Source organism: Gavia stellata, chromosome Z, assembly GCF_030936135.1.
Source record: "Gavia stellata isolate bGavSte3 chromosome Z, bGavSte3.hap2, whole genome shotgun sequence".
Taxonomy (NCBI): domain Eukaryota; kingdom Metazoa; phylum Chordata; class Aves; order Gaviiformes; family Gaviidae; genus Gavia; species Gavia stellata.
In genome coordinates, this window is record NC_082637.1 from 44,973,217 (window position 1) to 45,197,819 (window position 224,603).

The window sequence follows — 224,603 nt, forward strand, 5'->3', positions numbered from 1 at the left end:
TCAATTCACATGAAATACACAATTTCATTTAGGATTAAATTTAGCAACCAAGATGTCATTCAAAAAGGATTATAATATATTTTAATTTGATTTTTGCTTTGAAACTCAAAAGCAACAATAAGGTTGATATTACAGATTTTTTTTTTGCTGGTAATCTAGATCTGTATGGATCTTACTGGAGGAAAAGAAGCAGTAATGCAAATAGCAGGAAATCTCCTCTATCTGTTTTCACTTGTCTACGGATATAGACCTTAATCTTACAAGAAACCTTTCACATGCTTAACTTCAATCATATAGGTATCCTAGATTACATAAAAAGGTATCCTCTTCTCTCTCTCACAACTTAACAACACCATTTGTCTACCAGAGTGACCAGGCAGTCAAACAAGAAAATGGTGATAACTTGATCCTGCATGTGGCTGAGTATATTAATAAAGACCTGGGTAAGGCTTATTCTTTTCAGCATCTTTCAGGGGTCATCTCTGTAATCATGAATGTCCCCTAATATGAAGGAACTTCAGCAATGTCTCTTTCAGGCTGAAGTACTCATTTGAAAGTGGACAATGATTATTTTTAAGTATCTTCCTTGAGTATTTGAGCCCTCAGATTAATATTGCTACTTTTTTATTTCAGGAAACAAAGCAATAAAATTCACTACAAGCTAAACAAGTTAACTCTCCAAGTTAATATAATCAATAAAGAAAATTCATTCAGAGGCTGCTTTTAGGACAAATTCTCCCAAGGCAAAACTGACAGCAGATACTGTCAAGGCAAGCCAGATTCCTTAAAATCTGAAGCTTTCACTAGGCTTAAAGCCACTAAGGTGAACTCATATAGGTGATCAAGAACTTAGGTGAAACTGCATATTCTTGGTCTTCTGTTCCACCTTTACCTTAGTTCCTTGCCCAAGTAACTCACCTAAGCAAGCTGACTCATATTAAGCAAATAACAAATAAGTCAGAACTCACAAGTCCTATGATACCATTCCTCAGGTTCAAGATAGGTTAGACTGACCTTACTACTGACACAGCTCTTCCACCTCCACCCCCTTTGGCTACTCTACTCTGCTTATGGAGCAGAGGACACGCGGGCTCAGGTATCAGAGCAATCAAGACAAAGAAATTATTCCAGCCAGTCTCTGCTCTAACAACGGGTTCTTGAATACCTGCTGGCCTCAGGAACAACATCCATATCAGCAAAGCAACTAGATTGAATCCAAGCAGTCTGTACAGCCCATTTGATTCCAGCAGAGCAGGCAGCATGAGGCACTACAGACTGTCAGGACAGTCAAACCAAAATGGCACCCATCAGTTAAACATGGAAAAAATCCTCTAATATTTATAGGGAGTGAAAGACATCTATAACAAAATAAGCAGCAAATGAAATGCTTAATAAATTAAATGTTATCATACGATTTTGTAAAATACAGCAGAGTTGACGATTGATACCTACAGCCATAAGTAAGCTATGTAAGTAAATACAGCAGGAAATAAGAGATGGAAGACAAGGAGACAGTGCAGAGAAATAGGTCGTCTTATTCAAAAACATACTTGAAGTTCCTTCCATGAAAATACTTTTTCGTTGTTTCACAGCTCAAGTTTCCTTCCCGCATAGTTCTTTTAAGATCCAAAGACTTGACATTCCCTGTACATATCAAGGGCTTTTTTCTAACTATTTTTATTTCTATATTCTTCAGCTGCTCTCTATCCTCCATTTCTAATTTAGATCACAAGAGTAATAATAACTTTGTGCATTTCTACCTTTTAAACATTACCTTTGGGGCTGATAATTTTTTTTTCAGTTGCTAGAGGTAAGAAAAACAAAAACTAAGCAATTGACTCAAAATCTTAACTGGCACAGCAAGAAATGCAAACCAGCCTCTTGTAGGTTTGATAAAAAGCAAAATAAAACAAATAACTAGCATTCAGAAATAATTTACAAATAATACAGTCTCAGCAACAACACCCAAGAACATGGAAACAAACTTCATCTTGCAAACACTGTCTGAACGGGAAAGAAAATTATACTATGCCTTTTTATACTGACTGTTCTTAGAAAACTGGTTTTCAGGTTATCAGCACACAATAATTTTCAAAGCAAGCCTCTCCCACATGCTTTTGCTTGCCTGCCTTCTCCAAGGGTAAGTCTCAAATATTTTTTGATTTTTTTTTCCTCCAAAAATGAAGTCTAAAACCAAAGCTTTCTGGCTCAGATCAAACTCTCTTAGTTTCTACCAGTACATCCTGTTCTTCCCCACTAAGAGAAAAAGAACAAAATCAAAAGTCTGATCTACATAGGTTATGTGGGAAAAGAAGATTTTGTAACAATACAGTGCTTTCAGACTTGGAGACTACTTGGAGCTCAATACTGTGCATTGTGTGTTAGTACACATGTATAGGTTGTATGGACCACTACCCTTGACTGTTCCCTGGGAATGTTTCCACAGTATTCTGCTCTCATAGAATCACAGAATCACTAAGGTTGGAAAAGACCTGTAAGATCATCAAGTCCAACCTGAAAAAAAAAAAAAAAAAAAAAAAAAAACAACGCAAACAAACAAAAAAACCCCAAACAAACAAAAGAGAGAAAAAAAAAAAACCACCCACAAAACACAAAACACACCACAACCCACAACAAAACAACCCACCCACACCACACAGCACCATGCCCATCAAGCCACATCCCACAATGCCACATCCACACGCTCCTTGAATACCTCCAGGGAGGGTGACTCCACTAACTCCCTGGGCAGCCTGTTCCAGTGTTTCACCACTCTCTCAGTAAAGAACTTTTTCCTAATATCTAGCCTGAACCTCCCCTGGCACAACTTGAGGCCATTTCCTCTTGTCCTGTCACTCGTCACTTGGGAGAAGAGACCAACACCCACCTCTCTGCAACCTCCTTTCAGGTAATTGTAGAGAGCAATAAGGTCTCCCCTCAGCCTCCTCTTCTCCACACTGAACAACCCCAGCTCCCTCAGCCGCTCCTCACAAGACTTGTCTTCCAGACCCCTCACCAGCTTCGTCGCCCTTCTCTGGACACGCTCCAACACCTCAATGTCCTTCTTGTAGTGAGGGGCCCAAAACGGAACACAATATTTGAGGTGCGGCCTCACCAGCGCCGAGTACAGGGGCACGATCACCTCCCTGCTCCTGCTGGCCACACTGTTTCTGATACAGGCCAGGATGCCGTTGGCCTTCTTGGCCACCTGGACACACTGCTGGCTCATATTCAGCCGGCTGTCAATCCACACCCCCAGGTCCTTTTCTGTGGGCCACTCGTCCCCAAGCCTGTAGTGTTGTCTGGGGTTGTTGTGGCCAAAGTGTAGAACCCGGCACTTGGCCTTGTTGAACCTCATACAATTGGCCTCAGCCCATCGATCCAGCCTGTCCAGATTCCTCTGCAGAGCCTTCCTACCCTCAAGCAGATCAACACTCCCACCCAACTTGGTGTCATCTGCAAACTTGCTGAGGGAGCACTCTATCCCCTCATCCAGATCATCGATAAAGTTATTAAACAAGACCAGTCCCAAAACTGAGCCCTGGGGGACTCCCCTTGTGACCGGCCGCCAACTGGATTTCACCCCATTCACCACAACTCTCTGGGCTCGGCCATCCAGCCAGTTTTTTACCCAGCGAAGAGTGCACCTGTCTAAGCCACGAGTCGCCAGCTTCTCCAGGAGAATACTGTGGGAGACAGTGTTGAAGGCTTTGCTGAAGTCCAGGTAGACAACGTCAACAGCCTTCCCCTCATCCACTAGTCGGGTCACCTGGTCATAGAAGGAGATCAGGTTGGTCAAGCAGGACCTGCCTTTCATGAACCCGTGCTGGCTGGGCCTGATCCCTTGGTTATCCTGCACGTGTCCCGTGAGCGCCCTCAAGATGAGCCTCTCCATAATCTTCCCCAGCACCGAGGTCAGGCTGACAGGCCTGTAGTTCCCCGGATCCTCCTTCCGGCCCTTCTTGTAGATGGGTGTCACGTTGGCAAGCCTCCAGTCGTCCGGGACCTCCCCCGTTAACCAGGACTGTTGATAAATGATGGAGAGCGGCTTGGCAAGCTCCTCCGCCAGCTCCCTCAGCACCCTTGGGTGGATGCCATCAGGCCCCATAGACTTGTGGGTGTCCAGGTGGCATAGCACGTCATTAACTGCTTCCTCCTGGATCATGGGGAGCCTATTTTGCTCTCCATCCCTGTCTTCCAACTCAGGCAGATGGATACCCTGAGGATACCTGGTGTGGCTGTTAAAGACTGAGGCAAAGAAGACATTAAGTACCTCAGCCTTTTCCTCATCCTTCGTGACAATGTTCCCCGCCGCATCCAGTAAAGGATGGAGATTCTCCTTGGCTCTCTTTTTGTTGTTAATGTATTTATAGAAGCATTTTTTGTTGTCCCTCACGACCGTGGCCAGGTTGAGCCCTTTGGGCAGCTTTCTCACAGTGAACTGTTTCTTTTGTATCAACTCAAGGCTTTTTCAGGGAGTAACAGGACACCGAGACAATTTTATCAATTATAACTTTCCCAGAAAGTTCAAGAGCGTGGCCACATAAATTGAGGCAGCTGATAATTTTCAGTTTTGACCATTTGGTGAAATACAGAAGAGGCACTTGTTCTATCCATGTGAAGATCAACAGGGCTGGCAGGCACTTTTCAAACCAAACTTGTCAGTGGAAAACACTGCTCCACCAGAGTAGTGCTAGATCTTGTTCTCTTTTAAGTAATCGATTATTCAGGAAAAAAAATCCCTTATAAATGAAATATGTCAGCTGTGTTTTACACTCCTCATCAACTACACAACTGTATTGTCTTCATTTTTGTTCCCTCTTTTTATGTCTCTACTCTCTGGCACCATCTTAACCTACAGCCAAATTTTCCAACTCAGTATCAAATGCTTGAGGTCTCCCTTCTACACGCTGCTCAGGATCAGCTGCCTACACAGAAGTGCAAGACTGTGCCCTTAGGACCCTTTAGAGCAATCAAGGACGCGAATGCACAGCAGAGGCCGTCAATCCTGGATGCACAGATTTCCATTCTGTCATGCTGTACAAAATCACCAACATCTCCATTAACTTTGGGACACCTCAGCTACAGCAGTGCTGCGGTAAATTAAAAATCACCTGTGATTACTTTATGTTTGACACACAGTAAGTTCAAAAGCACAGGACGGGCAGGGGAGAAAGTGACTAAACATCTCCCATTTGAATAGACTGGAAAGGTGTAAGCTGTGGTTAGCCGCATTTATCCATGACACCATCAGCCAAATATGACCATACAATAAATGCTTGCCATTTCCAAGTGGGGTTGAGAGGCATGACCAAAGGCGAGCTTGGCATGCAGAGGGATGCACAGTGCCAGTGAGAGGGTCATCACAACCACACAAGCCCAGCCCGGGACTTTAACGGAGTTTGCTTTCACTACCCCTCACAAGTACAATGCTATGGGTATACCATGTCTATAACACATATATAGGGAGATATACATGTTTATGTACACAATGGCAGATCTCTGAGTGGGACTTCTGCACACCAGTCACTCCACCAACACCGGGGCCACCAAGCCCCATTCCTTCAGGGTGGCAAGAAGAGGTGACATTGGAGACCTTTGGTGTTGTGTTTTCCGGAACTGTTGTAAAACCTTATTTCCCAATCAACAAAAATTCAAAGACTTATGCCTAAAACTATAAATGCCTAATTCAAACCTGTTTGCGAATATTTCTTTAGTATCATTTAAAAAACAAGCAAAGAAACAAAACCCAAAAAACATACAAACAAAAAACCTACCAAAAAACCAAAGAAATATCCAATACCAGAATCCAATTCTTAAAGAAGTGTTTCTGTGCAAGGCAACTTCTGATGAATTATTCTGTAATGCCACAAGAGGACACTCTTAAACCACTATTTTCAATGCAGACTGGCGCTTTACAACTCATTTTGTATTCCGTGGTAAATACATACTTCTGCTCCCCAACAACACAGAAGATAAGGACAGTTCTTCACATTCACCAAATCTTATCTTGCTCAAGCTCAGAATTCAGGTAGAAACAACTAATAAAAATTTTAGCTCAACTGACAGCTGTAGCCCTTTATATAAATTGCATAAGCTTTGGTTCTTACAGCTTTTTCTAATACTGCGCTTATACATTTTCTCTGAAAGCATGTAATATATTTTACACTTTGGTTACAACACTGTTAGAAACTTGCTATTTCCATATCTGTAAAGTTGTGTTACCAGTACTCATGTACCTTGTCTTTAATTGCTCAAATCAACTAGGCATGTATACTTTTTTAAAAAATTACTTAGGAATTAAGTTTCTAGAAATGTAAAACTAGGTTCATAAAATTAGCAGTAGTATTAAAAGTATTGAAATAACTACAATGTCATTGCCTTATCATTATTTTAGAGACATTGAGTGCAAGTTTTCCAGACAGAGGCAAGCAAGTAATCCAAATATATGAATTATACATTAAAAATACTGGAGTTGATGTAACCCAATGATCAGTTTGGAACAAAAGGAACACAAAACCATAAAATATCTTGCTTCTTTACAGTAAACTCTGTGTTGTTTGTTTACAACAAACAGATATAGACTCTTCCTCCATTTTGCTTATTATATGATTTGCCGTAAGTTCTGTGGCCTGAATGAGAAAAAAAAAAATTAAATGATCAATTAGTTTCTTTATACATACAACTTAACAATAAACTAATTAGGAACAATAGAGTTCAAGATAGCTGGTGATGGTGGTGACATTTGGGGCAAGTATGTTTCATACATAACTTCGTTTCAAAGTTGCCATGGAGTTGAATGATACTGTTAACCAAGCTGAGTAGGACTTTAATGCCTTTATTATATTTGTTAGTTGTTTTGAGGGGAGGAGAGGTACTTCAAAATATTATCCAAAGCCTCAAATTACACTTCCAGCTTTGGCTTTCATCATAGCAGCAATTAAGTCAATGCAGGAGACCACGATTAGCATTGTCTTGACCGATGCGGCCAGCTCTGGGATATTCTGCTAAGTCTTACTTAGGCTGTTCACATCTGTTTGCTGATTTTTGTTCAGTCTCATGTGGTACTACCAAAACAGCTTTTCCCACATTACTAGCTCCTGTCTGATCCACTACAGTGTATGGATAAAGAAAACATGAAGAAACTCATAATAAAACAACAGGAGGTACTTACACTTCTGAAGCATACCCAGTTTATACCTGATAATAACATGAACCACTGTGTTTTTTCTCTTTTCTTCTTTTTCTCTTATAATCTATATGGGAGCTGAATACTTAAATAAATGTAACTGCAAATAGGATTACACTCCTTGCTTTGCATATCTTTGGAGAGAGTCAAACCCCCATAATTAGCACAGCTTTCTGGTGTACTTTTACAGTTGTAAAATGTTATAGCTAGATGTGAGGTCTGCTTTACTAAAGCCTAGTAATGATTACATAATTTCAAATTGCTGATTCCTTTTTCTAAGTCGTTATTTTGTGATGAATAGCTCCAGTCTTTGGGGGAGAATATCTTGTAATTTCAGAGTTATGCTGATTGCTTTTTGCTAAATGCTCTTTGCAGTGTCCTGCCAAGGGAGTCCTGGTAATTCCAGCAGTCAATATGCGAAGCACAACCATAAATTGTGTTATTCACAGGCAGGAGAGTAGAGACACCCACAGAGCCAAAATCTTTGAAATAGATGCTATTGTAATTTATAAAGGTCCTGAGAGTGCTGGATCATAGGATAATTTGCTATAATTGTAGATTTTTAGCAAATCTGTAAGGAGAGCGGGTGCTGCAATGCAAGTTGCAAAAAATATCTGTTCAGCATACAATATACAGGAATCAATTGTACATGTTTTACAGCTCAGGAGAATTATGAGTCAAAGTAGTACTGAATTAAAAAGAACGGGAAAGACACCTAGAACTGTCCCTTACTTTAATGTTATTAGAATGCACTCAGAAACAGCCCTTTCAGTGTAAAAACTGCACTTTTTGTTAATAACCAGAAGAATGAAAAGGAAATACCCTTTTTAATGCATTGACAAAGATTTAGCCTGCCCTGTTACCAACAAACACTGCTATGGCTGCACTTTGCTGTAAGCCAGGATGGCGAAACTGCAGTTCACAAGGAGCTTAAAGGTAGCCACTGCAGTCCCCGGTGCATGCAGCCGATGCGTGGGGCTGTGGGGTGAGGCTGCAGCCAAGGACTGGTGTGCCTGGCATGTCCCAGCTGCCGGCCTGTCCCCGGCAAAGCCCTGCAGCCTCCCTGATGCATCAGTGGGAAGGGTCTGTGTGTGCATTTTAGGAAGCACATCCATTGCTGTGGAGGCAGGTCAGGCTCCATCTGATCTCAAAGCATTTCTGTTGCTCAGTGTCCAGGGGGCTGCACAGGGGTAAGAGAAGCAGCAGGGAGCTGGGGACGGGGAGTATGCTGGGGACAGAGAGGGTGGACGGAGCCGTGGGCTATGCTGAAGTTCAATGCAATGGTTTGGAGGTCCGGGGTGTGTATTAAATTTGCACGAGAGGTGGAAAAGGAAGAGAGGCTTGGGAAATGAGGACTTTGACAGAAGGAGTTTTGTGCTTTGTGTAGTATAGTTGGCTAAATCAGAACAGCAAAGGAGGCTTTGATCAGAAGGACAATGTATACGAAGGAGTAAGTCACGAGTGCATGGCTGGCAATAGAAACTCTCTTTCCAGCCTCTAAGCTCCCTTCCCACACAAACATGCCAGCTATGCTATTGTAATTACAAAGGCACTGCTCACACGTTAAAAGAAATCAGTCCTTTCTCTGTGTACCCATACCACGTCGCGTTCTTTAGAGACATGTTGCTTTACCTCATTTCTAAGGTTGCAAAATAACTTTTGGGGAAAGCAATGTGGGGGGAGGGAGGGGAGAAGAAGGGAAGAGGACTTCCCATCCGTCTGAGAAGGAGAAAATTGTGAGGATGGAATAAAGGCGTCAAAGATAATAGAGTTAGTAATATCTTTGGTGGGCTGTCCAAAGAAAATACAACTCCGCTATTTTAGCTTAAAAGTAGGGGTTTTTCCAAAAAAGCAGTAGGTTGAAATAACAAGAACTGATAGGCAGCTATGAAGCAAAGCTGACTAAATCTATTTTTCACCAGCAGTTGACATTTATTGTGTTTTTATGACAGTTTACTGCAGCGCAGGCATCTCCTTACATCACCTTTGTTGTTACAGTTCCCTGTGGACGTACCAGGATCTCAGACTGAAATGGCACATGCCATCACCTAGACAAAACCAGTGAAGGAATGGTGGTTGTCATGAAGAGATCATGAGATGCTGTGCTCTACTGAGTTTGCCATTCCAGTGGTCATATACCTGCTGAGTGAGGATTACAGCTGTTGACTTAGATCCCAAGAACAAGATTTAAGCAAACTTTGCGCTCAAATGTTTTTTGGATTTGCCTTTGCAGAAGTCCTTTTTTCCCATACCTAAAGTGTATCTCATTATGTCCACCCAGCTCTCTCTGCGGGAAGAGGAATCTGAAGATTTGATCTGAGAAAAGCAGTGGACACATTAGGTGACATTTTAGTTTTTATTGCCAGCTTCATTGCACTAGAAGTTAATTTAAAAATACCCGCAGCCCTCTCAAAACTTCTCTTTAGGAAACTATTCCTGTGTGTAATACCGAAAATCAGAAAATATTTTAAAGTGGTTTTAAAAATAGACATTTCAGAAGACATTACATTTAGTAGGTCTTTTTGTTATAGATTCTAAATAGGATATATAGGATTGCAATTGTGAGGCTTTCCATGTTCTTCTGTCTACAGTTCTTTTCAGTAACACATGCCTTATTCAACCCATATAGTCAATTAATCTTCAATCAAAGAAATGTACCTATTTCAACTCAATTTCTAGTACATTTAAACCAATGATGTTCTCTTCATCTTTTGTGACTAGCAACTAATAGGTGGTATTTGTTCATTAGGACACTGATGAAGATTCTAGGGGCCACTTCACTTCTCTGAAGTATCTGCCATTTCTTGAGCTCAGTAAACATACTTGCATTGAAATTAAAAGCAAGCTAACATGGGAAAAGTCAGAATGAAATAAACAGAGAAGGTAATTTTTCATGCTCCTGTTTAATTTCTATTTTTGTAACCATTTTTTGCACTCCTCCACTACATGATTGTGAAGTAGAAATTAATTGTTCTTCGTTGTAAGGCAGAAGCGCTGAGCTGTGGTTTGTTATAGCAGGAAAACTTTCCTGACAAAGTTATGCCACAGCTTTAAATTCCCACTACATCATGAAGCATCACTTCACAGGGACAGATTGTGCCCATGCTTCTAGGAGGGAGCTACAAGACATGTAGAGGGCAAGCTGTGAAACCTTTGTAACAGTGTAAGATGTAATTCCTGCAGAGAGCTCATCTGGCTGAGACGAACAGCAATAACCTCCCTTAAAAGAAAGCAACTGCAAGCAAGACAGCTTCAAAACGTCACAGCAGCTCCTACAAATTTCTGAGGATAAGGCTGACGAATGATTCATGTTTGTAGAGGGGCAGAATGAAAGACCTACCACTATGGGATCAAAGTCTTGTAGCAGGGCATTTAACAGCCATAATGATAGAGATCTTCACAAGGTGTCTCAAAGACCTTTTTCCACATAAAACACAGCTGAAAGAAAACCTACAGTAAATCCATACAAACAGAAAAGACAAATACTTCCTTTGGGATTTAAACAAAAACAACAAAACGAAACAAAAAGTTGAGAAACGTACCTTGCCTTGTCAAGTTCTAACAGTTACCTACAGCAACCATTTGCGCCAATTAATGCACCCTGATTTCTTCAAATGCACATTTGGCATGACATTTCAGAGAGTTGTAATTTTAGAGAAATTTTGTGTGTTATTATTCAGAAAGAATTTATGACAAATGCTGAATTTCTACCCAAAGTACACATACTATTTTCATAAATTGTGGTAAGTACTTAGAATGCAAACAATACTGAGGAGGCTATGCTGTATTCTGATGTTAAAGAAGGAATGCAACCTCTTTTGAAGGAAGCATTATAACCTACACCATTTTAACTGAATAAATAGGTCTGCCAGTACTATGTAGTCCTGGCCCTTTACATTTCAAATTGCCAGAGAGTCCGTTTAGATTTTGGCACTTTCTATACAGTACCGACATGTCTACATCTAAATCTTTTATGTAGCCTTGGTTTCTCTGACCTAGCTCCCCAAAATGGTGTTCAATTGCCTCTTTGAAGACTGTTTGTTTCTTACCAGACGCTTTTGCACTGAGCTCCGAACCAACTTAATGTAAGCAAGCTCCATCCAAAAGCTGTACAGGTTTGCTTGCGTAACACTCTAGCCAGATCTGCCTACCAAAAGGTTGCAGCCATATGTCTACAACCAGGGCCTGACTTCAAAACCAGACTTCCCTATTAATATTCTGTGTGCAGTAATTTTATTTTGGGGCAAATTCAAGACTCTGACTAACTCTTACATGGTAACTGGGCAAACCATTAGGCCCTTGGTTAGTGCATCTGAAGCCATGTTAGTAATATCTTATTTTAAAGCACTTTCTTAGTGCCTCTCCAGCTGATGAATAAAAAAAAGTATGCAAAAAAAAAATTGTAAGAGCCCTAAGAAATCTGCACTATTTCATGTACCGACTAATTCTCAACAAAAACTATTATTTATGAAACATCTTTCACCATAAGAAGTGTCATAAGTGCAGAAAGCTTTTCTCCAGTGTATTTTTATTAGGGATTCCTGCCATCATATCAACATACAAAACAATCAGGATGTTGACATATAGAAATGTGAAATTCACTGTACAAAGATAAGGCTCAAGTTACAGGTATATATTCCCCTTAGTCTCCATGAAATAAAACCATTTTTAATTCTTCCCAGAGTTGTGTTTATAAATGTTAGACAAACCACAAAAGAGATTTCAAGTACATAACATTTTACAATATAATCCAAGCACAGACAGAAATACACAATACTGTACCTATAGATGCTCCATAACCCAAGTCTGTCACCCTCACCGGTAAAATACTAGACTGCTACTCTCTCTGAATATGCCCAACCATATCATTCTGTGTGTATTACGTGGTGGTGGCCTTTAAGTTATAGGACTCTCATGGCTTTCAGTTACATTATTTTGATACACCAAAGAATATCAGGAAAGAAGGAAAGAATTCTAAAAGGCCTGGCCCGAATGTATGCACATGGTTAGTAAAGGCAGGCACATGTGCACACACACACTTGCATTTAACCCTACGTAAAACCTCACTGCACTGCACATTTTCTGAGATGACATTCTCGTGCAACTTAGCTATTTTCTGATAGAGTTTAATCAAGAATAACAATACTCCTACTTCTGGAGTGCTGTAATTTACAGGGACAAGACTATATTTTTGAGCATAAGAGTTAATTTTTTTTTTAATTTAAATAATTATCAGACTTATTATAGGAGCCTGTATGGAACCATGTCTCCATAGTCCAGCAGGATGCCAGCTCTCACAGCCTTCAACACTTGAGACACCTTTTACGACACCTTTTTTTAGAAACAATGCAACTGAATAATTTCCCATTAAGGTCAAATGTCTACTTTAGTTCACTCTCCATTTCTATTGGGCTAAACGATTATTACCTCATGGGAAAGGATCATTTAGCTGCAAGTAGCACAAGAAGAAATACACATCAAGTAACTAATCAATAATGATTCTTCTGGGGAACAGACTGGCAAGGACAAACAAAGAGAAGAGAAAAAAGGCTGTTGTTTAATTTAGCCTTTTTTGGTTGGGAAATGAATAGCAATCCAAAGCCCTGTAACTGTTTTGTCCTTTAAAAACTGGAGAAGATTGGAAGGGAAGGAGAAATCCTCTACGGAAATTGCCATTTTCAAACTAGACATTTGCAAAGGCTTACATGAGAAAACCAAGGAAAACCGATTCTCTGATATCGAAACTAAAGGAATTTATTTAGTAGGAATTAAAGATGTGGTTACGATGTGTTAAATGCACATCTAATAAAACAGCCTCAAATATGTCTCAAATTCATAAATCTCTAAGGAGGAGAAAGACTCTGAGGCCAAAGTCAGAGTTCCCTAGTTTAAATACGAAATAGGTCTGCACTAACATCAGGGGAGGAAAAAGAATACAAACTTTCTTCTCTTAAATACAACCTCTGTGGTACATTTGAGGCCCTTCAAATGTTCTCAGCATTGACAAGATTTTACTTAAGTACATTCTCTAAGCTATACTGGAATACCTTTAGATATACAAATCCATGTTACACAAAACAGCATTAGATCATGTAATTGGGGTCGTAATAACAGGGAAAGAGAGTAAGTATGCTGCTATATGTGAAAGCAAGCATATTAATATGCACAGAAAATATGTTGTCTTAGAGACTAGTAATAATGGGCATCAAGGATGAAGATGCATCTCTTAAAGTGTTTAAGCCTTTAACTCTGAGTCAGTAGAATACTTTTATGTGAACTGTACAGCCTAATGCTTTGCTTTAAAAAGGAGTATATTTTTCTTCTCTATCATTTTTAAAAGTAGGTCACTCACCTACTGATTTAGCTAGGGTTTTGGCTTTTTTTTTCTTTTTTTTTTTTTTTTTTGCTACTTACTATTATCTTCTTCCATGTTATGTACAATAATCTACATTTAGACTGAAAACTCACTCTCCTCCAAAACGTACTTGGACTATCTTGTAGCGACTTTCTACAGCACTGATAAAGTGTAAGACAATCTGACAGGTAAGAGGAAGGATCATTAATTTCCGTTCTGCTCACTTCCCCAAGCTTTACAACTGTGCCTTTCAGAAATTCTTCTGCGTACTTGGTGTCCTTTCACCTCCCCCAGGCAGCCCCTACAGAACGTGAGTGAACTTTCTATTTATTTCCCAAACCACAGTCCCTCTGTATAAAGCTATATTAAACTCATTCACTCTCCAGCCAGTAGTTTAAAAACAAGTCATTGCAAAACACTAAAAACGCCCTACATGCCCTTGTGCATTATTCTTACGAATTTGTACATTTAAGTAACATCAGAAGTTATCTTTTGCTAAAAATTTACCAAAATATTTTAAACACATAAAAATGTAAAAAAACAAACAAACAGAAAAACAAACCAAAAACAAAAACCCAGCATAAACATTGCTTGTATAGGCATTGGTTATAAGAGATTGCTGAACTAAGGAGTATATTCAAAAAAGTTTTTGTTTCAGTTTCATTGGATTTAGTGTCATGGATTGAAAGGTTAGACAATGAAACTTATTGTGATTCTGTCTTATATGATGTAATAGATGAGCAAGAAGTCTGAAATGCAATTAAAATAAAACTTCTTTTTGGTTACTGAAAGGTGACTGTATAAGCCTGTAACTAAAGGGGCAATTTAAGTATGTAAAGGGAACTTAAGAGCCTGAAGAACCTGTAATGAACTGGATATGAAGACAGCTACTGACTGATGGCCCCAGGGGCATTATGGAAAGCTGGCACTAACTGAAATTTTGAATATAGCCCTTAGTTGTATCATATTTATTTAAAATTTAAAAGCTGCCCAGCATGTCACGAATGAAGTTTATTTTGCAAGCTACCCACTGCCTAAGGGGGCAGTAATATTCAACATGAAACTGCTGAAACTCCGGTGTCTGACGGATTTCATGGAGAAAAGATGTTTGAAGGTCCGACTCCAGGAGAACAAGCAGAAGAGGGAACACAAACAACAACAGTCCAAGGCCTACAAGGAGAAGTCTGGAGAAACTCTTCACAAAGGCATTCACCTCTATGTTGCCCATTAGGAAGTCATAGCTCCACCTAAGGGCTCTCCGAGCTTCTTTCAGTTCTTCCTCCTCTGCAATCAAAAATGCATTTTCATCTGCTTCCAGTTCCTCAAATGAATCTGTATCATCTTTCTCATTCTCTACTCTTGGACAAGTATCAAAGAGCATGTCAATCTCATCATCAACAGGGGTGGGCAGCAAGCTGGCACTAGGATTGTATACCATTTCTGAGATGGTTAAAGGTTCCTCTTTCATCTTCTCTTCCTGTTCAATGGCAAGATCGACATTCCCCCCAGTGTCCTTAACTGGGGAGTTTGAAGACACGGGTACTGAAATCTCTTCTTCCTTTGGCAGTTGGATACCTGAAAAAAGGAGATGAAAATAGTGATCCTAAATTTATGCCTTCCTGTTGTCAAAACAGCCTTCCAATAGTACCTAATAGAGGTTGGAAAGAAGGTTCTGCAATCATTTTGCATATTGAAAGCAGGCCATACACAATTAGCAAAAACTGGAAAAGCTTTTTGAAATGCTCCAGAGGAAGGCAACATCTTTTACAACACTGCAGTACACCAGATCTGCTTATCTTTGTCTGATGCAGCTATGTCATGAATGAGTGGTTTAGGTTGCCTAAAGAATCACCATCTAAAATATTGGCAAAAGTGATTTTAATAGAAATTAACTTCTTAACAGAATTGCAACTTAACAGAATTCGATGGCAAGGTTCACTCTATAACTTACTAAAACATACGAAGGAAATTCAAATTAAGATCAACTTGAAGTTATTTATACAAAGAGAGAGCAGAGAAACCAAAGGGGTAAAGAGTAGGGAAGACCCTCTTGTTGAGTCGCAAGCTTCAGAGTAGACCTCCTTGCTTTCTAAACTTCTCAAAGAAGAGTTTATGTGCAGCTAGGTCCAGTCCTAGTCTCAGACTTGGTCAACGGGTTTTATCTAAAGGATTCTATGTATTTAGCAGCAATTTAAGGGTCATTCACAGTTTGAGGCAAATCATAAGATTTTAGCAACACTTAATCATGGACTAATTTAAGATTTACAAAGCAAGCTAATCACAACAATAGCTTAATTACAGATTGATTCACACACACATGTACACAGACATAAAGATATAGATATATACAGAGGTACCTGTTAAAAATTCCCCTTGAGTTCTGTGAAAATACTCACTTCAAATGTCTCAGCATTTCTCAACGGGCCAGGGTTGACCCTCAGGGAGGAGAGGGTTTTAGCCCAGGTCCCATCGCCGGCTCGGCACTGTCCTCCAAAATTCACAAACTGGAGAGTTTGTGAAACTCTGAGAGGTGTCCCTCTCAGAGGGACATGCTGGTCGCAGTCCACTGCGGTCCAGGAGAGCTCAGAGGGTCTCACCTGGGACCACTCTTTATAGGTTAGCGAGATGATTGGCTTAAGTCATTAGTAAAATGACGGAATTTTGGTAACCATGGTGTCGTTCCACTTGGGTTATGATCCTGATAATGAGTGCTCCAGGGCTGTCAAGGAATGACAGATGATCCCATTCTTCTGGCTCTCATTACCCACCTCGGTCAGGTAACAAGAGTGCCTGGTACAGTCAGTGCTGTTCCCTGCCTTAACCATGCAAGAGTTTCTGGTATGGTCAAGGGACGCTTAACCACCCAACTTGTTACACAAAGGTCAGGGCCTAGCTGGAATTTCTGAGATCATAGAGCAGTCCAGGGGAGAGGGGGAAGGAATGCACCACTACAAGCTACCACTAATAATGGTGTAATGCAAACCAGAAAACAGAACAGCTCATTTTCTACTGACAATCAGAGTTCTGATATAAATGAATACCTAGTACATATATGAATTGGTGCTATCTGGTGTATAACAATGATAATAACAATAATAACAACAACCCATCTTTATTTCTTTGAGATGAATGAGGAGAAAGTGATAAGATAATGGCTGAGGTTGGGAATTTTTAATAGAGCATGACATTAAAAAGAGACAATAGATTATCATGATAAATTCATATTAACAGCAGAGAGGATAAAAGGAGAGGAAGGTTGACACACAGTATGAGGATTAGCTATCATTTAAATGGAATGAAAATGCCTCACCTCTTTAAAAACTCCCTCTCCTCATGTCTCATTTTATTTCCAGTCATCTTTCTACTCTTCGTACTCACAGGTTTTTTTCTCCCTCTCCTTTAAATTTCTCTCTCCTCCTTATAGAGGAGTCTTTCTTAGCCTTACTGCTATGCTTATTTCTTATGACCCCACTCGCTGCCCAAGCTCTCTCCTCTCAAAACTTACTGCGCTTTTTCCAGCCTAACACTAACAGCAGTAAGTCTGCAAAAAAGTCTAGCTGTTTTGCAGCTACATCAACATTGCAGGGACTGCTGTTAGTTGTCATTGCAGGAGTGGAAGGGAGAAGAGTCGGGCACAGAGCTTGGGCAAAGTGATAGGAAAAGAGTTTTAAATTTGTCCCATGTCCAACACTCATTACCATCATCACCATTTGCCATCTATGTGCAAAAGAAACAGACCATACACAGTGTCATGTGCAACAGTACTATATAATAACACTTAGTACTTCTCGTTTTCTGATGTTAAGCATCTCCCCAGTCGTTACTAATGACCAAATGCAAAATATAGATAAGGATTTAGCAGGTAAAACCAATACAAGATTACGTGACTTGTCCAACAAGTAACTCAGGAAATTCATGTCAAAGTACTATTTATAATTCAAATTAGCCCAATTCTTTGATATCAGCAAAAGATCTCTGTAAAAGATAGTGAACTGACATCATCAAAGATTCATTCCAGTTTTAGTGCAGTAAAGATTAAGGTTCAGAGATTTTAAAACAATGTGGTATAAAAGAAAATGTATTATTTTATAAAATTTTTTGTTTATAATGCTTTATAAAACAAGTAATCAGAAAAGCAGTACATGTCCAGTGCTAATTACACTGGTTTTCAGTGTGAAGTAAAAGGGTCTCAGCAAGCTCTGTTGACGTTTTCTATTAACTGATGGCAAACATAAAAAAAAATAAACTAAACAAAAGGTCCATTATGGTCATTTTGAGATGAGGGAAATAAAGCATGACCTGAACCATGCTATAAGGAAGAGATGCATCACTGCTTCGTAAACATATGATACAGGACAAAAATTGAGAAGCAAAAATCCCAATCATAAAGACATCTACAATATAAGACAATACACAGCTTAGATATATTTTGGCTCACAATTCTAAGCTACAATTTTAAATAGTAACTCAATGATAATTGCCCAAAATTCTGCAAAGGATCTCACTTTGAGATCAGAAGCCTTTTCACATTTTTTCTTGAAAATGTCACTGATTTTTTTTTTACATTATTAGTCCTAAGAACTGTAGATACCATTCACTGTACTGAAATCACTAACTTTGTTTCTGAAACCTACTTTCCCTCCATTTGACTAGACAGCAAAAGAATGTTCTTATACCATTGGCTACTGATCATTAAACTAGCAGTAAGCATAACTACATTTCAGCGAAGTTGGTGATACTTACCTTACCCCAGACTTCCTCACTGTTAGAAATTTTGTATTTCTTGAATGACAATCTCTATTTCCAATTTCTTCACCCACCCCACCCTCCCCCTTTTATATCTACCATGACTACCATGCTCAGGACAGGACATATCCACAAAAATCTCAGTTTCATAACTGATACCAGGTCTGTGCACTACCAGGTCACTCAGCAGTAGACCTGCCCTAAGCCAGATACAAGCACATGATCACATTTCTGACAGAGCCCAAAATAGTATTTGTAGAAAAATCTGCCAATACAAAGTTAACATGTCGAATCTTTGTAAACGAAATTAAACAAGCAGATTAATACTTTGTGAGATGGAGCTGCTGCACTAGGAATCTTAAAGCTTCTTAAGACACTTCCTCATGGAAATATCTGCCATAGTACCCTGCTGTACACCAGAGTGCCTGACAATTGCCACAAAATCCTCCATGTGACCTCTGCAGCTCTGTTAGCGTGTTCTCCAGACAATCAAAAGGGTAAGTAAGGTACTTGCTAAGTAACCCCAGTTTATAGACTTCCCAAAAATTGGGTGAGCGATGGCTTGTTAGTATCTGATAACTTTAAAATTGTACTGAACTTAATACCAGTTGGGATGAAATGCCAATAAATGCAACATAAAGTATATGACATATTACAAATACTTTTAAAAGATGTAAGAAATGACAGAAAACCTGCACTTTAAACTTACCTACATTAAATCACTCCTTCAACAAGCCACCTTGCTCCTTAGCTGACAAGACAACTTTCTGGATCCCCTTCTTAATGCATGCTTTTATGTGGCATATTATATTATGTACAGAAAATCTCTTTGTTACAGAACACCATCCTCAGGAAGGATCCCCCCTTGCAGTAGAGCACTTTAGCTATAAAAATTCCTTTCCCCTTTTAAGTCTTCAAAATGGCCCAGACAGATCTCTCTCCCAGTAATTTGTTAACTTTCCCTGCTCTCTAGGAGATAAGCCGGCCACGCCTCCAAGGTGAGGTTTCACATTCTGGCTAAATCAACCAAAAAGCCCATTTCTGCTTCACAGAATCACAGAATCACTAAGGTTGGAAAAGACCTGTAAGATCATCAAGTCTAACCATCAACTAACACCACCATGACCACTAAACCATGTCCCACAATGCCTTGTCCACATGTTCCTTGAACACCTCCAGTGATGGTGACTCCACCACTCTCATTTCATCCTCTCATTTCATCCCTGAGCGAGCCAGCTTGTAAAGCTAACCTAGGAAAATAACTGTTTTTCTTCCTGGGTTAGTTCTCTGATGGTTTTTCTTCCTGAACTGGCTTCTCAGATGTTCTCACAAGCGCAGCACATTACCAGGGATGGAGAGAGAGCAGGAGTGCTCCTTTCACCAGCACCTAGCCAGCAGATCTGCATAGCTGAAATGAAACCTTGTCCTCAATAAAGAAAATGCAGATGTCTCCTCATTAGCTTAATTTGACTGCCTAGCTAATAATTCCTTGCCTCGACTACTCTGTCCTCTCCTAACACAGCCATTTTAGAAATTCATCACATTTCAGCATGAAACATGTTTTGTGCTGGAACTTATTGTTTACACCAGCCTTTGCATTAACAAATATACTTGACACGGTCATCAAGAGGAGGAGAATACGAACCAACTGAAACTAGACACAACAGTATATGAACACCAAGAGGTGAGAACAGATTTGGGGGGATCTTTCTCTTAGGCATACAGTAACAGCAGGTAATGCTGGATCATCAAACCATACTCCGAGAGTGCACTCATGATATCTTAAAATATAAAAGCCAAAATTTTTAAACTCTGGAGCCCAACATTAAGCATCTACACATATCTTCAGATACACAAGTACTACAATTTGATTTTCAAATGTGCTTTTCACTTTCCCTTAATAGATAGAAAAGGTAAGTTGAGCCACTCACTTAGGCACCTCAATAAGGATTAAAGGACCTAATTTTAACCTCCCAAATTTGAGAATCCTGGCCATAGGCCTCTCTGTATGTGCTTAGATGCAAAGTCAGTAATGTATCTTCATCATGTTTCTCATCATAGAGAGGATAGCTGTAGCTACTGCAAAGAAAGGTCACCCCAATTTATCATTCTTGAGTCTTCTCTCCTTCCCCAGAGTAAATTCCAGCACGCATAACATACACAGTGAACGTAAACAAGACCGATTGTATTAGCTTTCATTAAAAATGTATTTTTCTCAAATAACTGGCAAACTTCTGACTTTGTCATTAACCTGTAGACAGAAGGCAGCAGAGAAACCTTTTCAGATCAGTGTTTTCTGAAGGGGTTGTATTAAAATTGGAATGGGTCGCAGTTCCGAAGCGTACATCAACTTTTCAATCCACAATTTAGTTTGAGTGGGTAACTTAAAAGCAACACAATCAGAGGAAGGCACACATGAAACTAAAACAATTACTACTGCCAATCCATCCTACCCATAGTCTTTTCCTAATATGGTAGTAAAAAAATTACATCCTATTCCATAGCATGAAAGAAAAAAAATTTAAAAAGGCATTTTCAACTGTTTCATGTGTTGTTAAAACATATTACATTAAAGTAACTGCATTTTACATCAGTTAAATACAAGTGTAAATAAATACTATTTTAATATAAAAAATTGAAAATTTTGAACAGACATTAACTACTGCTGTTACAAGCTCATTTGATATTTAAATATATAAAGCTGTTCTTTTCATTCCTGCATATTCCCTGTAACACCGCATTTCTCAAGTCAAGGATTGAGGAAACAATTAGCTATTAACCATGGTCAATGTAAGCCCACAGCAAAGTTTCAGTCATGTTGCAGTATACAGATAAGTATGTCGGGCCACTCAGATTTTGATGGTGTCAAAAGACACAAGTGTAGTGTCATTATGCACATATAATTTACAAAGCTTATGAAGGCATAAGAATATCACATTAAAGCACTGAAATTCAAAATTCTACAGTACAATAAATATTCCAGCGACATAAATTTAAGAAAGGAGCAAGTTTTTCAGACTATATACTTTTTAGATAGTCTTCAAGAGAGTTAGTTATCTGAAGTAATCAAAACAGGTTAAAAGAAAAAAAAAATCCTCGAAGTTTTCCAATGGAAAAAGAGAATATAAAAGCTAAAGCAAGCCCAAAGCCAATACCTTTTAATTACACCATTGCTGCAAATCCTTTGCTCCTATTCATACATAACAATTATTTTGCTACTACCCTTATAAGGCTATAATTTTGTACAAATTTTTGGGCTATATTTTCAAAAGTCTACTGTTTCTTTAGTTAAAATTTATATTGTGTTTAGATTTAAAGGACTATGACTTTAGTATTAAATTACATTTCAGAAGTCTTCTTCCTTCCAGTCTTCGTTTTCTATTTTTACCGACAATTTACATTCCATAGATCAGAATCTTTTAACATATATTACTGGTATATCAAGTAAATATGCTCAATTTTATTTCTTATATATCTATAGCAAAAATTTGCTACACTTTTGTGGCAACTGGACAAATTCTACAGAGCCAGAGAGATCTCGTTACGCTAGCCAAAACTCAGTACTTCCCTTCCACCAAATACTAGGATTGCTCCAAACTTCTAACTCACTATAGCAGATAGGAACATGAACAGCTGAATAAAGCACGAGTTTACAGTGGTCATCTGCTGAGAACATGAACGTGCAAGAGGTCTGACATAAATGTTGTCAGCTGCTAGTGTTTCTAAAGTGGCCAAAACCAGCAGCTGAGGATTAGCAGGATGAAGGGCAGCCCCAGCTCCACCATTCTTAAGAAGCTGCAGTTGCTGGAAATACAGCACCCCAGAAATATGTATCCTCTGCTTACTAAAAATTCAGTTCACACATTGTCTGGTGGACGGATATACTGCACACAGCTTTACTTACCAGACATGCAAACACAATTACACATCTGTAAAGGCCTTGTGTACTGGAGAAAGGAACAAGTGTGAAGATTTCCTTCTTTTAAACAGAGAACTGAAAAATTAGATACGGTCTGGAAAGAGTAGTGCTGGGAATACTTCATATAGATGTGTAAACAGGTTAGACTAGCCAGGCTGCATTTAGGACAGTTCCTTCCTATCCCTTTTACTACTTCCTCTGGAAATATTATGTATTATTATTATTTTCAATGTGGGCAAAATGTATTTATGCTATGAATAGAATGACCTTTTAGAAGGAAAGAGAAGGTGGCTTTCTCACATGAGCAAAGTGCATGTATGTCACAAAGAAAATGTAGGAAAGGGAAACAGAATCTAGAATTGCACTAAACTCAAATATTCCCCTGCACAGGAGCTATATCACAGCAAGATCTGCATCAGGGCCAGATGTCCAGCCCTCAGAAGCAGGAGGCCATAGATCCCTACCTTACCCACATCCCGTGCCCGTAGAAGACACCTGTTCTAGCTTTGCCAGGAGAGTAAATTAATGCCAGTTTATAGCAAGTCCTTTTTAGGCAGTGACCTGGCTTTCCTGCTGGCTGTTCCCATTTGTTTTAGTCTTAGAGGAACTTCTAGAAGGCAGCAAAGCCCCTGTCATCAGTTGCAAGCACTGTGACTCTGCAGTGTTACAACTGGCCTCCCAGCTGCATTGTGTGTCACAGTGTTCAACTAATGTCACAGCTAGTGCAGCCACTGGAGACCGCCGCTCTGCTTTTCACACCCCACAAAGGGCACCCAAAGCACAGAGACAGAAGCAAAACAGAAGATGCAGCACAGCGGGCATTCTGGGGTGCCTGTCTCTAACCTCCCTCTGGCCTGGCAAGAGCCCACCCCAGCATTGCTGACCCCCTTCCAGAACAAGGATTATGCAGCAAAAAGTCTGAGGGGAATAGCAGGGAGAGAAAACTGTGTATCATGGGAGCAAGAATAAGAAGGCAAAATAGATCTGTCAGCAGCTCAGAGAAAGGGGAGGAGCTGGTGAAAGGACTGCAGCAACTCAGTGTCTAGCACCAAGCCACAGAGAGCAAGGCTGAAAAGAGCTGGGCACTGACGTGAAAGCTTAGCACCCGAGAAAAGGACAAGTGGGACATTTCAGCATCCCCACTCAGCAACAGGGTTATCCCAAGGAGTTATGCCCCCTGCCATGAGTTTTGCACAAGCTAACTCCAGTCCTTAGGTTTCATATGCTGATATATACAGGTTTTTTTATGCCGATATACAGGTTTTATGCAAGTGTACACCAAAAGTAGTAACATCCTATAAACAGTACTGCAAAATCAAGGTTTCTAAGAACTAATGTAGCCCCAATGCACAAATCTGTTACTAGGCTGGTGTCATATTAAACCAACAAGATGGCTTGTATCTATTTGGAGCCAGCATTTAAGCTCTGAGGTGTAAGAATACAAAGAACATGTACATACTAATGCCTTTTCAATTTTGCTACTAATTTTTGAGTCAAGGGAGTTAGGTTCATTCTCATAGACACTATAGTTCCCCCTGAGCTGTGAATTCGTGAAGCAAAGGCAGTCAGGAGCTGTTGCTACTCAGAGAGAAACCACTGCAAGAAGCAGGTTCTCTCATATCTGCTGCACTTACTGCTTTCTGATTTTCAGATGCCAAAAGTGTGAGAAAATTTTGGTCTTTGACAGAACATTCTCAGTTAATTCTTCTCTGAATACTCATTTCTGAAATGAAGATTCAATACAAATGCATGGTTTTATACAGGTGCATAGAAACTGAAATCTGTCAATCTATATATGCAAAAATATCAAAAGTAAACAGTACCACAGAAAGCACGGAGAAACAAATTCTGAAATGTCATACTACATCAAGGAAACAGAGACATATAGATTGATAGAGGGGCCAATCCATCTTTGGCAAAGGGGTTTGGTATAAAAACAAGAAAAAAAACCCCTTTGTTTTGGTTGCTATCCAAAGCAATACTGAATACTTTTTGTTCCTTGCGTTGTACTCATGTTATGCATAGTGAAAAAGAGATCCAAATCAGACCCCTTTCCCCACCCACCCTCCCCCCAGGACTGTTAGTCAGTATACTAAATTATTCAGTATATAGAAAAATAAAAACAACAAAGTTATGATTTGGCAACCCAACCCACTCAGTTGCAGTAAAATGCTAAACTGTATCCACTACTGTTCAAAATCTATCTACCAACCTGTCTGCTAATTTAAGAACTATTTAGTTTTGTAAGAAATAAGCACAGTTTCAAGGTATTTCTCCCCCTCATTCCAAGAAAACTACAAGGGCAAAATTCCAGTCACTCATTTGTTAGCAATTAACAAATAAATTCACAATTTACATAAGCTATTAAAACAAATGACATTTAAGTTTCATCTCATTCATTCCCCATTTGCAACTCTGCTCCTGGCAGTAATTCATCCTTATTCTCTGCTGTACTCGATGTAACATTGTCATTCACAGTACAGTTCCTTTCCAAGAGACCACTATTAGCATAATAAACTAGGGAGGGGCAAAAAAAAGGTTTGAGTAAAATAAATGTAAATTTACCAGCCCTTCTGGCTGTGATCTTGGAGCCATGCCGCAGTAATCGAATGCACACTTCCTTGTTGCAGTGGTTAACCATCCGCAAATGAATGCTTCTCTTGGTTTGGATTTTTACAAGACATTTCACCATTTTGACTATTAATTCCTCTTCTCAAAGTCTTGTAAAGGCCCTACCCATACCAGCTTTGACCTTTTATTGAGTTCCCACTGAGTTTTAAGAGACTAACACAAGTCACTCTCAATGAATCAAATGACAAGCTTCTAACATGGCCAACAAAAATATCCCAGTAGGGAACAGAATGAGAGGTTATTTTTAAACGTTTCCAAATGCCTTGTAACGTACAATACAAACTTCCACAGCATCCATCTCAGCAGTTGCTAGCATAACAGCTGAACCACACACACAAGCATAAAAATATCCAAGGCATCAAAACACAGCAAAGTGAAACAAAAGACCAGCATTTAGGGTCTTATTTTCACAGAACAAAATGACACTGTGGCCATTATTTTTCTAAAGAGCTTCAATTGGGCCACTGATGTCAGTTCCCCACCACTGCCTATAAAGTATTTGTGGAAAATGTGTAGATACAAAAAGAAAAATCCCATGCTGTGCTTACAAACCTTAGTCACAAGGCAAACCAATAACATGAAAATGCTTTCATTTCAAGCCTGGAATCAAAGCTGACCTGCCTGTGTATAAACAAGAGGAGAAAATTCCCAAGTTTGGGAAAAATGTCCCTCTTTGCAACTGTGCTCCAGTTCCCACTTGTGGACAACTATTGGACACATTCATATCCACTAGAAAGAAGTGTTACTTCAGAAGGCTCGGCACTTCGCCATCCCCATCCAGCAGAAGTATGCAGGCTCCTAAAAAAGGCATGACGCATATAGGCTGGCTGCTGCTAACTTGCTCCAGCTGGAAGCTGGAATGCAACCATATGCAACCATCACACTCTCCTAGTTGGAAAGGAGCTCTTACTGGGTCCACTGAAACCACAAAGAGGAGATAAACTGGAAGGAGTGTACTGGAGGGGAGGTACACTCTCACTTCCCAGAATACTTACCTTCAATGTTTATGACATGTTGTGCCATCCGAGTCTCTGTTATCTCACGTACTTGTTCCCTCTGCACCATAAAATAAATGATGTGCATGTGAATATGTGGGAAAGAAGGGGGCAGGGGAGAGAGATCTGCAAATATGTATTTTACATCAAGTGATTTCTCTCATGAAAGAGATCTGCTTCAATGGAGCTTTTGGAAAGCATCTTTACAGTGGCTCCTTTCCCCTGCGTGGCCCATACAGTATGAATATCCAGCAGCGCTCCCTTTTACTGCTTCTTCTTGCAGGGCAAACACTCCTCTCTTCCTTTCCTTCTCTGCAAGCACTTCCTTGTGGGTCTGAGGAAAGATCAAGTGTCCCTTTGCCTTCTATCTCCGTTTTGTCACCACTTCAAAAGTAAGATTCTGTCTGCTTTTCTCATCTTTATTCTCATAAGTGTTGTAGCAAAGAGGATCATTAAAATCTCACTAAAATGGGTTGAATCTCCACTGTGTACGCAGCTACAAAAACTGGAAAGCAGTAGTTCTTATAATAACCACCAACATGTTCAATACGCAAAGGAAAGCCTAACTGACGACACAGGTGTCACCTGGACAAGGCTGTGAATGATTTCTAGCAGGAGCACATTTGTGTCAATGAATAAACATATGTCATTTATGTTTGATATGACTATGCTCATGCAGAAGAGGAATGACTGTGAGATTTCAAGTCACTGCCCACAAACCATGTATACAAAACCAAGGGAGACTCATGTTGAAAACTTGCAGCTGAGTCAGCAACTCTCTGTCTCTACTACTAACTCTCAGCAAATAAGGAACAGGCTCTGCCTCCTGAGAGAAAGAACACTTTGCATGACCTGACATTGGCAGTACATCTTGCACAATGGTTGGATGATGTTTGTCAGCAAAGATTTTCCAGACAAGAAGCCTGGTTCTCTTCTGTAGAGCTGCCCAGGACTCTCTGTGTGTAGAAGAGAGCCAGCAAGGTGACTGGTCCACTCTTAGTAACTAACTGGTTTTGCAGCTTTTGTCACTCTCCTCCTTCCTAAATTGCTACTAGATATTACACAGCTGAAAGGCTAATGACTGGTGGGAACTGTGGCAGAGAGACCCTTAGCATTCACACCCTGTTACAAAGGAGGCAGAAAACAGCAGATGGTTATATAACTTCTCTTAAAATCAGAAAGTATGGTTTACAAAAGCAAAAACAATCCCCTCCTAAAACCAGAAGACTTAAACTAATAAAACACTCTTCAAAACTAGTATCCTTCCCCAGCCAGTGAAAATAGTGAACAGGAAACTTCTATTCAAGCATAACACTTTTAATGTATTTGTGAAAAGGAAGTATACCACCTGTCTTCAGATTTTAGAGGTACCTTATAATGGTGATGGGAGCAATGTTGTTGTGTTTGTAACAGAAGCAGTGATCTTATTTTGTAGACACATGGCATCGTAAACACCTGGAAATCTGAGAATTTGTAAATAAGTTACAAAGGAAAGCTGGCAGAGCTAATTGTTGTTAGCATTAGGTATTGTTACCTTGAAGTGAAAGGTTTGCTTGTAAAAAAGTTGTTTTCAGACCTTTTAGGGCTCAATTACACGATGAGAGGGCTGTAAATCCAACTTAGTTTGTTGAACACAGGCATGACGATGCACACAGCAATGTTAAGATCTCCTGAGGCCAGAACACTCTTTGGGAGACTTCCAGAAACTTGCCAGACAAAGTGCACAGTAGTGGGAGAAATTTAAGATGACCAAACTTTATTCCGTAAATGAGAGAGTGTTGTCAATATTAAAAAACTACCACAAAACTGGTAGAAAATCCCATTACATACAACCTGACCTAAGGATGCTCACTTTGGCCTCTACTAAGTTTAATGAGATATTAATAAATTAATTAACTTTGCAGACCACAGGAATCTAAAAATAGAACTGTTATTTTATTTAGCAAAGCCACTAAGACATCTGATGAACTCCTACATATTACAATTTTTGTTATCATACACACCCCTCCCAGGTACCATCAGCTAACATGAGTATTGCTTCTGCTAATTTCACAGGGAAAAGCTGTTCGATGCTACGTGAAACAAGATGTTTCATGATTCTCTCTATCTGATGTATTAAGATAAATTGTGTCTCATAAACAGCAGGTATGATTTTAAAAATATGAATGTTGACAAGCTGTGTATTAGTTCGACCCAGAGAAACAGTTAGCACTAAACCAGTAATTTTTTTCCAATAAAAATTAAATGTAGCAACACTGACCTGTACCCAGGCAAAAGAGTGGACTAGATTACCTGTTATAGCATTCTTGCTGTACAAACATAACATGTGAACAGATATTTAACATTATTTCATATTTTACTAGCATATTTTTAATATTTATTCATACTATTATTCATAAGTGGCCAGCTTTTCATGTGTTGTTGCCTAAGCCGTACCCACAAAAAGCCCATATGCCTGTGCTCTACAACAAAAGCTTACACAAATGAGAACTCACACAGACAGATAGACAACTAGACTGGTAGTAGCTAGTGTGTGCTCATTCCCGTACATGCTTGTAAGATGCAACAAAGACTCCACATTATAAAGCAAAGATAACATTTATTCCAATTAATTGCCATTAATGCAATATTTCTTATACTTGAGTGACACACAAAAATAAATTTGCTAAAGGGTAAGAGCTCTCTGTACACAAATCATGCACAGGCACACAATTTCAGAAGAAAAAAAGATTCTTAAAAGATCACTGAGGACATCTAAAAAGTATGTAACTCTCTGGGGAAGAAAAAATTAAGGAACATGGATTTTAAACAGGAGGAATTTAGAATGAGTCTGTGCCATCAACTCTCTTTTTTCTAAAATACAGTACAAGGTACATCAATCAATAGAATAATTGAAGCATGCTACTTCCTTTGGTTGCTCCAAAGGTAAAAGTGAATGTCACCAGGAAGATAATTCATGTATGAAACCTGAGCACACAAGTATGAAGAGACTGAAAAGAAGTTTTCATCACTTTGTCAAAACCACATTAATATCTTGCAACTCATAGGTGTGGTTTTAGTTTGTTTTTTGTTTTTTTTTTTTTTTTTTAAATTGGACTGCCTAAATACGTGAAGCCCTGACAGCATCTGGTGCTGGGAAATCCAAAGACAATGATCTACCACCTGCAAAATAATTGCCAAATGATCAAGACAGGCAATGATCTATCTCACCAAATCAGATGGTGAAAGAGGGCAGCCACACAATTTCTACAGCAATACCAAAAGAAATATAACATGTTCAAATGCACATAGAGCAAGGACCATGGAAAGGACCTAATAGGACCATTCAGAAGGACCTAATTTGGCCATCTATGACAAAGATTAAGTTTGCAATCACACTTCTGGATACACTTAAAACTTTTGTAGCTAGGTGCCTTTTGAAGAATGTCTTTGAGGTTCAAAAGCTAGAAATGATCTCTCCAAGCACATCTGACACTCATACATGTAAAATCTAATTCCATGTGATAACCTTCAACGCATGACAGTAATTTTATGGTTGCATCTTTACACTACCATGCTTCTTTCCTCCTCCTGAGACAGAAAGGACATTAGTGCAAAACAAGAGTCAGTAACAAGGAATGTGAAAGCCTGCAGAATCTTAAGCAGTAGTAACAAAGCACTGAGAGATGACCTGCAAAACCTAAGGCATCAGGACTTGAGATTAGTTTTTTAATTTGATAAAATAGGTATTGGCTGGTGGTCAATCTCTTAGGTAAGTCACTTACATAACTATAGCTTAAAACAGGAATAAAAGCACATTTAAGTAAGAATACCAATTCAAATCTGGGTGCTTAAATTAGTAATTGGACACCTGTATATGTCCTCTAAGTACAGACTGAAGAATTGCCTCTTGAAGAATGAGACAACAATAGACAAACTCAGGATATTTTTGCCCGCCATTCTAACAAAAAATAAAATACCATTACTTGTTTTCAAATCCTCTTGCATAAGTGTCAACTGCTAAAGTAACTATTACAGTGATATCATGGGCATCCAGTATCTTTCTTCACACAAACACTGGTCATTTATGACAGTGTTTAGTCAGCATTCCCTTTCTTACACATCTGCAAAACCACTGGACAATTTGGGCTTTTTTGGAGGACAGCTTCACTTCAGCATGATAGCCAGAGTAGATTTGTAAGATGGAATTTCATATGGGAGAATGGCTGGGCTTTAGTTGTTTCTCAGTATTTGGTTGCATCGTCTTTATTTTCCATCTGAAAGAATTATCCTAAGGACAACAAGGCAGGCTGAAGCTGCTCCAAATCCCCTGCAGACTCTGCTATCGCCATCTCCAATGGCTTTGTCCCCTAGCAAATATCAAATAATTTGCACAAAATCTTCCCTCTCACCTGGCAGTTTCTGCTAGTTCAGTTTTGTACCAGCCAGGCTCAGCCAACTCAGAGCTCGTCTCTCCAGAAGTTTCAGGAAGCAGAGGTATTTACTGAAGACACTGAGGCCACCATATTTTTGGCCATGTGTTTTGCTCGTAATATATAAAGCCAATTTAAAATTAAGAACAAGTAAGTTTTTCCTCAGTTAAAAGACAAAGCTGTGCACTCTCCTGAGTCTGCCCAAGGTATGCACAGCTGACAGCGCCATTATAGCCAGCTCTGCTAATGAGTTGCGTGGGCCTACCGACACAGCACAGTGCAGCACTGTGTAAAGGTCTTGGCCATCAGCAGCTGGAACATCCATATGCATATGGCACCCCAGGGTGTCCACCCCCTCCTCAGGCCCAGGGAGAAGATGGGAAGAACCCACAGAGGTGGATTAAGTGCATGTGGGGAAGAGAGCCAGTGTCAGTGTCAGAAAGCTGTGAGATCTGTTCAAGCTGCAATTTGATAATACAGCCAAGTTCGCTGCAAGAAAATACTGCAAAAGAGCTAAGTACTGTTAACTTAGCAGCTGGTGGTATTTAACCATGCATAACATATTCTACAGAAAACCCACCAGCAAATATTTCTATTAAATTGTTATACAACAACCTATCTGACTAAAAGGAAACATGACTTTCAAACTTATGTAATACACACATTTGAAACCAGCACTCTCTGGCGAGTGTATAGAAATGGTATGTCAGCAGTTTCCAAAAACGGATTTCATTGCTTAGAGTTGTAAGCATGGCACAGCAGTCTTACAAGCAGCAAGCTGTTGTTACTCTGCAGTGGTGGCAACTGCCTAGCAGGAACACAATGCTTGGTACTTGGCTACCAGGAAGTGAATTCTCAGATACAGATATTTCACAGCAGAGGTAAACAAGTAATTGTTAAAATTAACTACATGTCATGCAGCTACTACCACGCATTATAATAAGCTAAGTACACAGACAATCTAATTCACCCTGTTCTTACTACATTCAGTGTTGAAACTCCAAAGAATGAACAAAACATGTTCATATGACTCCTATAAAATGAAATTAGGATGTACTCCCATGAAAATGAACATACTTGCTCAGCTGTTTTCTGCTTCCCATTAATTGACCACAACAAAGCAACATCAGAGATCACATTTTCCAGCTTCTTGAAACAATAAGCTCACATCTCAAGTGAGAACTACTGTTAGGTTTTCTTTGGTTGCTGTCCTTTTTTATTAGGAAGAATACAGTTATCCTCATTTAAACTGGCTAAGATGTTCATACCATTCTTTGTAATGACAGCATCTAAAAAAGATGGGTGTTGAATGTGATTTTTAAAATATCAAGGAATAAACAAATACATGGAAAACCTTGTTCTACAAAATGCATTCAAACTGCTCTTCCCATAATTTCCCTTTTTGTCAATGGGATTAAATTAGCAGAGAGTTTTTCCTAATAATAGAACAGAAAGGAAGAAATATAAAAGTAAAGGCAAGCAAGGAAAACAACATACCTAGCAGTAAACTGCCAGTTTTTACTCCTGAGTAACTGCAGTTATTATTTAGTAAAATGCTGCTATGTTGATTTATTTGTTTCCTGTTAAGTTCCTTTTACCTGACAGTCTACAAAAAGATTTTTGAAACAGAAAGCTTAACAGCAGTTACTTTCCTCACAAGGTATCTTGCATGAGGCTTGCGCACAGCTCCTTGAGCTAGTGATCATTTCTCAGTATGATGTGCAGATGCTTAATGGTGTACTCCTAATGGAAATTAGATTTTTTCCATATCCCTGAGTCAGTAACACACCTTTTTTGCACATATTTTATAATAAATATTGGTAGTATTTGGCAGGAATCGGGTAAGTGACTCACCTTCATCTAAAGCAACCTCTTCCTCCTCACAGGGAGAAGGAAGGAGGGGCTGCAGAGGTTCCATGTTGATTATGAGTTGTTTGTTCAATGAGGGAGAGCTGCGACTCTGGGTAATGCTGGTTCTAAAAGAATGGGGAAAACAGGGTCAGTTTATTCACAAGTAAACAACTGCAGTCCAATACATTTCATATCAGAATTCTTTTGCATAAATTAAAATAGGACTTGAGCTATCGTAACAAGCTCTGCACACTGAACACGGCTTTAAGCTGTGCGATGTTGCACCCTCAGCAGATATAAACCCTTCAACATCTGAAGTGTAAGAGAAGGTTTTGTGCTGGTTTACTTCCCTTTACACAGCCTGACTCCTTCTCATTTCATGCAGGATTTCAGTGGGTTGCTCCTCTCCACACCACACAGCAGACATGAGTATGTGGCTTCAAGGAAGGGGAAGGTAGAGAGGATATAAATAATTTTCCTGATGTTGTTCCATTGCATCTGGGACTGCATAAACAATTAGTTTTGGTTTGAACACTGCAGACTAAAGACTAAAGCAGGAACAGCTGTATCCCTTCAGTTAACAGATACACAGTGCTCTCATTCTCAGGCACCCCAGGCACTGCCTCTGCATCATGCTTCCAGGTGCTCAGGCTGGTTTTCTTTCTTGTATTACTTGGCTCTAACAGGCTTTCCTGGTAGCAGGTGTTGAACTTTCTCAGAAAAGTTTGAGGAATGCTGTTGATTTGTTTCAGTCATGAGGCTCATAAGCCTAAAATCATATTACTGAGAGAATAAAATGGCTCTTTAGACTAAAGTTATCTAGCACTTACATGAAACAGGCCTGAAGCAAGAATCCTGCAATAAATCTGAACCATCACATTATAAAACACTTACTTTTGACAAAAGCGAAGATGAAAGGGAAGAGCATTCTACTTGACTTCAAATGGTACGTAGGTACAGTGCTGAAGTGTCACAAAATGCATTTCAAGTTTGCACAAAGACTCAACTTAAAATCCTACATAGATAAACAAACTGAACAAAGCACCTATTGCAAGTGAAAAGAAGGGACTGTATGTTGCTGATGGTTTAGGTAAACTCAGGACACAGATGTCCTACTCTAAGTCACGTTACATGTCATTAAATATTCTGTGGGGATAAACAAGCTTTCTTGCTCAGCAGCCATGATTCCTTGCTCATTAACATATGCCCAAACCTGCTTATGTCCTCATTTGCATTCTGTGAGCAGTCTCTAATAATTGTTCAGTTTAAACTTTCACTATACAAAGAAGTTTTTCACTGAGATTACTGTAATTACAATCACTACAACCCAACGGTACCTCCACAGACTTGTTATGCATCCTCTAGATGTTTGCGCCTGCTGTAAAGAGCTATCAAGTAACTCCCAAAATAGGAGTTGTGCCTGGGAGCATAAGGCTCCCACTCCATAGTTATTTACAAAGATCCCTCCTTCAGGCATGCCCTGGAAACAAAATATTAAATCATTCACTGTGTATTTGTCAGAAGAACTTGCCACCACATTAATGCTGCATGACTACGCACTCCAACATATTTTCAGTCTGTAGTGCTTTCAGTGTAATATCCAAACACAAAGATACTGAATAGTAACCTCCTCACAACTACATGTTTCCTTCTCAATGCAGCCATGGTACCACTGAATTGACTTTGAGGGAGGGGGCGCAGGGACAGAAAACTTTATACATATATAAATATATATATTTACCTTAAATCATATGATTTCCTCTAAATGTTTTGCATCTGAAAAACTACCATTTCTGTCCCCAAATCCTCTTTCACAAAGTAACTTGTTTCTAAAGCTTGCTTTTTTTTGGAGCTGAAAATTTTCTATGCTTTTTCCTACTTGTGCTATTAGAAGGACAAGCTATCTACTGGTGTTTCCCATTTCAAAACCTGCATTATAAAAACACTTGAAACCATTAGACTTTTTCTTAGTCTTTCTAAGAAAATGAACTTGGAACTACCATAATATTGTAAATACAAGCATTTTAAGAAGGCTAATCATAAAAAATATACATTACTATTTCTGGGTGTTAAATCCATATGACATTGCTCTATAAATTTATTTGCCCTCTAATCTGTTTCTTTATGTACACTAAGAGTTTTAAATTACATGTTTAAAATACTTTAAATACTGAAAGCAAAGAAAAGTAAAATACAAGCTAGAAAATAATTTTCTGTGACCATATTTTCTTATCCCATGGAAGAAAGAAACCCTATGGAAAGTAGCCAATAAGCTATTTCCTTATGTGAGTAACTATTCTCATTTAAAATGCATGTTTGTGCCCAAGTAATCTACCCTGCCTTAATGATGGATCTATATTCTGCCTTCTGTGTTCTCAGTTAACACATTCTAGATGATCACTTACCCCATTTTTAAATGTAATCTGCAAAAGCATGTTCAAAAGCATCCCTGCATGGCCTTACTATTAATTACATAGTAGGGTTGGACAACATATTTATAAATATTTGCTGCAAATAGATTTCTATCCTTTAGTAAAGACAACCCACTTTTCTCTCAAATATAGATGGAATAGCCATATTCAACTAAAAATAAACCAAACACACACCCTGCCCCTGAAAAAAATCACAATAAAAATAGGGATATGGCTGTAGAATTTCCAGAAATTTAAGTAAACTTTTAAAAAAGTTTTAAAATAGTTTTTTCCTGCTGGCCTCTTTCTTCTTTTCCAAAGGACTTTAATTAGGTTCTTACCAATTTTCACTGTCACTATAAAGAGTGACCAGAAAGTATTAGTTTTCTTGCAAAGTCCAGCTGTTTATTTCTAACAAGCCAAATCTTTTTTCTCCAAAAAAATGATTCTCTGATCTTTTTTTCTCTTTATTGAATGAAATTCTTGCTTTTTAATCTATCTGTGTTATGGAAAAACTAACAAGTATACCTTTAAACATACCCATATACATACACAAAACAGAATCTTCAAAACCGGGCAAGAAGTAGGAATGAAATGACAATGTACTTTTCTGTCAGGATCATATAATAACAGTCTATGTCGTAACACAGAAAATAATATAAGCTACTTATCTGACTGACTGAGTAAACCCAGCTTCGAAGCAGCACAGATTAAGTTCCCTTGTGTAAGACAGAATACACTATTGTCAGAATTTTGTAACACTGGCAACATGTATTTCCCAAGGCTTGCATGCCTCGTTGTGTAAGCTCAGAATGACAGCCATTACATTTCACAGTAAAGGAAACAGAATTTCTCTGTAGAGAACGACAATCCTCTTTAGTCCTTAAACTTCAATACTGAATGTCAAGACATACCTGTGAACTTCAGGAGGTTCCCTCTGGATTTTAGAGCTTGCCTCCACAACCTCTTTAGCTACTTTTCCACTGCATTAAAACATGAAATAAATATTCAAGAAAATACTAAGGTGAGCTCATTACATGCCAAGCACTATACATACATGAAAATTAAGTTACATCCAAAAGAAGAAAAGGAAAAGGCAAAAAAAAATAAATCCCGTGTAATGCATATATAATGTCCCAGATTAAAAATTCTGCTGACCACTTGTGTGCAAAGCTACTGAAGAAAAAACAATCTTTTGTAGTAGAACGCTATGTGTGGGACTGGACTGCCCCACTAATGCACCCCTGGTCCCGAGTTGCCCAGTTACAGGGAGCATACAATCTCCACACTAGCACACATCCTTGTTTTTACAGAAACTGCACAAAAAGTGGAGCCCTGTTCTGGCGAAACTGCTCTTTGACAGAAGTCTGCATGAAGCCTCCAGTTTATTTTATAAGTGACGCTAAAAAGACATCAGAAAATCTTTTGAATCCTGACCTGGATTAGGTATGTATAGGTCCTTAAGAAGGAAAAGCCCTCAGTTTGCCATGAGTAATTACTGATGTTTTTTCTTACTTTCTGAAATGGTTTACCATGAAAAACAAACAGCAAACACCCACCTATATCGAAATCTACTGCCTTTAAAAAATATCTTGCTGCTGGACATAGTCTTGATCTGACTGGATTTTGCATACCTTGAAGAAAAAGAACAGAGGCTGTCACATTTTCAGCACAGTAGGAACCTGATAAGCAAAAATGAACAAGCTTTGTTATTTTTATACCACAAAGTAATATTCAGTAATTGGGCGTTCCAACTTTTTTTAAGGCCTTTATACAACTTAGAATATAAAGTGTACATAAAACAATTCAGACAGCACAGAACAACTGAACATAAAACAAGTGATTACCTGGATAGGAAAGCAAGAAAATTAAATGCCGACACTTGCTGCATCTCTAGGGACTTTCATTCAGTAACAACGGGATGAAGGGAAGACCATGGTACACCAGAAGCCCCTAGGACAAGTTTGCCCTAACACCACCTTGTTTGTGGGAAGATATGGCTATTTCCACTTTCCCACTAGTAAAGCAAAGAAATAATAAAGAAGTGGTAGCACTTGTCTCCAAAATTAGTTGGATTTCCAATGTCGCCATACAGTCAACTTCTTAGTAGTCCACATCATATCTTACTGCTTCTCTCTAATCATGGAGTACACAGCAACCTTTTATCACAGACTTTTATTACAAAGGTCATGGAAGAGTACTTCAGACATGCCATCTCCTTGATGTTCTCTGCCTTCAAAATGGCAAATTGATTTCATATCGAGTCTCTCATTCCCAGTCCCTAATACACAATCTTCTCTGATTTATATCTACTTGAAAATAATCACAACAGTCAACCCTGAGCCTGGATCGAGACAGGACTAAAGCTCCGTTTTTCCAGACATGTCAAGAGATCACGACCTTCTCTTAAATTCCAGGTCTCAAGCTCTTCTAAGCAGAGGAGAGGACCAAATCTAATTAAGGCAAAGTGTCGTTGTCATTAAATACTTACACAACCTGGCTACATCTCTTTTAATCTAATTAGAATACCTTGTTGGTATCATACAGAACATAAACAGACAGGATTTACCTAATGCTGTTAAATAACTAACAGTCCACACTGTACAGCTCAGTTTCTCTGAAATGTGTGAAAACTGCCGCTGTTTCAAAACTACTATCCTAAGCCTTTATTCACAGTTTGCTTTGGCTTTAGTTTCATGTTTGGAGGATTGCTGTTATTTTTCTGCACTCCACATATTAACCATTACTATTTTCCAAGCTATCAGCCAGGTTCCTCTCCACTGAAATTCACTACGGATCTTCATTTTACTAAAGTAGTCCTCTTCTAAAACCCACCAAAATTGAAACAGGCCAGCACAATTTTAAGCAATCATGCTAAAGAAATAACCCCACAGTAGTGCCCTGAAGACATTTGGAAAGTAGGAAAAAACATGAGAGAAGCAGGCCCGCAGACACAAGGTCAGAGAAGAAAGAGGTGGAGGAGGTGCTCCAGGTGCTGGGGCAGAGACTGCCCTGCAGCCCGTGGAGAAGGCCATGGTAAAAGAGGTTGTCCCCTTGCAGCCCATGGAAGACCACGCCAGAGCACATATCCACACGGCAGCCGGTGGAGGACCCTGCACTACAGCAGGTGCACATGCCCTGAGGGAAGCTGCAGCCCCTGGAGAGCCCACACAGGAGCTGGCTCCTGGCAGGAGTTGTGGCCCATCGAGAGAAGCCCATGCTGCAGCAGTTTTATCCTGAAGGACTGCAGCCCATAGGAAGGACCCCTGCGGGAGCAGTTCGTGAAGGACACTGAAGCCGGGGAAAAGTGTGAGGAGGAAGGAGCAGCAGAGAGAAACTGCTATGAACTGACTGCAACCCCCATTCCCCATCTCCCTGCATTGCTCTGGGCAAGGAGGACATAGAGGAGCCAGGAATGAAGGAGTGAAGTTGAGCCTGGAAAGAAACAGGGGAGGGGTGGTTTTAGTCTTGTCTTTATTGCCATTTAAAGATAGAGTAAGAAGGTGAGAAACAAATTAAATTAAATTAACTTTCCCCAAGTCAAGTCTGTTTTGCCCATGACAGTAATTGGTAAGCAATCTTCCTGTCTTTATCCTATCTAGATGCATCTGGCATCTAGTCAAGGCCAAACCCACCACAACCTTGTATTTGTGACCAAAACCCGAACAGTTAATATTACAACCATTTACAATAAGAACAGAGAGATGACATCCCTATGAGTCTCCCTCAGACGTAGTTACTTTGAGCACTAATTTCTCTCCTTTGGGTGGAAATTGTTTCCTATTCCCTATATTTATTTCTAGTAATATAAAATAAAACCACTCAAACACCATGCACTATTTTCCTACTTACACGAATTTCCAAAGGAAATAACTTCCTGATAATCTTTTTATTAATTCAGTCTCAAACACAGCAGATGTTAAGACAGAGAAATAACAGCTCTGTTGTGCCTGCTCATATTTCCTGTTCCGTCATTGAATATATCGACTAGATTATATTGATATATTATTGTATCTGTGTTGAAACAAAAGAAGGAATCTTCTCCAAAATAAAGCAGGTCATTAACATCCATGTTAGAAGACATGTTCTTCCTACCTAGTTATTATTTACCCTTATAGCAGCCCCCTGATGTCGCTATGCTCTAACAGAGAAACAGTATTTTTTATCAAATACGCAAGATGCTGTAAGGAGACATTAAGTAGCAGGAATAAAAGCTACATGCTAAAAGGGTAGCATCAATAAACAGATTTAACAAAGTCAATGGAGGGCAGAAAGAACGCATAGGAGCTTTTTAATGAGGAATTATTTTCAGGTTCCCTTTTAGGGAATAGGGATAAAGATACCCCTCTTTTCTTGTCAATTTACAGGCTTTTATTTTTTTAAATGAGATGGCTGGCATCTTTCAAAATCTATCTAAGAACATTTACTTCTTTTTTTGTTTTCCAATCATTGCAGAGAATTTCTTTTTTTTTCAATCAACTCCTACTACATCTTGGATTTCAAGTGGGAGAACATTACTGACCAGCAGAAAAGCCCAGAGAATCAAGCATAACAGACGGTTTCCTCCATTCTCAAGGTATTCAAAAGCAGGGCTAAGACTAACAGCTATGTTCCCAGACACAAGTGCAGTACTGTGTCCATCCAACATCACACTCCAGAGCAGCAAAAACAGTGTGCTGGTAAAAGTGTAATTATTCACTGCCAAAACCCTCCTGCCTCATTCAGACTTTAAACAATTTATAATACTGGCTTGAAATTAAATAAAATTCCTCATTAACTTGCATATTTTCTGTTTGCATTTTGAATTCTGTTAATGAAATGGAACGTTTCACACTGAACAATCTTCTACTCACGTGCAAAATTTTTTTACTTTTAGTATAGATAATGACCCCAGGTTTACATACTTGTAAAAAGCCTGGTTCTCCACCCCACATTTCCAAAGATGCTTGCAGGCTGCTGGTGTAGAGGTATGGAATGACAGCACAGCCTTTTTCTAAGTGCAAGGAAAAGAAGGCAAATAAAAGTAATGAAAATGCTGAATTCTCAAAAATTGAAGTAGCTGTATCTGACGGCATCACCATGAGCCAGATACACTGAAGACAAAGCTTTCCTGTGTAGCCTCAATCTGTGATTCACCCACAGAAGTACAACCCATATGTAGCGGATAATTAAACTGCCCAGGCATTTGTTTCAGAAGTAAAAGGAGACATTTGGAGGGGGCAGAGAAGAGCATACGTGCAAGTGGCTTGTAGATTAAATCTGAACCAACTGTTTTCAGGCCAAAATCAAAGGAGGAAAGTCTCTGTGTTCAATATTCCACATCGCACAGTTGTTGCACTACTTACCATCCACTTCTCCCTGTTCCTTATGTCCTACTGTCAAATCCTCCTTGCAACCACGCAAACAGCCCCTGATACCTCTGGCATAATTTCCTTCCTCTGTTTTCTATTCCTCACCTAGATTGCATCCAAAGCCATAATCTTGGGCTATATCACTCTGCCCCAGGGGAAGAACTGATTATAGCATGCTATAGGCAAAAATCTCCATGATTTCAATGGCAAGAGCCCAATGATAGGACCCCTAACTACCTAGAACAGACTGCAGCCTATTCAGCTGACCAAGAGTTGAGGGGATAATTATAATTAGCCAAAAATACCTCACATTGATCCAGATTCAGCCCACCTGAATTTTCAATCATATACAGATGTAGCTTATGCTTTAGAGTATGTGGGTACAGCTTTAACGCTTCAAAATCCATTAAAACTTGACTACACAGGTGACCAAAACCATGAGCAATCAACACAGCACTGCATGAATGTTAAGTGAGAAATGTGTCAACCCTTTACAAATTAGACATTCTTTTGACAACCGCAATATTCACAATCACTCATATTCTATATTTTAGTTATAATATGAAGTACAATTATTATTGTTTCTAAGTTTGTTTAGTTAAAAAATGATGTTATGTTTTACTTGACTCTAAATCAAATACAGAAGTTCTGTAAAAATATTAAACCTGACCTCTTTCTGAGCTCCAAACACATAAAAAGTCTTCCCTTCAAATTTCAGTTTATAGACATCACACCTAGAAAGAGAAAAATCATTTAAGTATAAGAAAAACAGATAGATCTGCATATAAAAAAAGCAACTTGCTTCCCAAAGTCAAGCAGGCTGCCAAATGACAAAGAGCCTCAACAGAAGTCTTACAACCTTTAGCATAAAAGCATTTAACATTCTAATTTTCTTTAGAGTAGAGAACATAAGCCCAGAGTATTTCTTTTACAACCCTATGCACCTTCAAAGAATTATGGTTGCTGGAAAATGAAGAGGAAATTGAAAGTAGGCAGAAGGTTATGTTTACATTCTATTTATTACACAGTTTGCAGTTCCTCATATCTTAAAATCTTGGAACATCTAATGTGATGAAATTGAGGGAAAGGCAATACTCTTAGCCTGTATATGTTGCATAAGGCAGCATACAATTTTCTAGACACAGGTACTTTTTACCAGCAACATCTTTATCCTTAAGTATTTGTGGTTTCATATCATACATCTTAGTAACTGGCTATTTACAGACAGAACATGATAGGAAGAAAATATTTGACAGCACTTATTACTGGGGCCTTGTGAGTTGCAGACCTATGTCAAAATTTAATTTAACCAAGGTTGAAAGCACAATCTACATACAGAATAGCGGTGCACCATATAAAGGCAACACGATGCCTCCGCTTAAATGGTAATGGAAATTTTGTCATTACCACAGCTAAAATGGAGACAGTAGTTTTTCATAAACTTCTCAAAAGATTTTCGATGTCAGATGGTTGAAATGGGAACAATTCTGGAGGCAAGAACAATGCTATCCCAAAAACTTTATAACAAGAGTTTTGCTTTAACATTAAACAACAACAAAAAATAATTCCAGTTGAGAAAGCTTTTCCATTGAAAAGGAAATCTCAAATACGAATTTGGATTTTTACTGGGTAGCGCAAATTTCAGCTAATATAAGTTAAAGCTACTAGCACTCACTTCAAGGTCTCAGAAGTGAAAGGAGCAGTATATGGCATTTAGATAAATCTCACCAGATAGACCTTCCAATGGCCAGCATAACACTGACACAGATTAATGGCTTTTCCTCTATCACTGTGTCATCTTCTGTCTGGTTTACATGCCAATGGACTAAATGAATACACCGAGATCTCCAAAGGGACATGTTATCCTTGAGTAACACGAAAAACTAAGTAAGTGCTGTGAAACTCATTTCCCACATGGTGGATACATACTCGGCAAGTGCTATTCTTTCCTCCCTGCACCATAGACTGACGTTACAATTACAGTCCTTACGCCACAAGCACAAACCACTGAAGCACTGTGACTAGGGCTACCTGAAATTAACCCTAAGGAAACTACAGCACAAATCCAGGATCACAAATGGATGCTATTTGACAGACACGTCCCCAGAGCTCCACATGGAACTGGATTGTACAGACAAGATTACACTGACTTTACACCTCTGAGGATTTCAGCTTAGTCAGCTCTCGGGGAGGTTTCTATGGATGTGCAGCAAAAAGTCCAGTTCTACATAAAAAACCACCTCACCATTTCTTCACCTCCTGCCCATCTTCTTCCCACAAGACAGGCTCAGAGCGCTGAGGTGGACCAGCCACATCTAAGTAACTGCTGTTGGCATCTGTTTAGCAGCAGGGCTAAAATGAGATTTATTGATGTCTGAGCATGACTGTTCTCACTCTGCACCACATTGCTGAGGGCATGGCCAGCTGCTGTTACATCACCTGCAGGAGCTCAGTTTTACCTCTCCCTCAAATGTGGCTGAGGCTGCCCAATTAAGTCAAATGTTTTACAGGAGCAGAAAAGAAAAGCAAGGCCAGACAAAACAAGGACAATTGCGTAAGTGTCCACTTCTTAAAAAAAGCGGCTGAAAAACGAAAATTCAAAGGCATTCTCACCTCCTCCTCTGCTTATCAAGTAAGTTCTTTTATAGTTTTCAAATCGAAGTTAATTAAATGAGGAAATAGCAACATTTCCAAGAGTCACAAATACAGATGCAGGTGGACTCTTGTAAACTCTTCCAGACATCTCTGCCAATAAGCCTCACTGGTGATTTACAGCATAGGTGAAAAATCAACTTACTCAATTTTAGCATTTGTGCATTATGTTGGCTAATGCACCGTGTGGAATAATTTTCACTGAAGGAAGAACGAGACCAAATTATTATTATTCTACTTCTCATCTAAGATCCTTTAAAACAGAAACATGATGGGGCAAGAGAAGGAATATTCACATGGTTCACCTTAAAGACAACAAATGCAGGTGAAGATAGTAGGAAGAAGGGAAGACAGGAGAAAAGACTCTTGCATATTAATCTACTCTTACTTCACATGCTTACCATTTTAACAAATGAATTCTTTTATTCCCCTGGAAAACTACAAATCCTGCAGCTGTGAATCCTAAAAATGTAGTCGTCCCTGTTGAGTCCTTGAAAGAGAAAAAAGAAATATAATTTTCCCCTCATCCAGTGAGGTACTTCTTACTGATAGCATGAATTGTTACTGCACTATAGATTACCTCTATTTCGTTCTCCTTTTCAAAATAAATTTTACCTTCAAATTGTACACTTCTAAAGAACAAAGACTGCTTTTGGCAATAGAAGCCTCATTTATATCTAGGCATTTAACTGAGTAACAGCATCTTATGCTTTGTTTCCATCTACCTGTAGCTGATGACAACAGGGAATCCTTAGGTATACTTACTAATTTTGTTGAAAACATATTTCTGTGTATGTCTCATTCTTAATGTGCTGACTAATTACAAACCAGGGATTCATATCTCTTCAACACTGATATTTTTTAAGATTTCACAGTACATTGTTCCTCTGTGAGATGTTGTGCTGGAAGTACTGCTGACAGACAGCATTTACTACTATAAGCAAGCACTCTTGAGTACAAATGAGAACATATGGTGATACTTGCCTTTCAAATAGGAAAGACCATTTTTAAAACTTTTAATTCCACAATAAAAGCTCTGGTTCATAGTTTTTGAGCAATGATTCAGGTGAGTTTTGTATTAACTGGATTTCCTGTCCATCCCTAGTTCCAGTCCCTCACCTTGCTAAAGCTAGTCAAATTTATTGTGCCTTATGTTCCACCAATAAAATAAGGAGGAACAGAAACAGTGATGCTTCTGGAGTAGTGCCACAGTACTGGAAGGAGCACGTCATAAGGAGCCAGGGAAGCATCTTGCTTTGCTGTTCACTTCAGAAAACTGAAAAATTTTCCTTAAGCATGGGCCATGAATCCCTGCATGCCCTCACACTACAAGCCCTGCCACACAGGTAAAGAGGAAATCCTGAGACAGTTTTTACTCTGTTCTAAGTGCCAGCATAAGTCTCTGGGACGCCCTCTGAAAATCTGCAGTATGGTTTCAATCTAAAGTTTGCTAAGTTGCTGACTTCACTGAGCTCTGAACCAGACCCTGTATTCCACACAGGACCACCATTCCTAGCAAAGCGTATATGAAATCTGATGCAGCTCTGTGTTAGAGCTGACTGTTGAAGGGTGCTCACCACCAGAACAGCTAACTGGACAGCACTGTTGTTCCACAAAAGGAGGTGGTATACAAGCCAAAGTAAAAGCAGCAGTTAAAACATGAAGCAAGTAACACTAAAAACAAACACTGCAGATTATGTAGATAAAACCAAGTAATTAAAAATTCAGGTGTAAGGGATAATCAGAACTGGTAACTAAAATCACCTTCTTATAGAGAACCATAAAACAGCAAAGTGGAGGAATATGCAACTGTATATCTGGTTCCACCCTCTGTACATTTGGTTTGTTGTTTTTCCTAAGATCTGCATATTTTGATGGTGTTTGTTTGAAAAACTAATCTGACAAGGACCAACAATTCATTGCATCTTCTGGACAAGAATACCGCTGAATCCTGAAAATCTTGGCAAACAAAATATTTCACACCTGGAGTATTTAGAGAAACCTTTCCATCAAATGCAAAGAAACTATGAAGTATAATCAAAGCTTTTGTCATGACATGCTACTACATTCTCCCATGATGTTCTGCTTCCTCTGGAGAGACCTTTCCTTTGACTGATGCAGAAATGTCAACCAGTCAATGTTCTTCCAAAGCTTAAAAGTAATATATAGTTGCAGGGCAAGTTCTTTTATAAATTACTCCCTCTTTGTGCCTGGATAGAAAACAGAGCTAGATCAATTCAGTTAAATGGTTTTTCACTAAATGTTAGTAAAAAGAACATTTTATTAAATGTTAGTAAAAAGAACCGTTACCTTGCAAGGATGAGGATCAACACCGTAAGTTTCCAAAGAATATGCTTTCAGGAGCAAGTTAAATTCAGCAACAGCTGGGCTCTGACCTCTGAAATTACAAAAGAAACAGTAGTTTGACAGCAAAAAGTAAATAGGAGAAAAAGACTTTTTGACTGGAGAGTTTAAATACCTAAAAAGGGAGGAAAGAAAAGTTCTTACTGAAATACAAACTATTTCAACCATGTTCTGTTTATAATACAAAGATAGAAAACTTTTCACATGTTTTTTGTTCTGAATTTTACAGTTCCTGATGTTTTCAGGTAAATTCTGATTTTTTTTCTCAATCCTGAGAAAACAATATGTTATGCAGTTAACCAGTTACGCAATATCCTGCAAGTATTCATTTTCTTTTTATATACATGGACGTCAGCCTGAATGTGAACTAAACCTCAGCATCTTTTTTCCACAAACTCTTGCTCCCCAACTCATTTAAAAGGATTGTGCAGATTAACAAACATTCCTTCCAGCGCAGGGTATAAACACGGCAATCATATTACACGGTCTACTCAGATGCATGCCTAATTATAGCAGTGCCTGTACCATCCTGACAGTTTAGAATCTGTCAGCATTTCCATTATATGCTCCTATATTTAGGGTGTCTATAATCAACTATGAATATACACTAAAGCCTGAAACATGGCATGAAAGAATTGAGTTCTAGAGGAAGTTTTATTTTTTTATTTTTGCTCTTCTAACTCCTGCTGTTGCAATAAGCTCTAACACAGATTTACAAAGCTTGTTTGTCAGTGAACTGTTCCAAATATTGTTTTATCAGGTATTTGCATGACTAGAGTACGTGATTCTGATCTATAATATGGTTTTGTGACAATGAGCAATGGTTAGGACCTTTAGAAAGGCAGGCCTCATAAACGCTTCTCATGCAAATTATCCAAAAAATGAGCCATAGACAAATCTTCAAGGAACACAGCAATAGCCATATTTTATGTTACCCCTGCCTTTTGGGGTCTAGTCTCACACTGTGACCAAGGGCACTTGGGAATCAGCATTTAAAACCCTGTGCACTGGTGTAGAATAATTTCCCTGAAAGTCTGTTATTCCCCAGTAGCTAGAAACCAACAAGCATTAACATATGAGATTCAGTATCCAGCCCAAAGTTCAGTTTAACAATTAAGACAATGTCTAGCATGCTTGTGGATGTCAAGTCCTATTTTGAACCTACCAAGCTGATGCCTTGTGGCAATGTGTCAATAACCTTTTCTATCACAAAGTTTTGATGCATGCTCATTTGTACTTCACTGCTTATCATCTCCCAGTCAGCCCCATGATAATTCTTTGGCTTCTTCCATGTGTCTTTTGGTCCTCCTTGATACCTCACTACTTGCAATTAATTGCAGATAACATTTCTGTTGATGTTCAGCTTTTAAAGAATAAAAACCAAACAAGATTAGAGAAGAAGTGCCTTCCTTTCTCCTTCCTTTTTTGGTCTCTTTCTTACCACTTTCCAGTGGAGAAAAACATGTATCAGGTGGAACAGCAAAAATTACAAATGTGCCCTTACACAGCTAAATATTTAAGGAGAGGCATGAAAGCAGCAAACAAAACAAAAATGCTTATTTTGCCCAATCAACTTTCTGATGGCTCTACTAAACTGTTTTTCTCCCTTTTCAGTACTAATAAATCACAACTTTAACTGTAATCACAACTGTTACACCATAAATGAGCCTTAAAAACACAAGTTTGTTTCATGTACCAACCAACTGCACAGGACAGAAGTAATTAACTAACTTGACTGAAATTACTTAGAACACTTGTGTTGCATAGTGAAAAGCTAAACAAATAGGCGGTTTGATTGCTTATTGGAAATAGGGCCTTACAGAAAAATAATATGATAAAATGCATCTTTTTCCCACCTCCCTTTTCTGGTACAAAGGAAAGTAGTCAGTCTTCTGGATTGAATGGTCCAAGAGTGACAAATAATTTGGAACAATGTGATTTGGGGGTTTGGGCATTTCCAAAAGGAAAAAATTATTAAATTGCAACTATTACTAGAGACACATTAAAAAAGAATTAGCACATTCTCCTCACCTATAGCCTCTGAAACTATGCTGTCTTTGTGCACATCAAGTGGAAAAAGCTGTGGTACTTGGAAAAAAAAGCAGAAGACATGGACAAGTTTGATCTTATCGGATTACAGGCTAATCAAATGGCTACTGTGCAAAGCCTTAAAAGAACATCACAAAGCAGAAGAGTCAAGGGCAATATCAAATGAAAAAATTCTCATTCATCCCTTATCAAGGGATTAATATTCAAGCCTTGGTAATATGCTTTTCATCTGTAACTTAGCAATGACATTTCCCTTACTAAATAAAAATGTAACTATAGCAAATCCTATGAGCAAAGAAAAGTCAACATTTTTTTATCAATCACTAATTTAACATTAGATATGCCTTTGACTGACTTTGTTAAAAAGCCTTTAAGCTTTCTACATGCAACAGCACAAAAATGTATAGAGTTTCCCCACTTATTCAAGTGTTTCAACTAATGCCTCTTACAGTGGAAAAACAGGGAATATTTAGACAACACATCTTTGCTGTTTTGTAACTCAGTTCTCTCAGGAAAGTCAGGTCTCTCTCTCAGTGCATTCACTCCTTTTGACCTCATACGACTTCCCAAATTTTTCAGTATGTATTCAGCATTAAATGGAAAATGTATTCCCTTTCCATATGTTGCAGCCACTATAGCACCCCGGATATGGATCACTTGTGAAATTAGAGCTCCGCAGTTATTAGCTATGAATTAATGATTCAGCCTACGAATCAATCAATCTAAAAGTTCTTAATAAAAATTTAATTAAACAAAGACTTTAATAGAAGACTGAGAAGTCTGCAACACATTTTGGTTTTTACTTTAGGCTCATAAGAAGTACACACTAGAGTATGTCCAAGCTCTGTTTATTCCCCGCAGGGCCCCCAATTCTGAAGCACTTCAAAGGCCAGGAAGCTCAACAGGGATTACTTCCAGGGTGTGCCACAGCAATGATCTACTTGTTTTGCTGGCTGCCCACACCAACTCACTCTGGAATCTTCTCCCCTTAATACCTTTCCTTTGAGGTATGTATCTGTTACAAACTGAAGTAGTGAAACTTAGTGGAAGTCAAGGATGAGATAGCACAGGATTGAGCATTAATTCCTTTTAACAAACAGAGAAGACTATATAGCAATAACAGCAAAGAAAAAGCATTTTCAATGCTATTCTTGTTTTCTTGCTTCTTGAATGACCTTAGTCAAGTCACTTCATCTATCTTCTTTGATTCCCTTACTGACTTATAAAGTGCTGTGAGATACTACTATTAACATACTACTACTAATAATAAAAGGCATAATTATTGTTCTTCCTTTTGCCTCATCTCTATGTGAAACAAGGTTACTTGCTGCAGAATACAACAGCAATACTGTACTTGAGCATGCCCCATGTGTGATTAATTTCTGGGTATTTATGTTCTGTAGGGGGTTTCAGTGTAATTAATTCAAAGAATAAATAAGTATGTACATAATGATCTGGCCTCTAGAAACATCACATATTCACCTAAATGCAAACCAAGGAAAAGTACCAGCCATAAAGCTTTAAATAACATAGGCTCAGTCCCCATCAAACACCCTTTGCCCCGACCTGCAACTGTGGACATATTTGACTGCAGTCTCAGGAGAGACCACAGTGATTATTTCAAGAGGGATCTCCATCTATGAAATATTCTCCTTGTTATATCCCAGACCTTGTACAGGACATCCCTTAGCAGAGCAGGGTTACCTGGGTTTCCTTTTAACCTAAAAAGAAGCTGGTATTCTGCATAAAGCATCAACACGTTTAGCTACACCATATACTGATCACAGAACTACTTACCACATGGCTGAGGTTTTGCTGTTATTTCTTTACATCTTTTTACAGGTGGTTGAAACTCCAATTGCTATACAATTACAGTGTTAAAAGTCTTGAGTAATTTTTACTTTTTGTTTAAGCTCAGGAGATTTTGGCAGGCAGTGGATATGTTTTTAAATATAGTGTGTCTGCTGTATTTTTAGTCACGATGAAGGTGCTGAGGAGGACTATGTGGTATTGAAACACAAATCTCCTACAGTTATCAGTGTTTCAGTTGTACTGGAAACAATAGCACAACAGTGGCAATAATTTCAAAGAAAAGCACTAAATGAAGACACTGGTAAATGAAATTGTGTTGTAGGCTGTGGCCCAGTTTGTCAGAAAAGCGAGGCCAGGCTTTGCACATTTCCCAGGCAGCAGCGTTGCTCCCCTGAGAACTGCGCAGGCCACCAGCAGCCGGGAAGGTAAAAGCCTTTAAATGGGTCTGCATATGAAGAGACCTTATCACCTGGCAAGTAGCTGAATTGCTGAAATGTTGCTGGAACATACAAAACTCAGAAAACTACAGAACACTTAAACACCAATTTTAACTTGTACTGCAGAATTGTTTTTTCTCCTAGATAGACAGAATTCTAGGATGAGAAAAATCTGAATAATCACTTTTAAACAATGATCAAACTCTTTTACTGAGTCTATTAAATGCTTATGGGTTTAATTTTACACTGCACACACTGTAATGGCATGTGCCACTTACATAAGTCCTTCTACCAGAACATTTCAAATTACTTGTGTGCTTCAGAGATCAGGCTGAGATGGTATCTCTGAAATCTGTTTTCAGGTATTTGTATTTCAACTTTACTTCATAAACTGATGCAGTGACACAGACAGCTTTAAGCCTATTCAACAGAGAGAATACATTTACAGAGCAGACGCAGTTTTAGTTTATCTATTATTAATTTAAAATCTATTACCATGGTACAGAGACATCTACTGAGCTATCTGTTGTTAATATCACACTAGATTCATCTTTCTGGTCCAGACACAATTGGCCTGTAAAGCCTTCTCCCAAATAAAGAAGAGGTGGGGAGGGAGGAGACGGGCAGAGGGAATAGGTCCTTTCAGTTGATGAAGAAATCCCTATATTGCAGAAATTCACACAGACATCTGAATTCAGCAGTATGCCAAATATGCAGAACCTGAATCCAAACCTCACCATGACACAGGCAACAACTAGCTAGTGAAGGTGGATGATGATTATGATCTTTCTTCCGGGGGGTGGGAGGGGGAAGCATATGCACATACACACACACACAAAACAAATCTTTCCTAAAGCTAAAAAATTATCAATGTTACAATAAAAAAGCTACCTTTTTCAATTCAAGTAGATTATCCTTTCTACTGAACACTTCCGGGAATTCCCGTTAAAAGAAAAATCACATGTATTGATACATCTTTTCAGTTTTTCATTGTATCAGATAAACCTTTTGGAAAAGAGAAGGGAAAAGACACCTGTTCAGTCCGCGAAGTTCCTTTCTCTTGATTACTGCTACAACTGCATCTTCCATTAAAATCATGCTCAGGTAAAGCTGCTCCTCACCACAAAGCTTCTGAAAATACTCTTTGCCATACAAACACCAATCCAATAAAACAGCCTCTCACTCTTACCATTTTCTAGTAAGTGCACCCAGAATTACAAGTACTGTTCCTTAATTTTAATTGGTTTTAAGCACATCTCTGTAAGAAAAAAATGGTTCAGAAGAACAAAGCTTTGAGGAAAGCAAAACACACTTCTTCAGGGAAAGGACTAGGTGACCAGGAGAACCTGTTATTTCAAACTTCTAATAAATATAAATTCCAGCCCTCTCTCTAATTCAGTCAAATTAAAACTGATAAGAACTATGGGGTGAAAGAATACACCAGAAAAATATAGCACAATAGAAACAAACAAATTATTCACCTATTACAGCAAACACATTGGCATTTTAATACCAGATTGCTAAACTAGAGAGAATTAGATAATTTCGAAGTTGCAGTGACATGTGCCAGCATAAGAGCCTGACGGATAAATCTAAATGCCTACACAGGGAAACTGTAAATGAACCAGCATGGGCTATCAAAGCTGAAATGGAAACGACATTCAGTGCAGCCCAAGGCTGTAATGTAGGTGGGACCCTGAGCAGCTGTCACCACTATCTGCCTGTGAACTCCCACTACACACCATTGTCCCCCTCAGCTCTCCAAAGTCCTTGGTATACTTTGTATAGCTGAGAACTACAAAGACTTTGGCTCCTGGCTGAACAGGGAACTTTTGCTGGCACTCAGGAAAAATAGGAGAGTTTATCAACTTTGGAAGAAGGGGCAGGCAGCTGAAGAAGAGTACAAGGGTCTCGTTAGGTCATGCAGAGAGGGAATTAGAAAGTCTAAAGCCCACCTAGAGCTCAATCTGGCCACGGTCATAACGGATAACAAAAAATGTTTTTACAAGTACATTAACAACAAAAAGAGAGCCAAGGAGAATCTCCATCCTTTACGGGATGCAGGAGGGAACATTGTCACCAAGGATGAGGAAAAGGCTGAGGTACTTAATACCTTCTTTGCCTCAGTCTTCAATAGCCACACCAGGTATCCTCAGGGTATTCAACTCCTTGAGCTGGAAGACAAGGATGGAGAGCAAAATAAACTCCCCATGATCCAGGAGGAAGCAGTTAACGACCTGCTATGCCACCTGGACACCCACAAGTCTATGGGGCCTGATGGCATCCACCCAAGGGTGCTGAGGGAGCTGGCAGAGGAGCTTGCCAAGCTGCTCTCCATCATTTATCAACAGTCCTGGTTAACAGGGGAGGTCCCGGATGACTGGAGGCTTGCCAACGTGACGCCCATCTACAAGAAGGGCCGGAAGGAGGATCCGGGGAACTACATGCCTGTCAGCCTGACCTCGGTGCTGGGGAAGATTATGGAGAGGTTCATCTTGAGGGCGCTCACAGGGCACGAGCAGGACAACCAGGGGATCAGGCCCAGCCAGCACGGGTTCATGAAAGGCAGGTCCTGCTTGACCAACCTGATCTCCTTCTATGACCAGGTGACCCACCTAGTGGGTGAGGGAAAGGCTGTCGACGTTGTCTATCTGGACTTTAGTAAAGTCTTCCGACAATGTCCCCCACAGTATTCTCCTGGAGAAGCTGGTGGCTCGTGGCTTATACAGGTGTACTCTTCGCTGGGTCAAAAACTGGCTGGAAGGACGAGCCCAGAGAGTTGTGGTGAATGGAGTGAAATCCAGTTAGTGGCCGGTCACAAGCGGAGTCCCCCAGGGCTCAGTTTTGGGACTGGTCTTGTTTAATATCTTTATTGATGGATGAGGGGATTGAGTGCACCCTCAGCAAGTTTGCAGATGACACCAAGTTGGGTGGGATTGTTGATCTGCTGGAGGGTAGGAAGGCTCTGCAGAGGGATCTGGACAGGCTGGATGGATGGGCCCAGGCCAATTGGATGAGGTTCAACAAGGCCAAGTGCCGGGTCCTGCATTTGGGTCACAACAACCCCAGGCAACGCTACAGGCTGGGTGACGAGTGGCTGGAAAGCTGCCCTAAAGAAAAGGACCGGGGGGTGTTGATTGACAGCCAGCTGAATATGAGCCAGCAGTGTGCCCAGGTGGCCAAGAAGGCCAACGGCATCCTGACCTGTATCAGAAATAGTGTGGTCAGCAGGAGTAGGGAGGTGATTGTGCCCCTGTACTCGGCACTGGTGAGGCCGCACCTCGAATCCTGTGTTCCGTTTTGGGCCCCTCACTACAAGAAGGACATTGAGGTGCTGGAGCGTGTCCAGAGAAGGGCAACGAAGCTCATGAGGGGTCTGGAACACAAGTCTTGTGAGGAGCAGTTATTGAGAGAGCTGGGGTTGTTCAGTGTGGAGAAGAGGAGGCTGAGGGGAGACCTCATCGCTCTCTACAATTACCTGAAAGGGGGTTGCAGAGAGGCGGGTGTTGGTCTCTTCTCCCAAGTGATTATTGATAGGACATGAAGAAATGGCCTCAAGTTGTTTCAGGGGATGTTTAGGCTGGATATTAGGAAAAATTTCTTTACTGCGAGAGTGGTGAAGCATTGGAACAGGCTGCCCAAGGAGGTGGTGGAGTCACCATCACTGGAGGTGTTCAAGGAACATGTAGACGTGGCATTGTGGGACATGGTTTAATGGGCATGGTGGTGTTGGGTTGATGGTTGGACTTGATGATCTTACAGGTGTTTTCCAACCTTAATGATTCTGTGATTCTTAGGCCTGGAAGTCAGCTATCCTTGCTGTAGCCCAAGTCCTGCTTTTTTCCAAACTCCCCCCTCCCCTCCATGTAAACCTCAACAGATACTTGGTCCTCAGCAAAGTAGCTTCTGTCTCCTGTAACGTGACTTGAAAGTTTTGGAGCACATCATACGTCCTTCCCATCAGACTCCCTTTGTGTATACGAGGCCGTTGCTAGATACCGACATGATTAGGGTAGTACAAGAAGCTAAATATAAAGCATAGATGAATGTGCTGCCAGCATTAAATGCTTAAAAGCAGATAATATGTAGTTTTAATTGCAAAAAGCTCTTAAATGAAATACAAGAGCCACCTTATTATGGACTTTCTGAACAGGAATTTAGTTTTAGCACTTTTTAATGTATTCAACAGCATGCAAGAAGTTGCTTTAATGTTGGATCAAATTATATTAACACCCACAAAGAGAAGCATTTTCTAGCAACGCTTGCCAAGTCTTCTAGGACAGCCTCCCAGAATATACTCTGATAGTAACATTTGTAGCTACACTTGCCAGTGGCTCCACTCACAGCTCCATGTCTGCGTGAGAGCTGGAGACCCAGATCAGCAGAGGCTGAGAAATCCTGTACTCCTGCAGGCACCAGGGTCTAAGGACACATGGTAACTGATGGTACAGTGGAGGAAAGTTAAAAGTGCTTAAATCCCCACTGACTACTTACAGTGCAGATGATGCAGCAAAGGATAAAAATGTTATATGCCTTTCAAACCAAATTTAAAGAACGCTTCTCATTTAGCTTTGATCAAAGACAAGCATTAATTTGCTACTCTGGTTTTCAAGAAAATATTCCCCTTTAGCTCAGAAGTTTAAATTTCTTTTGAGATAGTTAATAGCAGAACAAGGCAGTGATTTCATGCCCTCAAAGGAAACTTTTTCTTCTCCCAGAAGATGTTCTCCCACATACGACTTTTGCAAAAGCTGGAGTATTTGATATACATAATGGAGATGACAGCCAATTCAGTAGCACTCAACCTTCTTGAGCCTGTATCCACACTGGCCATCCCAAGCAATAATAAATAACTTGCATTTAGCTACATGGGGTCAGTCTGGGAAACAGGCATTTGAACAGGTCACGTAACTCTATAATTTACTGGGCAAAGTTAATGTTTGCATAGGGCTTTCAGATAAATTAATGGCTGTTTACATAACACTTTCTTATAAATTACATGGCATCTTTCTTATCAGAAATAAGTAAAAATGGATTACTGGTTTTCAGGTGGGATACAAGAAAAAAAAACACTTTATTTTCAATCACCGACTCCTTTCAAAAAAGAAAAAAAGGAAAAAAAAACATGGTTCCTACAAATATAAATTCCCTTGATAGGGATTTCTGTGGATCTTCTCTTTGGAAATCTCTGTATTTTCAGGTGTCTGGCCTCAGGGAGCTCTGGCTGACAGGTATCTTTCAAAAGCCAGGGAATTTTACCAGAGTAACAAATGTTCTGTTAATGGACATAAGATTTTATATAAATTCATAGGAAGGAATTTTTGTCTTGGAAAAGGGAGAAAGGAATGTGACTGCACTGAAAACATCTGATGTTTTAATTGGTTGTCTGAAGCAAATCCCACAGTTGTAACAACACAGAAGTCGATTTGGAACAAGTACTGACACAGGTGCGTACGTACGTACAAAGTTCATTCCTTTGTAAGAGGACTCAACAAAATCCGATAGCAATAACTAGAAGCAAAACCGGACCACCTATTAACGTGGGCTGCCCAAACAAACAAACAGTACTAATTCTGCCATGGAAAAAGTACAGCTGTTTTGGGAACATCTGAAAGGAGCAAACTCCTGATGTGTTAAAAAAACACGTAACAGAACAAAACCTCAAATCCCAAAGAGATTATTAAGGTCACCTGAGTGATCTTTCACATAAAAACCCAGTAATCAAAGTAACCCCTGCTGTTATGCTTAAAGAATTAACCTTTCACTCAGCTTTCCTCTCCTCTACCTAGAAGATTTCATGACTCTGCTTAATCTCATTTGATGTGTTAGGTTTGTTTTGGTTTTCCCCAAATCTTCCCAGAATTCTTCACTATGTTTTTGTTAAGCCGGGGGCTTTTGGTCACTGGAAATAAAAATGAACTGTGGCTTCATACATTGAGCACAGTGCAGTGTATTAAATATCTGTAATACTGCCAAAATAGGTGAGAACTGAACATGTGGTTCCATGTACTTTTGCGTGGAAGTCAAGTAAAAGAAAATAAGTTATTTTTAAATGCGACCATTTAAATGATGTGATTTACAATGCAACCTTACAAACACTTGCATACATCTAGCTAAAAGGGATAAGAGACATGCAAATGCACAACCTGGGGAGGGACCTTAGCATTCACTTCACTTGAAGTAGAAGGTATACCAGAATACACTCACAGAGTATCTAGGTTTTTACAGCGCAAATATTTTCCAATCTGTTAAGAGTGGCAGGGAAACAGAAATGCAAGTAGCTATTACTCAAGTACTTCAGTTACTGTTGTAACCATACCCAAAACCATAACATTTTTTAACAATTTTTTAACATAAACACTTTTTTAACAATTTTTTAACATAAACAATTTTTAGCACGTACTTTTAAGAACAAGTTTCCAAGTCTTATCAGTTCTTAGTGCATCCTCACATATCTTAAGTCATAAGAGCGTCATCTCTTCATCTCCCAGCAGTATACCGTGTTTCAAAAGAGGACTTTCTTGGAATGACAGGAAAATGAGAATATGTATTGTGATGGAATCAAGGCAGGTGTTTGCCCCACCACTGGTTAGGTTCAATTATTCTTCTACTTCTCCCTTTCTCAAAGAGGGAGGAATAGTTAACTAAAATTCACAAGACAATTAATCACAGCTCAGTAAAGCTGACATGCAGCTGTCTGTCACATTTATATTTTTCCAATTAGGTGCAGTGGAAAGTCACATAAAAGGTCATGTTTTGCTAAAATCCAGCCACAAAGGATAAGAAATAGGGTCAGCATGTCATACATCTGTTTTAATTAATGAGAACAAGGCTTCTAAATGACACAAAATGAGCCACCAAGTCACTGGCAGCTGTCACAGTATGCTATCGTTGCTTCCCAGACATTCCCCTCACTGTCTTCATGCACCTTTCAAAAGGCAAATTCTCCCATCATGCTGTAGGACAGAAGAAAAGATATGCCCATGCCTTGAGGATGCCAAGACAGGATTCAGTGAAGAATGGGCCCTTTCCAAGTCACAGGGCTTTGGTTACATGGGAACCTGCTGCAGGAAAGAGATCCCATAATCTTTGTCTATTTGCATATGTGAAGAAAACAAAAAACCAGACTCAATTCCAGTGCTGAAACTCAGAACGAACTCTTCTGAAGGTAGCAGAATGGCAACTGGATTAAAATGGCTTAGTCTCTTCTGATCTCCTCACAGGTTTGCTCTCAGCTAACACGTCACTCAAGTACCTTGTTAAAACAAGGCCAGGGGAACCTTTTGCAACATTTTAAAAAATGCTCATTGAACAGCAAAATATTAATTCTTGTCAGAAAATTCAACTTGCTGAATGTATGGAAAGAGATGTGCTGATCAATACCAGAGAGAAGACTGTAAGCTGAGTGTTTTTTCTAATCATCTTTTTCCAGCTATATATGGAAACCTGATCATCTAGCACTGGACCTCCTATATATAGTTCATTATATGACAGATGTGTTTTATTAATTTGTACTCCTGGAATAGAGATCCATGGAATTAAATATCCAGAAAAAGGTAAAACTTCTATGAGACTAGTGAATGTCTGATGTAAAAAAAAGTAATAAGATGATCAATTTTGGGAAGACAGAGCTACCATGGAAAACTGCCAGACAGTAGCTATGCAGACTGAAACTGTCTTTGTAACCAGACAAATAGGTAAGGCACACCAGATGCTGATATAAGCAAAAGAAAACAGAAAAGAAAGAAAACAGTTCCTGAGGGCTGCGAAGAGCTGTAAGCCACTGAGCCTAACATTCATAACATACAAATTGGTAAAATCTAGAATAGAAAGAGAATTAAGGAACATATACATATAAGTGGTATATGAGGAGAGTTCTGCTATAAATTACAGTTATGCCTCAAACACCTCCTGGAATTCTTTGCATGAATCAGCAGATCCACAGGCAAAAGATGTTGGGTTGATGCCATCTGATTTCCAAAAGGCAATAATGAATAGTGTCCCTCACCAAGACTACTGAAGAAATTCAGGGGACATCCTCACATGCTGAGTAAGCCATTGATGGGAGGAATCCACGACTAGGAGAATCCCACAGAGACCTGTGCAAAGGCTTGTAACATTTACTGTCACAGGATCAGGAACATTACACTCACAGGAAAATTTAAAAATGAGCGAAAAAATGTGCCTGATTATTCATAATAGAGGAACTAGCAGATTAAATTCACAATGGATGGGCAGAATTATGCACAAGGGAAAAAAACAACACAGAAAAATACATCTTTCACAGGGTTATGAAATACAAAAAACACCAGCTTTCGCTAACCACCCTTCCTCCCCTTCTCCTAACTTTAAATAAAGGACTAGCCTGTTCTTGAAAGACTGAATTGATCAAAATCTTTTCAATTGCACCTTGGCTTAATTGGTGGAAGATCTTGGCTTTTAAAGGCTGAATTTATCCTGTGGAAATCTGTAACCACTGTATGGAACAATACTGAAAGTAAGAGAAATTCTGTTTTCTTTTTTTAAAAGGTTGTTTCTATGGGTCTGTGTAAAGTGAAGCCTGGGTTGCTCCAAAAATATTAGATGTAGCTGTGCCATTTAATACATTGTTTCACCGAAAGAAATATAAACAAAGTGTATAGGTTTCAGGAAGGAAAACAGCAAAGACACATTAATACTGGCAAGCTTACTGTGGTGAATGTTGCACTTTGGTTGAACAACATAACTTGATAGGCTTCTAAAACAAAAAGTGTTTTAAGCTTTAATTCCTCTGAAAAGTAATTTTTCATTTTCTCCCCCCCCCCCCCCGAATTTGGTGTCCCACAATCTAATTTTTGTATAAATAGCATTCATATATTTAAGCAAAGCATTTACATATATTGCAATATTAAAACAAAACATCAGGGTATTAAGTGCAAAGAGACTTGTAATCTTTGAATAAAAATTGTCTTTGTACTTTATGTAATTAATCGTTTGCTTTCATTTGATTTTCTTCACATCCTATTCCTCTCCAAGTTTTCCCAGGACTACCCTTAACTAAGCAAAATGACTAGGGTATCATGCAAGCGACCGTCACTAGACTACTGTGCATGCCATTCGCTGACAATCCTGAAGAGGGTATCGTTGCACAACGCACTGCTACTTCTCTCCTGAAAGAGCACACTTCAGGGACACATTCAACTTTGAAACCAAATACTAATTAATCTATCTTTCTCCATTCCCCTTTGTCACACTATGAAAAGTTCAGGACAGAAAAAGAGCATGCAGAGCTCTGAATCTCACCTCCTTAGTCTTCCAAAGAAGTTATTTAAATACATTTCTGTGCAATTTACCACTATGTTAACAACCTACAGATGAAATAACTTAATTACAGTTTCAGTCAGGTCAGTATCTACCAAGAATTCTATAATTGCAGTACATACAGAACATTCACAGCAAAAGACAGAAGAGTGACCCCTAAATGAAAGATGTTGTTCCACTAATCAACCAGAGCAGCAGACACGATGTGAGCCACTCCCACTAACCAGACCTACATTTCAAGCAAATGCAGCCTAAATTACCAGCATACATGCAGGAATCAGCTATGATTAATGAAGCTTAATAGGAAAAAAACCCCACTAAGCTGAAAGCCCATTTTCAAATACAGCATATCAGACAGTATGTTGGTAGAACAACTATTATAATCCAAGGAACAAACCCCCCTAAGTTAACATAAGCTATCTGGAAACAGATAAAAATATTTCTTAGCTGTCTCTTTACCAAACAGCATTCTAAATTACCTGAATTCATTTTTATGCATTTCAGCTATTTTCTTCTCGAGCTTTTGTGACTGCTTGGGAAAAATCTTGAAGTCACTGATGTAATTCTCTGGGTGTTCATCAGGATCGTAATCACCAAGTTCAGCTAAACAGATCCGAAATACAAAACAAAAGAGAAAAATTCAATTGCAACATTCATTAATAAGACAAAAAGTCAGTAAATACAGTGTGATTCAAGACACTTCCATGTCTGGTAAGAATCCAGCATCTCTCAAGAAATGCTACTTTGAAGAATTGATAGTTAACTGAAAAAACAAAATCCTTATAACTGCCACTTCAATCAATGAGTTTCAAATGACGTTCATGGTTTGTTAACTGCAGCAGTAATTAGCAATCCTAAACTATTTTCTGTGGCAGAAACGTGCTCTGTTAAACAGAGGCATAGGTAATGCTCCCCCTTTGAGCACCTGTCATTCTGGTACCAGGCAGAACTGAAACAATGCACTCCAGAGTCTCCTTTTTCATACAGCGATTTATCCTCGCTGATATGGACTGTTTTAATTCTGTTCTAGCAGAGAAACACAGGCTGTGAGACTATTTAAGGCAGCCCACAGTATTTGATTCCTCTTCTAAAAGCTGCGTCACTTAGGTACCCAAACATGGCATTTGCTGTTTTAATTTCCTAAATAAGCCTGTTTTAACAAGGTCTAGACTCAATCTTGGTTTGGATACAAGTCTTATAACGCATTAAGAGTTCAATTCATATTAAGGCAGAATGAAGGGGACTTGCACACATATAAAGTCCCGAATCAGACATCTAGCTAACTATTTCTCTGTGCGCAATCCAAGACATATACCTGAATTTGGCCCTAAAGAAATGATGGGGAGAAAGAGGGAGATAATGAAAATAAAGGGGGGGGGGAGCGGGGGAAGGCCTTTCTCCTTGAATTACATCTACTATTTTTGCCAGAAATTGCAGCATCACACAGGTCTTCTTTACCATAAGAAAGGACACTGAATGACACTTTTTTGTGCTTAGTTCAAATGGAATAGGCTACATTTACACTCAGGATTCAGAACAGAATTTTGCTTTGTTTGTAACTGGAGTCTAACACTGATGCCATACTCTTTCACTTAAATGTTAAGACAACCAGTTGTTTTTAAATTTTTTAGGTTCCAGTTTGGTTTTAGTTGGCTAAATGGCTGAATTACTTAAAACACTTTACAGTGCATGTCAATGCAAGGAAACAGTACAACTAAAAAAAAATATACATTATTGCTAGCTATATTCCCACAAAGTTTTGAGTTTCTCTTTCTACTGAACACACCTATGAGTTAAGTATTTAAAAAAGCCTGCTGCTTGTACTTACCTTGGACAATACAGGCACCCAGGTAGGCAGCATCAGAAAAAGAACACAGCAAACGGCCATGGAAAATGTCCCTTTTTATTTGTAGATATAAGAGGTATCTGAAATATGATTTAAAAAAAATTAGGAAACAATGTGGCATCTTTTTATAACAGATTTAACTTATCAGTGTAAAACCAGTTGTGCAACTATTCTGGATCTCTCTCTTGCTACCTTAAATGGCAGGAAAAAGAGGCAAAGTGCAACCACAGGAAAAACTAGATGTAAGGCAAAAGATTTTTCTCAATAACAATGAAATAATGACAGCAGAAGTAACAAAAATCCACTAAGAGATAGCATGGAGAGTACTTTATATAAAATGTACAGCTGTTACGATGCTCATTAGTAACGTGAAATAAATTACAGTAATGTAAATTTGTTTGAGCATACCCCCTCTCATTAAATACAGGTTTACACGATGAAACCTCTCTCTCTATTGCTGTAGACAAAATAGCACACTGACCACAGTGGAGAGGTTTTCTTTTCTTTTTTTAATCTGTGAAGAATCCTAGATGAAGTTTTGAGGCAGAAGTGACTCCCTGAGGCCCAGGGGGGCGGTGGGCACAGGGGATCTGCCTGGACAGAACCTCCCCCATTGCTCTCAGAGCTGTTCCTCCTCCAGAAGAACTGGGGAGAAGAAAACAAAAGGTTCATTCTACCTGCCCTCCACCTCCTACCACAAAGCAGCATTATTTCTAATAACAAGAGGAGAGGCGCATCCATGAGTCCACCACTTTCTCTTTTGCTTTCTCCCATAGAGAGCAGCATCCCAGGGATGGTCCAACTCACAGCCCAGTGACTCACTCGCAGGTCCTTTCCCAGCCACCTAGCTGGTAACAGCTGCACCATTCAGAAGCTTCACCCCTCTGGGAAAACAAACCATTTAAGCATTGCTTTAGCCAGATAAAGTCAACTATCTAGAGGGTGCTATCAGACTCAGTGGCTGCTGCAGACCTTCAGGACATTCCTTGATGCTGCCCATCCCCTCCAACCCTGAGCTACAATATAGCCGATGAAAATGTGCTTTATGAATAACACTGATGTCAGACATATTTTGCCCAAGTTACTTAGTTCTGTGTGTACCATGAGCTCCTGCACCAAGTAGATTATCTGAAACTTACAGTGAGTTCTAGCTTCAAGCAAGACTGGAAGTATTATCTGAAGGGCAAAGGAAATTTTTCTCCTTTCCTTGGACTGTTACTAAATGCTACATAAATACAAGACAGTTATCGCTGAGAAAAGCAATTTGTTCTCATTGTGAACACATCCCTTCACTGCATTACAGAATTTTCTACAGGAACCTTGCACTTCAAGGCCTTTTTTTCACTTTGCAAGCCCTTTTTTTTCCTGTAGTCAGTGTCCAGTAACAGCTCACTAATTCACTCCCATCATTTGGTACTGCTACAGTACAGATAGTTCCCAGATGAGAAAAGCATCAGGGTGAACTGAAGGCCTCAGTGAGATGCAATAAAAATTCTTATTCTACAACAACAGCCTACTGGAAAAGGCTTGCTATATTGATGCAGATATCACACATGACCTGGGCAAATGAGCAGTCCCCGTCCTAAAACTTCTGGTAAGTCTTGCCAGGGTTAAAAATTGGGTTATGGCTCTCCAGGGTGACTATTAGCTTGAGGCCAAACTGAGTTCACTTTTTAAGAAGTGCCAAAAAATGCCATCTATCAAAGGGCATCCCAAGATTTCACAGCATGGCTTGTTGGCTGAGCTGTAACGTCAACAGATCTGCAGTGACACTGCACATTGGTGGTTTCTGAGTTTGAAAATTGCTATCATGAGACACGAAAGCAAATAGGCTTCTGGAAAAGCATATTAACCCACTGCTCCTGACCTACATTTGCAGACATGAGGCTGAGATGAGAACTAAGAATCTGAAGTCTCAGGACTGTGCTAGGTCCGACTCCCCAGCTGTACAGGTGGAAGCAAACTCTATGAACAGCTACTTTTCTATGAGTATCTTGGTATTTTCAAGAAGAAAAAATAGTTTTGCAGTCAATTCTTTCCCATGTAAGAGGATTAGGCACCAATGCCACCCACCTTGACCATCTATTACAAGCCATTATCTTCACAGCCCAGGGAGAACTGAAAACTCTCAAAGCACCTATTCAAGAGTCAGGCAGTCTCTCTCCTTCTCTCTATCAAATGCTATGCAATAAATCACAAGTTAGATTCCTGAAGTGAGATGGCAGGGAGTCCCCCTCCTACGCAACATACGGTTATTTTATGAGAATAAACCTGAAAACACACATACATTAATTCAGTAGAATTCAAAACCAGTTTTTTTAACACAGGGGGACAGCCATAAATGCAACAGTTTGTGATGGATCACTAAGATACTACACTGGCACTTAGGATCAAAGACAAAAGCAGCATCGACAGAAACCCCTCAGAACAAGGGCAAAACCTCATTTCTATGCATTCCACTAAAATTCTATCCAGATGAACATACTTGTGTGCAAGTGTGCATACTTGTGGCATTTCTGAGCTAATAGTTTGTCACTGACCAGGAGCCAAGATCCTCAAGGTCATTATTGAATTTCTGCATCCATACAGTCTCAGTTATCTGAGCTTATCTTAAACAAGAAATAGATGGTTTCATTTTCCCAAGAAAGAAATCAAACAGGAATAAATATAGGTATTATACTAGTTTCTTGCTTAAGCCTGTTTGCAATAGGATACTACCAAAATTTGTCAAAAAAACACTCCCCAAAGTTAGCTTCATTACAATAAAAAATAATATATACCCTTTTAATCTAAATTGTCAATACATGCATTTTTGCCAATTACATGAAGCTAATACAAACGTATTATTATCCATTCCCTCCAGCTAAATCATTGGCTCTGGAAGTTGCTCAGAATTAAAAAAAAAAAAAGAAAGAAAGAAAAAAAAAAAGAAAAATTCCAGAAAATGTCCATTATAATTTTTCTGTAACTTCCATATAACACATTTTTCATTGCTTTGCCTCCCTAATATACCAGGCAATATTTACTTTCTGTAACAGTTGGGAAAACACAAATATATATTCAATTTTTGCTGGGACGTATGTTAACAGAGAACAAATAAGAGTAAGGAGAGGATATAGAACCAAAACAGCACACAAAATACAATTTTAGGGAGAAGAGCATTTGTGCCTCAGAGCTGATTTCTTCCCAGTGATCATCCTGAGATGACAGAGCTGAACACAAGCCATCATGTAGGCTAGCTTCTGTCACAAACGTGGGCCATAGATGTTATTAATCTGTTTTTGCTTTAAAATATACAATCCCTAGCATTTGCTAGTCTGAGGAGGAAGCTCTGTTTTTCCTCCCATATATGAAAGGGGGTTTGTTGTTGCAATGTTTCATTGGCTGTTAGGGGGGCAAGGAGGTGACTCTTAAATTGTTCGTGTACCTCTCTATTACTCTAATAATTTTTTACATAAAAATACTGAAGTTTATTTTTTCCGTCACTAAGGGTCTGTGCTACTGATTTGCTACATGCATTTGACCATTGAAATCCTTAACCAAATGGTTCGAAATTGCACTTTCAAAGGATTATTCCACTTCGGGGGGCGGGGGGGGTGGGGGAGTGGGGAAGCAACATCCCCAGGACAGAAGGCAGCAGACAAGAGGGGGAAAGAGGCACAGATCACAGTTCACAGTGGAGACTGGAGAAGTTGTTGGATGAGACACAAGGGAAGCACTTGCACAAGTGCAGAGGAATACCCATGCAGAGCAGAATCAGAGAGTCTGAATGTGTTTTTCAGAGACCACCCACACAGCAAGCTGCATGGGATACTGTTCATCTTCAAAGCAAGAAGGGCAGTCTGGAACAAGACTAAGACATTAAGGAGTTCTTCACATGAAGGAGATATATGCACTTTGGACTGAAAGCCAGTGTTGCAAGCTTTGCCAAAGGTTGGCTCAACCTCAGCCACTTCCTATAATCCTGATGAAGTAAATTATGTCCTAGGTCAGCAAAGACCTGTGAATGTACACCTTACTCCTGAATTCAGTAAAGTTTATGCATGTACTTAAATTTGCCTACACTTACAGAAATAACTTGCAAAATCAGATCTGATTTTGCTGCTTCTTGTGTCCTTCCACCACAGCTGTTTTTTCTAAGCCCTGGCACAACTTTATATCCTGATTTACAGCCCTAAGTACTCAGGCTAACCAGCAAGCTAGTAAATGTATGCTTCAGCACTTACACTCACAAATGTCTATCATTGGAATAACCTCATTTCCATCTATTATCTGTTTGCAATACAGATGACTCAACTCCAAGTTAGCCAACCCCTTCCCACAACTGCAGATGAAGGCTCAGCAATATCTATTCTTGTTTTCAAGCAGGTTTCATGACCCCCAGAGACCATGTTGCTAACTGCTTAACAGTCAATTTATTTATCTATTTTAATATGTTCAATGAGGGAGGAAAGCTTTGTGGTTTGTTCATGTAGTGTTTTTTTCTTGTGTTCAAGTCATTTCACTCATTTTATTCCAGTAACAAGCATTTCTCCCAGTGTTGTCACAGCCTTTCCAGCTGACAGACACAGTCACCTCGAGAGATCCAGCAGTGTTTCAAAAATTGTTATCTCAGCGTGGTGTGTAACTTTGACTGCACTGCTCTTTCCCATGCTACTGTGCATACTCAAGTGCAGAGTAGCAGAGGACAAATGCACGTTTACAATATTCCTAGATTGGGTGCCCGCCTCCCCCAGCAGAATTTTTGACTTCTTTATGTATATTATTCGGGACACTAACTTTGCATTCTGTTTTCTACAGTAGATATCATCAAGTACACTGCAGGAGCACTAGTTTCCTGCCAGTCTATGAATCTAACCTAAATATTAACTACTACAGACATGGAATACCACAATAAGAGAACATCTTTTCTATGCTTTAGAGATGCCACTTAGATAACAAGGATAACAGAGAAAATAATTATATTCTCTAAAAATATATTGCTTGTCTACTTACTAATATTTAAGAAGTATTTTGATATCTTATAAACTAAAGAAAAGGCATCACTCTATTAGCTACCAATAAAACACAGAGTTGACAGATCTTGGAGTCATCACAGACAGGTCTCTGAAATCATCAATTCAGGGTGCAGCAGCAGCTGAAAAAGCCAATAAAATGTTGGACATCATCAGGAAAGATATTGTGAACAAGACAGAGGGGCATTTTGCCACTATTTAAACACTTGGTGTAATCACATCTTGAATGTTTTACCTAGCTCTAGCCTCTGCATCCTAAGTAGGACATAGTTGGGCTTGATACAGAGAAGACCAACTAAAATGAGTGAGAGGATAGAGCCTCCCTTACAAGGAGAGATGGTGACTGAGAGGCAATAAGACTAAGTCTTACGAAATCTTGAGGGTAGCAGGAAAGGCAAATGCAAAACTGCTATTCACTGAATCCTGCAATACTAGAGCTAGGGGGAAGTCAGTGAAATCAGGAAATTGCTTAAGGCAGATGAAGGAAAAGTACCTTACACACCAGGTAGTGAACTAACTGCCTCAGGAGGCTGTGAAGAAAAACAGTATTACAAAGTCCAAAAAGGAATGATTAGACAAATTCATAAGCAACAGATCCAGAAAATAATACTAAAATGAATAGGCAGGAATGTAACTGTTATAATTCCTAATAAAATAATTCAAGAAACCTTTTAGTGAATTCAGGTGAGGAGGAGATCATCTATTTGTTTTCTTGTTTTTCTGGAACAATATGAAAGTTTTGTTCACACTAGCGTGGCTTAAACCCAACACAGCATTTGTAAAACAGACACACATGGCAATAAGCACGCCACAGAGATGTTAGTACAGCAGTTGCCCTTTCAATCCACCCAATCAGTCATAAGCCAAATTCTAGAAGAGGAATTAGGAACGAGGGGCATAGCCATCGTGACTTCAAAACATAATCTTCATTCAAACACAGGAAAAAAGAAAAATCTATTTCTCTTAAAATATCTAACACCAAAAGTAGTAGGAACTATCTTGTTAACTTACTTGGGAAACTGCCTGACTGCCTTTTGTGTTAACAGACACCTGTAGGAAGAACCACCCTCCTTGTTCTATGCTTTCTGGAAAGAAGTATTAATGCTAAGGATTCAAACGCAACAAAAGTAGCAGCACCCGATAACTCTATCTTGAACCTATGTTCCTCCTAGATCACCAAAATCATCAGAGAAGCTCTGGATCCATAGTATTAAAAAAACCCCAACCACCCTCAGAAAGAAATAGCCCATTTTCTGCCCTGGGGTCGGGGTGGGACGGTCACTTGAAAAACAGCTTTCCAGTAATCTCAAATCTTTCATTTCTGTGGTCAGGATGATGACTACCACTTGATCTAGCAATATGTAGGCTTGTCCTCCTGGTTTCAGAGCTGGCCAGTGCCTGCATTACACTGTATAGTCTTTCCTTGGAAAAAGGGGAGAGTGTGAAAAACCATCACACCAGCCAGCTGCTTGACACCCCTGGCTACAGGGGAAAAAAAAAGCTTTATTGCTACACAAGAATTAATTTCACCAATGAAGAAACAGGACAAAGGAGTGGTAAGGGACAAGCTTTGTTTCAGATACTGGGTACATAAAAGCCCCACCACAGCACAGGAATAGATTATCCTCTGCTAGCTTCCACAACTGAACTACATCTTCTCAGCCCTCCTGCCTTCCCCTCAGAAGACCACAAGAGGACTTTTGAATGTGTAAGGTCTCCTCTGACAGGCACAAGCTCCACCAAAAAATCCAGGACTCTCCTAGATAATTTTTTCCCCGCCACACATACTATCTGCAAATCTGCCAGCACCATAGTGACTTATACATTTTTAAGACCTATGCTATTCAACCTGATTGTGAGTCCAATACTATTAAAACCATAAATTCAATTGCCAACTGCCAATATGGCCTCGAGAAAGCCAAAACAGGCAAGTGAACTTGCAGAGGCATCAAAACATAGCTATTATTGCATATCTCAAGAAAAGCAGGACGGCTACCCAGAGAGGCAGAGGTGTTCTTAAACGGTGTCTGGAACAGGGCTCAGCAGCACAGGCCTACTTCGTATTGGATCACCCTTGGAAGGATGAACGCATTGCAAGACTTTTCAACTTGCAAATAAATGGTTTCATATTCAAGCATTAACAACCAGCTGGATCACTATGAGCTGTATCGTTCTTCCTCGCCCAAGCTAGCTCACTCAGGGCTCTTGAATTTGCGATGTTTAAACACCCCAAGTCTTTGTCATTTTATGACTTCCAGTTAAACATTTTTTTATCTGCTTTTCTTGTATCAAAGTACTCATTACACTGTCTTATCACAGCCTAGTGATTGAAGAACTGCTTCTTGGATTAGGAAATACGGATTAGGGAAAAAGGGCATGATGAAAGCTAGTTGAAATAATCCGGTTTTGGTTAATTCTGCCAGCTACTCCCCCATGCCCTCTTCTAGGTCTGTTTTTTCTACAATAATCATGGATTACTGCTGATACAGTATTATCTGTAGCATTTTAGATCATTCCTTTGGGACCTCAAATGACTTTATATTCTCTCATTTTAACTATACATACACAGTATAATACAGGGATTTGGAGATAAGAAGGCATGAGGCCTTGGGCTGCTTTATTACATAAGAAAGAGCAAACATTGATTTATTTATTACCTAAACAAGAACACTGAAAAGAAATCTGTGCCCAAGTGTGACTGGTCTTTGGATCCATCTGTACACACTCCTTTGACTGTTCCCATTCTGTTCACGTGCACCATCTCAGGCTCTCCCAGCTGTGGACCCTCCCAGGGCTCTGACCTGTGGTCAAAGAATAGTGAAGAGAGGCACAGAGCAAAAATAGCTGTGCTTTCCAGAGACTGTAGTGGGATGCTGTGTATACTGTGGATTGAACTTCCTTCATGGCAATTTTATGTCTTTGTATGCCAGCAGAATAACCTTGACCATCACATTGAACTCTGGAATATCCTTTTTTCTGCATGTGGTTCCATGCACATAGCTAAAGAAAACTCCCTCTCACCATCAAGCCTATCATCCTCTCTGGAAAAACAACTGGAATGCACCAAAAGATGAAAAAAAAGAAAATTAGGAGAAAAGGAAATTAACAGTAATACTGAAAATTTATTTATTCAAGGCCTCTACCCCGGTCCTGTGTAGTGTCAGCCAGAAAACAGGCTGCAGAGCAGATGCTGATTTAACAAGAAAAGAAACCGAAATTATGTTTTACAGGTATGTGTGGCAGGGAACAAGGGAGATGTGAGGACCTGCTTGTCATGTTGCTATTGCCTAGTTAAGAACTAGTACTTATTACTCTCATTACGGATGCTCAGTGAAGCCAGTTAAATGCTGTTTTCTGAAACTGATGTACTTTGTTCTGACTTCATGTCACATGTAAGTGCTAGACAATCAGATCCAGAAAGCCACAGATGTGCCATTCAGAAGAGCCTGACATCCTCCAGATACTACACATGAAGCAGAAGTCAAACCCTCAGAGATGGCCACAGCATAGAGGAACATCACTCTTCTACTAAGGTTGAGCACATCTCTCTGTTTAAAAGATTACACAAACTGTTCAAAAATCCATATGCAGTGTTTGTGTTGCAATCTGCTGAGCCTCCTGAAATAAATTCACCTGAATTCACCTGAGTGCACCTGAAATAAATTCAGAGGCCCAACCATTTGAGCAAAATAAACTAAATCCTTGCCATTTTCTCATCACAATTTTTTAAAAGGCATTGGAAAAACTGTCTGATTAGTCTAACTCTTAGTGGGTCTTTAGTCTTTCTCATGTTTCAAACACGTATGGCTTCACTGCCCCACTGAGGAAGCAGTATTTCTAAAAATAAGGACAGATCTTCTAAATCTATGTTGACATAAGTTAAGGAGATGAGTTAAGAAGATTAAGCATTGAACTGCATTAAGATTTGGACTTTGTTGACAAATCGGGTTTCACCTAGTCTGTTATTACAGAAACAAGAGAGTTCAAGGCGACAACCCCATGGCCACTGAAGTTAACTTGTGTATTGCAATCCTAACGCCATCCAACTCTAGAGAAAACAGTGATCAAGGACCACACAGAACATCTTTCTGCAGCAAGAGGCGGAAATTTTGTCCTGAGTCCACAGAATTCCTTATTTAGCAATAGTATCTCAAAGTGCCTTAACATCCAAAGGCAGGCAATAATTCTATTTCAAAAGCATAGCTATGGAAGCGATTGTTAATTAAAATGAGGAAAGATGAAAGTAAGCAGTGGGAATGGTACGACGTGACTGACAATATTCACAGGTATCCTTAGAGGTGGAACAAAATGCAGTGACAAGCCAGCGTGTGGCTTGATCCTTTGCCCAAGGCACTCCTGGCCTCTGAACACACGGTATGCACACATTTTCAGGTTCTTACAGGGTTTTTTCCTGTCATATCATAGACTGAGGGATGACTTCAGCTACGTCATTCTCCTTCTTAATATCCTGAAAGTAGTTCCACCTGTAAAACCGCGGACTAACTCAAAGATTACAGACCAGACCAACCTATCAAAGGTAAGACAGAAATGAAGCAGCAGCAATCTGAGGTGACAAATACTCATTTTCTTCCTGCAAGTGATGTCTAAATCCTGAATAGTATTTCTGTCCATGTCATACTATTTTCACAGAAATCAAACAATTTACCCCATACACACACAGCTTCATGTACAGAATAGACAACAATTTTTTAACATCAGATATTACCATAGAAGAGCAGGAAAACCAGCTCTTTTTAACATCTGTACATCCCTCTGATGTCTCTAAGGTACTTCATTAAAGATTTATTCCTATAAAGCTTTTACGAAGACAGCATCCACAATAATCCACATGGGGGATTTAGACAGGGTTAATTAATATTCTGAACCAAAGAGTAGTATGACAATGTGACAGCATGAGTCTTACTGTATCTTAATTTCATTATCTAAATGGGGATTACAGACACCCATCAGATTTCTACTCAATTGAAGAAGAAAGCAAGCAGCTCTGTGACATGCTTACGCATGGAAAGTAGCAGAAATGCAAAGCCCTATTACTCTGACTCAGCTGACTGTATATACAGCTACAAAGTACAGGGGGCTTTTAAGTCAAAGGGTGACAATATTATTAATCTATTTTCAAATCATGTTAACGACAAACTGCAACAAATGTGATTGTCTAGTGAACAGAGCAGAGCTAAAAAAAAAAAAATATCTACCAAAAAGCCAATGGGCTATTGAAGTTTCATGACTGCCCTCTGTCAAATACTAATGGACCTTTTGCCTCTTGAATTCCACCTATCATTGCAATTCAAGAAAAAAATTAACTCAAGCCAATTTAGAGCATCACCTTGAATCTGACCCTCTGCTGTAGACGATGAAGCAAATTCTCAGAGGCGAGTTACATGACTGCACTTCACTTGCTTTTTTCAGGAGCATTTTCTGTACTTTGTTATTGCGTAAGAGACTTGGGCAGAGACAAAGCAAAGCCTCCCAAATAGTAACACTGCGAAACTATAAAGCTGATCAGATACAAAGAGGTGTCATGTGCACAAGGTAGACATATGAAAGAGAAATTATTTCTGCTTTTTAAGGTCTTAATAGCATTAGTTTTAACGAAAGACGGTAAACCATTTTGCATACAGCAGCTTGACTTTAAAAATTAAAGTGTTTCAGCAAAGCCTAAAACATACTGACAGCACAATACACTTCAGTGAGCTAATTCTAGGTGCTTTGCATTTTGATAAAACTTCTCCTGGGAGGGTATACAAGTAGTTAAAAAAAAATAAAAATTCAATTAATTAAGGCTCTTGAATGAGGAAGGCCTATACAAAGTTTATACTCTGGCTCATAAAAAGTAAAACATTCATCCAAGGACAAACACTAACAAATAATGAAAATCCCTTGACTTCCTGGTTTACAACCTCTTCACTCAGCTAAACAGTTTCAGTATGTCACCCAAGATAAATAGTTATAATATGAACTGCATATTCCAGCTGCTCTATACAAACTACAAACTTACTATTAAGCAGAATGCAAGCTATTCCTAAAGCTTTCAGTATAAGACCAGGGATAATGGGATCATTCCCATTCATGAAGTGACTCATGAGCACCAGTATTTACAGGTCTTGGGGAAAGCATCAATGAAGAACTCAAGACAAGTGCTTAGGCGCTCCGTGCTTCTGCAACATGCAACTACTAGTCAGCAGTGTGACCTGCTGACTAACAACGTGGTAAGGCATACATACAGTCCTGCACAGCTGGTGTAGAGATGAAATTTCCTACATTTTTTCCCCCAAGTACATTTCCTTAAAAATACCCAGAGCAACAGAATATTCACAACAGCTAGTAGGAAGGACAAAACTCCCATTAAGTATGACTGATCGGTTGCACAGGTGTGTTTTCACAGCAAAGGTTGGAAAATTCCAATGTAAGCAACAAGACTTCTTAATCTCCAGAGTAGCTGTACTTTAAAAATATAAATATATTGCACCTCTACATTAGTTTGCTAAAGGTCTATCAGTACTTTAAAAATACTATCTTGTTTGTGGTCCTAAAGACACACACAAGAGAAAATTCAGTGAGGCTATTCACGTTCCTGTTGAAAGAGTTAGGGACATTACTGCATTAAACTTCACAACTTATTTCACACAAAAAAAAGAAACACTAAGACACGAAAGGAACTTACTCAAGACCACAATCCTTGCCATGGGAAGAGTCAGGATAATCCTTGCCCAGTCATTTGACCATTGCCTCTTTCTGAAAGATCTTCAACAGCATCACTACTTCTCTCTACATTATAGAAAAGTCCCCTTAAACTGCTTTTAAAAATCCATAGGTATCACAATAATTAAAAAAGCTATCAGTAGTTCGAACGCCTGTCTACTCTAGTATTTTAGCATAAATACGGAGAACCCTACCCTACCCAACAAACTGTCTTATTTTGAACTTATTAATGATGTACATTAAATGCACAGATAAACAAACAAAAAAATACCTGGTGAGCTCTTCTTTAATCTTCAAGGGTTCATGTGGGTAGAATTTCACTCTAAAGCACATGGTATATGGTGGATGAGCTGAAACATTATAAAGAAAAAGCATGAGAACAGTAGCAAACAAACATTGCCTCAGACAGTCTGAAGGAGTGGCCTCCAAAAGTCTTCAAAGTAGCCTGTGTGATGGTTAGCTCTGAAGCATCAGGCAGGGATTCAAACTAAACCAATAAATATTATGTATACATATGAAAAGAATAAAGCATATGACACAGAAGGCCAAAGCATGTGCAAAATACAGCTAACCTATACAAATCAATTTATAAATGGTTTTGCACCTCACAAGAATTTGCTTGATCCAAGAAGTACAAAACACATTTGGGCTGGTTTTGGGGTTTTTTTTCTTGGCAATTGATAAACAGGAAGCAACTGCATCTTGGTCACAATGAGATACAAAGGTGTTACGTGTATTTGTTATTCCTGATAATGACAATGCCTAGACTACAAAATGGAAGAAATCATTAATTAAATTTGGTTAATGAAGCTAGAGACAACAGAACTGTTTCTGTTTCCAGTATTTAATAAGACTACATTAACTACTCCTGAGCTATGGTATCAATACCAGGCCTTAGGTACAATACTTTCATTTCTCAAAAAAAAAAAAAAAAAAAAGAAAGAAAAAGAGAAAATCACAGTAACAGGAATTATTTCAATTCTGCAATCAGTGTCTCACAGTTTTACATTAATGAACACAGCTTTATATCCCACTGCTGTATCTTTGACAGCATTCAAGATATTATCTAATCCTAGGCCAGTGATCTTGCAGTGATTACAGGAGGGACAGAAAGCAATCAAAGACTATTATTCTAATCAAAGAGGCATCTTGTGATAACCATGTTAGGATAAAAGACCTGTGAAAACCAAGTAGAAGGCTTAAAAATATTACATCAGGCACAATACGCAGGTAGGCAGAGCCCTCAGAGCTATCTGTAGCCAGGTAATGTTCATGTTTTAAATTCCAGTTCAAAGTGAGAAGGAAAACACAGCATCTTCAAAAGGTAAATGGTGTGGGGATAAAAACCACCTATATTACACAGGCCATGGTAACTGGCAAGCCTGCTGGTAACACTGAGAGAGAGCCCTGTGATGGAGCAAGCACCAAGGCAGAACTGTTGTTCAAGCAGCAAGGGCCTTGGCACAGTACGCCATGCAAGTGTCCTCTTTACCAAAATATTTACCAGCACAAGCATTTTTAGGTGGACAGAAATAGAGGAAAAGCTGAGGCTTCAAACAAAATGGGAATGTGATCACTGTGCTCATCTGGGAGTGTCCTACAGACCTGAGTGCAAAATTATAAACCTTTTATTAAAATATTTAACTACAGAATTAAAGTTCTGCATACATTTACACTAGTACTCAAAATTTATAGAACCTGACTTTTAACAAGTTGGGGTTTGGGGGTTTTGTTTTTTTAAAAGAAAGCATCCATGCAACTTTAATTCATAGTAAAGTGCAGATCTATAATATTCTAATTAGTTTCAAAAGTCCCTTAGTCTTAACATATACTCAAGGCACACAGTCAATCCAGCTTTCCTAAATCTTGAAGAGATGGTGCTTTTACAGGAGGAGAAGAAGGGAAGGCACGAGAAAAGGGCAAAGAAAAATACAGAGAAAATGGAGGAAGAGAACAGGTGAAATGGAGAATTACATTTTAGTTATTGTAATCTATAACAGTAATCACCAAGCTACCAGAACATTTTACTGTACCATCTTCTCAAGCTTACTAGCTCACTGGCTTGTAAAAACTGCATGTGGAAATTAGTTCAACAATCATGATATTCTTGAAGCTACTTTGACTGCAGTATTTACCTATATGCTGCAGTTCTCCAGAAACACATGTCTGGATATCATATAGTTCCATATGATATACAAAACCAACAGAAAATAAATGCATTACATTTTTTGTTACAGTTGGTATCTTTTGAAGGGTTCAACTGCTTTTGAAGATGAAGGAACATTTTCCCCTTCCAAGCCCTCATGTTGCACTTTTTTTAAGTACGTTCAGCCTCAACAAAAACTGATTTCACATTTTTTTACTTGTTTAAATAACTACTCATTTAAGACACAAAGAGGAATGTCAGAAGAGATGGGGATGGAGAGATGAAAAATACAGAAAAAAAGAAAGCAAGGAAACAATAACAAATAGAAACAAATAAGAGGAAATGGAGAAAGAAAAACAGGCCTTAAGTGTTCTCTAGTGATGGTTTGAACATTCACGCTAATCAAATCTGGACAAGCCCTCTGAAGGCAAGAGAAACACTCAAACTGCTTTCTATGGGCTTCAGCATCTTAGATGTCACCGCAGCATTGTCTTACAGTGACTGGAAATAGGCTGCAAAACAGAGGACACTGTTATGTTCTCCCTGCCCTGTAATGGCAAACTAGAAGGTAAACTGAATTCAATGTCCCAGAAAGAAAAAGAGCCATCCAGAAATGCACTAAGGAGTCATGTTGCCTGGACAAAGCAAAAGATAACGTAAGCCATCTTAAATGGTTCTGTCTCTTCTCAATAGCTTTCTTAAAACTACGCAAGGGAGAAAAACTTGAACTTTCAGAATATGGTTCCACTAACAAAATGTGATAGGAGAGCCAACCTGTATTAAATGAGAAAGAGCTCTTCCTCATCAAAAAAGGACTTTTAAATGTCCTGGAAGATTTAGAAGTAGTTTGTGCTTGAAACAGGGATGCAGAAATAAGAACAGCTAGGGCATAGCTCTGCAGGGCCCTAGCTAGGACAAGCCTACTGGAAGACCCTAAAAATATACTGAATTTTACCCAAATTTTTGGATGTCAATGAAAAGATTGAACCTTTGGCTGTGGTAAAAAGAAGAAGAAAAATATATATAAAAGTTACAGTAGAAGAGCCACACTCTGGCAGGATGTGGTAACCACAGAAAAGCAACAGCTGCCCCATATGCAGAGAGTATCATAGGGAGGAAAGGACAGCACACACTGCACTAAAAAATAGCACACATTCAGTTAATAGCAAAGGTTATAATAGGAAATGTTTTCCTTGTAGCAGAGGAACAGTATGTGACAGAAGTATACACCAATGCACAGAATACACAAGAGATTTGTCAAGGCGGTTTGAAGCCTACTATGCAAACATTTTCCTAGACTCAAGCTTCTGTAACAATATTCCTCCTCAACAGTGCACCAAGCAATATAAAACAAGGCTGCTACAGCCTGCTAAACAGAGCTCCTTTCTCAACAACACCTGCAAGAATGGCACAATCCCGATCTGCAATTTGAAATGTTAAAAAGAATATGATCCCCTCCATCCAATCAATCTCTGGAGATGAGACAAGAAGGTACCCTCCAATTACAGAAGGAAACAGAATCCTCTTTTCTGTTCCTCTTTCCCAGTTAGAAAATGAGCCACAAAGAACGAACACTTGAAAGGAGAAAGAGGGAACCCCCACAGCTATCCATTTTCCTCTCCATCTTAATTTTAAAATGGATCATAAGCCTAATGTTCCTCCAAAAATGCATTTGAGGATATGTAAACATTTAGTAAGGCCTTTGTCTTACAGATTTTACAGCATTGGAGAAACACACATAAGAACCTCATACGCTTTCGTTCACTATATTCTTGTACTGGAAAGCAAGACAGGTAGTGAATTGTACCAGCTTAAGAGATGAGATTGTCAAATCAGAAAATGCCTCAATTCCCTGAAAGCAAAATTACGCTCTACCACTTACTCACACATTAAAGTGAAAACATTAACAACAAACCTTCCCAAAACAGAACTCAATTTGCAGAAGAACATTTCTTCAACACAAAACTAGCCTGAATATAATCAGTTTTATAATAGCTATAAGCCTTTTCTTTCAGAGTGGTCCTTTATCTGTCAGATAAGGAGCAGCTGGTATAGTGAAATGCCCAAGGCTTTGTCAGAATTTCCTACCATCACAGGCTTTGCTTTCTCACTAAAAAGATTCACAATTACAATAATTTCAAAGGACTTTAGCGTGGAGAATAGTACTGACTGCAAACTCCATTGCAATAGGACTATTAATTTGCCAGTTTATGTGCTAACAGCACATAAGAGATGAAGGCAAAAGAACAAATAAAGCCATTTAAATTATATCAAATGCTGAAACCAGTCATGACCTAGACCTTCACGAAGGAACTATACACAGAGCATAGAACGTTTCCAGGCAACTGATTGTATGTTTTTAAGGTTTATTTCAGTTGCATTTAACTAAGACAAACTATCTAATGTATATGAAACCAGTGAGGATCTCCTAGTTAAAAAACAAACCTCTAACACACTGACCAGAACAAATAAGGATATGGGAGCTGCACCCCTTGGCACAGATACCAATGTGTAAGGGACTGAGTCTCATATGCATTCATTTTTAAGCAAAGCCCACTGAATCGTTCATCTTCTATGTAGATTAAGAGTTTACAGGGAGTGGTAAGGCTAAGAAAAACTACACATTCAGATTACCATTTTCTTCATAGAAAGACAATCTGAAACAACAAGAAAAAATACTTATGTGAAAGAAAAATCGTTTTTAAAAGCTGGTGAAAAACTTGATTGAAGTTTCAGAAGTGTGAACCAAAGAGGGAGAAGGATGGAAAATTCTCAGCTGCCACTTCTGGAAAGGTTTCCTGTTTGCTTTTAACCACCTGTTTTTCATCCAGCACAAATACTAGCTTCCGTAATGAGCTGTACTGGCAGTGTTGTTTTTCTGATTAAACATGGAGTACAGGGGGATACTGAGAGCCAAAAGCAGATGTTTAAATTATCTTCATAGCCCTGAGAATGCAGCATTGCAGAAAACTTCCTGCACCTCTCCTTGATGTTACTTATTCTCTGAACTACACAACCCTACCAAAAGTTAGTCCTCATTTCAAAAAAACACAGAAACATTACACTCAAACAGGCTTCATGTTGACTGTTGCTGCAGAAGGATCTCTGGGGAACGCTAAGGCATATGCTGTTGTTTCCATATACCTCCTCCCTTACCAAATGAATCAGCTGTTTATCCATAGTACTTTCTGAGCATGTTTAAGACAGATGGAACACTACTCAGTGTTTTCATTTTATGCATAAGAGATACCTGATCTATCATAAACCTCAAATCATGGGGTCTTCCTCATTGCACTCAATTAGTTATGGGACCACCCAAGGTGGATTTTTGTCAACCAGTTATTATAATGCTTTAAAGCGTGTTATTGAACCTTCGTGAGTATCATACGTAAAGAATATACAGCATTTGGATTAGTGCCTGAAGAATCACACAAAATTTCCTGTTTTCACTGTGCATGGATTTATGAACCTCCTATTTGATTAAACTCTTTTTCAGATTTGTACTGAGACACAAAAACTGATGACAAGTTTGTTGAGATTTAAGAATCTTTAGAAAGTTTTGCATAACCCATCTCTGCATCTGGGTTCTTGTTTCCCCTAGTTCATTCCATCTCCTTTCACATTTTATGACAGCATTAGGGATTAAGGAAATTAACTTAACAAATTCCAGAGGACCGACACAGGAGAACATCCTTTTTTCATTACTCTCTCAGATCATCTGAGATGCAAGGCAGCAAGAAAAACATGTAAATTTTGAACTCCTGCACATCAGAGCAACAGAATTGATCCTGTTCCACTATCATCAAGAACAAAACCCATATAGTTGAATATTTCCCACAAAGCAGGTTACAGGATAGCTGCATACTTGTTATACAGAATAACCGTTAAAATTAATGAAAAAAGAGAGAGGGAAACTGAATGGGAAAACTCTGTTCTTTACTTAAACATTAGCGCCAATGTGACCAGTAGGATTTACACCAAGACATTCCGAGACAGAAGATAAGTAAACAAATTTAAAATGGCCAAATGGAGAGGAACTTTACTGTCAGCATCTGAGACAGAATAACAGTGTACACAAAAACATGCTAAAGAACAGAAACACTGGTTTTAAAAGGTCTTTTTCTAGAACCACAAAGATGCAGCTACCTTAGGCAACCTTCCAGAGAGTTTTTCAACACACTATTGGAAGTGTGGTGCTCACAGCTACTGATCACTGGTCACCAACTGGCTTCAACCAGTACAAACAAGACTGGCAGTGGTTCAGGACATTTCTCAGAAAATAAAATTTCCCCTCTCAGGCAAAATTAGTGGTAAAAATGGCTGAGGCACAGACCTAGACTTTACACATCATGTTATGACACAAACATTTCAGTAAAGATGGAAAATGCAAAGGTAGCTGCTGAGACAAAAAAGATGCCATGCCTTCATTCTTCTTGTGTTGCACCAGGACACATTTAAATATGGTTTCATATGTGATAAGGCAAAATATAAAATATTTTGGAAGATTCTTTCTGTCATGTCCCAGTATTACTAAATATGAACTTAAAGCAATCTTTGCCAAAGCTAAAGAAATTAAAATGGTAGCGCATCACACAAGAACATATGCAGATTTTAGAGCTTCAAAAATACAACACTCTATCTTGTTGTATGCAAGTGCTCCATAGTCCTATAGATAAATTTGAGCATTCAACTGAATTTACAACATTTTGAATCATCAGTATTAATACAACCTACTCTTGCACCAGAAGAAATGAAAGTCCATTCTTACAAAACAGAACATTTCACTGTTTTCTGAATTCCTTAATGGCAAAGAAAGAAAAGGAAACCTTTATCTAATACAGTCACCATGAATAGCTTTCTGCCACCACTTCTCCCAGAAGTCACATACATAATGTATATTCTATTAACCACTCACTTCATTGCTTCAAGCTTTACACCTTCAACCTGCTAGTAATTTCAGACCTCACTTGTGTCACCTGAGACTGATGTTTTTCAAATGAATATCAGTAATTTCTTCTTCTGAGTATAAACTTTTTCATAGTAAACTGAATATTTTTAGATAAAATCCAAATTAAGCTTGTGTGCCTTTAGAAATTGTTTAGTGTTTTACATTAATATAGGATATTTTTAGAAAAATAAATCAAGAGGTTCCTGATGTGAAATGCTTACAAAAATGTCCTTGAAACCTGTGGGAGCAAAAGATATATTTATGCATAATATACATGGATTCTACACATGCATGTGAAATATGTATGTATATATGCCTCCTTGTTTTGTTTCCTTAAAGGGTTATAGTAGCAACTGAAGTCCTTCATCTGTGCATTGGGTTTGCATGGCAAGGTTTTGGTAGCAGGGGGGGCTACAGGGTTGGCTTCTGTGAGAAGCTGCTAGAAGCTTCCCCTATGTCCGATAAAGCCAGTGCCAGCTGGCTCCAAGACAGACCAGCCGCTGGCCAAGGCCGAGCCCATCAGCAACAGTGGTAGTGCCTCTGGGATAACATATTTAAGAAGGGAGAAAAACAATTGTGCAATGGCAGCCGGAGAAGAGGGGAGTGAGAACCTGTGAGGGAAACAACTCTGCAGACACCAAGGTCAGGGAAGAAGGAGGGGGAGGAGGTGCTTCAGGCACCGGAGCAGAGATTTCCCTGCAGCCCCTGGTGAAGACCATGGTGAGGCAGGCTGTGCCCCTGCAGCCCATGGAGGTCCACGGTGGAGCAGATATCCACCTGCAGCCCATGGAGGACCCCATGCCAGAGCAGGTGGATGCCTGAAGGAGGCTGTGAACCCATGGGAAGCCCACACTGGAGCAGGCTCCTGGCAGGACCTGTGGACCCGTGGAGTGAGGAGCCCGCTGTGGAGCAGGTTTGCTGGCAGGACTTGTGACCCCGTGGGGGACCCACACTGGAGCAGTCTGTTCCTGAAGGACTGCACCCCATGGAAAGGACCCATGCTGGAGCAGTTCGTGAAGAACTGTAACCCGGGGGAAGGACCTACGTTGGAGAAGTTTGTGGAGAACTGTCTCCCATGGGAGGGACCCCACGCTGGAGCAGGGGAAGAGTGTGAGGAGTAAGGAGCAGCAGAAACAACGTTTGATGAACTGACCACAACCCCAACCCCTGTCCCCCTGTGCTGCTCGGGGGGAGGAGGTGGAGGAAAATCAGGAGTGAAGTTGAGCCTGGGAAGAAGGGATGGGTGGGGGGAAGGTAGTTTTTTAAGATTGGTTTTATTTCTCATTATCCTACTCTGATTTTGATTGGTAATAAATTGAACTAATTTCCCCAGGTCGAGTCTGTTTTGCCCGTGACTGTAATGGTGAGGGATCTCCCTGTCCTTATCTCGATCCATGAGCCTTTTGTTGTATTTTCTCTCCCCTGTCCAGCTGAGGAAGGGGAGTGATAGAGCAGCTTTGGTGGGCACCTGACGTCTAGCCAGGGTCAACCCACCACAATCTGTGACAAAAGATGAAGTTAAGTTACACTAGTTTTAAACTGAAGTTGCTCATGAAAGGCCAATCACATAGTTAATTCTACTTCTGTGTCCTAAATATAAGGCTGATAACAAAACACCTTTGTCAGCTTCTCATTCTCTTTTGCTGTTGTTGAGTCCTCTTCACTGTGATAAATAACCTCATACTAGCCGCATTTTATTTTGCTTTTATTCTATGCACTCATTTTTCAGTCTTCAGGGTTTTGATTAGGATTCTACCCCAAAAGCCATACAAGTCCTCTGATGAGACCATCACATCACTACGTCTATGGAATTTATGGAGTACCATCGATCACATCTAGGCAACATCTACATGCAGATAGAATTGTTTTGAATAAATCAAAACACTCTCAGGGCATCTGTTGGCAGAGCTCCTGAATATGTTGCTATGCAAAGTGCAACAAGAAGCATGAGTCCTTCCGCTTTGTTTGGTGAAAGCTGTGACACAAATGCAGATTAGAGGATACTTTGAGGAAACTCTGTTCTACTTTTGGTAACACATTGGAAGGAAGAAAGAGATAAAGATAATTTGTAATTATTACAGTCCCTCTTTTCTTCCTTCACTAGCACTGCAGAGGAGCACAACCCAGTTTTAGCTTGACATTCTTAAATTTATTTTTTACTGGATAACACTTCAGCTGCCTAAACACTAGATATAAACAGTTCACACTGAATATGCTAGGTATATGTGTGCATGCTCATATACACATGTACACACATGTTGCAATATATACTATTGCTACATTAATAGAAGAATTTCTTGAAGTATTCCATGTAGTCCAGCCAACACCCAGGATTAACTGTTTTTACATATTAGACAATCTCTTAAGCCTCATCACATTTTAAAACAAATACACTATCTCCCACACAAAAGACACCTTGTACTTACGCTTAAAACAGAAGACAACTGCATACCAAGGGTATGTGAGTAAAATTCTCCTTCATTTCATAAACTAAGTAGATAGATAGACAGCAGCTTTTATTAAACAAAACACAACTTCCAATGACCTAAATCAAGTCTCCAGAACTGCCAACTAAACACTCTCTTCCGCTGCTGAATATAAACTTCTGAGCACCAAAGTAGTTCTGTTTCCTGAAGAAGTCTTCACAGTTGGCCCATTCAATGGAAAGGATGAGCCAGACTGTAACATTTCAAGACAATAATTAAAATAATACATTCCTATTTTGAGGAGTCTTTTTTAAATAACAAGTCAATTTTCCACTTGCCTGTGGCAGGAGCTCACCACTTAACCCACAGCACTTGAGTTTGCTGGACTGTCACAATGATCTCAAATCAATGCTCTGCACTGTCAGGAAGCAGAGGACAGCGGAAAGAAAGCAAACCAGAAAGACCCAGAAGCAGATTGCCACACTCCATGTTTTATTGCCATCTTGCAGTGGCTGATTGTGTATGACTGAAAATGACAGCCAGAACACACAGATCTTCCCACCAGATCTGCCGCCCCGCACACATCAGCTGGCCTCTGGCTCTAGCCTTGAGCAGTAAGGGAAAGCTCTTGATGTGCAGGGCACGGTGAGACTGTGAAATGAGGGCAGCATGGAGCTTTTCAGAGTCCAGATAGGACATGAAAGGCCTATTTGCACCAGGAAACAAATGAAGCATATTCTAAATTACTGCATGGAAGCACAGGAAAACCTTTGGGCATTTCAAAAGCAGTTTAAAAACATGAGCTCTCAACACTTACATTTCATTTGCTTGAAGATGGACTTGTTGGGCTCAAGCCAGTGCTGGAAAGGCAAAGCAGAGAACAAAGGTTAATATGGATCACAGCAGACAACACCATCCTAGTAGAAGTATGTGGTACCAAAAATAAGAAGTAGAATTTTTGTTTCATTGAGACATACATAAACTGGAAAAAGCCCCTCCATACTGTTATAATACTGGAACTGCACTGTGTAAGCATACTTGATGTTACCACTGCTTATAAGATGAAGTTAAGACAAAAGTAAGACAAATAATTCAAAGACAAATTTAAAGGAGACAGGCTCTAGTGACTAGTTTGCAGCAGACATTTCAGTCTTACAATTTCAGCTATTTTTTTCCAGAAGAATGATCATATTGGACAGTAGGACAGACTATTCAGGAACTTTAAGATCGTCTTGTTCATTAATGCTGTCTTTTACAGTTCTTATAACTAAAGCACGTGTAAATACTGTATTCTCAATCAGCACCCTCAGAACACAAGCTATTGTTCTTTTCTAGGGAGAACTAAAAATCTGAAGGGAAAGAGAGTGTACTTTTCTGTGAAATGTTTACGCTACGGACAGTCAATGCACAACAGAGAGGTATGGATGCCTACCAGTTGGTATATAACTTTCCAGGAAAAGACTGCAGTGGCAGGAAAACTTTCATTTTTTTATTCTCCTGGAAAATAAACTCAGATACTTCTGTGATGAAAAGCTAGGTTCACATTTTAGTTAAGAGCCTTAGCACATCCCCCGCTAACACTAGCTGAACTGTTCATGAGGATGTTTTGATTGACAAAACAACATGCTGATATTCAAGTGCCACTTCTGACCACAGCCAACAGCATTTGTACTAGGATTTTTCCTGTAAGCAAAAAATCTCCACACTAAAATGAGATTTGTGCTGCAGAAGCAGCTGGTCAAAAAGCGTAGTATTCAGCTTTAATAAGCATAATCAACACTGGAAGGCCTTGCACTAAGGGGTTTCATTTTTAACCCTTTTCATTCTGCCTCTAAAATCACACGGTCTACTGCAAGAAGAAAACCTAGCATTTTGTAAACCATATGTAGCACTTAAAATATCCTACATCAGCTACTATTTTTCCTCATAACTTATAGTAATTCTGCTACAGAGAAAGGCCAGGGGAAGATATTTTGTAGGGATTGTTAATAGGTGACAGAAAATTATTATTTTAAAAATCATGACATCTCAAGAATTCAGTCAAAATCAGGTTTAACTGTAAATTAGTTTTCTGGAACAGAACTTCTGACAAAACAAATACCTTGGAAAGAACATTTTCAAATATCTGCAGCTTATATGCCATGGTTGCTCAGAAACTCCTGCATACAGTTCACAGCAATATTGGAGACAACCACTACTATTGAAGCTCACTTATCACTGAAAAACTGATATGGAACTCTGGTGCTCAAAAAAAAAAACCAAAACAAAAAAACAACAAAGCCAAACTTCAACCAACAACAACAGCAAACAACCCCACACCATTTGTTCACCTCTTCCCTCTACCCAATATCTCTCTTTTTTTGGGGAAAAGAAGAAAGAAACAGGATTAAGAAAGCAATGACTGTTTCACCAACTTACCAGAAATATCTAGCTCATTTCATTCTTTTTTAGATCACACAGACACATTATTTATACATTTTGCTCTGACTAATGGGGTGTGAGGGTTGTTCATAAACAGGTAAGGCAATTTAAGAAATTTTACACAGTCTGCAGTACTTCATAGATACATAATCCAGAATGAATTCACAGATAGAAAACCAGTCAAGACACACAGTTCTGCAAGTTTACTTTCCTTAACCTCTTCACATGCCCACCCCACCTCCACCAGGACCTAGGCAGTCCTAGCTGAAGATTCAGACAGCAAAGAGGACCTTGCACAGTAAGCCATGCTGTACTGTTCCCAGGGAACTGAGAGTTAAGAGTTGCTTCACTATTTTCATCTAGCAGGAGCACAACACAATTTGTTTGATGTTTCTTTTTGGAAGGCCAGGCTGAAATATTAGCAGAGACCAGATCAGCATTTACAGCTGTTTGGAAAAGTCAGTTACCTATCCTAATAAAAAGTCAGAGGTAAAAAAAGCCAATTTGCAAATATGAAACCCTCATAATTCACCATATGAATAATGAAAAAGGGGAAACATGGATGAAATTCCTCATGCAGTGCACCAAACCACCAGGAACACAGATTTAGGTAACATGTCCAAAAGCAAACATGTTTCACTAAGACCTGACTTTCATGGGTTAAAAATGGATTGAAAAGACACTGAGCAATTAAGCAGTCTAGACTTTCACTTGGAGGTCAAAGAACTGACAGGCAGTTTTTAGAAGCTCAGATTTCTGTGGTGACCTTCTCTTGGTGGAAGATTGCAAACATGTAGGCAATTCAGCTGAATCTTCCAGAAAAATGAGCAGTTACTTTATAATTTGTAGAGATTTTCAAAGACGCAGCAATTAGGTGCTCTGAGTGTCAGGGCAAGATAAACACCTAGTCATTGCTGGTACTTCTGAAAATAGCCACCCCTATATTTGTTTGTGTATTTCAATCTGAGTTTTAGGAAAGATTTTCCCCTGAGTACTTATCTTCCAGCCTTAGAGCATTGACTATTAATAATTAATAACTGTACCTCATCTTTACTATGGAGTATTCATGCTATATTTATTACAAGATTAATTAGCTGTTATACCTATGACCAGATTAAGGGTCCTACAAATTCATCAAAGGGTTTCTGCAGGAATTTTCAATTGAAAAGCATCTGGCTTTGCCAAATGATTTTTCCATGTATCAATTTTTTTTAACAATTTTGCTGAAAAAGAAAAAAAATTTCCCAGATGAAAGGAAAATATAACATTTTGAGTTATCTTGTCAGGCCAAATTTTAAAAGTATTTTAAATCTTCAACTGCAAAAAAAATTCATTACCACTGTATGCAGCACAGTCTTGCGGGAACACACCATAGGTGTTTTCAATGCTTTCTTGTAAGGCTAAAGCCTCATGAGACAAATAAAACAGACAAACAAAACAAGTCAGACATAAACTTGGAATCAGAGACAAGACTCTTTAATTTCTCTCCTTGCAACAAAATGTGCAAAGTACGGGGAGAAAAAAAAACCCAACAATCTTACACAGTTTCATTTTTGCCTCACTTATTTCACACTGTTGTCCACAAAGGTTGCTTTATTTGGATGATGGTCTGCACCCTCAAACCAGCCTGGCTTTATATGTGATAGTACTTAATGATCATCAGAAATCATTCCTGCAGAGGCTGAGCATGTTGGTGGCATGTAACAAGGCTGTTACCCAATGGAGAAGAAAAGACTTTGATCCTAACCCAGCTAACACCTACTACCAAGGATCCTGTGAGGAAACTCATGTTCAGCACTGCCAATTTCTAATCTCTTCTGCCGAAAGAGGTTTGGGTAGCAACTGAGTATCTAGATGGTCAGGCAGACCTCCTCACAGAAGCAGAAAGCAGAGAGAAAGATACTTAGAGATCTTGAAGGTCAGTCATGGGACAGCTATCAAGTCTTGGTGCTTCAAATGCCAGTGGTGAGTAAGCGAATTATTATGAGTATCACTTTTGGTCCTGGGATCTTAAAATATGCTGCGAATTGCCTTCTGACTAAGGTTTCATTGCAACTGCATGCTGTGTTTCAGACTAGTGCAATTTTTACTTTGTAAATACAGCCCTCACCTGTGATCATACTTTAAGTGGCACTGAGTAGTCATTAGCGAGGCCAGGTGTGCTGTTCCTTACCCACAAATACTGAGCTGCTGATGTGCTACCAGCCTGCATAGCAAAAGCTCAGGATGAGCAAGGACGCCACAAAAGCAACATTCTAGAAAGTCAATTTAATTCCACAAACGCTGATGTGTTTGTAGCAAAGACACTTCAGCCAACAACCTGTTTCAAATTAAGTCATTCAGTGAGAAGCTCAGACAGGACTGAGCTTGGTCTCAGTACAGCACAGGGTTAAGGGTTTTAGAATAAGAAGTGGGGAGGAAAGAGGACACAATGTCCCATATCTATTCTTACAGCCCTTGTAAGGGGTCAGGTGTCATTAAAATCCCCACACTGTTCTTCCTCTACATTGCAACAGCCACTCTACAGTGCAAAGATGTGTGCGCCAGTCTCCTCTTCCTATGGACTCCTGCATAAGACTGGCATAAACCAAAGCCCACCTCCTAAAAAACTGCCAAGCCAAAAGCAGGTGCTTTGGACCTGACCAACCAGAAGTCCAATGAATTCAGTGAAAAGTCTCTCCCCTCCTCAAGTGGCTTTTGATTTAGTCCCTGTGTTTGCAAGAGAAGCAGTAATTAAGGGGCAATCGAAAGTGGCCAAATGCTATGAATATTTAAATCGCCCTTGGCAAGCAAGACTCAGTCAAGTGCTTAGATGTATATACAGTAAAACAGAATGAGAAGAACAGATGTCACAAGAATATTCTAGCCAGGCAAGGATTGGATTTGAAGACTCTGTTTAATGGACAGAAGAGAGCACGAGAATGGAGACATGCACTGAAACACTGCTAGAAAAGTAATAAAATTAATTTTATTTAAACCTCAACCCTATATTAATCTTGAAAATTAATACCTAACCTTTTCCTTGAATGAAAAGCAAAATCAAAATCAATTTGCTTTGCCTCAAGGCAGTGACTTGCACCAGGTCACTGCCTGCCAAAATTCAGACTCAAAAAAATAGTAACAGTATCCAAAGCTAATGGAAGCTCAGACAGGGGAATTAATTGGATGCCCACTCTATACCATTACAACAGATGTCAAATGACCCAGGGCACCCTGCATGTCTTCTTCTTCATGCCCTGAGGCTGACACCATTTTTTCATGCCTTCAAGAACCTCTATACCAAGAATGTCTATATTGTTCTATTGCACCAAAGAATCTGTTCCTCTGTACTGTTCCCAAAATCAGGGCATCGGCTCTGGGTAGTGGTGTGCTATGTAGGAAGAAACAATGTACATCACTATCACAAAAATTAATCTGGTCCAGAAATAGTACCGTATGCCGGAACAGAATCACAATTTGTATGACTCTGAGCTGGGATTTATTAAACAAATTTCCAAATTCTCACTCTGTTACTCCTATAACACTAAAATATTCAGGGAAACTCCAATGCTGTAAGTTGGAGTAGCTCAACAGATCCATAATCTCTACATCATTTGAACATCTGGCCATAACATCTGCATATATTGATGCCTGCATGAGCCACTGTGTGCTCACAGGCAACAGGTTCACCACTGGTGGAAAACACATCTTTATTTTCATTAAAACAGTGTGCTTAATGACTTGGTATACAAGGTTACTAATCTTAACACAAGGTATTTCAGTTAGTGGCATTACTGCTGAATTAAGTGTGTATGTATATTCACACTACTATTCATTTGTGCCAAGATTTTGTTTAGAACATAAATGCACGTCTACTGGTAAAAGCATTTAACTGAACACTTTGTCCCTGAAAATGGCCTGAAGAAAACACCTAGAAAAAGAACAAGAGTAATAGCTCCCATTGTGTTCACTGGGCTTTTTCCACCAGCCTCCATTACAATTTGTTTGTAAGTAAGTCCCTACAGACTTTCACCAATTTGTCTAAACACTTCTTTTTTAACACTTTTTTTTTATTATTCTTGGCAGCTACAACAATGAATTTTATGACCAGGTACTGCATTTTTAAAACTATTTCTCAATACCAATTGCTTTATAATTTCCTTAAGTGCATTTTAGCTCTAAGAATTACAGGGCAATCTTTCTCTGATCACCATCTCCAAGCCATTTTACATCATATTGTTCTCTCTCATTCTCTCTTGCTCATTCTCTTGCTCGCTCTCTCACTCATTCTCTCTCTCACCTCTTTTCATAGCTGAATTATTCTAGCCTAATCCCTCTCTCTTCGTATGAAATCTATTCCTACTTGATATCACTCTCATGGCCTTCTTTGTTCCTTTTCTAGTTCTATTATATTTTTTGAAACAGCATGACCTGAATTGCACACACCAAGCAGGGACATAGCAAGACTTTGTGCAAAGGCACATAATTTTTGAGGTAACTCTGTCCGGAAGGAGAGATTCATATGCATGGAGAAGCATTAAAATTTTAGTTAACCTATGGCTCAGTCACTCTGGTTCAACCTATAATACTTCTGCTCTACCCCTTCAAAGAGATCAGGGAGCTCCCAGATAGCTCTCTTTACATAGCTGTATGGAGCCTTACAAGGCATTACACAAAGACATAGCTTTGTTAAACTGAGGTTTCAAATTATCTGTTGTCTCTTTCTGACAACCTTCACCACCCTCACATGGGACTAAGTGCACGTTTTTAAGAACATGTATTAAATAGCTGTTGCTGCTAAGGCAGCGATCAGCTGCACCCAAGACTTGCTGACCCTTTCAAAAGGTCTCTCTGATGAGGCACATTGGACATTTTGTGTACATGTCCCATTAAAAACAGAACTGCTACCTCATGATAAAGAAATTCATTACTCACAGACAACAGGCTCCAATTTCCTTCACTAGTAAAGACTGGAACAGTGCTGAACAACTTAGGTTATAGGATTAAACAAATACTCTGTCCAGGTCCATTGGAAGTGACGTACTCTAAAATACAAATGGGACTCCCCAGCAGCCTTACTAGTCAAATAAACATGTAATCTGACAAAAAACTACCTGTGTGTAGAAGTGTCTACCAGTTTTCAGTGCATCTAAGCTTGAAAGCAAAATGAGAATTGCATTTGCAACAGTTCTCTAGGGGGAGACTGGCAGGAGCACTGGCAAACCCGTAGTGCACAATATTGTCTTTCTGAGGATGTACAAAGCCAGGCTCTGTGCTCTGAGGAAGTCAGAAAATCCCAGTGTAGTCACAGCCACCATTCAAGATCAGCTGCATAGTGGTAATGTATTCATACAGCAGTTTCACTGATTTGAAAGCTTTGTTTTCATACTGACAGGCACACGTACACAGAGTTAAAACCACTGCACTGCTGCGCTGCTCCCAGACAACCCTGCAACACATCCAAATGACAAAGCATCTTAATGCTTCAGGGTGATTACGATCTCAAACATTTCTACAGTGACTGGTGAGACTTCACAGTTGCTTCGGGGTCCTACGAAGCCTTTTGATAACATCTAAGACTTCCAACCTACCCCATGGGTAGCTCCAAGGTCTTTCTGCCTGAATACCACCTCATACTTTCACATTCAAAAACCTAATCACAAGCACATTCTCAAATCCACCCATTGGGGGGGGGGGGGGGGGGGAGGAAACTTACGTATTTCCAACTTTAAACCACTGCTCAGATGCCCTCCTGAAGGGACTTGAAGAATAAATTTTACCACACTACATCTTCCTTCAGCCCAATCCTCCATTGCCCTCAATGCCAGTGGCCTCTCCCAGCAAGGGATCCTCTCTAGTGAGAGATACAAGCTCCAAATTATGGTTTCTGGGTTCATACAGTGTCTTTCTCTCAGCTTTCTCTAGATTCCCTGTGGAGTGGGTTTGCCCTATAGCGTTCCCTCAGTGAGATAATAGGGTTTTACCCACCGATGTGACAGCTTATCTCCACGAAACCTTACAGGAACTTAACATTTGAGACCTGTATCTCCAGCCAAATTTGACCAAAGCTGGCTTCAAAAGTTACTATCATTGAGAGTCAGGGACAAAGGCAATGTGATCCCATATACCTAGTTTTCTCAGAAATCCAGGCAAAAAATTCAACAGTTAATATATGAACTCTAGGAAATCACTGGTTCCCAGCATAGTATCATTAGACATAAAATGGCATACTGCAATTTACTGCATACTTTTAGTACAATCCTGACTTTTCTGAAGCTATCCTAAGGCACAGTTTCCCCAAAAGTACATCCAAATGTGACGCTAGAAGATAAAACAGCAGCTATGGTGTAGAACCTAGAGTCTTTAACTACTAGTTCAATTTGAGGTCATTGGCATTGTTACTGTCCTGTATATCCAAAGATTAAAAAAAAAGCTACCGTGTTGCCTTCTGCTAAGAGCGTCTTTTTTGGTCTGGAATAGAAAATGGAAAACTATAGAAAATTTTGCAAAGTTTAAGTATGCCTAAAATATCCACACATGTTTACTTATGCAGAAGGAAAGGATTATTATAAAAGGGGGGCTAGGGCGAGGAAGGAGTGTACATTATAACTTACTTGAAAATTAACCTATAAAAACAACAGCTGTTTCCCACCACAGTTTTCCCACATTTCAAAATTTTGTTCCGACCTAAAATAATTAGCTCAATTATCTACATTTTTCACATAGTCAGAAGTTTTGAATGTTCTAAACACAAATATTGAAACATTTAATTTGAAACATCTGAAATATTGAAACATTTCCTTTTTTAAATTCTCAAACTCAGTCAAGTTTTTCAATACCCTTAAGTCAAAATGCTACATTTTGGTGGCATACTCTGAAAGAAGACATTTAGGATGAATTAAAGCTTGTATTTTTGCCTGCTTGAGCTCCCTCAATAGATTACAAAACAAAAGGACTGCAAATTAGGTTTGGGAGCAACTCTGCAACCTTCACACAAAAAATTACACACTAATAAAGGGAGGCAAGCATCACTGATAGACTAAATGCCAGCAGGAGTAATTCTGCATAATGTATTTTTTAATACATATATGTATGTGTGTGTACACTGTATAATAATATACTACTACGTCATATAGCTTAACTATTCAAAAAGTCAATCAAGAATAATTCACTAAAAGCCAGACTTAAAAGCACAATTTGGGCAGTTTCATTTGGAACCACAGATGTAGCCCTTTCAGTGCAAACACAGAGACTACACAGTGGAATATAAACTACAACAGAGGCATTCAACACTTCCAAAAAATGGGCAAAGCAACATGAATTGCACACTACCTGCATCAGAATCAATAATAACTCTCCTAAAAAAAAAAGTTACGCTTTCTTGTTTCAGCTTTGATTACATATTCTTTGAAAGAAACTTCAGAAGTTGGGGCCTAGTCTCTATCTCTGTCAATGCTTAATATAAACCCCTTCCATAAAATTATAGAGAGATCTCTTAAAATTCTTTACAAATCTAGTTAAAAATTTTGCCCCATTGCCTCCATTATGGCTGTTCCAGATGCTACAGCTCTCATTGGCCTAATTAAGAAACCACCTCTCTTGCTTAAACGTTCTGTTTCTTTCTACTTTACGCTCTGATGCATGAATAACGATATCCTCTTATCCTTTGTTTTGCTGCACTAAGTGCGTTATGCCCTTCTTAATATTGTCTCGAAAACAAGCTGCCATTCTCTTTATCTTTCTAATACTCCTTCTTCCGATTCAGTTAAACTGATCTGTCTTAAATGCAGACATCTAGATCAGAATAGCTAAGGTCTCATTAGGGTGTAATCTCATCAATACTTCCCTGAAAATACAATCCTATGAAGGGGCAAACAAAGTGTTGTCTTTTATCATAGCCACATCATGGCAGTGGCTTATTGCCAAAACCAGACCAGACAACATTCATTTTATTCATTGTCCTGCATCTCTTTATTTGCTGAAGTACATTGTCACACTAATTGTTGAACTAGTTTAGAATGAATTACCACTTCCCTTCAAAGCAATTGTTCTCAGTCAAATCACCCGATTTAACTTTAGGAAGAAGCTCTTGGTGAATTCCACCTGCAGATATTTACTGAGCTACTGTTTTTGTTCTGTAATACATCTAACCAACCCATAAGAATGTACTGCAGGAAATGTCTCTCCCTTTTTCCTTGGTGGGACCTGCAAGAATTCCACGGAGCTTCAGAAATCTCTTCTACACAGCTCTAAGTACTCTTTCCTGTAAGGAGGCTACGATGATGTGACATTCCTCCTGTGACACCACTACATCTTCTACTTGCTACAGTTTATCTCTATAACCACATATCTCAACAACTACTCCTATAATCTCAGTGGGTTTTGTTAATGTGAATTTCAGGCAGCTAAACTCACAACTGCTAAAATACAAAACTGTGGGGAGAGCCATCACCTAGCTCATCATTTCAAAATCATAGAATCATAGGATCATAGAATTGTTTAGGTTGGAAAAGACCTTTAAGATCATTAAACCCCACCGTAAACCTAACCCTGCTAAGTCCACCACTAAACCATGTTCCTAAGTGCCTCATCCACACGTCTTTTAAAAACCTCCAGGGATGGTGACTCCACCACCTCCCTGGGCAGCCTGTTCCAATGCTCCACCACTCTCTCCATAAAGAATTTTTTCCTAATATCCAGCCTAAACCTCCCCTGGCACAACTTGAGGCCATTTCCTCTTGTCCTATCAATAGTCACTTGGGAGAAGAGACCAACACCCACCTCGCTACAACCCCCTTTCAGGTAGTTCTAGAAAGCGATAAGGTCTCCCCTCAGCCTCCTCTTCTCCAGGCTGAACAACCCCAGCTCTCTCAATAACTTCTCATAAGGTTTGTGCTCCAGACCCCTCACCAGCTTCGTCGCCCTTCTCTGGACACCCTCCAGCACCTCAATGTCCTTCTTGTAGTGAGGGACCCAAAACTGAACACAGTATTCGAGGTGCGGCCTCACCAGCGCCGAGTACAGGGGCACGATCACTTCCCTACTCCTGCTGGCCACACTGTTTCTGATACAGGCCAGGATGCCGTTGGCCTTCTTGGCCACCTGGGCACACTGCTGGCTCATATTCAGCCGGCTGCCAACCAGCACCCTCAGGTCCTTTTCCACCAGGCAGCTTTCCAGCCACTCGTCCCCAAGCCTGTAGCGTTGCCTGGGGGAGTTGTGACCCAAGTGCAGGACCCGGCACTTGGCCTTGTTGAACCTCATACAATTGGCCTGGGCCCATCCATCCAGCCTGTCCAGATCCCTCTGCAGAGCCTTCCGACCCTCGAGCAGACCGACACTCCCACCCAAACTGGTGTTGTCTGCAAACTTACTGAGGGTACACTCAATCCCCTCATCTAGATTGTTGATAAAGATATTAAACAAGACCAGTCCCAAAACTGAGCCCTGGGCAACACCACTTGTGGCCGACCACCAACTGGATTTAACTCCATTCACCACAACTCTTTGGGCCCGGCCTTCCAGACAGTTTTTTACCCAGCAAAGAATACATCCGTCCAAGCCATGAGCAGTCAGTTTCTCCAGGAGAATGCTGTGGGAAAAGGTGTCAAAGGCATTGCTGGAGTCCAGATAGACAACATCCACAGCCTTTCCCTCATCCACTACACGGGTCACCTTGTTGTAGAAGGAGATCAGGTTAGTGAGGCTGGACCTTCCTTTCATAAACCCATGATGACTGGGCCTGACCACCTGCTTGTCCTGTACGTGCTGTGTGATGGCACACAAGATGATCTGCTTCATAATCTTCCCCAGCACAGAGGTCAGGTTGACAGGCCTGTAGTTTCCCACATCCTCCTTCTGGCCCTTCTTGTAGATGGGTGTCACATTTGCTAACCTCCAGTCCACTGGGACCTCCCCGGTTAGTCAGGACTGCTGGTAGGTGATGGAAAGTGGCTTGGTGAGCACTTCCACCAGCTCCCTCGGTATCCTTGGGTGGATCCCATCTGGTCCCATAGACTTGTGTGTGTCTAAGTGGTGTAGCAGGTGGCTAACCATTTTCCCTTCAGTTGTGGGGGCTTCTTTCTGCTCCCCATCCCTATCTTCCAGCTCAGGGGCTGGGTACCCAGAGAACAACTGGCCTTACTATTGAAGACTGAGGCAAAGAAGGCATTAAGTACCTCAGCCTTTTCCTCATCCTTTGTCACTACGTTTCCCCCTGCATCCAGTAAAAGATGAAGATCCTCCTTAGCCCTCCTTTTATTGCAAATGTATTTCTAGAAACATTTTTTGTTGTCTTCTACAGCTGTTGCCAGCTTAAGTTCTAGCCGGCCTTTGGCTCTTCTAATTTTCTCCCTGCAAAACCTCACAACATCCTTGTAGTCCTCCTGAGTTGCCTGCCCCTTCTTCCAAAGGTCATAAACTCTCTTCTTTTTCCTGAGTTACATCCAAAGGTCTCTGTTCAGCCAGGCCAGTCTTCTCCCCCACCAGCTCGTCTTCTGGCACATGGGGACAGCCCTCTCCTCCACCTTTAAGACTTCCTTCTTGAAGAGTGACCGACCTTCCTGGACTCCTTTGCCCTTCACGACTGCCCAAGGGACTCTGTTAACCAGGCTCCTAAACAGGCCAAAGTCAGCCCTTCAGAAGTCCAAGGTAGCAGTTCTGCTGACCCCCCTCCTTACTTCTCTGACAATCAAAAATTCTATCATTTCATTATTTCCTCCAGTTTTCTACTGAGCCATTTACTGATGAACATCATCTAGCTACAATGCCTGAGCCCCAGCATAATTATTCATAAAGTCCCATGTTTGTTATACTACTAGGAGACTGTTGGTTAGCATGTTTCTTTAAGATCAGAAAATGATCAGAACAGTCTTCTGCTGATGGGACAAGAATTGTAATTATAGTTTCACAGTCTTCCTGCATCTGACTGGGAGGTATTCATGCATTTGTATCGGATACAGAGGTAAGACTCAGCTAAGTGAACCTCAACAAAATCAGAGATTCAAAAGAGACAGAGGACATAAAAACAGTATTCCTTTATTATAACATTTGTCTGCAGTTTAGTCCTTAGGATAGGGTTTGTTGCTGAGGAAATATCCACTCTGGGGGAAAGCATTTTATGATTTTATGTATAAATATTTAGAAGGGCAAGCATAAAAAAAAAAAGAAAAAAAAAAAGAGAAAAAACCCAACAGAACAGGACAAAGGGACAATAGAAGATACTGCATGTAAAAATACCTTATTTTGATGAATTGTAATAAACCTGAGCGAAAAATGTATGTTGCTTTCAACTCATCATCCAGAGCATTTAAGTCTGTATAAAGGAAAGTCTCTTATAATTCATGTCCTAATTCTTGAGAAAGTTTAAAATCAAGAACTAATACCCTATTAGAGAAGTTATACATATGCTTAAAAACATGACAGTAATTATAAATCAGCATTCAAAAATACATGTATGGAAAATGTAAGCTTGAGAAGTTTGCTTAACAAAATCCAGCTGAAGAGTGGACCAGATGTAAGCCATCCTACTACACAGGATGGGCACAGTATTCTTAGTTGTGGGATATAAAGGGAAAAGAAGACCTAGGATTTTTTAGGTAAGAACACAAATGTTTTCTCAGCTTGCCTTTTACTACTAACCAAGAGAAAACTTAGGCTTCAGGATAAACTATAATCTTCCATAAATTTAGCACAGAATTATCTATAGTACAAGTTGTAAAAGAACAACTACATAGCCAACAAGAATGTTACTGCAGCAAATTTGTCAATATAGTTAACAGCTCTTTGAAACATGGGAATCACATAAAGTATAACAGGCATCCCAATGGGAGTGGATTTTTAGAGTTTTTTCTGAAGCATCACTTTTCTAAAGTATTCTGCCAAAAACAAAAAAAGTTTTTACTAACAAAACCTCTTGATTGCTGTAAGTAAAATAACATTTCTGTAGCAATTTTTGAGTGACTCTCAGAGAAAGGCCCAACAAAAGTAAGTATTCATTAAGTCCTACCTAATTACAGTTTAACCCAGCACTCCACCTACTTCTTCTATCAATTCCAACCAGGTGAACACTTCTATAATTTTAATGATTGTGAAGAATTAAGCACACTAGTCAGAATAACTGCTAGTTATTCTGCTAATTATTTTAATTTTAAAAGGAGGATGCAATGGAAATGTCCTACTATATTCTATAACATTGAGCAGAGGATGATTCCCTAATTCCAGTGATGTTTGACAACACTAATTAGGGTGTAGCAAGAGATACCCAGCAAAATGTTTTTATCCTCCTGAATCATACAGTTTCAAACTGGTGATCGGTCCAGAGATTAAATGCCAATATATGCCCCCATGATATTTAAAGTCATATCTAAATCTTAATCCCAAGACCAGCAGGACCACACAGTGAAGAAGCAGTTTTGAATTCCACTGTCTGAGGACTTCTGCTTCCTGTGTCAATCATCCTCTCCTACTCTCAAACAGTTACAATCATCTGAAACCAAACAGGGAGTAGCAGTGGCAAATCACCTGCAGAATACCATCTGCAGGACCACCTTCCACCTAAGAGAGATGACTAATCACTGTCCACACAAATGCCTAGAGCACAGGCCTGTAAATTTTAATGCACAAATGTAACTATGCTCACAGGCAGAACTAACCTGAAGAACCCCCCAGAACCTGACAAATCGTACCTGTTTTGTATACTACAGATATCTAAGTCCGTGAGCCCTGTGAGAAATGGAATTGAATGACTGCTTTCAGCTGTTAATTAAACTCAATAAGATTCCTGCCTACATAACCCAGGAAGCATACTCTACAGAAAAATAGATATCCCTAACTCCAGTGCACTGCCAGATCCTAGATCTACCCTGTGAGTCATGCCTATAGATCTTTTCTATCTTCAGTGCCCAGGAGAACTACACAAATCAGAATATATCAATTTATGTGAAACTGAACACATGAACTGAGGGGAAACTGAACACATGAACTTTAGGAACCTCTATGGATTATGGCCTGAGTATAAACCCTCAGAGATACATAACTTTGCATTAGAACTTGCCTGCTTGTTGCAAAAGAAAATCAATTTAGCATTACTTAAAAGCAAACGTAGTCCAAGTTCATATACATACCCGCTGCTTCTCAGGGTCAACGTATCGAATGCCAAAATAGTCTTTTTCCAGCAAGCTGTAATAGTTGCAGATGTGATCTATGAGAAACTGACCTTTAGTTTCCCTCTGTAAAAACAGAAAGAATTGATATATTATTCTGAATATTCTGAACTTGCTGTCTATAAATATTTTTAAAAATCTAATCAAAGTGTCAATTTTTTGTTATGCAGAAGAGGACAAGGATTTGAGCATTCTTCTCATCTAAAAGATGCAGGAGATTGGTGATCAATATACCCCCTGCACATTCACAAATAGATTCATTAAGAAAATATCATCATCACTCCTGCCTCAGGAAAACTCATGCTACTCTAGTAGCTGCACATTTATAACATTTAATATATTACTAGTGACCGTATTTCTACCTGATGTTATAATGGCATAACAGATACCCATTTACATATGGCGTTTCAAAATTGTGTGCGGTTTTTTGTATCCCCCAAGTTTGCAAGCAATTTCGGCAGTGACTACTTTACTGGATCTTTATGCAATGACCACAGCAAGACAGACCCAATCCTTAATTCCCAGACAGCACTACAGTATAAGGAAGAAATGCCCAAATGACTTAAAGAGATATTTTCATCTTTGCATTGCCACAGGGTAACTGCAGCCTTAAGGAAACTTACTGTACACATGATGTTTAGTTAACAATCTCATTCTTTACTTCTGCTTTCTTCAACCTCAGCACTGTTTTTCATGTCTTCTTAATCTACTGTCTGATATGGAGAACCTACATGAATTTTCACATTTCTTCTGAACTAGCTAATGTGATTTTTTTTTCTGAATCATGATGTGTGTGAGTGTTAATACCGGGCAAAAGCTGTTCTCCTAAAACAATCTACTCTAAGCAGACAAAGGTGCTTCACTACATCACAGTGTCAGGTCTCTGCATTTCTTTCCCTCTATCTGTCTACCCCAGTCCTGCACTGAGATGCCTCTTCTGTGGACCAGGTAGCAATTTTGCAGGACTCTACCCTTTGCTGACATGAAACAACTTGAACTTAGCTCTTCAATGCCTACAAAATAGATTCTACACAGGATATGCAATCACATTATATTAAAAAATTACTTAATTGTTCTTCCAAATGACACCCTGAAAACTTTAATGCTATGCCTTATTCAACCTGTCTTTAAGAAGCTAACAGGCGATTTAAACCACAAACAGCATGGCTAGGCAAAAATGAACACACGGCTCCTGCATTTCACAAGGTATTTTACAAAATTGGGCATTATTATCATCTGCATTTCACGTAGGAGCAGCTGAGGCAAAAACAGCACTATGACCTCTCTGAGGTCATACTCTAAAGGGCAGAGGAAGCAATGGCCTCACAACCGCCACTGTCCAGTAAGACCTACTGCTTCCCACAGAAAAATGAGACATGCTTCAAGACTAGAGTGTTAGAAAAGAATGCAATCTGTGAACTACTCTCTATTTTCTCACCTTTACAATTAATAAGGAACTCTGATGTGGATACAGTTGCTTGTCCTTTCGCTCCCATCACTGAACAAATACACTAACTAAATACAAAGCACCCTCAGTTAAGGCACTGACAGAGAGCTGCACGGCCCTTCCAGTGTGCTGGGGCTCCTGCGGCCACTCCCTTCCCTGCCACATGGACCTTCTCTCCTCCCGAATTCACTTCCAGCCACAAGGGAATTGCTAATTTCTCTACAGATTTCTTTTTCCTAGACACGGAGGGCTCTACTTCTCTTCCTACTATGTAAGCCATCTACTTCTGCTAGTCCTTTCTTCCTCCACTTTCTATCTATCTCCTACGTATTTACTGCTCACTATGTGTCCTTTACTCTTCCATATGCTGCTACTTCCCTGGAGGATATCACTGCCTTGTCTGCGCCTTGGTATTTCTGTACTTTGTTTTCCTATTTTTAAACAAACAGTGTCAAGGGATGTTAATGCAATTTGTCTGTTTTCTGTACATGCTCGCTCAGCCTCATGCTTTGCAACGGGCACTGCTACCTTTTTCCCTGTAACATAGCTGCAACAGGTTTCCTTCTGTAATTGTTTCTTTCCAGCCTCAGAACATTTGAAAACTGAATTCTTTGCCGTTAAGAGTAGTTAACACAGACACTGACATTTTTCTATACTGTACCCAGTTACAAGTATGGGCATGCTAGTTACAGCATAGAGAAAACTTTCCTCAAAAGTCAGAGCTGGTATCAAAGATTGAAAAGTACAAAAAGAAAATGGCCACTCTCCCTGGGACTAACAAAAAAAGGTCTACACTTATACAGTCATATCTCAATGAAGTATTTTCTAGCTGAAAATCTTAGCAGTGTCTGCAAACTTTTGTGACTATGTGATAAGCAAGACTGTCAAAATATTAAGACAAAATTGCACAGTGACATTTCAATACAAAGTCAGGAGGAAAAAATTTGAACACAGATGTGAAATTCAAGTTACACACAGTTTTGAGATGAATCTACAATGAACTAAATAGAACTGGGGAATAATAGCTATTAGGTGACTCAGGTACAGTCAAACATGAAAATAGATTTTGCTGACAACAGTGTACAAAAGAAATCCAATTTTTAAAACACTGGAAATGAGGAAACCAGACTAGTCAGATTTTCATCTGACAACATTAGAGGGTGTTACTAGAAGAACAGTCAGTAAATCTACTAATTTCTATAGGTTCACATTCTAATCCATTCATTTAACATGTCCTTTGCTTCACCCACCTAAATAATCACAAAAGTTTTTTGAGTTCTTGAGGAATCTGATAGAAGGCTAAGGCGCATAGGGTGTTTTTTCAATCCAGTAACAACACTCCCTTTCTAAAATGAATTGGTGCCCTAGTTTTCTTGCTTGAAAGATAGATGATGGAAACGAAGCAAACAAAAAAGAGCAAATGAACAAAAGCCTCCAAGATAAATTCATGCTCTAGGAATCCTTAAGCCCTCCATGGATAAATAAAAGGGACTAGTAAATAACCTCACCCTTGGTTAGTATACACTTCAGTTAATAGTGCTACTCAGTCAGGCTTCAAGTTCCACATGTTCATTACCAGATATTAAAAAAGATTCAAGATGGATATAAGTGGCTAAATAGGCACATGCATAATGTAATGAGTGTTCTCATAAGAAATACTGTTCTAAATGTTCCACTGTTATCCTTGTTAAACACCTGAAATTTGAAAAAATTCAAATCATAATTGATACATAGGAAAATACTTGATGTGGCACAGACCACCTCAAGTCTGAATTCATAATAGATAGTGTGGCAAGAAGGATGGGCAATGGTTGTTCATTTTGTTTTCTGCAAGCAGCATCCATAAACATTTTCCACATTTCTCTAACAATGCTCCGAATTCTCCTGAGCTTTAGAATCTGACGATCTTTCTTGTCTCCTGTGTTCTTTGATACACTTATTACATATTATAGTATGAAAGAATATATTGAAACCAAAGCTTATTCTCATTTGTGAAAGAATATGGAAAAACTAAATTAGGAACTGCCAGTCATCCACAACAGAGCACAAGAATGGATTTGGGTCAAAGAATAATGAATGTAAAACATTGCCTGAAATTTCAGACAGTTGCCATATAGATTTCCAATTAAATGATCCTTCAAAAACAAAAACCTAAAAACAACAAACAACCAAACAAAAACAAACCACAAACCCTGCTATACCAGTAAAGTACTTTGCGGCAATTCAGAAAAATATTTTTATGCTACATTTTAGCATCTTTGTCAGAACATGAAAAAAATTACTTTATAAAAAAAGCCATTATTTGAAACACTACTGAAAAATACCAGCAACAGACCACAGGAATCTGAGAGCTTCACAGCTGAAATCTTTGATAATTATACCATAGTTCACCCAGAAAGTCATCAACTATCCTCAAGTAGAGAAGACCAACCCAGGCAGAAACAAGAATCACAAAAGTGTGTAAGCAAGAGAACCAAAATGTCCTGGATTGTAATCAATACATTGTTTTCAATGAAAGAATACCAAGTTAAACAGGCCACTTTTTCAAACAGTCCACTAATTCAAACACAACATCTGGATATCTCAACTGAGATATATTTTCTTTCAGATTTCTGTAACCCATACTCTATGAAAACTGTTTTTTAAAATGGCTTTAAACAAAGTCCTATACTGTAGCCATTCCACACACTCACACAAAATGAGGCTTTTGGAGATTCCTATAAGTAATTTGAGGAATGACTCTCTGATTTGCTCAGATAAATAGGCACAGACAAGATGGGTATGTTTTTCCTAAGTCTGTGTTTGAATATCTGACCTTAATACCACTAAAATCCCACAAAAAACCCCAACACACATGCAAGCAATATAATGCCATGTAAATGACAGAATCCCTGAACACAGAAGGTTAACTTGCAAGTAACTGTAAAGTCTGCTTTTTAAGCTAGATCAAAAGTTTTCTTTTCTATTGAAACAAGTATGTAACAAATTAAACTAGCAGCTGTTGCAAAATAATTAAGCAAAACAAGGGACATTCTCCACTCCAACAAAACATGAAAACATGATCATACAGAGTCCTCCACTGATGGATGCACAGGACAACCTGTGCTTCTTCCTCTAGGAATCAAGTAAGGAACTGCAGAGATGCTTCATTTGCACTACCAGACACTATTACTACGGCTTCCATTTCTGCAACTCTGGAAATTTACGACTAAGTAACCCAATTCCTTGGTAACTCCTCTGTTATGCAGAAACTAATCCAAACAAAGATCTCAGTGGCTCTTGTGCAGTTTCAGTCTAACACAATATCCCAATCTTGTGCTTGCTTTGGGGATTTCTTTTTTTATTCCTAGTTTCTTTGTGCAAGTTAAAAAGCAAGGGAGAGTATATCTTGTTCTGCCCATTTAACCCTTCTTCAATGACGCAAAATGAGACCACAAAACATTTGCGATTGTTTCACAATTCTGAAAGTGAGAGGAAAACCATTTGTAGCAGTTTAAGATCTTGCATTCGGTGAAATGTCTTCCCTATTTGCATCTGCTTCACTGTGCAGTTCTGTGTCTGTTTATCTGAATGTTGTCGCAAGACAGAGCAAGAGTCACAAGCAGATTAAACACAACGCTTCTGCTCTGTTATCTAACCACTGAAGTCCTGCCAGCTGTGCTTATCTCCATCAGGAAGCCACCGACATTACTAAGAAGCAGTGCAGAGTCATAAACACAGTGTTTATTTGTACCAGGGATTTCAATCCTCATCCCACAAGTGTCTTTACTTGTGCAAACAGTTCCCAACAGTGACCCTCTGTGTAAAGATGCTCACATACTTAAGTGCTTGCAAGACTAATGTAAATCCACTCAAAAAAAAAAAAAAAAAAAGTAAATTAAAAGCACAATTATACCAGTATTTCTGTTTAAATAAATGGAAAGTCCAGGCTCTCAGGCAAGGCAAGAATAATGTCTGAATACGTATGCTTGTTTTCTTTAGTGTGTAACTTATTTTGAAGTTCTATGGATGTAAAAAAATTGAATACATGAATTCAAGAATCATAACACCACCATAGAATGAAACCTAACAAGGTCAGAAAAATGGACAAAACCAAGAAGTTCCTCTAAGGCAAAAACATAATTCAGAAAGCAGCTTTACTCACTGAAAACTGAAATAGTATAATTGACAATACCTGACAGAAATTATAAAAAGCAACAGAGATTTACAGATCTAAACTGTGTCTTCAACTGCCACCTCTCACACTTCTGAATTCTCTTCGGACATCCTCCTCCAGTGATGAGATCATACTTCTAGGCTTTTCATGAGAGAAATACCTTGAATCCCAACAGGCACACATCTTCCATTTCATCGACAATTATTCTATAGTTCAGTATCAGGGCCTGCTCTCGTACACAGAAGCGTGGCTGTAAAAGAACATCTGGGAGCAATTCTCTGATCATGTCAGCTTGGGGACCGCTGTCATCACATTTACGTTTGTTTCCAGTGGCACAGCAAAAAAGTTCACCAAGCATCATTGCTGGACTGGGGCATGTGCTATGGAAGTGGGACTGATTTAGTATCAACCTTTCGGAGCTTAACAGGGAGGAGAGCTAAGGGCATGGAGAAGAAAGGCAACTTGGCGTGCCCAAATTCCACAGTATCTTCTAGATGAATTTTGGAGTCCCGCACAAATAGCAACATCAAGAACACAGTCCTCATTCTGCAGCAACCAAAGGCAGCGAGGTAGAACAGGCTCAGCTCCCAGCTGGCAACATTGGGCCAGCCCTAACCCTGACAAGCACCAGTGCCCTGGGCAAATTTCTTAAGGCTCTTTGGATTTATGGATTCACTGAGATTACAAATGACAGTAACTACTCACAAGACTGATACACAGACAGCCTCTTTGCCTTTTATGCTCCCTCTTTGAAAACAGTGATGGGAATATTCTTCTGTAGGTGTTTCACAAGAAGTACACATTGTATAATGCCTTCAAACTGTAAAGAACGTTTAAAAACATGCCTGTTTCATTCCTCAACTAAAATGCTATAACCCTTCAAAAGGATTTCCTTCCTGCTTATAATCAGGACCCTCTGGTATTTTAAACTACTAGAAAATACCCTGGAAGTCTATTGTACAGCATTTAACTGGAAAATTTTCTCAATTGTAAGAAGGGCCAGCTGTAATTTACCTTTTTGTCGTTGTTAAAATTTCAAAATAAAAAAAGACAACAAACTTTTGCTGATAAAAACCCAACTCGGAACTGCCAGATTTTATTTTAAAAGCAAAGTATTTATCACAGAATTTTCTTCCCTTACAATGAGGAATCAATTGTAATTCTACAAATCTGAAACAAATGGAAAAACCACAAAAAATATTACATTGCAATAAAGCAGTTGGCACTTACTTAATTACAAGTGACCTCTTCCATAAATTATGTTGTATGAATTAACTCCTGCAAATCATATACTTCATTGTGTATAGTCAATTACCTACGCATAATTTGCATCAAAATTTTCTAATTCTAGAATGTAGGGGAGAATGGATTTTTTAATCTGTCTCTCTTAATACATTTTGTTATGTATAAATTCACTCATTTCACTACACGATGTTATTAAATGAGCTTTTGTACAAAGGTTTTACCTGCACATGTCCAGATCTTTCTAAGCAACTCCATCACTCATCCAATCTGGCAGAAATAAATCAAAGAATGTGTTCTCAATAGCAGAGTTTTCTTTATCTTTGGTTAACTGAAGGGTAAAAGTGGCACTCTACTACATTGTTGGAAATCCAGCCCCAACACCATCCGCTTACAAATGCCATCCAGGTGGAGCTGACTGACAAGACACAGGCTCAAAAAATGGGAAGAATGGAGGGATGTATGGGAAAATCCTCCTCTAGGGAGGAGAGTGACAAACCCACATGGTAATGCACAAAGCAGAAACACACCTTATGATACCAAAATGTACTGGGGAAAGAACTATACTTGCTCTTATTTATCTACTCGCTTCCTGAATAAAACTTATGGAAGATGCATCTCTTCCTAATAAGCCCCCTAATAAGACAAGCAACAAGAATACATTTCCCTTGGTTGCAATAATTTCAGCACAGAGCTTCCCAGACACATATACTGTAGAAATGCACAGTGATGCAACAACACCAACTCACTCAAAACTAACATAAGTAAAACTTCAGATTTGCATTATCATCTTATTTTGAAGTGGGAAAGACTATCCACTAGTCATAACCTTTGCCCACAAGAACACTTCATGCCTGAGACACGAACTAACCGTACTGCTCTGGCTTTAGAACTCATTCGCTAACCTGGAATGGGTCTTGAAGAACATCATTTTTACAAAGATACCAGTTTTTAAACTCGAATTTCTGAGACTTTAATTAACAGTTGAGTCCCAAGTGTTATACATTAATTAATAGAATACAATTTTTAAAAAAACAACACCACAAACCAACCTCCTCCTACTGTTTCATTTGGGCAACAAATATACAAACACATCTTAAAGACAAAGGAGAAAGCAAAGCAAACAGGAGAAAAATGTCTATGCTGCAAAGAAAAGAAATAAGTGGAAATCAATTTCAAGGCTGTATGTGTGAATGCAGCTGTGGAAGCTCTATTAATCTTAAATGAAACTGTACAGCTAAATGTAGACAGCATTGAAAATTTACCCAGAAATACCTGCTGTAGAGAGGTCAGAAATATATTTGTCAAAGATGATTCCTCTTGTGTGCTACCTCGGTTGGGAAATTAAGAGAAATATTTGAACTTACTTATTTTTCTTTAGTTTTGCACTCTTCATTTGCAGCAGATGGACAGCTTTGTCCATACAACAGCATATTTTTGCCTTTTCTTGAATTAGAGGTTATTGTAGGATGATATTGGTCAAATAATAAAAGATGAACAGGAAAAAGAAACAATTACACTATAGAAAAAATACACAATGCCAGTTCCATGCAATGGAAACTATGGTAAATACAAAATCATACGGAAAAGGAAAATTGTATTCTACTACACACTAAAACCTGTACTGCAGGAGTGAACACAGATAACAGCTGTCATACAATCAGCTCTTGACCTCAGTGCTATTCTGCAAGTAAATTACTCTGACCCAGAAGTAAATTATAAATGAAAAAAAAAAAATATTTATAGTTCACATACTGCAGTTCTCAGAAGTCTCCACCTGCCAGCCAGGCAGGCACTGAAGAAACCACAAATGCAATATTCATTTACAGGGCTCATCATCATTTTCTGTCCTTCTGCATATGGGCAATACGTGATCATTTAGGTTTTATGTCCCTGAAGTGACGGCCTCACAGAATGCTTGCAGCATTAACTGCTCACTTCTGGTAACAGCTTCCATTAGTGCAGCATTCGTGAGGCACTATTGATTTCTTAAAAGGAACTGAGTGCTTCTGTCAACAAATCTATCATTTTATTCAATATTCAGCATTGTTCAGAAAAGCTAACTCTGCTTTCTCTCTTGCATCCTTGACATCAAAGCTAACTTGCAAGACGCAGCTAGGACACACCATCATACCACATCTAGCCAAGCAGATGAGAGATTTCAAGAATGACTTCTCAGCCCTCACCTACAAAGCAACCTAAGAGCCAAATCAGGATTTTGACAAAACTACCTAATGTCCTCCAGTACAGGTGATGGTCAAGAATCCTCCCTTGGCCCCGTGCATTACTGAACCTTCTCGGTGGGTTCAGCAGACCCAGAAAATGAGGCCTCCTGCATATTCTTCTCCAAGTACAGTTCTGAAACTATACCTTTTCTAACAGATACACAGCAGTGTGCCCTTTTTATACAAAGAGAAGTATATTAAAAAAGAAAAGCAACCAAAAATACTTCTAGCCAAACAAAACACTTGCCCAAGAACAGGCAGAATACAGAATCAGCACGGTGTGATACAGCTTAGTCAAACTGCTCACAGAAAAACAACCAACTGGTGAAGGGCAAGAATGCCTCCTTCACAGCTACATTTCAGGGCTCAGCTGAATGTATTGAACCCTCACCATAGAAAGGGTCATGCAGGAACAGCCCCACCGTTGTTTCCACACCAAGTGGGAAGGTACAACCACAGCAGAGAAGGACGAGTTGGAAGAAGAGATGAACAGGGCCGGGGAGCTGCTGTTGCCATAGGGCAGTTGGTGTCCCTGTAATCACTGGTAATGGCACCTCAGATGGTCTCCTTCACCCCCACAGCCTGGGGTTACACCCCCATGTTCCTCTCCTCTCACAGGGAAATACAGCATGAATGCTTGCAAGTATGACATGGGGTGTGTATGCACTGGGTGGGAGGGAAGGAGAGAGAAAAGGAAGATCATGGAACATAATCTCTAGAGGGAGAGATTTTCTAAGTGCTGAATTAATGCCCATTTGAAAGGCTATTAGGGTGATGTGTGAGGCTAAGAGCACACAATATATGACTAGATATTATGGGAATTTGATCCATCATTATGTGGATTACTCCAGAATCACAAGCCCAGCTGTGTAGTCAGTGGTCTGGCAATATTGACTCTGAAGCACGCTGAATCTCTCCAAGTGCTGCAAATCACAGATAATGTCTTCTGACAGACAAGACCCTCAACCACAGTGATGAAGTCAACAGCTCCCAGTGAACCAGCTGAAAGTGTACCTAACTCATACAGTAACCTGATGTGATGAAGGCCTAGATAAAAACTTTTGGCTAACTGAGGAGTCCTCACCATGCTATGCACTTGAACTGTCCAATAGTCATACCATATGATCATATCATTAATGTCTCAGAGGACACCTGTCATAATACATTCTGAGAACATCCAAAAAGGTTTTTATGGATTGGAAGAGGGTAGGAATGCACAAAAAGCGCTCCCACCTTTTACTAATTTAGAATCCATCAACACACTTTTTCTTTCAAATACTTATCTTGCTCACCTGCCCAAGGTAAGTAACTCCTTTCTGATAAAACCATTTGGTCTTTATTAATGTTGCACAATGCCCTCTCACTTTTCTTATGTGTTTTGACTGCAGAAATTTTGTAACTTGAAGGATCATGTTGGGTCATTTCCCAGTTGCCAAAGTGTTTTACTCCCTTACTCTCTTTGGGCAAACTGAAAGAAAAATTTTACCGTGAAAAACTATTTCCAAACTGCTCAACTAGTGCTTTATAGACACACATGCATAAATACATTTTCCTGCCAGAAGTAATTACACAGAAAAGAACCTTTCATCAATACTTTTTCGCCCATTGTAATAATCCCAGCTATTAAATGCATGTTGTGAAGGAAAACAGACAACATCAAAATTGTAAGATTAGACATCCAATCTTCAGAAAAGCAAATTTATGGTAGATTGAAAACACTTCAGAAAGGAGTCCTCCACAAGCATTCTTTGGACATAGTGCCTACAGCAATGGACCACAATGGGATTTAATAAAAGCCAACTACTGGCATCAGTGGAGGAACCAATTCTCTGTGTCATACAAGCATCTGTCTCTATGCCAAAAAAAATTTCCCAGTTCGCAAATTTTTTGTAGTAGGGGAAGCTGGGTTGTGGGGTTTTTTTCTTTCTTTCTCTCTTTCTGGAGGTCATTCAGTCCTTGAAAACCACACAAACTGCCTCATTAGCACTACCTAAAATAAGACCTCCATTTGATAGCACAGCCAGAACCTCACAAAATTTCAACTATGGTAAGTATTTTTTTTATTCTTTTAAGAACAATCAGATATAATCCAGGTTGAAAACAAAAATTCTTTCTGAATTTCTTTTAAATATCACCACAAAAGACACAAGGCATTTTAAATAACGGCTAGCGAAAATCCAAACAGAGGGTTCTACAGGCTTGTTTCATTAACCACAGCTGCAAAAAAGAAGATAATAAAGCAATACATTTTACAGGTCCCGTAACAAATTAATTGTTTCTTCCTTACAAGATTCCACTTTTCTCCCCTACTCTGTCAGATTCATTTTCATTTTTCTGTCCATGCCCAGACTTCCTGGTCCCACACACTGAGCAGAGGTCAAAGGCAAATTGACCTAGCTTTTTACTGTTTCAGTAATTGGTCTATTTTCTACATCCTCAAGTCACGGTACGTATCGAGACACTATTAAAATGCATCCTTTTTGACTAAGTTGGAAACTCATCACACTTGATGATTCTCAGCAGTAGTTACTCTCACATCTCTTGTAAGATCCCCACCCCCAAAATAAATCCTAGGACACTGCAAACATTTCTTACACCTAGTAACTGGAAAGCAAAGCCCTGAATTACATACCAAATGACAACTCACTTTTCCCAGTGCAAACCCTGACCTCACAGAAACACTGTATATGTCTATTCAGGACACAATTTGCTGTCTTTGATATTTGTTACATTTTAGCTGTCTGCTGAAACTAAAGAAAAAAAGGGAAAAAAAAAAGACTGCAGAAGATAATGTTTAAACATTGGGAGTTGTCTGATATGTTCCACAGTAGCTGGCATTTAAGAAAAGCATTGTAAAGTCACTCAGTTTATTGCATATGATGTGGAGGATGTTTATGCACACTGATCAGTTTCCCTCAGCTATCCACATTGCCTATCGCAATTGAACACATGTGGAGGTAAACTCATTGAAAAGAAAAAAGACCAGAGAAAGATACTGAACAGGATCACCTGTATTCATTTTACTACGTATAGTGGTGGATAAGAAAGCCATGTGGTGAAAACTACATTCTGGTCGCAATTAAGCAGTGTGTGGTTCTCCCAAGCAAGCCTTTTCCGAGAATTCAAATTCTAACATGGGGAAAAAAAAGAAAAAAAAAAAAATTAAAGTGCCTTGTTTACAAGTATTTAAGCACCAAAGCAAATTTTTGGAAATAACATCCCGTTCTCACACAGGTGGTTAAGGGGGTGGAGGGATATCTGTCAAAAATTATAACATAGGGTAACATCCATAAATATTTTGTACAGCTGGTTCCTAGACCACCAGTTGCATCAGAAAGATCTCCCTTTACATTCCCATCACATTTAGAGTAAAAGCAGAGCCACAGCAAACGTCAGGATGAAAAGTGCATAACTTGACAAAGGAATTAACAGCTTTGAATATTATCTCAAGATAAAAAGTGAAGTAAGGTTTCTTTTTCTCCCCTTTAAGTGTTGAAAGATCTGTGCTGAATGTCTTGTAATTTGGGAGCATACTAAGGCTACATTTTCCTTTCTCTTCACCCAGATCATCTACGGCTGCTACAGGCTTATGTGAAAAAAAAGCATCTCTTAAAGAGTGTCTTAAGAAAGAGCTAGAGCCAGCACAAGGCTGACATACAGATTATAACACGCAAAGCTCTGACAGCTTCATACCTGCTGTGCCAAAACTGACTTCAAAACCTCAGGATGCAATTATTTTATAATGATGCTCTTTTTCAAAACTGGAGAAGTTACATAAATGAGCAGATGACACCAAAGAAGAAAAGGTACCTTTGTCTTACAGCAAAAGGCAACTTTTTGGATTTCTCTTCCTGCCTGACACAGCAAAACAAAAAGGACTTTTGGGAAATAAAGTGAGAAACAAGCCAGCATGGGAATGGGCAAGAAAGCAAGCAGACATTTCAGTGCCCTTGCACCCTTCCTGTGGGATGCAGCAACCATCCTTAGCTGTGTGCCCTAAGTACAAGCATAAGCAGTAAGCAGAAGGAAGGCAGAGAAGCAGGGGAAGACTTCACCATCAAGTGCACTTCTGTCAGTAACCCAAACCCACCCATCTTCATGTGTTCTCCAAAGAGCCTTAGGGAAAGAACTGGACTCCCAAAACAGCTGAGAAAGTACCAGAATTAAGCATAACCATACCAAGGATAAGTGAGACCCAGTAAACCAGGAGGTATTCTTCTAGAGAAGGTGGAAGATCCCCTGTTTTCCAAGGCGTTTAAACCTTACTGCAGGAGTGACACCCTACTTTCGCACTGCACTGTCCCACCACCTGGTCTTCTCTAACCCTTCCCAGTCCTGCCCATCTTCCTCTTTGCCACACAATAGCAGGCAGCCAGCCTTGGTCCACACAGGTGGGAAAAGCACCCAACAGCCAATATGCTCTGCAGCTTTGCCTTTGCCACCTTCTCTCAACAGAAACCAGAAACCCAAAAGTAAATGAACGACAGCTTGCAAGCTCTGGGCATTTGACCGTAAGGTACACTGAGTCATAGGCAAGGCATGAAAGCAGGCATAAGTGGGTAGCAGTGCACAACTGTCAGAAAGAAATGAACTACTGAAGGACACAGCTTCACAGTACGGTTGAAAGGCATTTCAATAATTAAATGCTGGTATTTACTTCTACATATGACTAACTATTTAAACAGTGACCCCACTGAGTCCCTTTAGTACACAGTCACACACAGTTGTCTTGGAGAGCAGCAGATATTAGTCCTGAAACATTAATTTAAGATCCTATAACAGCACTGGCCGATAGATCAAAAATGCCGACCATCATCATGTATTCAAGAGCTCATCATGTATTTTAGAGCTCAACCTGGCCACGGTCGTGAGGGACAACAAAAAAAGCTTCTATAAATACATTAACAACAAAAAGAGAGCCAAGGAGGATCTCCATCCTCTACTGGATGCGGGGGGGAACATTGTCACGAAGGATGAGGAAAAGGCTGAGGTACTTAATGCCTTCTTTGCCTCAGTCTTTAACAGCCACACCAGGTATCCTCAGGGTATCCGTCTCCCTGAGCTGGATGACAGGGATGGAGAGCAAAATAGGCTCCCCATGATCCAGGAGGAAGCAGTTAACGACCTGCTATGCCACCTGGACACTCATAAGTCTATGGGGCCTGATGGCATCCACCCAAGGGCGCTGAGGGAGCTGGCGGAGGAGCTTGCCAAGCCGCTCTCCATCATTTATCAACAGTCCTGGTTAACGGGGGAGGTCCCAGACGACTGGAGGATTGCCAATGTGACGCCCATCTACAAGAAGGGTCGGAAGGAGGATCCGGGGAACTACAGGCCTGTAAGCCTGACCTCGGTGCCGGGGAAGGTTATGGAGAGGCTCATCTTGAGGGTGCTCACGGGACACGTGCAGGATAACCAAGGGATCAGGCCCAGCCAGCACGGGTTCATGAAAGGCAGGTCCTGTTGACCAACCTGATCTCCTTCTATGACCAGGTGACCCGACTAGTGGATGAGGGAAAGGCTGTGGATGTTGTCTATCTGGACTTCAGTAAAGCCTTTGACACTGTCTCCCACAGTATTCTCCTGGAGAAGCTGGCGGCCCGTGGTTTAGACAGGTACACTCTTCGCTGGGTTAAAAACTGTCTGGACGGTCAAGCCCAGAGAGTTGTAGTGAATGGGGTGAAATCCAGTTGGCGGCCGGTCACAAGCGGAGTCCCCCAGGGCTCAGTTTTGGGACCGGTCTTGTTTAATGTATTTATTGATGATCTGGATGAGAGGATCAAGTGCACCCTCAGCAAGTTTGCAAACGACACCAAGTTGGGTGGGAGTGTTGATCTGCTTGAGGGTAGGAAGGCTCTGCAGAGGAATCTGGACAGGCTGGATCGATGGGCTGAGGCCAACCAGATGAAGTTCAATAAGGCCAAGTGCCAGGTTCTACACTTTGGCCACAACAACCCCCGGCAACACTACAGGCTTGGGGACGAGTGGCTGGAAAGCTGCCCCGCAGAAAAGGACCTGGGGGTGTTGATCGACACCCGGCTGAATATGAGCCAGCAGTGTGCCCAGGTGGCCAAGAAGGCCAACGGCATCCTGGCTTGTATCAGAAATGGTGTGGCCAGCAGGAGTAGGGAGGTGATCCTGCCCCTGTACTCGGCTCTGGTAAGGCCGCACCTCGAATACTGTGTTCAGTTTTGGGCCCCTCACTACAAGAAAGACATTGAGGTGCTGGAGGGTGTCCAGAGAAGGGCGACGAAGCTGGTGAGGGGTCTGGAGCACAAGTCTTATGAGGATCAGCTGAGGGAGCTGAGGTTGTTTAGCCTGGAGAAGAGGAGGCTGAGGGGAGACCTTATCGCTCTCTACAACTACCTGAAAGGGGGTTGCGGAGAGGTGGGTGTTGGTCTCTTCTCCCAAGTGACGAGTGACAGGACTAGAGGAAATGGCCTCAAGTTGTGCCAGGGGAGGTTCAGGCTGGATATTAGGAAAAATTTCTTTACTGAGAGAGTAGTGAAACATTGGAATAGGCTGCCCAGGGAGGTGGTAGAGTCACCCTCCCTGGAGGTATTCAAGGAGCGTGTGGATGTGGCATTGTGGGATGTAGCTTGATGGGCATGGTGCTGTGTGGTGTTGGGTGGGTTGTGGCTTGTTGTTGTTGTGTGGTGGGTTTTTGGGGGTTTTTTTGTGTTTTTTTTGTTTTGTTTTGTTTTGTTTTGTTTGTTTTTTTCCAGGTTGGACTTGATGATCTTACAGGTCTTTTCCAACCTTAGTGATTCTGTGATTCTGTGATTCAGCTCATAAAAGGCACTTCCTTTCCTAGCTTATAACGCATCTTTGCTATCTCTCACACATACACACACCATACTTTTTTATGTATACATGTCTATACACACACCTACACACTTTATATCCAAATATGTAAGAAAAATGTCTAGAAAATGGACTAAGGGATTCTAAAAATAGGGAAGGTCATTAGATCATTTGGCTGCCTGCATAATTTGGAATATAAGATTTTATCCAATTTACGTCTCATACTAGCCAGCTTTATCTTCTGTCAAGCTCAATAATTGCATTTTTTCTACAGCATGTCTTCACCTGAGGCAGTTAATCTTGATGTAAAGCTTTAAAAAAAAAAAGATTGAAAATCGGCAGATTCTGTTGCCGGTTTATTCTACTGCATTACAAGCTTTACAAAACAAAGTTGGAAAAAAACATTCTTCAGTTAAATTGTCAGCATAGCACCACAGAGTACCATAATTCCCTACGAACATTTTTACTAAAATAAAAATACTGAAAAAAAGAGCTATCTATCTAGAACAATCCCCTTTGATCAAATGGATTTAATGAAGGACTATGATCTATTTGACAGCATTCAAAAACTATTCTTTTTAAAAAATATATGCTGTCATATTTAATAACATCCACTTTCTCACAAACCAGAACACATTCCAAAGTTTTAAGCACAGCTTTTCCTAAAAATTTTTAAAATATAGTCTCATCCTTCTTTTATTGAGTCTCTAAACTAAAACATCTATGAACAGCCAATTTGAAGCATCCTATCGGGTGAAACTTTTCACAGACCAGCCAAATTCCAGTCTTACAATATGCATACACAAGAATCTATTTGAAATATCTACCTCATTTTTCAGCATCATCCTTTAAAATGATGTAAAACCTCACCATCCCAACAGCTTCTGATATTTTGAATTGCTATGAAGTTTAGTTATCCTTTCTCCAAAAGTATGAAAGGAACAACAAAGCATTCAAACATTAGGAAAACCCCATATAATAATCAGTTCAGCTGCCTAATTTATGCTGAAAGCAGTTAAGTTGCTCTATATGTCATTTTAGGTGAGAGTTACAGGCTTGCAGGTTCTTGTAATTGTGGGGCAAAGCCGTCATGTGATGTGAGAACAGCTCTCCTGAGTCCAGTGAGTTTTCAGTCCTTTGCTCAAGTGCAGATCACATCCCCATGCATTTCAGGCACTCTCCCCATACCCAAAAGCACCTCTGCACTGACCCATGCAGACTGCACACATGCCATGGACCTCAATCAACGATATGCAGTTGTACTAAAGCTCCCAAAGCGAAGTGATTTTCCTGCACTGGTGCCTACTGCCCTGCCCTCCAATAGCTGATGCAGAGCTAGCGCCAAGGAAAGAGTAAGGGGTATTGATATTCCTTTTGTACTGGTACTGGAAACATCCATTTCTAGTAAGTTCATGACAGAGCAGTGAAACAGAAGGCAGGCAGGCAGGCAGCTTGCCCTGGGATGAAATTGCACAATCCCGCCCCCAAAATGACAGGGGACCAGATGTCAGCCCCAGCTGTGTGACAGTCGCGGTTCCTGTCTCACTGTGGCACGACAACTTTCTAATGTTACCCTACATCAGGGGGAAAAATAAGTGTGGCTCTTCCATCCTGGCAGAAACAAGGGAAATCCTCAGAGCCATGCACTGAATGCTTGAGCTGAATTTTATATTTGTCAAGTTCCCTAAAAAAAATCTCAGCTAAGAAGTAAACAGACACAAAAAGCAGACCCTGCCTACAGTGGGTGGCAATTCCACCCACTTTAGACACTGTGGCCATTTCAGACTCTCCTCTGTTCTAGTTAGAACATTTCCCAGTTTACTTTACCCTCCCTCATCCACTACTCTTAACTATGGACTCTGCCAGAGAGCTTTGAAATTACCAGAAAGCTAAAACAAAATGATTCTTCTACTTGTGAAAATATTATTAGATAACTACGTCGTGCACATGAAAAAAAGACTCTGACAGATTTACTTAAAATTTCACACACTTTATTCAGTTTCTTTCTCTGATCACCAAAAGAAAAATCACGATATTTCAAAACAAGTGGTACAGCAGGAGCAGGTCTCAACCTCTCAGCTGCACAGCCAGGTAGCAGCCATCCTACCTTTCTCTATGACAACATCTATCTCCTGTTGGACATCACCCGGTGTTAGGGGTGATACTAGTGGACTGACAATGACAGCTCCCATTATTGTGTTAAAATTGTGATATTTGATCTACTCCTGAAAGCTACAGTTGCCATAAAACTGGACAAGAATCTCTGGTTGAACTTAAAAAAAGTAACAAGGAAAACATGCTCCTCAAGCTAAGGAAGACCCACCCACCCCCCTCAAAACATCAGACGGTGAAAAAAGAGGCAAACTGCATTGTGTGAACACAATTTGCTTTCCTTATAAGCCAGTCTTGCAATTTTAGGGGTGATTTTCATATGCTTGCTATTGGCAGTATTGGAAAAGAATAGCAAATATGCTGTACGACACACAGCAAATGAACTAGCGTAACCAAAACAGTATCAATAAACAACCAGCCTTCAACAGCATCCTGCCAGGACTGCATAAATTAGACTCAACTCAGCTTTTCTCCTGAACACAGAGATACTAATCCATGTCAAAGACAAAGATTCAGCTTTCCTAACGCAATACTCTTCCGTCTAGGCTATGAAAAAGCAAACATCTAAAGGTCATTTGCATCACAGATTTCAAATTTTAAATGAAAAAATTAATACCTTTATTACAGCATTCTATCTGATCTAGGAATGAGTATGCCACATTTTATTGAGATGGCATAATGGGTTCAAACAACAAAATATAAACTCCCAAAAAACTGTTTTCTTGTGAATATCAACATTGCTTTCAACTGCAGCAGCAAGACAATACAGAAAAATCTCTCTTGTCTGAATGCTACACCAAGTGTGTAAATAGTCTTTATACTGATAATCTATGACAAACACCTGATAACCTTTTCCATTTCATAAATTTTAGTGCTTGGTAATAAAATTTTAGTGACAAATTGCCTAGTTTTAATGAATTATGTTTTGTCAGTTTTCTGCCTTACCACTTGCTTTCCTATTTCTTTCTTCATGTGCAAAAAAATTCCACTCCATATTCCACTTCCTTGTGTTTTGATGCCTATTTTGGTATAGTGAGGAACAATGGACTTCCAAACCCTTTTCTGTTATGTTCTTCTAGCACTGAACACCCTAAAATACAGCAACAAAAACATCTGGGGGCTTAGTTGTATTATGCAACTTGATAATCTAATCATCCATCCATTCCATCCACTTAACAACAGTATTTCAGTCAAGAACAGAGCCCTGCTCCAGACTAGCCTGAACAATGAATCAGCCCCTCTGCAGAGAACCAGAGGGTAAATGCTTATTAACTTTTCATCTTAATAAGGGATGTTATGATTGTCTCCTGGCGATGCAGAAAAACATAGGTGTTATACGAAATTTGGTATAGGTATTATAGGAAATTTATTTACTTACAAGTATATGTCATGATGCCTAGTACATTCATGGGAAACATCTAAGTAATAAAGTTATGTATTTGTTTTCTTTTCAAAAGCAAATTTATTTACTCATAAAGAGAATAAAATGGCCAAGAACAGCAGCACTGAATGCCAGAGCACGTCTCCCCTCAGAAACATAACTATGGAAGTACACTAGCTCTTTCTTACATGTGTTCTAAGCTAAGAAAAACCCTAACCCCAACCCCACCCAAAGCACTGCAGAGCAAATAGAAAGGTGAACTGCAGACTTTCTTGCCTATACTGGCTTCTCAGCGAAGATCACAGAAAATTCAAGGTCTTATTCCGACCATTAGTGACAGTCCAACATCTCCTAAAGATCACATGAAGGAAGTATGGACAACATTTGTATCCCCCAGCCAGTCATTTGGGTTACGGCCCAGGACAGGCAGATGACTCCACTGCCAGAACATTTCTATACAGGTCAGAGGAAAGCAGAACCATCCCAGATAATGGAGGAGGGAAAGATTACAAGGGCATTATGGAATGCACACAGCAATGGACTCAGCTTTCTCGTGACAGTTTACTGCGGCTGGCTCTACACCAGCTTTACCTGTGAGATGGCGGAAAGCATGGATAACCTTCAAACATTCAATATTAACTCACTTCAGGGTGTTCCATGCCTAAAGCACATAACAGTGAGAGTGGCGGCAGAATCAGCATAAAACAACATACTGCTACCACCTCAGCAACACCAGCTTCTAGGCTAGCAACACGGACTTTCAAGCTACCATGACGAATTTTTCATTGCTTTCAAAAACACATGTGTGAGAAGATTTTTAAGAAGTTTATTAAACCATTCGAACTGAGTAAATAGTATAGTTCAATATACTTTCAAATTGCATTTTTAAAACATTAGCTCAAAGGCTGATTTTAGGGGATCCCTCCTCCAAAAGACTGTATTTTTAAGTTATTTATTATGCATCCTGGACCCCACTCTGCAAATCTTACTGGTTTTATTTTTAAAAATTCAGAGCTTAACTCTGCGAGGGTCAAATGCCCCACTAACTTCACATTTGTGGAGGCTGAATAAGTTAACAGCTAGGAGGGAGAAAAAAGAAAAAGAAGCATGCACCACACAGCATTTTGCAGTCTTAGGCTAGCATCTGAGCCTACAATGCAAGCTGCTATTCACACATCACAAAAGGACCTCTTCATGCTAATTTATGGAGCTCAAACTTGTACACAACTCCTAAAGTGGAATAAAGAGTTCAGTGCTCAAGTTCTCTTGCCTTGTTCTCAATAAATTTCAAGGTATATGTAACACAAGCAAGCCAGGGTCACCACTTCCTGTGTTTCTCTTTGCATTAACATGCTTACCTATTTTCTTTACTCTCGACTTAATTTTTTTCTGTTTTCAATGTGTTAACAGTGAGAGATGCAGCACTGCACATCACACAGACTTCTGAAGGTCTGAAGTACATGCATGTATCACGGTAATATCACACACATACATCATGTGTTCTCAGGAAAAAGTATAAGGAGGGCCAGCCACAGGTTTGCAGAGGGGAAGATGTGGGCCCAGATTACCCTGTCCACTTTCATGTCCTCTGTGCAGGGCAGGGAAAACCAGAAAAAATGTCAGCAGTCACAAGAGTCAGCAATAGCCTAGAGGCATCCACTTGAAAGTGACAGGGCAAATGCATGTAGCTTTTTACCAGCAGCTAACCAGCCGCTAAGAGGAGTGTTACAATGCACAGGTGTGAAGGTGCAGAACTCATAGCATCCCAAGACACACATGGGAACTCCCAAGGAAGAAACAGCTACTGACTCGAGATTGCTGGATCCCTTCAACCTGCTTGCCGCAGGAGCCTTTGAAAAGTTTACTGTATTCCCAAAGGGAAGCCAGAAAAAGTAGGTTTGTTCCCAGTATAAATTGGTGCAGTCATGGGAAATTACATCAGAGCATTTGTTCAGCAAAGGTACGAACTTGAACCAGCAGAGTAAGAGGAATGACATCTTCAAGGCAAATGGATTGAGTAAATTATGCAATGAAACAGAAAGTTGTAGCCTCAGTTCTTCACTCTCCTTTCATGTAAACCAAAGACATCTGTGTATTAATTTCATTAATCTTGATTAAGTTTAATTTTAAAGTTTTCTAGAGATGAAAAAGCTAATTAATTAGTTCTGCTTTTATGTTCATTAGTTCAAAAGTAAGCTGACCAATAAATTGCATAAATCTTAAATATTTTAGAAGTAGCAGGGTTTGAAATTTTCTCTGAAATTCCCTAGGAAACTGAGTAACACAACTGATCTCTATTTTGCACAATTCTTATGCTCTTTGATCTTTCTTTCCAGGAAATGCCAGTCATTCTCTTTTATGTTTTAGCACACCTAATGCTACTAAAGACACTTCAAATGAGAAAGTGCACATTCTAAAAACCTCAGCCTACAAGAACTTGATATTGATTTTCTTTATTTTAAACAAAATAAAAAAGGGAAAAAAGCTCTTTGCAGTTAGCACTTTAATAAGTTTAATTAATATATCACTGAGTATTTATTGAACAATTGTTGCTTAAAGTCAAAAAATAAAGTCATTTAAATGAAGTAACGGGAACAGAAAATCCAGCATTTAGAATCATCTAAAGGAAAATCCAGCATTTAGAGTCATCTTTTCCTCTGGTACACAAAGATGAAGCAAATGGGTTTTGCATGTATGATTTATGCAGTAAACGAGGAAATTAAATGCCTTCCCAGTTCAAAGCACCATTCTGGCCACTACTGCAGACATGCCTCCCATGCACTGCCTCTAATGGGAATTGCCCATGGCTTCACACAGTTCAGCGATCCACTTACCACCGATTCTTCCTCAATTCTCCTCGGCATGTCATTGCACAAAGAGACAAGGTGGAACAACATATGCTCCACGGCTCATGGCAATTACTGACCTCACTCTGATCTCAAGTGCAGATCCCCATTTCTTTCACTAGGGACTTGCTGCTTGTAAATACCTTTAAAAAACATGCAACAACAACAAAAAAAAAACCCCAACAAAAATTGGATCTTCATATGAAAAAGATGCCAGGAAAATTAAAAATAAAACAAATCATAAGTCAAACAAAAAACCACACAAGTGTACCGCAGGTACTAGAATTTTACTTGGCTCATGATCTACTTTAAAAGATCTCTTTTTGTAGCAGAAGTGAACATTATGGACAGGCAAGAGAACTGAGCCTGCTACTAATACCAAGCACATTCTTCCCACGTTCACTGAACTGCAACAGTAAGATTTTCTTCTCTGCTGTTTTCAGGTAAAACCTGTAACGGACAGCACTTCAGCCAGCATGGCCTCTTTCCACATTTTCATGCTCCGTTGTTACTGAACGCTGGCAGTGAACAATGATGACTTGACAGCACTTACAGAAACACAAGGAAATCTAATTACAATATATATTTACAAGAGCAGATGGGAAATTCTTGTTCCTTTTATATGGACTGACAGTTCTGACCATTTTTATAGATCACATCAGTACTGAGGGGAAGCTATCAATGAAAATTTTGTAAATAAGGTCTAAAGAATATTATGCTAAACTATACATGCAAAATTAATGATAGGTATCTTTCAAATTTTAAAAACCTCATATTGAATACATACTGAAAGTGAACATAAAAAAGCAAAATGCATTATTGGGGGTACTGGAAAGGAAGTTCATCATGACCCTTCCCTTAAATCATTCAGTCGTCATAGTGATCAACCTTTTCAGCGCAGAGCTTTTACTTACTTTCTCAAAGAAAGGGCAATTTGCTTTCCCGGAGAAAGCAGCAATTTTCTTTAGAGCAACAAAAACCACTTCCTTCCTGATTAAACATTTATGTCTTCTTTTCCAACCCCATCCAGAGAAGGGTTAAATTAAACCTAGCATTCAATCCAGTACATACCACTAGGTCCTGAATTTCCAAAGTTGCCTTGAGGAGTAAATGTTGAAGCCAACAGGAGATGCTACTGGCTTCAGAAGGTCTCTACAAAACACAAATACTCATTCCTGAAGAATCTGCTTGGGAATCCCGCAAGCAATAAGCCCTTCAGTGATCGTCAGTTTCAAATAGAAAATCTGACCTTTTCTACATAATGCTCTAGAAGCATATGGGAGGTTTAGAATGATTTCTCAAAGTGTTCAATGCAATTGCATTTTAAGTCAGCTGGAAATTATTTCAGTAAGAAATGGATTAGAGCCAAAAACCTGATTATTAGCACTGAAAAGTTCTGACAAGAAGTGTGATCACACTTCATGCCCCATGCTGTTCTCTATGTTTTGGGTTTATATTTACCTAAACAAATGCCCTCTTAGCTTTTAAGCCTTTTCTGTCTCACATGGCGATGCCTAAATCCTGATGCTTCCTCTTGGTCAGCACATGCCTAAAGCTGAATAAAACATGGGCTCCGACACCTAGGAAAGCAGCAAGATGGAGAAATCTCAGGGAAAGCAAGAGAAAGATTAAATGTACTCCCTCCTACCCCATATTTCTCCTTTAATGGGCATAGGAGTCATAAAGCTTGACCTAAAGGAGGCTTAAAACAGTAAGCCACTATGCTTCACGCTCTCCTCCTGGGGACCAGCAGAGCCTAACCCAGGCGCAGGACAAGGCTCAGCTCCCTACATCAAGCTGGGAGCCACTCCACAGCCTCTGTCCCTGCACCCTGCTGGTGGGTTAGCAACATAAAAGCCCCACATTGAGATCTGGACAGGGGCAGCTGACTAGAATGAGCATCAAAAACGTGCTTCTGCAGTGCAAAATGAATGGATAAAATAAATAAGTAGATTGCCTTCTGCCCACAACTTCAAGCAGTCACCTATTCTGCACTCCATGGCCATTCAGCACGGCAGGCACAGCATGGATGATGGCCACCTGGGGTCTCCTGTTACAAAAATGCAGGCTTCTGCCTTAAGAGCTAACAAAGCTACCTTTATCTGAAAGCAAGACACATCCATTACAGGCCATAAACCATTACTTGCACAGATGCACATACACATGCTCATACACTGGTTAGTTTTGATTTATTTATAGTGTCACAACTATACACACTACCAAGTTTCTTACCACTCTATTACTTTTGATTCTCGTTAAGAAACAAGGGCTACAACGAGTCTATACATCAGCGGATATCCTCAATTTATTTTCCATCTTTTTGTAAAGTAAAATACTGTCTTCTGAAAATACCTACAAAGATTAGGCTCACAAACAGCCAACGTTTTAAAATATTCAGACTGAATGAAACATCTAAACAGCCTGGAAGACTTGAAACGTAACTTCAATCTTCATCACTTCATCTAAAGTTTCTTTTACTGTCTAGAAAAAGACTGCAGACTTCTAGAAACTCAGACTGGTGCATGTAAGCATGGGCATGTAAGAAAACATTTCACACAAGAGAGGAGAACTACATATTACCAAGTCGATTTGTTTGCCTAACCTAGCCATGAAAGAACTGTCTCTTGGGTACACATGTAAATCTTCTCCAGCCAGTTTGTCTCTACATTGGGCTTTTTAGCCCTTGATAAGCACTGTATCAGTGGCAATACTGTGGTACAGAATATGATGAAAATACCATCATGGCTTACTGTGCTCTGGGACAGTTCTCAAAAAATTGCAGTCACCATGGGAATGGAGTGAAAGCCTAAAGCAACAGAAAATGAAAGGGGAAAAAGCCCTCAGTGTCTGCTCCTTCGAGGAAGTAACATGAACAAGAGAGCAAAAGACCCCTAAATTAAACACCCTTCTGGTTCATCAGAGAAACTCAAAGGTTGTCTGGGCAGGAGTATTCCTCCCTCCCCACGTTCCCTCCTCCTCTCTATTTGTATATTCACCATACTAAGCTTTTCTGTCCAGAGAGATTGTTTAATATTTTCTGCAACAAAAAAAGAAAAATAAAGGGGTTTGTAATCTTCATACTTACAAGTCATGCACTAGATTCCCATCGATCTGTCCTACAGCTCACATATTTACAAGTAAGGAGGTGAAGTCATTGCTGCTGGTGGAGTATGTCTCTAGTGAAACCATAACTAGAAATAAAACATCGCAGAAGATAGGTTTACCTTTTTTAAAAAACTAGTACTTGGCAATATAAAATGAATGAGCAAGTACTAAAAAATTGAATATAGGAAGAGTGAAGGGTTGAAACAGTCCTTACATACACCATTGAAAATTCACCTCTTAAACATAGAAGTGGTTTCCTCAGAGATGAAGAATTCAGCATGTGCCTTTAGTTTCAGCAGACTGAGAATCGTGAACTTCCTAGATAAAAGCAATCTGTACAACAGCATCCCTCTGCAGGATCTGTATGCATCAGAGATGCAGAAACCAGACTAACCAAGGCCTCCACTTCATTACCAAATTGGCCATATATCACAATATTGAAAAAAAGTATGGAGAAAGTTCTGCAATCCTTCATTTTAGAGCATAATACAAGCCCCCATCATTGTCACATACCACTTCCAATAAATATTAATAGAGCCATCTCTCCTGTGGCATCTTTGTGATGGAAATTAGCACCATGTTCCTATTTCAGCCAGGAAACCAAGATACTTTGGGAGGCTGGTTTAAGAAACTGAAAATGAGACAGTTTGAGAAACTGAGTTTGAGAGGCTCAGATGGAAAATTTCACTTGCTCCTGGTGAAGGCAAGTTCAGTACTTTGCCTGCAACTCACCCCTGTGCATTTACACCCTGAGAATTTAGGACTCTCCAGTTTTGAAAACCATAGCCACAGTACTTTGGTTTTTGGTTTTTTTCCCCTCTGAGTTGCTTTCCCAAACTTAACATAAGAGAATTAGCAGAGATCTTCTCATAAATCCTTCCTTCTCCTCTTCTGTCTCCACTACAAACCAATTCCCAGTGAACTACACAAGGAGTTTCCAACTACACATTTCCAACAGGATGTCAACACAGACAGGTGTCTACTGCTTGGCAGCGTAGGTTTATATTTGCTGCTCTCTTCCTCAGTCTCATCCTTCTCCATACCAATTTTGGACCTTACCAACTCAGTGCCCCAAGGCTGTTCTGATGATTTTAAAAAAGCCCCAACAGAATAAACTTTTGCAGAAATGCCAGTTTGTGTCCCCATCTGACAATCCTGTTTGTTTCCCCACCTGCTGGGCTAGCAGGTATGTGATGTAGCATCAGCCTATGACTTTTATTCATCTGCATGTCATCTTTCTTCAGAAACATGCATGAACAAGGAATCTACTCCCTGTTAAAAATACCATAGAGGTTGCGTTTAACCGGAATACAACAGAAGTCCGCTGTTCTTTAACACGACGATAGAGCTCATACGAGCTCTGCCGAACTGTTTTGGGGAGAAGAGATAAAAGCCTCCCACCACTCATTCAACTTCCCACTTGCACACCAATTTTCATGTGTAAGCATGAGAAGTTAACCTCTGCAACCCTGTACCACAGTGATGCCATTCAAGTCATGGAGATAAACAACTTTGTTCCAGATAAACGCAAATTTCACAACTGCTTCAAGTTTTGCAGGTTCTTTTAAAATAAAAGGTAACTTATTATAACTAAATACTCTAAATACTGTAATACAGGACCTTAGCACAAAGAAAACCTGTATAAAAGTTGATATAAAAAGTCAAACGCTGCATTCCTAAAATGTACCTTAATTAAACCTGTAGTAAACAAATATTTATGCCTAATGAATATAAGCTCAGTGATATAATTATGACATCATTATATCAGAACTCAGAGAATGCTTTACAGATTTTAAAATGTTTAGCTTCTTTCACCCCACACAAATAGTCTTTTTTCAAAGAACACTAGTATGGAATTTAAAGACTACTTTAAAAAGTAGTATTATTGTACATTTTGCAAAAGTCCACACTGTTAAAATTACTCCAGTGGGAGTCAATGTGAAGCATGGGGTAGAATTGGGGTGTGCACATGAGGAAGCACACAGCGGGCATGCAAGGAATCCATCTTCCTTTCCCCTGGCAGCAGCTAGAAGCTTCTTTTTGAGAGATAAAAATTTCTCAAAATGTCAAAAACCCAGATGTGCTACCCTGCATGCTGTGATTTTATTTTAGAGATTGAAAGTTCACCAGAATAATCTCATTGAAAACTTCATGTAACCATTCCAGAGGCTTCATAGACTCCCAAAAATGGAAGACTCCCTGATACTTAAATTATTTTATAAGCGGACACTACTGCAAGACACCACTTACAAATTTGTGTCACTGTGGATAGGATCTGCATACTCATGTTACCAATTTAAGAAAAAGGTGCAGATACACAGATAGTGCTGCTGTAGCCGTTTATCCGTTTTCTCTTCACTTGCAAGTAGACCTCTGTAAACCTTACCAAAAGCTGCACCAGAACTGTTAATGTCTGTTCAAGACTTCAAAGCATATGGGTCTCTCTCACCATATGGGAATACAGGGACCTGAACTTCCCACTAGCAAAGAAAGCTTCTGTAGTCCTACATTTACCCTGCCTGTGTGAATCTGATCAAATCTCTGAACATCTGAGTCTTCACTCTCCTGTAAAATGGGTCTAAACTACCTGCCTTTCTCTCAGAAAAATTCATATCCATTAGGGTCTGTAAAGCTCCTTAAAATGTTTACATATATTTGCAAATCTATTGTTCTAGCCATCAGAATTTCTACAAGGGAGATAAGAAGCTTAGCCCTTTCAAATCTGTAAGATGGTTACCACAGAAGAGCAGCCACATCAATTTTTGTGAAAGGTTGGTAGAAACAAGTGTAAAACAGAAGCAAAGACAAGGTGACACAGCCCCAACTTTGGCTTTTGCTATTTGCGTGTTTTCCTTTTGGTCAACTGCTGGAGAAAATGCACATCATTTATGCTTTCATGCAAAACTGGAGGGGCAAAGATATTTGCCTATAGATACCTAAATTCTAAGCAGTGCATTGGTATGCTTTAAAATCAGGCAACTGCTTAAAGGGTTATTAGAAGTGTTCTCAGGTACTTTCTTTAGCTGTAGACCTATTGCTGTCAACCTCTTCATATTTGCTTTTCTGCCTCCAACATTGATTTCTGAATAAAGTTGAAAGTACATCTATTTGTAACACACAAGTAAGAAAAGAGAGAAATGCACATGGGAGTAAATTATACAGGATTAACACTGGTCTCTTTCAGCAGTACTGTGATGGATTGCATCAGTAACTATCTATTAAAAAGATATACTACCTCTTGTTCCTCCTAGACCAGGGTCTATACACTCTAGAGAAGCTAAGTGGTTATATGCAGGCTTCTACAGGATGTAAAGTGCAAGTTCAAAAATGCATAGTAAATAGCTAGTATGAAAACATAAGCTTGCTACAGTGAAGGTTTCAACAACGGAATTATTTCCTTATTGGTTTCCTCTTCCCTTCCTTGAAAACACAACATAACATTTTTACCAGGTAAATTATGTATAATGCCATAAGGGACAAAAAAGCTGTAAAGTACAGCTTTACATTTTGATGATTCCTTGCAATCAGATGACTTCTTACTGTATTTATTTTTTTAAAAAAAGGAAGAAAAAGGCTGCAAGGTTCATGGAAACACAAGTGAGAAATCAGGAGTAGAGGCAGAAAAAACCTGAGCTCTTCCAGGCCTCTACTGTAGCTGCACCAACTTCCCTCTTTGCTTATCAAACTTTCCGAATTTCTGTGGCCTTGACAAGAAAAGAAATGCATTTAAATCAGAACACAGGCTAAAAAGAACAAGTTTAGGAATAAAAGCTTGTCCAAAATGTTACCCAAAGAAGAATCTGAAGTAAATTGTTCACAGTTTTTAGGAACCCCTATGCAAAAGGTTTACCACAGATGTTGCTTTAAATCTGCAAGGAAGGCAGCCCTCCCCATACCAGCCATCAGAGCATGACAGCGTGGTGTGCACTAATTCTAGCATGTTTTACATTTCAGGTGTTACGTAGGTAACCACACCTACAAAAAAGCAGAAGAAAACACAGGGAGTAATGGTGAAATGGTGGACAGTTAATCCAAACATATAATTGGTTAATAAATTATAGGTGTATAATTAGTAGCATATATAGTAGCAGGCAGTTTCAGATTCACTATCAATCAAAAAGGAAGCATGGGAAACAGAATGAACCCTTTCACAGAAGAGCTGCTTCTGTGTAAATCAAAAGGTGATTAAATATGCACCCCCTGCAGCAACACAAGTATCTGTGCTGTCTACCTTTACCACCAAGGTAAAAGCTACATAAACTACAGAAATGTCTCAATGTATTAGCTCAATTACTTCTTGCTTCAATTTCTTGTATATTTTATGGATGCAGTTCAAGATGGTATACTGTTTACTGTCCTCAAATCACCCCTTAAAATGAAAGTGAGTGCAGCTGCAAATCTGCTCCTTTCCTGTGTAATCCAACAGTCCAGGTCAAAACTGCACAACAAGCTGGACAGCCTTTAATTGGAAAGTCCTGTGGATATGGTAATTCATCATCTCAGTACAATGATACTTATGAAAGGAGTGAATAAGATTGACACTGAGGCTACTGGTCAACTGAGGGGAAAAAAGATACCGAAAAATCAGTAAAAATAACATTTTAATGAAAATTTTATTTATTTCCCTAAAGACTAACTATACTAGACTATTCATAAAAAAAAAGTTTCATCCTTTGCAGAATGCAATTACAATCTTGCTGCCAGAAAATCCTCCACATTAAGTACATCCCTGTTAACTAGTCTGAAGCTGACTACCACTAAAAGAATAAGACCCCAGAATTGCCCTCCATTTAATTTCCAGTTTCTACTGTGTCCTTTCAGCAGCTTTTTGGCTTAAAAGCTACTCCTGACTCTACAGCAATAAGTTTAAAGCTCATTTTCAAACTACTATATTTAGCAAACAAGAATTCTTAAACAACCTACTAAATCCTGAGTTTCACTTTAAAGCACAACTGTTTTTTATAAGATAGTATTTTACGTTTAGTTGCCTACTTTGTCTGTATTGATCTGTACATCTCATTCTAACTCAGAAGTTTAACATATCTGAACCAATTCCTGTGCACCAGCAGCAAGTCACTGCAAACAGCTGTTGAACTTCTGAGCTAACCTGTGAAATATCTTTGAAGACATATACTGCATCAAAACCACTAGTCTACATCAACCAATAACAAGATTAAAAATACATCAAAACAGAAACTCAAAATATAATTAGGCTGAAGAGGCGTATCTTCTCCCCCCACCCTCCCGCTTATATTCTCAGGAGCTGTCACAAATAACTATATGCAAAACAGCTCTTTGTAAGTATGGATGCAGGAAATATTTATGCCTTGCAAATATGTGATGAAGCCCACATGTATACAAACCCTAAGGCATAAACAAATCCTCTGAGAAGCATGGTCACATCAGAGTTCCCCTGACTTGCACATTTAACAACTGACAGAGCCAAGAGGATGAATGATTGTAGCACACTCCTCCCACAAATGTTAAAAATAGTTTTCAAAACACTGGATGAGGTCTAGCCATGAAATGAGTATCTATTTAAAGACAGAAGAACTTTGCTTCTGTCAATGGTGATTTCCAGAAAAATATGAGCATGAAGTAGAACAGCCTCTTAAATTTTGAGACACTAATATTGGTTAACACAATATACATCCAAAACATGTGCTAATTTTGATTGCAGGACGAATGTTATCTACCATATTAAAAGAACTTTGTATGCAACATCTCCAGCAACTATTATTAAATATTACCACTAATATGATTATAGAAAAACAGAATATGCAGTCCACTAAATATTCCTTCTGCACTGCACTTTCTAGGACAAGCAGTATATGATGATATCGCTACATCCATTTTCACAATCAACCTCAATTATTTCCTTTTCATTCATGAAGTCACACTAACCCATAAATGTCCTTACCTTCTCTGAAGAGATCCTGTTCAGCAATCCAGGACTCTCATTTACTGTAACACCCCAATTATTTGCAAAGCCATTCACCACAGGAATGCAATTACCTCCTCCAAGGATGCTTCTGAGGGATACAATACATGCTACAGACAGAAATTGAACTAAGACAAGCCTAGCCACTTTACTAAACCATCATTATTAGGTGACTCCACAGTGTAGTTGAGATTTGTAGAAAAAATTCGCAACACACCTTACCAAAGTGCCTCGTTAAGGTATTTTTCAGAACAGGACCTCAGCTCCGTACTTGCTGAACCTGCAACCAGATCAAAGCCAAGAGTTTGGATGGCTCTGTGCATCTCCTTCATCTGACCTTTCAGGATTAAAAGCAATGTAGAGACCACAGCTTCACAAGGCAAGTCTGAGAGATATCCATAAAAGGTGCATGTAGGTATGCATTCAAGTTTCCACAAGTCATTGTAAAAGATGTTTATCTATGGTTATTAAGTGCAGAGGCTGGTACTTAGAAGCGCAACTGTTGTATTGGGTTTGCATGGCAAACTTTCGGTATGGGGCGGGGCTATAGGGATGGCTTCTGTGAGAAGCTGCTAGAAGCTTCCCCTATGTCTGATAGAGCCAATGCCAGCCGGCTCCAAGACGGACCTGCCGCTGGCCAAGGCCAAGCCCATCAGCGACAGTGGTAGCACCTCTGGGATAACATATTTAAGAAGGGGGAAAAACAACTGCACAACGGCAGCTGCAGAAGAGAGGAGTGAGAACCTGTGAGAGAAACAACTCTGCAGACACCAAGGTCAGGGAAGAAGGAGGAGGAGGAGGTGCTCCAGGCATCAGAACAGATTCCCCTGCAGCCCCTGGAGAAGACCATGGTGAGGCAGGCTGTGCCCCTGCAGCCCATGGACGTCCACGGTGGAGCAGATATCCACCTGCAGCCCATGGAGGACCCCATGCCAGAGCAGGTGGATGTGCACGAAGGAGACTGTGACGGCATGGGAAGCCTGCACTGGAGCAGGTTTGCTGGCAGGATTTGTGACCCTGTGGGGAACCCAGGCTGGAGCAGTCTGTTCCTGAAGGACTGCATCCCGTGGAAAGGACCCATGCTGGAGCAGTTCGTGAAGAACTGCAGCCCGTGGGAAGGACCCACATTGGAGAAGTTCATGGAGAACTGTCTCCCATGGGAGGGACCCCACACTGGAGCAGGGGAAGAGTGTGAGGAGGAAGGAGCGGCAGAAACAACGTGTGATGAACTGACCACAACCCCCATTCCCTGTCCCCCTGCACCGCTCGGGGGGAAGAGGTAGAAAAATAGGGAGTGAAGTTGAGCCCGGGAAGAAGGGAGGGGTGGGGGGAAGGCATTTTAAGATTCTGGTTTTACTTCTCATTACCCTACTCTGATTTTGACTGGTAATAAATTAAATTAATTTCCTCGTGTCAAGTCTGTTTTGCCCATGATGGTAATCGCTGAGTGATCTCCCTGTCCTTATCTTGACCCAGAAGCCTTTTGTCATATTTTTTTCCCCACCCCTGTCCAACTGAGGAGGGGAGTGATAGAGCAGCTTGGTGGGCACCTGGTGTCCAGCCAGGGTCAACCCACCACAACAGTCCACTTGCGTTCATGCAGGACAAGGGCAACAAATGCCTACACATTTTCATATTATAGTGTGAGCTTCTGAATTTTACAAATCTGATCCTAAACAGCTAATGCTGATTATTTGAAATTTATTATCCTGGATAGACTTGGATTAGAAGTCCACCTTTAGAGTCGCTTTAAATATCTATAATAAGGTATAGGAACATGCTGATATCATAAAACAGTATAATTTGGTCTGGACTGTCATTACTCCTCCCTTCCCTTTTTACCTCACCCTAGCATTGTCCACTACAAAAAATACTTTTTGCAAGTGTTTTTTTAGTGAGAGCCTACTTCTTGCCAGAGAATGCTTTTCTTAGTGGGCCAAGAATAGACAAAAGTCTTGTTCCCAGTTAGAGCCCATTGTAGATGATCTTGAGGGGGCCCCTCAAGCTGTGATGGCCAACTGCAGCTACAAGAACATTGCATGTTCATGCAGAATTTTCTACTAGTGCATGATCTGCGTGTCAGCTTGTCATCTGTCTGTGCAGGGATCGTAACTGCTCCTAGGAGTGGAGTATGCGCCTGCTAGCACAAGCAGCTCCTCGTGAGGGATGCCTTTGCTGCACCACTGATGCTGCCAGTGCACACATTGAATGCTTTTGAACAGGATTCCTTGAACAGCTTCAAGTGAGATGGTCTGACACACACTTGCCTGAGGACAGCTTCTCCTCATAGGGCTGAACCACCAGAATCTTGAAGAAATCAGGCAGACCAGGAGCTCAATCCAGCTGCTATGGCATAAATTTTACTTCAGTAGAGAATAAGCTTTCTCCAAATGCTCAGTTGTTAGTATTGCTTATTCAAGTAGCTATGACCTTTCTTTGATGTCAACAGAGAAGCCTCTGTTTGGAAATTGTTTCCAGCTTTAAAATTCTATCTCCTCCCTCCACAAAGACACACACACACCCCCCCCACACACACACACAGACACAGACACAGACATACACACACAGTCTCTCTCTCTTTCTCTCTCTCTCTTTCTCTTGTTCGTCTTGAGCGCTCTTTGGTGTGTTACTAAATATAGCAGAAGAATCAAAGAAAATGGTAAACAGTTTGAAATATGAGACTAACAGCATTATATAAATTTCAGTGTAATGTATTAGAGTTACAAAGAAGAAAAATTCCCTAGCGGCAACAGTATTTTAGAGTCCAATAAACTTTTAGAGTAAATTATCACTTTATAAAAGACTTTTGTGACAATCACCCCACTCAGCACCCAAATTCATCTTTACTTGTGTTTCTTCTACAGAAAAGCAGCAAATTGACCATTCTCAAGATAACCCTCAAGATTAGGAAGCCCTGATACAGGGCATTTGGAAAGCTTAGCTGTCTTCCTGCAATTCTCTCTCTCAGGAATCAAGCATGATCTCCTGGAAAAGCAAGTCTCTCTTTGTTTTTTATTTTGGCATAAAGACCTAGTATGTCATGATAGTTGATTTTACCTTGCAACCCCCACCCTCCTCAATACATCTTTCTGACAATCTCTAAAAAATGCTCAGCTGGTTGGAGCCCTGGTAAGCGCCAGTGCAGTGACCATTTCTAGGGAAAGCATTAGAGGTGAAGATCTAACTGAAGTTACTGAGAGTGTGGCCTGTAAACTGACTAAACAAAATCCAAATTAAGAATGTAAGGCTTCCTCCCCAGGACTGTTTTAAAAGGTGCTGGACTGTTTGGCGTCAGCATTTTTATCTTCAGCACAGACTTGAGGATTCTAAGTACAGAAACCAACCTGGAACCCCTGTAATTCCTAAATATTTTAGTACTTTCCTAGAATTCTAAGTTGACAATTAGTCTTAGCAATATCTGCTAGCCAACTGACTTTACAACAGAAGATTTCTTATTTTCAGTTCTATTTTCTTTTCCTCCTACCCTCACACTATTTCATGAGGCTTGCAGAATTGATGGAACTAAAGCAAATGTGCATTCCAGCTGGAAGCTTATAATCACAGCTTTCAAATGACATGCAGTGTTAATCTCCACTCACTCTAGATGCAGATGATAGTATCAGCTAGAAGTATGTTCACATTATAATGGCGAAAACATGAGGTAGTAGTCATACTGACCAGTTTTGAAATAAGAGAATTTTCCAGTGTGTTTATAATTGATTTTCTGACGTTTTGATTATTGAGCCCTTCTCACAGATCTTCTCAGCTGCTTTTAGGAACACTGGAAATCACATGTACAAGGCCATTTCTCAGAAAATATGCAATAGCCACTTCAGCCCATGAGACTCTATCAGCAACATTTCCTGTTTCTCCAGTCAAGAGGAGGTATAAAGGGAAATTACTGGAGCTAAGAAGGAAGATAATGAAATTTGGTTTTTGCTAACATCTCCTGTTAGCAGCTGTAGCTTCTCCTTCTCTTAGATGCAGAGAAGGGAAAGCACATGTTACTTTAGCAGTAGCAGCAAAGGACTCAACATTTGGCGTTAAAGTAGCACAATGCAGTGCCAGGTAAAGATACCCCAGAAACTCTCAACAGGACTCTTCTGGCAGAAATCAATGGACTGCTTGGATCAAATCCAAGTTTCTACCACTGGCTTAAAATTAGCTATACCACTCATCTGTCTATGAAGATTCAAGTACCAACAAATACTGAACTAAACAGGGTGCCACTTTTGCAGTATACAAACTTTAAGTGTGAGGTGGAGTTTGCAACCGGAAAAGCTAAACACACTTCACCTTGTCATTTTAGTTTTTATCAAATTTCTATATCTTTATAACACAGGCTTAACTCACTATCAATATTCAAATTATTTTATTCTCCTTATCACTTTTTACAATAAATCACTCAGCTGATTCAATTTTCTTTGGGGGTACAGTACGTCATTTAAAATGCCCTGAATAGTGAGTTCATGAGTCATTGTGTTATGACTCCATAATTAACCTGTACCATCTTCTCCACAGATTTAACTGGTCACCACACCAAGGCCTTTCAGTCAATCCTAGCAGTATGTATCTTGCCCAGCAAACAGTACTAACCACACCTATTGAGCTAAGCAAAAGGAGAACATTATCTCGTGAGAAATAATGATTCAATGAGATTAGTGTTGTCCTTTGACAAGAATTACACAGCAGATGCTGTCTTTTGCTAACATGCAATTTGGCCACAGTTCAGCTGGTCATGTCTCTGTTTTCCCATATGCTGTATTTTATTTTATGTTTTTGTTAAAGAGAGAGGCTGACAAATGCAGAGACTTGACCTGCACAACAGCAGATCTGACCCCTCCAATGGCTGTTGCCATCACCCCTTGCTCCCCACTGTGACAAAGAGAGGCCCAATTCACATAAGAGAGAGGAGTCAAGTTGACTCTGGGAAAAGGGGCTTCTGAAAATTGCCCTGAAAGTTGCAGCTGAATCCCAGCCAGGCATTTTCACAGCTCTCCCCACCTGCAGGAGCAACTTTTACTCCTGTGCTACTGTAGTAGATCGGATCACACAGAGAGGAACGGGTACACAGGAAGCTAAGTGAATTACCTCTTCAAAAAAAAGCTGAGGACTCAGGTATCAAAAAGCCATTGACCTTCCCCCCAGGCTCATACCATGCATTTCAACTCATGAGAGCACACAAGAAAACAGTGTAACAAATTGCAGCAATTGTATCCCACCCTTCCCTGAAACCACTTCCAGAAAACAAGCAATAGCACAGCATTTTGTAAGAATTCATCCTAAAAGGTGGTGGAAGTTGCATGCACCAAGCACCTCAGGGTGGGCTGGTAGTCTCAGTTTCAAGCCCCTCCTTGTTCAAACGGATGACTTGTCTATAAGGCCACAGCCCATTCAAAAATTAACAACAATTACAAGACTTTCTAGCCCTGCCCACGAAGCAGCAAGATAATAGCATTTTCCCAACTGTGTATCCTCCCAGGCAGGTATATAGTCTCTTACAACTTGCATAGACCCCAAAGCCTTTGAAGCACGTCAACAAAATACTTCAGAGCTAACTGGCCACACTGTATAATACATTTTGACACCTACACTAACAGCTAATTGGAAGTGAACAGGTGAAGCAAGAAAAATCCATCCCAAGGAGAATGCAGCTCTTGCAAATTAGCAAATGAGCATCAGTGTGTCCCTTTCGAATCCCACACTCGATGGCTTGAGGTGACACAGAAAGAAACATTGCCAACAGACAACTAATTAAAAGGAGCAGTAGGAGATGATGCCAGAAAGACAGATCATTTTTTTCTTATCGAGAACAGGAAACAAGAAACTTTCTTACAAGTCATCTAACCAGCACTGAAATGTTAAATGCAGAAAATGCCAGTAATGCTGTCCTCTCGTAACTGTTCAGACAACAAAATTCATAGTGTACAAAGCACCTAGTATCCAACATGGGAAGGGAAAACCCCAACAGTCCAGCTATTAAAAAAAATATTTTTAAAAAATCCGCACTCACTAAGAGAATTTCCATAATATCTATCTGCACTTTTATGAACATGCCATGTAAATTTAGGAAATTGGTTAACATAAAGTTCTGTTACAAAAAAAGCTGGTTAATTTCTTTCTTAATTGCATAGACAAAGTAAGTTGTACGGACAAAGTTTTCATAAAAAATGTCAATTCATCCGATTTGAAGCTTTGAGGAAAGTGTTAATGACACCAGCTCTCTCTGTCAAAAGCAGAGAGAAAATCCTGACGTCTCATCACACCAAGACATTCACTGAGAACACACAAGACCTAGGGGAAGTCCACATTTACCTGAATTATACTGTTTCCCAAGAAAGACAGACCCCAGTTCTCACTGTATTTGTTCATCTAGGATACATCTCATTACGAAGATGAGATTTATCTCACCTCTGCTGAAGTTGTACCTAGCTTTTCAAATAAATTCATACATACATGAACATACATGTGTGTGCATGCATGTGTGCAAGCAACAGAAAGGGAAGGTAACAAAAGCAATAGTATTAATATATCTATATATGTCAATATATCCAAATTTATGACAAACAATTAGGAAATGGGAAGAGACCGCAGCTGAGTTTGGGAGAGTGGGAAATTCAGCCTAACCCCAAACCCAGTCTTGGGTCAGAGCACCAGGGAAACTTATTGGTACTATTCAGCCCAAGGCTGAAATATGCTGTCCTCCACACTTCTGGGGGGGGGGGGGTGGGGGGGTGGGGGGGAAGCAGTTAATTCTCTCAGGTTTACCACACAATTGCATATTTGTAAAATTATTTTTAGCTAGCAGGCTTAATTATGACCCTTTGAAAAGATCCTGAATAAGCTGACAGAAGTTAAAGAGGAAAACAATAAAACTGCAACTGACCATTTGCTATGCTTCTTTAAAACTTTAAAAGTAGTTAATTTTTTTTAAAATCCAGTGTCTGACCACAGCATTCTATTCTCCATTCTCATTTACTTCTTACTTTTCTTGCTTTATCTCACTCATCTTCCCCTTTTCTTCTTTCCATCTTCTCCAAATAAGATTTATCACTAAGAATCATTACAAATTATTAAAAGGGGGCACTACAAAGGAAGCAGAAAAAATACAGAAGGAAAAAAAAGAGAAGTGAAGGTGACCAGCAGTAAGAGTAGGCTGTAGTTTATTTTCTAACTGTAGCGCTGTAATATGTTGTAAAATGACAGCAGTATCTGCCAAGCAGTACAAACACAAATCTAAACCTGCTACATGCACAAGATCCTACATATATTTTGAGGTTTTTTCAAATTAATTCTTCAGTGTTTTGACGGCAGCAGCTGATGTTGAACAATTCTATTTGCTTACTAGTTGCTGCTGCTTACGGGTTTCTAACATGTTAAACCAGGCATACGATGATTTTAAATGGCAGATTCTGGTCCACAGCCAGCTCTGTACTTTGTCAAGGCTCCACCAATGGCCCAGATATGCAACGCCTCTTACATTCTGGCAGAAAATCCTTCCCCTGCTCTCCCAGGGCTTTGGGAAGTAGCTGCAACGTGCTGCTCCAGTTCCCAATTGCTTAGAAAACATGCAGTGCCCTTTGGTGTTGCAGAGCTAGAGTCAACACACAGCAACTACTCCCTGATGCCCAACTTCATGGACAGTGAATTAATCAAGGTCTACTTTCAGCAGACTCAAATTAATTATGTAGTCCTTGTTAACTATGATATTCACAGAGTAAACACCTCAATGATCAAGTGAATGTAATTCATAAAATGACTACAGATCATCAAAAGGACACAAAATTTTCACCAAAAGCCTGTGAATGGAGCTTGTTTGTGAAGTTGATCCTTGCAAGCAATTCAGGTGCTGCATCCAGCCCTCATGAAAGAAACCTTCCTTTGTAATCTCTCTACAAATTGCCTACTGGGAGACTTTGCATCAAAATAAATAATCTGTCTTCAGTTTTTTAGGGAAGTACAGCTAAGCTTTACAAATGAGTTTGTATGCAGGGAGGAGGAGAGATGGGTTAGAGGAAGAGCAAGAATGGGACAGGTTAAAAAAAGCTCAGCTAGTGATAGATTGTACGATCAGTAGCTCCAACTTGAAAAGTCAAGACTAATGTGCTGAATGAGACAGCAGCAACTGAAAGAAGATGTATTTGTAATTGCAAAAAGCAAAGTCAGGATCAGCCCAGACCCTGCAACTGAGCCAGACGTGTCATCAGTTTCCACAACTGGATCAGGTATTCTGTCACCCCGTGCAATGCCTTTGAAAAGCAGGTGCTGTGGAGAGGGGTGCGCTGAAGGGCAATGCAGAATACAAGAAACACAAGTTTAAGTGAAAATCCTCACCACCTGCACTGTTTAGCAGATGTGGTAAGGGAGGACTAAAGTCACACAGGTTACAGAACTGTCTGTGGGAGGTTCTCAGTAGACTAGGTAATAAAATATTTACATTTCATACAGAACCAGGATTATGTAAGCATAGACCACATTATCTCACGGAAGAATGAAACAAGCTTTTGAGCTTGGTTTTACAGAAACAGTTAAATGTATCATTCACCCACAGCTGGGCCAACAGAAGAAAACCACTGTAGCTTCCCTCTGGTCTCTCAGTATACTACCACCATGAATACTGAAGATGCCTTCAGTTTCTGATGGCAAACAGTAAAAATCTATTAAAGAAAGAGACCACAACATATTTTCTCAGTCCTTTTTGTTCTACTGTGGAATACTATTTTCCTCTTTATTTGCTGATTTTCAGAAACATAGAAGCTAGACTATTAGGCTCAATCATGTTTAAGGCTACAAAGGTACACAAAGTCTCCCTGGCATTCTGAAACTAAATCACAAACAAAGGGAAAAAAACCAAACCAAACCAAACCAACAAATCAATCCTGAACAAACACAAAAAAAGCATCCCGGGAAGCATTCTGGAAGATTTGATTCCTTATCCACTGATTGATCGTAATGGAAAACACAGATCTTGCAATATTACATATGAATGGGAATATTTTGCCTTTTGTGAAGATATATTCAGCATGTGATTAAAAAAAAGACCACCAATTGAGAGTATCCAAAAAATGGAAAAGCCTAGAAGCAAGTGCCTCTGGATTACTAAATTATACAAGCTGGGACTAAATTAGAGAATTGAGATTAATATAACAAGAGTCCATCAGATCTGACCCAAGAATTATCCCTAAAGCGAAGAGGTAAAGGCACAATTCAGACTTGCTGAATTTCACCTGTACTATGTTACTCAATTTTTAAGCATTCAGTGTGGCTTAAACCAAAGGACCTGTCCCATTCCTAAAGACCCATTTACACTCTAAATATATCCCCCAGACACAGAACTGATACTGGTGTGGAAAAACTTCCAAGAGAGATACACTTTTAATTGAAACTAGAAGAATAATACGAATCTCACACTGAAAAATATGCTCTATGGATAATTTTTTTGGCAGAACTGGCTCACTACTGTACAATAAAAATGTAAACAGCTTTTACTGTTCAAGCTACAACTATACCTTGAGACAAGCTATTGTGACTGGAAAGGAAATACATCAAGTTTGTACTTTGTAACTGGACTACTGCCAGCCTGAACTGTCAGAAATGGCATAAATAGGGCTAAAACCTTTATGCACAGCATTTTGTTGTCCCAAAGAAGGAATAGCCATACAATGAAGCTGATAAGGAAACACATAAACAGGAAGGAGTCAGAGGCAGCTTAAAGGTTTCTACACAAAAAAAACCATCTTGTCCTTGTCCCCTGCATGTGCAGCAGTAACAAAGCAAGCCCTTGGTGTCCCAGCTGCTCACCCCATGGACCTATATGCAGCAAGATGTGAGAGCCCCAACCACATACAAACTTCTCCCCATGGACATGCCCATTGCCTACTAGAAGTGTGCAGCCAATTATCCCTATCCCGTGTAACCCCAGCACCATTCCTAATCAACCCCATCCTTCTCCAAGCTACAGACAAAGCATCCTCTCCTGCCTCAAGGCAAGGAAGCAGCCATAGCGGAGGCCACCGACCGGTGGCCTGTACTCCTGGTGGCACAGTCACAGGCCACCACCGCCACCTCCCCAGTAGAAGATGCTACTCCTCATCCTCTTTACACTTGCATCGGCAGAGGGCTGTGCAAGCAGAAAAGTCCCCGCTAGTTGCCTACTTGCTGCCTGTCCAAAGAGCAGCATCTCCCAGATAGCAGCTTTGAGACACCCTGCTGCGCTGGGGCACAAAGGAACCTGCATAAGAGGACATGCGAAGCACCTGCCACAACGCCAAGGCTCCTATTCTGAACACTGCACCGCTAAGAACTTCAGCCAGGGCAGAAGCTGGGTCTTGCGTCTCATCCCAGTAGGCAAGACATCCATATAAAGGGGGGGTTGTAAAGAGAGGAAAACACTATCTGAAACACTGCTCAGCAATACTACATAGATAGAACGGATTCAGGACCAGAGATGTCAAATGTTTGAAACTTTAATTACACACCAAAAGATAATGGGCAGGAAAGGTTTCCTTTTTAAACTACCAGCTGGTTCTAGAGTCAAATAATTGAGCTGAAAATTTCTGATGATGATGATAGCAGCTTCTAGACTTCAGGGATTTTCAGGACAATCTGAATACACTACCCCTAAATTAAGAAAACTAAAAGCATGGTCTTAAAAAAAAAAAAAAAAAAAAAAAAAAAAAAGCTTAAGCATTACAAAACAATGCAGTAAAATACAGGCCCTTTACACATATGGCCAAGGCAGACCTCAGTGCAGAACTGCCATACACCTAGGATGTGGGTAATGCTGTGTAACGCTGCTTGGTGATGCATTTCTTCCCCGAACTGAGGTGAGTTCCATTAAAAATAAAAATGTCCACAAGCGATGCAGACACTGCTTCTGCTTTTCTCCCCTTAGGCACATATGCCTTCTTTAAAATAAATAAAAATAGGTATGTACTAAAAAAAGATGAATGCACAAATAAATACATGCTTTTACAGCTAAGTAATTAAATGCATTCATTCCCATCTACCTAAAAACCTTTGCTGACTCAAGGACATCCTCTGTGACCAGTAATTCAATCTTTAGTATTATTATGTAGCATTCAGCGAATCACTCAACAGAAATCAGAAAAACCTTCATAATAATCCCTTCTATAAATTGTGTTTCATGACAGATTGCATGCCCCCAAATTTCCCTCTCTTCAATTGAAATATGTGTTTACAGTCTCCCTTTTAAATAATACACTTTACTTAGCTGTTTTATACAGGATAAATCAGGCTTATGTGACTGAAAATTGCAGAAGCTAGGTATCTGCTCTTGAAATAATTACAAAAATTCATATCCTTAATGGGCTTGATTCTTTCCAGCTACTTCATAAGCAGAGTAAGACTTGTATCTCCAGAAACACTGATGTCCTATTCTCAGAACATTATTTATTGTTAAAAAGAATTTCCAACCCAATGCTGTCTCTTTCCTTCAAAATGCTTTCAAACATCACTTTGTTGTGATAAAAAGAAGACAATACAAAGTCAGGACTGTCACACTTTTGTGACCCTTCTGCAAAGAAAAATTACCTACACTGAAAAATCTATTTCAGTAAATGTGAATACTTGAGACCTTTATATTTGTCTCCTCCTAAGCACAATAATTCTAAAAAACAACACACAGCCTTGTAAGTTCCCTTTAAATTGATAATTCACTCTGGTTTACAGACCAGTGGTGGGACTGTGCAGGAACAGAAAGCAATACAGTGGCACAGTCAGCATACAAGCCCAGCAGTTCACAGCCCTGTCTTACTCTGCGCTGTACGACCAGTGCCAAGCTGAGGTTCACATTTAGAGGCAGAATTTAGCCCTCAACATAAACTGCAAAGGTGAAAACGTTTACAAAAACCACTCATCAGGCACATTTTACAGTAGCAGGGAAGGATATTCAGCTCTAAACTAGTCGGGATTTTTGCTTGCTTAGTCTTGCCAGTAAAACCTGAAGCCAAACTGGCACTGCAGCCATTATGCGCATTGAAAACCACTGCAGAAGTATGCTGGATTTACAGTAGCAACCAGTAAACCACTGACAGGCAAAATAAACAATTAGATTTTAATATTTGTGCTTTTTTATTTAAATTAATTGTCTTTAGTTGATAATCCTTGAAAATGTTAACCAACATAACCATACCATTGTACTAAGTATACATTCATTATTACTTAAGCCACTAAGTATACATTCATTATTACTTAAGCCATCAAGTTCAATACTCCATTTCCATTTGTATTCTGTTCTAATGGGATGGGCACTAGAACTCAACTGAAAAGTAAACAAAATAAATGTCTACTAGTTAAAACTAAACTATGGATTAGAATGGAATCCAGCAAGTTACTTAAATGTTTTAGATGTAAAAACAACTTACCAAAAAAAGGAAAGCAACATGTACAGTTGGAGATACGGACTGTTTATGGCACTAATTTCATGTATGTTTCTGAACCTTTTTGTTATCATTTCATTCACAATTTTAAAGAGGAAAAAAGCCTTCTTTCTTCAGTTCTCCTCATCAGTTTCTGAAGTTTGTACAAGTCATTGAGGTGAACAGTCTGTATGACTATTCAAGGAAAAGCTATTGTTGTAAATAATGGATAAAGAATACTATTACAAAGTAGTCAACTTTTATAAGGTAATATATAATATTTGGTAACATTAAACATGTCAAAATTTTAGATTATGTATTATTATTATGTATTAGATTATCTAATCCTTAACGTATTGTGCAGAGAAAATGAAGCAAAACATGGATTAGTGGCTTCTTATGACAATGGGATGGTTTGTAACTTTTCCTTTTTCCTTGACTGCAACTCAAAAATCACAGACAGACCTAGCAACATCACTACAGGAAACCCCAGTTCATTATCTGTTTCCATCAGGCATAACATCACCTTTATTATAGTGAATAAAGCAAACAACCTCAGCGTTCTGAGTGCCTGCAAAAGACTGTCTTCGTGAGAACTACATAGCCTCATACAAAGTATTTATTTGGTCTGACACCACCTCAGAGCTGTTACATAAAATTAACTTTCAAAGCTGATTGTGAAGCTCATGTGATTTTGGTACTGCATCCTCAGTCTCTTGGAAAAACTGTACTGAAGGTAATAGGTGTAACGTTTAAACCAGCAGCTGCAGTTCTTGCCCAAAATCCAAGACAGTCAGTACGTCTACGCCAGCAGAGCTGGACATAATATTCCAAACCTCTTCTCTGTTAGCTTCAAAAGACCAAGCTGGGAAACCACTTGCAGTATATTTAAAAAACAAGATGAAGTCATGCCTGCAAGAAAACAGCCCTGGTCAGTGTAAGCATAACAAAATTATAAGAAAGCACATGTATTTGAGAGTAACTGGTTTTATGTACTGTGCATGTGCAGTTCCATATTCCAAGCATGAAGGTGACTCATGTATAACCCATGTACCTTACATAGAATATCCTCAACTGTATTGATTCCACTGACTGCATTGGGACCCCTCAGTTGGTTCCACTCACCTTAATACACTTTGGAGGATTTCTTGAAAAAGAGCTAACCATTTCTGCAAACTAAAATTTCTGTATATAAACTTCCATCTTTGTTTCCCACCCTGAGCTTTTGAAGTGCTTTACACCTGGAAACTTATTAATTTCCTGCAGGATGTTTTGCATTAAAGATTTGTTTCTAATTGATGTCACTAACTATTTAAACAAATAAGAGTTGTACACACCTTAATCTAAATTTAAAAAATAGTTTTGCCTACAACTGATGTAAATTATAACCCTATTCCCACAGTAAAAAAGATTAGCTGTAAAGCAGTACAAGTAACTTGTAACTTCCCTCCAAATCCACTCTGCCAGGAGTTGAACAAGCATGGATCCATCCAACTAGTTACATGCTAACGTTACTGGCACCAATGCATTTTAAAGTACCTGAACTTCAGTTTCTTCATATCCAAAGGCATTGGTTCAATGCATATTTTGCAGTTAACAAACATGTAATCTGTCATATAGGCTAGTTATAACTGATGAAAAAAACATGTTAAGTATTCTAAAATTTAGATGTAATGAAAGGTATGTGTATTTGCATATTCTACTCCTACGTCTCTGGCATCAGCAGTAAGGAGAGCACTATGCACACTTGCATTCACTTCTGATTATCCAGTAAAGTTGGAGATCTGTTGCAAATAAGAAAACCACTTTCATAATTCAGGTGTGCCATATTAAGCCTTACGCATAATACTTCTGAGTAGTTCATGAATAATGGAGTAAGCATGCAACCGGTTTGCCTTCACATTTTTGGTCAGGAATTAAGAACAGCCAGTCTGTTGGCATTCTTCACCACACAATCCTTAATCACATTAAACAATCCTTTAAAAGCCAACTGTGAAATGTTCATTAAAAAGTATTTAAGTTCTCTAACTTATTAATTTTCTAATAGACATTCCCTATATTGCAGTCTTTGCAATTTTGCAGAAGTTGAAGAGCTCAATAGAGTTGCGACTCACCTTTCAAGTCTGTAGATAACATTATGGACAATCACGAAACAGGGTAAGTCTAAATCTAGATGATATCATCCGGAAGACTGTGACCCTGCCAGCACACACAAATAGGATGTCACTCAGGATTCTCCATGCCAAATTCAAAACAAAGAAGTATTAAAATATCATTTATTAATTGAAAATGGGGTTCTACTGCTAATTGTCCAGAGATTTACTGCCTTCTTGGAAGCACACTTAGTATATAGTACAACCAGCTTCACATCCCATGCATCCTTGGCCTGTCAAAGAAGGCTTTTAAAAAGCTCTTACTTGCTCAATTAATTTTGAAGTATGACAAAGCCGATGTTCTCCTAATATACACGTACTTTGTTTCCTAAAATCATATTATTACAAATAATCATTACTCCTCCTAACCCCTAAGTAGACAAGGGTCAAGACATTCTTTCGTTGCCATCATTTTGTGACTAGATTATCCCAGTACCATATCTGCTGGCCTGCCAAATGCCATTTTGCTCCACTGGTATCTTTCCAAATAATGATGCAAAGATCTTTTCCCTGGTCTACTGCTTCAGCATATGCCTTCGTGAACCCCTGCAGCAATTTCGTCATTTCTTCCAGCTACTCTTCATCCATCTGTTCCCAGTTGTAATTCACCCCTGCCTATCAGGACCCTCTCACTTTATGTCTCCTTGTCTCCTTCCTGCTGAGTGAGAGAGGATAGCAATCACCTACTCTTCTCCACTCCCACAGTCCACTTCTTAAAATTCCAAAACAAGCAACTCTACGTTTCCTTCCAGATCAGCCTTTCTGTCAGGAGGGAGGGACGACAAAATACACTCCATTATAATCTTCTATACTCCTCTTTTCTTGGCATAGATGACAATTATGGAGACCACTGCATCACACTGCCCAGTGTTTCTCTGTCTGCCCATACCCACCTTGGCAACAGTCTTATTTTAAGAATGTGGGCACGAATATAACTCAGCTACATATAAAGATTTAATAGATTATTGCCTGCCTTGGTGAACACTGTCCAACTGCAATATATTAAAATGTATTAACAAAAAGTCTTCAGACTATTATGTTTTCACTCCTGGTTGCCATGAACCAAGACCACATGCAGATTCAAGTATGACTTCTCAGCTAAATGGCAGTGAGATGTTTTAGTTATATAACACACTATTCCACTGGGTGTCCGTGTCCTCAGACATGACTAGGAAGTGTATCTTACTTTGTGTTTGCATAGCAAAATGGGGTCTTTAACCATGCCTTAGACTCTGAGGCACTATTGTGGTAACACAGCAAACACTGCTATCACCGCCCATAGAAATACACTCCATATGCTTCATTCTCTGTGTCAAGCTGCCGTTCGCATGTTGGCTCTAAGCTCCTTGCATTCATTAGTTATACTGAGACAACTGAAGCATCTGAGTTTTGATTGTTTGGTGTGGGTTTTTTTAAATTACAGAAATTAAATAGCAGACATTCTTAATGAAAGTCACCCAAACACGTAAGACACATATTTATCATTTTAAAATGGCAAATCCTGCAAAACTAAAATGGTGATATGGTAGAGAAAAACTAGTTACTAGCATGGAGAAAAATTATTATCAGTTCCTTTTGCAAGAAAGCAGAGAAGGGTACACTGAAAATCTGTAACAACACTAGCACTCAGGAACAATGGGCTCTGAAAGAAACATGATTCTGCCTTTGCCAAATTCTAAGCCTCTGGAAGGCATACAGTGTAATTTTTGGAAATTCTGAATGCTTCCTCTGCAATTCTGAATGCTTCCTGAATGCTTCCTGTTCCTCTCTATTTGTAGTCCTGAATGGTTATCTTGTAAATAATATAGAAAAACATAATGCTTCAGGTGACCTGGAGTACCTGAAGTCTGGCAGTAACACCGCTGTGCAGAGGGTCACAGCTCTGGTTGTGAGAATCACAAGACTCAGGAAAGAATGCTTAACATCCCTCTGGGACACAGTATCTATGCAGCAGAAAAAGATATTTATCAGTTAATCCCCTCCATCTCTGGAGTAGCGACAATGTAGAGACAGCCTGGATGGTTACTTCTCTCCTGAACTCTTTGGAGGGACACAGTGACCCCGCAAACCTGGGAAGAGTGTTACAGCTACACTGTGATCAACGCAAGCTCCATCTCCTCTCTCTGCAAAGCAGGAGAGGTTCAGGATGCAGACAATAAATATGAATGATAATTCAGTTTTCCACACTACACGTAGCAAAGCACATTCTCACTCTGCAGCAGAAAAGTTCCAGTTCAGTGCAAGACTCTCCATCCCACACAGTCACCTGAGGAACTAAATGCTTCTTATGAATCTCAGGGAAGATGTTCCTACATGAATGTATCTACATGTACAGAGGAGAAAGCATTAGTGTTTCTACCCCCGATTTGGGAAGTTTGTAGTAATTTCTGCAGAACTCACACAGTGCTCCAAATTAAACAGCTTCCATTACAGCCTCTCTCCCAACAGCAGCTTTTATCCTTAAAATCCAGATATACACCCCTCAGCGTGCCCCTATAAATAGACATTTGGGGTTGACTGTTTCCACTACGACCACAGAAAGTCATGGAAAGCATCTCTTATTTCTCTGAGGGACTGCACCACATTAGCCAGCCCATTTCCCAGGAGCAGCCTTGACTATGAGCATGGCTTATTGCAGCCCCGCATCAGGCATTTTCGATCCCATACTGTAAACCAGTAAACCTGAACTCCACTACTGCTCAGTCGTGCTAAACATTCGTATTACCCCTGTTTAATATTTCACCAACTACTGCTGTGCTCTAACTGCCAAATGCTCCACCAAAACTCCAAACCACACAGACCAAGATGGATATAAAGCAACAGGCAATTTGTACCTCCACACACTCTCATGGTCTCTTGGGGATAAAGGCAGTTGCTCAACATATGACTTTACCATTATATCTTGCAAAATTTTATTAATTTTCTTACTGTCAGGAAACTGTTCCAGAATTTGCTTAATAAAATTTCTCATGCCAGCTAAGCGATAGGATGTGCCCAGTGCACAAAAATCAGAGTTTTAAACATTTTTCATCCACTTAACAGAAAGCATGTTACATGCCAAATCTGTAGTCATAGTTCACGTCCTTATAAGCAATCTTCACCATTTGTGGTCTCCCTACGTAAAGAACAAAATTATACTACCAGATCCATTACATTTCGGCCATTAACAAGGTGAAGGATGTCATCAATATTACAGAAGATCTGGCACCAGTTAAAGTGACTCTGCATAGATGAAGGAGCAATCATTAAGGCTTTACAGACTCACTTTCCTCCAGAGTGTCAAAAATCCTCCCCACATGCCCTCAAGTGCTGCAGTTCGGTTTTGATCTCTGATGTAGCTGAAAGATGTGTAAAAGCAGGCACAACATTATCCATTGACTAAGTGCCTGAGACAGCCCTGTGTGTTGTTTATTCCAGCGAGTGCATAAAATATCTTGCGGTCGTGAAGCATGTCAGAATGATGTTTACTTTGAACAGAAATATACAATTATCTTGTTCATAAAGAAGAAACCTCTCTCTCGGCAAGAAAACTCAACTCATGATATTACTGCAAAGAAATGCTGCTACAGGAATCCCAGTGCACCTTTGGGAGGACAGTACTTTCCCTTTTATTTCCCTCCTTTTTTAAGCATACATTTAGCTGTTCTATTTCAGGAATGCATGGGAAGGGCTACATAGTTCAAAATGAGAAAAACAATATTCTGTAGAAGCAGATCCAATTTAAATTACAAAGCAGTATTGAATCTGTATGGTCACAATAGGAAAACAGAATTCATTAAACTGGCTTCCCCCTGGATTCATAACCTTTCTCCATAATTCAGCCTGCAGGTTAAAACACTCAGAATCCTCCTCCAGCAAACGTTTTCGTTACTGCGTAAGCAGTGAATCCTCTGGAGAGAGAGAAGAAGCAGAGAGAGGTTAGAAAATGCAATTCCTTCTGTATCTCTCAGAGAAGTGCCAAACATTATGTAGGGCACAAACCAGCGCTTCAGGTTCACCATGAACATAGCTCTTTTCTTCTCTGAGTACTGACAAGTCAGCGAATGAGGAATTTCAAAAAGGATTTACAAGCCACCATGCCTACCTGCTTGTTCTTTAAAAAAACAGAAACTAGGAGAGAGGCGATAAAAACACTTTGATGCAGTGAACAGAAGAAAGAAGTTCCCTCCTCAACAGATAACCTGTGTGGCCAAGACTGAAAGCAAAGAGGTTTGCTTCATAGGGAAAAAGGGTAATACAAATAATACTAGTAATACTGAGACAGGCAGCAAGTAAGAGAACCACAGAGATCAGTTTGGGGCAGCAGAGGAGCGAGGACATCACAGGCGTAACTAGCAACCTGCCTGGACATCAAGAAGAATATGTTACCTCTCGGGCCACACCTGCCAACACTGGGTAGAGTTTTCATCTTTCTTGGAGTAGCACCAAAGCACAGCTTGGGTAAGCAGAAGGAGGGCATGAAAATCGGTATAAGAAATCAGTGCCCTCAAAACGACCAAAAGCTCCAACTGTGGATGGTGAGGAGAAGAAGAAAGAAGGTGAAGGCACCTAAATTCACATCTGCATCTTTCCTTTTATTTCCTAATCAATAAAATATAGAGATAGCCAGAGCTCTTAAAAGCAAGTTAATGGAGACGCATCAAAGGCAACAAAAGTTCTTCCATCCTCAGAATACTGGCTATATATAGAAAAACTGAGAAGGAAATACAACTCTCTTGTGGTTTTTGGATTACAATGATAGCTCTGATCACAAAGCAACAACAGCATAAATATTCACAGAGTAAAAAAGAACTGTAAAAAGACAGATGATGGAGCTATGAATACAAAAACATTCAGTTTGTATCTATTTTTTCAGGACACGAGATATCCACTGAACTATTTATCACCTCATGACAGAAAACTATGTATCATTTCCTGTAAACAAGACAGGATGTCTAAATAAATTCCAGCACAACTAAAAACAAAATTAAAAGATGTGAATATTCATACAGAAGAGTATGTTAGCGGTGCTAAGAGTTTTAACAGGAAATTGATCTAGGGAGGAAGGGAGGTTTAGTTTTCAATAATTATTTGTTTCTTCATGCTATATGAAAACCCCTGCAGGACACAGAAACATTTCCATTATTCCTGAAACACCCCAATATCATTCAGGATTTCATGTAACAGTGCAAATGTAAAGAATGGGCAAAAATCTGTACTATAACAACTGAAAGTGCTGGATGTCAATTTAAAAATATGTAAATTCCATTAAGGCTTTGGGAAAGACTTAGAAAAATGTAGTATGAGTTGAGAAGGGTCAGCCTAGCAGACCATGAAAATAAAGATTTCCCTGATTTTAAAATCGATGAAAAGAAATTGAATTAGTAAGCATAAATTAGTTAATGAGCGAGAAGGTGAAGAAACTGAAGTTTCTAAGGTATAACCTGGCTGTTATAAAAGCTGATCATTATAAATGGCAGTTAGCAAAACAAAGACATACAAACAATTAGGATACTGTAAAAGCTTTACAACTATACAGACCATTACAGGCAAGTTACGGGATGTATACAAACACATAGATATACACATTACCCTGTGCAGACAGTATGTTACCAAGAGCAACAAAATTATAACAAGTGAGTCTGGATAATTCACTGAGCCAGTAAACTACAAAAGATTAAAAAAAAAAAAAAAGGCGGCGGGGGGTGGGGGGGTGGGGAATTAACACCAAAACATAGCATGAAACTTCAACAACCAGTACTTCTGGTAATCACTGTCCAAAGACTAACTCCAGATCATCATCAAAATGATGATCCAAAAAAGCACCTTGGGGGAAAAAAGAAGTCAATGAGACAAAAGTAAGCAATGATTAGTACGAATCTGTAACAATTCTTTGAACATTGTCTGTGAAATAATTACAGGAATAAGCAAACCAGGGAATGATGTTTATCAACAGGTCTAGGCTTCTGTTGTGTATCCAACACAGTCTATTGCCCTGCTTCCAAAAAAAAAGTAGAAATCATAACTTAGAAGTGTCGTGAATACAAGCACTGTGAAAAGGACTGAAAATGGTCTGGAGGACTGACAAAAAAGGTAATGAAAAAGAGATGCAGCTGGTGAGTTAGATGATGGCCTCAGAAGGGTATTGCAGGAGTCTGGGTTTAGGCATGGTATTGATAACTTCATCCACTATGAAGAAGGCATTAAGCTAAAAGTTGCTGAAAGGCAGGAGTAGAAATCAAAACCAATGGGTCTGCAGGGCAGAATTACAACTCATATTTCCCCTCCTGTCCCAGTCCAACCCAACCCCCTGTGGTTCTTGCTACATTCACAGGCTGCTGTATTGGGTTTGCGTGGCAGTGCTTTGGTAGCAGGGGGGGCTACAGGGGTGGCTTCTGCGAGAAGCTGCTAGAAGCTTCTCCTATGTCTGATAGAGCCAATGCCAGCCGACTCCAAGACGTATCTGCCACTGGCTAAGGCTGAGCTAATCAGCGACAGTGGTAGCGCCTCTGTGATAACATATTTAAGAAGGGGGGAAAAAACCGGGAGGCGGCAGCCGGAGAAGAGAGGAGTGAGAATATGTGAGAGAAACAACTCTGCAGACACCAAGGTCAGTGAAGAAGGAGGGGGAGGAGAGGCTCCAGGCGCCGGAGCAGAGATTCCCCTGCAGCCCGTGGTGAAGACCATGGTGAAGCAGGTTGTCCCCCTGCAGCCCATGGAGGTCCACGGTGGAGCAGATATCCACCTGCAGCCCATGGAGGACCCCACGCTGGAGCAGGTGGATGCCTGAAGGAGGCTGTGATCCTGTGGGAAGCCCATGCTGGAGCAGGCTCCTGGCAGAACCTGTGGAGCCATGGAGAGAGGAGCCCACGCTGGAGCAGGTTTGCTGGCAGGACTTGCGATCCCGAGGGGGACCCACGCTGGAGCAGTCTGTTCCTGAAGGACTGCACCCCGTGGAACAGACCCATGCTGGAGCAGTTCGTGAAGAACTGCAGCCCGTGGGAAGAACCCACGTTGGAGAAGTTCGTGGAGAACTGTCTCCTGTGGGAGGGACCCCACGCTGGAGCAGGGGAAGAGTGTGAGGAGGAAGGAGCGGCAGAAACAACGTGTGATGAACTGACCGCAACCCCCATTCCCCGTCCCCCTGCGCCGCTCGGGGGGAGAGGTAGAAAATCGGGAGTGAAGTTGAGCCCGGGAAGAAGGGAGGGGTGGGGGGAAGGTGTTGTTTTTTAAGATTTGGTTTTACTTCTCATTATCCTACTCTGATTTTGTTTGGTAATAAATTAAACTAATTTCCCCAAGTTAAGTCTGTTTTGCCCATGATGGTAATTGGTGAGTGATCTCCCTATGTCCTTATCTCGACCTACGAGCCTTTTCTTCATATTTTCTCTCTCCTGTCCAGCTGAGGAAGGGGAGTGAGTGAGCAACTGTGTGGTGATTAGTCCGGCTGGGCTTAAACCACGACAGCTGCACAAGCCTCTAACAGAGCAGGGAGATGGCAAGTTATTTACACAAACCTAACTGCAACAGAGCTCTCCTCTTAACACCTTAAAGCAAAGGTGAAGTGAAAAATAAGGAGGGAAACAGATTACAGTAGTAAAAATTACCTTAGCAGTTGGGATCACAGATTTATGAACTACATGTTCTTTCACTGGAAAGAATTTCTAAATACCAGAAGATGACAAAAACCAGGTGAAAACGCTGGAAGGGTGTAGTCAATACTTCCATCTTCTCTGCAATGCACCACGTAACTGCTGAAATCTCTACACAACTGGAGTCTTGCTCTCCTCCCCACACATACTGGCATCCAACTCCTGGAATTTCTTCTTCTACAGTAGTATTTTTCCCCCCTTTAATTAAGTTAAATCGCGGGCCAACTACACGAATGATGTTGTGCGGTCTCATCATCACCACATGAATTAAGCATTCCCTTTTAGTGTTTTCCCTGAAATTACACCATAAACTCTTCTGGGCAGGATACAAACCGGCCTCTGATTCTCAAAAAGCTACAGGATGAAAATTGCTACATATTTGGTGCATGTAACCCACGCACAAAAAATAACCAGAATTTTCCTGAACACATTGTCCTGCAACTGCGTAGATTATTGTTTGTTTTTCACTTAGTTATGCCACTCTTTTTGCTTTAGTGCCCACAAGCCAGCAGCATCGTGGTTTGGGGACTGAAAATTCCTGCTCAAGTCTCCTTGCTGGTGGCTGTAAAGTACCAACAGCCAGACCCTATGAGAAAACTAATCCGGAAATCCTGGCAACGTGAGTGGATTCTCCAGTCAAAATAGAAAAGCCTCCCTGGGTCTGCACCTAGCAACTGGCAAGGGCACCGCGAGCTGCTGGAGCGATTTATGTGAACGGCTGAGTCTGCACGCTGAATCAGTCACGGCACCCAGCTGTGAAAGCCTCTGCTATTTCCTTCCTTTTCCCCGGATGGAGCTAAAGAAAATTCACATAGAGCAGGAGCAAGCAGGGTCAGTGTGTCTGGTGCACTCCACCTATTGGCACACTGAACGTCTCGAGAAAAATCCTTGAAGTCACCTGAGTTCAGGCTGGCGCTGCACAGCTTCGGAGTTCAACTCGCACCCCAGGTAGCTGTCCCATCTAACGCAAGAGCAACCATCACTCTCTGACTGCAAAGCATTTATCTTTGTTACCCAATTTTAAGGTAACAGAGTGAAAGTGAAGGATCAGCTTCACTTTACTCTGAAAAGCCTAAAGAAATAGAACTAAAAGTACGTTCTGTAGCATCTCTGTGGCGTGCATAGCACTCCATAGAGCATCTCATCTGCATTTTTACAATTACTGTTCAAAGAAATAGTAAGTTCAAAGAAACCATGTCTTATCTCTCACTCCACTATAGGGCTTGGAGTTTGTGTCTGTAAAAATAAAAAACAAAACCAAAAAACCACCACCAGCTGATGTCCTGATCTCCTGATCCTACAGAGTACTTTTGTATTAGACTCTGTTGCTAAAAGCATTCAAAAAAAAAAAATCAAGACTCTGTCATCCCAGAAGAGATTACAGCTTCAAATCCAAGATTACAGCCTGTATTGGGTCCTGCTGAGATGGAGTTTATTTTCCCCATAGCAGCCCTCATAGTGCTGTGCTTTGTATCAGTAGCTAGAAAGGTATTGATAACACTCCAGTGTTTTGGCCACTGCTGAGCAGTGCTCACACAGCACCAAGGCTGTCTCTCCAACATTCCCCCTCACCAATAGGCTGGGGGTGGGCAAGATCTTGGGAGGTGACATAGCCAGGACAGCTGACCCAAACTGACCAAAGGGCTATTCCATACCATATGACATCTGCTCAGCAATAAAAACTAAGAGAAGAAGGAGGAAGGGGGGGCATTCGTTGTTTATGTTTGTCTTCCGGAGCAACTGCTACGCGTACTAAAGCCCTGCTTCCCGGGAAGTGGCTGGACATCGCCTGCTGATGGGAAGCAGAGAATAAATCGTTTGTTTTCCTTCGCTTCTGCGTGTGGACTTTGCTTTTGCTGTATTAAACTGCCTTTATCTTGACCCATGAGTTTTTCCTTCTTACTTTCTCCCCCCTGTCCTGCTGAGGAGGGGAGTGATAGAGCTGCTTGGTGGCACCTGGCATCCAGCCAAGGTCAAACCACCGCATAGCCACAGATCCTAAACACAGTTATTTTGTAAGCACCTACCAAAGCTAGTGTTACTCCTAGGTTAACTGCCACCAACTGTTTAAGATGCTCTACACAATACTTCAGATTTTCCACTTAGAAGGACAGTGTTATGAACACAGTTACCATTTCATATGTTTTAGTAACAGAACTATAAAACATATCTTTAGTCATCCACAAAACCTTTTTCTCTTTCTTTTTCTTTTTGACAACAGTTTGCATCTATACTAAAACTACTAAAGCCCTCCAAGCAGTTTGGGGTGTTGAAATCTACCACCCGTGCTAGCAAACTGTTAGGGCATTGCCTGACAAAAATCCAGTCTGTGCCAACTGGCATTCTTGCTGACCAGTTCCCAGGCACTGCCTGGCAGATAGAAGAGTCCAGGAACCATTCCCAAAAGGCAGTTCACACGCAGCCACTCTGTTTCGGAGACAAAAACATTTGACTAGCCTTCCTGCCTGGAAACAATACAAATACACAATTACAGTCTGAACTTTATGCATCAATTTCCAGAGGATTTCACCATTAACTTGAAATTGTTCCTGACTGCTTTTTGGTCTCTTTATATTTAATAAATTATTAAGTCCTGTTGTAAATTATCCTGATACTGTTTGGGTTTGAGGGATTAAGGGGATTGCTTGTTTTAATTTTGCAATCCCATTTCTTTTTTGCTTTTGTTGCAGTTACCTGAAAGACCCAAAAAAGTGGGCATACAGACTGACTGTATGAAAAAGGTTTTACACAGTGTTGTTGGAAATACCCAATGTTACCTTTTCAATATGTGCCCTTTTATAGTAAGTTTACATATTACAACATCAGGACAAAAAATGGCCAGGTGCAAATCTTGATTTTGGGGTTTTTTTTAAAAGCACAATTCTCTTCCAAAGATAGTTGCTATGGGGACAATTTCGTTGTGAGATAATATGTCTGCAAGGAGCAAAGCATGTCTTCAATCCAGATTGTTTACTTCTTCCTGGGGTTTAAATAAACAAGGGAAAAATAGCAAGTGTTTTTAATGAAGATGTTGACTCATTTAACATTTTACTAAAGGAAGCCTTTAAAGAGCAATCATTTTGCAGCCATTTAATACTTATGTTTCTTAGTGTAACTATCTTGAATGGCCAGATTAACAATTATTGCAGGAATTATTTCTGTTTGCAAACCCTTCTGCTGAAAAAGAATTCATGTTATATAGCCCATACCTTCTCATTTCCAGCTGTGAGCAACCTTGAGAAATTTTACACATATACTTAACCTTATACAGATTGGTATGATCCATTTCATCTCAAGTTTCCAGCATTACTTACAGTCAGGGGAAACTTTTCCTCTAAATGTAACAGTACTAGAGCATCAACGTTCATTCTTCATCCCTGGGTTCTCCTTAATGGAGTTTCTCTGTAACTCCCATGAACAGCAACCACAAATAGGTTGATTACTATTCACACTTGGCCTACTACTGCCATAATTAACCGTGAGCTGGAGAACAGCATCTATCTTGACAGCACACTGAAATGGCAAGACGTGATTATCAAACAGGACACCTCCATCAAAAGCAACATGGTAAACCCTGAAAAGAGGAAAACAGGAACACTTTTATGAACTGAGTACCTGTAGCTGGAAAGGATAAAATAAATGGACAGTGGAGGACTGAAGGAAGAAAGAGTGTTTGGGGCCTTTTTTTTTTAGTTTTGTGCCAGAAAGAAAAAGATTTAGTATTGATTTAATTACTGCTGAATTATTACAATTGTGTTTTCACTATCAAACAAAGAATTCAAACAGAGTGAGAACAAGGTAATCCGATAGGAACAAAAAGATGATTTCTAAGGTCTAGAAAGGGTCTCCGAGAAATGGAGGCTAGAGAGAAAAATAAGGCTGTGTTTAAGCAAAGAAAGAACAAAGGAACACAGACAAGCAGCCTCAGCTGAAGGCGGAACTATGAGGAGATATTTTCCATATGCAGCAGGAAAAGACACAGGAGAAGTCACCTTGTGACAGCTTGACTTTAATAGCAGAAGGAGAGAAAGATTATCTGGGCATTACGAACCTTGCCAACGGGTTGATATTATCCACACCAGGGAGTGGTGGGGGAATGCAAAAAAGAAGAGAAGGAGAAGGAGAAGGAGAAGGAGAAGGAGAAGGAGAAGGAGAAGGAGAAGGAGAAGGAGAAGGAGAAGGAGAAGGAGAAGGAGAAGGAGAAGGAGAAAAGAGCCATTTTCAGTAGGTTTTCTTTAGTGAGCCAAAATACCCAGAAGGACATCCTCCCAACCCACCTGCTTTTTTTGAGGGAGGTGAGAAAAATCAGCTGCTGTTTCTTCCATTCTTTAACCTAAGTGTTTAAACCAGGGGACCAGCAACAACCATACAAGCAAAATCCAGAATTCCCATTTCACCTTCCCATAGAAAAGGCACCAAACTGTTCTTTTGTTAAAGGTAATTTCAGGAGAATTTATATACATTATTAAATCATTCCTGACCTCTGCAAAAACTTAAATCTAGGCAAATACAACCAAAAACTGAAAATACAGTACTTCCATCACCAATGATTCATTTTGTTTCTAATCTTAGGCCATTCAATTCTGCCAAATGATCACATCTCGGCTGCCTCCTATATTAGATCTGTGTCAGCGTGCTGAAGATGCCTAGACAGGCGAGAGCATCCCACAGTGCGAGAATACTAAGTCTCATGAGGTGCCAAAAGCCCTTTCAAGACAAAAGATTGTACGAAGTTCCTGCAAGCAGAAAGCACCCTGTATCTCACAGGAGCCAACTTCCACCTCGTGGGATCAGACCGATGACTTGCAGTTTGGAGAGCTAAGCTGTGCTGCATTGTATTATTGATTTTCCAGTTGCCTTTTATTATTACTACAGCTCCACCCCTACTGTTCAGCCAATGTCCAATCATGCATGACAATAAAGAATGTAAAAAATTTTATGCAAAGCTGTAAGAAAAATGAAAGGTGGGTAAAAGTGAAATTATACTTACATTTTAAATCAGTAACTGTACTTTTAGCTTGTCCCTGTTCACCAGCTAACTTTGTCTAAGGATACCTGCATTTTTCATATTTTTTTCCTCCACACTGCAGTGCCAGGCCTTACCAATATATTGAAATACTTATCACCTACACTGTTTGTATTTACTGAAATACATGTTCATCTTCAACCCTGGATCAGGCAAGTCCTTAAGCACACACGTAAGTTCCCCTGCTTTTGTTTACTAGCAATCAAAACATGAACTATAATGCCAATTACAATACACAGGAAATACAAAGTTAAAACGAAAGGCAAGAGCATTGTCTTTAGGAGAGAGAATTTTCAGATTTTGTTCATTAATAAGAGAACATGGAGTGCGGAAAAAACGTAATTCAACATCATTAATACACTTTATCCAACACAAAAGCGGTTCAGCTGCAGTTAGTATATATTGGATAAAATCCTGCATAAGCCAACTTTGTAAGTATTTTCATTTAAGAACAAGAAAGCACAACAGAGTTTGTGAATTGGTAGCGACACGTAAGTATTACACACAGATAGGTGCCTTTCCCCTACTAGCGATACAGAAACCGATGTTAAGCAAATACTGAGCTTCACAAACACTTACCAAAATCCATCAAGACAATTAATTTCTTAATTTGTAAATGAGAACTCCCAACACCCTAGTAACTTTCTAGTAGCACTTTTTACTCCTTGTTTCCTTTTCAGCCCTGGAAGGAGTTAAGAGCCCATCCATAAGTGCTATTAAAAAGAAAACAGGTTACTGCAAATTTAATCAAACACATGAAATGACAACCGAGGTAGCTTTAACCCACAGGCTTAGCTTAATAAGAGAGGCTTCTCATCTGCAACTCTCACCAAGAGTACCTGTTGTAAGTGTACAATTAGAGGCTCAAGCATGAAGTGAGGAATACAAGCCCTAGTATGCGGTTTCTAAAATGTGTCAACAGAACACAGCACAGAATCCATCCTAACTTGCATCCCCTTCCTTATCTCATTTTACTATTTTGAACCGTTACAGAATCATCCCAGCAGCTCAAGGCGCTTGCTGGTTACGGTTCTGACATCGCTTACAGGATAAATATAAATTCACTAAATCTCCTGCCTGCTGTCTACATAATCCCTTAACCTTTCCCTTTCCGCAGCTATGGTTCTCTGCCGCCTTCTCATCTCTGGCCTCTTTGCTCTTTTCATTTCTCATGCTGCCTTCCCTTTCCCACTTATTTTTCCAAATCGTCCACATTCAGCATATCTTCACAGTGAGATTCATGGACACTGCTCTTTTACCTCACAGCCTGCTTCAGCATATTGGTTTGGCTTTTACACTTTATTGAGGGATGGGAATTTTAAAGAGAGTTCTTTGGTTAACAGATTTCTATTGTATTTAGCATCTGCCTACAAAACACAGACCAAGCAGAAAATATTAAGCAAGAAGGCAAGTTCCCAGTCATCAATGTGCTACAAAAAGAACTAGACAGGACAGTGTATGTCACATTTAAAAGGCGGGGGGGGGGGGGGGGGGGGGGAGGTCAAGCTACTAAATTATTAGCCAAACTACAGGCAGCAGTATTCAAACTGCACAGAAACTGCTTCTGAATTAAGATTAAAAAGACACAAGGCCATTTTACACTACTGGACCATGAGCGGCAGAAAGAAATGAACCTTCTCAGATTTTGTGACCCTCATTTTTACTTACGCAAAAGAAGGTGAAAGGTCTAAGAACAGACCACAAGTAAACCAAAGCTTTGCTCTGCTTTTCTACCTGATTTCTAAACCAGTTTTTAAAAATCATGTCTTCTCCTTGCTCAAAAGCTGGACATGCACAGAAATTCAAGTTTGTTATTTTAAACAACAACCAAATAATCATTGAGATACATACATACAAAAAAAGATCAGTAGTGTAGCTAAGTGATATTTTTGGGGATACCTATACAGGTTTTTGTTTGGGAAAGCTCATACAAAGCAAAACCTGTATCATTATAAAGGCCCCATTACTACACAAGTTTACATATGGGCTGAGGCACAAGAAGATCCAGTCATACAGTATTCCTACAAATAAACACACAGGAAGCAAAGTTCAGTACCACTGTCAATAATAAGCTCCAGCTGAGGGAAAAGCCTGGTTCATGCCAGACTTATCTCCAGTTTTGCACAGCTGGACCTAAACAGCTCAAGGAATCAAGTAAAACTTTTATTAATTTAAAAATTAAGTAATATCTTAAATGTAGCATTTTTCTAGAGTGAGCTTATAATTTTGTATTAACCTCATATAGAGAAATAAATTTAGAGTTATAATGGTTACTAACACACACTTACTCATATTTTAAAAAAACTGAAGGAACAGCAGCATGCTCAAGAGTCACTTCGGTTAAACAAGGTATACTGAAGTCCATGCCTTACTTAAAGCATGCCAGTAGCACCACTGAACCCAAGGTGTACTTACATATTTAATAACCGTCTGCCATAACAGGACCTTGACGGTTAACTTCACTCACAACTGAAATTCGCACAACTAATCTTACAGAATAAGCCAGGCAAAAAAAATTTTGTTTCCTTACTGTTCGAGATGTTTAGGCTATTGTTACTAAAAGGTTAATTAGATGCTTGAAGTTTTTGCATGAAGCCTGCAAAAATGGGAATAAAATGCTTGTTATGTCAACAACTCAGAAAATAAGGATCTCATTAGTACCTCCAGAAAGGAGGTCTTCCTGCTGCTCCAGACACATTTCCAGTAGTTTTGAAGACCTACTGCCCTCTTTCAAGCCTTGGTTCTGTGCTTTATCAGGCAGCCTGCACAAGCAGGTCACCTCTCTCTCTTGCACATGGAAACACAGTGGCCACTGGCCCTTCAGGCTGTTTTTCATAACCTCTCCATTTTAGCTGTGCCACTGCAGCTTCACCCTACTGCTGCCGTAAGACTGCCCGACATACGGGTCCCGGAGAGCCTTCACAAACAAACAAAAAACACGGGAAAATAAATGTCATCACAAGAATCAGTTAAGTGTCCCTCGGGCCCCAGCCCTTTCCTGTGTCTGTCACCACTTCAGCTAATTTGCAGTCACGAAGTCTCTCAGATGAGGAGGACGACACACTGAATCCCGACCTTTGAGCTGCAAACCTAGCCTTGAGCAACTTGGTGACCTACATGGCAGCTGCACAGCTCGATAACTAGTTGGCTGGAGTCTGCAAATGCATGATTCATCTCTGATTCTCCCCACACCACCCCACATGCTGTCACCAGACTGTTTGCTATAAAATGTAATTTCCAAAAGCAGGCTCTATTAGCCTGTTGACTTGCTGAAACACTGCTTTGAAAGAACTTTAATAGTAAAAAGAAAAATGTATTTTATTTTCCTACCTAAACACTATGAAATTTACATAGGGTTTAAAAAAATAATACATGTATATATGCAGCACCTAAATATATCTGCTCTCACTTACTTTTCCTAACAATACCTCCCAGTGTTTTAGCTGGGTAACACACAATTCTGGTTGCGCATTTTGTAGGGCCAAAGATCTGCGGTGCATCCACAAAGATTTTAATTAGCAAACATCTCTGCACTGAAGTGGTACTGGGGACCTCTGATACTAGACCGTGTGTGCAAGCCAACTGCTGGAAAGATACACTTGAAAAAGCAGGGTTTGGCAAAACTTAGTGTGGTAAAATGCAGCAAATCACCAGCTACGTACATCACCATCCAGACTAGCTGTGTATGTCCCCTCCTTTCCCCCTGAAAACGCACAGCTAGAATTTCAGTCATCACCGTTCCTTACTCCATCCCATGTCCTTAAGAGACTCTGTTGGCATTTCTCAGTGTTGTAGAATTAGGCTTTCTTATCTTCTTAATGACCAAAACACAGCTGTCCAACATGTTCCAGCTGGCACAACCCTGGTATCTGCTGTTAACCCAGCAGCACATCATCTGGGTATTTTGTCCCAGTGAATATGCATCGATACACATATATACAACTTACTCTCAACATTTTTTTTCCATTGAAAAACAAAATTGTAGCATTGTGAAAGCTCCTAGCAAGTTTTGTCCACATCATGAAGTTCAAATACAGATCTGATCAAGAGGCTAGAGACAAAAAAGTTGAGTGGTTTGGGATTTGTTAGTCTAGTGTCTTAACAGCTATGCACATACAAGAGGATAAATAAATTATACAGCTAAATTATATCTCCTCTGTATATACAGTGATAGATAAGGGGTAGCTATCTATAGACAGGATTAAGCGGTTCAAAGCATGTGGCACAGGAAAGAGTGAAAGGTAAGTCACAACTATGAATTGTCATCATTAATTGCATGTTTCTGCTGAAGTGACCAATAGCGAAGTAGTTCCTCACTCCAGGATCTGCATTTACATGTTTAGAATTTCAGTACCTGAAAAATCCTAGTGAACAAAACCAGAAGCCTTTTAACTATTGTTTGTCAGCGTGAAGTCCCAGGAAAACAAGTTCTAGACGAGTTTAGAAAAGAATTCAATTTTCAGGATTACCCTTAGAACTGTAATAATTACAACATTTTCAACTGTGGTGTAAAACACTTTTCCCCTGCATGCATTACATGTGGAATGAGCCACAAGGATGCAATATGATCCAACTGGTTCTCAGCTCATTACCTCACCTTGCACAATGTAACACCTAAAGAAATGACTGGCTTTTTCTGCCCTCAGGGCGTCAAAGGGCATACTCTTAGCACATATAAATCTGTTGAGCGCTATAAATCTACAGAGCTGTAATGACACCATCTCAGATTCTGACTTTAAATTCATCATTGTTTAAAGACACTAATTTTTCAAGATGCCAAATAAGCTATGCAAAGCTTGCATTAAGCTCCGAGAAAAGACTCTGAAGGCCATTCTGCTTCTTACCCATCAAAGCTATGATCTCATAACCATGCTATTCATTAACAAGAGCACTACAATGATAGAGGTACAAGATGTTTCAGTAATTTCCTGTTATTTCCAGGCTACATGGTGTTTGAGTGTAACTAGTACACAAGTACAGACTGGGAGACAAATGGCTGGAGGGCAGCCCTGCAGAAAGGGATCTGGGGGTGCTGGTGGACGGCAGGCTCAATGTCAGTCAGCAGTGTGCCCTGGCAGCCAGGAGGGCAAACCGCACCCTGGGCTGCATCAAACACAGCATCACCAGCTGGTAAAAAGAGGTGATTATGCCGCTGTATTCAGCGTTAGTGCAGCCTCACCTTCAGTACTGTGTGCAGTTCTGGGCCCCACAATTTAAGAAGGATGTGAAGGTCCTTGAATGTGTCCAGAGGAGGGCAACAAAGCTGGTGGAAGGGCTGGAAGGCATGTCCTGTGAGGAGTGGTTGAGGACTCTGGGTTTGTCTAGTTTGGAGAGAAGGAGGCTGAGGGGCAACCTCATGGCTCTCTACAGCTTCTGGAAGAGGGGAAGTGGAGAGGGAGATGCTGAGCTCTTCTCCCTGGGATACAGCAACAGAACACATGGGAATGGTTCAAAGCCATGCCAGGGGAGGTTCAGACTGGACATTGGGAAGCATTTCTTTACCGAGAGGGTGGTCAAACACTGGAACAGGCTTCCTAGAGAGGTGGTTGATGACCCAAGCCTGCTGCTGCCTTAAAAAGAGGCATTTGGACAATGGCCTTCATAATACTTTTTTAAGGTTTGGTCAGCCCAAAAGTGGTCAGGCACTTGGACTGGATGATCATTGTAGGTTCCATCCAACTGTAACTATTCTATTCTATATTAATGGCTCCTTTGGAACTTACAAAAAACAGAAGCACTTGATTTTTTCAGCCATAGTTGGTCTTTGTACAAGACCACCAACTTGATTTAAAGCTGTGGATATTTCATGCTACCAGAGAGACAGAAAGACATACTGTGAGTGACAAACAACTTCCTAAAAGACCACTCACGTCTTCTGATCGGGATGCCAAGTTCATCTCAGTGATTCTGTGAATACCACGGAAATTCCAAGCAGAGTAACTTGGTTTCTAACACTTGCAGTTTAAGAACCTATAGGGCTTCCATAACGCAGCAGACTTTGTGTCTTGTTAGGACACCTAAAATACCCCTGCTTGCATGCACCAAAAACGTTGCTTTTCCACGAGAAATTCACAGGCTCCTTAGTCTTTGCCTCCTTATCCTTATTACTTAAAGGAATTAAAAGGGAGTAAGTAATTAGGACGAGGGACAACAGCAAAGTTGCTTTCTTTCCAGCTGCACAACTGCTATCACTGAAAAGCCTTCTGTAAGTTACCTTTTGCCTTAAATTAAGAGGAAGGGGGACCAGCACTTCCTTCTGAACTCTGCCCAGTATCTCAGTAACGGCGTTTCCTGACACGGCACGCCGCGGGCCTTGCTCCCGAGGCAGGGCTTTCCCGGCCCCGGAGAGCAGGACCTGCCTGCACAGCACCTCCGCAGCAAGAAGTGCCCACCGGGCCGCTCCGTTACCGCGCCGCTGGACGGGGAAGGCGCCGCCGGGGTCTCCCTCCTCGCCCGGGCCACCGCTCCTCGGGGGCGCCGCAGCCCAACGGGCTCTTCCTGCCCGCGGGGATGCCGTGCCGGGGGTGCCGGAGCACGGCGGACCCCGCGGCTCCAGCAACGGCCGGGCGGGCTCCGTGCCGTGCTGTGCAATGCCGTGGCGCAGCGCCGGGAGGCGGCGGAGGAGCCGCGGCTGCCCGCGCCGCAGGTGCGCGGAGCCCCGCGCAGGGGAATGGGGCGTGAGGGGAGCTCCCGCCGCGGCCGCGCCGATCCGCCGCCCGGGCCCTGCGACCGGCTCGGCGCCGGGGAGCCGCCGCCTGGGTCCCGGCCCGGCTCCGCGCCCCCAGGCTGGGGTGCCGCTGCCCGCCGAACCGCCCCGCCCCGCCGCCGCCGCCCCTCTCCCCGCCGGCACCTGGATGTGGCAGGAGATCTCGGAGTCGTCCAGCAGCCGCACGGTGCATTTCATCTCCGGGCTCAGCGACCTGATGCTCGAGCTCCGGAACCGGATCATCCCGGCAGCCCGCCCGCCGCTGCCGCCGCCCCGCAGGCAGCCGCAGGGGGCCAGCCTGCAGCGGCGCCCGGCCGACCGCGGCACGGCACGGCACGGCGCGGCGCGGCGCGGCGCGGCGCGGCGGCGGCGCCGCCCCTCAGCCCCGCGGCGTCCCGCCGCCGCCCGCCATCCGCACGCCCGCCGCGGCTGGGGCCGCCGCTGCGTCAGGCTGCGCTCCGCTCGCCGGCCGCAGCATCCTCCTGCGCCCGCCCCCGGCACAACACGGCCCGGCCCGCGGGGGCGCCTCTCCGCCCTCACCTGCTCCCCGCCCTCCTCCGCCCCACCGACCCCGGCTGGGCTCCCTGCGGGGCTCCGCTCCGTCGGGCCGGGGGAAACCGGCAGCCCGAGAGGGAAACGGTCAGTGCGCCTGTTTGCCTTCCCCGCCACAGGCGTGCTTTGCCCGGCTTTGAGTGCACCCGGGCGGCTGGTACTCGCGTGGGAGCGCCCACTGCCCCGCAAAGGGGGGACATCCCCGCAGCTGCGGGCGGGGAGCGAAGCCCCCACGCTGCCTGCCCGCCCATAGCGCGGGTCTCCGGGGTATCCCCACCTAGCCCGACACAGGAGGAGGACTCTGTGAAATAGATATACACGTGTATGTCTTGTATATCTGTAACAGAATTTATCAAAGAAGATGGGTGCGCTGTTCAGTAAGCAGCAGAAAACATAATGCAACTTCATGTAAGAGTGCAAGTCTTGGATACTCGTTTCCTCAGGGAAAAAGAATGGTCCGTTAGGGAGGAGCAGTCTCGTCCCATTTGTTGTGTAAGTGGGAGAGAGAATATAGCATCTGGTGGCTTCACTGTTACGTTCTCCTCCACCAAAGGCTACACACACTTGTGCAAAACCTTGCAGGAAGCAAGAACTAAAGTTGACCAGGGATCAGCACTGTGCTGGAAAATGAGAACTTCCTTTTTCAGTGTGAAATGAAGAACAGCCAGTGTGAAATGGGAGGTGACTGGAAGTCTACAAAGAGGAAAAAAATACTGACAGCTGCACACAAGGTGTATTTCAGTCATTTTGCCTATTTGTCCTTGATCACCTGCAAGCTTCCATGTTTTGAAAATAGTTCTGTGTGAATGTAATGTTCTTTTGAAAATCTGATGGAAAGGCCGAAGTGCCGCTACTCCTGTAACGTCTTCCTTTGGCTTTCTGCTGGACTGCTAACAGCAGGAAATACAGACAACCACAAACAAATGAGATGTATATAATGCTCACTGCTGTCAGCTAATAAATATGCAAAGCCCTTTATTATAGAACATAAAAGAAAAACGGTAAGTATACGCTTCTCGTAAATGATAAGTGCTTCCAACTGTGTAGCGAATAGTGAAGCAAACCAGTGAGTGCTTAAAACAGATTATTCAACAAATAGCCACAGTCAGCCCACAAAGTATGGAAGAAGGTCCTTATCAGCCGAGACACCAGTTGTGGACACCCACTCATTAATAATAAAATAACACATTTTGTCCTACAGTCCTGCAGCATGGGAGCTCAGTAGAGGCAGGATTTCAGCCCACATGTGGATTGACTCTCGGGCCACACAAATCTTCCTGCCTCCAGTAGAGAAGGAATCTTTACGTTCTAAGCCGAATATTTTACCTTTCCCTTCAGTCTCTGCAGCACGCCTTTCTCCATCCAAAAGGGGAACTAGAAGAGGGAGCTGAGCCAGTGGTGAAGCTTTAGGGAGCAGGTCAAAGTCCACTGCTGTCAGAAGGTTTTTTGGTTTACTCTCAGGATTTTTTGCTTTACTCTCAGGACCACGTGGAGAGTTCTCAGAGTTACAGACACAGTGAAGACCGCAGTGTGAAATCCGCATCTCCGAACTGACTGTTACACAGCAAGTGTGAACTGGTGTGTCCTCACAGCAGCGCAGCTGCAGGAGCACAGAGCTCGGCAGAATTTTACTTGCCTGGTTTAAAGACAGGTCACTCATGTCTTTTTGACACTTTATTTGCTTCTGTGATACCCTATACCATGTAGACTTGAGGTGCGTGAGATCTCTGTGAGACAAGTAACAGATTTCTATGTTTCAGTTACCACAGAAATACAGTTGCTACTAGCACAGAATATGGCAGCCGTCCAGCAGGAAGTCACTAAGTAAATTAAATGATCAAAAAAAATACTCCACCCCATAGGAAAAAAAAAAACAGGCAATGGAAGCAAGCAGACTGCCCAGTCAGAACTGCAAGGTGGGAATCCATCAGATGGATTTTGCATCAGAGGTTAGGACTGCCACCCCTTCTTTATTCAAAAACCATTACAAGCCTTTTTTTTTTCCTTTCAAATAGGAGGCTCTTAAATGCCTCATACCATTACAAATTATACAGAAAAACCCACAAACATATTTCAACAGCCATGCTTGACTGAGTGCACCCCTTTTTGCCATATCTTGGAGGCCAAACAATCCTTATGCAGCTATCTTTTGGAAAGATCCCCTGAAAAGTCAGGTACTTCAGGAACTGGCATTAAATAGTATGGCCAATATTAGAAACCACGAAGCAACATATAGATAATTTCAATTCCGCTACCAGTAAATGCTGAGCTGATGAAGTATGAAAAAAAAGTACACTACTTGTACACCTATCCACTTCTGAGTCAGTGGAAGGTTATCGGCTGCTGCTATTGCTGCCAAGACCACGGCATGTGGTAGAGAGGTCTATCCAAGCACTCACCTGGCTTCATACTGCAGACCTTGGGAGTTCTGATGGGAGATCTCAATACCAGGTAATTGTGGCTGCAAGAACAAATGCTGGTGGGTAGGCACATGCTTGAAATGCATTTGAGATTCATCAGTCTCAGGACTGTCACTACTCAATGCAATAGCTGTGTTCTCATTCTTTGTCCATCTAACTGGTGGCTGAATGAATCTGCTTTGGGCTGAGTACATCTGGATGGAGTAAGGGACAGTAGCCTATACTTCCTATTTACCCAGGAATTGCTGCCAGACATGAGGTTAGATTCAGAGAGAGCAGGGAGCACTAATGAGCTTGAGTAGTAGTTTGATTTCTGTATCATTCTGCATGGAGCCAAATTACAGAATATAATAGTCAAGGGTCTTCCCTTAAGTGACTGATCATCACAGCAACATTACCTCTTTAATTTAATGTTTATAATTTGAACAAGTATATACACTCATATGTATATGTATATATATTTCCAAATACCCAAAGATTAATCCATAAATGCAACTGCTGCTGCTGCAGCAAATACGCCTGCCTTGGGTCAGACCTTGGGTTCCACCACGTGTAGAGCAGACACACAATTCACTGTCCCCACAGGGGTGCCCTGTGTGACACACTAACGTCCTTCCCCTAGGCCCACACATACCCAACGCCTTGGGCTTGGGCCTCTTGCGAGGTTCTTACTGCCAGGCCATACAGCACATGCAGCAATTAGCTGTGGCTAAGACTTTCAGAGATCCCAGTGCCATAAGCAAACAACAGTAACTTCATTAAAATTAATGAAGCCTATCACAGTTTAGATTTGACTCTGTTCCCTTCTACAATAGGTTTAGGATCTTTAACTCTAAAATATTTCAGCTGAAAACAGATGATCTGGACGTTCAGCTTCTCCAGAACATATCCTAAAGAGTGGAGGGTGGGGGTTGAGCTAGCAATGAACCAGTATTTCAGGGAGTAGTTTACCATAGTCAGGGAAGTGTGAGTTTTTCTCTCAAAGTCGCCAGGTCAACAGGAAAGCTAGCTTCCTAGGTGTCCTAGAGGTCCCATTACACAGAAGAAGGTTTGGATGACTTCTGAAGGACGCAGTTCACCAGGCAAACAACTTGTCCACATGAAGGCCACAATTTTTTGTGCATATACTTTGTTTTCTTCAATGGAATTGCCTTTGAGACACACACTGTATCCAGAAGCCAAGCCAAAATTAGCAATGAGCTAGCTGAATAGAGCTGGGCACACAGGGCAGCACTCAAAATATGAAAACAAACAAGCTCATCAAATGTTATGTATACAGAGAGATCCCACACCTAGGGGATGCTTTTGTTTCAATCTTAAGCAAGCATTTGGAAGCAAAAAAACCTATTTCACTTTATAGCAAAAAACAATTGTAAGGAAAAAGGGGGGTTTTGCATCTTGAAATAAAAGGTCTCTCACAGCTGAATATTACACCAGTAATTTGAAAACTACATATAAAATATTAATGCATTTTCTATAATGCCTATTACTGCACTAACAAACCCTAAGAGTATTTAAAGATACATAATTTACAGAGAAAAAATATTTAAATAGCAAAAGTTCTACTGATTGCAATGAGGGCAGAGTTGATCCAGAAGCTGAAACTTTAATTCACACAGGGTTTCTACTTTCTTTTGCATTACAAAAACATCACATATTCATTTTGTGAATGAGAAGGCAACAAGATCTGTAAAATATGACATTATTTGACAAGCAGTACCAAAGTATTTGGGATTTTCATGTTCGTACTTCAAAGGCAATTTCTATTATGAGCCAAACATACTCTCACTCCAAATTCGCTAAAAAATGCAGAGCTATCAGTGATATATTTGGCCACAATTACCCCAGAGAAAAGACCTGAAGTCCTATTGAAATCTGTAGGGATGTATCAGAGTTTGCATGGCACTGGTGGTCTTGCTGGCCTCCAAATTGCTTGGTTGTAGTTGTGAGGGCAGTCACAACCATGGCTTATAGGAGGAGCAGGTCAGAAGTACACGTTTTCTTCCACTGTTGAAGTTTAGCAATCTCTGCAAAGATTCAGAAGTACGTATGGGAAGAACATTACAATACTCCCTTCCAGCGGAGAATGATGGGTTGAATTTAATTTACAAAATTCTTAGCAGACATCCTGCAGATGTCACCTGGAAGCTCAAATATCAATCAGCCTTCGTCTGAGTTAAAATGTATTGCACGATACCACACTTGAAAGTTGCTTACTGGAGCAAAGTTTACACTGATTTTAATCCACACAAGACAACTACCATGAAGGCAAATGTCAGTTCTGAGCCTTTGGTTCAGCATGTACAAAGTCAGTGAGATGATTATCAAGGTTCACGGGGTCCTGGGACTTGCCAAGATGTTTTTACCAGTAGGGATTGAAACGTTTCTTTGATACACTCTTCAAGGAACATATAGCCAGTCCTGTTTCTCTAATACCATTGTCAGGAAAACTACAGCAGGCAGTGTACTCTCTCAGAGTTTCCCATGCTGCCTCTCCAAGCAGACTCCCTCCTCTGAGGACCATGTTCATTCCCAAATGCTTCTTTCACTACCAGTTCTCTCTAGTTGCTTTCACACAATCCATGCAGTAAGCTTCCAGGCTTGTTAATGGCCCCAGAGAAACCCTGCAGCTCACACCACTGAAAGACTAACAGGTCTTGCGTGTGACACAACTGGTGGTTTCAGATGTCTACAGTTAAACCAGTGCCTGCAGGAATCTGATTGTCTCTTGCTGAATGCAGGAATGCTGCCAGATCCATATATTCCCCCAGTCTATGATGAATTAAAAAAACATTCCTGCACCAGTGTCTTAGTAATGTAAATAAAGGTATTCTGCATCTCCTGATCAAGCTGAAAATCAGAGCTCTGCTCTCCTGGCTGTATTTGTGCATAGACAAAGAATATAGCAGTGCTCATCAAAAAAGTTCATTTTTTAAGTAGTTGGAGGTATATTTGCAGACAGTGTTGGCAGGTGGAGAAAAGAGGTATTGCCTACCTATAGCTTGAACAGCTCCTCTTTTTAATAGTATTTATCTAAATGAATGTTTAGTAAAGCTCCAGTTCAAAATACAGTCTAATGTTAGACCAAATAGTTACATTTTTTTCAACTTCATCATTGCAGGGAGCATAAAAAGATGAGTAAAAGTTGATCATTACTGTAACACTAATACTAGTCATAAAGTACAGAAAAACGACATTAGCATCCGTTAGCAGGTGGCCAGTCCAGCGAACTCTACAGAGCCAGGCTTTGAAGGACTCTCAGCATCCCAAAAGCCTTGCTTAATGAGTGCACAGAGAGATAATCCCTACCACACACCTGTTTGGTGCGTTCCTTTATACTGTTCTCGCTACTGGGTAGAATTTGGACGCTGATGGGCAGAACTTGCTTGCAGTAATGTCCCGTTTCCATAGCTGCTGCACATGCACTTTGAAACAGCTGAAAGTGCTTAGACCAGTTTTGGCTATTTTCATAGTTCCTTTTCTTCTTTTGAGTTTATTCTGGTTTTTCATACAATTTGAATTTTACATCCTTTGTCTGCACTGGTAGTTGCCTAACTTCAAATGTGTTTAAAACACTTTTCCAACGAGGAATGATTCTCGAAGAGGGGGTCTGTATGAGGAATCAGATTTTCCACCATGTCTAATTTACATAAATCAAGGTGAAGTCCAGGAAATAAAACTTCTGCTTTGCACATGAGGTAAGTCAGGTTCCTAGTGCATTTTGCGAGCAAATTAAGTAGTGCAGGAAAAGCATGTATCTTATACAACAGGTATTTCAAGTTTGTTGATCTTGCCAGCATCTAATCTCTACCAGAGTCTGTTATTAAAGTAATTAGCACTGTGATTTTTAAATAATAATATGTAACAATATTCAGTTTCTGATACAGCTCTCTTTATAGCTTCTGATCTTTGTCATTAGTTCCTTTACAAATTACTGTAAGGACTATTGCTTTTTACTGATCTGGCTCTTTTAATTATCTAAGAGCTAATAAGGACAGGATTTAAAGCTGCAGTTACCTTTGTTGCCAAAGTTCCTTGCACATGAGAGGCTCTATGGAGTAAAGAGCTAAGTATGCTTGTAAGTGATTGCAGAATGAAGGCTTGGCTATCCAAGGAAGAGACGTGGACTAACCAAACGCAAAAAACATCAGAGACACTAAGAAAGCACACTTCAAAAGCATTCATTAGTAACTGCTTAGTAATAGTAATCTTACGACTTACTCGCAGGAGCAGCATTTTCAGATACATGTATTTTCTCCTTGCCACTTCCCAAAGCCAGCAGGTGGCTACATCGTACTAATGCTTTGAGTGCTTTCATCACATCACATCAGTGTGTACTGTTGCTGTTGTAAGTAATGTTGAAATACAGAGTATGTAACTTTTACACCCTGGGTGTTAGGAGACAAATACAAGATGAGAAGATAAAATAGTAAATCTGTGGCAAAACCAGTGGAGGCCAGAAGCTTTCAAAGTGATGAAGTAATCCTGGAGAAGCTACTTTTAGTCTCACTTAGATTGGAATAGAAACTGTATAGCTCTCCTGATGTCCTCTTTAGGTACGCCTAGTTTCTCCCTGAGAGACTAAAGAAAAGAAAACCGTCTTCCCCTAACTCTGTCGTCTTCTTTATTTCCCGTCTGCCTCTGCAGTAACACTGAAATTACTCCAGGCTGCACGAGACTGTGACCTGCGAGCAGCAGCTGTGCACTCACCATGAGCGCTATGTACGCCGGCAGCCTTCCACACCCGGGCAGGTGTTTTCCTGACTCTGCTCTGAGCATCAGATATAACCCCTTGACTTCCACAGTCACTTTTGAATCACAGTGCTGCAGCTCTAGTTGTTACTCTGGACTGAAACCACTGTAAAGTTCCCATTTTCTTACACTCTCGACATGGCAGATAAATAAAATATTATTTTATGACCTCAAGGTTTCAGACAGATTTTGATTTGTTGAGCACTTCTCAGGACTCTTGATGTTAATGCATTGATTTTGGTCACGTCACATGGAGAAATTTGTATGTGGGAAAACAGGCTTTGGTTTCTTATACACAATTACATTTGCTAAGATTCTTGTGAAAAGCTGGAGTTGCTATCAAAAGATTTACTCCTGATTACACAGCTCAAGTATAGCCCATAAAATGAAGATGTTTTCACAGAATCACAGGATCACTAAGGTTGGAAAAGACCTGTAAGATCATCAAGTCCAACCATTACAAAAAAAAAGCAAACAAACAAACAAAAAAACCCCAAAAAAACCCCAAAACCCACCCCACACAAAAAAAACCCCCACCCACACATGAAAACCACCACACAAAAAAAAACCCCACCCACACCACACAGCACCATGCCCATCAAGCCACGTCCCACAATGCCACATCCACACACTCCTTGAATACCTCCAGGGAGGGTGACTCCACCACTTCCCTGGGCAGCCTATTCCCATGTTACACCACTCTCTCAGTAAAGAAGTTTTTCCTAATATCCAGCATGAACCTCCCCTGGCACAACTTGAGGCCATTTCCTCTTGTCCTGTCACTAGTCACTTCGGAGAAGAGACCAACACCCACCTCTCTGCAACCCCCTTTCAGGTAATTGTAGAGAGCGATGAGGTCTCCCCTCAGCCTCCTCTTCTCCAGACTGAACAACCCCAGTTCCCTCAGCCGCTCCTCAGAAGACTTGTGCTCCAGACCCCTCACCAGCTTCGTCGCCCTTCTCTGGACACCCTCCAGCACCTCAATGTCCTTCTTGTAGTGAGGGGCCCAAAACGGAACACAGGATTCGAGGTGCAGCCTCACCAGCGCCGAGTACAGGGGCACGATCACCTCCCTGCTCCTGCTGACCACACTATTTCTGATACAGGCCAGGATGCCATTGGCCTTCTTGGCCACCTGGGCACACTGCTGGCTCAACTTCAGCTGGCTGTCAATCAACACCCCCAGGTCCTTTTCTGCAGAGCAGCTTTCCAGCCACTCGTCCCCAAGCCTGTAGAGTTGCCGGGAGTTGTTGTGACCCAAGTGTAGAACCCGGCACTTGGCCTTGTTGAACCTCGTACAATTGGCCTCAGCCCATCGATCCAGCCTGTCCAGATCCCTCTGCAGAGCCTTCCGACCCTCGAGCAGATCAACACTCCCGCCCAACTTGGTGTCATCTGCAAACTTGCTGAGGGAGCACTTGATCCCCTCATCCAGATCATCAATAAAGACATTAAACAAGACCGGCCCCAAAACTGAGCCCTGGGGACTCCGCTTGTGACCGGCTGCCAGCTGGATTTCACTCCATTCACCACAACTCTCTGGGTTCGTCCATCCAGACAGTTTTTTACCCAGCAAAGAGTGTACCTGTCTAAACCACGAGTCGCCAGCTTCTCCAGGAGAATACTGTGGGGGACAGTGTCGAAGGCTTTGCTGAAGTCCAGGTAGACAACATCAACAGCCTTCCCCTCACCCACTAGGAGGGTCACCTGGTCATAGAAGGAGATCAGGTTGGTCAAGCAGGACCTGCCTTTCATGAACCCGTGCTGGCTGGGCCTGATCCCTTGGTTGTCCTGCACGTGCCCTGTGAGCGCCCTCAGGATGAACCTCTCCATAATCTTCCCCAGCACCAAGGTCAGGCTGAGAGGCCTGTAGTTCCCCGGATCCTCCTTCCGGCCCTTCTTGTAGATGGGCGTCACATTGGCAATCCTCCAGTCATCCGGGACCTCCCCTGTTAACCAGGACTGTTGATAAATGATGGAGAGCAGCTTGGCAAGCTCCTCCGCCAGCTCCCTCAGTACCCTTGGGTGGATGCCATCAGGCCCCATAGACTTGTGAGTGTCCAGGTGGCATAGCAGGTCGTTAACTGCTTCCTCCTGGATCATGGGGAGCCTATTTAGCTCTTCATCCCTGTCTTCCAGCTCAGGGAGATGGGTACCCTGAGGATACCTGGTCTGGCTATTAAAGACTGAGGCAAAGAAGACATTAAGTACCTCAGCCTTTTCCTCATCCTTCGTGACAATGTTCCCCGCTGCATCCAGTAAAGGATAGAGATTCTCCTTGGCTCTCCTTTTGTTGTTAATGTATTTATAGAAGCATTTTTTGTTGTCCGTCACGACCATGGCCAGATTGAGCTCTAGCTGGGCTTTTGCCTTTCTAATTCCCTCTCTGCATGACCTAATGAGGTCCTTGTACTCTTCTTCAGCTGCCTGCCCCTTCTTCCAAAGGTGATAAATTCTCTTTTTTTCCCTGAGTCTCAGCAAAAGCTCATCATTCAGCCAGGCCGGTCATCTTCCCCGCTTGCTCTTCTTACGGCACATGGGGACTGCCTGCTCCTGCGTCTTCAAGATTTCCTTCCTGAAGAACGTCCAGCCTTCCTGGGCCCCTCTGCCCTTCAGGACCGTCTCCCAAGGGACCCTCTCAACCAGTGTCCTGAACAGGCTGAAGTCTGCCCTCCGGAAGTCCATGGTAGCAGTTTTGCTGACCCCCCTCCTTACTTGGCTAAAAATTGAGAACTCTATCATTTCATGATCACTAAGCCCAAGAAGGCCTCCGACCTTCACTTCTCCCACCAGACCCTCTCTGTTTGCAAACAGCAGGTCAAGCAGGGCACCTCCCCTGGTAGGCTCCTTTACCAGCTGCGTCAGGAAGTTATCTTTCACAGACTCCAGGAACCTCCGGGACTGTTTTCTCTCGGCTGTGTTATATTTCCAGCAGACGTCTGGTAAGTTGAAGTCCCCCACAAGAACAAGGGCTTGCGACTGTGAGACTTCTGCCAGGCACTTGAAGAACGCTTCATCAGCTTCTACGCCCTGGTTGGGTGGTCTCTAACAGACCCCCAGCACGATATCCACCTTGTTGTCCTTCCTCCTCGTCCTCACCCATAAGCATTCAACCCTGTCGTCACAGTCGTTGAGCTCTATACAATCAAAACACTCACTAACATAGAGAGCCACCCCCCTGCCTCTCCTTCCTCGCCTATCCCTCCTGAAGAGCTTATAGCCCTCCATCGCAGCACTCCAGCCATGCGAGTCGTCCCACCATGTTTCTGTGATGGCGACTACGTCATAGCTGTCCTGCTGCACAACGGCTTCCAGCTCCTCCTGTTTGCTGCCCATGCTGCATGCATTGGAGTAGACGCACTTGAGCTGGGCTATCGGTCTTGCCCCCGACAGTGGCACACCACCCCTAGGCTCATCTCTAGGTATCCTGTTTTCATGCCCTTCCCCCTTCAAATCTAGTTTAAAGTCCTCTCAATGAGGTTTGCCAACTTACGAGCGAGGATCCTTTTCCCCCTTGAGGATAGCTGAACACCATCTGCACTCAGCAGGCCCGGTGCCGTGTAGACCGCCCCATGGTCAAAGAATCCAAAATTCTTCCGATGGCACCAGTCTCTGAGCCACGCGTTGACCAGGTTCGCTTTCCTATTCCTATCAGCATTCCTCTCCGCCACTGAAGGGATTGAGGAAAACACCACCTGTGCTCCCGATCCCTCAACCAGTCTCCCCAGTGTTTTAAAGTCCTTCTTGATCCCTTTCGGGCTTCTTCACTCAATCTCATCACTGCCAACCTGCAAAACCAACAGCGGGTAGTAATCGGTGGGCCGTACCAGACCAGGGAGTTTCCTTGTGACCTCTCTCACCCGGGCCCCACGGAGGCAGCAGACTTCCCTGTGGGTTGGGTCTGGTCGGCATATTGGGCCCTCTGTTCCCCTCAGGAGGGAATCACCTATGACAATTACCCTCTTTTTTGTCTTAGTAGAGGTGGTTGTGATGCGTGGGGCAGACTGTCTCGCCCTAGGCAGCCCCCTGGAAGGACTATCATCCATATCCTCATTATCCTGGCCCTCAAGTTCCAGAGCCCCATATCTGTTGTGTAGGGGCAGCTGGGAAGGTGAGGGAGGCCGGGAGGGGATTCGCCTGCTGCCCCGAGCAGGGACTTTCTTCCATTCCCCTTCGTCTCTTAGGTCCGCTCCTTCTGCCCAGTGGCGAGAGGGTAAGGGATCCTCTGTTTCTCGTGGAGCCTCCATCCTCTGCCTTTCCCTCAAGGACGGTAGGACATGGATCCACCAGTCTATCTCCCTCTGGCACTCCCTGATACTCCTCAGCCTCTCCACTTCCTCCTTCAGCTCTGCCACCAGGCTGAGCAGATCGTTCACCTGGTTTCAAAACCTAAGGAACAACCATGTAAAAATACAACTAATCTTCCACTGCTTATCTACATTAATCTTCTTGAAAGTGAGTCAACTAAGCCATTGTACAAGCATATTACAGTATTTCCTCTGTTGTTGCTAGAAAAATAAAAATGAATTAACAATAACTTCTGTGTTTAGAATTATGTGTATTTAACTTTCAGATCAATGTTTTCTTAGGCTTCTCTATAGAGAAATTAGTGAGCTAGGACATGTACAGTTTATAATATAGTATGAAGTATTGCATTATTCTTTTACCTATAGCTAGATTCAGTTGATTTTGTCATTCCTTCAGCTTCACAATCAAGCTGGGAACATACTTCTGTCACTTAGAAGCAGCAAAGTAAAGTCACTCCCATTCCTTTTTACCTGGGTTTTTTGTACCGCAAACTGGAAAAATAAAAAAAGTTATTTAAAACTCTCATTTTATTTCATGAATGTCGTACCCTAAAGCTCTGTACTTGAGTCTGAAAAAATGGCATGAGGTAGCATGTACCAATACTTAATGCGATTTTTAAAACCTGTAACAGCCTTAGTTTGATTTACTGATCCCAACTGTCTGAAAGCTTCACAAATTCATCAAAGTGATGATTTTTTTTCCCAGTACTGGGAAATCCTGTTGAGTGCAGAGAGCCAGTTTGTACTAAGTTCTCCTCATCCTCCTAAATATCTGGTATACAGTAGAAAGGAAAGGATTTCAAACAGTGTGTTGACTGACTTTGCATTGCACAGAACAAATTTTGAAAATTGCTGGTACAGTTTTGGTTAACACAGCCATAATTTGAAGCTGGTTTACTTCATAATGAGGGCTTATTGTGACTAACAGAAGACTGCAGTATAGGCTATTTCAGTGATCCTCCCCACAATGAGCACATCTTATTGACACTCTCTAACTTGTATTTACTGTCAATAGATATCCAGGATTTAATTTAAACCCCTAAAGGTCTACATAAATTTGCACCTTATCTGCTCAAAAGACAGTCTTTCTCCCCTTAAGACTGAGGAAGTTGAGATTACCCAATGTACCTGAGACCTCACTTTTATAAGAAAGAGACTTCCATGATGCTGGATGTTGCTGGCAAGCTTTAAGAGGTCTGTGCACTTATATAGCAGTTCACCATTACACTGTGATTAAGTTTCAATTAGGAATTAGGGTGGGAATGTTGTTTTTTTCTACTTTGAACTTGGCAAAATTCTGAATACAACAGACCTTTCCTAGTATCTTTGGGAATGAGGCAGATACAGGAAAGGCAAATAGAAATAACTCCAGGAAAGTAAAATTCTTTCATTTATATTTCATGTTACCCTTCTCTAAAATTAGGCAGCTAATTTAAGTAGATGATGAAGCTTTACTGAATTCCACAAATTCAGTATCAGACAATTAGTCAAACCAGAGCAGCTCAGAAAGACACTGAAAATACTCCAAAAAGCCATAAAATAGACTAAATGCCATTAAAAAAGTATTTAAAAATACAGTATCTGGAAAATTCTTTAGGGGCTAGAAGGACATGATGGGTTTTCTGGTAGGTGTTCTTGAGGTTTTTTGCCTTTTAATTCTTGACTGTTCATCCTTCACCATTGTATTTTCATTTCACCTGTTATTAAATATAATAAATAAAACATCGTATGACATTTACATTCCATTGTCTCCTATTTCAACTATGTGAATGTACTCCGGAATTCATGAAACCATACAGCTCTTTTATATAACTACATCAGAGCTTCAGCATTAACTTATGTATTCTGCCAATATTGGAAATAACAAGATTTATAAATGCTAGAGAGAAGGCACCCATGCCAATTATGGCAAATGGTCTTCAATGGAATGACAGCATCAGAATAAATTTCCTAAGATGTGAATATATCATTAAATGACAAAGACTAATATGAAGCTCCTCCTTGTTGTTAAAGAAAACAGTAAGTGGAAAAAATATTTATTTTGTCTGTGACTAGGACAGGCTGGAAGGGAAATCCTCATTCAACCCAAACCAAAAGGATCCACATACCTTATTGAATCTACAAATTAATTAAACACATCTTAAGTGGATACTGAAGCGTATGCATTGTGACCCTGTCAAGCCAACCGTTTGGCTGAGTTTTATCCAGTCGTCTCTCCATCTGACTACCAACATGAATTATATCTGCACAAATCAAATGAACCACACCAGCAGGAAGTCTGAATATAATTGCCTTCTTCGCATTGCCTATAGGGTCCTGTGTTTGTATAATTTGATTAGGTTTCTCCCTCTCCTTTTCCCATCCCTGCAGCAGCATCTGCAGAGTACACTGCTGCCTGTACAGCTCTGCCAAAGCATGCTCATGGTTTGTTAGCCTGGGCCTGAGTAAAAGAGAACTCCTGGACAGACTTCCTGCAAATAAATACACTGATATAAAATAGCTGTTAGATGACATCACACCATCATGGCATGGAGCTTTTTATAAAATGCAGAGTTACACATTCTGAAAAAAAGCTGTCAAATAGCGAAACGGATGTTTTCTCTGCTTTGTAGTAATCAAGCTGGGTAAGATTGTGATAATCTGGTTACAAAAGCAGTTGGGTGTGAACTGTAGGTGGGGTAGTCAGTTGCTCTTGATGTTAACAAAATCTCAAGGATTGTTGTGACAGAGCAATTAAGGTTTTAATTCTGGGAATGGCAATAGCAATTGTGATAATGTTTCCAGGGTCAAAGCAACCACAGGGATTTTCAGGTTTGTTCATTCAGATCTCCCAAGAACTCTGATCCGAATGAAACATTTCCCCTTGCCTTACAATTAATCAACCAAGAAATTGAAAAGATGCAGGCAAATTAAATTACTTCAGCATAATCATACTGCTATTACAGCATAGTTCGTATTCAGGGGGCACCTTAAAGGAATCATTGTGGTCTGTTAGCAATTTGAGGACTGGGCTGTTCAGGTAGTTGCATAATAACTTGGAAGATTCTCATCTTTGTTAAGAAACTCTTAAAAGGTATGTGAAATGCAGGCAGTTCCAACCTCAATTAAATGGTCAGAGACAGATAATAGTGAAAAAACTGCAAGGCATCCATCATTCATAACGTTATTTGAAGTGCCCTGCAAAGGAAATAAAATTTCATGCAGACTGGGAGACTTAATGTACTTTCTGAGAATTTCTTTCAAGATTTGATTCATATAAGGTCACATTAGCCCTTTTAGCTTCAGAAACTAAGATTGACTCAATCTTCTTCACTTTGGAGAAGGACTTCTATTTGAGGAACTAGTGATATAATCTACCTAACTTATACACATGTCATAAGTTTATTCCTTCAAAGAGGGAGCTAACTTAAAATACTAGTAAAGAAGAAAAAATGTAATTTATTTCATTAAGAATCACCACCACTATCAGATCTCTTATCTAAATAAACTTTTGGGCTTGGTTTTTGTTTCTTTTTTTTTTTTTTTTTGTCCAGTGTAATGAGCTTACTCATTTTGCAGTCACCCAGATAGCCTTTCCTTACAGGAAAAAACAAAGAGGAAATCCAATGTATATAATGAAAACAGGGAGATATTTTCCCATAAAATCAAATTTTCAAATTTCAAGACATGTCTTTTGTTACGGCAGTGCCAATTAAACCATTTTTTTTCATTAAAGAAAAATAAAAACACTCCTCTTTCTATGCTAGCAGAGAAATCAGAAGGTGAATTCTAGAAGGGAAGAGTTAAAACTAACTGGATGGGTCAGTATCGTTAACAACATGTTCATTTAAGACCACTTTTATTATTTCAAACCATAATTTCTCACGCAGAGGCATGACGCCATGGATAAGTAAGCAAGGTACACCATTTCAAAATCCATGCGACAGCATATTTGAGAAGATACCAAAAAAACCACCATGATTCTTAAAATCCACGTTTTTTTAAACATGGATAAATCTATCATATCATGTAAAATAATCATGACTGTACAAGAAACATTGCGTCAATATATTTAGAATTAGTACTACTGCCTATTCTGGAACAACTCAGTACCTGTAACCTAAAGAACATACTATGTGCTACTCCACATTGATAACTGTGGCCTCTAAGACATTAGCAGCTGACTCCCACAACTACAGTGAATATTCATATTCAATATGATATAATCATCCTTGGTGTCCAATCAGTGTTGCCATTTTTTCATGGATACTTCTTCCCTTCCCAACAGCCTAGCATCAGGCCATCTACTCTAGGTACCTGCTAGCCCTTCCCTCTGGCAGGATTAAAGGCATCTGAGCTCAATTGACCATTACCTCTTTTTCTGCCTGCAAATTGTGTGTAAGTAGAATACATAGACTTCGGAGTGGAATTTCCAGACATTCGGTTGTTTAGTTGAAGTGCCACTGTGCATGGGCAAAGCAACTTTGCCACTCACGTATGGCATACACGGTCTGTACAAGAGTAACAAACGCAGTGTCTACAGTGCATAACTTGCTGTGCACACAGAGGTCACCAGTCAGGAGCATGAGCTGCAGGTCTGGGATATCCCACACCCATCAGGCGTGCCTATTCCCCTGCCTCTCTCTACCCCGTCTCTCTCAAGAAGTGTTGTTCCCGCCACACCTCTGCCTGAGACACAGACCTACTACAACACTTGCAAAAAGGAAAAAAGAAAACCCACACTGCTCCACTTGCACATTTTTGTCATCCATATTCTCTGTTTAGACTGCAAGCTCTCCCATGAAGAGACTGTCACGGGAGTCTTTTGTACGTTATTCCCAGCTACTACCGTGCTGCAGCCCTCTTTGCAGCATTAGCTGTAGGCAGCAATTTCTCCACCTAGGGTACGATGTGATCCTGCAAAGATGACTTTTAAGAGAGGAAGCTGAACAAAACACACAACACGAAGGCCACGGATTTTCTTGGTTGCATTTCAAAATAAACGCCTACCACCAGCAGCAGTCTTTCTCCTGCCTGGCCGAAGCAGGGCTCTCCCGAAGCCAGCGGGTGGAGCAGCTCTCACAGGCGCTGCAGGTGCTGCTCCCCTTCGCAGAAAAACGCCGTCAGCGCCGGTCGGCAGCAGCAGCGCTCTGCATCCTCGAGGAGCACAAACGTTGCGGGTCCGATAAACACACAGCTAACGGCAAGAACGCTTGGTGTCTAAGAGCATTTCCACAATTTACAAATATGACTTGACTGATCCTTAAAAAAATACTAAAACAGAGATAGCCTCGGCATGGCTAATGAGTTAATTAAATTCTAAAGGCAGACCTTTGTGAGCAAAGGGTAAAACAGTGTCCAACAGGCGTCAACGCAGGCTTTAACACGCATGGCAGGAATTATTGTTTCTGTTAATTCGCGCGTGTTACCGAGGCTGCGACCGGTGAGTACAGCGCTGGGCACGACGGGGAAAGAGACGCCCGACCAGACGGAAAAGCTACAGACGGGCAGGGTTAGGGAGCAGGGCAGGGAACTTCAGCACGAGGAGCAACTGCGGGAAACGGGAGCGGGGCAGACGACACGTCTGCCGGGGCCCCGGAGGAGGGGAGCGGGAAGAGGCTGCGGGGCGCCACGCGGGGCAGCGGCGCCGCTTTCGTCGCCTCCCCCCGCGGCCCCGCCGCGGCCGCCCCCGCCCGCCCCGCCCCGCGCCCGGAGCCGGCGGGCGGGCCCGCACACGCCTCCCGCGGCCGAGGGCGGGCCGGGGCGGCCGCGGGGTGCCGTCCCGCCTCGCCTCGCTGCGCCGCGCAGGGGGCCGGGCCGGGGCGGCGGGAGAGGGGAAAAGGGGAGCGGAGCGGCTCAGGCAGAGCGGCCGGGCTCGCCATGGTGCTGGTGGTAGTGATGGGCGTGAGCGGCTCGGGGAAGTAGGTACCGGGCGGGCGGGCGGAGAGGCGGAGCGGGGCGGGGCGGAGCGGAGCAGAGCAGCGCCGGGACTCCGGCGGCTGCCCCGGGCCGGGGGTTCCGGCTCGGCGCTGCCGGAGGTGGCTGGAGCCCGTCCCTGCGGGGGTCTGGGCCCCTTGCCCGAGGGCCGGGCGGGTTGTGACCGACTCTTTCTGCTTCCCTGCAGGACCACGGTTGGGTCGCGGCTGGCAGCGAAGGTACGGCTGTGTCACGCTGCGGCTGTGCCGCCTCTGCCGGCGCGGCTCAGCGGAAAGGCTCCCGCCCTGCGCTCGGCGACCCGCAGCGGGCGGGCGGGCGGGCGGGCGGGCAGCCGGTCTTCGCACACGGCCTAACCGCTGCAGCTCGGCGGCGCGGCCTGCCTGTCCCCCGAGCTGGGAGTGGGTGCCTGTCACCAGCCCGGTGTCGCCTACGCCGACTTCAGCTTGGTGCCGTGCTGCCTCAGCTGCTGCTGCTTGTACTGAGCTGGCTTTGTAATTTTTGCTAATCGTTATGACATAAGTGGTGATTCATATGGTGGTGTAAGAGGCCCGTAATTTCGTAGGTGTCGTCTATGTACATTCTGGGATCCTTATTAGCTCGCCTGGTTTGGCTGAATGATCCATAATTTTAATTTTTTATTCCTTAGCTGGGATGGAAGTTCTACGATGCAGATGATTATCATTCTCCAGAGAATAAAAAGAAGATGGCAGAAGGGATACCACTAAATGATGAGGTACCTTGTATAAACCCTGAAAGAACAGTCACTGACACGTTTATCTTCGTAACCTCTGGCACATCACGTTAAAGTAGATTGTGCTTAGTGTAAACTAGGCTGACGGTAAGCATAGGCTGAATTTATAGGTCTGCAGTTGGTAGGAGGGGGGAGGCTTTTTGTGTTGCAAAGGATTCTGCATAAAAAAAATAGTTTATCAAAGTGTTCTTGCTAGCTCACAAGGAGTTAGATGCTGATTCAGGATTTGTCAGAAATCTCTCCCTCTACATCCATATACAGAATTGCAGCTTTAGATTACGTGCTGTTTCTTAGAGTGAAATACATGAAGACAGACAAATGTTTCTACTGAGGTATGTTTCATCACTTTCAGTTACTGCAGTGATTACTCCACAATCTTCTGTTTTATACACTCCTACTTAAAATGTGCTTCCTTCCTTTCAGGCTGTTCTTCAGCCTAAACAGATAAAAATGATCCAGCTTAATTTTACAATACGTATGAATTCAGAGATTTGAGTAAATTAGAAAAGTTACAAGATGACACCTCTTGAACTTTTTCTGGGAAATCTCTAGAAACATAAAGCTGAAGTAGGGAGTTCCTCAAAGCACTCTTAGTCGACTGAAAAGACTATTCTAGAGTCTTGTTAAAAACTTCAATCTTTCACTAGTGGTTGGAAGTTCATATAAGCCAGTATGTCATCTAAAGCAGCATTGCACAATTAAATGACGAAACCATTGGTGTATGGTGCCCAGCAGGAGGCAAACATCTCTTCTGAAACACCAGAGATGCAAAATTGTGAGGGCATTCTTGAATGCTGGTGGGAAGTTATTCTGTAATGACAATAACAAAAAAAGTTGCATTTATTTGTCCACGTTACCATTTGTTGTGCTCACCCAGCAGCGACAGCATTGAAAGATGAAATCGGAGCAATTGTTTAGTGCTCAATAGGTATGACAAAACTTTGTGGGAGCTTAAAATTTGAAATAAGATCATAGTGAGAAGCTGATCAATCACTCACATTGTGTTTGCCTAACTACTGAGCAAAGTTGTTGCAAAATTGTGGCTATGATTACATTTACTTGTGATTGCTACTGACATAAAAATGACATAATTCAGTTATTGCAGATGACTAAATTTAGATCTGTCTGTTCCTGAAAACCTCAACTTTGATCCAAAGCATTCTGTGTGTATGCCAAGATATAAGGAAAAAGAAGTAACAGTTCAGGCTGTACATTTGAATTGTATAATAGAAGCAAGACAGAAGTTAACTGTCCTTCAAAGGTTTACAAGGTGCATGTGACACGCAAATACATATGACTTCCATCAGATATTGTAGGTATCTGTAATATAAAAAGTACTATTCCACTAAAAACATCTTAGTGATAATATGCCTAGCACATTTCATTAGCCTTCAGGCAGTGGTAGCAAATCTACATTAGGAAGAAAGAGAATGAAAACTGAACTTGCTGTACGTACAGTTTAATGCTAATTTTCATCTCTAGTCAAATGCTCTAGGTGTTAGAAGCAATTGTTTCAAATCAATTTCATGAACAATTTGGAACTAACTTGTTTTCTTTCTAGGACAGGATTCCCTGGCTTTGTGCATTGCATGATATACTAAGGAGGTAAGAGAACCTCTAGCTTTAAGGAGTTTGGGCTAAAGACAAAAAGACAAATACCAAAAGTATTTTCCCCATTGCATTCCAAAGCAGAAATGTAGGTAGTAGTGTAAAAACATTCTGCAGGTAGAAAAGCCATTCTATTTTCACTAATCTAAACTGTCATAATTGCTGAGGGTGAGATAATCCCTGAACAATAGTGTTGGGAAAATTGTTGCCAATGATAGTTGTTTCTCTACTGACTATGTAAAAATAACTCCAAGGATCCAGTTCAGTAATAAACCTGACATTAGCTACTTACAAAGGATATAACCACAAAATACACCGATAATGACAGTAGGATAAAGTTTTGTAAAATATTGTTAGTTTGAGTAAGATACGGCATCAAGTTTGCTTGACACCATCTGCCATAGCATCCTCATAGAGAAGCTGATGGAAGTATGGGCTGGTTGAGCAGACAGGGAGGTGGATCGAAAACTGGCTGAACAGCCAAGCTCAGAGGATGGTGATCAGTGGCACAAGGTCTAGCTGGAGGCCAATAAGTAGTGCTGTACCCCGGGGGTCAGTACTGGGTCCCGTCCTGTTTAACATCTTCATTAATGGTCTGGATGATGAGGCAGAGTGTACCCTCAGCAAGTTTGCACATGACACCAAACTGGGAGGAGTGGCTGATCCAGAGGGACCTTGACAGGCTGTAGAAATGGGCTGACAGCAACCTCATGCAGTTTAAGAAGTGCAAAGTCCTGCCCCTGGGGAGGAACAACCCCAGGCACCAGTATACACACTGGGGCGCACCCGGCTGGAAAGCAGCTTTGCAGAAAAGGACCTGGGGGGACCCTGGTGGACACCCAAGTTGAACATGAGCCAGCAATGTGCTCTTCTGGCAAAGCAGGACAGCGATATCCTGGGCTGCAGCAGACAAAGTATCACCAGCAGGTTGACGGAGGTGATCCTTCCCCTCTCCTTAGCACTGGTGAGGCCACACTTGGAGTACTATGTCCAGTTCTGGGTTCCCCATTACGTGAGAGTTGTAGATACACTGGAGAGCATCCAGTGAAGGGCCATGTAGTTGATGAAGGGACTGGAGCATCTCCCAAATGAGGAAAGGCTGAGAGAGCAGGGACTGTTTAGCCTGGCTTTACACTGTGGCTGTTACTTGCTTGTGCACGTCAGGTGAGTGTACCTCATTGGAGCATGGGTTAATTCACTGAGAAATTTATCTATCATCTGGATTGTTATGCTGGATCCATTGCTTTATGTTACATGCCAGCTCAAGGCCACTGCCCAGCTCCAGAAACTTTGCAAAATCAGGTGTACTTTAAAAGAGCCTAATGCCAATGTTTAATGACTAGTACTTATAAGTAGCTGAGGCTGGCATTGGCTTACCTAGGCGATAATAATAGGTATACAAGTTCTTATTTCCCTGTGAACCAAAATCTCATTAACATACCATGATTCTTAAATAGGTTTATACCTAATTTTTATTTGATTACAGAATATATTTTCTTAGGTAGACATTTCAGTCACTCTTCATAGAGACAACTAATTCTGGATTTGCTTTTTGGTGGAACAGACGCACCAGTTTAACACTTGCTTTATTTTAAGAAACCTTGCCAGTAAAAAATACATGTGCAAGGCATTAGTTTACCTGCATCCAATCCCTTCTTTAACTTGAAGTGGGCATATAGGTAGTGCTGCCAATGAGTATGGTTGCAGGAAACATAAAATTTAACATTGCAGTTAAATCTGAGACAGTGAAAACAGGTGTTGGACATATACCTGCATATGTATTTAAGAACAGAGCTCTGTACTGTTCAGCAGCCATTTAATCTCTAGACAGATTTGTACAGTAACTTTATAGATAATGGATGGGAGTTTGCATGGATACTCAGTTGCTGCTGTTCTCAGCAATTATGGAAGTGATCATGACACTTCCTTGTGCTAGAATTGAATTTAATATAGGAAAGAACGGTGGCTAATAAAAAACGTCCCCAAGATTGATATTTTACCAGGAGGCTGGCTAGCCTGGCCTCACTTTCAAATCACATCTTTACCTGCATTGGAAATTTGGTTTCAAAATCCTGTCAATATGATGAAAAAATGCCACTACTCCAAAGGCTGTCCTCTGCAGGGATCCAGGGCTTGTCTCCCTTGTTCAGCAGAACTGACAAGCCATTTTGTTATACCACATATGGATGCATTTTTTTTTTTTTTCTTTCTGATAGAGAAGACTTATCTAGACAAGATGCAATTTTGGCCTGTTCTGCACTGAAGAAGATGTATAGGCGTGTATTGGTTAGTGGAGCACCTGCAATTGAAAGCAACCAGCCAGAACAACCAGGAGGAAATGCAGCACTGAAGATACTCTTTGTTCATTTGGATGGGCCCATAGACATCATTGCTGGCCGTCTGGAGAAGAGGAGAGGACATTTTATGCCACCTGAACTTCTCAAGTCTCAGTTTGATACTCTGGAGCCTCCTAGTGCGCCAGAAAACTTCATTACTGTCAGTCTAGAAAAATCTCTCCCTGAAATAGTGCTGGAGATTGAGCGTGCCATTTTTCAGGGTGAGGCTTTTCTGGAGTAAGTGTCTGAATTACACATACAGAAATTCCCTTAGGGATATCAAGGGCATGAAATAGCATTTTAATTATTAAATTGATTAAGAAATCAAAAGAACTTCTTTTTCCCAATAATTAAATGGATTGAAATGTTAAGTGCTGGTTTACTACTGTTGGTATTTTTATCATGGCTCTGTAAAAGACATGTAAGATGAAGTTTTCAAAAACTGTCAACTTTTTAAACCCTTCACCACATGAAGTTAAAACTCCCATTTTAGGAAGAGCCTGCTTTTGAAAATCCTGTCAACAGTCACACACAATAATTTAATTTCTTCATTTTAATTTTTACTCTGTCAAACATGGAGATAGGCAGATCTGCTATTCAGTGATGAAACACTTTACAGCTTTGATAGAAACAATATATTTATTTTTCTAGAAGTGTAAGAGGCAGGAACATGCATGATGAAGTTCCGTGCCTGACACCACTACTGTCTCACTGCCAGATTTTCAACAAGTTGTAGCTTCTGTGTTTGTGTCCTTGCTAACCTCATGAGGGCACCTGTAACTTCAAGTGAGCTTTCGTGAACTCTTACTGTAGGCATCAAACACCAAGATGAAAAATGTGAGAAAAAAGATAGTGGTGGTGAGACGATATTCAAAACATAATTGTATGGAAAGCTTTAGAAATAAATTGTAAGTGGCATCATATTGGCTCTGGACTTGCACCTTTCATGTACAACGCATACCCATTGAAGTACAGTGGAGGGTGAGTCAACTAGTGATCTAAGATACTGAATACAAGATTGATTGATGTTTCCTTCTTTTAGAAAAACTAACTTACTCTTTCACAGCTGGACCTTCTCCTTCACTTCCCTTTTCTGGTGTGCTTTAGTCTTCCACCTCAGCCGATGTCCAGTCCAATATATGCTTATGGATACATGTTCGTACAACTGCTTTAAAGCTGAAGATCAAACTATTTCTGATATACACACTTTTCACACCTTTTTTTGTCATCAGAAAATTTCAAATATCCAATCAGTTACCTAACTCACAGAATCTAAGGTTAAAATCCTTTCTTATTGCCAAAGTGTTTTGTAAGAAGTTCTTTATGCCTTGTTACAGAAGAGGTGCCTTTTTAGCTTAACTTAATGAAAACTGCAGATAGTTTCTGTAAGAAAGTTTTGAGTCACATCTGAATGGAGTCATCCCCATGTGCCGTTGCACGTGGATTATTTTCAGTGTCATGCAATTTTTTTATTTCTAGGATGATGGATGAACTCTTTTGGAAGCAAAACTCATGTTTCAAAGCATCTTTGGTGTAAAGTAGTTGAAAAATGTTTGTCTTTGTTCTCATTTTGTACGAGTAGTAAGGGCTTTGTGGTTTACTAGACTAACTACTGTGCTTAGATCAGTGCAATAAATGGGCATTATCTGACTGAAAGCGAGCATTTTTAGATACTGATTTGAGATTGTAGACATCAACACACACCCCCAGAAGTGGTCTTTTCCTGTTTGTTTGTGACCTGGAGGGAGAATATCGGGCAGTTACCAGTTTTAGTCTGCTGCTGTACACTACAGCAGCACTAGAAACAATGCTTGCTCTCAATTCAGAGCCTGTATTCTGAGAGCCAAGGTGCAAGCTTAAGACGCAATGTCAAGTGCAAGAGACAGGCATGTCTGGCGGATTCTTAACGCCCTCAAATTTCAGAGACTAGGCGCCTCTTCAGACCAAGTGACTCTTCAGCACTGTGACAGTAAGCTTAGCAACTATGAAAATCAAACGGCACCCCCTTGTGGTACCTCTGCTTTTAGTAAAGTCTTCCCATTTTGCCAAGACACCATTTTACAAAGAGCTTTTCTAATATACCTGTTATTAAGTACAGATTTATGCTTGCTTTTTTCGGACACAATAAAACTAGATCAGGTGACCGTACAGCAATGGGAAAGCAGCTGCATCCTGCCACAAACAGATAATCAGAGCTTCAAATAAAAAAAAAAAATTGGGCACTGTTTTCAAGTGTGAGTGCCAAAAAGGCTAGACCCAAATTTTCAGATCTTCTTGTCAGCATTTATAACATCTTACAGAGTGGCTGGCACTAAAAGAAAATTGTACTCAACACTTAAAACCCATTCTCTCTTAGGGAAGTCTATGTAAACACCTTGGGTTTTGGAAGTCTTTTCTAAACAAAATAGCATGTTCTTACTTACAGGCAGTTCATGTTTCTTCAAATTATGTCCAGATATTTCTCACTCTGCTCCAGGGACGGGAATATTTCCTTCCCTTAACCTTTTAATATATTTGCCTTTTGCTTTTACTTAAAGCAAAACAAAGTATTTCCACAGTTCAAATGATGCTGAAAGGACAACAAAGCGACCATTCAAATTAACATGCCATTAATCTTGTGAATGGCAGGTGCAGTTTTCACTGTTGGAGTTCAGTACTTCAGTCTGTTACGTCCTAATTAGCTCGTGCTTGAAGGTTGTAATTCCCACTTACATCCTTCCATTAAAAGAAGACACCTCTGTACCTTCACTGTTCTAGCCTCCACATTAACTAGAAATTACCAGCACCTCAAACTAGTCATATTTTGCAGACCTAGTGTTCATGAGAACCTCCTGTTTGCAAGAAAGGGCAGCTGGCACTACATAGATGAACACAGCAAGATGTTAAACATACACCAGTTTTTTTCAGAATGCTGATCTGAAGATAATGCCGGGCATCTGCATTTCTCTTTCAGAATCTCAGAAGAGGAGGGAGTTCGCCTTTACCTGGCTCCATTTCAGAGGGGGACAGATACAGCCAAAAAAATTGCAGAACCCGCCCCTCTCAACAAACAAGTGGAAACCAAGAAGCTATTATTTTCATTGGAATGCATGGGTGAAATCTTCAGATGCTTTCCTTCTAAACTCTTCCTGCTTGCTTTTTATTTAGAAAAGGAAGGTTGCAAGACTCCTGGGAAACTTTTCATTAGCTCCATCTGATGTTTGATTTATTATCCCCAACACAGAACCATGCTTGTGTACCTAGCTGAACAGAACTGTTGCAATTTACTATTTCTTAAACTTTTGCCACAGTGCCACATCTCTGAACTTTACAATGCTAAATCCACAGGGACTTGCAGGAGTGGTTGGCTTTTTCCCCTCTACAGGGAAAGCCTGCTTGGCTTCTGCTGGCCTGCTCACATGCAGCTGCAGGAATGCACAAAGTTCTTAAAAAGAATACTGAACTTGCATTTTGCAGGGCTATCTGTGGATGCCAGCTCCACAATTTGAGACCATTTCAGATACTGTATAGAAGGCTGTTGTCAACTTAAGCAGCTGTCTGTTACCTGCTATTCTGAAAGACAACAAAGCATTACTTCTGTTCGCTTATACACTGTGTATCACAAATTAAAAGACTAAGGTATCAGTCATCCAAATGCTAACCACATACAAGTGCTCTCCGATTTTAACGATGCTGTGCATATGTACAGTGGAAGGAGATCACAGAACACTCCCTGTACATGTTTCATTTACCTGCCCAAACATAATCCTACAACATTTACTTTTTTTTTTTTTAAATGACCTTAACACTGTATTAGGGTTGCTGTATTCAGGTTAGTTGCAATTCAGGTTAGTCGGGCAGGTTATTTATATTTAGCTCAAGTTATGTGGATGCAAGTTTTCCATCCATATTTTGAAATACATTTAGCAAAGGTAGAAAAAACTAAGGAGGAAACATCTGGAGTCAGAAATTGCCTTTCCTGTCTCTGCCACGAGCACAAGTTATCTACAGAAGGTACATGCACTATACCTCCTCACGTGCCCTTCTTCTGGTCCAACATGCAGGCACCAGGTTTCAAATACAAGTTACTAAAGCTCTCGGAGTTAACTGCAAGATTGTTTCTGAAAGAAGAGGTAGATTATACTTCTGAAGAAAGAATTTTAAAGAGGGACAGGAAAATGGGCTACAAGTATGGGGGCGGGGGGCCCAAGCAGGAACATTGCAATATGCTATTAAACCAACAAGTGCAATCTTCCTTTTATTGTTAAAGATGTAATAAGAAGTCTACCCTACGTATAAACCTTGTTCTACTTACTGTGTTTTCTGCCAAAACTAAAATTCCTCCTATGCAAAAGATGGCTCAGTGTTTTACCACCACTTACAAGAAAGTTAGTAACTGTTGTTACTAGTTGACAGCAGTTACTGATAAGTATCAATTGTACTTCAAGTAGGAAACTTAGCTCAAGGGCTCATTGTAAAATTGAGGTCAAACTTAATTCTCTTATTGAATTGCAATAAAACTTGACTTCAAATACAGTGTCTCTTGGTTTGTAACGTGCAACTGAAATACTTACATAGGTGAACTGAATGTTGTCTCAAGATAGGTGTTCATGCTTTTTAGATTCATTGTTTTAGTGCCTTAATAAAGCTTGGTAAGAATTATTCCCTTCCCCACCTCACCCTCGCCCTTTCATTATACAGTAGCCTTTTTGGATGTTACAGATTTTCTTCTTAAAAGGACCTGCCTTCTGAATGACGAGGGGTCTTACTTTTTTAAAGCAAGGTCCCAGTAAGGTACACTACTTACTTAGTGTACCTTACTTGACTTACTAAGTCAAGTCAAATTAGTTATTCTGAAGATCCTAATAAACAGTCATTGTGAAAATAACTGTAAAAAGGGAGTGATTATTCTACAGAAACTACTTGCTATCTGTCACTTCCCTGTCACAGCCTTGTGCTCACTGCAATGAAAGCTACCCACCCAATAGAAGTCACTATGAAAGTATGATGATGGGCCTGATAACTGGCAAGGAAATAAAAGTAGTTTTGTACCCAAACTGTAGGTATTTTAAAAGGTTTTGATTATATTAAATTCATCTTACCAATAGATTCTATTTTAGTTTATTTGTTTGTTTAACACTCCGTGCTGCTGCATCTATGAGACTTTGATCCAAAGGCCAACCAAGAGATTTTCTTCAACTTTTCCCAGTACTTTGCCTCAGCAGTATTTGATCAATTTACTTACTGGCAAAGTAAGAGACAAGATTACTGGACAGTGAGTGAATCTTCTCTTCTGTGATAAGAGTACAACACATTTACTGCCAACAAAACTGCATACGTGTCTTTGCCAAAAGTTTTTAAAATCTCACTATGTGCTTAAGTATGCTCAACTTCTTCCTTTATATTGCATTATAATTTTGCTTCATCAAACTGACTAACAACTTTGAGTTAAAACGGGTAATTTTACACCATTTGCAAGCAATGATTTTTAGAGCAAACAATTTATCCTTGTACCATCAAAAGACCGTTCAAACCAAGTGTTTAAAAGCAATACAGGAATTAAGTGAGCATGTTCACAACTACACTGACGTGAAGACCAATCTGCCACCCCCACTTTATCTAAGCTAGTAGTCTTCAACGTCCCTCCATCTCACACTCCAAGAGTTGTTTACTAATCTTAGCCCAGAGCTGGTGACTATTCCCAGAGCTTACACTCAAATGCCAACTCTTAAGCTGGTCAGTCATCTTGAATTCTAGGTAATCATCAACTGCAAACACACTGAGATAAGATGCTTAAAGATTTTTTAATTCATTTATTACCTGTGCACAAGGGAAGTAACTACCAATAAAAACTCAAAAGATATACAGTATTTTTTACATGGTGGTTAAAAGTAATTAGAATATCACATGACCATGAATGAAAGTAATGTTTCCAATTACAAATCAGAATACATGTTAGAATCCCAATGGAACAAGCCAAAAAGCCTTAGAAGCAGTTCCAGAGCACAATCCAGTGCCCCTTTAATTTGCACAATGATAATTTACAGTTAATCTTTGTGAATATTGAGACAATGTTACAATGCAAGTTTCTGTACAGTTAGATGTAAAGAGTTAACCAGAACAGTAATTCTAGTGTATTTTAACTGAACTTGCTTAAGCATTTTTGCTGAGATGGTTACCAAAGATGCTGGAAGATTCTACACCAAAACCATGTCTTACAATTTTTTTTTTTCCCCTGGCGTTTTTGTGTTACTTATCTCATTCTATTGCAATGTGTAAATCTCTAGAAATGAGCTGTCTCCATTGTATATATTGTGTTTATACTTCATACAAATTAAAGCAAAAAATGGTAGATTACTCAAGTGGTATAAATCTTACAGCATTTTGCTAGCAAAAAAAAAAAATACATGCCAAAATCACAGTAAGCAGTATTGGTACCCACAAATTGTAGCTTCAATTACTTTTTTTTCTTTTTAATTTGTATTCTACATAAATTACTACTGAAGGCTAATGTTTAAGTAGTAAATAAATTGGACAGTTGCAGGTCAGACAAAACCTGTTCACCCAACTGTGAAAGCTGATATTTTTTCAAAAAAAAAAAATCCCAAATAATGCAGAACAAAAAGAAGTGTGATGCATGCAATAGAGTGAAAATGCATTGATTCCCACTGTTTGAAGAAAACTACTGCACTCCACCTTAAAATGCATCAGACCAGTTTTAGTTATAACAAGACAATCCCAAGAGTCAGAATGAAATAAAGCAAATATTTTAAAGATTTAAGAGCTGTTATCAAAAATAAATTACATTTTTTCAAGTTAAAGAAACACTGCTATGAAGGCTGAGAGCCAAGCAGCCTTTCAATAGCTGCATTGATGTCTCCTCCTGTTGCTATTAGCGCTTGTAAGTTTGCTTCACGGTTCAGAAAGCCCATTGCACTCAGCTGCTCCAGTTGTTGCTGAAATCGAACTTCTGGATTTTGTAACTGCTAAGAACAAAATTTCAAGCTATAAAAGCATAACACACATTTAGCAAAGTACAGGATTTAAACATAGTTGATTCTGCACCACTTCCTGTCTTCACTAATTTCTGACTACATCTCTTTCAAGATCCTAAAACTATACTATGACATAAAAAAATAATTCAATTGTGAATCGAATTTAACAAGTCAGAGCAGCTTCAAATTTAAGAGTATCTACACTTACATGACATTCTTGAACTACAGGAAAAGCTGCTTGTTTGATAAAAAAGGATTGAAATTAAATTGGGTAAATTTATGTCCCACAAACAGTTTCTTAAAGATATGCATGCAGGTATTTTTTTAAAATGAAACAGAGTTCAACCTAGTAATGTGGAACAGCAAGGATTATGATGATGTCACTGTCGGCAATGGTGAATGTCACAGGCTTTTTTTCTTTTCCTCGACATAAAAATCACCTCTTTTTTAATGCTCCAAGTATCTGTTGACTAAAATTAGCAAAAATCTAATTGTTGGAAAGCTTCAGTCTAAGGCAAACTGACAGCTGTGCTTTATGGGATGATCCTGCTCACACAAACTCATGGCAAAATTCTGCATGATTTCAGTGGTAGGATCTTCAGTCCAGAGGCATTTTTGAATCAGACCAATTATAGGAAAATAATATGCTGGAGTAATACTGAGAAGTCACTTTTTGAAATCAATTAGTCGATTTAGATACCAACAGAACACTTGTGCAGCTACTGCTAATTTTTCTTTTGTTCTATTCAACAGTTTCATACATCAAGAAATTACTACCAGTATTTAAAGTCTGCGTACGGTTCCAAACCAATACAATGTAAAGACGTAATCTGAAATTTAAGAACTGCCCCCCACCTGCTTCCCCCAAGTAAAAGTAAACAGAATGTTGACTCAGTTGTGTAAGTTCTGACAGCATAATAAGTAAAAATGTATTAGAATACGGTTTCCTGCAGTGACATCTACCAACACTTTCTTGTGGTTAGATAACAAGAGAAAAAGTCTGTCAGATCAGTAAACTGAACTAACTCACCCTGTGGCAACAGAGGAGGAAAAAGCAGCACTGTGTCTTCTACCAGCAGTCTGCCATTACTCTGGGTATGTACCAGCACATAAGGGTGCTGTTTCAAACAGCACTCTTCAGAGTTAACACCATGTGTCCCTTAAAGCCAGTCTTGCTCCCCACCCTACAACTACTGGCAAAGCTGTTACCTTTGCTGGACTTCTGGAGCTCTCTGGAAACCCTTAAACCCATTCAGTATGTTAACAAAATGCACTGCAATCTGGACCTGCAGGATGTCAGTGAAGCCAAACAACAAATTCAGGCTTCCAATAACCAGAGTGTGGCTATTCCGAAGTGTGGGACAGAGGCTTAGTCACAGCTAGAGAGTAACAGCCAGCGAGAAAGACAAAAATCACATAGGTAATGGTGTTCAATATGCTTAAGCTTTCTTTTGCCTGAGCCCACACTTCACTTGCCAGTGAACCTTATCACCTCAATCTGCCTCAATCTTTCCAAGCATTTCAGAAGTTCAAGGGTATGAAGATGAGTGTATAAAAATCAACTGTTCAGAGGACACTTTCAACTCAAATTTGATGTTTTTCCAGCGTTTACTTGCACAGCTTCAACACCACTTTTAAGCCTCCTCTGCTCTCCTTTGACCAGAAGCATCCAGGGAGCTCTCCCCTCAGCTATCAGCTTCCTTTCTAGTGGTTTATAATGAAAAAATAAAGTAAGTTTTTAAAAAAATCTAGAATGTAGTGATGTACTTTACCTGAGCATTTGCACCAGCAAGTGCCTGCAACATTTGCTGGACAAATTGCTGGTGACCAGGTTCAGCAGTTCCTGATGCTGGACTTGTATTTTCACTGGGAACTGAACTAGGTACAGTGGACCCTGTAGGAGCTCCAGTGCTTCCCAATCCACCTAAACTAGGATTAAATCTACATAAATGACAGAAAAAGAAATACACAACTTGAATAATAAATACTAGTTTGTCTTTCCTCATTTATTTAATTACAGAGTAAGAATCCTGTCAAAGAGGGGATGACAATTTAAGGAAAGTACTAAGACAAAGACCAGAATCACCACTGTTGAGCAGTGCGCAGCAGGCAAAAATATGGCAAATTCCAAAACAAGTTTAGTTAAACTAAAAAAGGCAGGAGGAGGAGTTTTAAATAAAAACTGGGTAAATCTCTATGTGTAAAAAGAATGAACAACACACCACAAGAGAAAAGATCTTGTCTAAATTTGTAAGACCGATTCTTACCCTGGTATAAGTCCCGGTGCTTCTGTTGCTAGTGTCTGCAAGCCCTGCTGAATCTGTAGCAAAGCCTGCATTGCTCTAGGGTTTGACATAGCTGATAACGTGTCAGGATTCTGCATCTAAGAAAAGGAGAGAAACTCTTAATCATATGCAGATGTTCAAAATTAATCTTTATCACCAGATGTTTTGTAGTCTGACATAATTTCAGAACTTGTTTTTCAACTTTATATTTGAATATTTACATTAAATCCTTCAGGTATTTTTTCTTTTTTGAGAAAATTTTCATAGGAGGTGATCAATGAACTCTCTAGGTGCGGACAAAGCCTTTCAAATACAAAGTACACGAAGAGAAGTATTTTTTCATTACCTCTTCTAGCAGACTTCATCTTTCAGAGCCATATGACTGTGTTAGTCCACATCATTCTATAATTAGTATCCTATATCACACTACTGGTAAGCAACAACACTGAAGACAATGAAACTTGACCAACAGATGTCTAAGAAAAAGTTAGAAAAATATTTCTTTTTCCCAGCTAAATTCAGACCACAGCAGTTTGAGCATGGCTATTTGTGCACGTCATCATATCTGCAGCGCCCTCACAGCCTAGAGAAATGCAAACAAGTACACTGCAAAACATACTAGCAAACAAATGTATAATATACAAGGGCTCTCACTCTAGTGTGACTTCAATTAAAAACTAGCTTTCAAATCCACAGATAATTTAAAAGGCAAATCCTTTTCATTTCTGAAACTAAATGTCCAGATTTTAGATCCAAAACTAACAGTTTATGCTCACCTCTGCTTAGAGATGCCACAGGTAAGTGAAAAGTAATGTGTTTCACTCACAAGTGACATAGCCTTAGTAGTCAGGCCTACTTCAAATAGCAGACAGGCTTATTAATCTTAGCAGCATTCACTTGGCAACTAGGCCAAATTCCTTCTGCTGCAAAAACGGTTTTGATTCACATAGAAATGCGCAGATTAAGGTCAAACTTCCTCTGCAGAATTGCAAAATAGGACATTAAGAGCTCTGGTCTGGAATATGGGTGCGTAACAAGACTTAAGTACAGCAAGTTGTTAATATTCTCCATTCATCTCTTGGATTTTTATCTTCCTGACACCTTAAGGTCAGAGAATAACTAAATATATAGCTGGCAAAGTTTACCCAAGTTTCGAAGAGGAAAACATTTTGGGTTCTCCAAAGAAAGCTGCTGCAATTACTTTAAGAAAATATTTAAATCACTACTTACTGTCTGATATTTGGAGTTGTTTTACAGAAATGGTGGCCCAACAATTCTCAGAGCACTTAGGTGACCTGGATCTTGTCTTTACTAATGTTATTAATTCCATCTGTTAAGTAGCAGCAACTCTTTTTAAGACTTGTATAAAAGTTTCAGATGGAGTAGCTCACAGATGAGTTTTCCTAGTTCTGCTGGGGCAATCGCCCTTTATTGCAAAAGATGCCTTGCATTATGCAGAGGAACATTCCATGGTTTCTGTCACCCAATCCCATAATATAAACGCCAGCAGATAAGCAAGGAAGTATGAGCTGCAATATTGTCAACATTCTAAGAATATCTAGGTATTTCTCCACTTTACCTGCTAATGCTGCTGGATCATCTGACCTAACCTAGTGAATACAACAGAGAACTAGCTCTGCAGATAAACCCCAAGGTGATATTGGCAGAAGGAGATAACCAAAGGAAACAGAAATTATTCCTACTGTGCCTTCATTAACTACCATTTATTCAAAGATTTGAAAACATACATGTGGTACCAGCTCTTCAGATTCTACCGAGCCATCACAAAGCAGTGGCATTATGAAGCACTACAGCCATTCATGCGGTTGAAACCATTTAAACAGTTTCTTCCGAACACTGAACTTGCTACTTGAATTCATGTATGTGTTAATTATTTTACTCATAAAACTGCCTATGTGCAATCAGATCTTGGCAATGCATATTTACTCTGATTTGCAAAGACTGTCTAATGATGGAACTCATGCATTGGCTTAAGTTTCCAATTCCTAAAAAAAAAAAAAAAATCTCACTTACTCCTATTTAGGGAACACAGTACTAGTACACACTGTGACAGCTATTATCAACCATATACCTGGGCTACCAGCACAATGTTGTTAAGAGGGGAAGATGGTGGTAGGGCAACGTTTACAGGTAAAAAACTTCAGAACACACTCCTTTTGAATTAGCTAATGACCTGGGTCTTTCAAGGCATGCTGTAAGATCTCTTTACCCAAATACTTCAGGCAGGTTTGAAAAGGTACAAGAAAAGCACAGTGAAACTTTATTCTAGTAGTGGGAAAAGTACTAATCTTTTTAATTTGCGAAACAAATCATGTTGCAAACAAGTGTTCTCTGGATGGTGCACAGTAAGAACAACTATTCCTTCTAAGCACAGAAGCAAGAGCAAATCTAAGCAGTCACGCTAGCCACAGACAAAAATATCCACAAAAAGGCAGGTTTAACTTATGAAAAGGATGAAGACATTAAGCAAGAATTTATTATCAAGGGACAATCTAAACTGGTGTCTAAAGCTAATGAGAATATAGGACAGAATCTAGCTTTCAGCCCAATCAAAGAAAGGCACCAGTTTATTGAAAATGTTGCTCACTGACTTGCGGACATTTATTAACAGCTAGTATCTCATCTTACTTGCTGAAGGAAAGTAGGAAGTTGTTGTCTCATTTGTTCCTGAAGTTGAGGATTTCCAGCAAATAAAGGATTATTCAACATCATCTATGGGACAAAAATACTTAACTTCAAAAATCAAGCAGTAAAAACCACAGGGGGTTTTAAGACAACTACTCACACAGTTATCGCCTATGAAAATAACGTCACAGAATAATAATAATCTACTTCTCCTTTGGTCAAAACTTGTTATGAACCACCAGCCTGAACACATTGCAGGTTGCTTTTGTTTTTTGGGTTTGTTGTTGTTTTGGTATTGTTTGGTTTTTTTATCTTTTAAGTGAATGATTTGCCAGATACTTGCCAAGGCAATCTCATTTATATTAGGGCTGTACAAAACATACATGAACTTACAAGTTATTTTAGAAGCATGCCTAGCACGATGTGCAATTACAAACTGAAGAAGCTCACTGCAACAAATTGTTAAATGTAGGTAGGTAATAATTTCAGTGAGTTAGGCATTAACATTAAAAACTGGGCCATTCACTACAGACAATTGTTGAGATGTTGGCACAAGTGAAAATTTAACTGTATCATAGATTCAACTCTTTTTTTCTTTTTTAAATTCAATGCACACAATACATTACTACACCAAATGCATTTACCTGTACTGCAAGATCAGGATTCTGGCTTAATGACTGCATCATGCTTCTCATATAGGGCGCAGACAACATATTCTGCATAAGTTGTGGGTTTTCTGTTATCTGCTGTAATAAGCTCTGCATTCCTGGTGTGTTGAACATACCAGCTTAAAAAAAAGTAAAAGGCCACTTTAGTAAACATCCTGAGTATCATCAGATGAATTAGACTACCTAAAACCAGGATATAACCACTTGGTTTCCAGGAGTTTTAGCCCCTGAAATATACCTCAATGAGGTTCTGCTTACACAGACGCATCTACGCTAGAAGACAGAGGCTGTATCCAACAAGCAGTCCCACTAAGTATCTACATCATTAGCTGTTTTCACATTTGCCTCCAAACAGGAAAAATACTATCATTCATCTAGAGATTTTACCTTTGTTATTTTAAGGCAATACACAAGTACTATTATCACTTTTAGTTTACTCTTCATGTTTGTTTTTCTACAGAGGACTTTGATACTAGTCAAATGTTCTACAAAAGTAAATAGCAATAAAAACTTTGACTCAAAAACTCTCTTTCTAATGAAAGAATAATTTCAGAAAACTCCCAAGTATGTGCAAATATATGCAATTGTGGTAACAAACACACCTCCTAGTCCAGGTCCCAAATTTGGTACAGTTGAGCTCTGTCCTGTACTGCCAGAGGTGCTATTTCCAGCACTACTACTGCCACCGCTCCCACCATTGGTGCTGGTACTTGTCACGGAAGTCTGCGAGCTGGATTGAGGAGCCCAGGGATTTGGTAGAGGATCTCTATTTTCTGTACGAGATGGCTGACTGTCCCCTCCTGTTGATGCATTGCTTACTAAGGAAGCAAATGGGTTACCTCCAAACTACAGAGGAAGGAAAGCAAACATGTATCATCTACTAAAGCCAACCATTTTTAAGTCTGCTATAAACAGGAAGTTACCTTTCCAAAATTACACATGAAGATAAATGTTCATGGCTCTTCATCAGTTATATTCACCATCCTACAGTAATTTATTGTAAATATTCTGAAAAGACGCCAACATTGGTAAGTACTAGCACATCAAAAAAATTAGATCACATTTCTTTTTGAAAGCAGTGCTGCTACTACACTGGTATTTTGATCACAGTAAGGTGGTGTCTTGCATACTGGTGTCCAGCTTCAAAGCCTTTTTTCCTTCCCATTTTAGGTTCCAAGTTACTAAATGCACCCTTAAAAAAAATTTCCTGGACCTCAGAATTTTAAGGCAAAGAATTAAAGGAAATCAAATTCAAGTAATACAGAAATTCATTAACTTTAAAATAGCTTCTCAAACACACAAAGGGGTATCTGTATTTCTTCAAGCTTAGAAGAGCACAGAATTTGTAAAGATCTTTCCTCTCTAGAGTAAGAGGCCACATAATGACTTCAGGCTTCAAGAAATGTTTTGTGAAGTACACATTTGGAAATTTACATTACTTACATGCTTTTATTTTTTAAAAATATTTACTTTCAGCAGCATTTGCAATTTTTGCTCACCTGTTCCTGTGCTGCATTCAACATTGGCTCCTGAATATCTGTGTACATACGTCGCAAGGCATTGTATCCACCTGGTATACTTTCTAGGTTGCTCAAGGCGCGGTCTTGGTTTCGCATCATTTCCTGCATCATTGCAGGGTTTCTAGCAAGTTCTAGTGTCTAGGGAAGTGGAACGTTTAATCTGTATTAATAAGAAATCCATTCTAAAGTGAAAGTGTCAGCAGTTGGCAATATCTAAGTTACCACTGTCTAACCCAATTTGAAATTATGATTAAGGCCAAATCAAGATGTCAACTTAGTGGGAGTCAACTGAATTAGATATTTAGCCAGCATTCTACCAGAACCATCACTATGCTGGTTGGGTCAGGAAGCACCTGGCTAAACAGAAGAAAAATCTTGAATGAATTCTTCTTCTTCTTCATCTTTTCAACACAATATGCTCCTACCATTTCTAACATTGTTAAAGCAGGCAGCCTATAATACGAACTCTAAAATAAATTCCTACATTTTCAAAAGTATTCATTTGTTTTTTGGTGCCTTCTGCCAACACAGTGTATCTTACATACCATCTAATTTTAAAAGCACTCAGAAGTACCCACAGTTAGATAAAATGAAAATGTGTAGAATTTTGGAGAATTACTGCTTTGGTAGGCTCATTGTTGGCTAGACAACAGAAGGTTTCGAGTGCACACAGGGACATCCAACTCTAACCTCAGAAGACATGACTACGCAGTCTTCAATGTCTTTCAAAACTATGCTTCAGATTTTCTGAATTATCAATCTATTTTGGACATCAACAACTAGAAATACAAACATCAGTTGCCTACAGCAACCTTTTATGGATTTTCTAACAAGCCTAAATATTTCAAGAATGTTTAAGCACTCAACTAAGCACGTCCAATTCCTGCTCTGTTGTTCACAGTTACAGTATAATCAAAGGTCATGAACTTACAGAGATCCTTCTACATACCTGTCTCATTATATCTGGATTATTCAGCATGTGACTGATTTCTGGATTTCTCTGTATCAGTTGCTGCATTTGAGGGTTAGCCATAATTAACTGCCTCATCAGGTCAGGATTTGAAAGCATGCTCTGAACAAATGGATTTTCCATTATCTGAACCATCATTTCTGGGTTGGACATAAGTTGCCGTTGCATCTGACTTTGCAACTCTGAAAAGTTTGATGTATTTAAGCCCAGGCTACTCAGACCTGCCAAACCTCCAAGGCCACCTTTAAGAGGATGAAAAAAATATAATTGAACTTTCAGCTTCTAGTATACTTCTAATCAGATCCAGGTTCTTTCTAAATACAAAATACTTGAACATATCCCACACTTCAAAACAATGAAAACGAATGGAAAGTCCATCTTTGCAAGGCTGTTAAGGAGTTATCCACTAAGAGTTTGCTTCTTTAAATAACAAGACACATAACTAAAAATCCAACAAACTGCATCTGAAATAGAACTTGTTACAATACTAACAGCTTTTCTTCTCATTTTGCACAGCTAAGATACAATGGATGTTTGAGTTTTGGGGCCTTAGGTTGTGTGTCCTTCGGTCTCCGTCCCCGCCCCCCAAAACACTTTCCAAAGCATTTATAATAATCATTCATCTGTCTCCTGTTGGTTAGACTATAACCAAGACAGACCTCCCAATATGACTCATATTCTCTATTCCAATTAAAAGTAGAACTGCTCTTTTTACTAATGCACCAAGAACTAATTATGCTTTGAATTCCCCTCCTTTGCTGAGTCCAAACGAAAAAAAATTCAAAAGGTACTAGTCAGTCTGAAGAACTGGTTACACCTAAGAAAGTAACTGCTTACTATGGTTAGCTTTTCCAATTCTACCTCTTCCCCACCCCCCAAAAGCAAGTGACATGAAAAAAGATGAACCAAAAACCCAAGTGTGATTATGGAAATAGATAGTATTTTTAAGTTAATAGACTGCAGCCTTTTTATTAATGAAAGAGAAGACTGATAATGCTATCAGACTTAGAACCTGAGAAACACTGAATTGTAAGATTAGCAGCAGTTTTGTTATTTCAGTTCCAGATCTTGGCTTCATGTTACAGGTCCAGCTTCGTCAGTACTCTCCTCACAGCAATTCACATGCTCTTTTAAGGAGCACAAGGACACTGGAAGGAATTTCATTTCTCATAGTGCCAGACTATAACATCAGTGGCACCTTATTACTGAAGGTGAAACAGCACAAGTCTGAAGTTCTGCATATAAAATTAAGGAAACAACTTTCCTCTTATAATTTACTGATAAGAAACCGTCTACAAACAATACCATAGATATCTGTAATCAGTTTTTTGGGTGGTGTGTTTGTTTGGGGTTTTTTTTTTAAAGTTCTGTCTACATTAGACTACAGCTTCAGAGACAATTACCTGAATCCAGAGAAGATACCCACCATACTACCTAACAAATATTCTTACCCAAGCCAAAAGGGTTACTATTTGTTGAAGCTGGTGTTGAGGTACTAGTGCTTGATGTTGCTGTGGTAGCAGTACTCCCAGTGGTGTTTGCTTGTTGAGCTGGGTGGTCTTGTGATCTAAAAAAGCAAGTTTAAAAGTTGCAAGTTTGACAAGTTAATTTAAGTAATGCTATTAAATACAGGAATAGTATCATACTTGAAAATCTTAATTTACGTTTTTGATTCCTTCTCAAAAACCACACTACTACATCTAGATGGCTTCCTGTAACAAATCTTTCTCAGACATCTGTAATGTCATCAGTTTTTCAGAACAGTAGTTTGAAACATTAAGAAAATGGATGGGCACAACTGCAGCCATTACCACCTTCTCACCCTATCCCCAGGATGCCCACCAATGAATTGTTTCCTCTGCCCTTACCTTGCTTTAAGGATCCCTGCCTTATTCCACTATACTCAAGTACTACTGATTACATGCCTGGGGCTTAAAGAAATAAAGCCTAGCAAGATTTAATGTTGAATTTATTTCATGCCACATCTCTAACAGGATGCCCTACTGAATGTGAAATTTGGTTAAAGTCTTATTTCATTAGAAGACAAAGATCAGAATCTCAATAACCTTTGAGACTTTGAGAACAGGGTAAAAACATAGTTACACAAAGTTAAAGCCAGCATAATTTAGCACAGGCACTAAAGGCTGCCCGAGTCATATGCTCACCACACCTTTCTACTGCAAAGGCATAAACACGGGTGCTGCCATGTAGTAAAAGAGATCAAGGAACTGAGCTTGTGTAAAGCTAACCTGGCCTCTATTAAAAAGAAAAGAGGCTAGTTTGAAACCCAAATCAGTTCTCTAGGCTGGTTCAACAATCAATCTCAAATGCCTTTATTTGCAGAACTACAGCATAAAATAACTTGTAGAAATTATGAATTCAGACCTCACACAAAGGTTTAAGGATTTGACAGTACACAAAATTACATCTCAGTTCATCTCGGAGTACCTTTCTGCTATAATAAAATTCTGTGCTTGCTTCAGTAAAGCAAAGACCAGAGGCGGGGCAGGGCTGGGGAGGGAGGGAAGAGAAAAAATCCCAACCAAAAACCCCAAACAAACAAAAAACCCCAAGCCTGAGAGATGCCTCAGGTCCAGAGGCTTCCCTGAGAGTTCTAAGAGTTCTCTGACTCCAGCCTAAACATCAGCCACCAAAACCACAAACGGAAACCAAAAGGAACAATGAAATGTTTTGCATGCTTCGCAAGTTCTTTCACCAAATCATCAACACTAGCTTATAAGTAGCCCATCTGCTGGTATACCCTGCTGATTTGACCAGTGTTCTTGTAACAGGTAAATAAAACATGACATGCCAAGTCATGAAGGATGCCATGGGACCAAATCACCTCATTCAAGTTCTTACTGATGTTCTGGGTGTGTAGGAGAAATGAATTTGAGCCCACGACATCTAACGGTTCTTCTAACACTTAAGTCCATAGCGATTCCTATGAATTCAGTTTTGCATATTATATTTATATATAAAATATATATTATATTATAATATATTATATTATATATATTTGTACTCCTTTCTTGTTTACTTTCAGGTCTATCAAAACACACACAGATTCTGCTCAATGAAAACCCATTCTAGAAGAAACCTTCTAATAATCCAGGAAAGGGAATACGTGGATACTTGGCTTTGACATAAGCTGCCCTGACATAAGGCACTGGGTGAAACTCTGGGCTCCTGAGAAGAACAAGCATTAATACTCCGTAATGTTAACGGCAACTGTGAACTTTGAACACAAGACGACTACCATTAGCCAAGCAGCTGTAACTTCAATGAGGAAGATTATAGACTGTATACTGACCATCGATCTTCTGCTAAAGAGACTTGGTTTCCTTTGGTCTAGAAAACACATATACCTTTCCCCCGTAAGCAAAAGGAAAATAGTAAGCATAAAACCCTATTTGGTTTTTCAACTGAGAAACTATTTTGAGAAGGAACTGTACCTCTTCATGTAACAGACATGAAAGGTTCTCAAAGGAGGACAGAAAAGTAGATGAGACTGAAAACTTGCAGTTCATAGTGCTTCTATGGAAACTGGGGGTATACACCCTCAAGATAATGTTTTGAGTGTCAAGTCTGCCAGACTCAAGTCTTTGCGTAAAACTCCTGTGAAGTGCACATCATCTTTTATACCCACTTTTATACCCCATTATGTTTCCTCCTGTCACTTGTGAACAAATCATAGGTGCTGACTTGGAACTTTGTATTCAGATATTCAATGCATTTTCACTGCCCATTGCTAATCACTCACTGCTACTTTGACACTGTATAGGCCAGGTTACAAGATTATGCTGGAAGCCTCCATGATTCTGGAAAATGTAGCACAGTAATAAAATTATCTTTTTTCAACAAGGATTGGTTGGGATATATGAGGATTGCTATTTGAAAGTTACACATCTAATACTGTTTAGAAGGGAAAAGATCATCTTCAGACCTAGTTTTAGAAAAGAACTTTTCTTTATTCAGGTATACGGCAGCAACAGTAGCAGTAACAGTCAACAGAAAAGCAAATGGCATAGTGTGAAGTGGTTAGGAGCAATCCAATCTTGATACTCATGGCAGAAAGAAAATCAGCACTTGCCAGGCCACACCGGCAGGGTCTAAGTTATGCCTTTTGGGTCAAGCATAAAATCCAAGTATTTTAGTCAGAAGAATATCGAGATGGTTCAGGACAACGTTATACTTTCTCAATGGTAATTTTCTTTGTGCTGACAATTCTCTTTAGCAGGTCTTAGGAGCATATTTTTAGTTTATTTGAGCAAAGCTAGCAGGTGAAAACATTACTGCCTCATCTGAAGACAGGGTAGATACATCCAACCGGTCTGTAGTTTTTTGTTTGTACTTCCTTGTCTGAGACATGACTAAAACATTCTGAAGGTAATGGTAATACACTCTTCTAAAATGATTCAAAAAGAGTGGGAGAGAGGGGAGACATGGATTGCAATGCTGATAGGACCGATGCAGGGACACCAAAAATTCCCCAAAAGCCATAAATGTGGCATTACACATGGGTGCTCCTTTGCCCAGAGGCAAAGTGCAAGAAGGTACGAGAGGCTGGCAGTGGTATTTCAGGACGTATAGTTACTGCAGGTCCAACCTATGAACCCTCTGAAGACTGTGCAAGTCAAAAGCACTGCTCATGAAGCCTCTCTGCCACACTCAAGACTACAGGCTAAAAAAATCAAAAGTCATGACAACAGCAGAATGCTAGTTTAGATGCACGAAGCACAAAATTGCAGTATTAGCTAATACTATATACAAGATTGAGATTGCTATCAGGCCTAAATTTCAGGCTGGGGAGGCATAGGGCAGGGAAGGGAGATCTTTGCCAGTGGAAACAAAAGTGTTTTGACAGAGGCATGACTCCAGGTCACAGAAGATAGTCCCTCCAGGATGTGAGCATGGAACTGAAGACATCAATTTCAACAGATGCCTACATTTAATGTTAATGCTACTAATTTCACAGGTGCCTAAATTTAATGCTAATGTTACTATTAGCATATCACCAAGCCTCTGTGACTTGGTAAGGCCTGGAAAGGGAAAGCGTATTTCTTTTCTCTCCTAAGTTCCATGCTCTTTCCTTAATCATCTGACATTTTCCCACAGGAGAAGATCCTCACCACAAACAAAAAAGACTTAAGCAGAACAGGAGCAAGAACACTTTCAGTCTAGAACAACAAACATGTTATTGACTAAGCAAGCTAGATTCAATTGCAGGATATATTACCCTACTTGGTGAAAGGATTTTTTTAAGTTGAGTCTTTTCCTTCTGGGCACTTTACAGGAAGTAATGTGCAGATGACATAGCTCAACTGATGCACTTTGTCATTATCATTTTAAAGTTGCCTCACCAAAACAAACAAACAAAAAACCTTTAAATCCAAGTCTTTCTGTTCAGCCAGATAAATTAGCTGCACTAAAGCAGTTCTCTCATAAAAATTTTCTTTCCTTGTTTTACCAAAACAGCGAATAGGGATTCACTGCAAGTTTTCACGCATGAAAAGAAAAGCTGCACAACATATCTTTATGGACAGTAAGAGCTCATCTCTAAGAACTATGGAGCCAGAACACAGCCAAGCATTCAGCACTAAACCCAAAAAGTTAAATAACAAAAAAGCAAGGGACTTGCATTTAGAAACATGAATCTAATTAAAATACAAGATAAACCAAAGAAAAGAGCACTGTAATTTCAGATTTATTCTGCACCAACAGTGACTAAGGAACTGATTAAAGTGATTTAGTCAAATCTAGGTTTGCCCAACAGAAAGCTGTTAAGAATTCAGAGTATTTTTACTTCTAAGAGGTAAACAGAAGATCACTCATCGGTAAGATTACCTGTGTTGTGTTTTGATAACCAGGTGAACAGTAAGTCCATCGTGAATTCCATGCTGAGTCAAAGTATCTTGATCTTTTAAAATTTTTCCAGCAAATATCAACACAAGCTGATCAGTGTGGGACTTGAAACGCTTAGAGATTTCTTCCTTGAACTAAACAAAACAGTTAATATTATACATTTATGTAATTGAATATTGAACTATAATTTTTTTTAATGACTTAGAGACAAGCTATTTTTTTCACATTTAATGGATTACTGCACTTGCACTGCACATCCTGTTTTGCACAATCTAGAAATACTTATATTAAGTTTTCTCTACTTTTTTGTCCACAGGAAGATGGGAAATAGTTATTTCTTTTTCGTACAATAAAAATCAGAAGAGTTTCACATCTAGATCACTAGTTATGTAACTAGCAATAACAAAAATCTGATTCCACTTAAAGACTATTATGGCTTCAATCAGGCATGCATCCATGACAATAAATATATACTAGTAAATATACTGCTTATATATACACATATATATACACACTGTAAAGTATGTATATAATTATATACATAGTAAGTATGCACTAATAAACATAGACACGCCACGTGCGCACACACCACTGAAGCCATCCATTGCTGAAAGACTGAGGATGCAATGTCACAAGCATGATAAATGTCTACACTTTTACTGGAACTGAACAGAGAAGTATCCTCTCTTCTCAGACATATTTTTGCTGCCTTCCATGTGCCAAAACTAGCATTCCTTTCCACACAGGCAACAGTTACCTCTCAGGTGGCTCTGCTTTCTCATTCAACATATGAGATAGCTACATGAAATGCGGCTGCAGCCCAGGGCATGGTGAATAGCCACATTCTTCAGCTGACCAGGAAACCATACCCTCATTAAAACAACTAAACATGAAACACTGTATACCTTCTTGCCTTCCTAGCCAATAATAACCAGGAGATGCTTTGACTGAGATTTATTATTCTCTAAAGAAATGCCCTCATTGAAAGCAAAAAATTCACAAAACTTAAAAAGCAAGATATCCAAGAAAAACGCTAAGGAATGACTTGATTGTAAGAAAGCCAGATAGACAAATTTATTCAACAAGACTAGTCAGTAGGCTAGGTATTTTTAAAATTATTCCAGGCAGTTAGGAAGTCCTTCAGAAGTTCACTCTATTTAACATTTTAAAATTAAGTTGACCATACTACTTTAAAAAACATCCCAAACATCCTAGGGAATTCTTACTCCGCATAGGAAAATAAAAGATTAATCTTGCAATTAGTTATTGGTAACTACATTTTACAATATGCAGGACTAAAAAAGTAAAATCCCACTGTATTATGCTTTGAAGGTGAGTCTCTAATTGAACGGGTTTATAGTACAGGAAGAGAAAAAAAAACATTTAAAACAAAAAAGAGAGAGAGTCTGAGGGACAACAGAGGTAGAAGTCTCTGTGTCTGTGGAGGAAGTTGCCCTTGGTTAGTTAAAAGTCTACTGACACAAAGTTACTTCCAGTTCTTGGGGAAACAGCTTTTAAGTCAGCCTTTATACTGGCAATATTTAGACTTGCAAGTATTCCAGAAAGTCACTCAGTCCATTCCTTCTCCAAAGTGAGTTACTTACCTGAATTATTCCTGATATGTTTATCTAGTCTGTTCTCTGAGGTCGCCAGTGACTTTTTTCCAAGAAACCTATTCCAGTGTTTCACTATCCTATTTCTTCGCTGTCCTGCCCACAATGGACAACACAAACAGATTGTTCTTGTCCTTAGAATAAAGGGTTGCAGCAAGGCTAATCATTCCTTGAAGTTTGTTTTCTAATCCAATCAATCCCACCACTCTTTGGATTTTCAAATCCAATTACATTGTTATGTAAGTGTGGGGCTCAAAACTGGCCAAAATATTCCACTAAGTATAGATAAGAACTGGTGTGAAACAACAGGGTAAACCTCACACCCTGCAAGCTACATTCCTATTTATAAAAAAAAAGTGAGAAATCCATGTAGGAAAATATTCGTGTAACAGTGCTGACTTATTTAACAGCTATAACCTCTAGACTCTTCTCTGCAGAGCAACTCTTCAGGCAGTTGCTTCCTAGTCTGCATTCTTCTGGTTAATTATTCTTAATACACATTCCAAAGTAACATAAAAACAGCAGAAATACTCACAATTTGGTACAAAGCTAGTGCATAAGAATAAAGGACTACCATACTGTGCCAAACCACAGAGTAATGTCATTTACCCAAACTCATTTATTATTGCATTTTCCACAATATGTTGTGACAGTGAGATCCACAACTTAATTCTCATCAGAAGGCTGATCCTGTCGTATAAACAATATTCATAGAAGCATAGAATTACTCAAGTTGGAAGGGACCCATACGGATCATGGAGTCAGTCCACCTCCCTGCTCCTTGCAGGACTACCTAAAACTAAACCATATGACTAAGAGCATCATCCAGAAGCTCCTTGCACTCTGACAGGCTTGATGTTGTGACCACTTCCCTGGGGAGCCTGTCCCAGTGACCAACCACCCTCTCAGTGAAGAACCTTTTCCTAATGTCCAATCTGAACTTCCCCTGACACAGCTTCATTCCATTTCCTCACGTCCTATTGCTGGTCACCAAAGAGAGGAGATCAGCACATTCCCCTCTGCTGCACCCCTTGAGGAAGTTGTAGACTGCCATGAGGCCACCCCTCAGCCTTCTCTTCTCCAAGCTGAACAAGCCAAGTGACCTCAGCTGCTCCTCGGAAGTCTTGCCCTCGAGGCCCTTCACCATCTTGGTTGCCCTCTTCTGGACACGCTTTAATAGGTTGATCTCCTTCTTCAAATGACTTGATCTTAAACCAAGCCCTGTCACACATTTCTAGAAGCTGCTGTTTACCCATAAGTCAAGGAAACAAAACACCATTGATAGAAAATAACCAAACTGTATATAATATTACTAATAAATAGGCATCAAAGGCTATACACTTCCCTCTCCCTACTTGCATGTAATGCTATTTAGATGATCTGCAAAAACAACACTACAGTAAGACATGAATACAACAGCCAATGTACCAGGACCCCCAAAACAACTCCTGTAGCAACATACGTGCATAATCCAAATGTACAATAAATCTCTTTCCAGCCACAATAATAAAACTGTCAAGAATACTGAGCCAATTTTGGCTAACTGAGCGACGTTTACACAAAAAGCCTAAGTGAGATGCAAAAAGACAGTCAGGTCTCTTCATCAGCTTCACTTGCATTCAGCACAGCCTTGGGACTTCTGAAATGACCAGGTATAAGCAGGAACAAGCCCTCTGTTTGACACTTCATTCACAGATGACTGCCACATAGAACCTAGGTTACCATGCAAGATATTTTGCAAATGAGTCTGCTGATTAGTGTTAACAGTCAAAGATACCATCAATAACAATTAGGTCCACACACTTTTATTTTTTGCTGAGGCAGGCAGAAGAGAATTGTCTATACATTTGTAAAACAGAATCCCCAAAACATTTTCAATACGTGTGGGTTTGGTTTTTTTTTTTTTTTAATTGTCAGCATGTGATGTGTTACTTCTGGGGAAAAAAAAATTAAAAATCAAAAGATGAATAAGTCAGTCTTCAGTATCACCTGGTCTCTGCCAATACTGGAAGATAATTAGCCTTAGGTCAGAGTTTGGCACAAGTCACTACTGTTTGCACTGTGAAATAAAGTCAAGGTGGGTAGAAGTGAAGACTTTAACATCCTCTGGGGGCAAACACCTATCTTCACTATTCTCAGTCTCTCACTATTAATGGTAACTGAACTGCAAGACCATTCCCCAAAAGTAAAGGGGGAAATCTCTAAGTTTCTTTAAATTCAGACAGCGAAATGACAAGAGAAATGACTGGCAATTGCATTCTTACTTCCACAGACCTTATCTGTGTAGCTTTTACAGGACTCCCCACCGCTCTTACTGGCAACAAATAATTTGGGACATAAGGTGCTACAGTAATGAAAGACAACATAACCAGTTAAGACAACTATCTCAATTTCCTTTTCCCTGAACAGAACCATAAACATCAATCTGGTATGTATTGCCTCAGAGCCTCAGATTAAATATCTACAATCAACAGCAAAGGGAATAAAGGAAATGAGATTATGATGATGGGAATTAATACATATTTAGGCAGTTGTAAGAAAATAAACTCTGGTATTGTTTAAATCTTCAGTTTGTAAAACCAAACTAAATAACACTCTCAGTAAATTACAGTTAAAATACTTTGTCACCTGGGAAAACCAAAAGCAGAAGGAGTTCAAAGTGTCACTGGCTGGAAATGATGAGCATTTCTGGCCAATTCTCCTACTGCACTGACTCTTCCTTTTTATTAACATGCAACACTCCAAGCAGTGGTTTCAGCTCATTTGCTTTACTGTTCTAAAATACATGTTTTTCTTCATTGTAATAATACTAGGCATTATGGTATTACAAAGGTGTTCAGTTATATCTGAGCATAGAAAAGGACTTGAAGTAAAAATGAAAAATGTTTCACCATACGTAACACCTAACATATTCACGGAACCTAGTTCATTGTACTCGTCTAGTAACTGAATACAATAAAAATAATGTAAAATGATGTAAATTTTAGACATAATTATTAGACTAATCAGTGGAGAGAAACACAATGGGAATCAGACTGAAACACAAGACTAACATCTAGACAGAGGACTCATTTCCCTAGGGAGAAAAAGGGAAAGTATTCTTAACCAGAGTGAATTAATTCAAGGTCACAGCCTCCTCAAAGCATGGCCACTTGTAGATTTGGCATGACTTAGAGCAAATCTAAGGCTAGTCTTGTTGAAGCGCCATGCCCACATTACCATTTTACCTCAGGTTAACTTGTTTCTGTCAACTTTTTTTTGTTTTTTAAAGGACAGGAACAGTGTAATTTTTCACACTGAGAACATTCACATTTTTTTTAGCAGCACACCAGCACTTCTTGTTTGCACTCTCAATTTCCATGCCAAATATCCTCATCTGCACACAACTTTAAAAAACTCAGCCCAATATTCCACTAACAAAACTCATCTTTTTTGTTCCATGTTAACACAAAAAAAGGCTCCATGAAGCAAGTCAGGACTTTTATTGCACCTGCTCAACTTGATTGGCTCTGAATGTTTTTGCAAGGTATGGGTGTTGATGCCCAGTGCTGAACAAATGCATACTCGTTGCGGTGGATTCATGCTGGCTGGACATCAGGTGCTCACCAAAGCCGCTCTATCACTCCCCTCTTCAGCTGGACAGGGGACACAAAATATAACAAAAGGCTCATGGGTCGAGATAAGGACAGGGAGATCCCTCACCATTACAGTCACAAGCAAAATGCACTTGACTTGGGGAAATTAGTTTAATTTACCACCAATCCAAATCAGAGTAGGATAACGAGAAATAAACCCAAACCTTAAAAAAACATCTTCCCCGCCCCCCATCCCTTCTTCCCGGGCTCAACTTCACTCCCGATTTCCTCTACCTCTTCCCCCACAAACGGCACAGGGGGACGGGGAATGGGGGTTGAGGTCAGTTCATCACACGTTGTTTCTGCTGCTCCTTCCTCCTCACACTCTTCCCCTGCTCCAGTGTGGGGTCCCTCCCACGGGAGACAGTCCTCCACAAAATTCTCCAATGTGAGTCCTTCCCACGGGCTACAGTTCTTCACAAACTGTTCCAGAGTGGGTCCTTTCCACGGGGTGCAGTCCTTCAGGAACAGACTGCTCCAGCGTGGGCTCCTCTCTCCACAGGTCCACAAGTCCTGCCAGCAAACCTGCTCCAGTGCAGGCTTCCCATGCTGTCACAGTCTCCTTTGTGCACATCCACCTGCTCTGGCATGGGGTCCTCCATGGGCTGCAGGTGGATATCTGCTCCACCGTGGACCTCCAGGGGCACAGCCTGCCTCACCATGGTCTTCTCCAGGGGCTGCAGGGGAATCTCTGCTCCGGCACCTGGAGCACCTCCTCCCCCTCCTTCCCTGACCTTGGTGTCTGCAGAATTGTTTCTCTCACAGGTTCTCACTCCTCTCTTCTCCAGCTGCCGTTGTGCAGTTGTTTTTCCCCCTTCTTAAATATGTTATCCCAGAGGCGCTACCACTGTCGCTGATGGGCTCGGCCTTGGCCAGCAGCAGGTCCGTCTTGGAGCCGGCTGGCACTGGCTCTATTGGACAAAGGGGAAGCTTCTAGCAGCTTCTCACAGAAGCCAACCCTGTAGCCCCACTGCTACCAAAGCCTTGACACACAAACCCAATACACTCGTACCTGAGCTTATTGAAGTAAACATTTTGTCACTGAACAAAGCAAATGTCTGAATACACATGAAGTAGAACAGCTGACTAAAGCAGAGACTGTTTTGCACTGGCACTTTGCAGAGCAGATCCATACTTTAAACATTAACGTACTAACATCTCACCATCTGGCAAGTTAGCTAGGAAGGGTCTGGTAAAAAGTTATTCCAGGCAAAGTAGAAATCTTAACATGCAAACTGTCCTTTGATGTTACCACCGTACAATGATTCAAAAGCTTTTGCTGACTCACTCTATGACATCAAAAACAGCAACTGTAATAACATTACTATCCATTCACATGACAAAGTGCTGTGAAAAAGCAATAAAAAGAGGAAAACAAATGAAAAATACTTTCCCAAATCCTCTCAACCTTGGCTTAATAAGACATATTTAAAAATTAAATTACAGTAAGAGTCTGAAAGAGACCTGAGGGAATTAACATCCAATTCCCGCTGAAAAGTAAGAGAAAACAGGCCCCTAAAAACTGCAACTGCTTTGAAAATACTAAGCTACAACTTTCCCTAGATGACAATAAAAAAGCAAAAGTTGCTGACTCTTCCCACACCAAACTCTGTTTTGAACGTGGTAGTGGATGACATGGAAGCAAAGATTTGTATCTAGAGGGCTGAACTGCAGTTGACATTCCCAGCAGCCCCTCGAACAGTTCTACTACAAAGGAAGATTTTCAAAACACATTACCTTCTTCAGCACTGCTGCTTAAAAATATGCTCCCTGATCATTTAAACTTTCAACTGCCATTCCCAGTAACACACACAGTTACGTGTATTAGCTGGACTTTAGTCTTTCTTACACTCACGCCCACCAGTTTCAACACAGGCTAACTTTGATGAGCTGAAGCTTTCTCTTATACAATAAAATTAGTGGCTACAGGTCTTCTTGACCCAAGAAGCAAGGAACCAAACACACTCATGGCAATACAACTGCTGATAGCTGTGGTCTCCTTTCCTGATGAATCACACCTGGTAATCTTATGACTGTGAATTAAAATGAGTCAGTGAAAACAGGGTTTCATTGCACAATTCTTGGACGCTATACAGGAAGGGGGGCAAGAATTTGTGGTTTCAAGCAGGAAAGCACTTTTGGCCCACAGCCCATGGTTTGCAGCAGATAAAGCATAGCTAGAAAGCGCACTCAAGCTTAGGCTTCCATATAAGCGTATTTTACCTTTCATGACTCGATGGAGTTACTCTCTTCCTGTGCTCTTCCCAATGACCCATGTTAGTTTCACAATCAAATTGTTTCCTCAAACATCTGCAACCAAACCAAACTCACAAAAAACTCATGTCAAGAAACAAATTCAGATTCTTGATGAGCTTACAAGGCTAGCAGCCCATAAAGAAAAACTGCAGCAGTGCAACCTAGTGGAAAGGGCTCAGGACTCGTGTTCTAGCCAGTTCCATCCCTTCCAAGCATCCTTCAGCAAGCCACTCCACTCCTCCACGCTTTGACTTAGGAGAAATGGTTAGCAATAATTCCCTTTGCCATAAAAGCACTTTGCAACCCACTGGTGGAAAGTTGTGTACTTGCAACAGAACTAATCTGTTCTCTAGCGAGTCACTGAGACTGGAAAAGGGCACAAAAGGATTATGTGTAAAATGGGATTCTTGCAGTAGAGCTCACAGAATCATAGAATCACACAATCACTAAGGTTGGAAAAGACCTGTAAGATCATCAAGTCCAACCATCAACCAAAAAAAAAACCACCACCATGCCCATTAAGTCATGCCCCACAATGCCTCATCCACATGTTCCTTGAACACCTCCAGGGATGGTGACTCCACCACCTCCCTGGGCAGTTCATTCCAGTGTCTCACCACTCTCTCAGTAAAGAAATTTTTCCTAATATCCAGCCTGAACCTCCCCTGGCACAACTTGAGGACATTTCCTCTTGTCCTGTCGCTAGTCACTTCGGAGAAGAGACCAACACCCACCTCTCTGCAACCCCCTTTCAGGTAGTTCTAGAAAGCGATAAGGTCTCCCCTCAGCCTCCTCTTCTCCAGGCTGAACAACCCCAGCTCCCTCAGCTGATCCTCATAAGACTTGTGCTCCAGACCCCTCACCAGCTTCGTCACCCTTCTCTGGACACGCTCCAGCACCTCAATGTCCTTCTTGTAGTGAGGGGCCCAAAACGTAACACAGTATTCGAGGTGCAGCCTCACCAGAGCCGAGTACAGGGGCACGATCACCTCCCTGCTCCTGCTGGCCACACTATTTCTGATACAGGCCAGGATGCCATTGGCCTTCTTGGCCACCTGGGCACACTGCTGGATCATATTCAGCCGGCTGTCGATCAACACCCCCAGGTCCTTTTCTGTGGGGCAGCTTTCCAGCCACTCGTCCCCAAGCCTGTAGCATTGCCTGGGGTTGTTGTGACTCAAGTGCAGGACCCAGCACTTGGCCTTGTTGAACCTCATACAATTGGCCTCAGCCCATCCATCCAGCCTGTCCAGATCCCTCTGCAGAGCCTTCCGACCCTCCAGCAGATCAGCACTCCCGCCCAACTTGGTGTCATCTGGAAACTTGCTGAGAGAGCGCTCGATCCCCTCATCCAGATCATCGATAAAGATATTAAACAAGACCAATCCCAAAACTGAGCCCTGGGGGACTCCGCTTGTGACCGGCCGCCAACTGGATTTAACTCCATTCACCACAACTCTCTGGGCTCGGCCATCCAGACAGTTTTTTAACCAGCAAAGAGTGCACCTGTCTAAGCCATGAGTTGCCAGCTTCTCCAGGAGAATACTGCGGGGGACAGTGTCGAAGGCTTTGCTGAAGTCCAGGCAGACAACATCCACAGCCTTTCCCTCACCCACTACTCGGGTCACCTGTCATAGAAGGAGATCAGGTTGGTCAAGCAGGACCTGCCTTTCATGAACCCGTGCTGGCTGGGCCTGATCCCTTCGTTGTCCTGCACATGCCCTGTGAGCGCCCTCAGGATGAACCTCTCCATAATCTTCCCCGGCACCGAGGTCAGGCTGACAGGCCTGTAGTTCCCCGGATCCTCCTTCCGGCCCTTCTTGTAGATGGGCGTCACATTGGCAATCCTCCAGTCATCCGGGACTTCCCCCATTAACCAGGACTGTTGATAAATGATGGAGAGCAGCTTGGCAAGCTCCTCCGCCAGCTCCCTCAGCACCCTTGGGTGGATGCCATCAGGCCCCATAGACTTGTGAGCGTCCAGGTGGCACAGCAGGCACTGCTTCCTCCTGGATCATGGGGAGTTTATTTTGCTCTCCATCCTTGTCTTCCAGCTCAGGGAGATGGGTACCCTGAGGATACCTGGTCTGGCTGTTAAAGACTGAGGCAAAGAAAGTATTAAGTACCTCAGCCTTTTCCTCATCCTTCATGACGACGTTCCTCCCTGCATCCAGTAAAGGATGGAGATTCTCCTTGGCTCTCTTTTTGTTGTTAATGTATTTATAGAAGCATTTTTTGTTGTCCGTCACGACCATGGCCAGGTTGAGCTCTAGCTGGGCTTTTGCCTTTCTAATTCCCTCTCTGCATGACCTAACGAGGTCCTTGTACTCTTCTTCAGTTGCCTGCCCCTTCTTCCAAAGGTGATAAATTCTACTTTTTTCCCCCTGAGTCTCAACAAAAGCTCCTTGTTCAGCCAGGCCGGTCATCTTCCCCGCTGGCTCTTCTTACGGCCCGTGGGGACTGCCTGCTCCTGCGCCTTCAAGATTTCCGTCTTGAAGAACGTCCAGCCTTCCTGGGCGCCTCTGCCCTTCAGGACTGTCTCCCAAGGGACCCTCTCAACCAGTGTCCTGAACAGGCTGAAGTCTGCCCTCTGGAATTCCATTGTAGTGGTATTGCTGACCCCCCTCCTTACTTGGCCAAGAATTGAGAATTCTATCATTTCATGGTCGCTAAGCCCAAGAAGGCCTCCGACCTTCACTTCTCCCACCAGACCCTCTCTGTTTGTAAACAGCAGGTCAAGCAGGGCACCTCCCCTGGTAGGCTCCTTTACCAGCTGTGTCAGGAAGTTATCATCTTCCACACACTCGAGGAACCTCTGGGACTGTTTCCTCTTAGCTGTGTTGTACTTCCAGCAGACATCCGGTAAGTTGAAGTCCCCCACAAGAACAAGGGCTTGCAACTGTGAGACTTCTGCCAGGCACTTGTAGAACGCTTCATCAGCTTCTTTGTCCTGGTTGGGTGGTCTCCAACAGACCCCCACCATGATATCCACCTTGTTGGCATTCCGCCTCATCCTCACCCATAAGCATTCAACCCTGTCGTCACAGTCATTGAGCTCTATACAGTCAAAACACTCCCTAACATACAGAGCCACCCCACCGCCTCTCCTTCCTTGCCTATCCCTCCTGAAGAGCTTATAGCCCTCCATCGCAGCACTCCAGCCATGCGAGTCGTCCCACCACGTTTCTGTGATGGTGACCACGTCATAGCTGTCCTGCTGCACAACGGCTTCCAGCTCCTCCTGTTTGCTGCCCATGCTGCGTGCATTGGAGTAGATGCACTTGAGCTGGGCTATCGATTTCGCCCCCAACATCGGCACATCACCCCTAGGCTCATCTCTAGGTAGCCTGATTTCATCCCCTTCCCCCTTCAAATCTAGTTTAAAGCCGTCTCGATGAGGCTCACCAACTCATAAGCGAGGATCCTTTTCCCCCTTGGGGGTAGTTGAACTCCATCTGCACTCAGCAGGCCCGGGGCTGCGTCGACCACCCCATGGTCAAAAAAACCAAAATTGCTCCGGCGGCACCAGCCTCCGAGCCACGCGTTGACCAGGTTGGCTTTCCTGTTCCTTTCAGCCTTCTTCCACGCCTCTGAAGGGATTGAGGAAAACACCACCTGTGCTCCCGATCCCTCAACCAGTCTCCCCAGCGCTCTGAAGTCCCTCATGAGCCCTTTTAGGCTTCTTTGCTCAACCTCCTTCTTGAGAATCTACCCTATACTTTCTTTTTCATCAGACAGCAAAGATGTTTTATCGTTCAGCTTACCTGGGAGGAGCTTGGGCAACACTCATTTTTCGTGAGGAAACACTGAGATGTGAGTTACTGCTGATAGAAGAACTCCTCCTCATCTGGCCTTTTAGGTAAGCATCTTTAAACAGTTTGTCTTTAGCAAGTTTTAAATTTAAGGTGATACAGAATATAATCATGAGTGGACTACACACATAATGGCTAACATTCTTTTTAGCCTGTCAGTGATAGTGAACAGTTAACCCCATCAACAACAAGAAGTCTAAACAAAAGCATTTTTCTTCACGTCACCATGTATTCCCAATTGTTAAGATTTTGACCTAACCTTACTCCCAGACAGTGACCCTCCTTACATAGCCAAGGTTTATAGTCACTAGACTGAGATGTTGATTGGGGTCTAAAATCAGTATATAGAATATCTTACTATGACACCTCTATCACAGCTGTTCATTCATTAGGGTTTTCTCTGCTGTTGGCAATTTTGAACAGTGTGCAGGACGATCTTGAAAAATTCTCTGACACCCTTGACCCATGACTGAGGGTGAGGGATGCTAGCAAAACAAATCCACAGAAAATCACAGGAGGAAGGCAGGCCCTATTCTACATGGATAAAGTTTAAAAAATCAAAATGAACCTGTTACTCTGCAGAAAAGTATCTGCACACAAGACACTTCACAGTATTATTTAAATAGGTATTCTTATTTTACTATATATGCCAGACATTTATCAGAAAACACTCACTAAGTACCAAGGTTAGATAACTGATACTTTCGAGTTACATCTAACTAAGCCAACTGTCAGGGAAGTCTCAATATACCTTCTTCTAAAGGTTTTTGTTCTACCAAATAGCCATCTACCATTGCTCTAAAACAATTTTAATCAAGTTTCCAAAATGAGAAAAAAAGTAGCTTAAGAAACATGAATAATCAGAGTATATTGCAAGGCGGACTCCATGAAGAGTCACACAGATGCGTTTCAATGCACTGAGACACCAGATGATGGAAAACCTAATGCTAAACAATTCAGGTACTCAAGTGCCTTGAGTCTCAACAGAAAGCTAAATTATAATCCTGGAAAAGAAGAACAAACCGGACTCCATTACATAGTTTCAACCTCTTTTGATTGTACTATTCAGTAATTCCTGGACTACAGAAAAAAAACAGACAGAATTGGATTAAGTTAAAAGAATTGAAATTAAACTGTTCTTATGAAATAAAACATTACATAAAATATTAAAAGCATACTCAAATCAGGAAAGATGGTCCACTACAAAATCACCCCATGGTCCCCTTAACATTTACACCTGTGTGATCTTTATAAGCAGAACATGACCAATTTGGGATTGTGAAAACCAGGCACAAATCTGAAACCCTGGATTTATGGATGTAAAGTTTTAACCATAAACTGTACTCAAGTTGTAATCAGGGAATACAACTTTGGAGATCTCCACTTGACAAAAAGCGGAGTCTCAACACAATGTATACATTTACACATATAATTCAGTCCATCAGGTTTTTATCTATAATTTAGCGTCATACAGAAAGAACAAATATTTATATGTTCACTTAGTTTAAAAAACATACTACAAGTTGTTAAATATGCTATTACTGAAAACTGTATTCTGCACTGAAGAGAAATTCCGTAAAAAGGTTGAATAAAAATGGAGAAAAAATGCAAAAGAACCAAATTTGTCTTCTGTAGAACTAAACTCAATTTCATAACTTTTCCAGATGGACATTACTCTAAAATTTTCAGATAATCACAGGATTGACAATAATTCTCTGCAAGAAATGCCAGCTTCTGAAATCATTAGTGCAGATTTGTTATACCCACTCTTTGGTGGCCTAAGAGTTAAAAACATTCAGCAAGGCATGTTATTCAGTTTCAGAGTTGTAATGCTCACAGAACCCAAGACTTGGTATCTTGCAGTCTGCATACACATTGGCGGACAGCAGCTCTGAACCATTTACAGTAAGTTCGCAAACACTGCAAATGTCAACACTGGGCATTACAAGAAGCACACCATGAAGCTTCAGCAAAGCTTTAACTCTGTCTTCCAGGACAAGAGGAAATGCCCTCAAGTTGTGCCAGGGGAGGTTCAGGCTGGATATTAGGAAAAATTTCTTTACTGAGAGAGTGGTGAAACACTGGAATAAGCTGCCCAGCGAAGTGGTGGAGTCACCATCCCTGGAGGTGTTCAAGGAACGTCTGGACGAGGCATTGTGGGACATGGTTTAATGGGCATGGTGGTGTTAGTTGATGGTTAGACTTGATGATCTTACAGGTCTTTTCCAACCTTAGTGATTCTGTGATTCTAAAATTCCCTTATGTCTAAATGATGAAAGTAAAACTGTTTTTCCATGTAGCTGGTTCCAACACCTCATCAGTCAAACAATTCAAGTCATTCACTAAGACATTAAGACGTAAGTTGCCCATAACATGAATGCACTTTCTCTTTGCATACAGACTTTACCAAAACACATTGTTAAATCAAGTCTGCTAAGCAAGGAATTGCAAAGATTGTATTGCCATGACTCAGGAAATAAACCAAAGCTGGGGGGGGGCGGGGGCGGACAGGGAGACAAAAGACAATTTTACTGAGCTAAAAAGTAATTTTACTGAGCTAAGAAGTGTCAGTACCGTCAGGGTCAGCTGAAGTCACCAGGCTTATAGGTATGCATCTTTACCCACCATGTATTCATGAAGTCTTTGCACAGAGCAAGATCAGTATCATACCCCGTTAAGAAAGCAAATATTTGGTCCCTGTCCTCATACTGAGCCAAACTGTGCTCAGCACAACCAGATAGGTTCCACAGAAAAAAAGACAAATGGGTAGCACTTGCAATCAACTGACCTCCCAGGGTGGCTTTGTACTTGAAGGTTATTTTCCATTCCGACCTGCATACTCGTTGTTCTAGCTGCACAACACAGGATAAGCAATAACAAATCCTATGTGGCTGAAGTTTTCCAACATAGGCAAAAATCTTCCTTGACTTAGGACGGTTGCAAACCTGATTTACATTAAGGGAGCAACATAAAATATGCTTTGTGTAGCCCTAAATTTGGCCCTGATGACCCAAAATATTTACCTAAAAACGTAGATTTTTGTTCTGGCAGTATTCTGAAATTACTGTAAGCAAATAAACAACAAGTCAACTCACTAAGTCATACTATTAGCTATAGAAATACACAACTGAATGTGTTTTATTTTGCTGTATGAGCTTAGGGTTGTTCAGTTTCTTTTCAACCTGCAAATATGGCAGGCATTGCTGGCCCACCTATGCCAGCAGAACAAAACGCCTGCTGATCCCAGATGCATTTAAACAGATGTTCAACCTGTTTTGTATTTGAGCTTAACCTATTTTCAAGGCTGGCTCTACAAACATCACATCCACTGTTGATGCCTATGATTAAGAACAGCTCATTTTAACAATTTAAGAGAAACAGCCAATACTAGTCACACTACAGGGACAGTGCATTTTTTAGTGCTAGCTATGACATTGGCTAGGACTCCAAGAAAATGGTCAGCCTACAAGGGCAATCTTACTTCACAGAAATCAAGATAGAACTGCAGATCTGATCTTTTAACAGCAGCTCCAAGAGAGACAACATGCAGAGTTTAAGATATCTGTGGAAAAAAAAGACATTTTAAGCAATGCGTTCTATTAACTACCTAAACTTACATGGCTGCTTTCAGTAAAAATTCGTGTTCTTGCTAGGTTGTGTAACTATTCGAGTTTTTTAACATAATTGCTTATTTGAAAACCTGTCAGCCCCACATTTGAAACAATCTTGTTAAAGTCAAATTTATTACAAAATTCACATCTTAAGTAAATCTGTTTATAATTCCTGAAGGACTCAAACTAATGGCAGACTGCTTTTCAGGACAAATGTGATCCTCAGGTTAGATGCAGTGTATGAATCTCTCTTTTAAAAATAAAACAAAACAAAAACCCCAAAACCTGCAAAGACTTTTACAAAAACTGCATTGACGCTTGTGGTTTAACCCCAGCTGGCAACTAAGCATCACATAGCCGCTCGCTCACTCCCCCCCTGCCCCAGCAGGATGAGGGAGAGAATCGGAAAAGTAAAAGTGAGAAAGCTCATGGATTGAGATAAGAACAGTTTAAAAATAATAATAATAATAATAATAATAATGAAAAGGAAAATAACAACAACAAAACCCCAAGAAAGACAAGTGATGCAAATGAAAACAATTGCTCACCACCTTCCGACCGATGCCCAGCCTGTCCCCGAGCTGTGGTCTCCCAGACAGCTTTCCCCCTAGTTTATATACTGAGCATGATGTGAATGGTATGGAATACCCCTTTGGTCAGTTGGGGTCAGCTGTCCCGGCTGTGTCCCCTCCCAACTTCTTGTGCACCCCCAGCCTACTTGCTGATGGGGTGGTGTGAGAAGCAGAAAAGACCTTGACTATGTAAGCACTGCTCAGCAGTAACTAAAACATCCCTGTACATCAGCACTGTTTTCAGCACAAATCCAAAACATGGCCCCATACTAGCTACTATGAGGAAAATTAACTATATCCCAGCCAAAACCAGCGCAATGCTGCTCACAAATCTATGGAGAACAGAAAAGTGAAAAGCACCCTTTTCAGACTGAGATTGCTGGGAAAGCGGTGGACAACATTAAAAAGCAAACACAGTCATTTTACCTTTGGGAGAAATGTCTAGATTAAGCTTGCAGAGGGAGTAGCTGATAGTATACAACACGGCAGCTACCAAAAGACCAGTGAAGGCAAGAGAGTAGTCTCACCTCTCTGACAGCTGGAGGGAAGACCTCAATGAAACTTCTGTCTGGGATACTTATAAGCCAAATGCTGACATAAAAAACCCTGAATCTAAAACAGACCCAAAGGTAATAACTTGAAAAAAGTATCAGCACTTTGTCTCTTCACAGCAACTAGGTGGAACAAGAGTCTGACATTCCAGCCAAGGTGGTGGCACTACGTTTTATACTTGGGAGCCTTTAATTCATCTTTTGTACCTCCTTTCTGATAACCACATGGTGTCTTTCAGCTAATCCACAAGGAAATTATTTCAAGCTCTGTATCTAGACACCAGTGGCACTCCCACACATGTAGCCTTGTTTTGGTGAGATTTGCAGTTACCAGCCGTACCAAAAAAAGTGAAGTCAAGCTGAGTTGCCTCATTCAGAGACATTTCAGTGACAATTTCAGATAAATTCTATGGAAAATGAAGTAAGCTTTGAATCTCCTTCAGGGAACTTCACTTTCTGGAGTATTTTAGCATAGCAATGTCTACATCCTTCACAAGCAAGAGACTCTGGCTTTATAGAGCCTCTACCTTACACTTTGATTAAACCTTTTCTACGATTTGTAGCTTTCTAATCTAATTAAATGAAGTTCTAGTCAATACTTGCATGGAAAACGTCCAAGGAAAATGGAAGAGTTGCAGGAAATAGTGTCAATGATTCAGTAGGTGTCACTGCTTCTGTTCACCCAAAGGCTCCATGGGGCACAGACTTTCACAAAAATGCCAAAAAGACCCTCATGATTCAGAGTTATCTGACCATACTGCCATACTAAATACCGTATCAATAAGTAGCACATTTAAGTACAGCAGAAGGTGTGCTTTTTTTGTACTGCAGATTGTACAAACACAGTCTAAAGACACAACTTCCCTAAAATGAAGACATCTTTGCATAACCTACTCGCTGTTTTTAAAGACAGTTGTAGATCAAGATAACCACCGGCAATACAGCAGTGCGACGCAGGTGATTGCATACGTTTTCTATAGTCATGCTAGCTAGCCAGCCAGCCTCCTACTTGCAGACTGAGTCAGCTCGACAGGACAACTCACAGTTAGAAAGCGAGCTACATCCACCTCCCGGGCCGGTTCTCAGCATTGCAACAGGGAGGAGAGAAGCTGGGGAAGAGGAGATGAAGCGGGAGGTTTCTTCTATCCTCGCTTGCCTCAGATGGCAGCGGTCCTCTCCTGGGCCGGGATCGGTCCTAGCACTCGCCCAACAGCGCCCAGAGCAGCCCGGGCGAGCAGGAGCTGCTTTGTCACCGGGAAGGGCCCTCGCCCTGCAACGCTAGAGGCGGAAACCGCGAGCCCGGGCTCTTCTCCCAGGCCGCGCTCCAGCCGGCCCCGGGCCCTAACCCCGGCTTGCCTCCTCACCCCCGCCAGACCCCCGCAACGCTCCCCCTCGTCCGCCAGCCCCCTCAGCCAGCCCCGCTGCCCCTCACCTGCCGGATGCTGCTGGTTTCAGACACGGCGAACTCCTCTTTCTCTTTGGGAGTCTTCACCGTGACTTTGATGATCCGCGGCTCGGCGGCGGCGGAGCCCCGGCTGGGAGAGTCCGGGGGGCTGCGACCCGCCGCGGGACCCTCCGCGCTCTCCGACATGGCGGGGGCGGGGGGGAGGGGAGGGGAGAGGAGAGGAGAGGCGAGGCGAGGCGAGGCCTGGCCGGCTGCGGGCGCGCGGCTTCCAGCGACTCCAGGCGGGCTGTCCCAGCCGCGCAGCGCCCGCGACACCCGCTCCCGCAGCGGCGGGCGGAAACAGCACGGCGCGGCCGCGGCGCGCGCTGATGACGTCCCGCATCGGGGAAGTTACTAGAAAGGGGAGCTGTCTGCCCGGGCGTAGGCTTGCCCGCCCCGCTCCTCCAGCGCGCGTGCGCCGTCCCCGCCCTGGAGGAGCGGGGCGGTGGCGCGGAGCCTGCGCATGCGCCGCTGGCCTTCACCGGCTGCGCGGGGACTTTACGTCCCTGAGAGCGACGCTCTCCCGCGATCAGAGTGCCGCAGGGGAGCTTAAAATTACTTTTCAGCTACAGTTCTGTGCTTTGAAGTTTCGGGTAAATACATGAAGAGGGTTGCTGGGAGTTTCCCAGTGTTGGGAGTGCAGATGCCCGATGCGCAGCTGCGGTTTGCCGGAGCGCTGATCCGTCAATGGCGTAACAGAGGCCGGTCAGGGCCTGCGCGGTTTTTTGTGTTGGAAAACGCAAGAAAACTAACTCGGTGCAGCTTGTGAACCTGCACTGAGGAGATAAATCATGCCTGTTGCTTTTAAATTGCTTACTTGGCACCAGCTGAAGGGTTATAAGTACTAAACATTTACTACTTTAAATGTAGCTTTGCTATGGACCAAAAGAACTTTGTCACTCATTAAACCTAGTATCACCTAGTATCAAGCATTTTCCCAAAATATGAGTGGTTTTCCTGACTGTCAGGAAATTCAAGATGCCTGTTCTGGTTTTGGTGTAAAACGCATGTGTGGCTTCGAATTCCAGAGTCAAATGCCCTTTTTCCCTTAAATAAGAGTTGGCGTTTCCCACAGTAGCCTGGCGCACCAGATGATTTGCTGGCTTGGTCTGCTGTTGGGATAATCTCTCAGGAGCTCTATGTAAATTGTTTCAGCTGATACTAAATCAAGTGTAATACAACATGGTAGGCTCCAACCCTCTCAAATTTTTACTAAAGGATTTTAAAACCTGCGAAGAGGTTT

At 40.6% G+C, this 224,603-nt stretch overlaps 3 protein-coding genes across 4 annotated transcripts; 1 reads left to right on the forward strand and 2 right to left on the reverse strand.

Moving 5' to 3' along the window:
* Positions 1–14,523: 14,523 nt before the first annotated feature.
* FRMD3 (FERM domain containing 3) lies at positions 14,524–162,539 on the reverse strand. The gene is made up of 14 exons (XM_059833898.1): positions 162,441–162,539; positions 97,103–97,207; positions 82,396–82,438; positions 72,330–72,408; positions 60,303–60,400; positions 58,954–59,077; positions 44,823–44,910; positions 42,914–43,002; positions 40,531–40,594; positions 39,414–39,502; positions 36,069–36,143; positions 35,424–35,492; positions 32,102–32,223; positions 14,524–15,119 (listed from the first exon to the last, which is right to left on the reverse strand). Exons 1-14 carry the CDS (start codon positions 162,537–162,539, stop codon positions 14,524–14,526), a joined length of 1,740 nt encoding a protein of 579 aa, XP_059689881.1.
* A 17,647-nt stretch (positions 162,540–180,186) lies between these two features.
* IDNK (IDNK gluconokinase) lies at positions 180,187–185,260 on the forward strand. The gene is made up of 5 exons (XM_059833943.1): positions 180,187–180,227; positions 180,431–180,461; positions 180,890–180,976; positions 182,556–182,599; positions 184,819–185,260. Exons 1-5 carry the CDS (start codon positions 180,187–180,189, stop codon positions 185,177–185,179), a joined length of 564 nt encoding a protein of 187 aa, XP_059689926.1. The 3' UTR covers positions 185,180–185,260.
* Positions 185,261–190,707: 5,447 nt separating this feature from the next.
* On the reverse strand, positions 190,708–223,507 carry UBQLN1 (ubiquilin 1). Of its 2 annotated transcripts, none has more exons than XM_059833294.1 (11): positions 223,349–223,507; positions 205,849–206,000; positions 201,453–201,568; positions 199,981–200,243; positions 199,011–199,169; positions 198,114–198,357; positions 197,488–197,630; positions 196,847–196,930; positions 194,180–194,295; positions 193,685–193,853; positions 190,708–191,900 (listed from the first exon to the last, which is right to left on the reverse strand). In XM_059833294.1, the coding sequence occupies exons 1-11, from the start codon at positions 223,505–223,507 to the stop codon at positions 191,748–191,750; spliced, it is 1,758 nt and encodes a 585-aa protein (XP_059689277.1). In that variant the 3' UTR covers positions 190,708–191,747. The 2 variants fall into 2 exon arrangements, with proteins under 2 accessions (XP_059689277.1, XP_059689276.1); XM_059833293.1 differs by having other exon boundaries at positions 190,708–191,903.
* Positions 223,508–224,603: the final 1,096 nt, after the last annotated feature.

Bases quoted from the DNA above. Each gene is read 5' to 3' on its own strand.
- FRMD3 (XM_059833898.1), bottom strand. From the start codon at position 162,539: ATGATCCGGTTCCGGAGCTCGAGCATCAGGTCGCTGAGCCCGGAGATG. The intron at 82,439-97,102 runs GTATGTATATGA...TTGCCTTTCCAG, and splicing joins TTGACCCTGAGAAGCAGCGG to CACTGGCTTGAGCCCAACAA. The intron at 15,120-32,101 runs GTGAGTCACTTA...TCCTTTTTTCAG, and splicing joins AGAGGTTGCTTTAGATGAAG to GTATCCAACTGCCAAAGGAA.
- IDNK (XM_059833943.1), top strand. From the start codon at position 180,187: ATGGTGCTGGTGGTAGTGATGGGCGTGAGCGGCTCGGGGAA. The intron at 180,462-180,889 runs GTACGGCTGTGT...TTTATTCCTTAG, and splicing joins GGTCGCGGCTGGCAGCGAAG to CTGGGATGGAAGTTCTACGA. The intron at 182,600-184,818 runs GTAAGAGAACCT...TCTTTCTGATAG, and splicing joins TTGCATGATATACTAAGGAG to AGAAGACTTATCTAGACAAG.
- UBQLN1 (XM_059833293.1), bottom strand. From the start codon at position 223,507: ATGTCGGAGAGCGCGGAGGGTCCCGCGGCGGGTCGCAGCCCCCCGGAC. The intron at 197,631-198,113 runs GTGTGTTTGTTA...CTTTTTTTTAAG, and splicing joins TTTGGGACCTGGACTAGGAG to CTGGTATGTTCAACACACCA. The intron at 194,296-196,846 runs GTAAGATGAGAT...TCCTTTTCTTAG, and splicing joins TTCCTACTTTCCTTCAGCAA to ATGCAGAATCCTGACACGTT.